The 245,703-nt window shown below is 40.3% G+C and overlaps 1 protein-coding gene, 1 non-coding gene and 1 pseudogene across 3 annotated transcripts; all 3 read right to left on the bottom strand.

Moving 5' to 3' along the window:
• Positions 1-38,113: 38,113 nt before the first annotated feature.
• On the bottom strand, positions 38,114-38,206 carry LOC111767194 (U6 spliceosomal RNA; annotated as a pseudogene).
• Positions 38,207-50,302: 12,096 nt separating this feature from the next.
• STON2 (stonin 2) lies at positions 50,303-220,472 on the bottom strand. 2 transcript variants are annotated; one of them, XM_004470900.5, is made up of 7 exons: positions 220,303-220,472; positions 185,039-185,306; positions 182,736-183,011; positions 163,166-163,363; positions 66,806-68,644; positions 59,187-59,389; positions 50,303-57,459 (listed from the first exon to the last, which is right to left on the bottom strand). In XM_004470900.5, exons 2-7 carry the CDS (start codon positions 185,124-185,126, stop codon positions 57,376-57,378), a joined length of 2,688 nt encoding a protein of 895 aa, XP_004470957.1. In that variant the 5' UTR covers positions 185,127-185,306; positions 220,303-220,472; the 3' UTR covers positions 50,303-57,375. The 2 variants fall into 2 exon arrangements, with proteins under 2 accessions (XP_004470957.1, XP_058148799.1); XM_058292816.1 differs by lacking the exon at positions 163,166-163,363 and having other exon boundaries at positions 220,303-220,447.
• LOC111767189 (small nucleolar RNA SNORA31) lies at positions 183,747-183,877 on the bottom strand. Its single transcript, XR_002799077.1, has one exon. It is a non-coding gene; the product is annotated as a small nucleolar RNA SNORA31 (small nucleolar RNA).
• Positions 220,473-245,703: the final 25,231 nt, after the last annotated feature.

Below are 245,703 nucleotides of genomic sequence, written 5' to 3'. Positions count from 1 at the left end.
AGAAGCTTGCAAAAGACAGTGCTGGGAAAAAGCCCGAGCTCTGGTGACACTTGAGGGACCGCCTCCCGGTAGACGTCTACGTGCTTTCCCGCCCTGGAGGAGCTAGGGAATGTGGACCAGGAGGTGGCAGCTGCCTCGCTAGGAATGGCCGCAGAGGAGGCCGGGTCACGTGGCCCAACTTCTGGCCCGTGGCGCGCTGGGTCCCCGGGCAGAGTTTCAAGTGCTGGGTTCGGCGTTCACGGTTCTCGTCGAGGTTGGACCTTTCGCTCGCCTATTTGTGTGTTTCCAAAGAGAATTAAATCTCATTTGGACCCACTGGTTTCACGTACCAGAAGCAGAAAGCTGGCTGTCTCCACGCTGTGTCAGGTTATGAAATCTCTCTGCTTAAGTACCCCGAAGTGTTCGGGTCTCCACCTGCCCACATACTTTAAAATAACTTCTCACCGTAGTGGAAATACCAAAAAATAAATGAATTCCGACCACTCGATTATGACAGCACGAAAGAGTACGCTGATAATTTTAAACATTTCCAAAATACTGTCACTCCACAGGCGGGCCCGCATCGCAGTGAGTGACTAATCACATCTGAGATATATCCCCTTGGCCAACTCACACGGCCTCTCGCTGTGAAAAAGCCGGCAGAAAATGTCCATGTCTTGGAGTGCGATTTAACAGGCTTTGACCTGCTCTGCCCAAGCAAATCCTGCCTTTATATCAACATTTCACGGGGAACAGAGAATGCTCTGTTCAGAGAACAGAGCTCGTGGTACCTAATTTTCTTGTCTCTAGGAATTTTGAGAGACAAAGAGTGTAGTCTGAAGGAATGAGTTTATTCTCAAAAGGAAACACAAAGCAAAATGTCAGGATCCGTGACAGTGAAACCAGATTTAAATAAATGTCAAAGACATCCATCAGAGGGAGGAAAGGATACTGCCTGCCGTGACCTGAAGGAAAGGATTAGAGAAATAGGCCATTAAGACAGAAAATGGGAGGTTGTAGGTGGGTTCGTGAATGGGTATAAAGAGTATCTATTAACCTTCAAATTTCTTTTAACACCATCTTATCCTCCATTCTCCTCTTACCTCTCAAATGTTAATACTTTGCAGTTCCCTGCACAGCTGCCTGTTTGGGGCCCTTAAGGAAGAAACAAAACAAAACAGAACACAGGTAATCACGGCGTTGCTGTGTAATATTTTGTAATTCATTTAATTTTCAGGTGACAACTGGAAAAAAATTATACTAAACACCATTGCAGATAAGTTTCACTGCATATTATCTTATGAGAACATACTCCCAACTGTTTGCACATGGAATCTCTCAACTTCGACCCTATTTTTTTCCGACCACTGGGTATTCTTAACTGAAGGGTCTAGTGTTTTGCCATCAGGTAAAGTTAGTATGACTGCAGACAAGAAGTAAATGAGAATCTATGATATTTACCCTCCTCGGAATTAATCCCCTATGAGGGGATTGATATGGCATGTAAGTTCAATCAATTAGTTCTTACATGTAAAATAATGAAAAACAGATATTGGATAAAAAAGGTAGAAAATCCAGTCCTAGACTCCTTAAGATCCTCACACTCCCTGGAGGCTCTAAGTCTGCCTCTCTCTCTTTACAACCCCTGAATTGCAACAATGTCTTAATACTTATCCACTGTCTTTCCTGCTCCCCCAGTAGGCCAGACATCTAAATAATTATCATTGATTCCATTCCAATTTATTGATTTTCCATTCCCTCATTTAGCTGTTATAGTCAGCTCAATGAGGTACATGTGTGTCAGTTGTTTCAGAAAGAGACATTTTCTGATCTTGCACCAAGATTGTGGACATGAATATTTAGAGGCTACAGCCCTTTAATTCACAAAAAAAAAAAAAAGAAAATTAGTGAGCAGAAAACTCCTGTAGACTGAATTTAGCATCATATTTAAATTTGTTTTATCTGAACTTCTGTATTCCATAAAGCTTGAATAACTTCTATTTTTAACAGCTCTTGTACCATCTGAAACATTTATACTGATTTTGCATTTATGAATTCATACTTTGTAACAGCCTTATACTGAGATAGATATATAATAGTGCTGTCTTACCTTGTGAGGAACTTTAAAATGTTTTATATTGGAAGATAAAAAATTACTTCTTACCTTTAATATTAATATGTTGCCTAAATACTGGATAACCATAGAACAAAAGAAGAAACAGAAAAAAATCAATGCATAAATTTCGACATACCCTAAACAAAATGACACCATACTTTATATGTCTGAATATTTAAATGATCACTGTCCAAGTGACTGTTTTAGCAACAATAGAAGAAAGTCTAAAAAAGACTCCTTGTGGAAATTGGCTTCTACTAAAAATCTTGTTATGTGACTTCCCTTCAGCTGCGATTTTCTTGAGAAATAAAAACCATTATCTGACATATTTAGGTTTCATATATTATTCTGGTAGTGGCTTGCTGGCAATCAATCTATGCCTCCATCACATGGAAATCCATCTCTTTTTGCTTCTTCCTGGGTCTTGGACCTCCTTTGCTTATAAGAACTTTAATCATTCTGAATTAAAGCTCACTCTGATTCAATTTGGCATCATCGTAGTAGACTCTTTGCAGATCCTATTTACAAATAAATTCACACCCATTGAGAGTTAAGACTTGAACATGTCTTGTGGGGTGCCATCATTCAATCCCCAAAACTGACCCTAATGAAAGTTCCTAATGTAAAGTACAGTTCATAATTACAGGTCCATTTAAGTTATTAAAAGTACTGGTGTACTGTATTTCAGTCCTAACAAAAAAAATTATATTCAGATTTCATTTTATTTTGCGCCTTTACAAAAAAACTGCCAATTTCCACATGCCCTACTTTTTCATGAGATGTTCTAAGAAGAAAAATACTGAATACACAAATTACCTTTACATATATGTGCAAGGAAGTTTATGGTTTTTTCTAATCTTTTCAAATGTTCTCTTCCTCCCTTCTAATGTGTAGTTTGAAATTGCTACTCCATGTCTTAAAACAGTAAAACTTTACCAAAATATAAGGCATTTTGTGGAATACAGAGTGTTGAGCTTTTGTGGAATGAGCCCCAGATCAGGCCTGGTTCTGTCACTAGTTTACCATGTGAACCTCAGCAGTAACAAAACCTCTCATTGTCAGTAAGTAAGATGGGAATAAAAATTGCTACCTATGATTGTTGTGAAGATCAAAGATACTAGAAAGTGCTTTGACAAGTATTTGAGAGATGTTTTTCTTGTTAATGATAAGTGTGTAATAGCTATTCACATTAATGCAGAGGAGGGGAGTCTTTTTAACTCATTTTGTGAAACACTAACATTTCAATTTTAGTAATGATGCCAATGGTCAATGATTAATTTATCCATAAGAAGTTTGGCTAAATTTGGATACCTCAAGTGGTGAGTACACAGAATAACTTTTATATATTAAAATATAACTTTATAACTTTTATGTATTAAAATAATAGCTGCTTTAATGAGATATGACTTCTTAAGCTAAGTGCTGATTTATTGGAATTCATCAAACTGCTGAGTTACACATGTACACAATTATATTCAGCAAAATTATGTTTGTTTTTGCCCATTGAGTCAGCAATGCCACTTCTAGGAATCTATCCCACAGATACATTGGCAAAAATGTGAAAATATATATGCTTAGGACTATTTATATGGGATGACTTGTAACACCAAAAGATTAGAAACATCCTACTTGTCTATATGAAGAGATTGGTTGAATAAACTATGGCACACCACACACTGGAAACTGAAACTATGTCACATCTGCACAATGGAGTACTCTGGCACTCTGCAGCTGTAACAAGGAATGAGGAATATCTCTATATATGGAACGATCTTAAGGAAATATTAAGTGAAAAAAGGAGGATAGAGAAGAATATTCTTTGTATGCCAGCGTTTAAGAAAAGAGGAGATACAAAAATATGTATATATGTGTTTGCTTAATTTTTTTTTAAAAGAAAAACTATGTTAGATTGTAAATGTGGACCCTGAGCTCAAGATGTGCTCCTTTCCGCCTCCCTGCTGCGGTCGATCCTCACTAATGCACAGAACACTCCCTCTACCAATTGAAAAGTAGTTCTTAGAACAAAAGTTCCCAAAATGTTACTCCTTACCCTGGAAACTACATATTCCATATCTTCTCATTCCCCTCCAACCCCCCCAACTTTACCAGTTCAAAAGGTACTCCCCAGCTCAGACAGATGGGCTCTGAAGTCTCTTCTTCGTACCCCTCTCTTGGGATGTTTTCCAAATAAACTTTCTGCCTGCAATTATCAGTCTCTGTGTCCCAGTTGGTACCACTTTTCTCTAACATTTGATGCCAAAACCCAGGGCTAGGGTCACATTGAGACTGATTGATTGGTGAGAAATCTCTCCCCTGCCACAGCTGAATGCCCATCCAACACCAGATATCGAATCTTGGCTGGGTGAGTTAAGGATTTCTCCACTGGAGGATCCTGCTCTCTCTCTCTCTCTCTCTCTCCTTTTTCCATTGTCCAGGACAACCTGCCAAAAATCCTAGCATTAGGTCAGTAATCTTGCTGTCCCTAAGGGCCATGGTGGGTAGAAAGCCTGCGTCCTCATGGGAAGAAACCCCTTGACTCCAGAGGCTTCTGGCTCCAAGTACAGTTTCCTGTTTCCTTAGTGATATCTTAACTGATTTGAGGATGCCAGTCTCCCTCAGAATCTCCCCTGTCCTTGAGATCCTTAGTCTCACCCAAGCCATCTAAAATGGGGGATTCAATTTTCACCACCACCCCCCCCCAAAATAAAACAAAAAAAACCCACGACTCTGGGCTGTCTAAAACTGTACCTGGAAGGAGACATCAGACCTAAAAAGCTCATTTTTTATTCAACCTCTGTGTGGCTGCAGTACAAATTGGACAATAAAAGTCGATGGTCAAGGATGGCACTTTCGATTTCCAAATTCTCTGAGATTTAGAGAATTTCATCCAGTGCAATGGCAAGTGGTCTGAAGTTCTTTATACTCAGGCATTCCTTTCCTTCCCTCCCTCTGTCAATCCTGTATTACCTATCAAATCCTCCTTCTCTGCAGTCAACCCCTACTCCCATGCACAAGAAATCCTTCCAACCTCAACCCCTCTGATCATGCCCCGCACCACCGCCATGCACCCCATCAGCACCCTCCACGCCTGCTCTATCCTCCCATTCCCCTGCACCTCCCCCTGAATGCCCTGTCTTCTCCCCACCTACCACGCACTCTCAAACCTACTTCCCAACTCTCAATCCTCCTTCCCCAGCTCCTGTCCTCCCTCTCTGGGAAGTGGCCAGAGCAGAAAGCATTATTTGTGTTCACATCCCCTTCCCCTTCATTGATCTCTCCCAAATCAAACACTGTCTCAGGTCCTACTCCTCTGATCCTTCTCATTTTACCAAAAAATTTCATACCCAACTATCCCTAATAACCTTACTTGGCAAAACCTCTACAACATTCTTTCCACCTATCTATCCCCAGAAGAAAAAGAACATATTTGGCTTACAGCCCAAACCCTTGCAAATACCCTAAACCAACAAAATGCTGCTAACAGCCCTGTCAGTGCCACAGTTGTCACCCAAAAAAACCTAACTGTAAATCTTCCACCCTCCAGAGTTCCCAACAGACACCCCACTCCAGGCAAGTACAAAAAAAACACACAAAACACCAAGGCCATGCTTCAAATGCAAAAAGCCTGGGTACTGGGCCAAACAGTGCCAAAATACACAATCTCCTCTGGGGCTGTGCCTGCTGTGCAAGCAAGAAATGCACTGGAAGGCAAAAGAGCATTGGTTACCCAGTCAGACCCAACAACCTCCCAGACCTTCTAGAACTGGCAACAGACTATTGAAGGTACCCAGAAACCATATAGGCCCCCAAGCACATCTCCAAAGCAGAAACTCAGGTAACCTGATTGTGGCAGGTAAGCCAATTTCAATTCTTATTTATGTGAAACCCACTTGCTCTGCCCTTCCCCAAATCCCCAATCCTTTAACTCACTTCTCAATCTCAATAGTGGAGGTCAGTAGAATAGTTTCACAATCCCTCTTTTACTGTACCCACAAAAAAGACCCTTGTTCACCCACTCATTCCCTCCTCTGCTCCCCCTTTTCCTGCCAAACTCTGTCAATCCAGAAATTGGAAATTCTTTTTTTATTTATTTATTTATTTTTATTTTTTATTTTTTATTTTTTGGAAATTCTAAAATTCCTATCATTCTGCCCATCACTAACCAGTCACAGTTCAACTCAAAATCCTACCCAAATCCCATTCAAACCCCAATATCCTGTCCCACTTGATGGTCTGCACAGTATCAAACCTACAATTCCTCACCTCTTACAAGTAAACCTTTAACATTGTAAATCCTCACAGGGCCCACTGGATGGAATGGGGGAGAGTATGGGCCATTGACCATGAGGTGCAGGGGTGCCCAGAGATGTACTTACCAAATGCAATGGATGTGTCATGATGATGGGAGTGAGTGTTGCTGGGGGGGGGTGGGGAGAGGTGGGGTGGGGGTGGTGGGGTTGAATGGGACCTCATATATATATATTTTTAAATGTAATATTATTACAAAGTCAATAAAAAAAAAAAGTAAACCTTTAGTTTACTCCTGAATTTTAAATCTAAGTGTACTCCTAAAAAGTAATCATCCAAAATATGTATGTTAAATATCTGTCTATCTAAACTGCTAAATTAAAACTTAACTGCATTTGTTCTGCTTAAATATTCCTAACTGGTTGCTGATTACTAATAAAAATATTTCCAAGAACAAGCTTGCATATTACAGACAACACTGATTCCAGTAAAATAAAAAATGTAAAATAATAAAAAGCTTAGAAACAGCCATACTAAAAGAGTAAGGATTATTAGTCAAATTGGTGGGCTTTATGTTTCTGTTAGCGTATCTAATAAAATTTTTCGTCTGACAAGTTTGTTTAATTTTGATGGTAATTGTATGCTATAAGAAGTGTGCTTTGAAACAGTTTCCAAAGTTGTTTTGGTAACTTAAATATGGAAAGCATATAGAAAGTGTTATTTTTTTTTTGTATTTAGGAAAAGAAAGTATTTGACCTACGATAAAAGAACTGGTTATTAAGAAGGAATAAGGGAAGTGGATTTGGCTCAACGGATAGAGCAACCACCTACCACATGGAAGGTGAGGGTTCAAACCCAGGGCCTCCTGACCCATGTGGTGAGCTGGCCCATGTGCAGTGCTGATGCACACAAGAAGTGCCATGCCACGCAGGAGTGTCCCCTGTGTAGGGGAACCCCACGCGCAAGGAGTGCACCCCATGAGAGACACCCAGTGTGAAAAAAGCATAGCCTACCCAGGAATGGCGCCACATACACAGAGAGCTGACACAGCAAGATGACACAACACAATGAGACACAGACTCCCCGTGCCGCTGACAAAAATACAGAAGAACACACAGTGAATGGTCATAGAGAGCAGACAACTGAGACGGGGAAGAGTAGAGAAGTAAATAAAAAATAAATCTTAAAAAAAATAAATAAATAAAATGCAGGACAAAAACTGAATGAATACTTAAAGTGCAGAAGGTACACAGAAAAGGAATTTTTGTGATTAAAGTTGAATAAAATTTATTGGGTTTACCTATAAAGTTTTAAAATCTATAGTATCACATAGTATATCAATGCAAAGTTAAAATTTTGTTCTTTCTCTGTTGAAGAAAGTTTCTTAAATCATTGGCTGTTTTAACAAAAGTTTATAAAGAGCTTTTCTCCTGACTAGTCAGTGTACAAAAAAAAAGTCTCTTTTATCAAAATAGCTTCTTGTACTTTAACCTTATCGTTAAAGAAAAACAACCTTATTGTTTAAGAAAAAGAAGTCTTATCTCTTTAAAGGAACATAATGTTCAAACCTAACAACTTTAAATGTTTTGCTTTCTCAAAGTCAAATTCTTTAAAGTATTTTTTATTTCAAATTATTTCAAAAGATTTGTTTTTTCACCTTAAAAAAAAGTAAGTAATAAAATAGTTGAGTTCATTTAATATGTTGTAAGTTAAATGGAAAGTGTTAAAAATGTTATAAAATTAAAAGACATTATGTAACACTCTGTTAATTAAAGTTGTATGAATAAAAGGTTCATATGAATACTGAAAGGTATATAAAATTCCTGAAAATTTAACAGTGCTTCAGCATACTATTAGATAAAAATATAATGTTGTTAATTATAGTTTTAATTATTATTAGAAATTATATGTATCACAAAACCAACCTCTCTGCCTGGAAATAACAAAGCAAATACTTAACTCATACTCCTCTGATTTACACTGAAAACTGCTGCAGGGCAGATGCTTTAACTCATACTTGTCCAATTCACATTGAAAGCTGCCACACAGTGATATAAAACAGTAAGCTATTATAAATTAAAGTAACACCACTGCCTTATGCAGCAACCCTAAATATTGTTAGTATATTACAAAAAGTAATATCCAGTTGTGTCACTAAATCTTTGTTTTGAAACCTGCTAAAACTTTCTTTAGTATCTCTTTAGGCAAATCAAGCCAGCCTTCATTCACCTTGGTGTGAAAAAGCCAACAGTGGATTTTGCAGTGCTTTCCCAAGGCTGTGTGCATAACCCAATCATCTATCCTGGCTTGGTGACAAAAAAAATCTGGCTGCATGTAAAACCTGTATCTATAACCCTATTTCATTATATTAATAAAATTATGTTAACCAGTCATTCTTTTTACAGAATTAAAAGAAGCATCAGAAACAGTAGTATCTTATCTTAAAAAGCCAGACAGAAGCAAACAACTGGGAGAAGCTTTAAGTCCAAGGTGCTCTGTCAACTTCTTAAATGTTATTTAGTTGGGTAAAACAAAAACAATAGTTTTTACTGTAATTGATAAGGTACAATGTTTGTAATATGGTTGGAATACTAAAAACCCATCATCCCTCATTTAGCTTGAATATTAAAGCCACTGTATATGTTGATAGGGAAAAGTTGTTCATGGGAATAAGAGAACCTCCAGCAGGCTGCTTTTAAAAAGCAGAGAGGACCCTGGCACAAGCTTAAGCAGTAAGGGGATGAACTCTAATTTACCTTGTAAATGAAATATAACCAGCACCAATATTCACTTTAAGTAAAGTTTTTGGCAGAGGTAACATTCTAAACAAATACCCTTTGGGTTATAATCACAATTGTAAAAGGGGCCAAATTACAATATAACCCCTTAATAAAACAAAACAAACAACAAACAAAAACACCTGTGTGCAGCATACCATGCCCTGTTGCAAATAAAAGGCTTAACCCATTAGTGTCCAGTCACTCTGGAAACAATCCAAAGGTGGATTGCAGATACAAAAAAAAAGACAAGAACAATGAACTGTCATGAATCACCCTCTGCAGGGGAGAAATCTATGGAAAATGTCTGAAACATCTGCCAACAGCAGCAGGTAACTGTCTATCATATCCCTGCCCACTCCTCTAACACCCCTCTTGAGATTGTTAAAGCAAATACCCTCGCAAATATCCAGAGCCATACCATTGAAACCTGAGAAGCAGCAGAGTGGCTCTGCAAGGAAAACAGACATCATAACTACTGAACACCGTAGCAGGACTACCAGCTGCCTGTTGCTCACCATCAGCTCAAGGACATCAGTTATTCATCGTGTTCACTCTGGCAACTGAACATCAGTCCCCTCCTGCTCTCAGAAGGCGCTAGGTATGCTTTCACTACTACAAACACTGCAATAAAGCTCTTGTAACCAGCCAACTTTACTTGTACAAGGGTAACTGAGAAAATCAAAGGGTGCAGTTCAAATACTTTCTTGAGAGCCAAGGCTCTGTAATAATGCTGTAGGATAGTACTTCAAAGAAGTAGTGAGATAGCCAGTAGGCAAAAAAGAATGACTATTTAAACAGGAAAATGAGATTTAAAAAAAAGTAAAAGAGTGAGAAATCTGCCATTTAGTGTTTCTTGCTTAATTGAGAAGTAATAGTAATAATGGACTTATATAGCAGTGTTTGGCTTTTAAAACCCTTTAATCGCACATTATTTCCTTTAGAGTCTATAACAGTCCTGTAAGTATTATTATCTCTTTTGTCTGAATAAAGGTTAAGTAGTGACTTGTCAAGGTTATATTACTATTTACTGCCTCTTTGCACCTGTCCTAGAGGTAAGAAGCTGCCAGGCCAAGAGAATGTGAAAGGTTTGAATTGAATTGTATTGCATCTTGAGTTTTTAAAAAATTGTTAATTATATAACATGTTAAACTTCATTTGGAAGAAGAGAAACTCTAGAGTATACCAAATTGAGATGTAAAACCAGGACTTTGCCCCAATTAAATATAATTATCCTTGTAAGTACATCATTCAAAGGTATTTATTAAATTATTTGGAGTAATTGATTTCTGAGTTTTCTGTGTATGTTACAAATAACAGTTATTGAATTTGGCAAGAGCAGTCATTTCAGATGAGATTCTCAATAATCAAAACATTTCTGTTAAGCATTATAATTGTATTTAAAATTGTATTTCTAGTTTTCATAAAACTAGAAAAATGTAGGATGATTTTGTAGTGGTGAAAAATTGCGAAGGGATCCTCTTTCTATTTTATCAAATAGGCAATTGATATAACTCCTATTAGATAGAAAAAATAAATTATATTATGCCTATGCCAATGTCAGTGAATAATAAATTAAAAGTGGCAGTGTGCATTGATTATACACTTTGGCTATAATAGCAAGAAACAGCAGCTATGTACAGCGGGGGAAGCATAGAGGAATTGAGAGGTGAGGAATTTTCTTGTTTGCCTGTTTTATGTTTATTATTATTATTATTATTGAAATAATGAAAATACTTTAATGATTGTTGAAGTGATGAATGCACAACTACGTGATTATAACAAGTACCATTGATTATACACTCTGAATGAGTTGTATGTTTATTAATATGTATTAATAAAATTGATTTATTTTAAAAAAAAGAGGCAGTGCATACAGAAAGGAATAGTGATGTAGTAGGTTGAATTATACACCCCAATAAAAGACATATTCTTAATCTGTGTTGGGTGTCCTATTCCTGTGTGAATTCATGTAAAGAGGATCTTTTGAAGATGTTATTTTTAATTAAGATATGGCCCAACTGAAACAGGGTGAATATTAATCTATATTACTGGAGTTCTTTATAAACAGAAGAAATTCGTGCACAAAAAAGTCAGAGAAGGTCACTGGTAGAACCAGGAAGTCAGCAGAAACCAGAGAGAAGAAACAAAGAGAGAGAGATTGCCATAAGACAGGAAGCAGAGATGCAAGCAAGGAACACTACAGATTGCCTGTAGCCAGCACCAAACCGCTACAGACTTTGGGGAGAAAGCATTTCCTTACTGATACCTTGACTTTGGACTTCTGCTGATCTCAAAACCATGAATTTATAAATTCCCACTGTTTAAGGCAACCTATTGTGTGGTATTTATCAGAGCAGCCTGGAAGGCTAAGACAAGTGGTATGGCAAGTACCTAAGAGTTTGAGCTTCGGAGTCAAACAGATGTAGGTGCTGGTCCTGGTTCTGACCGTGGGCAAATAACTTTCAAGGGTTGTGAGAGTATTGAGAGATAACCCTGGAAGGAGGAGCAAGATGGCTTTGGATGAAGTGCGCACTCACCATCTCTCTTGCCAAAACAAAACAGCTAAGTGGGGGCAAGATACTGCCTGAGTGAGCTGTTTTGGGAACCCACAGAGCAGGAGGCTTCAGGGCATGGATATAGAGAGAGCTCTCCAAAGAGAGAAATTGCTCAAGGTAAAACCATGAGTTTCTTGCCCTTGAGGCTGGAACTGTGGGTTGGCTAAGCCCCATGGTTGCTCGAGGCAAAAAGCCATGGGGAGCCCAAGTCCAGCCTGTCACTCAGTCAGAGGAAGCATTCTCCAAGAGTGCGAGAGTCCAATGGGTGGAGAGAGGTTTCCTTTCTGTGGGTTTGGTTGCCTGGACCCCTTTTTGAGCTTTGAGGAGCATACCAGCTGGCTTGAGATGGCACCAGGAAGAGGAGAGAGGCAAATCTGCTGAGGCAGCCTGATTTACCTAACTGCCATGGGATAGAGAAACTTGGCCTGGAAAAAGGCGAAATCAGGCAATTGACTAGTCTGCTGCTGAAAATGATGAAAATTTCAACTCCGCTAAGGGAGGCTGGCAGTAGTAAGTGCTTAATAACCTTCTAAGAGCTTATTTAGGGTTCCCTGGGAGAAGGGTGTGGTCTGGAAGAGGGTTGAAAGTCATTTTTTCCTGCAGTGACTTAAGTCATGAGGGTCCCAGTTGAACTTCAAAAGGGAAAGCTCACAGAGGCTGTTGCACCCTACTGCCATGGAAGAGAAAGCAGTAAGAACAGAAAAGGGACAGGGACAGACTCCTAATCCCCAAGAATATATCCAACTGCATAGAGTCAAACCTGCCTGACGGAAAGTGTCTAGACAGCTTTCTGAAGAGCTAACTGACCAAACAAGAAAGCTTACCTCGGTGAAGTTGTTTCCACCTTGAATATATGAGGTCCCTAGTTCAATTCCCCACTCCTCTTAGAGCAGTGATCCACCAGGATATCAAACATGCAGCTGATAATTTAGGACAGGGAAAACATAGACATTATTCTTGTATTAGCTTCTCTTGGGTCTATTATTTTTCCTTAAAAAAGGTTACTTTTGTTTTAAAATTTAACTTAGTTTACTTACTAAAACCCACTTCAAAACCTACAGAGGGAAGGCTGAAGGGTAATTGATTGATGAACATTGGCATCCTGAGAAGTTCCCTAAGAGGGAAGGCTGTTTTTCCTTAGTTTTTGATTGACTGCTTGTGGTTTGTTTGTTTTTTTAGTTTGCTTGTCTTTATTTCCTCTCCTCCCCTCCCTTTTTTAAAACTAGGTGCTGCTGGCTTGTTTCTTGTTTGCTGTGTTTCCTCTTCCTTGATTTCCCCCTTTCTTTGAATACGTATTTTTTCTATCAACACTATCTCTTTTCCTTCCTACATCTTTCAGTTTTTGTTTTTACATGACATCTCTTTTTGTTCAGCCCTTAATTTTTCTAGTTTTTTCTTTCTAACTCTTCTATTCTGTTTTCTTTCTTTTATAAACTTTTTTTTCTTTTGGCCCTATCTTTTCTCTTTCCCTCTCATCATTCTGGCCTTTTAATTCATTCTATATACTTTTCAATATTTGTTTCCCATTTCATTGTAGGTACTCGACTTTTTATTCATATTACTCTACACTGCTTACATGAGTTAAATATTCATTTTCCAGGTCTTATATGGTTCTTCTTCTAACTCATTATTATTATTATTATTATTATTATTATTATTATTATTTTCTTGCCTCTTTTGCTTTCTCTGGTCCTAATCTTTTTCCAGTAAGGGAACATAGACAACAGTAAGGAAATAAAATAAGAAGAACAAAGTGCCAAAGAGAAAACTTAGCACACACACAAAACCAGCAACTAAATAAATCCCTAGAGTATAAAGAGAAGCTAATAAACTGAATAAACCCATCAAGATAAAAAGATGACCAGACAGCAACAAAAATTACAAACCATACCAAAAAACAGGAAGACATGGCCCAGTCCAATGAACAAACTAAAAACCAGGAAGAGATGCAGAATGTCAAACAACTAATCAAAGCTGTCCAAACAAATATCATGGAACAACTTAAGGAAGTGAAGGAAGAGATTAAGGATATTAAGAAAACACTGGGAGAACATACTGAAGAAATTGTAAACATACATAAAAAGATACCAGATAGCATAGTGATGAATGGCACAATCCAAGAAATAAAAAATACACTGGAAGCACACAACAACAGATTTGAACAGCCAGGGGAAAGAATTAGGGATGAGGAAGACAGTACATCTGAAAGCAAACAAAATAGTAGAACAGATAGATAAAAAGATAGAAAAAATTCAGCAGGGACTAAAGGATTTGAACAATAACACAAATGCACAAACATATACATTATGGGCATCCCAAAGGGAGAAGAGAAAGGAAAAAAACCAGAAGGAGTGTTAGAGGAAATAATGGATGAAAACTTCCCAACCCTACTGAGGGAGATGTATGTACTTGTCCAGGAAGTGCAGCACACCCCAAACAGTGTAAATCTCAACAGGCCTACTCCAAAATATATACTTGTCAAACTGTCCAATGCTCAAAACATATTGAAGACAGCAAGAGAAAAGAGAACCATCACACACAAGGGAAGCTCAATAAGATTAAGTGCTCATTTCTCATCTGAAACCAGGGAGGCAAGAAGGCATAGTTAAGGTACTAAAAAAACAAAACAAAACAAAAAAACTGCCCTCCAAGAATTGTCTATCCAGCAAAACTGGCATTCAAAAATGAGGGAGAGTTCAAAATATTCACAGATCAACAGAAACTAAGAGAGTATACCAATAAGAAACCTGCCCTTCAAGAAATAATAATGGGAGTTCTGGAGGTGGAAAGGAAAAAAGAGGAGAGAGAGAGTTGGAAGAGAGTGTGAGAACAACTAAAAAGACAAAAAGAGCAAGAAAAGCAACATATGACATACATAAACCCAAAGAAAATATGCCTAATATAAGTAATTCCCTGAGAGTAATAACACTGAATGTTAATGGATTAAATTCACCAGTCAAGAGACAAAGATTGGAAGAATGGATAAGGAAATATGAACCATCTATATGCTGTCTACAAAAAACCCACCTTACTACCAGGGATTCAAGGAAGCTGAAAATGAATGGCTGGAAAACAATCTTACAAGCAAACAATAACCAAAAAAGGGTGGGAGTAGCTATACTAATATTGGACAAATAGACTTTAAATGCAAAACTATTGTTAAGAGAAAAAGATTGACACTGTAGCAGTTTGATACTATTGATGAGCTCCGAAAATAAATATTGGATTATGTTTGTAAACTGATCTTTTCCTCTGGGCTTATTTGATTATATTGGATTCATAGATTTCCTTGATTAAGTAATTAGGTAAAACTCTAGTGCCAGTAGGGCATTGAGTCCCCACCCTTTGGTCCGTGGTGATTCACAGATAAAAGGCATGGCAAAGGACAGAGTTAAAGGTATTTGATGTCAGAGTTTTGATGTTGGAGTTTGTTGCTGAAGCCTTAAACTGAAGCCCCATGAAGAGAAGAACCCTGAATCCAGAGAGAAGCAAGACCCTGGAAGGGAGGAACCCAGGAAGCCTGAACACTCACAGACAACGGCAGTCATCTTTCTCCAACATGTGCAAATAGACTTTGGTGAGGGAAGTAAATTACGCTTTATGGCCAGCTCCTACCCCAAATAAATACTCTTTATAAAAACCAACCTATTTCTGGTATTTTGCATAGCTCCCCTTTGACTGACTAATACAGAATTTGGTACCAGGAGTGGTGTAGTGCTTTTGCAATTACCAAAATGCTGGAATGGTTTTATAAATGGGTAAGTGGTGTTTTTTGGAGGAATTGTGAGATGCTTGATGGAAAAAGCCTAGATTGCTTTGAAGAGACTGTTGATAGCAATATGGATGCTAAAGAGACTTTTTATGATTCCTTAGCAGTTAATGATGAAACTATTATTGGAAAATGGAGGAAAGGCAATCCATATTTTAAAGTTGCAGAGAACTTAGCAAGATAATGGAAGGTAGAATCTTTCTTATGGAAGGCAGAATTTGGAAATGGTGAGCCTGGGCATTTAGCTGAAAAAATTTCCGAAGTAAACCTGGAGAATGCAGCTTGGCTTCTGCTTGTAGCTTATAACAAAAAGCTAGATGAAAGAGATATACTGAGTTGACAGACCCAGAGCCCTTTGAATGAGGAGAAGGCCAGGTCTCTTTGGGAAGGATCTTGTTAAACTGCCCAAAATTTATACTGTTTATCTTTTTTCCACCTTTCCCCAAGGAGATCTACAGACTTTTAACAGAGTAACTGTGCACTGGGGAGAAGGAAATGATCAGACATTTCAGGGACTAATAGACACTGGCTCAAAAGTGACATTAATTCGAGGAGATCCAAAACATCACTGTGGTTCACAAGTCAGAGTAGGGGCTATGGAGGTCAGGTGATTAATGGAGGTTTAGCTCAGGTTCATCTCACAGTTGGTCCAGTGGGTCCCCAGACCCATTTTGTGGTTATTTTCCCAGTTCCAGATGCATAATTAGAATAGACATACTCAGCAACTGGCAGAATTCCCCACGTTGGCTCCCAGACTTGTGAAGTGAGAGCTATTATGGTTGGAAAGACCAAGTGGAAGCCACTAGAACTGCCCCTACCTAGCAAAATAATAAACCAAAAGCAATACCAGATTCCTGGAGGGACTGCAGAAATTAGTGCCACCATCAACGATTTGAAGGATGCAGGGTGGTGATTCCCACCACATGTCCATTCAACTCTTCTGTTTGGCCTGTACAAAAAACAGATGGATCTTGGAGGATGACAGTAGATTATTGTAAACTTAACCAGGTGGTGACTCCAGTTGCAGCTGCTGTCCCAGATGTGGTATCATTGCTTGAGCAAATCAACACATCCCCTGGTACCTGGTATGCACCTGTTGATTTGGCGAATGCTTTTTTCTCAATTGCTATTAGTAAGGACCACCAGAAACAGTTTGCTTTCAGTTGGCAAGGCTAGCAGTATACCTTTACTGTCCTGCCTCAGGGGTATATCAACTCTCCAGCCCTATGTCATAATATCCATAGGGATCTTGACTATCTCTCCCTTCCACAAGACATCACACTGGTCCGCTATATTGATGATACCATGTTGATAGGACTTAATGAGCAAGAAGTAGAAAAGACTCTAGACTTATTAGTAAGGTATTTGTGTAAGAGAGGATGGGAGAAAAATCCAATTAAAACGCAAGGTCCTTCCACCTCAGTGAAGTTTCTAGGTGTCCAGTGGTGAGGGGCATGTCAAGATATCCCTTCTAAAGTGAAGGATAAGCTGTTGCACCTGGCCCCTCCAATGACCAAAAAAGAGGCACAATGCTTAGTTGGTCTCTTTGGATTTTGGAGACAACACATTCCTCATTTGGGTGTGCTACTCTGGTCCATTTACTGGGTGACAGGAAAAGCTGCTAGTTTTGATTAGGACTGGAACAAGAAGAAACTCTGTGTCAGGTCTAGGCTGCTGGGCAAGCTGCACTAACACTTGGACCTTATGATCCAGCAGATTCAATGGTGCTGGAAGTTTCAGTGGCAAATAGAAACACCGTCTGGAGCCTTTGACAGACCCCTATTGGAGAATCACAATGCAGACCCTTAGGATTTTGGAGCGAAACCCTGCCATCCTCTGCAGATAACTACTCCCCTTTTGGGAAACAACTTTTGGCCTGCTACTGGGCCATAGTAGAGACTGAACACTTAACCATGGGCCATCAAGTTACCATGAGGCTTGGTTTACAGATGGTTCTGAATGATATGCTGTGCCACCCAAAGTGGAAAGCTGCAGCAGTGCATCCCCTTTCTGGGACATCCCTGATGGACAGTGGTGAGGGCAAATCCTCCCAGTGGGCAGAACTTTGAGCAGTGCACCTGGTTGTTCATTTTGCTTGGAAGAAGAAATGGCCAGAGGTGCATTTGTACACTGATTCATTGGCTGTTGTCAATGGTTTGGCTGGGTGTTCAGGGAATTGGAAGGAACATGATTGGAAAATTGGTGACAAAGAGGTCTGGGGAAGAGGTATGTAGATAGACCCTTTTGAGTGGGCACAAAACATGAAAATATTTGTGTCCCACGTGAATGCTCACCAGAGAATGATGTCAGCAGAGGAAGGTTTTAATAATCAAGTGGCTAAGATGAACCACTCTGTGGCTAATGCTCAGTTTCTTTCCCCAGTCATTCCTGTCATTGCCCAATGGGCTTATGAGCAAAGTAGCCATGGAGGTAGGGAGGGGGGTTATGCATGGGCTCAGCAACACGGACTTCCCCTTACCAAGGCTGACGTGGCTACAGCCACTGCTGAGTGCCCAATCTGTCATCAGAAGAGACCCACACTCAGCCCCCAATATGGCACCATTCCTTGAGGTGACCAGGCTGCTACCCAGTGGCAAATTGACTACACCGGACAACTTCCACCATGGAAGAGGCAGCAATTTGTTTTAACTGGAATAGACACATACTCTGAATATGGATTTGCATTTCCTGCATGCAATGCCTCTGCCAAAACTACCATCTGTGTACTTACTGAATAAGTTATCTACTGCCATGGCATTCCACACAGCATTGCTTTTAATCAAGGAACCCATTTCACAGCAAATGATGTGTGAGAATGGGCACATGCCCATGGAATTCACTGATCTTACCATGTTCTCCATCATCCAGCAGCTGGATTGATAGAACAGTGGAGTGGCCTTTTGAAAACTCAATTACAGTGCCAACTAGGTGACAACTAGCCCTTGCAGGGCTAAGGCAATGTTCTCCAGGAGGCTGTGTATGCTCTAAATCAACATCCACTCTATCATGTTGTTTCTTTCGTAACAAGGATCCATGGATCAGTAATCAAGGGGTGGAAATGGGAGAAGCACCACTCACTATTACCCCTAATGACTCACTGGGAGAATTTTTCCTTTCTGCCCCTGCAACCTCAAACTCTGCTGGTTGACAGGTTTTAGTCCCAAAAGGAGGAGTGCTGTCACCAAGGAATACAACAATGATTCCATTGAACTGGAAGTTAAAGCTGCCACTTGGCTACTTTGGGTTCCTCTTACCTCTGAGTCAATACTCAAAAAAGGGAATTACTGTATTGGCTGGGGTGATTGATCCTGACTATCAAGGGGAAATAGGACTGTATCTACATAATGGGGGTAAAGAAAAGTTTGCCTGGAATACAGGAGATCCTCTAGGGCATCTCCTAGTACTGCATGTCCTATGATTAAAGTCAATGGGAAATTGCAACAACCCAATTCAAGTAGAACTAATAATGGGAATGAAAGTTTGGGTCACCCCACCAGGCAAAGAACCATGGCCAGCTGAAGTGCTTGCTGAGGGTAATGAAAACATGGAATGGGTAGTGGAAGAAGGTAGTGATAAATACTAACTTCAACCACATGACCAGTTACAGAAACGAAGACTATAACGGTCAAAAATCTTTCTTCCTTGTTTCATTATGATGATGATTGTATATGTACACAAAATGAATTTCTTTGTCTTCTTCCCCAAACTTTTCCCTTGTTATATAACATGTTGTATCAGTTTCATGTCATAATATTTGAGGATGGTTGCCGAGTTGACAAGGGGTGGACTGTGATGGTTAGGCCATTGTGTCAACTCAGCCAGGTAATTGTGCCCAGTTGTTTGGTCAAGCAAGCACTGGGTTAACTGTAATACAAGAGCATTTATGGACTTTAGTAACTATTGACTTTACTGCAGTGGTAAATCATAGCTAGCTGATTACAGTTACATCAATCAGGGAGATTGCCATCAGCAACAACTGATGCTTCATCCAATCTGTTGAATGCCTTAAAAGGGGAAGTGATTCCAGCATTGAGTGAGAATTTCCCAGCTCATCTTTGCACAGCCAACTTCTCCTAGAACTCATTGAGAACCTTCTTTGAACTTTCATTGGAGCCCCTGGTTGCAGCCTGCCTACAGAACCTAGACTTGTGTATCCCCACTGTCACATGAGAGACTTTTATAAAATCGCATACTATTGACAGATATCTCTTGTTGATTCTATTTCCCTAGAGGACCCTGACTAATACAGACACTATATATTAGTATGGGGTAATCTTTCAAGAAGAAATAGCCATCACAAACATTTATGCATCTAAGCATGGTGCCTCAAAATACATGAGGCAAACATTGGAAAAACTAAGTGGAGAAATATATGCCTCTACAATTATAGTGTGGGGCTTTACCATGCCATTATCACCATTAGACAGAACATCTCAACAGAGAATCAATAAATATAGACTTTGAATAATTCATTAGAGGATCTGGACCCAATAGACATTTACAGAACAGTACACCCAAATACAGCAGGATATACATTCTTTTTGAGAGTACATGGGATCATTCTCCAAGATAGACCATATGCTAGGCCACAGAGAAATTCTCAGTGAACTCAGAAATATTGAAATTATACAAAGTAATTTCACTCACCACAATGGAATAAAGCTGGACATCTGTAAGGGCCACAGAACCAGATTAGGCACAAAGATATGGAAGTTAAACAACAAACTCTCAGATAAACAGTGGGTCAAGGATGAAATTTCAAAACAATCAGTAACTACTTTGAAATGATGGAAAATGACAACATAACATATCAAAACCTATGAGATACAGCAAAAGCTGTACTGAGAGAGAAATTCATAGCCATTTAATTCATGAGTCAAAAAAGAAGACAGAGCTAAAATTGAAGACCTAACTGCACACCTGGAGGAATTAGAAATGGAATGACAAAACTAAGCCCAAAGGAAGCAGAAAGAAGGAAATTATAAAGATTTGAGCAGAACCAAATGAAATAGAAAATAAGAAAGCACTAGAAACAATAAACAACACCAAAAGCTGGTATTTAGAGAAGATCAATAAAATTGACAAACTCTTAGCTAGACTAACAAAGAAAAAAAAGGGAGAAGTAAATACACAAAATAAGAAATAAAGAAGGGGATATCACCACCACTGACCCCACAGAAATAAAGTGTATTATAAGAGAATACTTTGAAAAATTATATGCCAACAGGAAGGACAATTTTTTAAAAAATAACAATCATTATTTTATTTTTCTTTCCATCCCCTTTCCCTGGTTGTTGTTTTTGCTGTCTATGTCCATTTGCTGTCTGATCTCCTATATCTATTTCTCTTTCTGTCTTCTCTTCTTTCTCTTCTAGGATTTATTGGGATTCTATCCAGGGGACCTCTAATGTGGAGAGAAGTTCCCTGTGAATTGCACCACTTCGGTTCCTGGTCTTTGTTGTGCTTCACCTTTCACTCTCCCCTTCATCTCACTTTTTGTTGTGTCATCATCTTGCTGCATGACTCACTTGCATGGATGCTGGCTTACCTCGCGGGCACTCAGCTTGCTGCACGTCACTTGGCTCACCATGTGTGCACTGGCTCACTGCAAAGGCACTGGCTCACCACGCAGGCACTCATGCAGGAACTCAGCTAGCCACACAGGCACTCGACTTGCCACATGGGCACTTGTGTGGGAACTTTGCTCACCATGCATGCACTGGCTCACTGTGTAGGCAGTGGCTCACAATGCGGGCACCCACACAAGTACTTGGCTCACTATGTAAGAACTCATGTGGGCACTTGGCTCACCACGTGAGCACTCATGTGGGCACTTACTCACCATGTGGGCACCTACACGGGTACTCACCTCACTACACGGGCACCAACATGTGCACTCAGCTTGTTGCACAGGCACTCGGCTCACTGCATGGCCACTTGGCTCGCTGCACAGGCTCTTGTGTCACCATGTGGGCACTGGTTCGTCACACATGCATGCTATCTCTTCTTCTTTTTTATGAGGAGACTCCAGGGATTGAATCTGGGTCCTCCCATATGGTAGGTGGAGGTCTTATCACTTGAGCTACATCCACTTTCCAAGAAGGGCAATTAATTTTTAAATTTTTTTATCTTTGTATCAACATTTTATTTTTTAATTGTATTTTTTTGAAGATACATAGATCATAAAAAATGTTACATTAAAAAAATAAGAGGTTCCATATATCCCACACCCACCCCACCCCACTCCTCCTAAATCAACAACCTCTTTCATCATTGTGGCACATTCATTGCATTTGGTGAATACATTTTGAAGTACTGCTGCACCACATGAATAATAGTTTACATTGTAGTTTACATTCTCCCTAGTCCATTCAGTGGGTTATGGCAGGATATAATGTCTAGCTCCTGTCCTTGCAATACCATTTAGGACAATTCCAAATCCTGAAAATGTCCCCACATCATATCTCTTCTTCCCTCTCCCTGCCCTCAGTAAGTACTGTGGACACTTTATCTACATCAATGCTACAATTTCCAAGAAGGACAAATTAGAGGAAATGGACAAATTCCTAGAAACACACAAGGAGCTTACATTGATGAAAGAAGAAATTGATTAACTCAACAGATCAATCACAAGTAAAGAGATAGAATCAGTCATCAAAAATCTTTCAACTAGAGCCCAGGACCAAAGAGGTTCACAGGTGAACTCTACCAAGCATTCTGGAAAGAACTAACACCAATCCTGCTTAAATTCTTCTAAAAAATTTCACTAGAAATAACATTGCCTAACTCATTCTATGATGCCAACAATACCCTAATACCAAAGCTAAACAAAGATGCTACAAAAAAAAAAAAAAAAAAGGAAAATTACAGACCAATCTCTCTAATGAACCTAGATGCTAAAATCCTGAACAAAATACTTGCTAATCAAATTCAACAACACAATAAATGAATTATACACCGTGACCAAGTGGGTTTCATCCTGGGTATGCAAGGATGGTTTAACATAAGAAAATCAATCAATGTAATATACCACATAAACAGATCAAAGGAAAAAAAATCACACGATCATCTCTATAGATGCAGGAAAAGCATTTGACAAAATACAGCACCCTCTCCTGATAAAAACACTTCTAAAGATAGGAATAGAAGGAAACTTTCTGAATATTTATAAAAGGTATATATGAAAAACCCACAGCTAATGTCATATACAATGGTGAAATCCTAAAAGCTTTCCCTCTAAGGTTGGGCACAAGGCAAGAATGTCCACTATCACGGCTCCTATTTAGCATTGTATTAGAAGTACTTGCTTGAGAACTGAGGCAAGAACAAGATATAAAAGGCATCCAAATTGGAAAGGAAGAAGTCAAAATTTTCACTGTTTGCAGACAACATGGTCCTATACATAGAAAACCCTGAGAAATCTACAACAAAGTTTCTAGAACTTATAAATGAGTTCAGTAAAGTCACAGGTTATAAGATCAATGCACAAAAATTAGTAGCATTTCTGTACTCCAATAATGAGCAATCTGAGGAGGAAATCAAGAAAAAAATACCATTTACAATAGTAACTAAAAAAGTCAAATACCTAGGAATAAATTTAACTAAAGATGTAAATGACTTATACACAGAAAACTACACAACACTGTTAAAGGAAGTCAGAGAAGATTTAAATAAATGGAAGAGTATTCCCTGTTCATGGGTAGGAAGACTAAATATCATAAAGATGTCTAAACTACTCAAACTAATCTGCAGATTTAATGCAATCCCAATAAAAATCAATGCAACATTTTTTTTATGGAATTGGAAAAACTAACTATGAAATTTATTTGGAAGGGCAAGAAGCACCAAGTAGCCAAAGACATACTGAAAAAGAAAAATGATTTTGGAGGAATCACACTACCTGACTTTAAAACATACTGCAAAGCTACATTGGTCAAAACTGCGTGGTATTGTCACAAGGATAGGCATACTGACCAATGGAACCAAATTGAGAGTTCTGATAAAGATCCTCACATATACAATCATCTGATATTCAACAAGGCAATCAAGCCCACTTAACTGAGAGAGAAATAACCTCTTTATAAAATGGTGCTTGGAGAGGAACACCATCTTATACTTCAAACAAAAAAATAAGTCAGGATTGATCAAAGATCTAAATATAAGAGCCAAGACCATAAAGACCTTGGAAGATAATGTAGGGAAGCATCTACAGGACCTTATAATAGGAAATGGCTTCATAAACTCACACCCAAAGCATGAGCAGTGAAAGAAAAAAATAGATGATAAATGGGACCGCCTCAAAATTAAAGCCCTTTGTACCTCAAAGGATTTTGTCAAGAAAGTAAAAAGACAGCCTACCCAATAGGAGAAAATATTTGATAACCATATATCTGATAGGAGCCAGCATGTATAAAGAAATCCTATATTTTGAAAATAAAAAGACAAACAACCCATTTAAAAAATGGGCAAGTGATTGAACAGACACTTTTCCAAAGAAGAAATACAAGTGACTAAAAAGCATATGAAAAGATGCTTAACATCACTAGCTCTTAGGGAAATGCAAATCAAAACTATAATGAGATACCATTTTACACCCATTAGACTGGCGGCCATTAAAAAACAGAGGACTACAAGTGTTGGAAAGGATATGGAGAAATAGGAACCCTCATCCACTGCTGGTGGTAATGTAGAATTGTCCAGCCATTGTGGAGGACATTTTGGAAGTTCCTCAAAAATCTAACCATAGATCTGCTATGTGGCCCAGAAATTCCACTGCTGGTACATACCCAGGAGAATTGAAAGCAAAGACACAAACAGATATATGCACACTCATGTTTACAGCAGCATTACTCACTATTGCCAAAAGTTGGAATCAACCCAAATGCCCATCAAGAGATGAATGGATAAACAAAATGTGGTATATACAAACAATGAAATATTACTCAGCTGTAAGAAGGAATACGGTACTAACACATGGGATAACATGAATGAATCTTGAGGACTTTATTTTGAGTGAAGCAAGTTAGGCATTGAAGAACAAATATTATATGACCTCTCTGATATGAATTAAGCAAATCGGGCCAACTCAAAGAGCTAGAGTCTGGAAGATAGGTTTACAGGAAATAGAAAGCTAGAAGAAGGTTGTGACCCAATACCAACATGGGTGAAATCTATGATAAGGTAGACGCGAGTAGTTGTGCTGTGAAGGGATATGACGGGGTGTAGGAATACTATTGGGTTGTGCAGTGCAAGCTTGACAGGGACCTAGGGTGGGGAGGATGGGTTGAACAGTCCTGGAAATGGGGGTAGGTTTGGGGGAGGGAGAAGGTAAACACTGGAGATAGGCAGGTACGTGGTTTAAACTACAATGTTGAAAAAAACTCTTTTGGCAATATGACAAGGAAGGGCTACTGGTTTGGGGTGTTTGATGAGGGGGCATTTGGGACAGGGTGCACCTGAAGCAGTCTTCCAGAGAACATTCAAGTGGTCATTTTGTCATAGTGTGTTGTATCAGAGGAGGGAATACCCACATAATGAGTGGGAAGGAGTTGGACTCCCATACTGGGGAGGCCCGATATGTTCTCAAATAGAGGGGAGGTTATCTCTTGAGGGCATGGGCGGCTTATAATAGGGGAGGACAGACTAGTATGTCAAGCCCTCAGCATTGTTGCAAGTATCTATGAATCTTGTCCTTTAAGGAGTGAAGTCTAGTGGTCGCTATGGGCTCCTAGGGGAGGGGGAAGGAGGAATAGAATAGTTGAAAGAGGAGGTAGTTAAGAGGAAATGGAAGTGTTCTGCATGATCTTGCAATGGTGGATACAGGCCATGTTAAATTTCATCAAAAATTTATAACTGTATGGTCTAAATTGTAAACCATAAGGTAAACTACTGACCTTGTTTAGTAGCTGTGCTTCAATATTTATACAACAGTTGTAGCAAATGTACCATTCACATGTAAAAAGGTCATTAATAGGGAAGGGGAAGAGGGGGGAGGATGTTGGGTATATGGGAGTCCCCTATATTCTATATGTGACTTTACAATGACCAAAAACTTCTTTGAAGACATGATGAAAAAAAAAGTAAGACACTAAGGAAGAACTGGAAGAAATTGCCACTGTACGTACAGGACAACAGTTATTAGAGTGATAAAAGGTAAAACATCAAAAAATTTAAAAAATATTTTTCATTCTTTTAATACTCAATTTTTTAAAACTTTTAGTTTTTCTATATTATTATGTATTTTATGTCTTATGTTTAAACCTATCATACTATCTCATTTTCCTATTAATTGAATTTGCCAATATTCTTGGCTTCATTTTTGAAGAAGTTTTGGATCACAGAAGGGTTACAACAATGGCAAGGGAGGATCACTGGTGTGGGGTATCAGTGATGGGAGATACGTGGGAGGAAGTTCACCTGGGCATACATATAAGGTATATAAATATGTTCAAATGTTCATAGGGCATTGCCACAATGGGTAGAGAGTCACACAACAACTGAAAGAATACAGAATTCCTATCCTCAGGAGCTCTGCAACATTCTCTAATGGAATAGCAACAATCCCCCAAGTACAGGAGCAATGACTAGTGAAGAAGGATGGTCTATTGATGGGCCCTTGATATTGACAACTATGCTTATGAGCCTTTTGCTCTTGAAATTTCAACTTAGCCTAGTGTTGTGGGTTGCCTAAGAGTTACCTCCTGAGAGCCTTCATGTTGCTCAAATGTGATCACTCTGTAAGTTAAACTCAGCATATAAATGCATTACCTTCCCCCCAGAGTGGAACATAGGATAAGCGTCCCTAGGACCAAGGGATTACTACCAAGCAGCAGCTGGTGATGTAACTGGAAAAAGACCTTGAATAAAAGGGGGAAATAGTAAAGACAAATGAGTTTATATGGCTAAGAGACTTTAAAATGGGAGGTCATCAGAGAGGTAATGCTTATGCACATCTCAGCAGGATCTCATCGACTGCCAAAATATCTACTACCCCAAATAGTGGGGCTCCTGAGGGCTTTGGAGACACCAGGTCCTATGGTCATGGCAGATAGCTCCGGAGTTTGGATTTATGGCCTTCTCAGAGGTGGATTGGGCAGTACCATCCCAGAATACTCAGGATTGGGGAATAAAATATGGACTAAAGTGGACTTACTGGTGTTCTACTATAGACTGATTGTGATTCTAGCAATGGAAGAAATTGTGTCATTGATGAGGAGATAGTGGCTGGTTGTGGAAGGCAGGGAGAAGGAAAAAGAGGTGTAGCATGGGGGCATTTTGGGGCCTTGGAAGTGTCCTGAATAACATTGCAAAGTCAGATACAGGACATTATATATCATGCCATAACCTACAGAATGGAGTGGGAAAGAGTGTAAACTACAATGTAAACTATAATCCATGCTGTGTGGCAATGATCCAAAAGGTGTTCATCAATTGAATGAACATACAACACTAATGAAAGAAGTTGTTAATGTGGGGAAAAGTGGGAGGTGTGGGGAGTGGGGCATATGGGAGTCCCTTATATATTTTTATGTAACATTTCATGTCATCTAAGTATCTTATAAAAATAAATAATATATTTTTAAAAAAAGAATCCCATAAAATTGCATTTAAGAAAAAAAAAAAAAGAGATAATCCATGTAAAGTTCCTTACCACAGTGCTTGGAACAAAGTAGAGCCCCAGTAAATGTTAGATGCAACAACAATAATAATATTAATAGCATAGAAAATTAAATGAGTTCTATTCTGTGGAGGAAAGATTAGGAATCAGAACATTTTTATCTCCTTTCTGGGCATATAAGTTTTTCCATCAGTAAAGAAGAATGTAATTTCAACTTTGAGGCAAAACATATACCACACTCTAAATTAGCAAATTTTCCACCAGTTTCCTTGAGGTTGGTGCAATGGAATGGATCAGTTTGTTTAAAATGAGAAGCTTTATATAACCCCTAATAGAGATACATAATTGTTCGTTTGTCAAGTCTAGAATGCATTACCATTCCTCAATGAATCTTAAAGTGATAGATTTAAGTCTTCAGATATATTATATTGCAGTGTGCAATAAAGACAATATTATTGTTCGGCCACAGATGGCAAAATACACCTGAGTCAAGATAAAACAGAAGACTAGGAAATCACAGTCCCCGGAGTGGTGTTTCATTTCTTCTCCATATATTTTGTAGCTTCCTTAGTGAAATTTATCACTAACAGTGGCTTTATTTTCAAAGGCTAGAATTCATCATGTATTTGTTCCCTAATTTGTGTCCAAAGATATCTCTTTAATCTTAGGTAACAATAGCACAATCAAATAAAAATCCCTTCTATCTCTCTCCCCTTTTCCCTTCACTAACTTTCCTTCTACCTTCCCTCCTGCTTCTCTTCCCCCACTCTCCTTTTCTTCCTTTGCTTATATATATTTTTAATTTTAGCAATATGTACACAACATAAAATTTGCCATTTTAAGTATACAATTCAGTGTAGTTAATTGCATTTACAATGTTGTGCTACCATCAACATCATCCATTACCAAAACTTTTTCATCACCCAAAACAGAAACTCTGTACTTCTTTGCTTTTATTTTCCTTCTTATTGTGATAGTTACTGAATACCAAACATAGCCTCTTTCTGATAATCATAATGTGTTTTTATCTCTCCAATAGGCTTAAAAATCAAATCAAAATTTTGATCTGACTTTTATCTTTCAAATGTGATGGAATAATGACCAATAAATACTGGCCATTCTCAAAATCTCAGTATGATTTTTGTCTCCATATTTAATCCATTTAATTTAACCCTTAACCAATCATGACATATTAAGACCATCTTATCTGGAGGGAAATAAACAACAATACAAGAAAAGTTAAATTACCAAAAGCCATCACATAAAATTACATAAAATAAAATGAACGCCTGTATTTCTGTCTCTCCAGTCACATCTCAAACACACCTGTGTTTTTCCTCTGCTTGTAGGTTATCTCTTTCTCTCTATCTCTCTCTCCACACACACACACACACACACACACTTACATTTATGTATAAATGTAGGTACGTTATAAGTTCCCCCTCACTAGATTTGCAATAATTAACAAGCTGTGAGTGAGTTCCCCCTGACATGCATTGAGGAAAGACAAGCCCCCCATACTTAAGCCTGTGAGTCTGAAAGCATAGCACTTCCCCAAAGGTTGAACAAAGAAATCCCATGGAAACAGTAGTAAAGGGAGATAGAGATCTTCACTCCCTCCAGATCAAAGCCATACAAGGGCAAGTCTTTGCCTCTAGGGCTTCCTATTGGCCCCTGTACCTTACTCAAACCCTCGACCCCCTCCCACCAACTATCATTTCCTCACTTAGGAATGTACTGTATAAATGCAAATCCCCCCTTTCTTGGGGTGGGCTGAAGTCTATTCTTCAGACTCCCTATATTGGGAGAGCTTCCCAATAAACTTTCTGCCTGCAATCATCATTCTCCATGTCCCAGTGAGCACCCCCTTTTCTCCAACATTTAGTACCAAAAGCCGGGGACTGTGGTCATGTTGAGACTGAGTCATTGGTGAGGAATCTCCTCCTGCTGTGGCCAAATGCCCATCCAACACCAGACATCAAATTTCAACTGGGTGAGTTAAGGATTTCTCCATTGGAGGATTCTTCTCTCTCTCTCTCCTTTTTCTGTCGTCCAGGACAACCCACAGGAAAAAACTTCACCCTAGGTCAGTGATCCTCACTGTCCCTGAGGTCGATGGTGGGCAGGAGGACTGTGTCCTCATGGGGAGAAACCCCTTGGCTCTGGAGACACTGGCTCCAAGCCTGGTTTCCTGTTTCCTTGCAGATATCTCACTGATTCAGGGATGCCTGTCTCACTGAGAATCAACCCTGTTCTTTTCTTCCTAGAGATCCTTAGCCTTGCCCAAGCCACCTAAAATGGGGAATTCAATTTTGGCCCACCCAAAAACCATGCCTCTGGGCTGTCTCCTTCATAACCTTAAAACTCTATACCCAGAAAGAGACATCAGATCTAAAAAACTCATTTTCTATTTGAACTCTGTGTGGCCGCAATACAAATTGGACAATGAAAGTCAATGGCCAGATAATGGCACTTTCAATTTCCAAGTTCTCCGAGACTTAGAGAACTTTATCCAGTGCAATGGCAGGTGGTCAGAGATCCCTTATATTCAGGCATTCCTTTTCCTTTCTTCCCTCCCTCTGCCAATCCTGTTCTTCCTACCAAATTCTTCTTTTACAGCAGAAACCTCAGAAACCTTCCTCCTCATCAATTTCACCCCCTAAAACTTCCCAACACTCCGCCTTTGATCCCTCAGATCATGCCCGCATACCTACTTCATATAGTCCTCTGGCATTAGCTCCGAACTCACCCTCCATCCCTTCTTCCTCCCCTGCTTCATCACCGCTGCTTTCTACCCTTTCCTTCTCCCCTCCTCATACACATACACAGTGACTACCTCCCCCTCCTTCTGTGCTGCAGCCTTCCACCTCCATCAGCATGCAGACTTCTAACTTCACACAGACTCCAGATCCTCTCTTAGCCTTCTGGGAAGTAGCAGGAGCTGAAGGATTTAAGCCAGATAGAGGACTGGTTAGAGGATCTTTTGTTGAAAACCTCTACATCATTCTTTCCACCTGTCTATCCCCAGAAGAAAAAGAACGCATTTGGCTTGCAGCCCAAACTTGCAAATAACCTAAACCAGCAAAACGCTGCCAAACAGCCCTGTCAGAACCATGGCAATCCCCCGGGAAAAAAAAAGAAAGCCTAACTGTAAATCCTCCAGCCTCCAGAGTTCCCAACACAGCCCACTCCAGGCAAGTACAAAAAAAACTCCACCAAGGTCACAGTTCAAATACAGAAAGCCTGGGCACTGGGCCAAGCAGTGTCCAAACCCACAATCTTCTCTGAGGCTGTGCAAGCAAGAAATCCACTGGAAGTCTGATTGTCTCCAGGCCTCTCAAGGCTAAAGAGCATCGGTTACCCAGGCAGACCCAAGCCCCAGCTGCAACCACCCAGACCTTCTGGAACTGGCAATAGATGCTTAAAAGTACCCAGAAATCCTACGGGCCCCCAAGCACATCTCTAAAGCAGAAACTCAGGTAATTCTGATTGTGACAAGTAAGTCAATTTCATTTCTTATTAGTATGAAAACCACTTACTCTGCCCTTCCCCAAATCCCTAAACCCTTAACTCACTCCTCAATCATAATAGGGGAGGTCAATAGAATAGTTTCACAATCCCTTTTTTACTGTACCCACTAAAAAGCCACCTGTTCACCCACTCACTCCCTCCTCTGCTCTCCTTTTCCTGCCAAACTCTGTCAATCAGAAATTCTAAAATACTGAAATTCCTATCATTGCTGCCCACCACTAACCAGCCACAGTTCAACTCAAAAATCCTACCCACATCCCATTCAAACCCCAATATCCTGTTCCTCTTGATGCCCTGCAAAGTGTCAAAACTACAATTACTCACTTCTTACAAATAAACCTTTCGCTTACTCCTGAATTTTAAGTCTAAGTGTACTCCTAAAAAGTAATAATCCAAAATATATGCGTTAAATATCTAAACTGCTAAATTAAAACTTAACCACATTCGTACTTCTCAAATATTCCTAACTGGTTGCTGATTACTAATAAAAATATTTCCAAGAACAAGCTTGCATATTACAGACAACACTGATTCCAGAAAAATATTAAAAGCAGTAAAATAAGAGATGTAAAATAATAAACAACTTAGAAATAGCCATACCAAAAGAGAAAATATTATAAGTCAAAATGGTGAGTTTTATGTTTCTGGTAGTGTGTCTAATAAAATCATTAGTCTGACAAGTTTAATTTTAATGGTAAATTGTATGCTATTGGAAGTTTGCTTTGAAACAGTTTCCAAAGTTGTTGTTTGGAAAATATGGAAGGTATATAGCATGTGTTATTTTCTTTGTATTAAGGAAAAAGAAAGCAATTTTGTCCTAAGATAAAAGGACCAGTTATTAAGAAAGAATAAAATGTGGGACAAAACCTGAATGAATACAGAATGTGCTGAAGATGCACAGAAAAGGAATTTTTGTGGTTAAAATTGAATCAGATTTATTGGGTCTATTTATAGGTTTTAAATCTGTAGTATCAAATAGTACACTGATGCAAAGTTAAAATTTTGTTCTTTCTGTTTAAGTAACAAGGTTTCTTAAATTTTTAGTCTGTTTTAGCAAAAGTTTACAGTTTTTCTCCTGACTAATCAGTGTACAAAAAAGTCTCTTTTATCAAAATAGCTTCCTGTACTTTAACCTTATCATTTCTTTTGCTATTTAAGAAAAACAAGTTTTAGCATTTTTAAAAAAAAACGTAATGTTCAAACCAGCTTTCTTAAAATCAAATCCTGAAATGTATCTTTTATTTCAAATTATTTCAAAAGATTTGTTCTTTCACCTTAAAAAGTGAAGTAACTATGATGTGGACCATTGACCATGAGGTGCAATGATGCTCAGAGATGTATTCACCAAATGCAATGAATGTCTCATGATGATGGAGGAGAATGTTGCTATGGGGGGAGTCGTGGGGTGAGAGGGTGAGGGGTATATGGGGACCTCATATTTTTTAAATGTAATATTAAAAAAATGAATAAAGACAAAAAAAGTGAAGTAATAAACTAGTTGAGTTCATTTAGTATGTTATGATTTGAATGAAAAGTGTTTTAAAATGTTATAAAATTAAAAGGAATTATGTAACCCTCTGTTAATTAAAGTTGCATGAGTAAAAAGTTCATATAAATATTTAAAGATTGTATAAAATTTCTGAAAATTTAACAATATTCCGTCATAATATTTGATAAAAATATAATGCTATTAATCATGATTTTAATTATTATTGAAAATGGTATGTAACACAAAAAAAACCTCTCTGCCTGGAAATACAAAGCAAAGACTTTAACTTATAGTCTGATTTACAGTGAAAGCTGCTGCAGGGCAGATGCTTTAACTCATACTTGTCCAATTCACATTGAAAACTGCCACGGGGTGATATAAAATGATAAGTTATCATAAATTAAAGTAACACCACTGCCTTTATTGTTACTTTATTACAAAAATTAATATCCAGTTAGGTCACTGTCACTTTGTTTTAAAACTTGTTAAAACTTTCTCTTCTATCTCCTTAGGCAAGTCAAGCCAGCCTACATTCACCTTCATGTGAAAAAGCCAACAGTGGCTTTTGCAGTGCTTTCCCAAGGCTGTGTGCATAACCCAATCATCTATCCTGGCGTGGTGACAAAAAAATATGGCTACATGAAAAACCTATAGCTATAACCCTATTTCATTATATTAATAATATTATGTTAACCAATAATTCTTTTTACAGAATTAAGAGAAGCTTCAGAAACAACAGTTTCTGATAAACCTGACATAAGCAAACAATTGGGACAAGCTATTAAGTCCAAGCTGCTCTGTAAATTCTTAAATATTGTTTAGTTGGATAAAACAAAAATTATTACCTTCTGCTATAATTGATAAAGTACAATATTTTCTCACATTAATAGAGTTTGTAATATATTGGAATACTAAAAACTCTTCATCTCACATTTAGCTTGAATATTAAAACCATTGTATGTATTAATCTAGAATAGTTGTTCATGTAAATAAGAGAAACTCCAGCAGGCTGCTTTATTTTACTTGTTTATTTATTTTATTTTATGCATTATTGTTCTTTTTTTAAAATATATTTTTTATTTATTTTTAAAAGATACATAGACAACACAAAATGTTACATTAAAAAATATAGGGGGTTCCCATATACCCCACTCCTCACCCCCTCCCCCCTTTTTTCCCACATCAACAACTTCTTTCATTAATGTGGTACATTCATTGTAATTGATGAATACATTTTGGAGCACTGATGCATAGCATGGATTATAGTTTACATTGTAGTTTACAGTCTCTCCCAGTCCATTCCGTGGGTTATGGCAGGATATATAATGTCCTGCGTCTGTCCCTGCAAAATCATTCAGGACAACTCCATGTCCCGAAAATGCCCCCCATATCATACTTCCTTTTCCCTCTCCCTGCCTTCAGCAACTCCCATGGCCACTGTCTCCACATCAATGATATAATTCCTTCCATTGCTAGAGTCACAATAATTCTGGAGTAGACCACCAGTAAATCCACTCTAATTCATATTTTATTCTTCCAACCTGAGGACCCTGGGGTGGTGATGCCCACTCCACTTCTCAATCCACTTCTTTTGTGCTCACAGCTATAGACTCTCTCGGTTCCTTGGTGTGGTGGTTATCCATCCTCACCTCCCCATCAGCTGACCTGGGTAAGTCCAATGAACTGGAGAGTAGGTGCTGCAACACTGCTGAAGCTCAGGGCCCAGCTGGCACATGGACAGCCCAGAGATTTAAGTCTCCTGGGCATACACCAACCCCAGCACCAACCACAGGATCAATAAAAGGGAAAGAAGAGGCATGTGTACAGAAGTCACATCTGAGTCCAACTCCATCACACTCAGGAGCACAAATTACAAAGTAGGGCCCACTGCCAAGGCACTGAATTCTGGAGCCATTTGCCATAACTGTAGGACTTGGATGTCTCCGTAGCCCTCAGGAGCACCACTACCTGGGGTTGTATCTACCTTGGCTGTCTCTGAGATCCTGCTGAGATGTGCATAACTGTGACCCCTCAGATGACCTCCCAACTCATTTTGAAGTCTCTTAGCCATATAAATTTATTTGTCTTTACCATTTCCCCCTTTTATTCAAGGTCTTTTTCTAGTTGCATCACCAGTCAGTGCTTGGTAGTAATCCCTCAGTGCCAGGGAAGCTCATCCCCGGGAGTCCTGTCCCCTGCTGGGGTGAAGGTAATGCATTTATGCCAGGCTGCTTTTTTTAAAAAGCAGAGAGGGCACTGGCAAAAGCTTAAGCAGTAAGGGGGTGAAGTCTAATTTACCTTGTAAATTAAATATAGCCAGCACCAACATTAGCTTTAAGTAAAGTTTGTGGCAGAGGCAAAATTCTAAACAAATACCTTTTGGGTTGTAATCACAATCATAAAAGGGACCAAATTACAATATAGCTCCTTAATAAAAATTTTTTTAAAAAAGCATAACAACAGTGTGCAGCATACAACTCCCTGACCTGCCACCTTTATCCAAAGGTAGATTGCAGATACAAAAAAACAAGACAAGAACAATGAACTGTTGTAAACCATCCTTTGTGAAGAAGAAACCTGTGGAAAGACATCTGAAATGCCTGCTAGCAGCAATAGGCAACTGTCTATCATATCCCTGCCCGCTCCTCTAACACTCCTCTTGACACTGTTAAAGCAAATACCCTTGTGAAGATCCAGAGCCATACTTTTGAAACCCGAGAATCATCAGAGTGGCTCTGCAAGAAAAAGGAACATTGTAACTACTGAACCCTGTAGCAGCACTTCCATCTGCCTGTTGCTCACCAGCAGCTCATGGACATCACCCACGAATATTCATTGTGCTCACTCGGACAACTGAACATCAGTCCCTTCCCACTCTCGGAAGGGACAAGGTATGCTTTCACTACTACAAAACTGCAATGAAACTCTTGTAACAAGTCAACTACTATTTCCTGCCTAAAAATATAAGTACCCTACATAAAATGCCAGTCACCCTACAGCCCAAAATGAAAAGTAATAATAATTTGTTGTGGCCTATGCCTGAAACTATACAAATAGGGTAAAACAAAGGCATTTGAGCCACACTATGCAGCCTTACTGCATATGGAATCTTAAGTCCATAAAAAACAAAAATCACCCAAACATTGTTATGAAACCACAGTTAATAATCTGAAGTTTCCTATTCCTACTAAAACTGTATGTATGTCTATGTAAACTCTTCTTATACCTAAACTAATTTTTAATGTCACTCAAACCTCACAGCATATGGCCCATCAAATAAATCGTATTAATAATCTAGCTACTGACCCTATGTCTGATTGGTTTTCCTCATTATCTTAGCCCTGGATCTCAAAGTTACTTCCCATATTCACCCCAATGATAATCTTTCTTCTTTTAATATCAGCAGGACCATACATTCTCTGAATTATAACACATTTCATTCAAACAGCAGTCTGGAACATCCCCCAGAATCACGTGAACAACCTCCTCCTAATGCATGAAATTCAATATCCACCATTAACCCCTAAAAAAACAACTCGATAACTCAATGAGACCCTGTTCCTACCCCCAACAGCAAGACAGAGCCCAAGATAATAATCTATGGAAATCAAACATGGCTATCCTCATTCCTCTCTTACTTTTCCTCACCCTTAAAATCAATCCTTTTACCCATTGTAACACCATTACTGATAGTACTGCTGTTCTTTTTGGCCCCTGTCTCTTACAGTTCCTCTCCCAATTCATACACTGAATTGTACTACCAACAACCCAGGAATACATGGATGGCATCTTCCTGATATGTGACAATCAATATCAACCCCTGCGGACCCTGAAACCACAGCCCAGTGGACAGGACAAAAGGGAATTTTCTCTGCCCCTTGACAGCAGGAAGTAGCCAGATCAAGCCAATACCCAAAATCCCCTCTCCCTCCCATCTTGCCCAGCACCGTATACCCCAATACCAGGTCCCCCAACATATGTGTGTGTGTATGTATGTATGTGTATACATATATACACATATACACATACATACATACATACATATATATATATAACCAAAGAGTTAGGAATGTTAGAGGTTCCCCCTCACTAGGTTTGCAATAATTAACAAGCTGTGACTCAGTCCCCCCTGACAAGCATTGAGGAAAGACAGGTCCCCTGCCCTCCAAGCCTATGTGTCTGAAAGCATGGCACTTCCTCGAAGGTTGGACAAAGAAACCACGTGGAAATGGGAGTAAAGGGAGACAGAGACCTTCACTCCCTGCCGATCAAAGCGCCACCTGATTCTCTAGCATTCCAAGAAAGCATAACTCCTTAACCCACTACCCTCTAGCCATATTAGGGAAAATCTTCACCTCTAGGGCTTCCTATTGGCCCCTATACCTTACTCAAACCCTCAACCCCCTCCCATCAACGATCATTTCCTCACCTAGGAATGTACTGCATAAATGCAAATCCCCCCTTTCCTGGGGTGAGCTGAAGTCTCTTTTCCGACCTCCACCATGCCAGTGAGGGGCCTGAAATCTATTCTTCAGATCCCCTCCAAAGGCAGAGCTTCCCAATAAACTTTTGCCTGCGATCATCAGTCTCCATGTCACAGTGAGCACTCCCTTGCCTCAAAAGGTGAATATAAATACACTTTATTTTTGACAAAAATGCGATTGTGCCTTATGTTTCGTATGCAATTAGCTTTCTTCAATAGCATCATGAAAAGAGAACTCTTTCTAGCCAGGAAATTTCAAACCCTCTAGTACCATAATTTAACCCTGTAGGTTCACAGTTAGGTTGTTTCCTTTTTTGTGATTAGAAACATTGCTGCAACAATGTACATTTATATACTTTTTTTTTTAGGGAAATGAAATACATATTTATTATTATCTTCTAATTATAAAGATGCACATTTCATGTACAATTTTTAAATAGTACAAAAAGAAATCCAGTATTGAAGAATGCAAGTTTCCCCATAACCCAGTCCCTGAAGACAACTAGTGTTGAGTTTGGTATGTATCTTTTCAGACACCTTTATCTGCATACATAATATATTTTTATTACCAAAACACATTCAAACTTTACAAAAATATTCTACAACTTGTTTTTTGCCTTAACATATTATGTTTTCTATATAAACACATATAGGTCAAACACCGTTGTTTGAAGAACTGCATAGCATTTCACAGCATGGATATACCAGTTTATTTAACCACTCTCCTTCTGGCAGACATTAGTTTATTGGCCTTGTTTTTCCCAACTAAAATAAACTATTTTGGTGAATGTCTCTCTATATATCTATATTGATATATCTCTATATCTTTATACCTATATTTATTTATATCCCACACAGTTCTAAGACTAATTCAGTCAGACAAACTCCTAGAAGTGATAGTGTTAAAATGGCATCCTGATTTGGGGATAGCAAACTGGTGCTGATCAGGGCTACCCACAGTTAAGTAAATAAGACTCCAAATCTAATACACAGACCAAGGGGCAGAACAAGTGTCTAGCCAGGAAACGAGTACTAAGACTGATCCAACAAAGCCCTAAGACTCTGGAATTTCCTTGTGAAGAGATCCATACAATCACCTGCGTGGATGGGGGGCAGGTGTGAACTGCCAGTTATTCTGCCCTTAAGCCATTCGAAGGTCCCTACCTACATCCAAGCCTGGACAGCCTGACTCTTGCATAGTTTAGTGCAATATCACTGGCTTTTATAGTGATATCTTGAATTTGTTCATCTTCTCTGCTGTCTGTGTACCTTAACTGCCAGGTGGCTGGAAATGATTCCATTGCTAGATATAAGACAGCTGGGGCAGTTTTTCCAAGGTCAGCATGAGCCAAACTACAGATAATTCTGATGTTGGCAGTGTTTTTCTGGAGTTGAATCATCTTATCTGAACTACTGAGTGCCGTAGTTACTTCGTTCCTAGGATGGCTGCATCTGTCTGACCTGCTCAGCTCACATCAGATCCTGGCCACACCATGTGCCTTAGAGTCACAGGCAGTTTTGTCCCTTTATATACTGTTTATTTTTAAACATTATGGAATGCTTCACTAATTTGCATGTCAGCCTTGCTCAGGGGCCATGCTGTATTGTTTCAATTTTAATATATGTGCTGCCAAAGTACGCACTCTTCATATACTTCTGCTATTACTTTTGTAGCACAGATTCCTACAAATGGAGTTGAAATTCTAGCCAAGAGTCATAAGTCTCCCACCCAAGGGGTTGTCCTTTTTTTTGACTAAAAGGTCCCACTTACCCAAAAAGTTGAAAACATTCTCCTATCTTATTCCCCACCAAAACGGTGATTTTGGTCTTTTAAAATTGTTTCTGTATCTTTCTTCACACTCCATTCAGTTTCATCTTTTTTCCCTTTCTGGTGAAAACCAGTTCTCAAAAACCTTAATTCCTTCTGCTGTTTCCTCTAGCACTGTTTCTTCATAATCTTTTTTATCACTTGGAAAGTGATACTATTTAGCCTAATTATATATATGTTTTCTTTAAGCACACATTTTAAAGGAAAAATTAAGACAGATTTTTACAATGTGAGTTGTTCCTAATTTCCAAGGCCTGGAAATATTATTCCCTTTTCTAAGTTCTGTAAATATTCCATTTTTTAAAATTGCAGTATTGTTAAAGGCTTGCAAAAGAAAGATATTAACTGGTTCTCTATCTGGCTTAAATCTGAGAGTGAGAAAGGACTGTGTGCTCTGGCTATTCTTTCAGCCCCCACAGGGGTGAGAGAGGAGCTGGTGTCTGTGTGGAGTTAGGAGCCTGCATGCTGATGGAGGTGGAGGACTGCAGCACAAAGGGCGGGGGGTGGGGGTGGGGGGGTGGGTAGTTTCTGCAAGCGCCTATGAGGAGGGGAGAAGGCAGCAATGACAAAGGGGGGTAGGAAGAAGGGTGCAGTGCGAGTCCAGCGATAACCCCAGAGGATTATATGGAGGAGGTGGGGAAGGGTGTGATCTGAGGGATGAAAGTTGGAGTTTTCAGAAGTTTAGAGGGTGGAAGTAATGAGGAGGAAGATTTTTGAGGAGGTTTCTGGTGTAAAAGAAGAATTTGGTAGGAAGAACAGGATTGGGAAGGGGAAAGAAGGAAAATGAATGCCTGAACGTAAGGGATCTCTGACCATCTGCCACTGCACTGGATAAAATTCTCTTAAGTCTTGGAGAACTTGGAAATTGAAAGTACCATTTTTTGGCCATTGACTTTCATTGTCCAGTTTGTATTGCAGCCACACAGAGGTTGAATAGAAAATGAAGTTTTTAGATCTGATGTCTGCTTCCGGGTACAGAATTTTAAGGTTATGAAGGAGACAGCCCAGAGGCATGGATTTTTGGCGGGCTGAAATTGAATTCCCCATTTTAGGTGGCTGGGGTGAGACTAAGGATCTCTAGAATGGGGGAGATTCTGAGTGAGACAGGCGTCCCCAAATCAGTCAGATATCTCCAAGGAAATGGGAAACCACACTTGTAGCCAGACGTCTCTGGAGCCAAGGGGTTTCTTCCCACAAGGACACAGGCATACCACCTGCCGTGGCCCTTGGGGAATGGTGAGAATCCTGATCTAGCACTAGGTTTTCCCAGTGGGTTGTCTTGGACAACAGAAAAGGAGAGAGAGACAGCAGGATCCTCTGGCGAAGAAATTCTTAACTCACCAAGACGAGATTCAATGTCCGGTGTTGGATGGACATTCAGCGGTGGTAGAAGGAAGATTCCTCACTAGTCAATCAGTCTCAGCATGATCTCAATCCCAGGTTTTCTGCACCATATGTTGGAGAAAAACGGCGCTTACTGGGACACAGAGACTGATATGACCACAGGCAGAGAAAGAATTTATTGAGAAGCTCTCCTAGCAGAAGGGGTCTGAAAAGATACTTCAGCCCACTCCTGGAAGGGGGGTGGGATTTGAATTTATACAGAACTTTCCTAGGTGGGGAAATGATAGTAGGTGGGAGGGGTTTGAGTGTCCAGGTGAGGTACAGGGACAAATAGGAAGCTCTAGAGGTGAAAATTTTCCTTGAAAATGATGAGAGGATAATGGGTTAGGGAGTTGGTTTCTTGGAAAGCTGCTGGAGCAGATGTTTCTTTGATCTGTAGGGATTAAAGGGTTTTTTTTTATCTCCCTCTGATATGCAGGTAGGGAAGGTCTCTATTTCCCTTTACTCCTGTCTCTACATGGTTTCTTTGTTTAATGTGTGGGGAAGTCCTGTGCCCTTAGGCATATAGGCTTATGGGGGATGGGGTTAGCCTTTCCCCAATGCATATCAGGGGAAGCTGAGGTACAGCTTGTTAATTATTGCAAGCCTCTAACAATTATAATAATAATTATTTTTTGCATGTCTAATGCTCCCTAGACTTTCCATTCATTCCACAAATAATTATCTAGCATCAGCCCCTATCTAGGTCTAGGCCATGAAAATATAGCACAGAATAAATAGACTAAACTCCTTGCATTCATGAAGCTCATGAGGTTGGTGAGACAGAAAATAAACAAGATAAGTAAAATATATGATATGTTAGGCCATAATAGAAATTTGAGTAAGAAGAGTAGAGATTCAGGATATAGTTTTTGAAGAGACTCAACAAATTTATGCCTGATTATTCTGCAAATCCACAGAACAATCTCTAATTAAGAAAAAATATATTATGAAAAGAGAGAGACCCAACAAGGCTTGTCTTTGGATAAGACGTGAGATTTCGATAATGAAAAATTGAAGATGCCTCACAGGTTTCCCTTAAGGAGCTGAGGTTGAGGGGAATTGAGGGAGGGACACCTCTTCATGAGAAAAGATCTGCTTTGGTTTAGATGTCTGCTGAATATTCAAGTGGAAATGTCAAATAAACAGTTGACTATGTGTTTAGAGCTCAGCAAGCTGATCTAGAGATAAAGATTTGGGCATCACTTTGTATATGCCAGCATTTGCAGCTATGGGAATGTATGAGATCATGGGAGAAATGGAGGTAGAGAAAGTAGAGGCATTCTAACACTTAGAAGGAATGGACCAAGAAGGAAGAACCAAAGAGGAGACTAAGAAGGAACAGGCAGTGATAGAGTGGGGTTTGGGGTGTGGGAAATGGTGTGGGATAAGTCATGGACACTAGGAAAGAGAATGTTTCAAGGAGAGAGTGGTCAGTGGTGTTAAATACTGCTAAGAATCACATAAGATAATGATAGAGCTTAGATTTGTGAAGTGGACATTGGTAAAAGCAGGGGTAGTGTAGTGATGGAGGTGGAAGGTAAATGGGTGAGGACTGAAAGGAAAAGTGAGAAAATGATGAGTGCAAAAACAGACGACTTTTTTGAAATGCTTTCTTTTGCTAGAAAACCCAGAAATACAGGGTAGTATTTGATTGGGGGATATGGTGTTAAATGATGTTTTGAAGGTGGGATTTATTAGAGACTATTTCCAAGCTGATAGGAATAATCCAACAGAAAAGAAAAATATAGTTTAAGAGAAATAACATAGTTTTGCAGGCATCAGACCTTGAGAAAAGGTAGAAAGGGTTGGCTCCAGAGCACAAATGGAGGTACTGGCCTTTGCTAGGAACAGGGAATTCCATTTATTATAGAAGGAGAGAAGGCTAAGAGCAAAGAAATATAGAATTGATGGTAGAAAAATGTAGTTAGGCTGGTCCATTTGATACAGGGAAGAAAAGGGTGTTCCTGTGATTGTTGTCATTTCCCCTCAATCCCCCCAAAAACAGAAAAGGTAAGGTTATTAGCTTAGAGTGAGGGGTAAGGAGTGGGAAGGAATTGTTGGAGGTTTGATGAAAGAGAAGTTACAAAATAGTCATTTTTTGAGGGCAGAAGATCAAATATATTAAAGAAGTGTATACAATTGTCATGCAGAATTGATTACTCACTTGAAATTTAGGGTGAAAATCATCATGGCTGCATGTTTTCTCTTCTTTCTGCCCAGTGGGCAGTTGGGCTTATCAACATGGCAGAAACAACTAACTGTCCCTAAATATCCAAATTACCCTCTTCCTTTGCCTAACAGGATAGAGTTTTAGCTGCTCTTGTCTAGCAAGAGACTACATTTCTGAGCTTCTCTGCAGCTAGATGTTACCCTGTGATTAAGTTTGATCCGGGGCAGACTCCAGCACCTACAATCTGATTTATTGGACTTACCACACTCAGCTAAGATGGAGTTGAAGAAGGACAACCACCACACCATGGAGCCTAGAGTGATTACAACTGAAAGTGGGAGGATTACATCCAGCATCCATGTGGAATCTGAGCCTCCTCTTGACATAGAGGTGCAATGGACACAACCAATCCAATGTCCACATAGAAGAGGTGGCATTGGATTGGGAAAAGTGGACATGGTGGCTGATGGGTATGGGGAAAGGCAGGAAGAGATGAGAGGTGGAGGCATCTTTGGGACATGGAGCTGCCCTGGATGGTGCTTCAGAGGCAATCACCGGACATTGTAAATCCTCACAGGGCCCACTGGATGGAATGGGGGAGAGTATGGGCCATGATGTGGACCATTGACTATGAGGTTCAGGGTGCCCAGAGATGTACTTACCAAATCCAATGGATGTGTCATGATGATGGGAACGAGTGTTGCTGGGCGGGGGAGAGGTGGGGTGGGGGGGTGGGGTTGAATGGGACCTCACATATATATTTTTAATGTAATATTATTACAAAGTCAATAAAAAAAAAAGAAAAAAAAAAAAGTTTGATCCGGGGGATATGAGATGTGATCTGTGCAACTCCTGGGTCTTCTTATTAAAGATGAAACCACTTGCCCCTGTCAAAGAGAAAACTGCACTGTACAATGTTAAACAGGCAAGGATGACTTTATCCAGGGGTTGCTTTAACAGGGGATAGAGAGTAGAACTCATCTCTGTGGAAAGAAAAGACAGCTTTTTAAGGGCAGGCAGTGGGTTGGAGGAAAAACCCTGGAAGATGGGGGTAGGGGGTGGGGTGCTGGCAGCGGGGCTGATTCCTGGAATGAGTAGTGATTTACTGAGGTTGTGGGTAAAGCCACTTAGTTTGGAATGTTTTCCTTTGAGGTAATTAGGCCACCTGGAATCTGTAACGGCTGGGAGAGTGGAGGAGGGAGATAAGGAACTGCCTAGTTAGAGGCCTCTCTGGCGCCTGGGTAGCTGAAGTGAGAGCGAGAGGGGAGAGAATGTCGTGGGCAAGACTGATATTTAGGGTTTGAAGTTGTCTATTATTCCTTTTTTGCTCTTTCCTGCAGTCTGGATTGGTTGTTCTCTGCAATTTCACAGCTGCAAGATTAGTTTTAAGGTAGTCATGATGGGGAAGGGAGAGGGATGGGGTCCAAGAGGGGTATAAGGCTGGCAGTTTGGTCAAGACCTCAGATGAGTGACTATGATGATCGACCAAGGAATCTAAGGGAATAAAATGGGAAGTGTGTCTCTGCTGGGTGAGGGACAATGAAGAACTGATAGCAAATTGGAAGTCTTAATGAAGCAAAAACAAAGAAGTGAGATATTAGATAAAGAGAGCAGATAAGGATGGTCATTAAGTGGGGTGCTTGAAATCAAACACTTTAGGTATCGGACAAACATGACCACAGGAATGGACAGTTGAAGTGAGATAAAGAAAAATCATCAGAAGTGAAAAGGTCAAGAAACTAAGAAGACTGAGCTTTGGTTTGGTCATACATCAAGAAGAGAGTAGCCATTCAAGAATGTTTTTAGGCACCTACTCTGTATTCTGTTAGGTTCAACAGAGGTAAATGAGACATGGTCCCAGCCCTCTAGAAACTCCTAGTTCAGAAGACACTTTTGGTAGCAAATGTACGAATAGGGCCAAGGGCAACACATATGACACCTTCATTTGAATTACAAAAGGACACCCCTTTTTAAAACCTGATGTCGGAAAGTAGAGACCCCACAAGTCAATCAGCCACCCCCTCAGAAGACCCTTTTAATGAACTGTAAAAGCTACACAACAGTTATGTGGCATCCTCAGTTCTATAGAAAGTACCCAAATTAGGAGTTTGTGGAGATCTAGTCTTTAAAAGTAGGCACGATAATTGGCAATTATCCCTGAAGAACACAGAGTATCTGGAAGAAGTAAATTAGTTATTACTGTCACCTGGAACTGACTTGACTTGCTCACTATTTTCCTGTAGGTGGCAGGGTAGCAGAGTTAAGAGTCTGGACTCTGGAGTCAGACATGCCTAGGTTTGGAGACATGTTTCACCAGCTGCTTATAGCTTTATGACTTTTGGCAAGCTAACTGACTTCCCTGGGCCTCCATTTCCTTGCTTACAAAATGAAAATGGTAATCATTTCTACATCATAGGGTTGTTGTGAGGATTAAATGAAGAAATACATATAAAATAGGTACTGTAACGTATATGTGAATTACTGCGACCTAAAACTTATGTCAAGAGACACTTAATAATCAGGAAAAAAAAAAAAAAAAGAAAGAAAGAAAGACGGTAGACACTGAGGAAGAAATGGAAGAAATTGCCTTGCCACTGTACATACAGGGCAACACCTATAGTAGTGATGAAAGGCAAAATGTCAAAAACAAAGCTTTTTCATGTTTTCATTTCTTTGATACCCCCAATTTATTTTTCCTTTATTTAATTTTTCTAAATTTCTATGTATTCTATATCTAACCTTTAAACCCATCACTATATTCCATTTTTCTATTAATGGAACCTGGCAATATATTGGGCTTCCTTTTTGAAGAAGTTTTGGACTACAGAGAGGTTCAGCTATGGCAGGGGAGGAGCACTTGTGTGGGGTGTCATTGGGGGGGGGCACATGGTTGGGAGGGAATTATCTAGGGCATATATACAGGATACATAGAAAGGTTCGGATATTTTCATAGTGGTTTCCATTGGAAACGACAGATGAGAGAGTGCTGAATTCCTGACCAGGGGAGCTCTATCACATTCCCCAGTGGAGCAACAACAATCCTCCAAGTGCAAAGACCAGTAAAGATGGATGGTCCAACGATGAACCCTTGACACTGATGGCTCAGATTATGAGCCTGTGTGCCTGAAATATGAACTAGGCCTATAGCTGTGGGGTGCCTAAGAGTTACCTCCTGACAGCCTCCATGTTGCTCAAATGTGGCCACTCTCTAAGCCAAACTCAGCATGTAGATGCATTGCCTTCCCCCCAGTGTGGGACATGACTCCCAGGGATGAGCCTCCCTGGCACCAAGGGATTATTACCAAGCACCAGCTGATGATGTAACTACAAAAAGACCATGAACAAAGAGGTTAACTCAGACCGGCAGAATATCTCAACCTACATGTAATATCAGGTGTTAAAAACTGCTTTCGGACTTTCGACAAAAAGGGGGAAATGGAAAGGACAAGTGAGTTTATATGGCTAAGAGTCTCCAAAAAAGAGTCAGGAGGTCATCAGGGGGTGATGCTTACGCATGCCTCAGCAGGGTACCAGAGACAGCCAAGGCAGATGGAAACCCAGGTGCTGGTTCTCCTGAGGGCTGTAGCAACCCACAGGTTCTATGGTCAAGGCAGATGGCTCTGGAGTTCAGGGCCATGTCAGTTGGCCCTACTTTGGAGTTTGTGTTCCTGAGTGTGATGGAGTTGGACTCAGACATAACCTTTCTACACATGCCTCTTCTGTTACCTTTACCAGACCTGTGGTTGGTGTTTGGGTTGGTGTATACTCAGGAGACCTGAATCTCTGAACTGTCCATGTGATGGCCAGACCCTGGGCCTCAGCAGACTTGCAGCTCCTACCCTCTGGTTTCTTGGACTTACCCTGGCCAACTGACAGGGAGGTGAAGAGGGTCAAACACCACACCAGGGAGCCAAGAGTGCCTACAGCTGCAAGCAGAAGAATTGCATCCCTCATCCATGTAGAATCTAAACCCCCTCTTGATGTAGAGGGGGACTGGACATAGCCACCCCAGGTCCACAAGATGGAGGAGTAGTGTATGGATTAGAGTGGACTTACTGGTGTTCTGCTGGGGAACTACTGTGATTAGTAAGGGAAGAAATTGTAATAGTGATGTGGAGAGGGTGGCCATGGTGGCTGCTGATGGTCGGGAGTAGGAAGAAGAGATATGGTATGGGGGCATTTTCAGGATTTGGAGTTTTCCTAGGTGGTGCTGCAGGGATGGATGCTGGACATTGTGTGCCCTGTCTTGGCCCACTGAGTGGACTGGGGGAGAGTGTGGACTACAATGTGGACCACTGTTCGTGTGCTGCAGCGGTTCTCCAGAATGTATTCGCCGGGTGCAATGGATGTGCCACAATGATGGAAGAGTTTGTTGATGTGGGAGGGGTGGTGTGGGTGGGGTGGGGGGTATATGGGACCTCATATTTTTTGAAGGTAACATTTAAAAGAAAATAGAGAAAAAAAATGTAATCAACTGAAAAAAAGAGAGAGAATTCATTCCCTTTTTACACAAATCAAAATTCTTGATATATATTAATAAAGCATACAATTCAAAAACAAAAAACAAAAAACAAAAAAAAACAGGTACTGCTACCTCCTAGCCAGTGCTGTTCTTACAGCACTGTTGGGTAATGTAGAGGGAAGCATATTGGGTCAGCAAAGGAAACAATAAGTTATGTATTAAGTATTTGAAATTTATTTGAGAAGAGGTTTTGTAACTGGAAGTATGTATTCTGTGTCTTATGTTTCATTAATAGAAATTAAATGTGCTAAGAGGAGAGAAGAGGCAAAGAAAAAAAAAAAAAAAGGAGGGCTAACAAATTACTATGATTTTGGTAATGATGCTTATTATTGTTCCCCAGAGCCAACTTTTGGAGGTACATATCTCTCAGAGCACACTAAAGATACCTCATTAGAAACAAATACTTGAAAATTTTACTACTAAGATCTAGAGGGTTTCAGATACAGCAGGTACTGCTTTGTCTAGTTCTCTCTTCTCTGAGGTAAGCTTCCAGGCAGAGCACAGGTTTGAGAAGGTGAATTAGCTTTGCCAATATTGAAGCACAAAATGGTTTATATAGAGAAAGTCTCTGGGCACAAAGAATTTAATTTTGGATTTTAGAGCTGAGGCACACACTTGCTGCAAAGTTCCAGCCTCCACTTGACCATTCTGCCTTGCCACAGAGAACATTCACCACAAGAAGCACTGCCTACCTGCAAGCAGGAATTCCAATAGTGGAATTTTTATGAAAGGGGGTCAAAGGCCATGGGTAGAAAGAAGACTATTCATTCACTTGGTTGTGTGTTCTCCTTTGTGGGTGTCATGGTGTTTTGGACTTAGTTTTTCTTTGGTTATGCAGCTTTTAATTTCTTTTATATATTTTTTCTTGACAAAACACATAGACATTCTATTTTTCTGTTAGCTTTTCCAAATTCAAGCAGCCGACTGATATCTTAGTACTCTTTTAAGTTCCTAATTTTAAAATCTCAGGAAAGAATAAATTGTTATACAACTTTTCACTTGGGATTTTGGTAAATAGTAACTTTTTAAACATTGGTCTTTTGACAGGCTACTTGAAGTATAAACTCAATCAGGTTCAACATTTGTAAATTGTTATTGGCTCCTTCTTCTTTGTTCACCTTTCTCCACTCAGTCTGGTCACCAATGCTTGCATTCTTCCTTTTGCTCTGAAACATTCCTTTTCATTACAATTGTTGTTCCCTTATTGGAATTGTATTAAGTGAATAAAAGGGGTCAATTTTTATAGCAGGAGGATCAGGAGAAGTAAATATGATTGCAGCATTCCAGATTGCTATACCCTCTATGTTGTGAAGACCAAAAAAAGAAAGCAATGGTAGAGGAAGACTTTCCATACTATAGGTGGAAAGGGGAATTAGCTTCAAGGAGATAAAAGAAAGTTTCCCTAGAATACCGAGTGGATTTTGGTCATTTTTCAATCACGTGTGGATTTATGTTTGCTGACTCTTGTTATTTCTGGTGTACACACTTAGAAAGTCAATTCTCTTAACTAATGCTTTCCAATGAGGAGGATGAACTTAATAAATATAAAACTTGAAAAGGCAGCATGCAAGTGTTAAAGGCAGCAGATGAGCTGTGCAATAGGAGTTTGGACAAAGAAGAGGTCACCATGGGCAGAAATAATTGGGGACTGTTTCGGATCTCTGAAATAAGTCCCTTTCTCTGCCACTGCCACTGGATTAGTCTAGGCTCTCAGAACTTCATGCTGGGTTAGTGACAAGAACAAGACGGATAGAGGGAGGGGGAAATTGCCATGAGCTCTGGGGCATGCTCTTGACAGGTGGAGGAGAAATTTTTTTCCTGTTTCTTTCTGTCAACCTAAAGTGGTAAGGTGGAAAGTACAGATATTTTGAACTTTACTCCTTCTGAAAATTCGATCTGTAATTTTTGAGGCCCCTAAACAAAAACTGTATTTCTCTTAGTTATTTTTGGAAACCGAGAGGGGCAGACTTCTCTTTTGTTTGGAGAGATACATTGATGGCTCCATGACAGGATTAGATGAAGTGGAACTAAAAATTCCTTTATATAATAAAGTGGAGCACAGTGGAGATTTATTAAACATCTGTTATAACTACTAGCCTTGAATTATTAGTGCCTTGCAGAATGGAAAGAGGGCGTTAAGCATCTAAATACTTAGTACAAGTGGTTACACCAGAGTAAGCACTACATAAATGTTAGCTAACATTATTATGTTTGGGGGATAGAGAAAGTTGACCCAGTGTGGAGGAAAAGAGAGGAAAGAGGTGGTTGGAAGTCACCAAGGAGGAGCTGAGAGGAATTTGGAACAAAAACTGACAAATGACACCGAGGGCATTTAAACTTTATCTTCACTTCCCCTCATTCTCCAATCCCCTATATCACATCGTGAGGAACATTAGGGAGAATGCTTGGCTTTAAACAGTTTCTTGAGTATTGCTCCATTTGGATAATAAAGGAAAGGTGGGTACTAGAAGGCTAAAAGCTTTTGTGCACCTGAGATTGTCTACTAACCTCAATTCCAAACCTGATAGGCTAAAAATTCTGTGTGCTCTATTGAAGGTCGAGTTCTGTTGACAGCATGGTGCCATGGAACTGGAATGAATTCTTTTTCTCTTTTTTTTACAGATTTATTATTTCTCTCCCCTTCAACCCGCTCCCCCCCCCCACCTGTCGTCCGCTCTGTCCATTCGCTGTGTTCTTCTGTGTCCACCTGTATTCTCGGTGGCACCGGGAATCTGTCTCTTTTTGTTGCGCCATCTTGCTGCGTCAGCTCTCCATGTGTGGTGCTACTCCTGGGCAGGCTGCACTTTTTTCACGTGGTGTGGCTCTCCTTGGGGGTGTACTACATGCATGTGGGGCTCCCCTATGCAGGGAACACCCCTGTGTGGCATGGCACTCCTTGCGCACAGCAGCACTGCACGTGGTCCAGCTCACCACACAGCCAGGAGGCCCTGGACTTTGAACCCTGGACCTCCTACATGGTAGGCAGGTGTGCTATCAGTTGAGCCACATCCACTTCCCGGGATGAATTCTCTTCTAGTAACTTCTTGCCTTTTGCAACAAAATGTTTCTGGTCAATTTTAACTAAGTCTTGCCTTGTTACTTTTTCCTGTCTTTAACCTTTCCCCTAGTCTAAAACTAGTCTTCCTAGAATAATGCTTTATTGGCAAGATTCTCAAATAGCTTCAGAGCATTTACTGATTTGCATCCAGCCTCAGGCTGGATATTAGTTCTACATCTTGGCCTAGCCATCCAAGCATGTCTCTTGCTGTTCATGAACATATTGCCCAGACCAGGCTGATCTCCAGGTAACCAACAGGCCATCTTGACTCCTGCGGCTTTCATTCTCTTCCTCTTGTCACTGAACCAAATTTTATGCCCACTTCTAGGTCTCATCTAAAATTCATCTTGCCTGTGAAAACTTCCCAATCATTCGATGAAACTGATTATTCCCATCTGAGTTTATACTGACATTAATTTTGATTTACCAATTAAACAACTATTTGAGGGCTCACAATATGCCAGAAATATCATGCTAATTAAGTGTACTTTATACTTATCACTTATTATATTTATCACATATGTGAATGTATCTTCAAGAAAACAAGCACTACAAAGGATTGTGTCATTTTCATTTGTTTTCTCACAGAACTGGGCACAAAACAGGAACTCAATATCTTGAATTAAATACATAAATTTAACTAGGATGACTAAACAGGTCACTTGTTGACTTGTCAGCTAATGATCATGAACCATATTAATTGGGTGGTGTGCCTTTCTAACAAAAAAACATTCCTCTTAGTCTGATATCATTAAATCTTGCAGAGTGACCTTGTTTTAAAAAAATTTTTATTCAGTTATTTTCATAGCTCAAAAAAGGCATTACAGATTATCATCATCAGAACTATGGAAAACAAAATTTCACCTTTACAAAGTTAGCCAGTGTATAGACTTTATTACATAGGCACATATTAAAAAAAAAAAAGTAAACTGGTTTTACATAAGATTAAATCACACTAGTGCAAACGTTACATCAAATGAAGACGGATGATGAAGGAAGGAAAATACAAGCCTTGGATCAGCAAACTGTTCATTGGATCTTGGGCCCAACCATCCTAACATGTTGAAATTAGCTATGGACATTTCAAGAGAGAGGGTGAAGTGGGTGCTCCTATACCACCCCCTGGCTAAAATACTTGAACATGGTAAAGTTCTCTCCAGGGTCTGTTGGCAAGTGGACACACAGGTTACATGACCGTTTGGCTTAGGTTCAGAAGTGGTCATATGTTCTCTCCCCTCCCCCCCTTATTCCTCCATTCTTTAAAATCTTTAAGCCTTGTGGTCCAACAGGCTGCTCCTGGGGTGTGGCTACACATCTGCTTTCCCAGAATAGCTCCCATAGGACATCACCTGGAGTGGCTGATCCTAAATTACATGGAGGTGAGGCAGTGATGTTTAAGGCTTCGGTCATCATGTGGCTAAGATGGTGTCCAGAAATACTGAAAGTTTGATCTGAGCAGAGTGTGGAAGTCAACAGGATGCTGGAATTTCTTGCTCTGCCAGATGGAATTAATTCAGTACCTCTGACCAATTCTAAGTTCAACCAGAAAAGAAACTAAAATACTAAATCATGCCTCAAGAGGTGCTATTTTGTAGCTTTCACATGTTTATGTCTTAAAAAATTTTAAACACATTTTCACACTACTAAGAGATAGTGAAGCTAGAGAGGGTCGTCCCTCTCTTACCTGGTTTTACTGTAACCTACATATTGTTTCCAGAATATTTTCTGTGGGTTTTCTCTCCCAATTTCTGCAAAGTACATACCTAACAAATGATTGATAATTCTAATATGGCTTCTCAGTACTTTGGAGGGACAGATCTACTGCTGCTTCAAGTGGTCCCCAGATGCTAACATCCATTTTGGAGACCCGCCTGTTCCCCTTCTCACTCACACCATTTCCCTGAGTGATACCAGGGGAACTTCCAGTGCAGTGTTACAACTTTTCTTCACTACCCTCTTTGATAAACACAGATCTGACTTGATGTTCTGAAGGTAATTACAAAATAGAGGACTGCAGGATTTTTGTGTTTCTGTTGTCTGTGCAGATGGTCAAGCTATGAAAAGGACAAAGATGGGTCAACTGATTTTCCCAATTTCCAGATTTTTAAAGAGTTTATGAAGAGCCATGTTGAAGTATCACTGACAGTAGCACTAAAAGATACTTTGTAAAAGAATCATAAAACTGGACCCTGAAGGAACCAGCTCCCTCATTTTTTAGCTAAGGAAACCTAAGTCCAATTGGGAAAATGGGAAGTCACTTAACATGGAGATTGTCTCATGACTATGTCCTTTAAAGATTCATAGAAACTCTAAGCTTTCCTTAATAAAGCCAAGATGGTCCCCCACCAATGATTTTATTGAGCCTTTGCTCCTTTTAGAGAAGCTGACTGCTAGCAGAGCATCTTGAATTAATTCTATTATTTATTCCTGCTATATAAACTTTTATTTTTCCTATAGCTTATTTAACCTTAAGGGATGGCCTCTGGTTCTAGTTTATTTTGAGGTTTGGTAGTCCATTCTCTATTTGTCATCTCTCTGTGCTTTGTCTTCCCCCATATTGAAATTCTAGTTTTTTGAGTCTATTCTTTCATGGCTTCTATAACCTACTATTATATTTGCCACCCCCTGATCACTACTAAACACATTACTATGGATGACTTTTGATTTTATAAGCTTGGAATTGCAAGTTCAGTGCTACCTTTTTTTCCCCAAATCTTAAAACAAAAAAATCAATGGACTATACTTTCCCAATTAGATTTGCTAAGGCATACCACAAGAAATGCAAAAACTCCATGTTCCTGCTTTAGTGAACACAGGGGTAATTGCTACTAATATACACATTTATTTTCTACATATACAAATCTTAGACATCTCTTAATTAGGGAAATTGTATCTTTCACTTTTTTTTTTTAGTTCTTTATTTTACATAAATACAAGTCACAATATCCAAAGCAAATCTCACAAAGGGCATAATTAAGAAATGGTGAAGACTGTATTTGTAAGGGATTAGCACTTAGACAGTGGTAATGTTTAGGAAAAAATATTTAGAAACTTGGTGAGAATGTCATGGCTAATTTTATACAAAGAACTGTCCAGATTTGGATGGAATTTGTCAATAAATCTTGTTACAGATGGTTCGCTTACTAGATATTTTTGTGGATTTATCAGTTGTTTGAATTTCCTGTTAAATTCCATTCTTAAACTTGAAATCTAACTCACCTAAACTCTAGATGTGTTGGCATAAACTTATTAGCATCGTTCTTAAAGTTATCATTCCCGATTGTGAGAATTTCTAAAAGTAGATGATTTTAGTAACATCAATTTAATATTTTTAAGGAATTTTTTTTAATGTTTCAGCTCTTCCTATGCTTTCCCACAACTAAACTTATTATGGAATATATAAATCAGCTCTGAAATCATGGTTTCATATCAGATTTCTATCTTATTGTGGTGATAAAATAAGTACTCAGTTAAATTGGTCATTGGTTAATGCTGAGGAAAACAGAGACCTAGAGACTTGGCACATCAAGGTTGGCTGTGTACTCATCAAATGCTTTCATCTTCTGCTGGACCTCACACATTTGTTTGACTTGGAAGAATAAATAATCATAACCATGAACAGCATCTGTACTTTAGGTGCAACAATGTTTTTCAATGTGAATAAGGTACACTGTAGTTGAAACTCAGCAGCACATTAAGTGCTTAAGAGCTAACAGCAGTTGGCAGGAAGGCAGGAATAAAAGGAAAGAAATAAAACAGCTGCTTGCTTGCTTTAGTATATGAATTTGATAAGAAAGTGTTAAGCAGTCTTAGTGTCTCAGAGTGAGTATTCTTCCTGCAAACATTTATCAAGTACCTAATACTTTTCCTTTTATTAACATTTCTTTACTTGATCAGCAAGGATGCAGGTGATTGAAACCTATTCTATTCCAAGCTTGTGCTAGGTACTGAAACACAAAGAATATATCTTATTCCTTGCTTTCGTGGATCACATTCTTTGTGAACATGAACTTTTAGGGAAATAAACACCAGCTCCCATCCACGGGATCTGAATAGAAATTACTCTCATTTCAAATAAATATTCTACATAAAAATGTTTGCAAGGGTTATGAGCCCTGCCAATAACACAGAAAGGTAGAGGGGGAAAGAACCAAACAGAAAAAAAACCACACCTGTCCTTATATTTAATAATAGTCAAAATATTGATAAGAAATAACTAGTAATTTTACAAGAGCAGGGAAAAAGGGTTTAATGGTCCCCTCACAAGGTGCCTCATGTTCTCATTTGACATATCTACATGAGTGTATTTCTTACACTCTTTTATTGTAAAGTTGCAGAGCAAGCCACTAAAATAGGGGCTTTTACCCTTGTTTGCTCCATGGATCCCTTTGCCAGTCAGGTGAAAACCATGGACCTCTTACTAAATCCACACTATATTGTGCATTATTTAATAAATACATCACACCCACACCCACATGTCCCCACAAGAACTTTTTTTTGAATTTCAATTCAAGCTCATGGAATCCCTGATAAGAACCCCTGCACTAAAACTCAAAAGAATGCACAGCTCTTGATATCATGTGATACCTAATTTACATTTTAATAGTAATACTATGTATTGGTAAAATGACTTCACTCAATATTTTCACATTATTGGTAACACAAACAAGGATTTGTGTGACCCCCATATTGAAATTCTAGTCTTTTATGTCTATTTACACACATACACAAAATCCAGGTCCAAGGTGGCAAACTTAGAATATGCATACCATCGTGTTTTCAATGTAGATTGTTAGTAGTATGCAAGGTCTGAAAACACACAGGACTGTATTCCCCAAACTCCTAAAAGCTACCACCAATCAATTTCCTGAGAACACCAGAGGGAAAATGAATCTGATGAATCTAGGTAGTGGGTTTCTGTTAATAAATTTGATGCTGATTATAGATAGCATGGAAGGGATTTTTCCCCAACCCTTAGTTTAAAAAAAGTTCAAGTAAAAAAGCACAAAAATAATGGGAATTAACTGCGGAAAAATTAAGATCCAACAAGCAATACACATGTGACACTAACAGGCATGAAAGAGGTCTGAGAGATTTCTAAGCTTAAATTTAGAAGGTGCTAGAAAGACTTTCTTCACCTTGTCAACTCTTCAACCCACCCAGATGCTTCTATGAGGAATCTTGAGTGCCTTTAGTATAAGAGAGGAAGGGATACAACTTGGCATCCTCATTTGATGAAGACCTCTGGGGGACCCCACTGTATTTCAAAATTAAATACCTGAAAAAATTTAAGGAAAAGGCAACTAGAATGAGAAAATCCTATTACTAATGAGACTAGACTCCCATTCAATGTAACTTCCCATAGTATTTGTGATAGATGGTAATTTTTAACCTTTAGACATTTGCAGAAACAGGAAATTATCCTATTTAGGTCCATTCCTCTTTAGGACAACTCTCACCCCTAGAAAATTCTTTCTTATATTGTAGCAAACATCTGTCACCTGCAAATTTTTTCTTGTATTTTTGCCCTTTGAGGCTAAATAGAGTAAGTCTAATTTCTCTTCCATTTTAAAGTTCAACAGAAATTTAGAGACTTCTATGATATCATTTCCTTATCCCTTCTGTTCTTTAGGGGATGATTCTCCTGTTCCTTATGTGATCAGAACAGTCACAGCCCAGTTATTTTTCTCTGGAAATATTCAATTTACTAATGACTCTTAAAATATTGTACCCAGAAATGAACCCAATCCTCCATCCAGATAAAGACTAACCAATGAAGAGAAGTAGATTTCACTCAACTGATAGAGCATCCACCTACCTGACCCGTGTGATAAGCTGGCCCACACGCAGTGCTGATGCACGCAAGGAGTGCCATGCCATGAAGGGTGTCCCCCACGTAGGGGAGCCCCATGTGCAAGTAGTACACCCCAGCAAGGAATGCTTCCCCCCCGCAAAAAAAGCACAGCATGCCCTGGAGTAGCACCACACACAGAGAAAGCTGATGCAGCAAGATGATGCAACAAAAAGATAGATTCCTGGTGCCACAGACAAAAATGCAAGCAGACACAGAAGAACACACAGCGAATGGACACAGACAGCAGACAATTGGGGGGGAGGGGAGGAAAAAATCTAACAACAACAAAAGACTAACCAATGCAGTGGCCAGGGCTGCCTGGATTTCTATGAATGCAGTAGACTGAAGGTTGGACTCACTGGCTTTGTGAAGCATGGTATACTCCTGTCTCAAAATTGAACTCTCATTTCCTTAAGGAAAGATTTCTATATGAACTGCTGTTAAATCAACATCCTTCCCATCAACACACACACACTCCATTCTGTATTACAGGGTTGTATTTAAAAACCCAGACTTTTCATTCATCCTTTCAGTTTCAGTACCATGTTCAGATATTTTTCAAAAACTATCTTAGTGTCTGTGCATTGCTAGAATTTAATAAATGTTCAATGAATAGATGAATCCCAAACCTGGATTCTTATCTATTTGTGTCAGCTACAAATTTCATAGGCATGTTTTCTGTCTCCTTACTTTATTCTTCAAGGGAGAAACAGAACAGCAGATAGAATGTGCCTCTAAATTGTTAGGTGGGTATCCCCCCTTTGGGATGGCCTATACAATTTCTTTTTATGGTAAGAAAATGCCAAGTTTCAAATAAGCAGGGAACAGACAAAAGGAAAGAAGATTTAGTGTCCTGGATGCTTGAAATCAGGATTTAATGTTCTCAGCATTAGAAAAATATGACCTTTCCCCATCTTTAACCTAGTCTTCTGCCTTTTAGATCAGTTATAATCCTGTGATGATCAAACTCTGAATCTGGGGAAAGCGCTGAAGCTTAGTTTTAAAACCGCTTTTAAAATGATCTTTTCTACTTAAATTTTCTCTAAAGTTTGAGTTAACAAGAAATGCAACTGTCGTTTGGCTACGAGGTATAAAAAGATCTCCCAAATGTCCCCCATAAATGCCTGAGGTTTAACATCTATATATATGTATGTATGTTTCAGGAATTGAGAATGGATTTTTCAGTGTGAATTTGGGGATTCACTGAGATTGAAGCTGTCTCCTGAAGTGAATATAATCTTACAATTAATGTCCCTTTTCCCCAGAAAGAAAAATTTTCCTTTTCCTTCAACACTTGCTCTTTTGTAGAATATGGTCTTCATCACAGAGTAGAAAAATACCCCATTGTGTCTTTGTTTCTATTGTCTATTATAACTCAGGGCAGCTAACCCTTGGACTGAAACCTTAGAAACATGGAAAAAGTATTTCAATCCAAACAATCTAGAACCAGGCAAGAAGATAATTTGAAAACTTCTGTTGCACAGCACTTATGTTTAGAGAAAGAAGGCATCACAAAAGGCCTAGTAGACGAAAAGAGGAATTCTTTTTGCACCTTTTCTGAATCTTTACTAGAGGAAGTGGATTCTTAGTGGATTAACTTCTCAAGATTGTGTTTCTCAGGAACTCTTGTGACAACTGATTAAAAAGGAAATCACACCAACCCCGATGTGGGGGTTCATTTCCTGACTCTAACATTAACAATATATCACACACCAGTGTTGTGAGATAGGCAGAGGTGGCTTAATTATATAATTAGCTCCCACAATCAGGTGAACCACATGTTTCAGGCATGATCAGAGCCATCCAACTCTTTCAAAGCAACCACCTCAGGGTTTCCCATTAAAATACAGGCAACTGCAAACAGGATTTCTAAGGTCTGATATGCTACACACCCAGCATGGAGCAACCATGGCAGATACTTGAACTTCAGCTAATCAGGATGAGAACCTATCATTACTCTTGGGTCAGGGTCCCCTGCAGCAGGGCTTTGTCACTGGACCCCACACTCCTTGGGATTTTCCATTTCATTTCCATCAGAGTCTGGCTTTAAACTTTTTTTCTGTTCAATTTCCACCTGCCAAAAATAAAAGTTGGAGAGAAATGTTAAGAAAAGCATAAAAACAAATAATAAAACCAAAAGAGTACCTTACTAGCTTCTTGAGATTTCTTGCAATTTAGCTATTGGTCCTGAGTATTTCATGACTCTGTCTTTGCACATGCTCTTTGCTTGGCCTGGAAATCCCTCTCCCTCATTGTCCACATAGAGAATTCTCTTGCCTTGCAAAGTTGCTCAAAGGTCATCTTTTTTTTTTAAAATAAAGTTTTAGAACCCTAATACACTATTCTACTATTAACTCTTTGCATTAGTGTGGTACATTTGTTATAATTGAAACATAGTTGGTAGTAAATTATAAAAACGTGCTAACTACATTCTGTGGTTTACCTTAGGGTTCACTGTGTTGTACTGTACCATAGGTGTTTTTGTTTTTTTTTAAGTTTTTATTCTAGTAATATATGTTTAACCTAAAATATCCCCTTTTAACAACAAAGGTCACCTCTTATGTGGAGCTGTTCTTGACTTAACAGGTAGACAGAGGTGCTTCTACCCATGACTATCCTCCTTGTACCTTGTACACTCATCCTTCTCCACAAGCTCAAGGAAATGGATAGTATCTTCTTCATTACTGCCTCCCAATAAGGTAGGCATACAGTAGGCAACCCATAAAAGTTTATCAAATGAATGAATTTCTTTGTTATTGAGTGTTTGCATCTCTTTCACACTTTATCCCTTTAAAGTTTCCAAATTGATAAATATTTGGAGTGTTTACAGGTCTACCTTTATCTTCTAAAAGGTACTGTGGCTGTAATTATTAAAGGACCTTTGATAGGTCAGGCAGGGAATCCTTTGAGCCAAAGGATTTCAGAATTAAGGCTGCTCCTCTCAACACGTTCTTGAATACTAATGATGCTTAACTTAGAGGGTGACAGCTCTGACATGGAACAGTTGACGAGTGTCCTTGAAGGAGGTGCTACTTTCTCCCTGACCACAAGATGGAGTATTTGATCTTTTTGGTAAATGTCTTCGCTCCCACGACTAGGGAAGCATTTAGAGGAAAAATACCTTTAGATTTATATGCTAATTTATTACTATGAATAAAAATTATCAGACCACTTTGTAAAAATCCCTCTTTAGTAACCTCTCTTTCATCTTTGGCATTTAATCTCCTCCACAATTAGTATGAATTTAAATGAATTTCTAACTTCTCAGGATGTAATCACTGCATGTCAGTCAGAAAGCTCCAAATTTGCTTTCTCTCCCACAGCCTCGACCCCCTATTACTATGAGAGCTACTTCACTGGTCTTTGAGTTTTGTCCTGTTGCAGACCACCGACGAGGTCATCTATGTCCTAACTTTACTCAGATTGACTTCATCAACTCCTGGAGCTGAAATGTGGGCTTTGGGTTAGCACTTTTCTGGCACCTCCCTGTCCAAGTTCATTACTCTGCAACACAACCTGTATTACAAATGAGTAAAAATCATCCCTTTACTCCATTTCTCTTTCTTTTGCTCACAATGGCAGACCGGCATTATGTTCTCCTTTCTAATGAGCCTCTTTAGTTTTTCCAATCGTTCTCTTGCCCATGAGAGAGCTTATTTAAACAGGGTGGACTCCTACACGAGCTTCCTCTAACGCAGTAAGAAAATCCTCATGGTAAGTATTCCTAAAAGGAATAAAAGGAGGAAGGGTAGTGTCATGAAAAAACGGGCTCAAAAACATTTGCCAGACACCTTAGGCTACCTTGTAGCTGTAGTGTGAGGAATAATTGACCCACTTCCTGACGTCAGTCTTGTCTTCCACAGAGATGGATCTTACAGCGGCTTTAGAGGCAGAAGTTGTGGGCATGCTGAATTCGACAGTCACGTGATTGGCAAATCTGGAAGGCACTTCCCGGTCAGAACCAAGTTCAAGGTGGCAGAAGAAGCAGTGTGGGTGACCAGAAGCTAAGAAAGACAAAGAATCAAGGGATCAGGTTCTCTGGGGGGGAACTGGAAGAGGAAGCCAGAGGAGCTACCTCAAAATGAAAGCACCTGGAAGCTTGCCTGCAGGCCAGCAGTTGCTGGTCTTTCAGAGTGTCAGAAGTCACACTGTGTGCCTTGGTCCCTTTGACATGACACTAACTGATTACAATAGTCTGGGATCCTAGCAAAAATTTTAAGAAACAGGAGTCATTCTGCCTGCTCAGGTCAGAGTGACATTTAACACATTACAAATACTAAGAAATAGGGGCTGGAGTTAAGGAGAAAGTAACTATACCAATCAGTACTTAATGACTATTAAAACAACTAGGACAGTCTCCTGGAACACTTGTAAGCTATAGGAACCCCTATATAGCAACTAGCTATGGACAAACAATATGCAACAGCCATGAAATGGCTTTAACTTAATTACATAACTAAAATCATCCCTTAGTTATCTGAATTTCCCCAAACAAACAACTCAAATTCCCTTTATTGGTTTGGGCAGGACTTTAATCCCAGAAAGTGAGGACATACACACCCACTTTCCAAAGAAACCATTACAGAATGAAATATTTGTTTTGCTCTGTTTCACAAAACAACATATCAATGGGCATTCCTAAAGTATAATACTTTGGGGGGAATTAATTGAAAATCTCTGCACTGGTTTTTAGGAAAGGAATTTAAAAAAGATACATGAAATAGTAAAAATTACATTATCTGCAAATGAACCCATTCAATATTTTAAAAATAAACTAAATATTGCATATTGCCGATACTAATTATATAATTACCATTTCTTGAGCATTTATCATACACATCAGGTATATGTTAAACACTTAAAAGTGTTACCTAATTTCATTCTTAATGAGTTAAGTGTTAATAACAACCCTATTTTTGAAATTTTTTATTAAAGATTTTTATTTATTTCTCTCCCCTTCCCCCCCAGTTGTCTGCTCTCTGTGTCCATTCACTGTGTGTTCTTCTGTGACCACTTCTATCCTTATCAGTGGCACCAGGAATCTGTTTCTTTTTGTTGCATTATCTTGTTGTGTCAGCTCTCCGTGTGTGTGGTGCCATTCTTGGGCAGGCTGCACTTTCTTTCGCACTGGGCGGCTCTCCTTACGGGATGCACTCCTTGTGCATGGGACTCCCCTACGCGGGGGCCACCCCTGCGTGGCACAGCACCCCTTGCTCACATCAGCACTGGGCATGGGCCAGCTCCACACAGGTCAAGGAGGCCTGGGGTTTGAACCATGGACCTCTCATGTGGTAGGCGGATGCCCTAACCACTGGGCCAAGTCCGCTTCCCAACAGCCCTATTTTATCGATGAGAAAAATGAGGATTCTCTGAGAGGTTAAGTAAATTACCTGAGGTTTTGCTGGGAAGTGCCTGGTGGAGCTGGGAATAAACCTCAAGATCTTCTTGTCCTAAACAATTCTTAATATATTGTTATGGTATAGTGTAACAAAGTACACACAAAAGAAGTTTCTTATTTTAATTCATTAACAACCTGAACAACAGCTTTACCTAATTACTTTTATTTGTACCATTTTTAGAATATTAAGACATCATTATTTTCTGCAAAATTCACCCCACCAGAGTGTATTTACAGAACTTCTTTTCTAGGTTCCTAGCATCCTCTATTAGATGTGGGGAATTGGAGGACAGTTAGGGAAAACAATTTTGAAAGTTGGTATAGTTTAATTAGTGGTAATAAATGAAATGTCACATATTAAGTCATCTTTCCTGAAATTTGATGTGAAATTTTAACATTTTAAATTAATATTAAAATTCAATTTTCTATTTTCCATAAAAGGCAATTCATGTTGTGACCTGGTCTAATCTCCCTTCACTTGGTCTAATGAGAACTGGAATTCCAGCAAAGAAAGCCACGTGTACCAGACAGAATGTTTGATTTCCTAGTGGAGGATCTGTGGAAGCAGCTGGATTTGTTCCGAAGCTTTAACTTAGAAAAGCTTCCAGTCTAGGGTGGGAAAGGCAGGTGGAGTGCAGAGAGGAGTGCGGCGCAGGTGCAAAGCTGCGTTGGACCCTAGTGGCGGAGCATGGATTTCAGCAGCAGCTTCTGGGTCACTGTAGACAGGGTTGGGACGCCTCCTGTGGCTGCAGGTTTGGGATGCCCGCAAAGTCGGCAGTGCTGACCTGCTGGTCCACGCTGTCTGCACACGTGGGGGTGGGGGTGGTAGGGGTGGCTAGGTTCTGGCCTCCAGCCAGCAGGGCTCTAGCTTCCTTCACTGTAAATGGGGGTGTAAGGGTTATCAAGGATAACTGGTAAAAGGCACCTTCCCAAGGCTGTCTGAAGATTAAAAGAGAAGAGCTTAGAAAAGGGACTACTACTAATAAAGCATCATCAATCTCTGCTTTCATGGAGGCAGCAGTGAATGGGATATAGTGAATATCAGTAATGGGTGAGGACTTGTAGTCTGACCAGGTTTCAGATGCTGAACATGTCAACTTTTCCAGAAAGGGCCTACAACTCAATGATAAAATGACAAATGACCCTATCAAAAACTGGGCAAAAGACAAATAGACCTTTTTCCAAAGAGGAAATACAGATGGCGAAAAAACACATGAAAAGATGTTCAACATCACTTTTAGGGAAATGCAAATCAAAACTGCAATGAGGTATCATTTCACACCTATCTGAATGCCTATTACTAAAAAAAAAAAAAAAATTACAAATGTTAGGACATGGAGAGAGAGAAATGCTTATTCACTGTTGGTGGGACTGTAGAATTGTATAGCTGCTATGGAAGACTGTGTGGCAGTTCCTAAGGAAGTTAAATATAGATCTGCCATGTTAAATATAGATCTGCCACTACCAGGTATATACTCAGAAGAATAGCCATCTGCATGCCAATGCTCATAGCAGCATTATTCACAATTGCCAGAAGATGGAAACAACCCAGGTGTCCATCAACCAAGAATGGATAAACAAATTGTGGCATATACATATGATAGAAAATTATTTAGCTGTAAGCAGAAATGAAGTTGTGAAGCACATGGCAATATGGATGAACCTGGAGGACGTTATGTTGAACTTGGCAAGCAAGACTCAAAAGGACAAATATTGTATGTACGATTTTACTACTATGAACTAAATATAATAAGCAAACTCATGGAGTTAATAGCTAGAATATAGGTTACAGATTGAAGATAGAGAATGGAAATCCAAGGCTGAATTTGGTTGCTTATAAATGTAAATGGAAAGAAAATAGCACATTACAGTGATAAAATTAACAGCGCTAATATATGGGTATGACAGCGATTTAAAGGGCAAGTTTAAGATGGTGTATATGACTGGAAGGAAAGCTAAAGGATGAAACAGGGCACCATAGCAAACTCTCTTGTGGACAAGCCATATGATTAATAGTACATACAAGCCAAGAGTACCTACGACTGAAAGCATGATTGTATCCAGCATCCATGTGGAATCTAAGCCCCCTCTTGATATAGATGTGGAGTGGACACAACCATTCCAAGGTCCACAGAATGGAGGAATAGAGTATGGATTAGAGTGGACTTACTGATATTCTATTCATGAACTATTGTGATTAGTAATCAAAGAAAACGTGGCATTGGTGTGGAGAAAGTGGCCATGGTGGCTGCTGGGGGTAGGGAATGGGAGGAAGAGATGAGATGTGGGGGTGTTTTTGGGACTTGGAGTTGTCCTGGGTGATGCTGCAAGGACAGTTACCGGACGTTGTATGTCCTCCCACGGCCCACTGGGTGAATGTGGAAGAGTGTGGGCTATGATGTAGACCACTGACCATGAGGTACAGCGGTGCTCAGAGATGTATTCACCAAATGTAATGAATGTCTCATGATGATGGAGGAGATTGTTATGGGGGGATAAGTGGGGTGAGGGTGGTGGGGGGTATATGGGGACTTCATATTTTTTGAATGTAATTAAAAAAATAAAGACAAAAAATAAATAAAAGGCTCAAATAAAAAAACAAAACAAAAAAATAGTACATACGTAAGAATGTTTTTCTCTGAAACCAAACATTTGTTAATGTTATAAGATATTAATAATAGGGTGATATTTGAACAAAAATACAACTAAAGCAAACTATGGACTGAAGGGAATAGTAAAATAGTCATATTCTTCCATCAATGGTTAAAAAAAGGAATTAGGGAAACGGACTTTGGCCCAGTGGTTAGGGCGTCCGTCTACCACATGGGAGGTCCGCGGTTCAAGCCCCGGGCCTCCTTGACCCGTGTGGAGCTGGCCCATGTGCAGTGCTGATGTGCGCAAGGAGTGCCGTGCTACACAGGGGTGTCCCCTGCATAGGGGAGCCCCACGCGCAAGGAGTGCACCCATAAGGAGAACCGCCCAGCGCGAAGGAGGGAGCAGCCTGCCGAGGAATGGCGCCGCCCACACTTCCAGTGCTGCTGACGACAACAGAAGCGGACAAAGAAACAAGACGCAGCAAAAAGACACAGAAAACAGACAACCGGGGGAGGGGAGGGGAATTAAATAAATAAAAATAAATCTTTAAAAAATAAAAAAATAAAATAATAAAAAAAGGAATTATGCTGAAAGAAATGAGACAAATTTCTATACATTGTTTCCATCTGTAAATATGCAAATTTAAATTTATAGAGATGGAAATAGATTAGTAGTTAGGTATGGCAAGAGGACACAGGGATTGAGAGATGATACTAAGAGGTAGGTTTTTTTTTCTTTTTTTGGAGTAATGAAAAATGCTTTGGTGTTGACTGCAGTAATGAATGCACAACTCTGAGATTATACTGAAAGCCATTGATTGTATACTTTGGATGGACTGTATGGTTTGTGAAGATGTTTCGATAAGACTGATTAGAAAAAAAAGAGTTTCTAGAAACAGGTGATATCAATTTCCTGAACTGATACTCAAATATGCCATTAACCAAAAGTAGGGCTTTTTGGAGTTTGACTACTAAAACAATATAACTATGACAGACAAAGCAACAAGGGGGGGTGGAGGGTAAAGTGAGAAACATCCCTATATGCCCTTATGCTATCTTCTATATTAAAAGTCTTTCCAAAAAAGTTTCCAGTAGTCTGCAAATATATAAGCTGCATTTACTTGGCCTTTAGCCTACTGAACACTATGCACTGGGATGCATTCAGGAAAGTGTGTGGTGAAGGGAGCTATCTTTTCCCCACAACAAACTTTTCTTTTTTCCTTTGGGAACTAATCCTTCCCAACACTGCATGTCATGTTGGTGGTCATGTCAGTCAAAATAGCATGCCCTCCCCTGTACTCTTAAGCCAAATGACACAGGACAGAAAATGGTTTGTGATGATTGTTTCAACAGCTGCACCTGGAGGAGACAGGCATTAGTTCCTGCTACCAGAGCTATTCCTTCAGAAGCAGACTTGTTCAACCTCTCCTGTAATCTTTCCAGCAACTCCTGCCTCTCCTAGTTTTTCTCTTCTTCTTCAGGCAGCCAGACAGTCTTTTTTTTTTTTTTTTGGCATACAGAGAAAAACTTTTCCTACAGAACTTCAAACAATTTAAGGAAAAGCACTTTGAAATAAATGAGGTAATGCATGTATGCATGTTGGGAAAACTGCAAAGACTGGTGCTCACAGTGGTATTATTTCAAGTCTGTGTCTATTTGGTATCATCTACTACAAGGCAGCTGTGATATAGTTAAAAGATCCCTGGATGTACCTGTTATGACTGCAGATGAGCCACTTCCTCTCCTGGGCCTTAATTTTCTCATCTGTAAAATGATGAGGTTTGACTACGTAATCTCCAGAGTCCCTTCCAGTGTGAAAATCCAATAATTCCATAATTAAGTTATCTGAAGCCATGTTTTAATTACGGAAGAGCTAAAAATTCCAATAAACATAAACCTAAGGGCAACATGCCTTTTTTGTGTGTCAAGTCTCTAATAGGCCAAACAGTAATTTTCTCCCTATCACTTTGGTTCTCCCTTCCCAAGGGCTTCTGTGCCAAGGGAGAATTCAGGGTTTCTCCTTTTCTTCTGTCAAGTCGGACAGGCCCTGTGACTGAGGTGGGAATCACAGTGCTATCACCAGAAAAAACAAAAACAAAACCAAACAAAAACAGTGCTGACTTCAGGGGAAAAGAAAAATACAGAGAAGACTGTTTTAAAAATTCAGTCAGTATAGCATCTGGGTGGCAAACTCAGACTCAAACAACACAAGTCCAATTGTCTCTGCAGTTTGCATGGCTTCACCCTGCGTCTGATACAGAACGCCTTGGTATGTGTGTCCACTGCAGGCAGAGTTGACCAGACTGGCTTGCCTCCTACCCTCACTTCATAATACATTTAGGGTATGATAACACAGCCATCCACACTCAGAACAGAAGAGGAAGACTCTAAACACATTGTGATGACTTAATAGTGAGAGTGGGGAGAAGGATGTCTGCATAAGAGAAAGACATTTCAACCAAGAGTCTTTCCAAACCTTCTCCTATTTACCTGACCAAGTACTTTTTTAAAACAATGTACAAATATTATTATAAGTAAGAAGAGAAGTGATTTTAAGACTCAAAGAATCATGGGGACGTTGCCTATCACCCTGACATACTCTAAAAAGGAAGGATGTTAGAGCTGGTTTGAACGCTCCCTAGTTTTGCCATTTTACTAAATCCCAGGGACCCACAAGGAAAATCACTGCCTTCCAGGCTCACTCAAGCACAAAAGCGCTCTCACCCCACCCCTGCTTTATTTATGAGCAAGCCAGCTGCAGCTGGTAGGCTTCGTTTGTTTGTTTAAATCCATCATTCCCTCCTTTACTTTTTGTCTGACAGAATTTATGATCTTTTGAACCTTGATGTCTTTGATGTCCTGGCTGGACCTTCGGTCTGACCTGAGGCCACGTCTCTTTCCCATCCCCATGTCTTAGAGACACACTCTGCTTCCTGAGATGTTTGAATTGACAGGTCTTGCTCAGGGAAGCTGGAGTCAGAAATTTAATATTTCAATGTACTGTACAGATAATTTGTCATGAATTGGCCCCTTCACCTGGATTCAGGGCATAGTAAGAAACATACCTCTTCAGAACTCAGAATTCAGCATCTGGAAATGGATAACTTCCAGGGATGTAGCTATCACAGCTAATGAGTAAGGAAAAAAATCTATAAACTGTCCTAGAAAGCAGCTGAGAAGAATAATATATAGTTTTATGGGAGAAGTATGAGAATAAGGAGGTGAAAAGATGAAGTGAAGTGGGTCATCTCTATTAGTTACTTACTTTGCTCAACTATTTTTACTTTTCTGGTCTTACTCTTACTCCATCACCATTCCCACCACACAACAACAAAAAAAACATTCCATATGGAAATAGATTTAGAACTTTGATCCCAGTTCTTTTGCAACCATGAGGTTATTTTCACAGGAGAAAAACCTCTACCTACCTGAGTTTTTGTCAGGCAGCCGGTTTATCCTCCACACAATGGAATTAAAAGCATGTTCATACTTGGCAGTTCCCAGAGTTACTCTCATGACAGGTTCAGAGCCAGATATGCTAGTTGAGCCAAAACTTGCCCCCCGGTTCACTTTGGCTTTCAAAGACTTTTCCCCCAGGACACTTTCCCTGCGGAAATTTTTCACCCACTCACTGGGCACGGGGTAACGAACCATCACATTCTCACAGGGAACCTGAGTGAGAGGGTCACGGTTAGAGGAGAAGCCAGGCGACATCCTAAGCCAGCTTTGCACCTCCACCTCTGCCCCACTGATGCTTGCTGCCGTCCTGAGTGTGAAAGGCAAGGTCTTCTCAGCAAATACTGTCCTGAACCGCATTAGCTCAAACCGGCATGCATCCAAAGGGTTGAACAGAATAACCCGTGAGTTGCTGAATACATCTTCATCCACACATCCATGAAAACGGCACTCATGGAGCTTGATCCACTTTGTGGTGGTGGTAGGCATGATGTCCTGCCGGGAAACTATTTCATTCCCTTTGACGAGGATGTCATTGAGGCCTAAGCGGCACTCTGCAAGCCCAGAGAGGAAAGTCAGAATGTGGATCCGTGTCAAGATATGGTGCTGGAGAATCTGGTTGTCTCCTTTGCTCACAAAGCCAGAGAATTCATCTCTAACATCCACTGTAATCTCCTCTTCAAGGTAGTTCAAGCCAACTGTGCTCAGGTCCATTGACGACACTGGCAGATTCATGAGACGGTCTTGAACAGCATGGATGAAGCTCTGGAAGTCATTGTAGTTGGTGGTGCCCAGCTTAATCACTTGTTCCCTCTCTGCTGTGTGGGACACAGCAGGTTTGGGCTGGTATTTTTTCTTCTCCTTGTAGGTGACCCGGTCAATCCGCAAGCTGTGGATCCTACCATTCTCATCATAGTTTTGGAGCCGGGGTTCTGAAATCTCATGGTAGATCTCCAGCTTGAATTCACGGAATGGTTTTTCTAGGCCCTGCTCATAATAGAGCTGCAGGTAACCACTATCTGTCAGTTTGATATAGATTGGTCCCCAGTGCCTGGAGGACATGATGTTTTTTTTCTCAGGGATCCTTAGCATCATTGGCCATCCATCCCTGGGCTGGGATAGTGTTAAACCAGGCCAGTAATCATCTAGTTCAACCCAAGCTATTGGGTCATCATCAGGCAGTATTTCATTGCCTAAGTGGTCAGGATCATGGATTTGGAGCTGCTTGAGTTTTTCAACAGCATCTGAGTGTGAATGATTTTGGCTTGAGTCATCAAAACTGATGGCATCCTGGTAGATGACAATAAGTGAGTTTCTTTGGCTTTTGCCTGTGGTACTGGAAATGGAATTGTTTTGGGAACGCCTCTCCTGCTCTTCAAAGAAAGCACTGAATGGGTTGATAGGGGAGGGTTGCACATCCTGCAGTGTCTCATTCAGGAAAGGATTGGTTGCCCTCCAAGGTGGAGCTTCACTTACGGAAGGTGGATGGCTTAAAGAGGAAATGTCCAGTTTCTGAATTTTGGAGACATTCATCCAAGTGCTCTTTGGACGTTCCCTCTTCTTGAAGGATCCAGTGGAGTTAGAAGGTACATCTGTGATCACAGATGTAATAGGTGGTAGATTTGACTTAAGAGGAGAAGTGATTGGTGGTAAAGGGCGGTTGACTTCATTGTCATCAAATGTGACCCAGCTGGGGAAACGAGCAGGGGTCACTGGAGTGACTAGGTGCCCATTCATGGCTGGACTGCTTGCCTGCCAGCTGATGGCCTCCATCTCTACCTCTTCATCTTCCTGGAGCGAGGAAGAATTGTCTAAAAGGAAAAGGAGAACACATGAGGGGCTGCCATTTAGGGCTTCTGGAGGTATGAGAAAGTGAGAGTATATGTAAATACATGAATGGAATTTTATTTGGAATCCAATAAAAGCCAAAGTAGCTGTCTTGAGTGCTTAATACGGACACGGATCTCACAATTTTGTAATGAGGGGCCATCGCATTAAATGCAGGAATAATACAAATAGCTACATCAACACCAATGCACTGGTAGGAACATCACTTGCAATTTAAATCTTATACACAATCCCATTTATAGAAGGTTCTGGAATTGATGTTTTTTTTTTACTCTGCTCTAAAGTACGTATTCTTAAGCTTCAGACACTGAAAACCATTTCCTATATAAAATGATGTAAAGTTCACCTCAATGAAGAAACAAGTTATCTGCTGTGATAATATGATTGTAGTAATGTAATTGGAGGGGTTTTAGCCCAAATGTGATCAATAAATATTAAAGATAAAGAGTTACCATCCTTAAAAAAGCTTATAACATAGATAAAAATACAAAAAAAATATGACAGAAATTTGGGCAAAAGACAATTCATGAAAGAGATTACAAATTTCTAATAAGCATGTGAAAAAAGTATCTAACCTCACTAGCAAAGAAATGCAAATTAAAACTAAAAACAACAACAAACAGTAAAGACTTACTGCTTTTAGTATTCACTGAAGGTAAGGGTGCTATGATATGGACACTAAGTAGATCATTAATGAAAAATTTTGCAAACCCTGAAAAGTGATTTGGCAATTTGTATTAAGTATTTTACAAATGGTCATAAGCCATAATGGAGTATTTCTAAATTATTTCCTAAGGAAATGAATAAAAATTGTGACCAAGTTTGAATAGGAGATTTTTTTAAAGATTTATTGAAATGTATCACTCATACATAAACATACATAAGTATATAATAGTTGTGAACTTAAAAAACAAACATATATAACATCAAACAAACATATATAACATCTTACCCTACCACCAATAACTTGCATTGTTTTTAGACCTTTTTAACTAATAATTAAATAGCATTGTCAAAATATTACTACTAAACAAAGTATTTTTGCCCTAACCAATCCTATTATTATCTTTATATCATTTATATATGAACATACATAAACAATTAAGTATATAGTAAAAGTTGTGAATTTACAAAGCAAATATGCATAACATCATACAGGGGTCCGATACATCAACTCTCCAACAACACCTTGCATTGTCATGAGACGTTTGTTACAAATTATGAAAGAATATTATCAAAATCTTACTACTAATCATAGTCCTTATTTTACCTTTGGTGTGTGTTTTCCCTCAACCCACCCTATTATTTTTTAAATATATTTTTTAAATATATTTTTTTAAAAATTTTTTTCTGACAGAAGTTATAAACTTATAAAAACAATCATGCACACGTGCAGAATTCCCAAACAACACCTCTCCATTAACACAACACAATGTGGTGTGTCATTTGCTGCAGATAAAATAATATCATTTGATTGTTACCATGTCCGTAGAGTACATTTGGCTCACATTTTTCATACTGCTTCAGTATCAACACAGTACATCTTTTACATAGATGCAAGAATATTATATTATTACTACTAACCGCAGTCCATAGGTCACTCCAGCTGTATTTTCCCATGCTTCTCCACATTCCCAGCACCCTGCAGTAGTGATATACATTTGTTCTAGCTAACAAAGGACACTCTTGCATCTGAACAATCAACCACGATTCTCATCCACCTCTTGGTTTACTGTGCTATCCACTTCCTAGATTATTCTCTAGCATTCTGTCAGTTGGCATTTACATAACTAGACTACCATTTTCAGTCACATCCCCATTTATAAACTAGCTGTTACTGTGTGTTACCATCCACTCTATACATTTCCACAATTTTACAGTAAAGCTAATTAAAATCTCCACATACATTAAACATCAGTAGCCCCTCAGTCCTTATATCCTTTAAGATTATACCATCTACCACCAGGTCTTCAAGATATTTTCCAAAAATTTCTTTTGTTTTATGGTTCTTGCTTTTTAGTTTTTTTAATCCATTTTGAGTTAATTTTTGGATAAGGTGTGAGATAGGAGTCCTCTTTCCTTCTTTCAGCTATGGATGTCCAATTCTTTCAGCATCTTTTGTTGAATGGATTGTTCTGCCCGAGTTGTGTGACTTTGACAGGCAAGTCAAAAATCACTTGACCATACCTGTGCCTGTTTCTGAACCATAAATTTGGTTCCATTGGTCTATTTTGTCTGTCCTTAGGCTAGTACCATGCTGTTTTTACCACTATAGGTAGGTATTATGGTTTAAAGTCTGGAGATAAGGGTTCACTTTTCCTTTTTATGATGTTTCTGGCTCTTCAGGACTCCTTACCCTTCCAAATAAATTTAATGATTGTGTTTTCAATTTTTCTTTAACGCTGGTGGAATTTTTTGGGGGATTGCATTAAATTTGTATATCAATTTGAGTAGAACTGACATCTTGATGATATTTAGCCTTCCAATCCATGAGCATGGAATGTTCTTCCAATTATTTAGGGCTTTTCTGACTTGCTTTAACACTGAATTGCAGTTTTCTGAATACAAGCCCTTTACATCATTGGTTAAGTTTATTCCTGACTACTTGAGTTTTATCTGTCATATTTTATTTTCACCACTCTTTTGACACTTTTAGTTACTTTTATTGATATAATCTTCATTTCTAGACTCTCTCCTGTCTTTTTTTTTCAGGCTCTAGCACACCCTTTAGTATTTCCTGAAAATCTGGTTTCTTGCTTAGAAATTCTCTCAGTTTCTGTTTATCTGTGAATATTCTAATTTTGCCCTCATTTTTGAAAGACAGTCTTGCTGGATATAAGATTCTTGGCTGGAAGTTTTTCTCTTGTAGTATTTTCAATATATTAGACCATTGTCTTCTTGCCTCCATGGTTTCTGGTGACAAATCAGCACTTAATCTTATTGGCTATCCCTTATATATTATGCATTGCTTTTCTCTTGGCTCTCAGAATTCTCTCTTTGTCTTTGACTTTTGATGTTGTGATGAGTATATGTCTTGGAGTTGGTCTATTTGGATTTTTTCGGATGGGAGTACATTGTGCTTCATGGATATCTATGTCCTTCAATAGGGTTGGGAAATTTTCTACCATTATTCCTTCAAATATTCCTTCTGCCCCTTTTCCCTTCTCTTCTCCTTCTGGAACACGCAATGACACATAAGTTACATGTCTCTTGCTGTCATTTAGATCCCTGAGACCTTGTTCAACTTTTTTCCATTCTTTTCTTCATCTTTTCTTTCAGAAGTTCACTTTCAGAGGCCATTTCTTCAAGCTCACCAATCCTTTCTTCTGCCTCCTCAAATCTGCTATGATTCCAATTTTTAAAAATTTCATTTATTGCACCTTCATTCCCATAAGATCTGCTGTTTTTCTATGTATGCTTTCAAAGTCTTCTTTGTGCTCATCCAATGCCTTCTTTTTTTTTTTTTTTTTTTTTATTAATTTTTTTATTTTTTATTGACTTTGTAATAATATTACATTAAAAATATATATGTGAGGTCCCCCAATGCCTTCTTAATATGCTTAATCTCTTTAGCCAGCTCATGGAATTTATTAAGGAGATTTGTTTGAATATCTATAATTAGTTGTCTCAACTCCTTTTTTTTTTTTTTTTTTTAAGATTTATTTATTTTATTTAATTCCCCTTGCCCCCAGGTGTCTGTTCTCTGTGTCTATTTGCTGCGTCTTGTTTCTTTGTCGGCTTCTGTTGTCGTCAGCAGCACGGGAAGTGTGGGCAGCGCCATTCCTGGGCAGGCTGCACTTTCTTTCGCGCTGGGCGGTTCTCCTTATAGGGCACACTCCTTGCTCGTGGGGCTCCCCTACGTGGGGGACACCCCTGCTTGGCACGGCACTCTTTGCGCACATCAGCACTGTGCATGGGCCAGCTCCACATGGGTCTAGGAGGTCCAGGGTTTGAACCACAGACCTCCCATGTGGTAGACGGACGCCCTAACCACTGGGCCAAGTCCGTTTCCCTCAACTCCTTTATATCATCTGGAGGCTTATCTTGTTCCTTTAACTGGGCCATAGCTTTCTGTTTCTTGGTGTGGATTATAATTTTTGTTGGTGTCTTCACATCTTGCATACTAGCATACTTATTCTTGGTGCAGTTTTTCTCTTTAGTTTAGGGCTTCCTATTGTTTCTCTCTTCCTGGTTATGCAGTAGGAACCAAGCATGTAGTTGGTGCTGTAAGCTATGGAGGCTCAAGCTGCCCTCATTGTACCAGGGACCAGTGAAGCTTCTTCCAACTTTCTCCTTTGCCAGGGATAGGGACAGCTATGTAGAATAATCCATGTGCAGGCCTAGACTGTAGCTGTCCAGAGACTGATGCAGCTTCTCATCCCTTTCTCCCCTGCCTGGGATAGGGATGGAGCTGCAGGTATGGGCAGCAATCTATGTAGTGCAGGTCCAAGATGACTGTAGTTGCCCTGGTAGACTTCTGATTTTTAGTCTATTCCAGCCAAAGTTACCTGCAGTTACTTGTATAGGCTGGTGCAGGGCTCCTCAGCCTCCTCCCCTTCAGAAGTGGGGCTGAAGCCTAGGCAGACTGCAGGCTGATTTGCATGACAGAAACTAGTTCCTGGCGGCGGACTTGGCCCAGTGGTTAGGGCGTCTGTCTACCACATGGGAGGTCTTCGGTTCAAACCCCGGGCCTCCTTGATGAGTGTGGAACTGGCCCATGAGCACTGCTTATGTGCGCAAGGAGTGCCCTGCCACGCTGGGGTGTCACCTGCATAGGGGAGCCCCACACGCAAGGAATGCACCCCGTAAGGAGAGCCACCCAGCATGAAAGAAAGTGCAGCCTGCCCAGGAATGGTGCCGCACACACAGAGAGCTGACACAACAAGATGACGCAACAAAAAGAAACACAGATTCCCGTGCCGCTGACAACAACAGAAGTAGACAAAGAAGATGCAGCAAATAGACACAGAGGACAGACAACTGGAGTGGGGGGGGAAGGGGAGAGAAATAAATAAATAAATCTTAAAAAAGAAAAAGAAACTAGCTCCTGCCCACACTGAGAATGTCATTCAGCTCAGCTTCCCCTCAGGCTGGGGTGGAGTTAGAATGGTGCCTACTAGCCTCTTTCTGACTTGGGTTCTTTCACACTCCAGCTGTTACCAGGGTTATCTCTTAGCCAGCCAAGTCTACCAATCAATAGCCGAAATCAGCAGCCAACTATCTTCTCCTCCCATTTCAGGGAAATGGAGCTTCCAGCCACAGAACAGCTCCTTGGGCAGCTCTGGCCACCAGAGTAGAAGTCACCGGCCTCCGTGGCTTGGCCGGTAATTTCCCGTAGAGGCTGGCAGCAGGTCCCCACAGTTTCCTCCCTGCTGGAGCTGCAAGATGACCTGGATGGGAAGAAGCCGGTCCCCACCAGCACTGGGATTTTCACTCTGCCCTGCTTCCCCCGTGTCAGGCGCTGAGTGAAGATGGTGGCTCCCAGGCTCTTTCTGACTTGGACAGGCTCAAACTTCAGCTGTTCTCAGGATTATAATTTAGTCCACTGAATTTACTCATCAATAGCTGAAATTGGTGCCTAATTGTCTCTTCCTCCCTGGTTTTGGGGAAGTAGAGCTTTCAAATCCAGCCCCGGAACAGCTCCTGAGGCGGCTTTTGCCTCCGATGGAGGATGGGCACTGGCCTCCGGGGCGTGGAGCGCTGTACTTACGAGTCTTCTCTGCAGATGGGCAGCCTCCTCTTTCCATTCCTTCAAAGATGTGGCAGAATGCTCTTCTGGCCTCCTGGAGCTCCCAAACAGGTGCTTCAGCTAGCTCCAGAGAGCTCTGGGTGTTTGCTAACTGCCCTGTAGCAGGAGCTGAGTCTAGGAGCTCCTTGGTCCACCACCATCTTGCTGGTCAGAGATATTCATTTTCACAAATAAACAAATAAAGATTTTAAACACCATCAGTTAGGTGAATGTTTAAGGAATTAATGCTCACAATGGAATAATACCCAGTCATTAAAATGTTTACAAAGTCTGCAGTGACATGAGAAAGTGCTACAATATAATTTATTAATTTCTTTTCTCTAAAACACTTTTCTATACCGGCCTTTATTTTATGATAAAAAGATTATTACAAATAAAACACCCCCTCTAAGCAAGGTCTTTGAGGAATGGAATACAGGTTATGAGTTTTGGTGGGGAAAAGAGCCAAATCTTTTAAGTAGTATGAGGACCCTGTGTGTCTAGTGGGGTTATGGGAAGGATGGGGAATGAAGAGGCCTTGGAAAGGAGGAATGTATTATAATAAAGGAATGGCACAGAAAATGAATGCCTGACATACAGTAGATACTCTGTAAAGGTTTGTTGATTGAATGAAGAAAAACTTTGCTTTGGAACAGGTGCTCTATTCTGTATCATATGTCTCAGAAGATCTCATATGGAGATCTCAGCCACATTCCGTCCACTGTTTCTATTTTGGTCCTTGGAATGAAAGAGAAATGGATACTTGAATGGTTGTGTTTTCTGACTAACTAAACCTTCACACATGTGAATATCAACCATGCCAAATCAGCAGTGCCACACATAAATGTACATGTAATTACACACTTATGGGATGGCTGGCTTGTCATGCATCTTTCCAAGTATATTTACTCGAATAGCAATTCCCTCAATAGTTTGAAAATGTAGGTTAAACACAAACATACACAAACATATCCATACCTACCCTGGAAATATAAGGTATAAAAAGTATTTTCTACATGTACAACATTCCTAAAAGGATTTCAAAGCACTTAAAGAAAAAATTTTTTAAGGAATTTTTTTTTTCAATTTTATTTTTTTTAGGAGGTACTGGGGATTGAACCCAGGACCTCTTACATGTGAAGCAGCCACTCAACCACCAAGCTACATCTGCAGCCCAGCACTTTAAAATTAAAGATAAGAATCTCCAATGCAATCATTAATCCCTTTTAGTAGATGCATAAGTTATTTTCTGGAAAATTAAGGGAAAGCGGTCAGGAAATAACTCAGGCTTATAGGATTTTATTATTATTATTATTATTATTTTAAATTAAGGCTAAAGGGAATGGTGTGGTCCAGAGTAAAATATAATCACTTCCTTGGATCAGGGGTGTCCTTCAATTTCTAATGAGGCAGCTGTATGGAGCTTTTGTAATGTAATGTTTCCCCCCAAACAGTGTTTTACTGGCCCTGGCCTTGTGTAAGGAATATCCTTTTTGCCTTGGAGCTCATTGCCACTCCCCTGTTTCAGACAAATTGAAGTCCTTTTCTTTAGAGGGTGAATTTCTGGCAAAGCTGTTCAGATTTGTTGCCAAAGGGATTCCCTTCTGTTGGGAACCTTGTCCTCAAAATAGCATTTCTCATCTTCTTCCCAAGCCAAAAAAAAAGAAAGAAAGAGAAAAAAGACTTTTGTTTCCACTGAAGATAATTTTCTTATAACAAATTCCTTTTCAAACTGTTACTTAAAATCACACAAGACCCAGACAGCATTAAAGCATTAGACTCAAATACAATTTCAATCAAGTGTCTTTAAATTTGGGGGAAGACATTTGGAATTTAATTAATTTCTAGAGATGCTACTTTCTCCTTGATAGTTATTAGAAAGTATCAAAAGGCTATTACAAAATTCTTCTCCCATGATTACACCCTGTTTTAAAAGTCTTTGCTTTTGGATGGTGTTAGGGTATTAGTCAAATTTCTGAAAATGACAGTTTTTTTCTATGAAATTATTTTCTTTTAAAAATCTCAATTTAAGATACCGTAACAGATGAAAAGCAGAAGTTGGTCTACAGTGCAAATGAAAATAAACCATATTTTAAGATGAACCCAATGACTGTTCAAACATTACTTTAAAAAATTATCCCTTATTAACACTGACTTTCATATTTTTAGGCTCTTAATTTTACTTCATTTCTCACTTGAGTGAAAGACATCTTCAATTGCTTTTAGGAAGGTTAGGTCATATTTTCTCGGCACTTTTTAAAATTAAAGGAGACACTTTCATATAAAAACAATTTCTCAGTATGTAAAACTTCTGGGATAAAATATATCATATATGACAAAAGTTAATGTTTTAATATACACTGAGAATGTATCCTTAGTAAAAATGGACAAACCCTCACAAATAACTAGAATAAGGAGAACAGAATTCACTAGCAAAGAATAATTTCTAATAACTATTTAGAAAAATTGTTGAACTTTATAAAACAATAAGATATAATTCTCCAAGTATCAGAGAGAAACAGATTTAGGAAAATAGCCATTATTGGTGACATGCAAGGAAATTTACATTTTCATATACTGCTGTGGGAGTGTTAAAAAATCTTTCTGTATTTTTTGGTGTATTTTTTACAGAAAAATACACCAAATGTAAGATAAGGACTATAATTAGTAAGATTTTGACAATATTCTTTCATAATCTCTAACAAATGTCTCACAACAATGCAGGGTGTTCAATCCAATGTCCACATAGAAGAGGTGGCATTGGATTGGGAAAAGTGGACATGGTGGACGATGGGTATGGGGAAAGGCAGGAAGAGATGAGAGGTGGAGGCGTCTTTGGGACATGGAGCTGCCCTGGATGGTGCTTCAGAGGTAATCACCAGACATTGTAAATCCTCACAGGGCCCACTGGATGGAATGGAGGAGAGTATGGGCCATGATGTGAACCATTGTCTATGAGGTGCAGAGGTGCCCAAAGATGTACTTACCAAATCCAATGGATGTGTCATGATGATGGGAACGAGTGTTGTTGGGGGTGGGAGAGGGGGGGTGGGGGGTGGGGTTGAATGGGACCTCACATATATATTTTTAATGTAATATTATTACAAAGTCAATAAAAAAAAAAAAGAACCATAAAAAAAAAAAAAAAAAAACAATGCAGGGTGTTGGTGGAGGGTGGACGTATGGGACCCCTGTCTAACATTATGCGTGTTTGCTTTGTAAGTTCACAACTTTACTATACACTTATTGTTTATATATGTTCACATATAAATGATATAAAGATAATAACAACAATAGGGTGGGTTGGAGGAAAATACTTTGGTTTGTAGTAATATTTTGATGATGCTCTTTAATCATTGGTTTAAAATGATGAACAATTATGCAAGGTATTGGTGGTAGGGTGAATTATGAGAGTCCTATATGATGCTAAGTATGTTTGTTTTGTACGTTCACGACTATTACTACACACTTATTGTTTGTGCATTTTTATGTGTGAGTGATATGCTTCAACACTTTTTTTAAATAAAAAAAATAAAATAAAATGATGCGGGAAGTTTTTTTTTACCTGCCCTCCCCCGCCCCAAAATCTGGAGGACAGCTAGAGATTCAAAATTCCTGCTCATAGAAATTTATTTTAAAGAATTAAGGCAACAATGGTATGTTTATCATAGCAATATATGTAGTAAAGAAAAAAACGGGAACAGCCTAAATGTTCAACAATGGGAAACTCCTACTTAAATTATCTTAAATGGCATGTTTATTCACATGGAATATCTTACTATTATATACTGTTGAGTAAATAACGAGTCAAATTGCCTGTATTTGACTTCTATGTCGGCAGCTTATTGGCTCTGTGAATAAGCTATGTGAAGAATGGCTTAATTTTACTGAGCTTCAGTTTTTCGATATATAAAATCAGAAAAATACTTAATCCTACTTTGCAGGATTGTTGGGAAAATTTAATGGAGATTTTAGAATTGTACCTGGCAAAAAAGTGTTCAATAGATGTTAGCTGCTATTATTAGTATTTCTACTGCTAGAATGGTACGTTTTCACTCATTTTTATATAAATGTATATATATGTATATGTGTGTCTACACGTGCATTTGTATTAAAACTTAGTGATATAATATTTAATAATGTTTTGATATGAAAACAAATGTTGCCAGTTGGATTGAGAGGGAAATGGCTCAAGCAGTTGCTTCCCATATGGGAGGTTTGGTTCCCAATAACTCCTAAAAAAAAAACAACAACAAGCAAACAAATGAAAAAAAAACAACTCAGGGGAGCCTATGTAGCTAAGTGATTGAGTGCCGGCTTCACTTAGGAGGTCCCAGGTTCAATCCCCAGTACCAGTACCTCAAAAAGCAAACAAACAAACAAAATCAAAACAAAAAAAAAGACACAACAAAAGGAGCAAGAAGTGACAGGAAATTTTAAATCAAATCTTTATTCTTAAAAAAAATTATACTGCTCACAAAATAAAAGTTCAAAATATATCATCCTATTTCTACAAATTAACCTTAGAGAGAGGAAACAGTTTAGTTGTGGTCTTGGGTGATAAAAGCAGCAATTAGATTTTTCCTAAGACATTTATGACAGGTATGACTGATATTAGAAACAATGAGGGGGAAAAAAAGGGAGACAAGTTTCTCCAGCAAAAAAATAGTTAACTTTAATCTGAAGATAGTTTGTGCCTATCATTCACAATTCCATTTTATTGACTTATTAAAACTCAAACCAACATTCTAGCATTATTTAAATGCTCTTGCTACCTCTAAGATGATTTTTAAAACAAATCTATTTTATTGAGATGCTACAATTAATTATTAATAAAGCACAGTAGACAATCAACATTTGGTATAATCACATAGTTGAGCATTCATTGATTCAATCATTATAACATTTTCCTTATTCCAATTATAATAATAAAAAACAGACAAAAACTCATTATCTCTAAATCTCACTGTTTCCCCTGCTGTACACCATTATTCTGTTTCTCTAGTTTATTTGTATTAATATTTTGTATAGATGGAGTCAAGCAATATGTAGTACCATGTGTCTAGTTTCTTTCCCTTAGTATATTTACTTTTTTAAAAACCCTTACTGGGAGATTATTAATATATCACTATATACTATAGTCCACAGTTTGCTTTATTTGTATTTTTGCCTGATATTACCATCTTGTATCATTAAAATACATTTAAGTTTGAAGAAAAACAGTCATATATATGCAATATTACCCATATTTATATTTCACATGAGGATTCATTATGTTGTACAGTCCTATGTTACATTTTTTAGCTTTCCTGCCAGTAATATTCATGACCTTAGATTTTCCCTTCTAAACTGTCATACCCATGTAATGGCACTGTTAGTTACGAACTCTGTGATGTGCTTTCACCATTTTCATTATTTTCCACAGATTTATAAGCGATTTTTTTTTTTTAACCAATTCTGCGCAGATTAACCCTCAGCTTTCCATTCTCTATCCTTATTTTATTTTCTGGTGACTTATATGCTAGTTATTAACTCCACAAGTTTACAAAATATATTTATAGTTTATAATAGTGCAATCATACACTATTTGTCCTTGTGTGTCTGGCTTTCTTCACTCAACATAATGCCCTCCAGGTTCATCCATGTTGTCATAAACTTCATGACTTCATTTCTTCCACTACTGCATAATATTCCATCATGTGTATATGCCACAATTTATTTATCCATTCATTGGCTGATGGACACCTGGGTTGTTTCTATCTTTTGGCAATTGTGAATAATGCTGCTATGAACATTGTTAGGCAGATATCTGTGTCACTACTCTCAGTTCTTCTGGGTATATACCTAGGAGTAGTGTTGCAGGATCATGAGGCAAATCTATATTCAACTTCTTTAGGAACTGGCAAACAGGTCTCCACAGTGCTTGTACCATTCTACATTCTCAACAACAGTGAATAAGCATTCCTATCTCTCCATATCCTCTCCAACACTTGTAGCTTTCTAACTTTTTAATAGTGGTCATTTTAATAGGTTTGAAATGATATCTCACTATAGCATTGATTTGCATTTCCCTAATTGCTAGTGATGTTGAATTTTTTTCATGTATTTTTCACCATTAATATTTCTTCTTTGGATAATTGTTTATTCAAGTCTTTTGCCCATTTTAAAAAATTGGGTCATTAATTGTTTTATTGACAAGTTGTAGCATCTCTTTAAGTATCATGGATAAAAATAAAAAAAGAAAAAAGAAAAAATAAATATCATGAATATTAAACTCTTACTGGATATGTGATTTCCAAATATCTTCTCCCATTAAGTTGGCTACCTTTTCATCCATTTCACAAAGTCCTTTGAGGTACAAAAATATTTAATTTTGAGGCAGTCCCATTTATCTATTTTTTCTTTTGTTGCTTGTGCTTTGGGTGTAAGGTGTAAGAGACCCCCACCTACTACAAGGTCTTGTAGAGGTTTCCTTATATTATCTTCTAGGAGTTTTATTATACTGGCTTTATGTTTAAGTCTTTGATCCATTTTAAGTTGATTCTTGTATCAGGAGTGAGATAAGGGGTCCTCCTTCATTTTTTTGATTATGGATATGCCATTCTCCCAGCACCATTTATTGAAGAGACTATTTTGTCCTGGTAATGTGACTTTGTAGCTTTGTAAAAAAAAACAAAAAAACAATTGGCTGTAGAGATGAGGATTTATTTCTGGACTCTCAATTCTATTCCACTGATCTGTGTGTCCATATTTATGCCGTTATCATGCTTTTTTAAAAAAAAGATTTATTTTTTATTTATTTCTCTCCCCTCTCCCACCCCCACCCCCGCCGTTATCTGCTCTCTGTGTCCATTCACTGCATGCTCCTCTGTGACCGCTTCTATCCTTATCAGAGGCACTGGGAATCTGTGTTTCTTTTCGTTGCGTCATCTTGTGTCAGCTCTCCATATGCGTGGTGGCATTCTTGGACAGGCTGCACTTTCTTTCATGCTGGGCAGCTCTCCTTATGGGGTGCACTCCTTGCATGTGGGGCTCCCCTGTACGTGGGGCTCCCCTACGTGGGGGACACCCCTGCGTGGCACAGCACTCCTTGTGTGCATCAGCACTGCACATGGGCCAGCTCCACACGGGTCAAGGAAGCCCAGGGTTTGAACTGTGGCCCTACCGTGTGGTAGGCAGATGTCCTATCTATTGGGCCAAGTCTGCTTCCCTATCATGCTGTTTTGACCACTGTAGCTTTGTAATACATTCCAAGGTCAGGCAGTGCACGTCGTCCCACATTGCTCCTCTTCTTTAAGATGCTTTTGACTATTCAGGTGCACTTTCCCTTCCATGTAAATTTGGTAATTGAATTTTCTATTTCTGTAAAGTAGATAATTAGGATTTTGATTGGTATTGCATTAAATCTATAAATTGGTTTGGATAGGATTGACATCATCAAGATATTTAGTCTTCCAACCATGAACATGAAACATCTTTCCATTTGTTTAGGTCTTCTTCGACCACTTTTAGCATTGGTTTTATAGTTTCCTGAATATCAGTTCTATACATCTTTGTTTAAATTGATTCCTAGGTATTTGAGTCTTTTTGCTACTATTGTAAATGGAATTTCTTTTCCTGATTTCTTCTTCAGATTGTTCAGTACTAGTATACAGAAACATTACTGATTTTTGCATGTTGATCTTGTATCCTGCGACGTTGCTGAACTCATTTATTAGCTCAGAGAACTTGGTCATAGACATTTCAGAATTTTCTAAATAGAGGATCATGTCATCTGTGAATAGCAAGAGTTGTACTTCCTATTTTCCTATTTGGATGCCTTTTATGTATTTTTCTTATCTAATTGCTCTAGTTAGAACTTCTTGCATAATGTTGAGTAACAGTGGTGACAGTGGGTAACCTAGACTTTTTCCTGACCTTAGAGGGAAAGTTTTTAACCTTTCCCCATTAAGTACGATGTTGGCTGTGGAATTTTCATATATGCCCTTTATCATATTGAGAAATTTTCTTTCTATTCCTATTTTTTCAAAGTTTTTTTAATCAAGAAAGGATTCTGGATTTTGCTAAATCTAGTTTTTTGTATCTATCGAGATGATCATGTGGGTTTTTTTCCCTTCAATTTGTTAATGTGGTGTATTATGTTGATTGATTTTATGTTGAACCACTCTTGCATTCCAGGAATAAATCCTACATGATCATGGTGTATAATTCTTTGGATATGCTGTTGGATTCTATTTACAAGGATTTTGTTGAGAATTTTTACATCTATGTTCATTAGAGAGATTGGTCTATAATTTTCTTTACTTGTAGTATCCTTACCTGGCTTTGGTATTAGGGTGATGTCGGCTTCATAAAATGTGTTGGGTAATTTTCACTCCACTTCTATTTTTTGGAAGAGTTTAAAAAGGATTCATGTTAATTCTTCTCAAAATGCTTGGCAGAATTCACTTGTGAAGCTATCTGAAATTCTCTTTTTTGGGATATTTTTAAATGATATTTCAGTATCTTTAAATGTGAGTGGTTTGTTGAGTTCTTGTATTCCTTGTACAGTCAATATAAATTGTTTGTATGTTTCTAGGAATTTGTTCATCAAGGTTGTCTAGTATGTTGGTATACAGTTTCTCATAAAATCCTCTCATGATCCTTTTTATTTCTGAGGGGTCAGCCATAACTTCCCCCCCTGCATTTTCAATTTTATTTATTTGCATCTTCTCTTTTTTCTTTGTTACTCTAAGCTAAGGGTTTGTCAATTTTATTGATCTTCTCAAAGAACCAGGTTTTGGTTTTGTTGATTTTCTATATTGTTTTGTTCTCAAAATCATTTATTTCTGCTCTAATCTTTATTTCTTTCCATCTGCTTCCTTTGAAACTGGTTTGCTGTTCTTTTTCTAGTTCCTCCAGGTGTTCAGTTAGGTCTTTAATTTTAGCTCTCTTCTCTTTTTAAATTTGGCATTTAGGGCACATTCCCTCTCTGTACTGTCTTCATTGATTCCCATAAGTTTTGATAAGTTATGTTCATTTTCATTCATTTTGAGATATTTACTAGTTTCTCTTACAATTTCTTCTTGGAACCACTAATTGTTTAGAAATGTATTGTTTAACCTCTACATTTGTGAATTTTTCCCCTTCCTGTCTCAGATCATTCCATTATGATCTGAGAAAGTGCTTTGTTTAATTTCAATTCTTTTTTATATTTCTTGAGACATGCTGTGTGACCCACCACGGGGTCTATCCTGGAGAAAGATCCATGAGCACTTGAGAAGAATGTATAACCCTTTGATTTGGGGTACAATGTTCCATATATGTCTGCAAGGTCTAACTCATTTATCATACTGTTCATGTTCTGTTTCCTTGTTGATCTTCTGTCTAGTTGTTCTATCTAATGATATGAGTGATGTGTTAGACATCTCTACAATTATAGTTGAAGACTATTTCTCCCTTCAATTTTTCTAGAGTTTGCTTCATGTACTGTGTGGCACCGTGGTTAGGGGCATAGATATGTATGATATTTCTTCCTGGTGAATTGTCCTTTCATTAATATATAATGGCCTTCTGTGTATCTAACATTTTTGCATTTGAAGTCTGTTTTGTCTGATAATAGTACAGCTATCCCAGTTCATTTTTAGTTGCTGTTTTCGTGGAGTATCTTTTTCCAATTTTTTATTTTTAGCTGATTTGCATCCCTAGGTCTAAGGTGAGTTTCTTGTAGGCAGCATATGGATGGCTCATGTTTTTTTAATCCATTCTGTCAGCCTGTATTTTTTGATTGGGAGTTTATTCCATTCACATTCAATGATATTACTATAAATGCATTATTTACTTGCACAACTTTATTATTTGGCTTTTGTATGTCATATATTGTTTTCATCTGTCATTTTACTCTTTTTGTTATACTTTCTGCTACTCTTCCCTTCTACACTCTCCTTGAAACCTCTTCCTCCCATCTTTTTCCTTTGGGCTGTAAGGCTCCCTTTTAATGATTCTGCAAAGGTGAATTCTTTTTTTAATGAACTCTCACAGTTTCTGTTTATTTGGAGTATTTTTTAACTCATCTTCATATTTGAATCACAGTTTTGCTGGATAAAGAATTCTTGGCTGGCAGTTTTTCTTTCAGTATCCTAATTATAACATACCACTGTCTTCTCCCTTTCATGGTTTCTAATGAGAAATCTGCACTAAGTCTTACTCAACATCTCTTGCATGTGATGGTTTGCTTCTCCCTTTCTGCTCTCAGAATTTTCTCTTCATATTGGTGTCTGACATTCTGAGTAGTATTAACTTGGAATAGGTCTATGTATTCTGATAGGGGTATGCTGTGCTTTGTAAACATGTAAATTCATTTCTTTCATAAGAGTTGGGAATTTTTCAGCCATTATTTCCTCAAATACTCCTTCTGCCTCTTTTCCATGCTCTTCTCCTTCTGGAATTCCCATGACATGTATGTGGTTGTGTTTCATATTATCATTCATCTCACTGAGCTCCTGCTTACTTTTTTCCATTCTTTTCTATCTCTGTTCTTCTCCCTCTTCAATTTAAGCTGTTTTGTCTTCTGTATCACTTATTATTTCTTCTAGCATTCCAAGTATGCTGCTGTAGGTAATGTGTTTTTTATTTTACCTATTGTGTCTTTCATTCCCATAAGCTCTGCTATTTTTCTATTCAGATTTTAAAATTCTTCTTTGTGCTTCTTATCAAAGGAGTTTCTATCATGGATATAATAAGCTGAGACTTACTTAATCATCACAATATACTGTGATTTATAAAAGCAGAACCAGAGGCCATGAGGCCATTCAAATGTTCTCTACTTTATGCAGGAGAGAGGATGCTTTGATGCTGGTACAGTGACCTGATCAGAGATATCTCAAAAGTGAATAAAGAAGCCAATTTATCAAGCTTCCACTTACCAGCGCTTAATAGAAATCCCTATCAAGAACATTCTACTCTGCATTCTGGTTTTTATTTACTACTGAAGCAGTATTGAGAATCTGTTTCAGATGACTGGCCAGCTTGCCTTGCCAGCTCTGTCTCTGCTTATCAAAATGGACTGATCCAACACAGTTTGTTTTTGTTTTTTGTTTTTTTTGCTCAAAAAAGCCAACACCAGAATTTAAGCTTCTTGAGTGGTCTAGGGATATCCCTAACATCTTATTTGTTCCTAATCAATCTAGTCTTTCTTGTTCTAAATGTTCGCCTCTGTTTTACATTGCCTACTTCCTCACACCTTGCCCAATACTCAATTCCTATATCCTTGCCTTGGGTCCCTTCATCTAACTACTAAACTTCAATTCATCTCTCTTACTGGTTCCCTGGCTTATTTTGCCTTTCTGATGTCAGTTTCTCATGTTTTAGATGCAAGATCCATTATCCAACTCCTAGTCTGGGCAGAGACTCCACTCTAGCACCTTGTGGTTTTCTGTCATGGACAACTCCAGTTACCCAGCAGAGATCATGGGTGAGGTTGGGGAGGGCAGGGCTGGGTTCTGACATCCATGGAAAATTGAAAAAAAATCAGCATTCTGTTTTAAAAACTAATTTCTGATCATTTTATATGCCAGGGTATCTAAAAAAAGACTTAAATAGTAACACAACTTGCAGAGGTCTTAACCTGTGTTTTACTTTTTATTGCCATGGCAAAAAGTCCTCCAACTAATTACCAGCTCACCAAAGAGAAGCAAAGAGGAGTTTCTAGGTTCTAAGCCCTTTTGGATGGGCTGTGATGATCTTCATATTGGTCAAACTCATATAAAGGGAAAAGAAATAGAAAGGGCTCTTTTGGTTCAGAGAGAAAGAGTGGGATCTAGAAGATACTATAAAGAACATACAGTAGGGGCAAGGAATAAACGGAGTCTCCATCCTGATACTTATTTGAGTGTACTTCTCTTTTCCATTAAGTGTCAGGGTTGGGGCTAAGGAAAAAGGATTGCGCAGAGGGCTACTGGCAAAGTCCCCAGAAGCAGTGGCAAAAACCATAGTGCTCATGCCCTTTCTATGGCCGGTATAAGTCACTTACCAGGACCACCTGCCCCACTGCCACAGTGAAGCCCCATCATTTGTGCCTCCAAATCCTTACTATTAGCTGGGTTACCAAGTGAGGACAAGCTCCAGAAACAAACCAGAACACTTGTAAGTTCCAAGGAACTCCTGAAACTCTAAGGTGAGGAATCACCCAAGTTCCTAGACTTTTACTGAAGGATTAGGGCCAATCAGTACACCCTGAATTTGGGTTAGAAGAGATTGAACTCTGCTGTTATATTCAGTTGGCAATATTGACTTCTCAGAGCCTCATTGCTATTGGGTGAGCAGTAAAGTCAGGTTTCAGGTAAGACTATCCCTAGATGAAACTGCCAAGGAAGGTAAAGACACATCTTACTCCCTTTACCATCTCTTACATGCAATAATGAGAAGGCAAAAAGGACCAGATTTATGAGGAAGCAGGGAGCATTCAAGGATAAGGGCTTGATTATCTTCCTAGGTATGATGATGAGTAACAGAAAACAAAGCTGTCTCAGAAAGGATGTTAAAATGGCCAAATGAAATCAATCTTGAGGTAGTCCCAGCAATGGCCACCTGTATTCTCTCTCCCTGTAACCTTCAGCACACTGAGGACTGCTTTGAACCAGCACTAACTCAAGTCCTACCAATCAGTATATGCTCCTGCAGAGCTGGTATTCATCATCCTGTGTAGATGTAATGTTTTTATATCTGATTTCCATTGTGAGGGCCATGGACCATCTGCATGAGAATCATCCCATCTGGGACTGGAGCTTGGTAATTGAGGTCCTTTAACTTCAGCAACCAAGACTTATCTGTCCCCTAACTACCATTTCAACTTCTTCCCATTCTTCCCCCTCACTCTTTATGCTTTAATAATATTGTACTGCTTGTGATCCTCTTTTCTCCTTCCTCCAAATACACACACATACCTTATTGGAGCAGGCTCACCCACTTGGAAATGTTTGTCCCTGATGGACATACATACTTTAAGAGGACAAAGCAATGTCTTTTTTCACTTCAAACACAGTCCTAAAACAGCTATACAGTACAGCCATTCCACTATAGACCAGACTCAAAGACTACTGATGATTTTGAACCTTAGTGATAGCAACTGCTGCTTCCCCAAAGTTGATTATGAAAGTTTGGTCAGGGGGAAGGCTATTGTTAAAGGCAAAAGAACAGAGCTGGGGGATCTTGCACATTCTTACGTATGGTTGTATGTTATGAGTGTATTGGGAATGAGAAGGAAAACTGGCATCCTGACTGTGTATCAAGTCTGAGTATCTTCTATTTGTCACCTTTGCTAGGCTACAATGCAGCTTCCAGGAGAAATACAAGCAGTCTGTTGGGGGTGGGAGCATAATCACCCACGATGGAAATGAGAGTGACAATTCCTGCAAGCTGAAAGGATCTCTATGGACAGTTTCCTTTCACCTAGATATCTAAAGATTACTTTTCTTTATGTGGACCTTACAGCAATGACGACAACAAAACAAAGAGCTCATGAATGCAGTAAGCTACTTCTCTTCAATTGAATTTAGAGTAGGCAATTTGATTTCATTTCAGTACTTCTCCAACTTTCTTTTCATTTCCAGGAGCAAAGGAGACATTCTTACAGATTGATGATAAATGTGGTTTATAAAACTATAAACATATCAAGTTAAAATAATCTTAGAAAAAAAGGAAACTAACTAATATCCAGGATAACAACAGATTTATTCGAGCAGGCAGAGATCCATTTACATTCCTGAACTTCCTAAAATTTTCAGAAGATCTCTTGAGGTGATCTGTGGGCAAATTAGAGTGAACAGCTATTTCCAGATGATTCATTCATTCAGGACTTTTTCTGGCTTGCTATAGAATACACACCATTCAGCATATATAAACAAGCATCTCCCAGGTGGACACAAGGCACATAAGGGAATCACTGGCTTAAAATGGCTTATATACTGATGCTGGATTGATTTCGGGACCCCAGGCATATCTCCACTGGCTTTTTTTTGGTGCTAATACGGGCAACAGAAGGTAAAGCTTGGGCTCTGCAGTCAGATTAACCTGGCCCTGCCATTGAAAACTATATCTTGGACAAATTACTCAACCCTCTCTAAGCTTCAGTATTTCTCAACTTTTAAGGAGAATAATTACAGGACCCAATAATAAAGTTGCTGTAAGTTTAAATGAAATAATCTAACACTGCCTGGCCTATAGCTCAATAAAGTACAGGGCAGAATAGAAATAGAAATAAAATAGAATGAAAAAAAGTGTGTATTTTTATCATTTAAGAATTTTTAAGGTAGCCAAAAAAAAAGGAAAGAGGAAGTGGGGAGGGAGAATGACTTGAAGTTATATTATCATCATTCTGACAGAGGAAGAAGGAAAGGGAAAAGGAAGAATGAAAAAAAGGAAGGAAGGGAAAGGGAGGTGGAGAAAAAGAAGAGTATGTTTCAGGTTATAGTTAATAACTTGAATTATAACCTGAAACATACTCTTTCCATAATTATTATAGATTTAAATCCTCAAAGGCTTGAGAACTACAGGTCCAGTCTGCAAGGAATATGAGTCTGTAATCCAGGTATATACACATATACACTCACAAAGCCATCTGTGGATATAAGCAGCACAAGAGTTCACTGAATAAAGGAAGTGTAAGTCACGAGCACACTTTATTCAAGACAGAACATCCAACTTTCTATTATTCTTCTGGTATTAAGAAATGCCTTTCTAATTGTTGGGCAAGTCTAAAATCAGTTTTAGTAGTCTAGACAAGTGGCCCCAGATGCTGGGGGAGTATACCCAAAGAGGGGCTGGGGCAGTCATGGACACAAGTTCAACAGCCATTTTCCAGCCTTCACCTACCCCCTATCTCTTCTTCTACTGTTCAATGATGTTTCAGTCTGTTTCATTGGAGAGTTGTTAAGTCTTATGAAAAGGCCTGGCCAGACCTTAGCCCTGGAAACTGGGACCAAGCAGCCCAAGACACTAACCACGGCAGGAATTTTCCACAGTAGGTCCTCTTCCTCCCAGGGTGGATAAATACACCATTGAGGCATCACAGATTTGTCTCTCTTGTTTGTTAGGACATGCAGAACTACCATCTACTGGCCCCGACCTAAACAGTTTTGGTCATGCAGGGAGATGGACCCTGATAGAATCTCTTCCCCTGATCTTTTGGACCCTTTGTGCTGTGTCAGTATTAAAACAGCCATTTGTGCCATGAGTCTGTATTCCCCTGATGCACCAGGTAACAACTCAGGGGTGTGGGAAGAAAATATTCTAACTGCTATTTTTGGCCACGTTTTCATTCATCTTTTAGACATTTCTATGTTTTGTTTATTATATGTTATGAATTATTAACTATAACACATAAAATTAAACATCACACATACTGTATCAACTTAGTTAAGATGGTATGTAGTTGTTCAGTTCACTGACGTCATGGAGGTAGCCTGGATTAGCATTTACGGTCACTTGACTTTAATAAAGGAGAATACCCTCCATAAGGTGGGTAGGCCTCATCCAGTCAGTTGGAGGTCTTACACCAAGACTGGATGGTTCCAGAGATCAGAAAAATTTCTGCCTCAAATCTTCAACATTAACTCTTACTAGAATTTCCAGGCTGCCAGCTTTCCCTGGAGATTTTGGAGTCAGGACCTCAACATCACCTTTACCAGAGATTCCAGACTGTCCTACGGCATGTCCTATAGAGTTTAGACTTGCCAGTCACCAAGTTCCCGTGAGCCAATACTTATATTTTTCTTACAACACACAAAAACAACCTGTTGGTTCTGTTTCTCTAAAAGAACTGATACAATATTTTTGTAAATTACATAAACTTATTGTGAATTATAGTGGATACACACACACACTGATATAGACAAGTAGATAGATAGACATAGGGAGCTTATGATTAAATGTTGGAAGAAACATCAAACATTTGGAGAAAAGTGGTTTAGTCCATGAGGCATGTTTCAACTCCTCAGCATGGGTTCACACACAGAGCTATTACCTACTCCCTGCCCTTCGTAAGAGCAGGTTATTGTAACCAGGAAAATAGCCTTGGTTGTCTGTCCAAAGAGAAAGGCTTTTTTTTTTTTTTTTTGCAAATAAGGAGGATCTATTATTCCCTTAAGACCTTCTATTATTCGGGCAATAATTCAATCTTAAATCCCCTAGCAACCTGGTGGTGATGCTAATAGCGTATTTTCAGGCTTTCCCAGTTGCCTGAAATTTAGCCAAACACTGACTTCATCACCGCCCTTCTTTGTTTTCTTAGCAGGTTTTAAAACTGGTCTTCCAATTCTGTGGAAATTATGAAACTGACTAAACAAATAACTGGTGGAGTTGCTGCCAGGTCCAGGATTATGTGACGTCACTACCAGAGCACCAGTCTTTTCGCGTCCGTTTCTTGGCTATATTCTTAGGGCCTAATAAATACGCAGCAAAGACAAGAAACTGGAATGCCTGTGAGACCCATGCTAGGGCCTTCCTAGCTTTACAGCAAGTGTCTTTCCAGTTAAAGTTTAAAATCTCATACTATTCATTGAAAGGTTGAGATTATTGTTATTGCTTTCAATAAACTTAGAGTAAAAGTCAATCCACATGGCTTAGAGGAGAAGGACAAGGTCAATACAACCAATATATTGTATTGCCTGACCTGCCTCCTTCCTGCCTTCTTTAGTTTAACAGCTACACAACCATTCTTTGGGGGGAACTTATCCCTTCTCCTTCAAGCTGTCAAGCTGCCCTATCCAAAGTACATATGACCCAAGCAATCTGTTTGGAAATCTAGAATGGACCGACACAAGAGCAGTAAAATGGTGGGAGAGAAGTTATTCAAAGGCTCTTGAGGAAGTGGATTTGGCCCAACGGATAGGGCGTCCGCCTACCACATGGGAGGTCCAAGGTTCAAACCCATCACACGGGGCCTCCTGACCCATGTGATGAGCTGGCCCATGCACAGTGCTAATGCGTGCAAGGAGTAAGGGGCCATGCAGGGGTGTCCCCCGCATAGGGGAGCCCCACATGCAAGGAGTGCATCCCATAAGGAAAGCCGCCCAGCACGAAAACAAGTACAGCCTGCCCAGGAATGGCGCAGCACATGGAGAGCTGATGCAGCAAGATGACGCAACAAAATGAGACACGTATTCCGGGTGCTGCTGACAAGAACATAAGTGGACACAGAAGAACACAGTGAATGGACAGAGAAAACAGACAACTGGGGAGTTGGGGAGGGCAGGTAGGGAATGGGAGAGAATAAAAAATAAATCTTTTAAAATAAACACAAGAACAAAACAAAAGGCTCTTGAAGAACCTGCACATTAGTTCTTGCTGTCTTGAGTCTTATAGCTGCCAATGTTCCTGTAGGAGATGACAAAAATGACCACAAAGTCTTCCTCTCTGTATCCTGACTCTTGGGCCATTCCCTCCCACACCAACTCTAAGCTTGGCCACGTGATTTGTTTTAGTCAGGATCAAACATGCTACAAGCAGAAACTTGAAGAATGCTTGTGAGCCTTTGAGTTTGTTCTCTCTTGCTGTACAGAAACTCCTAGACCATCACGTGAATGAGCCTGCAGGGGGATATGTGACACTATGGATGAGAACCAAGGCACCCTTAACCAAGCAACTCACAGCAGACAGCAAGGAAGCCCCTGAGATGTGCCATACCGAGCAAAGAAAAGAGATGGTCCAGTCCAGCCCCACCCAGATTGCCAACTTGCAGAATCATGAGCTAAACACATGGTTGGTTTTTTTGGACCATTATATTTTGGGGTGGTTTGTTATGTAGTAAAAGCCGATACAACTTCCCAAAGCCCGAGTGTGCAGTTTTTCTTTTGATTCCGTAAGCTACTGTCTTTAGAATAAATTCCTTTTGCTTAAAGTTAGTACAGCTGGCGTCTGTTGTATGCAATTCAAACTCCTGAGCAGCCAAGCAGGAAATAGATAAAAAGATTCCTGTAGGAACCATGGTCAGATAAAAATTCCTAGACCTTCCAATCTTGTCTGGCTGTTAAGCTAAAACATTTGTTTTCTTGTTCCTCTTTATCTTCCCTTGCTCTTTTCACAAGGATATAGAACGGTTTTCTCATTGCTTGAACAGTATAAGACATACTTTGAACTCAGAATGCATAGAGGGTAGGGATTTTAGGACTCATCAAAAGATCCGTTTTTGCCCTGGGTCACCCTAGGCATAAACAGATGGGAAGAAGATAGCCTGACTGCCTCGAAGCAGCATTGTGAAGTGGTCAAATCATTGACCAGGGTTCCAGGCTGGTTATTCTTTGGCCTTGGACAAGTTTCTTAAATGCTCTAAGCCTCAGTTCTCTCAACTATAAAATGGGCATAATAATAGTATTTACCTTGTTTGTTGTTGTGAGAACAAGGGAGTTAAGATATATAAAGCGTATGTAAACATTATATAAGTAGTTGGCTTCACTATTATGATTATTCCTTAAAATCCAGGTACCTCTGAAGATTTCAGAAAGAGACATTTGGCATTGTGGGGCCTTGGTTAAAGTCCTGAAATGGAAGGTTTTATTTCTAGTGCTGGCTTAGCCACAAACTCACTGTGGTCTTGAGCTTTGGGCAATTTCCTCACTCTTACAAGGAATAATCATAAGCCTCACTGTTACATGGAGTAATCAGGTTCTAGCTTGACAGGGTTTTCTGGAAGCAATAATGAAAGAAGAGATGTGAATATGCTTCTAAATGTTCAAAAGTGCTGCATCAGGTATTGAGGTTGTTTTAGGTTCCAAATGAGTCTTACAATTTCTCATGCTATTTGAGTGGGTCCCAGGTAGGTAGTTGGTATGTTTTAGGGATAGAAGACCATAAAAATGCAGAAAGCAGTCTTGGAATAAGGATTTATTTACAGATACATCGACCAAAACTTGCGTAAAACAACTATGTAACCAAGCCTCAAGTCAAAGGGGCCATGGCCTTTTCAACAGTTTCCTAGAGACCATAAGGGTTTCCAAGAAGAAACCAAGAAAGGAATGAAATCAAGTAAACAGAACAGGGGAAAGTAGAAGCACAAGGACACTCTTATACCTTTATACATTCTGAACCGGCAGATGTCACTTAACTGAATTGTCCCAGTCAGTCTGAACTGTCCCCAGGATTGCACAGCTGAATGTTCTTTTGTTCTTTTCCTCAAACAACACTCAAATGGGGGAAGATTCAGGATTTGAGGCACACAGGATCTTACACATTCACATGTGAATTTATTTTGAAGTGCTCTGGTTGTACAAATGTCCTAGTCAAAGTTTTAAAACAAGTTATCAGTTTGTTTCTAGAAACAGGATGTGATTAAACTTTTTTATAATTTTAGGGGAGAAGTTATCTTTTTGAAAATTTGGAAGGTACAGGAAAGTATAAAGGAAATTAAGATCACTAAAACCCTGCTACAGGAGATGATCTGTATCACCACCACAGTTTTTCCTTCTAGTTGTCTCACTGCACAGACATATTTCCAAACACTCATGTTTTTACAAAGTAGGTATTTTTCTGCATTTACAGTGTTGGAGCCTACAATTTTTGCTTAAATTTTCATGGAACAACATTCAAAATAGGCAGTGGGGAAGTGTATTAGTCAGCTAAAGGGGTGCTGATGCAAAATACCAGAAATTGGGTGGTTTTTATAAAGGGTATTTACTTGAGGTAGGAACTTATAGATATAAGGCCATAAGCATAAGATACTTCCCTCACCAAAGTCTATTTTCACGTGTTGGAGCAAGATGGCTGCTGGCGTCTGCAAGGTTCAGACTTCCTGGGTTCCTCTCTTCCAGGGTCTTGCTTCTTTTTCCTCTGTGAGCTTACTTCCCTGGGCTCCAGTTTACAGCTTCAGCATCAAACTCCAACATCAAAACTCCGACGACAAAAACCCTCAACTCCATCTTTTGCCATGCCTTTTATCTGTGAGTTCCCACCCCACCAAAGGATGGGGACTCAATGCCCTACTGGCACAAGAGGTTTACAGAATTACTTTATCAAGTAAACCTATGAATCCAATATAATCTAATATGCCCAGAGGAAAAGATCAGTTTACAAACATAACCAATATTTCTTTTTGGAATTCATCAATAATATCAAACTGCTACACTTCACCCTGTGAATTTCAAAAAGACATTACAATATTAAAAAAAAAAAAAAACTTAAATCAGTTACAATGCAAGTACTAAATCATATCATAACCAATTTAAAGAAATACAGTTTGTCTTGGGGCAAAGCCCCTTCTGCTATAGACCTCTGAAACTTACAAAACAATTCATCTGCTTCCAATACATAAATGGTCAGACAAAAGATAAACATTTTCATTACAATAAGGAGAAATTGGGAGGGAAGCATGAGTCATAGTTTCTCTGCAGTTCAGTAGACCTGCAGGGCATCCCCTATTCAATTTCAAAGTCTGGGAGTCATTCTTAAGAAGGTGGTTTCTTCTCCTTGATTCCTTATGGGAACTCACCCTTTCCACATGCTTGCCCAATGGCCATTTTCTTGATTCCACCCTCATCAAGTATCTGGGTGTTGACCAAGCTCCAGACCTCTCCCTCCAAGAATGTTGGGGTGATTGCCAAACCTCACCCAGTATTTGGATTAGCGTCTTAACCCCTCTAGTACAGTGATGTGAAGACAACATCCCCCCTAACCTTTGGCATACAGGCTCAATTCTCTCAGAGCAAGGGGTTGACCACCTGGCCTTCCCTAACCTTTGGGGGACAGGCCAACCCCTCTCAGACCTGTGGGGTGCTGGCCTTAACTGCCCTAATCCTCAGGGAATGTGCTCCCTCTCTGTACCCTGGGGCAGCAAAACTGTCCCAGAAAATTGGGCAGGAACATCCACCCTCTTCAACTGCTGTGGTAAACTCACCCTCTCTGTACACATGGGTAGGGTTCTTCTCTTGGCCCAAGGTGGTGTCCTAATTCCAGATCTCAGCTTCCATGGTTTTCCTCTTGAAGTCATTTCACCTTCAATCTCTTCTTTCCCCGTCCCCTTTACTCCAGACTGACGGTGGTTTTGTTCATACAGCTCTCTCAAAAAATCTGTTGGTTTAGCATGCAGGAAGCAGGGGTCCAAGCCATCAGACAGTAAGACTTTCCACAAGTCTTTCCTAGATAACTGCACGTTCAATCTTGATTTACCAGTTCCAAGTTTAGTCTTCCAAAGGGGCACTTTTATCTGGGATCTTGCTTTCCAGAAGCTTGGAATTTCCAGAATCAGTTTCTGTTTTCTTTGTGCCTGACAGTTCAGTCTTCAGCTTATCTCGCTCATCTAGCATTTTGCTATAAGCTATAAGGAGAAGCCAAGCTGCATTCTCTGAGTTTACATGGAAAGTTCTTCAGCTAAATGTCCAGGCTTGCCATTTTCAAACTCCTCCTTACTTAAAACACCAGGAGTTAATTTTGATAAGTTCTCTGCAACTTTAATACATGGATCACCATTCCTCCAGTTTTCAATTATAGTTTCATCATTTACTTCTAAGGCATTGTAAAAAGTCTCTTTAGCATCCATCTTGCTATCAATAGTCTCCTCAAAGCAATCTAGGCCTTTTCCATCAAGCATCTCACAATTCTTCCAAAAAATACCCCTTATCCATTTATAAAACCAATCCAGCATTGCGGTAATTGCAAAAGCTCTACCCTACTTGTGGTACCAAATTCTGTATTAGTCAGCCAAAGGGGTGCTGATGCAAAATACCAGAAAGTGGGTAGTTTTTATAAAGGGTATTCATTTGGGGTAGGAGCTTACAGATACCAGGCCATAAAGCATAAGTTACTTCCTTCACTAAAGTCTACTTTCACATATTGGAGAAAGATGACTGCCCATGTCTGCGAGGGTTCAGACTTCCTGGCTTTCTCTCTTCCAGGGTCTTGCTTCTTTTTCCTCTATGAGCTTACTTCCCTTGGCTCCAGCTTAAGGTTTCAGCATCAAACTCCAACATCAAAAACCCCTTAACTCTGTCCATTGCTGTGCCTTTCATCTGTGAGTCCCCACCCTTTGGTGCCCTACTGGCACAAGAGGTTTACAGAATTACTTAATCAAGTAAACCTATGAATCCAATATAATCTAATATGCCCAGAGGAAAAGATCAGTAAACATAATCCAGTATTTCTTTTTGGAATTCATCAATAATATCAAACTGCTACAGGAAGACAGGGAGTATAAACAGTTGTTTGGCAGTGTCCAACTGAGCTGTTAGTATGGGCATTATATATGCCCAAAGAGTTTGAAGACAAGGGAAGAAAAAGAAAATATATCGATTCTAGTACGTATATGCAAAATCTGATTGCCTTGGTGGGAACCTGCAGGAAATGTGAAATCTAAGACAAAAGTGTGATACTGGATAAAGGGTGATCAATGCTCAGAATTTATTTCATGAAGTGAATTTGATTCCTGTTGATATTAAAAATACAGGGACTTTAGTAGTCCCAGATGAGGTAATGGGATTAAGATTTCTATTTTTCATATCTAAAGCTTCTTGCCCAGCTGTGACACACCCTGAAATGTTGACTAACATGCTCCTTTTCTCTTTAAAAACAGCAACCTCTGTATCCTACATTGAGATTTCCTGGGGGTCAGAGCAATTCTCCTTTGCAGCCAGAAACACAGTAGATAGGTACATATGCTTACTTGTTGCCCTCTCTACTGTATATGAGGGAAGTTAAGGAAAGCATATAAATGTGGAATCTTCTGCTTACTTTGGAGCAAGAGCCGTAATTACATTATAGCACAGGTTTTAGAAAGTTGACCTAGGTATAATTTGCAGTGCAGATGGCAAAACACAAAACACAAAACTCAGAAGTTTGCTTCCTCAAAGACTTCAAGAGAATTTACTGAATAACAAGGGAATTTCTATCCTATTTTCAAGAGGAGAGTATGGCAAAAAAGCTAGTCAGCATGATTTTGCTAGAGGTTTTTAAGTAAATTGTCAAAATATTTAGAGAGGAAAAATGTAGCTAAAACCTTAAGAGTACTGCTTAGGTAAGTGTAGCAAGGGGTGTGTAAGAGGAGACAAGCAGAAACTGTCTTCAGTATCAATGCAAAATTGACCCGAGGAAAGAGATCTTTATGGCATGAACTTTTCTTCAAAGTATTTCATTTGGGATTGGATTCTCTGATCCTACAGAGCCCTGGCGCTTCTGGAATGTGTCTGGGGTACTATGGCGACTTCTGGAGAAACATGCAGGTTTTAGAGCAGAAGAAGTAGCTGGAAGGAGAAGAAGGATATTAACCCACACCATCGCAGCACAGCTGGTGCTCAGCATGCAGCAAAGACAGTACACCCAGGCACTCTGCCTCCAGCTGTATGACTACTGTCTCACTGGATTTGGCAACACCCATATGAAGCAGGTCCTGTCACTGTCCCTATTTAGGGTTGGGAACACAAACTCACAGAGAGTGACTTGGATGGCATCGCAGAAACTAGTAAGAGGTGGTGTTAGGATCTGAATCCAGGAGGTCCGCATTCACAACCTCAGCCTTGGTCACTCTGATGGAGTGCACTGAGCTTGCAGCTCAATGTCTTTAGAATGCACTAATCTTGTGTGAGGAGAGGCGGGGCTGATTGAAAATCATAGTGCTAGTAGGGACTGGCTTCTTAAACCCAGATCAGACTGCAGCTAGCCTAGGCTTCAGCCCCACCTCTAGAATGCACTAATCTTGAGCAAGTTACTCAATTTCTATGATGCAGTTTCCTCACTTTTTGAAAGGCTGATAATTATCTGGCCCATCCACTACACCAAACCTAGTATGGTTGTGATGATTGAACAAGACACGTGAATGCCACTTGTAAAATATGTTATGCCACATAATTTAACTTATTTTCATTATTAGTGGTGAAAGGGAGGAAGAGGGCACTTGTTCCTTCATTTTGAGTTTTTTTGGCCCAGTATTTAAAAAACAAAAACATTTAATAATCTGTCAATACAGGGTGAAGAAAATAACTGATATTCACTGGCAGGCATATTAAGTATTGAGAAAATGCAGAAACCATTCCTCCTATCAGGAACCTGTGATTAGAAAGAAAGTGATTATCTTGACAAGACAGTAACCAAGAATGGCTCCTGGGGGCTCTGTAACCCAGTAATGAAGTGCTGCTCTGACAGCTGGCCGGTGAGCGATATTCCCTTTCCAAAAAGGAGAAATGAACTTTCTTTTAAGGATTTGTGGCTGCCCAGATAATGACATCCTGTTCTACAAAAACAACAAACACACAGCAGCTGGACGTAACAGCTTATCTCCAATCTCTATTCCACAACCTTCAGCTGCCATCCACAGTCCAGTTGGAAGGAGGCTGCTTTTAGCTTCACAACTAAAGCTTCAACTGCTTTAAACAGACAAAAACATGAGAATTTAAAAGCCAAGTTAAAAGGAATTATCTCTGAACAGTCACCCTGGACTCAGACTTGACCTTTCTGGAGTCATCCATCTCCCAAGCAATGCTGATCCTTATTCTCTATCATGGCACTTAAGACCCCATACAGGCATGATCTGTTTGTATTTATTTCCCACTCTGGCCAGTAAGTTCCTAAAGGAATATGCTGGCCTGGAGTGATATACCCCAGTGAACCCTGTTCTTACCCTTAATCCATTCTTGTGTGCGTGAACCCATTGTAAACAGGACTTTTCGATGAGGTTACTTCAGTTATGGTATCAGGATGGGTCTTGATTCTATGATTAGAGGCCTCTTATAGAGAGGGACACAGAAAGAGAGGGGAGCAGTCAGAACACAGAAGACAGAGGAGGAGATGCTGCCATGTGTGTTGCCATGTGACAGAAGAGCCAAGGATCAAGTATGGTTGGTAGCCAGTCCCAGAACACCACAGTCTGGGGAGAAAGCACTGCGTGGCTGACAGCTTGCCTCTCTTCCTGGGGCCTCTACCGTGTCTAATGGAGCCTTCTCGCCTTCCTCACAGATCTGCTTCTCTGTGTGTTTACTTCCATGGGCTCCAATATCAAAACTCCAACTTTCTCCTCTCCCATGTCGTTTTCTCTGAGTCCCTGCCCTCAACGTCCTATTGACATGGCCCAATCAAAGCCTTAATCATTATTTAACCAAGTAAAAGTGAAACCTCTGAATCCAATCCAATCTAATATGCCCAAAGGAGACCAGTTTACAAACATAATCCAATATCTATTTTTGGAATTCATAAATAATGCCAAACTGCGACATATAGATAAATTCCACCATTCACTGTTTTTGTGGTATATCCTTAAATATTTTTTCCCCAACATAAATGGATAGAACTTGAACGTGATTCCAACATAGTCCAGGGAATAGGCAGTATTGATGCTACAAGACCCCTGTGTATGTAAATAGTTGAATTATGAGGTTATTAATTTTATTAGATAGAAGGGGAAAAATGGAGATTCTGAAGAAAAAGGAACATCTGCGCTAACAGCTCAAGTAATAATAAATTCGTTCTTTTAAAATCACCCAGTTTGTGGTACTGGCACAGCCACCAGTTATGGCAGCCCTTGGAAACTAACACACAAGGTTTCAGGATACAAAGTCATTATTTAAAAATCAATTGGGAGTGGATGTGGCTCAAGCAGTTGAGCACCTGCTGCCCACATGGGAGATCCCAGGTGGACTTCCTGGCGCCTCCTAAAAAACAGAACAAAAACCCCCAACAAGCAAACAAACAAAAAAACAAACTCAGGGGAGCCAATGTGGCTCAGTGGTTGAGCATCAGCTTCCCAAATATGAAGTCCCTTGGTTCAATCCCCAGTCCCTGGTACTTAAAAAAAAAAAAATCAATTGTATCTCTAAATACTGGTAATACATTTAGAAATGAAATTTTAAAAATATTTACAAGAGTATAAAATAGCAAATATATAAATGCTAATTGAATAAAAGATGGGTATAATGACACCTCTACATTGAAAATTACAAAACACTGTTGAAAGAAATTAAAGACAACCTAAATAAATGGAGCAAGTCCATGTTCATGGATGTGAAAACTCAAAATTAAGATTAATTTCCTGATCTAGTGAGTCAAGGCAAACCCAGTCAAAATCCAAGTCAAAATAATTTTTGATAGATATTGACAAGCTGGCAACTTCTGTCAAAGCCTGTCAATAGCCAAGGCAATCTCAAAGAAGAAGAGTTTAGAAGACATACATTACCAGATTTCAAGATTTATTATAAAGTTTCAGTAATTAAGGCAGTGTAGTGGGAAAGACAACTTAATGGAATGAAATGGAGAGTCTTAGTAGTATATATGTACATATATAGTCACTTGAGTTTTAACAAAGATTTCGTGGAATTTAGGGGAAAGTTCTCAGTAAGTTGTGCTGAGACAAGTGGATATCTAAGTGTGTGTAGGGAGAAGGAATCTTAACCTCTTCCTCCTTCCTCTTTAAATATATAAAAATCAATCTGAGAAAGATCATAGATCTACAAAGCTTTTAGAAGAAAACAAAAATATCTTCATGACCTTGAGGTAGGCAATGATTTCTTAAGATACTTGAGACACTAACTATAAAAGAAAAAATATACAAAGCAATTACATTTCAATATATTTATCAAAGGACACTATTTAAAAAGTTAAAAGGTAAGCCATTGATAAAGGACTCATATCCACAATACATAAAGAACTCCTACAAATCAATAATAAAAAGGTAAAAGCATAATAAAAAATAGGCACTGCATAAAAAGCAGCTATAGGACTAGCTAATTAGCACATGAAAATGCGTGAAATAACTTAGATACTAGGGAAATGTAAATTAAGCTATACATCCACCAAAAGGCTAAAATCAGCATTAGTGTTAACAAGGATGTAGCACAATAGAGTACATTATTGGTGGAGTATAAAATGGTAAAATCACTTTGGAAAACTGTTTGGCAGCCTCTAATAAAGTTAAACAATCATTATTTTATGATCCAAGAGTTCTACTCCTACAGATTGGTCTTAGTTTGCTAAGGCTGCTGTAACAATGTATCACAGACTGGTTGGCTTAAACCACTAGAAATTTATTGTGTCACAGTTCTGGAAGCTAGAAGTCTGAAATCAAGGTGTCAGATGGGCCATGCTTCCTCTGAAAGGGGAGAATTGATTCCATACCTCTCCCCTGGCTTCTGGTGGGTGGTTGGCAATCCATGGCATTCCTTGGCTTGTGGCAGCATAACTTCTCTCTGTCTTTGTCTAAATTTTCCCTCCTTATAAGAATAATGTCATATTAGATTAGGGCCCATCCTAATCCAGTTTGACCTCATCCTAATATCTTCAAAAACCCTATTTATGAATAAATTCATATTCAAAGCACTGGGGTTTAGCACTTAAACATGTCCTGTAGGGGAATGTGGCAGTTTGGTATTATTTATGAGTTACCAAAAAGGAGTTATTATGTTTGTAAACTGGGCATGATAAATCTTTGATGGTATTAGATTCAGCTGAGACACCTTTGATTAAATTACAATTTTGATTCCCCATTCCTTTGTCCCTGCCCCCTTGGTGGGCTATATAAAGGGATAATCAATCAAGAAGGGACAAGAAGTAGATACACAGAGGATTCTACAACCCGGGAAGAGAGACTAGACTGATAGTTTACAGCTGACCTTGTGGAGAGACCAGAGCAGCTAAACCTGGAACGAAACAAGACCTGGGAAGAGAAAAGCCTTTTGCCAGCCTCAGCTGAGATTGGAAGAATCTGGGACCATGGATCCTTAAGAGGAAAGGGGAATGTTGAACCCTCACAGATATCTCCTACCATCTTTCTTCAACATGTGGCAACAGACTTTGGGTAAGGAAGTAACCTTGAGTTGGACTCTTCAGGGTGTTGTGACTGTAAGCTTCTACCCCAAATAAATATCCTTTATAAAAAAAGCCAACAGAGTTCTGGTACTTTGCATTAGCACCCCTTTGGCTGACTAATACAGGGACATAATTCAATTCATAACAGTAGGTATCCAAGAGAAATAAAAATATGTCCACAAAAAAGATTTGCACAAGAATGTTCATAGCAGTTTTATGCGTAGTAATAAAAAATAAAAAAACTGGAAACAATCCAACTATCCATCAATAGGAGAATGGATAAAAAAATTGTATCATATTCCTATAATAGAAGACTTCTATGGCAATACAAATAATCGGACTATTTATGCATACAATATGATGAATCTCAAAACCATGTTGAATGAAAGAAGCCACTGTAACACATTCTGATTTGGTTAGTTCCTTTATTCTCATACCAACCCAATAAGATAGATATTTTTACCCTAAGTTTTAATAATAAAGTAGATTCATAGAGGAAAGATAACAGCCACGATCATATTCATTTAATATTTACTGAGAAAATACTACCTGCCAGTAGGCAGTATACTGCATGCTAGAGATACAATGTTAGTAAAGGTAGACACAAGATTTAAGCCTATCTGACTCCAAAATTTAAGGCGTTCTGCTATACCACACTGCCAGGTACTGCGATAGGCTTAAAGTAAAAAAAAAAAATGAATAAGATGTTATTACTGCCTTCCAGAAATCCAGAGTCTAGCAGAAGAAACAACCAACCAATTATAATGCAAACTGCTTTAACAGGTATATACTGAGTCCTGTGTAAAACCAAAAAGGAAATGACTGATAAGTTTCAACTAGAAGGATTGTGGTGAGAACAGGAAATAATATCTGCAAAGATCCAAGCACATTACCTGTCCAACAGAAGAAACTCAATTTATGGTAGCTTTTAGTTTTTTGAACAAGTAGTTAACATACATCTCCTATTATAAACTTGTGTCCATCTCTGGGAAGGCTTACCTCTTCTTGCAATCATATAATTAAGTTTCTGAGGTTGAACAGCTCAAGACTAGATCCTAAGCCCACAGCAGTTTGCTGGCTTTTGATGTTCCTTCTCACTGGGGAATGACTTTAGCCCCAGAAGAGACCATGGCATGGTTGGCTTAAGTAGAGTTGGCTGTGTTCAGTCTGAGTAGCTACATGAAGGCTAGAAGCTGGGCCCCCAAAATATTGGGACTAGAGGAGTAGCAGCCACTCTGGACTATCCTACTTGTAAAAAGCCATTTAGAAGCGTGAACCTTATCAGCTACCTCCTCGGTACTCTGCTCACAGAAATACTCATTTTAATCAGCAGCTCACACCCCTATCTGCCTCAACATTTTGACAGCAAAAGCTAGCAATAAATATTAAATTAAACTGAGAAAAACAGCCAAGTAAGATAGGACCCAAACGGCAGAACTTTCTCAATACACGCAGAGTCTTCCTGTAGCAACTGTAAGGCCTGCCAGACTCTGAGATTTTAATATAGATAGTGAGATAGTCTCAGCAACCTTTCCGATAGCACAGTAGGTTAGTGCTGCTGAATATAAAGGCATTTTCAAAACAAGAGCTCAGAAGTCGTTTGCAAGGCTGACTTGGCTTTTGATTGACACTTCCAGTGAAACTAGAATCATTAAAGTGAGAAAAAGTGACCATGTTGTCCAAGAGCATGGTGCCAATCTCTCCTAACCATGTGGAGTTTATCCACGCAGTTGATTGACAGCCTGAAGCAGAAGGATGTTTACAGGTGTTGACATCACTTAGACATCACAGCAAACACTGCCAACAATTCTAAAGGAGCATGACGTAGAGAGAGAGAGCGGGCTTGTGCTGTCCTACAAATGGCCTGAGGGATGCGGGGTAAATTATTGAAGCTCTCCAAGCCTACAGGTCCTAGCCCATAAAATGGGGAGAATGGTCCCTGCAGGATGTTGTGAGGTTACAGAAAATGTATGGAAGTGTCTGACACAGTACCGTGCACAGAACAGATTTAATCATTAATGTAAGGCACTGCCACCTATGATTTGCTTGGGGACAGGGAGGAGAATTGATTGAATTTATTTAGAGGGAAGCCATGTAAAGTAGATTTTAGCCGGCTTATGGAATGGAGTTCAGTGTGATATGTGCATGCATGAGAGAATTAGAGTGAGAATATATGAGAATGTGTTGTACTGGGTGAGTGGAAGATAAGGAAAGAGGAAAAGGGGAGAGAAGGGAGTAAGAGCAGTTCTCAGAAGAAACATGTATAACTTGTTACTAGACTGTAAGCTCTTTGAAGCAAGACTATGTTTTATTTTACTTTTACTTTATACCCTATTTTAATCATCATACACTCTGGAGTCTAGCACAATGCTTGGCACTACCAGGCGCTTGGTGAATCTTTCCTGAGTGCACCTCTGGATCAAGCAATGCCCACCCTTGCAGGTGTGCCTGTGACTGAACACAGGAAAAGGAAAGGAACAGCAGTGGCATGGGACAAGTGTCAGGCAGTGGGTCTGATAAGCAGAAGTGCCCTTTGCCCCAGTGACTGAGTCATCACACCACCACACTGACTCACGGTGACGGGTTCCATTCATAACACAAATAGTGACATGAGGTCATTCCCCAGCAAAGCAGTAAACCCCAGACAGAGGCTACATATCTTAACACACAAAAGATCCACCTCAGTTTGTCACCCTCTACTCCAATGAGCAAATCAGATGCATAAAATATTTCACTGTCTTATCGTAAACTAGGTGTTCTGTATACATTGCCTTACTTAAGCCATATGACAATCCTATGGGAGGTTATAGTTGATAGGTGAAGAAAATGAAACCCACAGAGGTTAAGTAACTTGCCTAGGGTCAAATTTCTCGAAGGTTTCAAAGCCAGTGCTCCTTTCATCTACCTGAAGTATAACACACAAGACCGAAAAGTGCACATAAGTATATAGCTCCATGCATTTTCACAAACTGAACACATTCTTGCAACCAGCATCCAGATTAAGAAACAAGTCTGTGGCAGTTTGAGATGATTTTATAAATCCCTAAAAGAGAGATACGTTTGTAAACTAATCTATTCCTCTGGGTGTGATACTCTTTGATTGCATTAAATTCAGTCCAGGTGCCTTGGATTAGATTACTTGATAAGACTCCTGTAGGGCTTTGGATTGGACTACTTCAGTGAGGTGTAATTCAGGTTGAATCCCTGCCCCCTTACTGGGTCTGATATAAATGGACTCACATAGAGACGATAAAGGGAACAACCATGTTTGATCCTGACGTGTGAGAGGATCACTTAAGCATGAATCCCCAAGAGGCTGAGCCCACAGAGCAACTCAAGAAGAGAGACACCTTATGCCTAATAGGTTGCAGCTGAAATTGGAAAGTCAAGCAGGAGAGCCTGAGAGAGGAAGCCCAGAAGGGAAGGCAGAGACCAGGCAGAGATTGCTCGCCATCTTGTTTCAACATGTGGCAGCTGATTTGGATGAGAAAGCATCTCTTATGGTACCTTGAGTTGGACCTGTCATGGCCTTGGAACTGTAAACTTTTACACCTAATAAATATTCTTTATAAAAGTCAACACAATTCTGGTACTTTGCATCAGCAGCCCTTTGACTAAAACAGTCACTCCTTCCACCCAGGGTAACTGCTATCCAGACTTCTAACAGTATGTATGAGTTCTGCCCAGTGCATCTATCCTACAGTAACCTCTTTTTCCCTTGAAATCCAAAGTTCTTCTTATTGATATAGCCATTTGGAATTTTCCAATACTATCTTTTAGGGACCTGCCCTCCTCTAGTCACATAAGCTAAGTCTACTGCAAAGCTTTTTACTTAGAATTTGACTCTTGGTGAAAGAATAAAAGAAAAAGTGGTTGGTTGTTGCTCATGCATCAAGATGGCAGCACTGTGGAGAAACAATTTGTGAGTCCCTCCCAGGGACTCAACATCTACCCTAGCTCAAGCCATTTCTGAGTCTGGTTTCTAAGCCTGACTCTTCAGCTATTCCTTTAATTCTGCAGCATACCCCTACCCCCATCCTTCCAATAAACTGTTTTATTTTTTAATTAGCCAGATTCTATTTCTGTTGCTTGAAACCAAAGGACATTTATTGAATTCCTCATTTGCTCTCTCTATACTGATAATTTCTATTTATATATGGCACTAAACACAGAAGTACAGCCTGATCATCACCCTGTAAAAATAAGAAAATTCACATTTCTCAAAACTCAGTCCTTTTCCTTTCATAGTTTCAGCATGGTTTTAAACAATTACAAGCTTCCAGACATTCCAGAGCTGGCTCTGCATTGACACTCACCACACTAGGAGAGAAAATGACATTTTCATCTCATTGGCTGTTGGAAATCTAACTAAAAGTGGGCATTCCCTGAAAAAGCAGAAGATGAAAGTGGTACAATTTGATATTAACCCCTTAACAAATTATGATTGCAAAGGCAGCTCTGTGGCTGTGCCTAAGCATGATAATTACTATCTTTTTAGCCAGTAACTACAATAAAGAGCACTGATTATTTAAATGGAAGAGCAAACAATTCTTTGGGTGGAATATTATTTAAACAAGAAGCACTTCTAAAAATCAAATTTACCCTAGCAAGCATGGGGTGGATGCACATCTATAGAAACACAGGCTTTTTAAACTGGGGAATAATCTTAGTAATTCTTTCTTCCAGCCTCTCCTCCATTCATGAAATGTAAGGACAAGCAAAAATTAAGAGGACTTTTTTTTTTTTAAGTCATAAATTTTACTTCCAAATGAGTCTAAATTGGGGAGGCACTGATGCTATTGTAATATGAGGCATTTCTGGATTGCATCTTTTGGCAATGCTTTTAGAACCTAAGTCTTATCTTCAGCATGACCTAAGCAGTGGCAAACCTTATTCTTTGAGACTGACTGGACTTAATTTGTTGTCAAAGCCAGCGAGTACATTTGTGTAAATCTACTTCCTTTTATGTTTGTAAAACACAGGCATGAAGAGTGTGGGCTTGAAAAACCTGAATTCCAAATGCTACTTGCTGGTGTGTGATCTTGAACAGGAGAACTGCCTATCTGAGCCTCAATTTCCTTAAGCATAAGAAGGGACTAATAGTTTATCTGATGGTGAGTCCGTACCTTGCAACTCATTGGCGGTGGAGAGCAACAGTGAAGAGATAATGGCTTTTGATGCAAGGAAAAAATGAAAGAACCAATGGAGGAAACAAATTTTCAAGGGACAACCAGAACCACCCAGAGGACCATGGTTCTACCCACAGACAGATACACTGAAGGATTAAGGGAGAATTAGGGAGGAAGCAGACTTGGCCCAGTGGATAGGGTATCCGTCTACCACATGGGAGGTCCGCGGTTCAAACCCCAGGTCTCCTTGACCCACGTGGAGCTGGCCCATGCGCAGTGGTGATGCGCGCAAGCAGTGCCCTGCCATGCAGGGGTGTCCCCTGCATAGGGGAGCCCCATGTGCAAGGAGTGCGTCTGGTAAGGAGAGCCGCCCAGCGCAAAAGAAAGTGCAGCCTGCCCAGGAATGGCGCCACACACACAGAGAGTTGACGCAGCAACAACAACAAAAAAGAAACACAGATTCCCGTGCCACTGATAACAACAGAAGTGGACAAAAAGAACACGCAGCAAATGGACACAAAGAACAGACAACTAGGGCGGGGGAATGGGAGAGAAATAAAAAAAAAAAAAAAGGGAGAATTAGGGATAATAAGGCTGCTCTAGTAGGCTGTTTCTTTAAATTTGGAAAGGCTGCTTTCTAGGGTAGTACTAGCCAGGTAGCATTAATGGGACTTTATTTGATTCATTCACTGGATTAACAATGTCTCCCTGGTGTTTGCTCTGTTCAGCTTCTGGGGGAGCTGAAATAGGTCATCACACACCAGAAGTCTGGCTACCTTGACCCCCAAGTCTCAGTCTCCTCATCAATAAAATGAGGCAAGTCATATCTACCTTATATTACCATACAAATGAAATGAAATCTCATGAAAAGCATTTATTACAGTATATGGCATATAGCAGTTACCTAATAAATAATAGTTACTATTGGATTTCACACAAAGGAGATACCAAATATTGGATCTGATTTACCAAGAATAATCTATAGATTGAGAGAAAAATTTGGCCTAGTCTGGATAATTATGGAATTTGCCAACTCTTTGAACAATTGCGATTATACCTTGAATGTTTATATTCCCCAAATACTTTTTCTATACCTTCTTGTTTATCTACACATCTTACATTTTTACTTAAAGAAAAAAAAAAATCAATTATCCTTAAGAAAATCTATTCATACATATCCTCATCTTGTGCTTTCCAGATCTGGCCCTTCCTTGGAGTTGCATAGCTCAAGAATCAGGTTCCACTGTGAAGTATTCTTTCAGTTAGTCAGCACATGGGACCATGTAGGGAGCTAGAGAATCTGTTTTGATCATAACTGTATCTAAGGGCACAGAGTTTGTGCAGGAGTTATCCTTTGGAGGGGAAAAACAGGAACTGTTTGTTCTGTCATCATCCCCTCTTTCGTATTATAGACAGACTTGAATTTCCTATGGAGAGTCAATTATAATGTGCCAAAGACAGAAAGAGTCAGGGTCAAAGGAATTGTTATTAGTTGAGCATCCTCCACACAGATAATCACCCTTACATTTCAGAACAATGGCTCTCAAATTGTTTTCTGCCCTCTGGTCACTTTGGGAGAGCAATAGACCAAGAGACTGTTTGGAAGACCCTGAACTGGGATGGAGCGCCTGTCACTCTGTCCCTGGGAAAGTTCATTTAAGCCTACACATCTGCAAAGTGGAGGGGTTAGATGAGGGGATCCTGAATTTGTCCTGTCTTTAAAACTATAATTCATATCTTTTCTTCTCCATTTTACAGTGAAAAACAATGTGAGTCACCGTACTTTCATCAGCTTTTCATGAGATACCAAGGAAACAATAAAACACGAATTCATGTTGAACATAAAAATATACATAGTGCCATCCTGCAGTCATCAACAGGACAGCAGCCTCCTTTGTGATATGTTATTTCTTAGTCATCTTAATGACAGAAATGTGCTAACTCCAGCCTGTGAACCGTCAAGACTGACCAGAGTGGCAGATAGATAGGCCATTATGAGGGGCACCTCCTCCATTCATTCTGATGACCATGTCAGCATGGGCAGGGCAAGGAGTGGGAGGTGAAGTTTAGGTTATGTAGGCCCGAGAAGCCTACTTGGTCTCTAAATATCTAAGTATCTGGGTTATTCCCAAGCTAATCATGGCTAACATTTATTGAGTACTTACTATGTGCCAGGCCCTAAGCTATGTGCTTTAATTATATTAGCTCGTTTAATACCCAATTATCACCCCTATTTTGTGGACAGGAAACTAAGACTATGGAAGCTTAGGGTCCAGGCCATGCTGCTTAGCTGCACTGTTCTGGCGGTTCTTTCAGAGTGGGAGATGGACAGGAAATCTCCTGTTTCCTCTCCTCTGTGCCCTCTCTCCATGTCCAATGATTCACATCCCTTCCTTTCAAGCCTGAAAGTCCTGAGAGATTAGATTGCTCAGAAAGATTGATACCTGATCTGCTCTATGACTTCTTAAAGAGTTCTCCTTTAAGCACCAAATGGCTCCATGACTACCTGTCCTCCACAATCAAGTCAACTGGGTCACGGTGACATCGCTTGAGGGCTTGTTCTGTGCTAGGCAGTATTAGTTCATGTGGTAGGTTACAGGGACTTGAGCTGCACGGCAAGTACATGAAAAAGACTCAGGAACAGGGGAGAATGAGCCGGAAATGTTTATTACCTATTCCTGGAAGAAAGAGCTGAATTAATCCTTTTTGAATCGCTCCTAGTGTTGCTATCTAGCCATCAACAGGTAAAATAGTAGTAAGGTTTACTAGAAAGAGCAATGGGATAGCAGCAAACAGAAGAATGAGGGGCACAATATATCGCCATCCTCCTCCTCCTTGCCCAGCCTCCTCTCCTTTCTTTGTCAAGGTGTGATTCTAATTCAGGAGGGGCAAAGAAGAAAAGGCTGAATATCTGAGAGGTTTCTATTAAAAACAATAATTTTATAATTCATACTATGTCAGCCACAGTGCAAAAATAAATTATCTTCTTTTTCCTCACAAGGATCCTATGAAAGAAATCCCATCATCTCCATGTAAAGATGAAAATGTGGTACAGAGAGGTTAAACAGTGTCCAAGTTGCTCAGTTAGGAAGTGGTGGAGCCAAGATTTAAGAGAGGTGCTGCCACTGAAAAGAAGAGATTTGCGTAAAGAATATTATTGAAATATTATCTCTTTCAAACAAGTCTAGAAAGAGGCAAATCCCTAGGAAACCAAAAGATGGTTTACAGCTGACCTTTTCTGCAACTAGCCCAGGAACGTCAGATAGGAAAGCACTAAATCCCCATATATTATCTTAGTTACACATATTTTTGTTAAGTGAAGGATTGGCCAGTTAATATTGCTAAGATATATGGGCCTATTGCTCAGCTACTTGTCAGCTTCACACAGTTGTTTCCTGGTGTTTGGCCACCACGGCATACCATACCTCTCCAACTAAGTGAATAAGCAGAACAGACGTGTGTGTGTTGTTTATGCAGCACAGGGGCAAAGTCCACAGGTGTGTCTTGCAGTCTTGGCCAAAATTCCTTCCTCCCCATTAAAAAAGAGATTATGTGATTGTTTGAGTGCTCCTTCTTTTCCTGAAATGGTTTTGGGAGAAAGACCCTGCGACTGGAATTCCAGCTCCCAAGTGGGACCGGCATGAAGCAGTCTACTGATGTGGTCTCTGCCTGTGGGTGCTGCTAAGAAAGCAACCACCAGCAGCTACACAGAGAAAAGCTGGCCTTTGCCATTTTACCTCAACTCCCCAGAAGAGCCAGAAGAGAAACTACTGACACTCCACCCCTGTCCATACTCTTATCTATCTCAGGTCTCAACTGAATCTGCTTTGGCTTTCTGAAGCTGAAGATTGCCGGCTTGTTACCAAAACTCAATGTACTGAGTAAAACTTCCCCAAGCAAATTCCCTACAAAGTGCAAACTCAGTGAGACCAAAAGGAGTTGTAGCTTCCAATTCAATCAACTCCCCCCATCCCCAAGCCCCTAGCACCTGGCCTCTGAGCATCCACTACACCCTCCAACCCAAGGAATGCTTGCATGTTGACCAGGCATGCTGCCTAAAATCAAACGGCCTCTCACTGTTGAAATGGTCTGCTAGCTCTGGTTTCATGTGCATTTGCCTCTGTTGCTCAAAACTGCCCTAGCTTACATGAACCTGCCAATCCTTTGTAAAAACTTGTAGCTTTCTGGTTTTTAAAGCAAAGCGATTTCTAGAGTCCAGTTAACTTTGTGTATATATAAACACCTTTGGTAACAAACTGTGTGTAGCACGGCTCAAAACTGCAGGTAACAGTTCTGTTTAAAAACATGCCTTTGCTTGTAAAGTCTGGCATCAAGTTGAGGAGGACCCTTAAAGGGAAATTAATTAAAAAGGGAAACCTCCACAAGTCCTGATCAAGGCATAGGCCCATGTTTTCATTGCTCTTGGTGTTTTTTTGTTTTTCTCCCCATTCTCTCTCCCTTTTATCCCTCCCTTCCTTCCTTTTTGCCCACTTCTTACAGCCTATATGCTATATTCTATAATCTCTTTTCAGGCCTTGGTTCCATCCCATAGATTCTGTCACAAAAGGTTAATCAGTCCAATCAAGGAAAATCAAGACCTAATGATCAGATCAATAAAGAAAACCCAGGCTTTTGTTTTATTTTGCTTTAATTTCTTGCAGTCTGTTTTCACTAATGTTTGACATATTTTAGGTCTGGAGGGTGGATGGTAGAGAAAGAGAGGAGAAAGAGGGAAAGTAAACCTTAATTTCCCTGAGGGCAGAAACTAGGAACTACTCAGCCTGTACGCTCAGGTAAAGCTTGAAGCAGCACCTTCAGTCATTTAACAAATATCTACTGAGCAACTCCGAAAGATACCATGGTGACAAAATAGACTGGGTGCTTGTTTCAAGAAGTCCCCAGTTTCATGAGGAGAGAAAACTGATTTTAAAAGAAACCCATGATGAGGAGCCAGTGTAGCTCAGTGGCTGTGCACCTGCTTCCCATATACAGGGTCCCGGGTTCAATCCCCAATCCCATACTTTAAGAAAAACAAACTGGGAAGCTGATTTGGCTCAACTGATAAGAGTGTCTGCCTATCACATAGGAGGTCCAGGGTTCAAACCCAGGGCCTCCTGATCTCTGTGATGAGCTGGCCCATGCACAGTGCTGATGCACACGAGGAGTACCGTGCCATGCAGGGGCGTCCCCCGAGTAGGGGTGTCCCATGCGCAAGGAGTGCACCCTGTAAGGAGAGCTGTCCCACACAAGAATAGCAAAGCCTGCCCAGGAGTGGCAGCTGCACACGCAGAGAGCTGATGCAGCAAGATGAAGCAACAAAAAGACACACAGACCCCCAGTGCCGCTGACAAGAATGCAAGTGGACAAAGAAGAACACACAGTGAATGGACAGAGAGAGCAGACAATTGGGGGAGGGGGGTGGCAGGGAAGGGCAGAGAAAAATAAAAAATAAATCTTGGGGAAACGGACTTTGGCCCAGTGGTTAGGGCGTCCGTCTACCATATGGGAGGTCCGCGGTTCAAACCCCGGGCCTCCTTGACCCGTGTGGAGCTGGCCAGGCGCAGTGCTGATGCGCGCAAGGAGTGCCGTGCCACGCAAGGGTGTCCCCCGCGTGGGGGAGCCCCACACGCAAGGAGTGCGCCCGTGAGGAAAGCCGCCCAGCGTGAAAAGAAAGAGCAGCCTGTCCAGGAATGGCGCCGCCCACACTTCCTGTGCCACTGACAACAACAGAAGCGGACAAAGAAACAAGACACAGCAAATAGACACCAAGAACAGACAACCAGGGGAGGGGGGGAAATAAAATAAATAAATAAATCTTTTTTTTAAAAATAAATAAATAAATAAATCTTTGAACAAAAAAAAAACCCCAAACCAAAAAATCACTAAAAAAAACCCCCAAACACCCATGAAATAGATCATTATAAACTGTAATAAGTGTGATGAAAGAAAAGAACACATTTATGAGGGAATAAACACCTGAGTCCTGATCTAGTTTCCCGGAGGAAACCTCAGTGAAGCAGAGAGTGAGGGCGAGTTGCAGGGAGAGCTGCAAGGGAGAGGTGGCAAGGTAGGGCACCCCAGAGCCTGGCCAATTAGAACCTTTTCTACTTCCAAAATAACTGGAATGTCATTATTTTTGTAAGTGGGGAAGAGATGTGGAGGAAATCCTAGCAATCTCATCCTAGTCTTTCATTTTGAATATCATGGAATTTCGATCCCCGCCTGAGCTGCCCAGAGCCATCCAAGGCAGTGCAACAAAACGAGTTTCAGTGGACTTACAGCACTCATGACAGGACTGTGAAACTCATCAAAGATGTAGGGCTTATCCTATATTTGAATGCCATGTAGTGAATTGGAGAGAAAATTTTAAAAATTGAACTTTTCGTAAAAGAACTCAATACTGCTTCTGATGAAAGGCTCGATAAGGTCAGATATCCTGACCAACATGTATTTGTAAAACCAGGAACAAAAAGTGACCCAGGCAGATTTTCCCAATCTGCATGCAAAGTAAAAACAAGAGGCAGAATGATAATAGTACTGTGGCAAGGTGATAAGTCAATCCAAAGAGATTACAGGTTCTACGGTCATGACAAATGGCTCTGGAGTTCATTACCTTGCCAGTGGGCCCTACTTTAGAATTTGTGCTCCTGATTGTAATAGAGTTGGACTCAGATGTGACCTCTCTACACATGCCTCTCCTGTCACTTACTGAACCTGTGTTTGGTGTGGGGTTGGTATGTGCAGAGTTGCAACACCTACTCTCCCGGTCATTGGTCTTACCCAGATCAGCTGATGGGGGTGGTGTGGTCAACCACCACACCAGGGAACCAAGAGTATCTACAACTGCAAGTAGGAGAAATGCATCCATCAGCCACATGGGATCTAGGGCCCTTCTCTATGTAAAGGTGGAATGGACATTGCCTTGCCAGGGTCCACCAGATGGAGGAATATAATATAGATTGGAGTGGTCTTGCTGGTTTTCTACTATAGAACTCTTGAATGATATTGCAGGGACAGATGCAGGACATTGTATATCCTGCCATAACCCACTGGATGGACTGGGGGATGAGTGTGACCTACAACTATGGTCCCTGTGGTGTGGCAGTGCTCCAGCACCAAATGCAATGAATGTGCCACACTGATGAAAGGGGATGTTGATGTGGGAGGAGTAGGGGGAGGTGGGGTGGGGGGGTAGGGAGTGGGTTATATAGGAACTGCTCATGTTTTTTAATGTAACATTTTCTGTGATGTATTTATTTATTTTTTTAATTAAAAATTAAAATATTTCTAATTTTTTGACTCAAAAAAGGTCTGATTTCATTCATTAGCCAGCAAGACATATGATTAACCCTAAATTCTAATTATCACTATATCCGAGACTTCCTTGCCCCTCATCGAGATGACAAGAAGAATCCCTTAGTAAGAGGCAACTTTCCCCAGTAGCTTCCCCATTTTCTTTTCTCTCTTTGCTACACTAAGTAAAAAACAAAAACAAAAACAAAACACCTCCATTTCTCATTCTTGGTTAGCTTTTCCTTCTTGGTAAACCATGCAGGTATGGAGGTGACTAGGACTGACAAATGCAGAGGAAACCTACTTCTCGGTCCATTTTGGCATCTCCAAACTTAAGGGTGAACGTGGGCAATAAAATCAAGCGTGTTAACTGTTAGTCTATCTGTTATGCAATGATACTAAAAGAAAGTTTTCTGAATGTTGCCAGTAGGTGTCTCTCAAGAGAAATCTCATTATTAAGGAGAAAAAGATACTATTGACTACAGGTTAAACCTCAATTCCTTCCCCACCTCGCACCTCTTCAGGGGGTAAAAAAAATTGGAAATGTCTCTCCACTTAGATTTCTCGCTGCCTTTCCTTGATTCTTAGCCACTGTTTGGTGCTGCCCTCTTTGATTCTGCAATGAAGTTGCTTCATTGAAACCTCACAGAAGAAAACAGTTGTCCCCCCAGACAATGAAGTCATCTGCACTCAAGCCTTTCCAAGGGAGGCAGGGGACAAAGCCAGCAGAATTCTCAACCTGTTGCTATAGTAGCAAAAAGAATGTGATTCCAGGGGTTCAGCTGAGACGTGTATCTAGATCCCCTTTGCTGCTGCTCCGCAAACAGAAAACATTAACCCTTGAATGCAACCTCTGAGGCAGAAATGCCTGGGAGTAACTCCCAACTTTTCTTAGAGGCAGGTTACTGTAGTCTTTGCATTCTTTCACTCATTTAATAACTATTTTTTAGATTCTGTTATGTAAGCGCCTGGGTTTTCAGTGCCACCCAAGGCAGACATAGCCCTTGGCACTGGGCAAGGGGGTGTAGGAGTAGGATCTTAAATCATTGCTCAAATAGCAATATAGCAATTAGCAATATATAATGCAGTATCAGCACTATATGGTAGACACATGAGATTTTCAGCAAAGTCATCAGTCAAATATTTTGACTGCTTGCATATATTAATTTGAGAAAAATACCAGTAGGAATGCCTGCTGATCTCACACCTCCTACAAAGCAGTGGTTATAAATGAGTTATTTGAGCCATATTTTTTTCACAGAAAATATAAAGAGCATTGCCTGTCAGAGAACCACTGCAAGCAATTGCTGAACAGGGCTACGAACATTCATTTCCAGTCACCAGGCAACAGGCAGCAGGTGAGGACTCAAAGTACAAAAAAGAACAGTCCTGAGGCCCCGGAAAGCACCTCTAAGCAGTCCCTACTCCAACTGATTTCTGTAGTCCAGACAGTAAGAAAGCAAGCTTGGGAAATACAGTTCAGAAATTTCCTCTAATCCGGTTTATTTTCCCTAACATTGTGCTGTGGAAATCTGGTATTGTTAAACACCTCCTTGCTAGATTTCCTTGTTTCCCATGGAGCACAAATACTAGGAGGGCGGAGTTTCTCAGGAGGATAAACCTAAGCAGGCAACGATACCCTGATCTGTGAAATAAGGCGGCAGCAATCAGACTGCCAAGCAGAAGCTGAAAAACCAAGAAGGCAGGTTGCTAATCTCGGTTGGTCAGGGAATGTGATCATGGGAAAGCTGTATAGTCCTTTGTACCTCAGTTTCCTCAGAGGCAAATTTGATATGCCATATAATCCAATGGTATAGAATGACTAGTAGCAATGCCTATAATACAGGACTCCTGGCTCATCTTTCATGAGCCTTCCTAAGCAGGAAATAGTGCAACTCCCTCACATGCCCTCCCCCTCTCTGGCAGACTTCTTCAACGGCACCAATTCCTCACCCCTCCCTGTGTCCATGTCTACTTTGCAGTTTCTCCCACTAAAAAGGGGGAGTACATTTCTCTGCCTTTTGACGCTGTGCTGGGCCATGGGCACTTGCTTTGGCCAATGGGATGTTACCAGATGACAAAGCGGGCACTTGAAATGAGCTTGCTCATGAGGCTTATATTCCTGTGTCTCTGCCGTTACCTTGCGAAGAACATGCCTGGGCTAAAAGCTAGACCCAGGACGAGGAGGCACATGTGGAGTAAAGCGACACTCCCATCTGAACCCAGTCTAGATCAGCAGATCCACCACCACCAACCTGCACACATAAGGGCAACTGTATATTGTATGCCACCGAGATTTTGTGGTTGTTTGCTATGCAGCATTGTAATAACTAATTTATTCACATATCATAGTAAATGTCATGTGTAAGACCTATAGTTTAAGGGTTAAACACTAGTTGCGTTGTCTTAACACATGATAAATGATGGATCTGATTTTTTTCCCTATTAGACTACAATGTCCTGAAAGCAGGGTCCTATTACACTGACAATATGACTAGAGTTTATTCATGGAGTGCATACCGGGTCATAAACCCTGTGGGATACAATGGTAAACAATTTACAATCCTAGCCAAAATGTACCTGTGATTTTTTTTACCTCATCTAAGATCAGGGTCATGTGTTTTTGCCCAAGGAGATGATAAAGTTTACTTCAGTTGGAAGGACAAGTCAGTAATAAACTGAACACCTGAGTGTTATTTGTCCAAGGCCAGATGAGCTGGAATTAGCATCTTTCAGTGGCGGAAGGGACTAAGGGACTAACAACAACAGAAAAGCCCTTGGATAAGTGGTTTTCAATTCTGATCCAATTGCCAGAATTTTTAAAACTACAAATTCCTAGTCCCCATCTATACATATTTAGACTGCATACTGACAGGTGGCTTAAGGATCTGTGTTCTTAAAAAGGAATTGGGTTCTTTAACACCCCCGCCGCGCCCCCCTCCCCCCATCTAATAGAACTCCTCATCCAGTGACTGGATCTCTTTTGCTGAGTTACACTAAGCATTTATGATAACATGAACAAACTTGAAAGTGAACACAGAGGGACCACGTCCAGCTGAGCACATCTATCAGTTATTGTTGGCATAAAAAAAAAAAAGCACTCCAGAGCTCAATAGCTCAAAACAAGCGTTTACCACAGCTCACGAGCCTGAAGGTCTGGGCAAGTGTGATTTCTGCTGGGCTCGCTTCTGCAGTCTGTGTCTGCAGTCGGCTGGCTGAGGTAGGATTGTTTCACTCACTTGTCTAGATGGGAGTCAGCTGGGTGATTAGGGTCTCTGGGTCACAGCAGGTAAGCCCAGACTCCTTCACAAGGTAACAAAAGGGGATGCATTCTAAGAGAGCAAGCAGGAGTGTGACTCCTCTTAACACCTAGGCCTCTTAACACCTAGGCTCAGGACCTGCACAGCCTCCCTTCACTTCCTTTTGGTCACAAAGGTTTTAAGGCCAAGGGCAGATTCGAGGGCTGGGGAAACAGATTCCACCTCTTGATGGGAGGAGCTGCAAAATCAAGTGGCAAAGGTATAGTTTCAAAGAAGGGGACAATTTTTGTAATCAATCTATTACACAACGTAATGGGGGGGAAATAATGCCATCAACTAAATGTGATCTCTGAGGGCCAAAGTTTTCACCCCAATCTCAGGCTAAAGCTTCATCCGATAGTCCTCAGTTCTATGGCCCACACATGTGCATTTTCCTGACTCAAACTCTCAGTCTCGAAGTGGAGCAAAAGTATACTATTTATTCTCAGCACTATTTTATATTATCCTTCAGGGTTTTTAAAGAATATATGGATAATAGGTCATCCTTATGAGGATTTGTTCATGGCATGTCTCCCTGGCCTAGGACATGCCTCAGATCAAGTGCGGTCAAATGGTCATTAGGAATAGATTTCATCCTTGACATAAGCATGAGGTAAGAAGACATACCTAGGGAAAAGAGAAGCCAAGACCAGCTTGGGAGTCTCAGGAGCAGGAAATGAGCTCCCTGAAGTCTACAGGCTGATGCTAATTCTATTTTAGCTTCCAGGTACTGCCTAAGCCCTTTATCCTCTACCTCCCCATTTCACGCACCCTTGTCCCAGCTGTGATGATCACTTAGGAAATGCACTACTACTACTGGAGCTCAATCCAAAAATTCTGCTGATCAGTCCCTAGGAGATACGTAGCTTGCCTGGGATATAGCAACAGTTATTATAGCATCCTGACAGCTAGGGTGCTCTTTTCCATTTCTTAGAAAAGTCACCATGAGCTTTCAGTTAGCTCCACCCCAATTCCCCATGACACTTGTGAGGGGCGGTACTATAGAGAGTGGAAGAGAAAATAATTCCAGAAAATACAAAGGTGGGTACAGGAGCGGCCAGCTAGTGTCTGAAGGCTCTCTGGAGGGAATCCACAAAGTGAGGAGAGAAAGTACAGTTGCTCCAAGTCAAGGTTTTCAGTAGGTGCATAGTTCCATTTCCACTGATAAAGTAAAATTTCATTCTGCTTGGTAGGATCAACTTGAAAGAAAACAATAAAAATAAGTGCTAAATTCATCATAAAGATGCCAAGAAAGGACTAATTCAAGCATGATATTGTACTAAATTTCACTTATGAGGAAGCTTTAGGAATTTCTAGAAACATGTAGTACAGACCATTAACGGAAGGAAATGGTGCAACACTCTTCTAAACTGTATTCTATTCCTAAGCACTGGATCTGGGGAAGAAGTAGGTTTGGTAGCCATAGCAATTGTTTTACACAATATGAGGCAACGGGTAGTATCCAAAATGCTTATGAGGGCCAGAATGGTTATCTGTGCTGTTAATTCCATGGAAGATGGAGTGGCATCTATGTGTCTTTCAATCATAACTGAAAAGAGTCACAAATTTAAACCTCAGAGCTCCAGGTAAAATCCTAACAGTCCTACCACCACCTCTTGTTCACTCAGCAACACAGCAAGGAGCATTCTTGGCCATCTTCTCATGAGCTGGCTGACTGGGCTGCGATCAATCTATGCTTTTGATTAATAAGCCAAAAGCTAAAACCAAAGCTAAAAGAAAGCCAACTATTGGCACCATCATCATAGGAACATTGATAATGACAATGAAGAAGGAATTGCCAATTTCTTTTCAGCAAAGACACATTGTGCTCTTCTGAAATGTAGAAGAGGGGTGTGCACTCTGAGAAGGGGGCTTTTGTCCTACCTACACGCCTCCCCGCTCCAACATACATGCTCACACACAGATTTCATTCCCTTCTTAAATGCCAGGAAGTTCAAATGTGCCATCCTACACAATTTTGAAGGGATGCTGTTCACTGCTGGTCTAAAAACCTAGAGCTGTTATCAGCTGCTGCCTGTAGAGGATCCTGAAGTTGCCTGCACAGTGGTGTCCACAAAAAGCCTGCGCTGCATTTGCAGAGCACATGGTCACGGGCCAAATGTTCCCATGTCCCGGGAGTGCCTCTGGTTTGGGTCATTTCTATTGCAGTTTCTATGCCATCCTCCTATAAAACCCCTTAGCTCAGCATCTGCTCACTCTAATGTAATCACAACATAATTCCCCATGGCTATCTCAAATGTACTACAGGCAAGTAGTATCAAATTAACTTTAGACATAGCCTTGTCTTTCCTACAACATTTTTCTTGAACGCTTCCTACCTTTTAAAGTTTGGGCTAGGCCACGGACCAGAGGCAGCAGTTTTATTTCCTCACATGCCGGTGCAGTCCACAGCTTGTGTTTAGAATAAATATTTGAAACACAGAAGTCTGTTAACAATGCAGCACTTGATTACTGTGAATTACTCTCATCCACAGCAATTGAAGGGAGAAGTCCTGGGAACCAGGCCCACGCAAAAAAAAACCTGCTTCCCGGCCTCCCCCTTTTGCCTTCCGACCCTCCTCTCAAGGAATTCTCAACACACTATACAAAGAACTCAGTTTTCTCTCTCAAATACCACATGAATCCCACACTGAACATCTGATGTTTTTCTTCCCAGATTTAATTCAATACTTCCATGTGCACAAGTAGTTAAGCAGGCTGACATACTTTTTACACTTTTCCTCAAATCCTATCTCTGGCATCGTTCCTTCAACATGAAACCTTTCAAATAGGGTTTTTTGTTTGCTCATTTATTTTGGTTTTGAGACAAAATATTGCCTTCCTGTTATTTTTAAGCTATGGTCACAATTAAACTACATTTCAATTAGTCACAAGTACCCGTAGACTGAAATGCTCATAAGCCTTATCCCTTTTTCTTCCTCAAAACCTATCTGGCAAGCAATGTAAATTTTTTTTTTCTCTACCAGGCCAAAGGGTAGTCGCACTAACCAAAGGTAATTAGCCTGCTAACATCCTTTCTGAGGCCAGGCTATCAGGTTACAAATTCTAATAAACCCTGCTGGGAAAAGACATTTCTTTGTCTGGGACCACTGAGGACTAACCAATCAAACAAACTAAACACCGTCAATTCTCTTAGAAACTCTCCCAACCTAAACACAATCAAAAAGAAAAGCCAGCACCAAAGCACAAAAACGCATCGCCTGGCCCTGCGCTGGCAGCTCTTACCACGGAGAGGGGAGCCCCCCGGGGACGCTGGCCGGGGCTCTAGCTGCTCCAGGGGCGGCGTGCCGGTGGAGGTGTACTTCTTGCATGCTTGAACAGGACTCACCGCTGTCTGCCCCAACCTTTCGTCTGAGTGGGAAGGGCCAAGATAAAAAAAAAAACTCTGCAGGTTACTCACTGGCCTTCCTGGGCGGGCACACCCAGGAGGGGGAGAGGCGAGGCGCAGACAGGGAGATTCTTCAGAGGCTGTGCCCCGAGCTTGCTTGCGTCTGATTGCTTCTGTTAATACTTCCTGAACTTTAAGCTCAGTCTGCACAGGCGTGGGTACTTTAGGGAGGCAAATAATACTGGGATAATTAGATTCCAAGGACTTAAAGCAAAGGTTACTTTGAAAAGGCAATGCTTTAGCACACATGCCTTTGAATTAAACCCTGAAATTTGTTTCTTCTGTTAGAGAGCACCAACAATGGTGTAGGAAATGAGAGTGAGGGGCTATCCTAGTCAGCCTGGAGCAAACAAACCGGAATGAGATTTAGATTCTGAATTTCTCTAATTTTTAGACTCTAAATTTTTGAGAACTAGGATCTACACGTTCTCTTGGGGCCTGTGAACTTGACCTTGTATAAGAGCAAATTCTTGAAACAGTACCTGGAAATCAAGGTTTTTGAAATGGAGTCACGTTGTAAATGCAAGAACTTGTTACCTGATAGCTTGTCCTTTAATAAATACTGAAATGAAGGCTTTCAAAAATGGAGGGATTTTTGGGGTAACTGTGCTGTACTAGAGTAGAAGATGAAGCCGAGGAGAAGGGAACTACCATTTTATTTGTTAGTACCGAACTACGTAGCAGGTCATTATCTCATTTAATCCTCAAAATGCCCTTATGAGGGATGGGTCATTATTCCTTTCACATGAGCAAACTGAGATTCAGAGATTAGGTCAAGAGACCTGAGCTCAGTGACCTAGCAACCGAAGGCCCAGGATTTGGGTTTGCCTGAATTCAAACCCCAGTCATTCCATCATGCCACCAGGAACATCTCCCAGCACTCCTGAAGAAATATTCATGTTTCTTTCACTTACATGTGGCCTAAGTCTAGGTCATCTTTGCTCAAGCTTTTTTTAATAGCATTTCTAAAACTGATACACCATGAGCTATAATTCTGCGCAATAGTAATTAGTGCAATAAAAAAATGTTATGTGCAGGATTCTTACTGTAGCTTCTCACAGCCTTTGATATGTTCATATATGCTATGAATCTCCAAGCTTGGGACTTATACTGGGCTTTTTGTTCTGACTACACTTTTATTTATTATTGTTATTTTTTGGATAGAGACAGGTTACTGTTGTATTCTTCTTCCCCTTGCCCCATCTTTTTTTTTAACTTACAAAAAAGTTCTATTTCAAACAATATATAAGGGTATCAAATAAAAAGTAAAACTCTTTATTCTAACAACCAGTCCATTCCCCTGAGGTAACCACTGTTAGCAATTTCTTATGTATTTTTTCAGAAGTTAAGGCTTATAAAGCATATCTATAATATAAAACACACCAAAAAATTTTTAAAAAAAGGAAAACTCTACAAAAACAAAAAAAGCATATATAAATACCCTTTAAAAATAATACAACTGGGATTGAAGTTTACCTGTGAGGGAAACGGACGTGGCTCAACTGATCGAGTGTCCACCTACCACTTAGGAGGTCCAGAGTTTGATCCCCAGGGTCTCTTGGCCCATGTGGTGAGCTGGTCTGCGCGCAGTGCTGCTGTGTGCAAGGAGTGCCATGCCACGCAGGGGCGCCCCATGTCGGGGTGCCCCACGTGCAAGAAGTGCGCCCCACATGGAGAGCTGCCCTGCATGAAAAAAGTGCAGCCCGCCCAGGAGTGGTGCTGCACACATGGAGAGCTGATGCAGCGAGATGACGCAACAAAATAGAGATGCAGTTTCTACTGCTGCCAGATAATGTAAGCGGACACAGAAGAACACACAGCGAATGGACACAGAGAGCAGATGGAGGCGGGGGGGAGGAGGGAAAGAAAGAAAGAAAATAAATCTAAAAAAAAAAAAGCTTTCCCATGATATCTTTGGCACTTTTTGTTCAAAATTTAATGATACATTTGAGATTTTCCTTATCGGTATATAGAATTGCTACTGGCAACTCCATGAGTCAAGAAACGTAAAAAGCTGGGTCTATAATATGGGATTGCTGCTTTATAAAAGGAGTCCCAACATGTGTCATAGTATGCTTCACAGTTGGGAGCACAGGCTCAATGTCAGAGTGAATGGGGTCCCCTGCCTGCTCTAGCTTTGAAAGCTCCATACTTGACACTCATGTAGGAAAACCTACCTTCAAACTTGTTACAAGGTTCAGTAACAACAACCTCAGCCAACACTTAACTAGCACACTTACTATGTGCCAGGCACTTTCCTTAAAGCTTTACATGTATTAATTAAGCTTTAACCTCAACAACCCTGTAAACTAGGTGCTATTATTATCCCCACTTTGCAGATTGAGAGGGCAGTCTTTGAGTGTGTACCCAGCATACCAAAAACGCATAATAAAGGCTTGAAGTTTTTTTTATCAATGAAGCAAACATGATATTGACAACTCTGACTTTGCCATGTTGTGTTCCTAAAAGTGGTACTGTGAAGTGGATCCCATTTTCCCTTAGGTATAACAATGTTGTAGTTGGGGTTCTGTCCTAAGACCTCGCCTTGGCTTCCTATAAATTCCAAACATAATAAGATCTTGTAAAAATAGTGATACAACAAAAAGTCTCATAATTATATAGAATGTTAAAATTATGTTCCAAGACTCAGAGATGTTGAGAGATCAGTTAGCACAAACCCTTTATTTTAGTTTGCTAAAGTTGCTGGGAGCAAAATACCAGAAATGGTTGACATTTATAACAGGGATTTATTAGGGGAAAATCATAGAGTTCTGAGGCTGTGAAAATGTCCATATTAAGACATCATCAGAGATGCTGTCTTACCAAAGGTCTACCATTGCATTCTGGACACCTGCCACATAGCAATGCAAAATGGCAGCCCTCTGTCTGGGGCTCTGCCTTCTCCTCTAGGCTACTTTCTCTCCAGGATCAGCTGGGGGCAATCAAGTACATGACAGGGCTCATCTCTTCAGCTTTGAGCTTCTCTGCTCACCTACCCTCTTGGGGGCCTCTTTCCATGCCTCTCTGCTCTGCTGATTCCAGTCACCAGCTTCCAGGACCTCTCTCAGTCTCTTGGGGCTTCTTGTCTTCTTATGACTGTAGGCAATCCTCTCTCTCACATGGCAGAATCAAGCAGTAGCAGCTTCCTTTCTCTGTCTGTTTCTGCTTCCAGTTCTCAGTTTATACAAGAGCCCAGAAAGAGGGTGGAGACCCAACCTGGGTCATGCCTTACTGATGTAATCCAATCAAAGGCCCTCAGATGATCTAATCGAGTGATCTGATCAAAAGATCCTGTATTAGTCAGCCAAAGGGGTGCTGATGCAAAGTACCAGGTATCTGTTGGCTTTTTTTTTTTTAAGATTTACTTACTTTACTTTTTCTTTATTTATCCCTCCGTCCATCAGATGCTTTTTTCTTGTCTTTCTGCTTTACTGCTTGCTCACCTTCTCCAGGAGGCACTGGGAACTGAACCTAGGACCTCCCACATGAGAGGTGACTGTCCAGTGGCCTGAGTCATACCTGCTCCCCATGGGCTGCGGCATCTGCTGGCTTATGGCATCTATGGGGGCAGCATCTAGCTCATTGCAGTGGGGTGGCAGTGGCATCTAGCTCATTTTGTGTGTGTGTGGTGGGGGCGGCATCTAGTTTTTTGTGTGTAGCGGGGATGGCGTCTAGCTCATTGTGGCATGGGTGGTGTCTGTTCATCTTCTTTTAGGAGGCACTGGGACCCAAACCCAGGACCTCCCATGTGGTAGGTGGGTGCAAGCTGAGCCAAATCTGTTTCAGCCATATCCACATCCCATGTTGGTTTTTATAAAGCATTTGGGGTAAAAGCTTACAGTTACAAGGCCCTAAAGAGTCCAACTCAAGGTAGCATAAGAGGTACTTTCTCACCAAAGTCAACTGCCATGTGTTGAAGCAAAATGGCAGGTGATCTCTGTCTGGTCTCTCAGGCCTTCTCAGCTGCTCGGTTGCTCTGTTCTCTTTGGCTGCAAATTATCAGGCTAATGGCTCATCTTTCTTCCCAGGGCTATAGCTGTTAGAGGCTTCTCCATTCTGTCACATGGCAGGACCAAAATGACTAAGTTCTCCCTCTTCCATGTCTATGGAGCTCTTTCTCTTCTCTTGTGTCTTCTTGAGTGAGTGCCCATTTATATCAGCCCACCAAGGGGGTAAGGACTCAATCTGAACCATGCCCTACTGATGTGGTCAAATCAAAGCCCTAATCTTAACAGGTAATTTATTCAAGACATGTCAACTGAATCTAATGCATTCAAGGGGTATCACACCCAGAAGAACAGGCCAGTTTACAAACATAATCTTCCTCTTTTTTGAGATTCACAATGTCACAGATCCCTTAACTGAATCTAATGCAATCAAAGGGCCCCACACCAAAAGGGATGGATTAATTCAATGAACATAGTCTTTTTGGTGATTCACAAAACTTCAACCTATCACACCCCTCCTTTTGACTGATGAAGAAAATAAAATCTCTAAGGTAAAATACCTTGTTAAGCTGCCTCAGTAATGAAACAATATAAAAATGTACATACATCTAAACCCAATATCAATTGTATAATGGACTCCAATATACTCTATGATGTACATACTGTATCATAAAGTTGGCATAATATTAATATACAAACTAGGATAAGCATTAAATATTTAATTAGAAATAGTTTTCCCTGCCTCATCAGAATTTAAAAGGTCACTTGAGGAATGCTTTGACTCATTTCTCATAGTAAAACTGTCTAGGAATAATGTGAATCAATACCTTCTTGTACTCCAAATATATTTTCTATAAAAAACAGGCATTCAAAATCAATTCACTGGGCTTTTTTCCCCCTCTCCTAAAATAGGTGCAGAAGCATCTACTTATTTTGAGACAGCACTCAGTATCCTAGCTTGGTTTGGAGTGTTGGTGCCTTAACATGCTCCTACCATTTTTGTTTGCCTCCTTTCCACCCCCCACACTAAGGTTGCCTTGGTTGTATTTTTGCTGCTATTTCTTAGGTTTCAAAGAAAAACAGTCTTATATATACAATATTACCCACACTTTTATTTCACATGAGGATTCACTATGTTATACTGTCCCATGTTACCATTTTTAGCTTTCCTTCCAGTAATATATGACCTTAGACCTTCTCTTGCAAATACTGTCATACCCATAAATTAGCACTGCTAGTTTCAAACACTAGGATGTGCTTTCACCTTTTCTATTCATTCCCAAAGATTTACAATCTTTTTACCAATTCTGCACAGATTAAACCTCAGCATTCCATTCTCTATTCCCATTCTATTTTCCAGTGACCTATATTCTAGTTATTAACTCCATGAGTTTATCCAATATACTTAGTTCATAAAAGCAAAGTCATACAGTCTTTGTCCTTTTGTGTTTGGCTTGCTTCACTCAACATAATGTCCTATAGGTTCATCCATGTTGTCAAATGCCTCACAACTTCATTTTTCTTAGAGCTGAATAATATTCCATCATGTGTTTATACCACAATTTGTTTATCCATTCATCACTTGATGGATACCTGGGTTGTTTTCATCTTTTGGTAATTGTGAATAACGTTGCTATGAATGTTGGTGTGCAGATGTCTATGTGTATCAATGTTCTCAGTTCTTCTGGGTTTTTACCCAGTAGTGGTATTGCTGGGCCAAATGGCAAATCTATATTCAACTTCCTTAGGAACTGTCAAACAGTCCTCCACAGTGGCTGTACCATTCTACATATCCACCAATAGTGAATAAGCATCCCTATCTCTCCACCACCTTTCCAACACTTGTAGTTTTTCATCTTTTTAATAGTGGCCATTCTAATAGATGTGAAATTATATCATTGTAGCTTTGATTTACATTTCCTTAATTGCTCATGATGGTGAACATTTTTTCATGTGCTTTTTCACCATTTGTATTTTCTTTTGGGACAATTGTCTATTCAAGTCTTTTGCCCATTTTTTAATCAGGTCACTGTTCTTTTTTTATTGCTAAGCTGTAGCATTTCTTTAAATATCATGGATATTAAATTCTTATTGGATATGTGATTTCCAAATATTTTTTTCCCATTGAGTTGGCTCCCTTTTCACCCTTTTGAAAAAGTCCTTTGAGGTGAAAAAATGTTTAATTTTGAGGAGGTACCATTTACCTATTTTTTTTCTTTTGTTGCTCATATGTTAGGTATAAGGTTCAAGAAACCACCACCTACCTCAATATCTTGAAGATGTTTCCCTACGTTCTCTTCTAGTAATTTTGTGGTCCTGGCTTTTATATTTAGGTCTTTGATCCATTTTGAGTTGATTCTTATAGGGAGTGAGATAGGGGTCCTCTTTCATTCTTTTGGTTATGGATATCCAGTTCTCCCAGCACCATTTATTGAAAAGACAGTTTTGTCCCAATAAAGTAGACTTGGTAGGTTTGTCAAGAACCAGTTGGCTGTAGAGGTGAGAGTCTATTTCTGGACCATCAATGTGTCTAACTTTATGCCAATACCATGCTGTTTTGAACACTGTACCTGTGTAATAAGTTTCAAAGTCAGGCAATGTAAGTCTTCCCACACCACTCTTCTTCTTTAGGATATTTTTGGCTACTTGGGTGCCTTTCCCTTCCACATAAATTTGGTAATAGACTTCTATTTCTGTGAAGTAGGCTATTGGAATTTTGATTGGTATTGCACTGAATCAATAAATAAGTTTGGGTTGGAATGATATTTTCAAGATATTTAGTCTTCCAATTCACGAACATGGAATATCTTCCCATTTGTTTAGGTCTTCTTTGATTTCTTTTAGCAGCATTTTGTAGTTTTCTGAATATAGGTCCCATACATCTTTGGTTAAAACTGATTTGTAGGTATTTGGGTCTTTTTGTTGCTATGTAAAGGGAATTATTTTCCTGATATCCCCCTTAGATTGCTCAATAGTAGTGTACAGAAACATTACTAATTTCTGCATGTTGATATTGTATCCTGCTACTTTGTTCATTTTTTAGCGTAAGTAGCTTTGTCATAGACATTTCAGAATTTTCTAAATATAGGATCATGTCATCTATGAATAGTGAGCGTTCTACTTCTTCTTTTCCTGTCTGGATATCTTTTTTATTTTCTTGTCTAATTGTACTAGCTAGAATTTCTAGAGTAATGTTGAATATCAGTAGTGACAATAGGCATCCTTTGTCTGGTTTCCAATATTAGAGGGAAAGCTTACAACCTTTCCCCATTGAGTATGATGTTGGCTGTGGTTTTTCATAAATGCCCTTTATCATATTGCTTCTATTCCTATTTTTTGAAGTGTTTTTATCAAGAAAGGATGTTGCACTTTGTCAAATGCCTTTTCTGATTGATCAAGATGATCATGTGGATTTTTTCCTTCAATTTGTTAATGTAGTATATTATGTTAAATGATTTTCTTATGTTGAACCACCCGTGCATACAAGGAATAACTCCCACTTGGTAATGGTGAATAATACTTCTTATATGCTGTTGGATTCTATTTGTAAGCATTTTTTTTTGAGAATTTTTGCATCTATTTTCATTAGAGAGATTGGTCTATAATTTTCTTTTTTTGTAGTATGTTTATCTAGTTTTGGTATTATGGTGATGTTGGCTTCAAAAAATGTGTTGGGTAATTTTCTGGCCTCTCCAATTTTTTTGGAAAAGTTTAAACAGAATTAGTGTTAATTCTTCTCTAAATGCTTGGTAGAATTCACCTGTCAAGCCATCTGGACATGGAATTTTCTTTTTTGGGAGATTTTTGATAACTTCATCAATAATCTCTTTAAATGTTATTGGTTTGTTGAGCTCTTGTATTTCTGTAGAGTCAATGTAGGTTGTTTGTGCATTTCTAGGAATTTGTCCATTTCATCTAGGTTGTCTGACTTATAGACATACAGTTTCTCATAATATCCTCTTATGATCCTTTTTATTTCTGTGGGGCCAGTCATAATGTCCCCCTTTCATTCCTGATTTTATTTGCATCTTCTCTCTTTTTTTCTTTGTTAGTCTAGCTTAGGGTTTGTCAATTTATTGATCTTCTCAAAGTTCCAGATTTTGGTTTTGTTGATTTTTTTCTATTGTATTTTTGTTCTCGATTTCACTTATTTCTGCTCTAATCTATTATTTCTTTCCTTCTTCTTGCTTTGGTATTGGTTTGCTGTTCTTGTTCCAGATGCTCCAGTTGTTCAGTTAGGTCTTTCATTTTAGCTCCTTTTTTAATATAGGTATTTAGGGCTATAAATTTCCCCTCAGGACTACCTTTGCTGTATCCCATAAGTTTTGGCAGGTTCTGTTTTCATTTTTGTTTGTATTAATATATTTAATAATTTCTCTTTTAATTTCTTCTTTGACCTACTGATTGTTTAGGAATGTGTTGTTTAGCCTCTACACATTTGCTAATTTCCCCCTTTTATTTCCAGTTTCATTCTATTAAGATGTGAGAAAGTATTTGTATAATTTCATTCTTTTCATATTTATTCAGACCTGCCATGTGACCCACCATGTGGTCTATCTTGGAGAAAGACCCATAAGCACTTGAGAAGAAATTATACCTGCTGATTTGGAATGCAACATTCTGTATCTATCTGTTAGGTCTAACTCATTTATCATATTGTTCAAATTCCCTGTTTCCTTATTGATCTTCTGTCTAGTTGTACTATCTAATGATATGAGTGGTGTGTTGAAGTCTCCAATTATAATTGGAGAGATGTCTATTTCTCCCTCAGTATTTTCAGATTTGCCTCACGTATTTTGGAACAACCTGGTTAAATGTATTGATATTTATGTCTCTTATTTCTTTCCAGTGGCTTGTCCCTTTTATTAATATATAATGGCTTCTGTATCTCTTACAACTTCTTTACATTTAAAGTCTGTTTTGTCCAAAATTGGTATAGCTACCCCTACTTTTTTGGTTACTGTTTCCAAGGAATATCTTTTTCCAATCTTTCAATTTCAGCTGATTTGAATCCCTGGATCTATGGTAAGTCCCTTCAAGACAGCATAAAGATGACTCATGTTTTTAAGCTGTTCTGTCTGCCTTTACATTTTGATTGGGAGTTTAATCCATTCACATTCGTTATTTACTTCCACCATTTCATCCTTTGGCTTTCATATATCATACATACTTTTCTCTGTCTTTTTCTTTAATGCTTCCTGCAGAGGCAGATTCCTTTTATAAGCTCTCTTACTTTCTGTATATTTGTGAATATTCTGAATTCACCTCCATATTTGAATCACAATTTTGCTGGATAAAGAATTGTTGGCTGGTAATTTTCCTCTTTCAGTATTCTAATTCTATCACAACACTGTCATCTCACCTCTATGGTTTCTGATGAGAAATCTGCATTAAGTCTTACTTGGTGTCCCTTGTATGTGATGGTTTGCTTCTCCCTTGCTGCTCTCAGAATTTTCTCTTTATGTTAGGTGTCTGACATTCCCAGTAGTACATATTTTGGAGTAGGTCCATTAAAATTTATTCTGATTGGGGTACACTGCACTTCTTGGACATGCAAATTCATTTCTTTCTTGAGAGTTGGGAAATTTTCAGCCATTATTTCCTCAAATACTCTTTCTGTCCCTTTACCCTTCTCTTCTCTTTCTGGAGTTCCCATGACATGTATCTTGTCGCATTTTGTGTTATCATTCAACTCCCTGAATTCCTGCTCAAGTTTTTCCATTCTTTTTTCTCTTTCTCTCTTCTTCTCTCTCTTAAATTTCAGCTGTTCTGTGTTCTGCATCACTTATTTTTTTCTTCTACCATTTTAAGTCTTCTGTTGTATGCCTCTAATGTGTTTTTGATCTCACCTATTGTGTCTTTGATTCTCATAAGCTGTTATTCAAATTCTTCTTTGTGCTAGCCCAGCATCCTCTTGATGTCCTTTATCTCTTTAGCTATATTGTCTTTCAACTCATTGACTTGATTTAGGAGATTTGTATGAACCTCGTGATTATCTCAAATTCTGTGTCTCATTTGGGGCTTTGATATATTCCTTTGCTTGGGTCATATCTTCCATTTTCTAGTATGGCTTGTAAATTTTTTGCTGATATCTAGGCATCTAGTTATGATGGTGAGTTTATGCTGATGCTCAATTTATTTCTTTTATGTAATGATTTAGTGGGAGGAGGTTGTGAGGTACTGCCTTTGATTCTTGGTTCAACCAGTTTTAGCTCTTCAGGATTATCCCTGTTTAGTTGCTCAAACCCAGGCCATCTAATTGGTAATGTGTTGCAGTCTTGCTTCCAAGAGCCTTGGGGAGGGAGGGTGTAAAGACATGAAAAAGTCTTTCTTATTTATTTATTTATAATTTCCTTGCATGCACCTTTTAGGTCTGCCAACAGATGGCACTCTTTCGCAGACCCCTCAGTTCAAATGCTCTTTGGAATATGTTGCAATACTATCCATAAGAATGTGACAGGACAGAGTCTTGCAAATCAAACTTTTTCAGAGGCTTTTCTTCAAACTTTGCCAGCAGTCCCCTTTCTTTTCTAGGTAGGAAATAATTCCACTCTCCTTTGCATCCTCAATACCTATCCTGGTCAGGAGGGAGGGTATTTGAGAGGGTTGGATTTCTTTGTCCCATGCAGGTACCTAGGACAAACAATGGCACGGCCCTACCCAGTCTGGAAGGGGTTATGGGACACAGCAGACCAAATTTATTGGCTAAAATCTGAATCAGCCTTAGGCTGCTTCCCTTTTTCTCCCCTTTTCTGGGGAGGTGGACCTCTGTAGTTCCCTCTGTCTGTAGCCAGCAGCTAGAGGTGGAAAAGTTCAAAGCTGTGTGCTCTGAGAATGGGGAGAAGGGTGCCGGCAGCTTCAGCAGCAGCTTTTACTCAGAGTTTTCCTATCAAGATTTTTTTCCTCTGCCCCTCTCTCTTCTGGATGTTGTCCAGCTTTTCCCCAGTGTCCTTAACCCTAGAACATTTTTTTTAAAAGGCCATTTCTGCCTGTCCTCTAGCTATTTTTCTGGGAGAGAAGTGAGTCCTGTGTCTCTCCAATCCTCCGTCTTCTTGAAAGTCATGTTGACTTTACAATGGGAATTTATCAGGTTAAATGCTTATAGTTCTGAGGTTGTAAAAATGTCCAAATTAAGGCATCATCAGAGATGCGGCCTCACTGAAAGTTGGCTGCTGGTGATCCTGGACTTCTACTACATGGCAAGGCACAATGGCAGCTCTGCCAGTCTCTGCCTTCTCCTACAGGCTCACGTTCTCTCCACACTCAGCTGTGGGTAATCAGGGACACGGCAAGACATAATGGCAGCAGCGTCTAACAAAGCCCCAGATAGACCGCATAGCCCAGCCTCAGCATTGATCACATTGTTCAAATCTTGCTTCACCTATATCCCTATCTATTCCTGGATTATTTTGAAGCAAATTTCCAATGTCATATCATTGCATCCATAAACACCTCCATGTGCATCTCTAAAAGATAAGGATTATGCTTTTAAACAGGATCAAAACATTATACATAAAAATGAACCATAATTACTCAATACTATACAATATCCAGTCATTATTCAAATTTTTCCTAATGTCTCAAAGAGTTTTTGTACTTTGTTCAAATAAATCCCACAATTGGGTGATCTGTGTGATCTCTTTTAAGCAATAGGATCTCCTTCTACCTCTCCTATTTCTTGAAATTTGTTGAAGTAAGAAGGTTCTTTGTTGTGTGGATTGTCCTACAATCCACATTTTGATGACTGAATCCCTATGGTGTTATTTAACATGCTCTTCTGTCCACTGTATTTCCTGTGACTTGATAGACTAGAGGCTACATCAAATGCAGAGCTGATTATTTTGGATAGAATAATTGATAGGTGGTCTTAAGTAGTTCTATCAGGAGCCATTTGATGTCTAATTAGTTCTTGTTTTGTGTTGTTAGCAGTCACTGACAATCAGTGTCTAGGTCCATTGCTTCCTAGTGAATGAAAAATGGGGGAATTTCTTCTATACCTTTTTCACGTATTAACTGGGAGGCTACTATTATTGAAGGTTTAAATATGCCTGAAAGTAAAGGATAAATTACCCATTTCTGTTTTTGCCATTAGCTGTTATTTTACACAACTTAACAGTTCCTTTTCTAGTTGCATATTTCACTAAAATCTACTATACTGTAAAGATTTTTTTTAACATTTATATTTTATTTATTTCTCTCCTTTCCCCCCGCCCCCACCCCCGTTGTCTGCTCTCTGTGCCCATTTGCTGTGTGTTCTTCTGTGTCCACTTGCATTCCTGTCAGGTGGCACTGGGAATCTGTGTCTCTTTTTGTTGTGTCATTTTGCTGCATCAGTTCTCCTTGTGTGTGGTGCCAATTCTGGGCGGGCTGCACTTTTTTTCACACAGGGTGGCTCTCCTTGCAGGGCACGCTCCTTGAGCATGAGGCATCCCTATGCGGGGGACACCCCTGCATGGCACAGCACTCCTTGTGTGCGGCAGCACTGCACAAGAGCCAGCTTACCACATGGGCCAGGAGGCCCTGGGTATTGAACCCTGGACCTCCTATATGGTAGATGGATGCCACATCAGTTAAACCACATCTGCTTCCCAAGATTATTTGGTTTAATAAAAGGACTACTCAATTAGATTTCTCAGAGAAACAAAACTGGGAAACATTAGTCAGAAACCTTTAGTTCAAGGTGGGAGAAGGAATGGCCTATAGTACATCATTCAGATTAAAACTTGTTTCTGCCACTGTTGAGCTGTTTGACTTTGGCCACGGTTTTTAATATTCTTGGCTTCAGTTTTCTCATCTATAAAATGGGGAATAAAAATGCCTGCCTTATCACTTTTGTGAAGATTCACAATGAAATATGCAAAAAGCCTGAGACAGTGTTGACAAATAGAAAATGCCCAATAAACTGTAGTTAACAGTATTTTCACCACTGTCTCCTCCATGCTCAGTACAATGCCAGCCAGGTAGACAGCAGCTGCTCAACTAAAGAAATACACCAAGGGCTGAATGGCTTTACTTTTCCCAAGTTGATGATTGCTTTAATACTTCAAGTGCTGAGTTTATAGAAGTGAACAATATAAAGTTTCTGCTCATGAACTTAAATTTAATCATACATAGGAAATAAAAGAGAGCATTATGTGTTCCAGGGTCCAATTTATCCCAGTAGGCTACTTTGAAAATGAGTGCTATTGGTTGCCCACAAGGTCAGGGCAAGAGAGAAGGGCAGGACTAGCTCAACTTCATCATGAGAAATGTGAGAAGTCATTCACTTTCTCCAAAAGAATAATTTATCAGTATTGCTATTTCCTCTAGCTTGTTCCTGAATCACATTCAGGGCTCTTCCAGCAAACACGGCCCAAAGATATGGACCAGTAAGCCTACCCGTGGCTTAGATTATTTAGTGAGAGAGAGAAGGGGAAGGGGATTCACAGACAGAAGAACCTGAATCAGCTTTAATTTGTGTTACATCAACAGTGCCCATAGCTGACTTCTCAAAGCTGTGCAAGTACCAACAGGTAAGCTGGCTTTACCTGAAAAGCAGGTGCGTAGAAGCCACAGGACTTGTTGGCACCAATGCTGTGGGGATGAGAATGCTCTTTGTGGAGCTTGGTGGTTTCCATTCTCATCCATGGAAGGGCAAGGGGAGAGATTAACCCTGTCCAGGAGTCGTGGGGGAATCACTCCACCCTAGACACCCACTTTTCTTTTCTGTCTTTATTGCATCTCAAGAAGACTCTATGGTCAAGTGAAAACATCGACACACCCTGAAGTGAGATGCTTCTAAGTACTACCCAGCTGGTGACCTTCAGCTAGTTATCTCACCTTACTGAGCCTCAGCATACCACTAGCCCCTCTCAGGACCGCAGGAAGAATTCAAAGCAATAATGTGGGCATGCAAGAGGTACTGGCTTGGCACTCTACAAAGGCATTGTCTGGACATTCCTAATAGTAAAGGGTGGTGGTGGCCATTCACAACCATTTGCTGAGCCCTTTTGTGAGCCAGGTACTGGGTTAGCACTGAAGAGATGAAGAAGGAGATGCTGTCTTTGGTAAGTGAAAGAGAAGTTATGTTAGGGCTGTGGGATTAGGGATGGTTTCTTTTGTCTTTTTTAAAATGTGTTAATATTGTAATAATGCTTTATAATGAAATGGTTATGCTGATCTATTTTTCTTATTTTAAATAAGGAGGAAGAAAGGCTGCCAGATGCACTTATTAAAAGTATACTTTTACAACAATGTTCAATCGTTCGGCAAGGCACAGAACTTGATACGGAGGGAGACAGAGTCCACATTCCAGTTTACCTTCACCTACACTGAGTTCTAACATTGGGACAGTAGCATATGTCTGACATTTAATTGGTGGCTAGTTATTTTCCCAGGACAGGAATTACCTCCTTTCATACCATCTGAGAGCACCTACTCAAAGCCCACCTTGCCCAAGGATTAGCTGGCCTTACAGATGGAACTGTATAATAGACTTCTCTCTACCTTTCTGGAAAATGAGACACAAAAGGCTGTCTAGAGATTATGTTCAGAGCAAGGAAGGCAGCAGTAGAGACTATCACTAAGGCTCTTCTCACATCTAGGGTCTGCTTAATCCTGAAATGGTACCACCATGACTGTAGGGCAAAACAAGCAGGTAGGATTAAGAGAGGTAGCTAGAGCCAACCAGCACCTTGGAAACAGGTGTGTGTGTGTATGTGTGTGTTTATGATAACTGCACACATGCATTGGCCTGTGTACACCACCTCAAGGCGAAAGCAACTAAAAGCCTTTCTTAGTAAGTGCTATAAAAAACTAGCCTTTCTTGGTGACATCTAGAATTTATTGTTCCTTCATGACTGCCACAGATGCTCTGGGTACTTACCTGCTGAAAGCAGTAAGGAAAATTCAACCCCATACATCTTTGGAAACATGAAGTATTACATGCCAGGTGCTGTGCTAAGTGCCTTAAATTCTTTAAGTTCTTTAAATTCGCTCTTTCCATTCAGAGACTCTACCAGGTAGTACCAGCCCTGTTTCATAAGTTGGGAAACTGCCTAGAAAGGGCAGAGCAGGTCTCATTTCTGAGTGACTCCAGCAGAGGCTTTCTGCATAACCAGAATACAGCACTATTGGGAGATGGAGAAGGGATAGAACCAGTGTCAAGTAAAACTGTTAGTCCCTAACCAGTTTTCTCCCATACCCCCATCCATCGCCTACCAATATAAGCAATGAACTTTGACCAGAGACTCTCAGATCACTCCATAAAGATGGACTCTATGCACAAATCCAGCCTTGGACAGAGGAGAAAGAGTCACACTGAAGCCAACCTAGGATTAAAGCTGTATCTCCCTCCCTTCCATGCAGAGCAGCTAAGTGAGGTTAAAACCACAGAAACCAAAGATGCCAAGGGGTCCACACATCCTAGCCTAACTGCTGCCAGCCACTGTGAGAAGGGAAAAAGGGAAACCCCTCCTCTCCCAGTCCTCAACAGCTTCATGAGGACAAACTCGAAAGCTGTCAGAGAGAGATTGATTCTTATTCTCAAACAAAACAGCAGATCCTGTTAAAAGCCCGAAGTCAGCAATAAAATGGGTCATAAACATAAATATGGGGTTATAATTCCCTTAGAGTAGGCGATGGGATTTCTCCCAGCTCCTGCGCCTGTCAAAGCTCAGCTCCCGATGGAATTCCTTCAGTGTCCTCGCCGGTGAGGCCTGGTCATGGCTCTCACCGTGTGGCTGCTGCAGACCAGGCACTCTCTCCAAGCCAGTTCTTCCCTGGTCTCTGGAAGTTACTGCTGTGTTTGCCTCTTGTCAACCATTATGACATGATAAGATCTAGCTTGCTTTGCAGGTTTGGGCAGATCTTGGAAAAAAGTCATATTCACGCTCTAAAATTTTCAAGATTCTATCACATAAATGACAAAAAAAAAAATATGTAAGTACTTTATATATATGATCAGCACTATCTTTGACTACAGCAAGGAAAATCCCAGCCATTTTCCTTTTAGACTTATTCTACTTAGGCTATTTAAAATATTTTTTGGGGGGACAGAAATTGCTGAGAAGTCATCATCACTTGGATATTAAAAACATTTTACTGTTGTGTTCTCCAAATGAGCTTGAGTATATCAAACCTACTTTAGGACCTTAAACTTCTTTTGTCATCTTTGTAGAACTGAGTTGACAAGTAGAGTGTTTCTGGGACTAAAGATGCTTAGCTCTTTTCAAATAGGGAAGAAACTTGTCATCTGAGAAAAAAAGTTTAGATTAGTTCTTCACGGATTCAAGAACTGGTAATAGTAACAACAACAGCAATGACAACAAGAACAATGCCATTATTATTGTTTTATTGTAAGACCAGGCATCTATTACACACATCTATTATACCAAGTGTATTAGTCACCAAAGGGGTGCTGATGCAAAATGCCAGAAATTGGGTGGTTTTTATAAAGGGTATTTATTTGCAGTAGGAGCTTACAGATACCAGGCCATAAAGCATAAGGTACTTTCCTCACCAAAGTCTATTTGGAGCAAGATGGCTCACAACGCCTGCGAGGGTTCAGGCTTCCTGGGTTCCTATGTTCCTGGGGCTTGCTTTTCTCTGGCTTCAAGGTTCCTTCCATCCTGGGGCTGGCTTCTCTTTCCTCTGTGTGCTGACTTCCAAGGTCTTCGGCATCAAACCCTAACATCAGAAATCCCCGCATCAAAAGCTCCAACTCGGTCCTTTGCCATGCCTTTTACATGTGAGTCTCCACACACCAAGGGGTGGGGACTCCATGCCCTAATCATAACTCAATTACACCCAGGTACAGATCAGGTTACAAACATAATCCAATATTTCTTTTTGGAATTCATCAATTATGTCAAACTGCTACACCAAGCAATATTCTAAAAGGGCTTTAAGTGCATTTTATTATTCAATTGTCACAATTACCCTATGGAATTCTAACTATTATTCTAATTTTATAGATGAAGAAGTTGTGCCATGCCCAAGGTCAAACCTTTAGTAAGAAAGTGAGCGCTCAAACCAAGCAGTTAGTTTCCAAAGGACTAACAGGTAGATGGTAAAGTGATACCTAGCTCATTGCAGCATTGCGGAAGACAGAATGGGCTGCTTTTCCAGAGAGTGAGTCCTTCAAGACAACATGTATTCACGCAATGACTGCTATAGTGAGAACTAGGTTTCACTTAGGACCTTAGCAAGTCACCCCCTTAGGTCTCTGGTGAAAAGAAGTTCTTCACCTTCCATCTTACTGAGCTACTTGGTATCAGAATGATTTTATTTTCTAGGGTTGAACAGATTCTATAGTTAAACTTTTCATCTTTGGCAGGAAGTTAGTATGCCATTCAAAAAGCACAGTGTAGAAGATCAGTTCATCATCACAGGTAATCTTCATATTTTGATCTAAAGAAAAGATTTAGGTTTATACACCATTTCCTACTCTTGGAAGCAGATGATAAAATATGTTGTATTAGTCAAGGTTCTCTAGGGCAACAGAATCAACTAGAGATATCTGTCAATAGTATGCAATTTTACGAGAGTCTGTCACGTGACCGTGGGGATGCACAAGTCCAGGTTCCGCAGGCAGGTGCAACCAGGGACTCCAATGAAAGTCCAGTGAAGGTTCTTGACGAGTTCTGGGAGAAGTTGGCTATCCAAAGACGAGCTGGGAAATTCTCACACAATGCTGGAACCACTTCCCCTTTTAAGGCATTCAACTGATTGGCTAAAGCATCACTCATTACTGATGGCAATCTCCCTGATTGATGTCATTGTAATCAGCTATCTGATTTACCACTGTAGTAAAGTCAATGGTGACTAAATTCCATAAATGTCTTTGTATTACAGTTAGCCCAGTGCTTGCTTGACCAAACAACTGGGCACAATTACCTGGTCGAGTTCACACATTAGCCTAACCATCACATAGCCAAAATTTCTGTTCTAAGACTTGCAAAAGTCTCATGAAATTTGCAAGTAAGTTCATTAGTGAGACAGATGCCACATGACACCTGTGGCTCATACTCCCTCTTAAGCAAGACCCAATTAGAATGAATGTCAGGGTTCAAAAGTGGCAATGAGGCCTGAAGTGACTCTGATACTTTTTCCCTTCTCTTCATTTATTTAAACATTAGGGTGCAATTCAAGTCCCACCACTCACTCTGGAACTTTCAGAGTAAACCAGCCTTGAATAAAGAGATGAGGGTCTTGAACAAGTTTCTAACACCTCTAACAGTGGCAGCAACCTCCTTTTATTATTCTGAAGGCCAACATCTAGAATGCTAGGCTTCAAGCAATTCTAGTCATATCTTCCTCTCTTTCTACTTCCAGTTCTTTTTAAACAACTGTTTCCAAAATACCTTTCTGGGCAAATGAAAGGAAAGAAGGGACATGTTCTCTTGTAGGACTCTGAAATACTTCGACCTGCTACTTCCATGAGTGAGACTGAACAAGGAACGCTGGCCAGCCTAAGGCAAAAACAGGGCAGAAAGAAGACAGGGAAAGGCAAGACAGGTGGGGAGGAGGCATCCTACAGTAGTGCAGTATGCATCTCAGGGAGCCTGGATGCTCTTTTGAGCAAGACTAGCTGGCAATTTTAACTATACATGTCAGTACGAGAAATGGTGACTCATTCTTTGTATAAAGATGGACCAGAGACATTCCATTCTCCAAGACACTATCCTAGAACCAAATCTCTGTGGGAATGAGAAGGAAGGAAACAGGAAGAGAGAAAGAACTAGAAGAGGTAGGGGGAAGAGGTCTCAGTACAAGTCCTAATCATGACCCTCTCAAACTGACCAAGAACATCCCTCTTCCACCTCAGATACTTCCTTTTATTTCCAACTAGCGAGATGGGTAAGGATGGTCTGGAGAGATGGCTGCAACAGGGGAGGAAGCTGCTGGGAAAGCAACCTCCCACTTCTTTGCCTCTCTCTAAAAAGCCATTTTCCTTTTTGGCTCTGTGGACACAGCTGGATTGTCAGTCATATTGCCACAGGAGAAGTCCTGCATCTACAAGGGGACAAAGAAGAGATCCGGAGGGAGAGACAAAGATCAAAACTGGAGGAAGACCAGGATGTCAGACCACGGCTATGGGTTTCACAAGTTTCATAAATAATATTCTTGAATTTACTATGGAGACAGTCTTGCCAAATCTACACTAAGACTTGAAACATAATCGAGGAAAGTCATTTAAAAATATGAACATGAAGGGGAGCAGGACTTTAAAACATTTTGTTAAGAGTAAACAGTAGTGGAGTATACTTAGGGGGAGAGAATTTAGGCATGGGGGAGAGACACAGATAAACACATACTATGCAAGGGGTATTTGAAGGAACTAGGTTCTTGAACAGACAATAGGATTAATATAAACCTTTTGGTTTTTATTAGTACTCAGCAGCCCAGAGGTTATGAGCATCTAACAGGGGTTAGTTAAGATTGAGAACTGGCCAAAGGGTATATCAGCAGCAGATCAAGGAATTGAAGAATTCTAAGGCTGTTGGTACAGTACTGAAGGAAAATCTTCCCCTGAGATCCAAGCTGGGTTGGAAGGCGAGTAAAGCCAGAAGATTATTGCAAGAGCAGTTCCAGATGAAAGTTTGGCAAGTCATAGAACAGCTAACAGAGGGTTAAGATTCTATGATACCTGACATCTAGATAATGTTCATGATTTATAAGTTAACTTGACATCACATACCCCATTTTATCCCTCACCAAATCCTGTGAGGTAGTTTAAGTAGGATGAGTATCACCATTGCCTCTTCCCAGATGAAGAAACTGAGCTTTAGGGAGGTTACGTGATTTTCCAAAGATTTATTTATAGCTGCTAAATGGAAAAGCGAGGCCTCCACATGGGCTATGCTTGTTCCACTATTCTATCACTTGAGAGGACTGGAAATATCACTGAGGAACAGATGGATTTGGAGACGACTTAAGTCAAAGGCCAAAGTCAACAATGTGAAATACAGACTTGGGTGGGGAGAAATAGAAGTAGACACTGGAGGTTAGTTTAAAATGTGGAATGATGGCAGCTCAACAATGACTAGTATGGAACCATGGAAAAAGGAGATATGCCAGTCCTTCCAAGGTTCAGGAAATTTGGATCACAGGAGAGGAAGGAAAGCTAGATTACTTTATGACAAGGAATTATAAGGAACACAAATACACAGGTAGAGAATGTAGGACTATTTTCTCACCATTGCCAGAGTTTAAAGATACAAGATGGCTCAGTATGAAGTGAATCAGTTGGTAAGTGAATGAATGAAAGCCCAAGGAGCTGGACCTTAGGGGCTTTGAACTTGGAGGACTAGTCACAAATAGCAGGGATAAGGGAGACCCTGGGTAAAGAGAGACATGGGGTCTATATCAGTGACAGGGAAGATGGAGCTATTGGAGAAGTTGTAGAACATTTCCAAGGTTCCCAGACCTAGCCCAAAGGTTCTAACTGGAATATTAGCCTGAGGATGTGAAAATTGCTGTGAACTTCAGATGAAAAAATGTGTGTAAAAATATCAAACAATACCTGGCAAATAGTAAGTGCTCAATAACCTTTGGTTGAAACTGAAGTTAGAACATGGGAAATTTGCTCCTCACTGTTGAACTCTGTCTTTTGGCAAAATATTTATCACGCACACTATTATAGGTGACTTGCTGAGTGTGACCTAAGAGTGCATCAGAGATCAACGCTGCTTTTGCCCTCAAGGTATAATCTGGCATTGAATACACATATTCAATTGTTCAGCAAATAAATATTGAGCATCTGCTATGTGCCAGGCACTAGGGATACACCAGGGACAACAGAAAGTCTCCATGTGCACAGTGTACACATGGACATGATAGACAATAAGAGATGGACAATAATGCCAGGTGAGGCTAAGTGCAATGTGAAGAGAAGAATCAGGGTAAGGAACGAGAGAGTATGTGGAGTGCAGGAGGCCTTGGTTTAGATGTAGTGGTCTGGGAAAGCCTCTTTGAGAAGGTGACCATGGAGTAGGTCCCTGAATGGAGGGAGTGAGCTATGAGAAGGTCCTGAAGTTCAGCCTTCCAGACAGAGAAAGAACCATGAGGAAAAGAACAGCAAGCAGGCCATTTTGTATGAATACGAAAATGCAGACAGTGGTAAGTGATACAGCAGAGCTGCTGTGATAGAGAAGTTACTCCCACCTTGGAGCATTAGCGTATGGCCGTGGGGGCTAACGAGGAATCAAAGGCAGCTTCTTGGAGGAGCTGGCATTTGAGTTGGACCTTGATGGAGGGGCAGCCTTTGGACCCAAGGCAAAGGAAGTATAAACCAAAGCATGGAGGGAGGAAAACAAGGTGCATATGTGGGGAACAAAGAAGAGTTTGGCTTGGATGGAGGGTACATTTGATAGAGGAAAGTGGATAAAAATAAGGCAGGACAGGTAAGTTAGGACCAGAATGTAGAGGGAGGGAGAAAAGGCAAGAGGAAAGGAAACCTAGAATTTTGAACATGTATTACCCCACAGGCACAGTGCTAGGTACTTTGAATTATTTCATTTAATAACAGGTAGCCTGGAATGCAATGTTATTCCCATTTTATAGATGACAAACTAAGGCTTATAAAGGTTAAACCTGAGATTGAGTCATGGATGTCAGGGCTGGGAGGTCAGCGCTTCGGCCGGGATGCCAAAGAGGGTTTGTGAACAGTGGGGACACAGAGCTGTGCCTCCCTGGGATTAACCTGGTACCCAGCTTGGGTTGCAGCCCCGGGTAGGGGACCAGCAGATGACCATGCTGATCTTGGGAAATCAACCCCCAGGATTAACTGTCTTGCTTCTTTTGTATTCCCAAAGCAACGCTAAGTCTCTACCAAGCAGCCAGAACTTAATTAATGGTTTATCCAATGTGTAGTCCTAAGCCAAGTAAAGCTTGGTACCTGCTCAATTTGGTTCTCCTCTATCAATTTTTTGTGACTGGCGTTATGTATGAGAGACTCAGGGCTGTTCTTCTGACCTGCCCAAAGAAGGCTGGCCATGTTTAGCTTCTTCAAAGTATTAAGAAGGAATGATTTATTCTTCCTCAAATATTGAAAGGTTGTATTTGTTTTTGTTTTTATGAAAATGAAATAAAATAAAACAAGTGGTGGTATATCCAAACCACAGAATACTACTCAATAGAAAGGACTGATATATGCACCAATGTGGATGAATTTCAAATTAGGTACGTTGGGTGAAAGGAGTCAGACATAGTAGAGAATCTATTTTATGATTCCATTTCTAAAAAATTCTTGAAAATGCAAACTCATCTATTGTGATGGAAAGCAGATCTGTGAGTGCCCGGGGCTGGGGATGGGAGGGGACGGGCAGTGGGAGAGGTAGGGTTTACTGAGGGGCACCAGGAACTATTAGTGGTAGTGGACATGTTCATTATCTTGATTGTGGTGATGACTTCACAGGTGGATACATGTGTTAAAACACATCAGACTGCACACTCTAAACATGTGCAGTTTATTGCAATATCTAGCATACCTAAATAAGAAGACACAATGGTTCCATAGATCTTACAGCCCTATACTCAGAGGAGAGGAATACCATAGTTTATTTCTAGGGTTTCCATGGCACAGATTGTCCTCATGGATCTTCTGGATCCTCTTCTTTTGGAGCACACAGCCAGGCCACATTTTCCAGCTTCTCTGGCAGTAACAGGTGGCCAGGCCCTGTTCTCTGGTCCAGAGAAGACACCCTTCCAATTCCCACCCCACCCCTCATCCGAATGGAGGAGGCCTCAAGGATGTGGAATACGTGGGTCTCTGAACTCTGGAGCAAAGTATCCTGTCACCAACTTGCACTGGACAGTGATACAAATGTGAAAGAAACTTCAATTGTGTCGAATCACTGAAATCTGGAGCTGTTAAGCAGTTAGCCTCCTGGATAATTATACAAACATGGTTAATATATATTAACATATTATTGTATATAACATGTTGATATATTAATATTCCTAATATCAGTATTAACATGGTTATTAGGAAATATCATCTAAGTGAAAAGGCTTTTTCACTGAGAAAGAGAGAAACCTTGACTTTTAGGCTCAAACCTGCCACCTAATTAGTAGCAGAACCAAGGGCAAACCACTTGGTAAGCCTTAGTTTTCTCTTCTGAAGAGAGTTGGGGGCATTTTCTGTTTATATCATAGGCTGTAATGAAGAATGAATAAAATCATGCATTTGAAAGCCTTTGAAAATGAATGTGCTTTCCACACACAAGATATAATCACAACTGCTAATACAAATGTCTGTATCTGATTTGGGGAGGCCAAGATTATGGTTTCACTTCCAGGGAAGACCAGGTGACTCTACTTTGTTCCAAGTCAGGAAGATTTACTCTTAACTTCAGCAACTCTTTATGTTTAACAGATATGATCTGAAACAATATACTAGGCCAATCCTTTTTGGTAAAAGATGGGAGATGGATGGGAGATGAATTCACATTCAAATGTGAATTCATCGATAATGAATAATTTAAAAACATAAAAACATTATCAGCTATTCTTCATGTGAAGGACTTTAGTATGTTCTCTAATTTTAGAAGTTATTTCAAAGGTCTGGCCCTTTTCTATTTGTGGAGGGTCACAAGGGAAGCTAAGCATGACAAGATATCTTAAAAACTAAAGGTTCCTCCACAAGTAGCATATGGTTGTGTGTGGGGGACACGAGTGCATAATCACAGAACACTGGTAAACTCCTGGGATTTCTTCCAAACTCTTCTGAGGTAGTGCCACTGTGCATATAATAACAAATAGCTGAAATCTGGAGCTGTTAAACAGATAGCCTCCTGGACAATTATATAAACATGGTTAATACATATTAACATATTACTGTATATAACATGTCGATATATTAATTGATATATTAATATTCCTAATACCAGTATTAACATTGTTATTAGGAAGCATCATCTAAGTGTAAAGACTTTTTTTACTGAGAAAGAGAGAAACCTTGAGTTTTAGGCTCAAACCTGCCACCTAATTAGTAGCAGAACCAATACTATTTTGAAGTGGGTGAAGGCAGATACCTTTCGATGAATATCACCTCTTCATTTTGAAATTTGTCAGTTTAAGGTAAATTACGCAGCAGACAACCCCAGAATCTTGCTGGTTTACAATTACAAAGATTTATTCTCCCACTGTATCCATTGTCGGGCAATTCCAGCGCTGTTCTAGTTCATCTTTATTCCAGGGCCTGGGCTGAAACAGAGCCCCTCCCTAGAACATCAGACCCTTCCCTAGCATTGCCAGGCACTGGCCCAAGAGTTCAGATGCAGGCTTACATAACATGACTAAGTATTTACAAGTATAAATCAAGCTAAAAACTATTAAATGAAATAAGTCCTGTCCTTCTTGACCAATATATCTTTATAACAACCCAGAAGGCCAAAATCAAATTATGATGCCATCAACTCCCTGGAGTTTTACACAGAAACACAGCAGTGCATGGAGAGGCAGCGCCCCACCTGAGGCCTGCTCCCCAATTCCTACTCACCCACCCCCACTCTATCTTGCTCTCCGAGGTTCCTGTGTGATGCGTGTGGCCACCCCTGTGCACATGTCCAAGCTCTATTCCCAATCGCCGCTAGCCCTGGGCTGCCCCCACCAGCAGCACAGCCCACATGCAGGTGCACAAATCCAGGATGAGCCCTGGCAGTGGACCTGGGGCTGTCAAGGCAGGGGACTCCGGAATCCTGGTACATTGAACAGAATGTGGTCCAGAAGGTGGGACATGGGGAGGGGTGAAGCCAAAGGAGCACTGAGGAGCAAGCCAGGGCCTGGGGTGGCATGTGGGGCTGTATCAGTGGCAGAAGCACATGGAACTCTGTGCTGGAGGTGTCACTTCCACCAGCATTTCACTGACCAGTACCAGCCGCAAGTGACATGGCAAAGCCTCTGCTGCTGCGCCGGAGTGCCATCCTCTTGTCAGGATGCACACACTGGAGGGAAAGACCACCAATATTTTGCACAATAATATAATCTTTTCTTAAGATGCTAGTGCTGAAGATTTAAGGAGGGACAAAGCAGTTCAGGAGTTCAAAATAAAGATTCATAGTTCAAGACTGGTTCCTTTCCAAGAACAATGGAATGGCAGAGTCTGGCACATAGCGGGCAGTCAGTGCAAGGTGGGAGAACTGGACTGAAGAATGCCACCAATCCCAGCATTCTCTGCAGGAAAGGGACAATTACTTGGCAAAAGGGAAGGCAGTAATTCTCCAGGGATACATTCCAGCTCCAAGTAATAATGTGTTGCTTGAGGCAGCCAATTTGTACAAACACCAGTCCTGAGGAGGGGGAGGGAGGCAACTGGTGAAAGTGCAGCATTTGCTCCCTGCCGCCAACCCAGCCCTCCCTCCCACCCCCCACACCTCTGCTCAGGGACACTTTTCTCCCGCTGCCAAGTCTGCAGAACAATGCCAGGGACACGAGCAGTTTCACTAAGCATGTTGGCTGAGGCCACCCTTCAGCCAATGAGAAATGAACGAACAGAAACCGTCCTTCTGTAAAGGAAGAAAGGCCAAGACCATGAAATGGAACTTCTTAACACAACCTAGCTGCTTTCCACGACTTTCCTTAATGTCTTCCTACTGACCAAGACCGAGCTTTACAATGAGGAATTCTGAAAAGGTACTGTGTATCGCCATCACCACAATGACTGCTCTTTATTATGTTTCCGGAGGTCTAGGCAGATGGTCTTACTGAACCCTCTGAACAAACCTGCAAGTTCCATATCCTCCTCTTCCTCATCTTCCCACCACCACCACCTCCACCCCTCATCATCGTCACTATCGTCATCATTTCCACTTTACAGATGAGGAAACCAAAGATCATCGAGGTTTAAAATTTTGCTCAATAACACACCAGCTGGGACAGGTAAAGCTGGTCTCTTACCCTTTTCTGTCACTCAGAAGACTGCCTTTTCATTACTCTTTATCAATTTCCTTCAAAGAATAAGGAACTAGCATTATGCTGGTGAAAAGTTTAACACAGGACTCTTTTACACAGAAAACCCAGCAATATTTTAAAGACTGAATTCCAGCCCTGCTCCCCAAGCATACAGGCTAGCCCTCATTTATCATAGAAGAAATCTTAAATAGCTCCAGTAATGCATTTAATTTTCTTTCCAAATTGAAACAGTCATTCTTATTTTTTTTGGCTTTTAGAGTGATATATGATTATTATAAAGAATTCAGATCTATAGGAATAAATGCAGCAAAAAATAAGTCTTCTACCTCCAAAATAACCACTATAAGCAATTTGGGATATATCCTATCCAACTCTTTTTCTATTCATTAAAAGACATAAGGATGTCTATATATCTGTGCATATATATACACATATGCATACATATACGCCATTATAGCAAAACTATTACACATTCTGTTCTGTAACCTACATTTGTCAATTAACAATGTAACTTTCAATGGCTGTATAGCATTTCACTGTATGAATGTATCATAATTTATTTGATATTTGGGTTGGCTATTTGGTTTTGTTTTTATGTTTTTGCTAATATAAACAGTGTTGCACTAGAACCCAGGCACATCTCTAATTATTTCCTTGGAATAAAATAATAGCTAAAGAGTACAACATTTAAACAGACACCTATTGCTAAAATGTCCTCCAGAAATCTTTTTCCACAAGCCCTGCATGTGAATGCCCATCACTGCACACCCCACACTGGATATTTTCAAGCATTTAGTCTCTACCAAGTTCATAGGCATTATGTTTAATCTGCATACATGACGATTGTGGTTAATCTTTCCATATCGTTTCTTTGCATTGTTTCTTTCTTTTTAAGGTTTAAATAGCATTTCTTTTATTTATTTTTTAAAAGATTTATTTTACTTATTTCTCTACCCTTCTGCTCCCTCCCCACCATTGACTTCTGCTCTCTTGTGTCCATTCACTGTGTGTTCTTCTGTGTCCACTTGCATTCTCAGCACCACCAGGAATCTGTCTCTTTAAGTTTTGTCATCTTGCTGAGTCAGCTCTCCATGTCTGCAGTGCCACTCCTGGGGGGTTTGCACTTTTTTTGCATGGGGCGGCTCTTCTTGCGGGGCGCACTTCTTGAGTGTGGGGCTCCCCTATGCAGGGGACACGCCTGCATGGCATGGCACTCCTTATGCGTAGCAGCGCTGTGCATGGGCCAGCTCACCACATGGGCCAGGAGGCCCTGGGTTTGAACCCTGGACCTCCTATGTGGTAGGTGGACACTCTATCAGTTGAGCCACATTCGTTTCCCTCACTTTGTGTTCTTCTGTGTCCGCTTACATTGTCAGGCAGAACCGGGAATCTGTATCTTTTTGTTGTGTCATCTTGCTGCATCAGCTCTCCATGTGTATGGCACCACTCCTGGGCAGGCTGCATTTTTCATATGGGGTGGCTATCCTTGCAGGGTGCACTCCTTGTGCATGGGGCACCCCTATGCGGGGGGGCACCCCCACATGGCACGACACTCCTTGCGCACGGGAGCACTGTGTGTGGGCCAGCTTACCATACAGGCCAGGAGGCCCTGGATATCGAACCCTGGACCTCCTATATGGTAGGCAGATGCTCTATCAGTTGAGCCACATCCACTTTCCTGCATTGCTTTTTTTGTGTGTGAATTAATATATTTACTTTTGCACTGGAATGTAAGCCACTGAGTCCAATGTTATAAACCAGGCCCCATGGTGTACCACCAAGCTATTCTGTAGATAAGCAGGTGAAAGGGTTGATGGAAGGATTTATTAAGCATGACAAATTCTTTATTCCTTACAACAGTTGTGGAAATTAGGTTGTAAATGGAGTGTCAGGTTCAAAGTTCAGTTTCTTTAGCAAGTGGCACTGTTGACGGTTCCAGAAGTACTCTATAGGACATGCTTACAGGTGGCATTCTGCCTATCTTGGGAGGGGAGGGATAGGAAGGGATCTGGTAAGTTGTTTCTACATGGCTCTCCACGTGAGACTGTGGGAAAGCTGATTGTCCATTTCATAGAAAAAAGAGCTGATGTGCACCCTTGGTGTTGCCACTGGAAAGGCCGATACCTCATTGATGTTTATTACTCTGCTTTAGCACTTATCTGTGTTTCCAGTTACACCTCAAGGCAGTGACTTAAATTTGTTCTTCACTCTCCTGGCTGATGTGCTCAACATCAATGAATTCTACCAAAGCACTTTTCTTTCAGCACAGCCTCTTTTCTAGTTGCTCAGCCTCCTGACCATTTTATGATTCATTTCCTCACCTGACCCAAGACTTGAGTACTGAACTCATTCACTTCTCTGAAACAATCATGAAAAATTAACTCCCATTCTGGGGAAAACCTATATGAATATAAGATTAGCAATGAACATTTCTAAGAGCTGAATAATCTGAGAATAGAAGGAAGGGACATCCCTTATGTCAGAGTGGATCTCTAAGGTAAAGAACTCAAGCACATCTTCAATAAAAAGACAGACTACAGCTCACTGCAAAAAGTCCCCAAAGAGACTTAAATAGATTCTGACCTTGCCCTGCAGGACTCCATGACCAGAGAAAGGAATGCATGATCTAAAACACATCAGCCTGGGAGTCAAGAGACTTTTTTCTGGGCAGCAAGCCAGATCTCATTATAGTGTCAAGCTTGCTATTAAGGAAAAAAATGTTTTCTTGGATCTGAGAGCCTCCATTTCCAGCAGCTCCACTGCTTTTAGCTTTTTGCATGAATGAACTGAACCTTCAGGAAAGGTGGTCAGTTATTTAATTTAGAAGAAAAAGATGGAACTTTCAAAGAGGAATAAAATGAAAAATAACCAATATGAGTGACTAATCACTTAGATTTTTAAAATGATTCACAGAATGGGTGGAGGACAAGGAATTACAAGGCCAGGCCCCACTGCTAATACATCTAGGCTTTGGCTTTCTCGTCTGTAAAATGTAGAAATTCTATTAAATAACCTCTTAAGTGCCTTCTCTTACTGTTTGAGATTCTTAACCAGAGATTACAGTCCCAAGCCAAATGAGAAGGCATCTATTTATAGAGGCTATAATCAGGGCTAATCAGGTAATAATAAACAGGGGCACTATGTGCCAGCCACTGTCTTTGGAGCACTTCATGTCCACTGATATTTTGTTGAGTTCTTACTAAATGTTGAGGTAACACATTCTCTGATAAGATCACAGCCATAATTCTCTTTGAAGCCTGAGTTTTCTGGGTATCAAATGATTTGCAGAAAAGCAAATCTCATTAAATGAGTAGTGTTGTGTATCATTCACCTGGGAGGCTACTTAAAGCAAAAGACCTCATCCTTCACAGGCAAACTGGGTGACTATCCTAAAAGCTACCTATATTTACAATATTAAACAAAAAATCCAAAATGATGACCAGAGGAACTAATTTCTATTTTTCTCAATTCTCTTTCTACACTACAGTACTTGGGATTAAGTATTTTGAGGCAAGCTTTTCTTTTTTCCTGAAGTGGGAGGTAAGTTTACAATGTTGACATAGTAAAAAGGAAATAAAACTGCAAAAACATTCTGCAGCATTGGTACCTTAGCATCCCCAAACTCTTACTGCCCCTTCCTTAAATTAAATTCTAAAACAGGTTTAGCTAGTCACAGGTCATGCCTCAGAAAACAACTGCCTGAGAATAAGATCTTAAAGTCAGTAAAACTCTAACTAGCTGTCCTTTCCTTCCTTGCATCAACTATATGAACACTGCTTCTTTGATCAGAATCAAAGTATTTTGTAGACGTCACATGCACCCCTGCATGCTTTGATAAACATTTTTAAATGTATGTACCTTTGATTGTGAGCAAAGTGCTGTATTCTTTTGGAATTATGCTTATGCCATGATAAAAGACCCCTCAACTTCTCAGTAAGCATAGACGATTGAGCTCCAAACTGTCATCTCTCCTCCCACCACTGAGGACAAGGACGTTACATATGCCCTCTAGTAAATGCTCATTTACTTGCCAAGCTGGACTTATCCAAGTCATTCTTTGGTCTGGTGTAACCCTCTCAGTGTGGTGGGAAGCTGTTGTTCTATATACACATCCTTGCTATACTCAGAAAACATTCACTGGACAATTTCTTACTGCCAGGCATTGTACTGGAGACCAGACTGTAAGAACAAATCCAAAGATGAAAATATCATTGTTGCCCCAATGCAGCTAATAGTTTGATAAGGGAGATGACATCTATGCAAAGAACTCTCCTACCAAAAGAATGGGTATGATAGGGACCATGACCTAGAGTCAAACTCAGGAGGGAAGCTGCATGGGGTAGGTGACTCACCTTTCAATTCCCAGGCCTTAGGACTACACTTGGCACAAAGTAAGGACTCTGGGTGAGAAAACGTCATTTGAGTTTCGGTGCTCTGAACTCATCATGCACTCTCTGACTTTTGGGCCTTTGCAAACGTTCCTTCTCCTGAAATAACCCAACTTCAGCTACAGGTCTCAGTTTTTAAATCAATTCTCTGGAGAATGTTCCATGACCTGCAGGTTTGGAGTCAGCTCCCCTCTGCTATTTCCCCTTAACTCTCAAAACCTCTCCTATCAAAGCACTTCTCTCACACTAATAGCTTTTACTTACTCTAGTATATCCACAGTCCCCATTAGACTGTAAGCTGCTTAAAGACAGGAGCCATGTCTATCTTGTCCACAGTCACACACTTGGGCCCTAGCTCTGTGGCTGAGACACAGTAGTTTCTCATTTGCTTAGTGAACAAAACAACTGGTGCTAAATCATTTGTAAAGAGTTTGAGCTTCATTGTGCAAGGACCATGCAGTCATCAAAGCAGGAGTTCTTATCAGTCTAATAAAGCTCAGGGACTCCTCAGGAAACTGTGTTAAATCCATAACTGAGGGAAAGAGTCATTTCACTAACTTTCTTCGAGGTTAAAAAAAACGTAAATCATAGAAGTTCATGGATTCCCTGGTTTCTAGTAATGAGTCCCTGCCCTATAGAATTGGGAGAAGAGGAGTGGTCCTTCCAGACTGCGCAGCCACAGGAGATGCAGAGCTACACAGGACAGACAGGCGTGGTGCTAATCTTAATTCTGTTGCTCACAAGTGGTTCTGGGCATTAGTTTCCTCTTTTGTAAAAGGAGTCTAACAACACGATGTAAAATACCACAGAAGGTTATCAATAAATGACATTATCATTGTCATCCCTTCTTCAGGACCAGTGCATTTGCAATTCCAAAAGGGAATTTTACTAAGTGGTTCCAAAATGTCTCATTTAAATCATCTGTTTGGAACTGAAAAAAAAAAAAACCACAACTCCATAAACTATGCTGTTCTTTCTCAGGTTTTGTTCCACTCAGATGATTCAATAAGCACAAGAGCCCATTTCAATATCACAGAAAAGCTTTCCCCACTCATCTTCTTTGTACTCTGTGAGATGAATAAAACTGGGAAGAAAAATTTGACTGCTTTGATTAAAGAATATATAGGACAAGTTGGATTCTGAAATACCCAAACTTAAAGAGCATCCTCCCCCTGCACCATACACCCACATATATTAATTCAAAAATATTTAAAGGATTATAGTAAAACCCAAAAAGAACAGGAAAAACAAAACAAATGGAGACTACTGGATAATAGTCTCACTTCTGAAAACATGGGAAATGAGCTTGATTTCCACAACTGTCTCACTTTATTCTTTTTTTCTTCAGGGCCATGCAATTCCACAATTAGGAAACACAATTATTTCTTGTTAATTAAAAAGCAGGTGTGGCAGTTTGGTATTGTTTATGAATTCTAAAAAATAGATATCGTATCGTGTTTGTAAACTGGTCTGTTCCTCTGGGTATATTAGATTGTATTAGATTCAGAGGTTTCAAGATTAGGGCTTTTATTTGACCATTTCATTAAGGGACTTTGTTTGAGTCCCCACCCCCTTGCTGGAGATAAAACAGACTCACACATGGAAGTAGACACACAGAAGCAGATCTGTGAGGAAAGAAAGAAGGCTCCATTAGACAAGGCAGAGGCCCAGGGAAGAGGGATGAGCCTGACAGTCTACAGCTGACTTTGTGAAGAGAGAAGAGCAGCTGAGCCTGGAAGGAAATGAGCCTTGGGGGGAGAGAGAGCCTTATGCCAGCCTACAGCTCAGTTCAGAAGAAGCTGGGACCATGGAGCCTTAAGAGGCAGAAGAAGTCTGAACCCTCACAGACATCACCCACCATCTTGTTTCAACATGTGGCAAATGACTTTGGGTGAACAAGTACCTCTTATGGTACCCTGAGTTGGACTCTTTAGGGCTTGGTAACTGTAAGCTTCTATTCCAAATAAATATCCTTTATAAAAGTCAACAGAAATTAGTTTACAAACAAATAAAAAAAAGCCAACAAATTTCTGGTACTTTCCATTACCATCCCTTTGGCTGACTACTATAGCAGGGTTGGATACGAAGGTCTTTGTAGTGGTTTGAAAGGTGGCCCAAAATGATATATCCAAATACTAACCCCAGGTAACTGTGAATGTGCCCTTATTTGGGACTAGGGTCTTTGCGTTTGTAATTAAGTTAAGGATCTTGAGATGTGATCATCTTGGACTTAGGGTGGGCCCTAAATCCAATGACTGATGACCTTAAAAAGAAATGAGAAGGCAATCTGACACAAAGAGACACAGAGGAAAAGACCTTGTGAAGATGGAGGCAGAGACTGGAAGACAGTCATGAAACAAGAAACACCCTAAGGATGGTCAGGAGCCACTAGAAGGCAGGGGAGAGACATGGAATGGGTTCTCCCAAAGCCTCCAGAAGGCACCAACCCTGTCCATACCTTGATTTTCCCACTTCTGCCCTCAAGAATTATGACAGAATAAATTTACATTGTTTTAAGCCACTAAGTTTGGGGAAATTTTTAACAGCAGTCCAGGAATCTAATAGTCTTCCATCCTAAATCAGAATAATTAATTTATTCCACAAATATCCACTTTGTAATTTCAATGTGCCGGGCAATGTGTTGGGGATATGAAGTGAATAAATTGTGGTTCCTGCATGCAAAAACATTATAGTCTAGCATGGTCTTTTAAATGAACCATTGCCACCCAAAGCGATAATTGCATAAGGGAAATTTGTACATAGCTCCTGGGAAATGCAGAAGCAGCCTTGGGTCTATGGGAAGCTTTCTACAGTCCCTCCTTCCCCCAGTTCATCATTTTTGTGAACACAAGCCTCTCACATTACCAGGCACAAGGCAGGGAGAGCCAAAGAGAGACTTGAGTGGAATCTCAAATCTACCTTCTTTAGCTGTATTGCTTGGGCAAAATTATTTAACTCCTTTAGCAATTGTTTCTGCATCTACAAAATAGGGACAGTCATATCTACTATTAAGGCTGAATATTAAATGAGATTTTATATATATATTCATACATATATATATACATATATATGGTATGTGGCACACTCCTGCCATATGGTAGATGCTTTGTAAATTAAAACTAATTTTTTAAAAATTAAATATAAAAGATCATTTTAATGCCACAAAATTTGTTTGCAGGTTATCAGTGCTTCACAAGTAAATATTACATATAAACTTACTTCTCTTTTGGTTCACAGTGACTGGCAAACTATAGGAACCCAATCAATATTTGTGTTTCTGAGAAACTTTTTAGCCTCTAGAGAAACTTTCAAAGAAAGTTTCCTTTCCCCCAAAGAGTTGTTTAAAAAATACTGATTAAAGCCCAAATTATACAACTAATGGAGACAAGAATACATAAGAACAGTAATGTGACCAAATTTATGTTAAAGAAAGAGAAAAAATGTAATTGGTTTAAAAAATAAATGTTCCACAGGTCTTCCTTTTTGAAGGAGGAGACTATTGTTCAGGAAGAATAAGACTATCTCTAAAATGTGTAGCTGGGGGAGAGAATTTTTAAAATAATTTGTTTTCGCCCAAGCAAAATATATTCAAGGTATGAAAACAAAAACAGAAATGTGCCCTGAAAACAACAAAAATCCCTACCACACACAAAGATAATCACTGTTTACTGGTGAATCTGGTCTGGCGCTCTCCCAGCTGCAGCAGGATTAAGACAAAACAGGCAGAAGAGAAATGTGTTTTATCTTGTAAAAAGACATGCAGCTCAGGTGAGGCTCCCATTCTACCCTTAGCAAGAGAACCTTCCTGGGTCTCTAAAAAGTTCCTGCCGCGAACACTGAGGACTTGAGACCATAACTCTCTTCCTGGCATAAACCCTTGTATTTGAGGAAAAAAACAAGTCTGAAATCTCTGGGGACATCCTACTGCTCTGGCAGAATTCCACTGTGATCAGTTAAATGTAAATGAAACAAGAACAGCTGGTCTAAATTTGTTTTAAAGCCCAGAGGATTTAAATACAAAAGAAGTCTGGCAAAAGGTATTCTTGGGTTAGCTGAATCTAGATTAAAAAGAAAAAGAAAAAAGGCAAAGAGGTTTAGCAGAGCATGAGAGAAAGTAGGGCTCATTTTATAAAGTTAACTAATCCAGGCAAGTTCATCAAAATTCTGGTTTCTCTGGTTTCCCAGGACATTAGCCATGACATATACTTTCAGATCAAACGCCAATTTATGTATGTTTAGGTTTCCATACAGTATGGGTTAATGGGAAACTAATAATATTATACAGAAAAGATATATAATGCATAATGCATATATAATGTAATTTAGGCCTTCTCAAAGTCGTTAATAAGCTAAATACATGCTACAAATCTCCAAGGAGAGGCACACATGACCTAACACATTGCCACCCCCACTTTCCCAGCATCCTGGTTTTTCTTGGGTTACTGCAGAAGACACACTTTGGGAAATGCTGTACTCAAATTCTAATGGGATTCAGATGTCCGGGAAGCAGGAGACCAGCAAACTCATGCCACTCCTTCAAGGATCCATTCAACAGACAATTATTAATATTAAACGCCTGCTAGGTAGTGCGTCCATCCTGGGCATTCCTCAGCTCACACGTGTGCCTGAAACATTCTAGGGTACTTTTTTTCCTTTATTATTATTATTTTTAATGTTACATTAAAAAATACAAGGTCTCATATAACCCCCACCCCCTCACCCCACTCCTCCCACATCAACCTCCCCCCCCCCCACCGAGGCATACTCATTGCACTTGGCGAATGCAGCCCAGAGCACGGCCGCACCACATGGGTAACAATCCACAGTGTAGTTTACACTCTCCCCCAGTCCACCCAGTGGGTTACGCAGGATATAGAATGTCAGCATCTGTCCCTGCAACATCATTAAAGACTTTTAGCATAAGTAAAAGTATACTACATACTTTTCTTGAGTGCAAAAGAGGACCAAAACTGAAGCCCACCACTTAACAGCAGCTTGTGCAACTGCAAACGTTCTTGTGCTTTCTCTTCCCTGGCTGGAATCAACTTCAAAGGCAGGAAGCTTGTTTTTATTCCCTCGACCTTCTTGCTGTTCTCTTACTGTTTATCAAGCCCTGTAAAACTAGGGACTTTTCAGAGCCATGCTCACTGGCAAGGTGAAAGGGTGTATCTGGGTTTCAAGTGAGGGCAAGGGGCCTCCTGGGGAGATAGGGGGTGAGAGAAGATGCCCGAGCTCTCGGGATCTTGCCTATTTCCAGCTCTCCAGCCATTTGCTCCGGAGAGGCAGAACCCCAGCACAAACATAAATGCTGCGATTTAAACAAAGTGAGGGGATTTGTTTGCCTTCCTCCTCCTAATTATCCCCTTGGTGATAAAAAGAGAACAAAGTGCAGGCTGATCACGGAGTCTTTTCCCTCCACAACCATGCTGGGAACCATTGCCCTTGTGGGGCAGCCAAATCCACAGGGAGGAGGCTGTGCCTGGCTGCCAGAATCCGTCTCCACACCAGACCTGGAGCACAGAGCATCTTCTCACAGCCATTATCTCACACAGTGTGCTAGGTCGGCTGAGGGAGCGGCAATTCTATAGCTCCTCTTCACCCTCTACTTCCCCATCTACAGTGCTAAAGGACATGGGGGGCGGTGGGGAGCGGGGAGGGGGAGGGAATCGATGACAAAAGTCTCCCCAAGGCAGTTCCTCCCAAGAATCCCTTAGCACAGAAACCAGTTATCCTGAGGGCTTCCCACAGAGCCTGGATGTATTTACCCAATCCTTGGTTTTGAGAAATACAAAGCCCTTCTCAGTCTCGTCTCACCAAGTGTGCAGGTTCACACTTGGGGTAATACAGGAGCAGGCCGTAATTATGCTTATTTCTCATCTCCAAGTAAATAAGTCAGAGAGAGATTAAAGTTTTCTGTTATTCCTGCAGTACTTTGCGCTGGACATTGCCTGTCCCCAGCACACCTGTCAGGTGCCTGGGCAGGGACGGGCAGCCCATTTCACAGATGAGGAAGTTCAACTCTGGAAAGATGACATGCACAAGGGGGGAAAAGTCAGGTGAGCTCTGCTCCCAGCTACACAGGCATTCAGGTAAACCACACTGGACAGCTCCAGCCTCCACATAGGGCTCTCCACAGGGCTGGCCCTGCCAAAACCTGCTGCTGGGTGGAGGTGAGGAGTGAAGGAGAATGCACCATCATAGCAGATGGAGGCATTCCCAACACCTGGCCTCGCTTGGGCCCTTGCCTGATTACTAAAGTATTAGGTTTCTTTTCAAAGTGGTGTGTTCAGCGAGTTGTTTACAAAACATACTACTGAGAGAACACAGCAGTTATGTGTAAGGACTTACATCTGTTAAGGAAATATGAGCTTCATCTTCAAGTTTTGCCGGTTACCTATCTTATTTAAAATTCCTTTGATCCTATTTATGTTAAAAATAAACCCCAAGGCAACATGTGAATATATTTTAATGTGAATCCTCTACACATGTCTACATGGAAGAAGGTCTGGAAGGTAGCACAACCATGATCTCTGGGATGGGACAGGAAGAGAGGTTAAGAGAAACGTTAGCTTTCATTTTATTGTACTTCTGTGTTACATTGTTAACACTGAAGTACAATAAACATATTGCAATGTAAACAATTCTGTGTTAAGTCACACAGAACGAGCACACCCATGTTCAAGGACCCATTCACTTTAATATGACGGAGCTCACTGCATCCCAGGCACTGTTAAGTGCTTTACCTGGGTAATCACATTTGATCATTCCACCCAAGGAGGCAGAGGCTGCCTCATTTCACAGAGGAGGAGCTCAGGTCTTGAGAAGTCAGGAACTTTTCCAAGGGGTTAAGAGTGTGTCAGTCATAAATGAGCTCGATTGCCATGCTGTTCCGCCTCCTCCAGAACTCAGTTCTTTCTCACTGCAAAGTTCAGGCTCTGGACTAATATCTTAGATGCCTCCATGTGTTAAAGCATTTGAACCCCATCTCTCCAAACAAACCACTCCTGGTGTGAAAAACATCACTCGGCAGATGTGATGGTTAAGCTAATGCGTCAACTTGGCCAAGTAATGGTGCCCAGTTTTTGGTCAAGTAAGCCCTGAGCTAACTGTCATACAAGGGCGTTTCATGTACTTTAATCCTCAGTGAGTTGGCTGATTACATCTACAGTTGAGGAAACTGCCTTCAGCAATGAGTAAAGTCTCACACAATCAGTTGAAGGCCTTACAAGGAGAAGTGATTTCAGTGTTCAGTGAGAATTCCTGTCTCTACTTCAGACAGCCAGAGTCTCCGGGGAACTCATTGGGGACCTTCATTGGAGCCCCTGGGTTGCAGCCTGCCCTACAGAATTTGGACTTGTGCATCCCCACAGCCACATAAAACAATTTTATAAAATCTCATACTATTTACAGACATCTCCTATCGGTTCTCTTTCCCTAGAGCAGCAGTTCTTAACCTTTTTTGTTCCATGGACCCCTTTGCCAGTCAGGTAAAAACCACGGACCCCTCACTGAGTCCACACTCTACTGTGCATTATTTAATAAATATATCACACCCACACCAACGCGTCCCCACAAGAATGTTTTTTTGAATTTCAATTCAAGCTCATGGACTCCTGGTTAAGAACGCCTTGCCCGAGAGACGCTAACAACAGATTTTATCAATCACAGCAATTCAAATCTTGCAGTGCAGGGAACAGCTCAGAGGCCTCCAGCAGTTCCTGCACACTGAGAGGCAGAAGAGAGTTGTGCTGGGACTCACGCTCAATGTGACATGTGAGCTATGTGAGCTTGAGTAATTTTCTTTATCTCCCTGTGCTCAGTTTCTTCAACTCTAACAGGTCTGTAACAGTAATTTCCTCATAGATATGGTGAGAATTTAATTAGATCATTCATATAAGGAACTTAGAACAGTGTCTGGTACATTATAGGCACTTAATCTATATGTTAATATCATTTTTATTAATATTTTATATTCAAGGTGAATTTCATATTATTAATTCAGCCATTGCTAATCATTTGGCCATGACTCTACCTGAAGGAAAATGTCACTCCTCTCTATAGATCGCTGGGAACTCAGGAGCATCACTGTTGTGGTCCTCTATCTTCCTGTTTCTCCAAATGTTCCAGATTATCTCTAAGAGGCCACAAGATGTTATGCAGTAGTTCCTAAATGCTGTTCCTTGGACCAACTGCATGAAAATCATCTGGAGAACTTTATATGGATTCCTAAGCTATTCTTTGAGAGAGTCTGATTCAGTAGGTGTAGGGTGAGCTGGGAATTTCTATTTCTCCAAGCTCCAAATGACTCCAGGGCCAAGTTGGGGAACCACTGGCAAAGATGTGGGCTCTGAAGTCCATGAAACTTTGACTGAAATCCAGGTTCATCCATTTCTTAGTAGTGTTCGCTTAGACAAGATTCTTATCCTGCCTCAGATTCAGTGTCAACTAGAAAACAGGGATAATGATACCTGCCTTGCAGGATTACTGCAAAGGCCAGAGATAATACATGCCATATTCAGTACACAAAATACACTCAATAGGTACTTGCTACGGTTATTCCCACTTCTGCAAAAGCAGATGCCTGCCAAATGGTGATATCTCAATTCTCCCAGTAGCCACAGAAATTGCTCCTGCTGGAGGAGAGAACTAAGAGCATCGCTCATCATTCTCCAACCCTGGGCTCTGCATTTGAACCTCTGGAATGAGCCCTGGCCCAGCTGCCATTTAGTTCCTGGTGGGGATTAGCTTACAAGTGTGCTGGTCATTCTCCATTTGCGCCCTTTTCCCCTTATCCCAAGATCCATTCTCCACTTTCTCTACCTGCTCTGTGCCCTGGTAGCTGACCTGTGTGGGCTCCAAGTCCTCTGGCTTCTGGTTGGGATCTGCCAATGGGAAGCAAAAGCACAGATCTGAGGGTGGGATGTCTGGGCATTCATTCCCTGCTCTCTCCCTGTTTTGCCAAATCTCCATCAATGCCTGTCCTTTCTATGCCATGGCACCTGTTGTGGGAAACTGGCTTACCTGTTCCCTATTTGTTGCACTTGTCCCCAATTATTATAAATGTTGCCGTGCTGATGAGGAACAGCTGCTTTGGAGTTCCTAATAAATATGATGCAGAAACTAGGGTCAAGGCTCTCAGTTCCAGAAGCTGTGAGTCCCCTGGTCCCATCTTTATCTCCTCTCTTTTGTCTTTCTTTCTGTCTCTTTATTTCTTTAAGTTCTATACCACCTTCCCTCGAGCCAAGCTATTGCTGAGCTGATCACAGCAACTGGCACCCAATGTGGGGCTCGAAGGGAACAACGCTCACAGCAGGCACTCATTGGGCAACCCCTTCTCCATGGTTCCAGCTCTTGCTGCCTCCCATAACACTGCAGGCGATAGGTGTTACTGGCTCCCAGCATTCCCACACCTGGAGCTTCACCATCTTTTGTGGTTCTTTTAATGCCATCCATGCCTCTATAAGCAATCCTTTCATTAAACTGTCTTCAGATAAATACTTTTGAGGGCACCATCTGCTTCGTGCCAGGGTCCTGACAGAAACAAGAGGGGAGTAAGTCTTAATGCAAATGGTAACACTGTTAGAATGGCTTTAGAAAAGAGAGGTGCTGGAAACATTATAAGGTTTGGAAACTGTTATGGGTTAAATTGTGTCCCACATAAAGATATGTTGAAATCCTAACCCCCAGTTTCTAAGAATGTGACCATATATGGAAATAGAGTCTTTAAAGATGTTAATTAGTTAAGATGTGGTAGTGTTGGAGTAGGCTAGGCCCTTATCTGACTGGTGTCTTCATAAGAAGAGGAGAAACCAGGCAAGGGGGAGAACACCACGTGACAATGAGACCGAGATTGTAGCTATGCAGCTACAAGCCATGGAACGCAAAGGACAGCTGGGAGCCTCCAGGAAATTGAAGAGGGGAAGGATCCTTCATTGGAACCACCAGAGAGAACATGGCCGTGCCGCCACCTTGATTTTAGACTTCTAGACTCCAGAACTGAGAGAGAATGAAGTGTTTTAAGCCGACACGTTTGTGCAACCCCAGGTTAGGCCAGGACTCTGATTTTCATCATTTGAATTAAAGGAATTCCCATGTAATAATAAATAATAGAGGCCACTGAGAAAACAGCCTGAGACTAGAGAACCTGACTTTTCCTTCAGTGGGGGGCCCATTTGCCACCTCTCTAAGGCAAGAAGAAGCCCGGGGAAGAAGAGGGAAGAAGCATTACCCTTTTTCCCCACTCTCTCCCTCCTTTGCCTAATCTCACTTATTCTGTCAAGCAGCGTATTAATTGTTCAATACAAATTGTCTCACTTGGAGCGGAAAACAACCTGGTGAGGAAAGTACTATGAGTATTCCCATTTTTCAGAAGAGGAAACTTAGGCATAAAGATATTCTAAGGACCTCATCCAAGGACACATATTTGTCAAAGGCAAGAATCAGGATTTGGACCTAGGCAGTCTGACTCCAGAGTCTCTGTGTCCTTAACCAGTGCACAATATGCCCCTCCACAGGGAGGCTTTGAAAGGAGGTTGAGAGCAATGAGAGGCAGAGGGGGAAGGCGAGCATGGCCTCTTCCCCAAACCGCCTCAGTTCGCTGACTTTGGTGCCATCAGCAGCTTCTGATGTGCCTTCCCATCCATGAAAAGCTCCCCACTACTTAACATGTTATAAAGAACTGTGATTTGTGAAGAGAGAGTCTTTGATAAACCAGGATTCTCTGCAATATTATCTATCAAACACCAAACCAAATCCTGTTTGAACCCTTTAGACTGCAAGAGGGAGTCCTCTTTTTACTCATAGAACTGAACAGCATGAGGATAAAAATTACCCCAATTTGAAAAACAATCCAGAGACATGCTCTTCAATAACATTCTTGAGAAGGAAAAACAAATACTGTTCACACAGTAGGTAATTTCATCTGCAGAGGAATCATCAGTAACTCAGTCACTTTCAGAGGAAAAAAATCCATCGGGCCAAATAACCAAAACACCAAGAACATACAGTTTCTTTCCAATTCCTTCCCAAATCTATCTCATAATACAGTGTTTGCTGACAGGGCTACTTTCACCTGCAGCATCCATCCTATGCCTACTGGAAAGTTAAATGAGATTATGAGACTTTGAAAACCAGCATGCAGATCAATTAAAGCACAACAGAATAAACAGTACCGGTGCAAAATGATGTGTAGTCTGAACACAGTGACAGAGTGCTGATTTTCATGCCCTTTCCCATAACATTTGCTTTTTCTCTGCTTAAATCTACCTCCCTCTCACTGAAGAGGAAAGATGTGTGGGTGGAAGCAGAAAGGATGAAAGATTCAACCTTGTGCATATTACATATAGTTCAGTTATCTGTGAAGAAAATAAATGACAGGGAATGAATAGCACTTGGACTGAACAGTTAGAAAATAACACAGTAAGATACACTGTCAAACGGTTTCCCAATATTAAGAAACTGCTAGCAGATCTGTTTACACATTTTTCCCAATGCAATTTCAAAGCACTCTAGATTCTAGTCTTTTGACTGGATGAACACACCGGAAATCATCCTGCAAACAGAGCTGCCTGCAGGGAATTTAAGACTGGGAACAGGCCACTAAAAGTGATGTGCAAAGCCCTTTGGCTTGCTTGGTGCTCCCTCTTACCCGTCGAGTCAGCCCCAGAAGCCCTGCTGCTTGTCAGCTCCTCAGCATTGGTGAGCTGCAGGTCTGTGTACAATGGGCCCAAACTAGGACTGCTGGTGTCTTCAGAATGGGTGGTCCAGCTGCTCTCGGAAGTCAGAGGACATCTCTTCAGGGAGTTGAAGGAAGGGCATGTCCAGCAGGGCATGGCCAATGGGAGGGCTGGGGATAGAATGAAAACAGAACAACCAAAAGCATACAATATAAATATCTTTAGTGATTATCTTACTTTGATGCTGCTCAGATTTCATGGCTATGAAATCTCATTAGCCATACAAAGCAAGGAAATATAGAACATATCACGACACAGAGAAAACTGATTGACTGAGACCCCATGGCAAGTCAATGTCAGAACCAGTATTAAAACTAAGGTCCCATGATGCTCAGATCAAAGAAAATCTCATTAGAGGGAGATGAGTGATTTTAGGATCTAATTTTATTTCTAAATTTAGATTTAAGCTTCATTCAAACCCAAAATACATGAGTCTAGCAATTTCACCCTTAATATTTCCTCCATTTTCAGTGGCATGTCAATAACCTCATGAAAACTCAACCATTTATACAGCAAAATCAGAGACCAGGCAACAAACTGAGTCTTTCAAAACCAGGTTGGAAAGTTTTGGGTTTTTTTTTTTTAAATGAACTTTCCAAATGCCCTGATTTGTCTTTAGTTAAGTGCCTACCATGTGGTTTTGTATATGAATCTTATAGCAAATTTACTGACAAAGTGCTGGAAAATAATCAGGTTAAAAATTGTGTATAGAGAAGGAAGAATAAAAAGGAAACTAATATTCACTGAGTACCTATTAAATGTCAGGCACTTTTATAAATGTCACCTCATTCCATCCATCAATCCTGAGAGGGAGGTAGTAATCTAACTTCATAAGGAGAAAACAGACCCAGCAAGGGTAAGTAACCTTGCCCAGAAGACATAGACAGCAGGTTCTCATGGCTGGAGAACCAAAATTATACAGTTAGATTAAGAGAGAGTTCTCAATTACAAAATCAAGATTTAAGAGAGAAGAGCAAAAAGCAACACTTATGATATAAATATAAAACAGAAGAAAATTTTCATTCCTTATTCTCTTAGGCATCTCTAAGATATCAGTCTTCTCTGTGTCTGGAATACATGCAGCTCATGCCCTGCTTCCCTTCAAAAACGACACCTTTTCACTGAGGTACTCCTAACAGACCACAAATTTGATAACCTTTCCACTATAATTCAAGCTCCTTGGGGAAAAGGGGCTTTTTTCATCAATGATGAAAGGGAAGGAAGGGGAAAATTAATGAGAAGAAACCTGGTACCACTATCCTACTATTATCAGGAAAAAACAGACTTTAAGGTAAAAAGCTTTACTGGAAATATAAAGAGGGTTGTAACTTGATAAAAGATTCAAGTCATCAGAAATACATAATATTCTCAACTTGTATGTATATATTTTTTGAAGATTTTTAAAAAATTTATTTCTCTCCCCTTTCCCCTCCCCCACCATTGTTATCTGCAATCTGTGTCCATTTGCTGTGTGTTCTTCTGTGTCTGCTAGTATTATCAGGCAGCACTGGGAAACTGCGCTCTTTTTTGTTGTGTCATCTTGCTGCATCTTCTCTCCATGTGTGCCGTGCCACTCCTGGGTGAGCCATGCTTTTTTCATGCGGGGCAGCTCTCCTTGTGGGGCGCACTCCTTGTGCATGGGGCTCCCCTATGCAGGGGTGCCCCTGCATGGCACAGCACTCCTTATGCGTGGCAGCACTGTGCCTGGGCCAGCTCACCACGTAAGTCAGGAGGCCCTGGGGATCGAACCCTGGACCCTCCATATGGTAGGCAGATGCTTTATGAGTTGACCCAGGTCCACTTCCCATAAACTTGTATATGTTTTAATAACATAGTTACAAAACTATTAATACAAAAATTGATTGACATAACAAGGAATGTGCGCAAAATCCATCATCATGAGAGGTTTTAAAATACACTTCTCAGTAATTGACAGATCAAGTGGGCAAAGGAACTAGCAAGCAAACAGACAACTTAAAACAAAATTAAAAAGCTGATCTAAAGAACATATTTAGAACATTGCACCTAACACATAGAGATTGCATATTCTTCATATTCTCCACAATCACACCTAGGACATTTATGACAACTGACCACATGCTGTGACATGAAGCAAGTTTTAACAAATTTCAAAAGGCTGGCCTTACATAGACTACGAACACTGCTCACAATCCAATTCAGGTAGGTAACTAGATAAAAGACAATTTGAAAAATTCAGAAATCAAGAAATATACTGCTAAATGGCTTATGATATCAGAAAATATTTGGAACAAAACAAAAATGAAAGTACTAGATGGGAAAGCTCTTAGAATGCAGATAAGAAATATTATCAGGAAAAGTTGTAGCCTTATTACTTTTATTTCCAAAGGAGAACAGAAATTTAGTACATAAGCTTTCAACTTTCAGTTAAAAAAGGAGCAGCAAAATAAACATAAAGAATATTAGAAAGAAGGAAATAATAAACAAAAAAGCATTAAAAAACACATGCATAGGAAAAAAGATAAACATATCTAAAAGCTGATTCTTTGAAAACACTAATGGATTGGAAAAAATTATCAAGAAAAAGCAAGAAAAGAGAACATAAATAACCTTAAGAATGAAAACTGGGTATATAATTACAAATTATATATATATTGAGAAGGCAAAGAGGGGAAATAATAGATGTCTTCATGCCAATATATCTGAAAGCACAGGTAAAATTAGAGAATTTTTAGAAAAATGTAATCTTCCCAAACTGATTCAACATTAAAACCTGACTTGTCTAATAGTCATGAAATAAACTGAATCAGTGATTAGACCCTTCCCATAAGGAAACCATCAGGCCAGGTGGTTTTACTGACAAGTTTTACCACTTTAAAGGAGAAAATATAATTTCAATCTTCCACCAATTATTCCAGAGTACATAAAAAGAAGGACCACTTACCAGTTCATTTTATAAGGCTAGTTTTCCCTGATACCAAATTCTAACAAAGAAAGTACACCCAATTTATACTTATAATCTCTAAAAAGGAATTACAGATCAATCTCAGTCAAGGACATATATCTATAAATTTCACACAAATTATCAAGAAGAACCTAGAGACTTATGAAAAGGAAAATGCAACATGACTAAAGTGGGTTTATCTACTGAAAGCAAGTCAGGTTTTATACAGTGTTTCCTAGTCTTTTTTTTTTTTTTTCATGATTGCCCTTAACCTAAAGAGGTTTTTTACACATTATTTTTCCTAACTGCACCCTCTCTTGAATTTTTTCCCTTCTAATACAATATCACAACCACAACTAGGAAACTGACATTAATGCAATCACCAATCTTATTCAGATTTCTCTAGTTTTACATGTACATATTCATTTGTGTATCTGTGTATTTAGTTCTATGCAGTTATTACATGTGTATGATCCTTTTTCCACCACCACAGTCAAGATACAGAGCAGTTCCCTGTTGTTCCAAGGATTCCTCATATTGTTCTTTTATAAGCACACCCACCTCATCCCCTCATCCCATCCCTAACCTCTGGAAACCACTGATCTGTTCTCCACTTCTATACTTCTGTCATTTCAAGAATATTATTTAAACGGAATCATGCAGTATGTAACCTTTTAGGATTGACTTTATTTTTTAACTCAGCATAAGGCCTGTGGGATTTATTCAAGCTGTTGCATGCATCAGTAGTTCATCCTTTTTATTATTATTATTATTGCTGAGTAGTATTCCATGGTATGGATAGAATAGTTTGTTTAACCATTCATCCACTAAAGGACATCTGGGTTGTTCCTAGTTCATAGCTATTATAATAAAGTTGCTATGAACATGTGCATACAGGTTTGTACCTGAATGTAAGCTTCTATTTCCCTGGGATAAATATCCAAGAGCGCAACTGCTGAGTCACATGGCAATTGCATATTTAATTTTATAAAGAAACTGCCAAACTGTTTTCTAAAGTAGCTGTGCCATTTCACAGTCCCACCAGCATATTTGAGTAATCCAGTTACTCTGTATCCTTGCCAGCATTTGTGTTGTTACTACTTTTTATTTTAGGAATTTTGATAAGTGTGTAGTGAGATCTCACATGGTTTAAATTTGCATTTCCTTAATGGCTAATGGTGTTGAACATCTTTTCATGTACTTATCTGTCATCTCTATATCTTCTTCAGTGAAATGGCTGTTTACATCTTTTGTCCATTTTCTAATTGGATTGTTTTTTTACTGTTGAGTTTTGAGAGTTCTTTATATGTCCTAAATACTAGTCCTTTGTCAGATATATGGTTTGCTAATATTTTCTCCCAGTCTGTAGCTTGTCTTTTCATTCTCTTAACAGTCTTTTGCAAAGCAAAATTTTAATTTTAATGAGGTTCAATTTATCAATTCCCTTTGAAAATTTAATACCACATATACACTAGATATTATGTATATATATTGATAGTGTTAAAAATCAATATATAAAAATAAACTACATTTCTGAAAACCAGCAAGAATTATTTAAAAACGGAACTTTTAAAAGACTGATTTTTACAGTGCAACAAAAAAATATGAAGCAGATATAGTAATAAATCTAACAAAAGATGTGCAAGACTTCAGTGAATAAAATTATAAAGCTTTATTAACAGACAGTAAAGAAATACTAAATTGGAGAGCTAGCCTACATTTAAGGATTGGAAGATATACTGGTGTAAAGATGTTAATTCTCCCCAAATAGGTTTACTGTAATCTCAGTCAAAATCCTAGCTTGTTTTTTACCCTGCATATTAACAAGGTGATTCTCACATTTACTTGGAGGTTCAAAGAGCCTCCAAATAGCCAAGATATACTTTTAAAGAGAAGAACAAGGTGTGAGGCATTGACCTACCAGAAAATCAGACTTGTTAATGAGCCAGGTTATTTAAGTTAAGGCATATTAGTTCAGTGACAGGCACACTGACCTCTGTAACAAAGAACACAGAAATGGAATCACACATATTTATATATGAATGTAGGAATATAGACTTTTCAATAATATGGTGTTGGGAAAATTGGACCTCTACTTGGAAAAATGAAATGAAAATTAGACTTCTACTTCACACCATACATAAGAATCAATTCCAGGTAGACTGAATGTTGAAATAGAAGAAGTTTAAAAAGAATTATTTTAGAAGACAATGTAGGATGGGAAGTTGGAGAAGATGCTGGATGTATGTAGAATGCTTAATAAAGTCATATGTAAATCTGTGGTAATGGCTGGACTTGATGGTAACGCAATAACGCCGTAACAAACACTGTCGATTTATGGATGTGTTTGTGGCTGAAAAGAGTAGTCTAGGAAGATTAATGTTAGTTAGAAGACAGCTGGAGGATGATATTGGGAATGGATAACAATGATTTTGGAAGAAAAGGATTGTGGTTAATAATATAAATACAGGAATGTTACTCTACTACAGGGTGTTAAGAATGTGGTGATATATGGGCAAAACATAACTAATGTCGTTTACAGACTTTAGTTAACAATATTTTAATGTCTTTGTAGCAAAAGAAAAAAATATGGGGCTTGGTTTTGTGAGCTATGAATATGATTAAGCATCTTTTATTCCTCTTCATTTCTTTTTCATTAATAAGGAAACCTTGACTAAAGATGACTAATCTGTGTTTATCTGTGCATTTTTCTAAACAGTAGAGGAACAAGTGAGTTAGCAGTTGGAATTAGATGAGATAAAAGTGTCTAAAAAAGAACTTTTTAGGAGTAATGTTCCCATAACTTGTTGACCTGCCTTTTTCTGTTCTTTTATTTTTGTGAACTTGAAATAAAGTTAATTTTTTGAAAAAAGAAGACAATATAGCTAAATATGATCATGATTTCAGGGTAAACGGGGATTTCCTTAGCCAAGGCACAGAAAGCACTAAGCATAAAAAATTTTTCACAATATTAAAATTAAGAACTTCTGCTCACCAAAAGGCACCATAAAGAGTGAAAAGATCATCTACAAGGTAGGAGATAATATCTGCCATACATGGTATCCAGAAAGAAGTCCTAGAAATCCTCAAGACAAAGGCAGAGAATCCAACACAAATATTCTTGAATAGACATTTAAAATATAATTCCAAGTGGCCAATAAACAAAAGATGCTCAGCCTCATTAGCAATTTAAAAGATGCAAATTAAAACCACAAGAGATATCACTGTCCCCACTCACAACAGACAAAAATAGAAAAATATGACAATCTCAAGTGTGGGTGAGATGTGGATCCACAGGATCTTTCTTATATGGCTGGTGGGATAATAAACTGGAAAAGGCTTGGTGTTAGCTGATAAAGATGAAGATGAACACACCCTACAGCACAGCAATTCTCCTCTTCCTTTTTATACAAGAGAACCACATGTACAAATGCAGCAGGATATGTTTTAATAATGACCACAGGGGAAAAAAGAATGCTCACAGAAGCACTGTTCTTTATTACCAAAGAAAAAGTAAAAACAACCCAAATGTCCATCAATAATGGAATGGATCAATGAATTACAGCATATCATGTAATGGGAATACACAGTAAAAAAGAAAAGAAAGGAATGCCAGCTACAGGTAACAACATGGAAAAAACTCACTAACAATGTTGAGTTAAAGGAGCAAGCCACAAAACAATACATACATATATATAAAATAATACATATTCCATTTATATAAGTTCAGATATAGGAAAAATTATATTGTTCTCAATGCATGCATAGATAATACCGCTGTCAAAAAGCAAGGCAGTTACAATCAAAATTCAGGAAGGTGGTGATGCGATGTGATGGAGGAGGACATCATCAGTAGGGAAACATGAGGGGCTTCTGGGGAAATGCAATATCTATTTACTAAGCTGGATGATGGTTATTTTGTTGTTCTTGATAATTTAATACACATTTTAAATACGTTCCTTTGTATTATTCAGTAGTTAACAAAACTTATTGAAACTATATTTCAAAAGACCCCTGATGCTCAGAAAGGAAGCTTTTTTAATTATTTGTATTTTCACATGGGTCCTTTACATTAATTAGATAAAACACAGTGTTGTTCTTGAAGGAGAACCTAAGAATAATGCGGCTGGGAGAGGTAAAGTCCCTGTATTTCAAGAATTGTTTTTGTTTGGTTTAAGACACTTTATGTATCAGCTTAGAAACCTTGGATGAATCATTTTATTTAGGTTCTTAATTGATTGTCCTCAGGCCACAAGATTGGTTGGAAGGAAGATTCCTGGGCCAGATAGTAGCAGGCTGCTATCATATCCAGCCACAAGGAGGAAAGCACAAGAAAAATGGAAATTTCCATCTCTTCTACTTTCCTATGAAGTGTAGAGAGAGGACCCTGGGCTCTAGACTGTCTGGCTCACATCCTAGATCGAGTTCTGTAGCCTGGGGCCCATGACAATCTATTTGTACCTCTATTTTTCTCACATGTAACATGGGGCTAATGATTGTACCCACATGATAAACTAACGAAGTGCTTAGAAAAGTTCTTGGTCCACAGAAAGTGCTCAAAAAGGGTGGTGGTGGTGATTTCCAAAGATAGCCTTATTTGCAAATGTCTACTTGTCATTTCCACTTAGATATCCAAAAGAGATCCCTAACTTTACACATCCAAAACCAAACACTTGCTATCTCCTCCAAATGGACTCTTCCATCCTTTCAGCTGCAACTCCATCTCCCAGCTGGAGAGAAGGAAACCTTGGTTCTTCTCTTACACATCTGGTCCATCAGAATTTCTTTTAGTTCTGCCTGAAATCCAAGCTGCCAGCCTGGTTCAAGCCACCATCCTCTCTTGCCTGGATCAGTGCAATGTCCCTCTATCTCATGTCTCTGCTTCCGTATTTGTCCTCCTCCCCTTCAATCTATCTTCAAGGCAGCAGCCACAGTTTTCATAAAATTGCCTGTTAAAAAGTAAGTACCATCATCCTGCACCTCTGCTCAAAACCCTCCAGCAAATTCCCCTCTCACTTATAAAGAAAGTCAAAGCCCTCAAGAACCTCCCTGCCTCAACTCCCCTTCTTTTCCCTGCATTCACTCCACTCCAGTCATGCACTGGGCTCTTGGATGCTCTCAGAGGCTTTCCACTTGCTGTTCTTTCCCTCTAGAAAGTTTCTACTCCAAACTTCAGCAAAGTTCCCTCCCTTGCTTCCTTCAAGTCTTCACTCAAGAGCCATCTCTCAGAGTCCCTCCCTGACTTTCTGTAAAATCTCACACCTTCCCTCTCTGTGGTCCCTTCCTTTCCTCACTTTTCTCTTTTTCAGCACACCTCTAACACACTTTTGCTCTGTATCCCGCAACAGACTGCATGCTTCATGGGGCTAAGATATTCAGCTGCATCCCCAGTGCCTTGAACTGTGACCAGCACATAGTGGGAGCTCTGAACATTGGTTGTATATTTTGTGTCTAATCTCCAGGGTTGTGTGATTTTTCAATGCTATAAACGTGCCCATCTGTGAATACAAAATAGATCTAATTCCATTCATTTGTGGCTCCCCTGCTAGTTCATAGTCAGAAATAGGAAACAGCTGTCCCCGGGACTGATTCAGAGGCACTCTTGTTCACCACCAGAAGGCTCCATCAGTAACAGATTGTCCAATTGTTAAGTAGCTGAGACTTGGGAAGAAGAGGGACTGTGTCCGACTTTCTCATAAGTGTATTCCCAGCACCTAAATAATTTCTGCATGAATGAACTAGTTAATTGATGCATGGTTGGGTACTTCACTGTGTTTTGTGTCCAACGCTGAGGAAGAGAGATGCCACAAGGACCCCCTGGATGCCAGGACATTGTCAGGAAGAGGAGAATATTGGAGTTTTAATAAAATATTTTAAGGTCCCTTTTAGATAACTGAAAAAGTCATCCTCAAAAGCTCATTTCCGCCCTCAATGCTTGACAGCAGCTATAAATACAAAATAAATATAATAAAGTTTTAAGTATGTTTTTCAGGGGCAGCCCCCAGGAAAAACTGTGTGTGTCTGTGTATGCATGCATGTGTATGCACATGGATGTATATACATGTGCATGTATGTATATGCATATGTATGTGTATAACAATGATAAATCATAAACTTATGATGATAATCGGCTGATTGCAAGATAACATGAAGGGTAAGAAGCTGGCCTAGTTTCCTCACTTATTTTGTTAAAAAAAAAAATCCACTGCACTGAGGAAGCCATCTGTCTTCTACCTAACACCCATTAGCCCAATGAATGGAAGTCACTTGATAACTTTGTAGTACATTTCATTTTTCATCTTTTTGTTCATAAATACAACAAATACTAAGTGAGCATTTACTAAGTTCTAAGCTTTGTTCTAGATGCTTGGGATAGAGAGTAAATAAGACAAAGTCCCTTTCCTCTAGTGCAGGTAACAGACAATAAATATATAACCTAACTTCAGGTACAGACATGGGCCAGGAAGAAAAATAAAGTAGAAAAAGATTAAGGAGGAGAGATCTTTTAGATTGGAAGGTCAGGAAAGGACTCCCTGAGGAGGCGATGCTTGAGCAGAGGTCTGAGTGAAAAGTGGGGCATGGGGTGGGGGGGGAGGGAGGGGGGGAGAGGGGGGGAGGGAGCTCATAGGACCAAGGGAGCAAAAGCAAGGCCGGGAGCTGGAAATGAACTTGCCAGCAACAGCCGGAAGGGCTGCACGGCTAGAGCAGAGAAGACATCAGGTCCTGAGGAAGGAGTCTGTTAAAAGTATGAGGAGTCATGCCTGTGTACATCACCATCTGAGGTAGATTCCAGAAATGTCATCAGCTACATCTAGAAGCAGACAAGAACAATTCAAGGTTGCTGTTTTTTTTCAAAGATTTATTTTTTATTTATTTCTCTCCCTTTATCCCCCACTCCCCCAGGTTGTCGGCTCTCTGTGTCCATTTGCTGTGTGTTCTTCTGGGACCGCTTCTATCCTTATCAGCAGCACTGGGAATCTGTGTTTCTTTTGGTTGCGTCACCTTGCTGTGTCAGCTCTCCATGTGTGTGGTGCCATTCTTGGGCAGGCCGCACCCTCTTTCACGCTGGGCGGCTCTCCCTACGGGGCACACCCCTTGCGCATGGGGCTCCCCCACGCAGGGGATACCCCTGTGTGGCACGGCACTCCTTGCGCGCATTAGCACTGCACGTGGACCAGCTCCACGCGGGTCAAAGAGGCCTGGGATCTGAACCGCGGACCTCCCATGTGGTAGGCAGATGCCCCATCCATTGGGCCAAGTCCGCTTCCCCAATTCAAGGTATTAAAAGAAAATTAGAACTCTGTTGAGGAGGGAAACACATATGCATGCAAAATGCAATGGGTCTTTTCTACAAATGATTAGGATCTTATGCCACCCCCGCCCACCACCCACTCCCAGGAAGCAGAATGAAAGACATAATCTAAATTAACCACTTGGCTAGTTCTTCTTTGGGGTTAAGTATCTCAGCTGTCACCACTGCTTCCCTCTCACATGGCTGAAGTCATCTCTGGTCCTTCCCCAAACAAGTAGCTCTTTCTCCGGCCCTAAATAATTAGCTTCGCCATACACAATGGGAAGGCCTTAGCCCAAGTTTTTAGGGAAGACATCTAAAGCACAAGGGAATACTAGTGTTTTGCTTGGGCTGTGAGACAAATGTTCTGGAAATGAAAAAAAATTTCAATGTTTTTCATTATGCACATCCTGCAGTATCTGCATAATGGGTCCAATTCAGCCCTGGGCTTGTGGCAAAATTGCCATGTCCACAGGGAAAGGGCATTGCATAAGATGATGAGTGAACAGGAAGCCTCATGCTGATAACAGTGCCTGAATTTTTTTATTTTTTATTTTGAGAGTGAACTTTGCTCTTTCAGTTCATTTGTTGGCATGCATTTGCAAACATATTCCAAACATAACACACACAGTTGAAAAATGCACATACTTGCAATCAGCCATTTTAAAGCTAGAGCAGACCTTATAATGAGTTAAACTTTTTGCTGCCAGGGAAACTCAGGTACAGTATTGTAAAGGACTCAACATGAGTAAAACATCAGTTGGGTTTAGGTTCAGTTTCGAAAATAATTCTTTAGAGAACAGTATAAAGATTATCTTCTGATCTGAACAGATTGATCATTTTTCTTTTTTAATACTTTGATTCTGTTCATGGTTTAGCAGAATATCTATGAATATTGTATAGGGTTCAGCAAACAAGTTAGTTAAATTTCTTCACTGTTTTAAACCGAATAACCTTAAGTCTTGCTTGTGCCTTCACATAGCATCTTGAAACTGGAGATGTGTGTTTGTGGCTAACTAGAGCCTTAAGTTTAAGTATTTGGCATTTGAGGTTCTAGAAAAATTCTTTCTAGAGACAGCATTTATCAACATAGCCAGACCCAGAGCAGTCTCATTAAATTTGTCAAAGAGATAAGAATCCCACATTGGGCCACCACAAAATTCTGGGTGTTTTTAATACAGAAACCACTTCACAAAAGATCCAAGGGGCGTGACATCACATGCTCCCCCATTCCTTATATCCTCAGGGCCGAAGAGTTGATGCCAGTACTCTCTCATACATGTGGTGGTTAAAAGGCTTTTGAACTCTCATTTGATTTTATCATATTTTTCTAAGGGAAATTGTACATCTGCTTTTTCCCAGACCAACCCCGAAGGCATTTATTAACTTCAAAGCCTGCCTTAGTTGAAGAAAGTTGCTCCCTTATTGGCTCTCCTTCTCTGGAGCTGCTTTCCCCACCACACTCTTGCTCCTGGATATCGGTCAATTTCGGTATGCTTGAGTGCACAATAAAGTAAGTAGTTGGGTCACCAGCGTGGGGACTAACAACTCCCTGGCTTCTCTATGCTCCCTCGGCCAGCTTCTGACTATTTAAATGCCCCCAAAATAAGAGGTTTACCATTAATGACAGACTCTTTGTCCCAAATTCCACTGAGCCTACAGTCTTCCTGAATTTTAATTAGGACAAATAGCACAATCCTCTTCCAGGCTAAAATCAATGCCTCCTTGGCATTATTCTTAGGTGGGCATAGTTTAAAAGAAATGTTTTTGTTTTTGTTTTAACCTGCAAGAAACACGGTGAAGAGTGGAGAAACGGAACCATTGGCGGGTAAAGGAGTATCCCAGATAATATTTCTACACCCAGCTACTCCCCGTGTGTGTGCTATCCTTCCTTTGTCAACTTCTCTTTGCAAGCTAGGATGTTCAAGTAAGGAACAGCTTGTAAGTAAGACTTCATTTGTTGTTTCCAGAAACCCAGACTCGGAACAGTGCTCATTGGTCCCACGTACCCTCCTTTTTCATCCTCCCATCTATTTCTTTAGGCCAAGATCATGACCTCATAAAAGGATATCTACAGCCATTTCCCTTTCTCATAACACAAAGACCTCTGATCTGAAAGTGCTGGGCATTCAGTTTCAGAAGCTAATAGGCAGTGGGCACACACTGAGAAAGAGCAAATACATTACAGGAAAGAGTCCGTTTTCTCTGGTGACACTATTGTGACTGGGAAGAAGGCTGAAGCCAAAAAGTTTCCACAGATATATTTTTTTCTGGCTGGACTTTGCCGCCTGCATGCACAGAGATACCCTATATACGCCACCCTTTGCCAAAATATTCCAAATTTTTGCATATTTAAAGACAGCACATCAAATAGCTCTCTTGCCACAATTCCATTTCCTTTGGATGTTACCCACACTAAAATAAAATTTATTAGTATACATTGATGAAGATATCATTCAAAGTAGATTCATGTTCTGCCTGATGTAAATTAATAAACTAATATGAGATGGATTTTTATTAGGGTAGATAAATGAAAAATTGATGGAGATACTTTTTATGTTGACAGATTAGATTAAAAAGCACCAGATGGCCACTGTTAATGTAAATTGGTCACCTAGGTGTGAGGTGACTCCCCTAGTTTCCTCCAAATGGGCACAAGTAATCTAGGGCAAAACTGAGTAGAGCTTTAGGGAAGCCACACAAAAAAATGATAGCTGAAAAGGGAAGTTCCTTTAAATTCTGACACCAATCCCCCACAGGAAGAGATGGTAGATAGGCCTGGCTGTGAGCAAACGTTTCTCCCACTTCCACTTCTTCATGTGATCCCTCAGAGCCTGCCCCACATCTTCAGTCACTATGAAATGGAAAGTATTTTTTTAAAAGACACACGATAGTTGAAAGGCAATCAACTGGAGTAGGTATATTAGTCAGCCAAAGGGGTGCTGATGCATAGTACCAGAAATCTGTTGGCTTTATAAAGGTATTTATTTGGGGTAGAAGCTTATAGTCACAAGGCCCTAAAGAGTCCAACTCAAGGTACCATAAGAGGTACTTTCTCACCCAGTAATTTGTCACATTTTGAAACAAAATGGCAGGCAAAGTCTGAGAGGATTCAGCCTTCTTTCTTCCTCTTATGGCTCTGTGGTCCCAGCTTCTTCTGATCTCAGCTGTAGGCTGGCATAGGGCTCATCTCTCTTCCTGGGGCTCGTTTCTTTCTGGGCTCAGCTGCTGTGTTCTCTTCACAGGGTCAGCTGTAAACTAATGCGAATGGCTCATCACTCTCCCAGGGACCTCTGCAGTGTCTATGGAGCCGTCTCTCTTTTCTTGCATTATCTGCTTCCGGGTCCTTGATTGCACGTTCATTTATACAGCCCACCAAGGGGGCAGGGACTCCAACTCACGTGGCCAAATCGAAGCCTTAATCGTAACATAATTTAATCAAGGCATCTCAGCTGAATCTAACACCAGTTAGAGGAACAGACCCGTTTATAAACATAATCTATATCTCTTTTTGGAATTCATAAATAATATCAAACTGCCACAGCAGGTATGGGAAATCACAGGAATATAGGTTAGTTCTAGTTTCCTACTAGAGGATCCAGGAAGACGTTCAACGGTTAGTGGTTAAATTCTGAGTTAATGTATTACACAATACAGTTTTTCTTTGAATACCTATACCTAGGAGGTGTTTAATAAATATTTGGTGACTCAATGAATAAATGATGCCTGCTATAGGTTTGGAGATAAAGCATAGTGGTTGTGAGGGTTTGAAGTTCTTTTACGAATCCCCAAAAGAGAAAGATTGTTTTTTAACTAATCCATTCCTGTGGGTAGGAGACACTTGATTGGACTATGTCAGTAAGACATGAGTTAGATTGAGTCTCCACCCTCTTACTGGGTTTGATATGCTTGGAGACTCAGAGAGAGACAGGAAAAGGGGGCTCTGCCATACTTGATCCTGCTATGTGAAAGAAGGACTTAATGATTGCTAGCAGCCAAAGCTTATGCACAAAGCCGCCAAGAGGCTGGGCCCACAGAGTATCTCAGAACCCAAGAGATGGGCCATATGACTGACAGTCCACAGATGAACTCAGGAAGGAAGGGGAGCAGCCCTATGCCTGTTTGCTCACAGCTGAGCTCCAGGAGACAGTAGATTCTGGAAGAGAAGGCAGGGACCTCGGCAGAGTTTTTCATTATGGAGCAGGACACCAGTATCACCAAGAGCTGACTTTGGTGAGAAAGCATCTCTGATGGTGCTTGGATTTGAACATTTCACAGCCTCTGAACTGTAAGCTCTAAACATAAATAAAATTCTCATTCTACAAGCCAACCCATTTCGGTACTGGGCTTCAGCAGCCCTGTGGCAAACTAAAGCAGTGGTTAGCACAGAATATCTGCTTAAGAAACGGCCTATGCTATTATAGATGCTCCACTAGCCTAGATTTGCTCACTTTTAGCCTTATGCAAATTACTCTAAGATTTTAGAGGCTCAGTGTATCTAAAGGCTGCTGTAACAAACTACCACAAACTTGGTGGCATAAGACAACAAAACTTTAAAATCAGTACCACTGGCTGAAAACCAAGGTGTTGGCAGGGCCACGCTCCCTCTGGAGGCTCTAGGGGAAGAACCCCTTCCTTGTCTTTTCCAGCTCACATTCCTTGGTTTATGCACACAGCACTTCAATCAATCTTTAAGTCCAACATCTTCAAACCTCTGCTCCATCTTCACAGAGACTTCTCCATTGTGTGAGTAAAATCTCCCTATATCCACATAAGATAACATTTAGAGGTTCCAGGGACCAGGACCTGGTATCTTTGGGGGTAAATATTCAGCCTATGATACTAGGAAAATTTAGAGTTACCAAAAGAACAGAGCAGACAGCAGTAATTGCAAGAAGTCTCACACTGTCTCTACCTATCGCTGTGAGGATGCTTGCTATACATATCTGTGCTATTTTGCTGTAATGCCTGAAGTTACACAGGTGATATTACTGACAAAGAATATGATCAAAAACATTTTGATTCAACTTAAAATCTGAGCTGCCCAACAGCCTCTAGAATGGAATGGCTGCCCAACTTGAGCATGTCTTCATTACCCACGTTGAGAGGGCTAAAGCCTAGTCTCTCCTGCTTTAGCTCCATCAACCACTTGTCCTTATTCTTAAACATAGTCTGTATGAGGAAACCCATGGAATAAGCCAGTGTGAGGCAGGTGTATTTTAGTAATAGGTACGTACCCTGTAGTAGGTTCATTGATGGGTTGGGATATTGGCAGGAGAGGTGGGATTGGGTGCCTACCCTCACATTTATTACCATTTTATTTACCATCTGATGCTCTGCACAGTCCTCCATGGTTCTTGGATCCCTAGTTTAGAAATACCACCTGCAGGGGGGCTGGCCTGCATCAAATCTGTTGGGAAACCTCCTACAGACTCTTCCTGAGGCAGAGAGCCCCGTCTCCAGAGGGTCTAGTTAAATTTTCATATGTGGAAACAGATGGAGTTATTAACGCTTGAGCAGTTTTCAAGCCAAAATTTTTCTTTCACATGTTTGAAAGTTATCAGCTTTTAAACTTTTTCTCTAGTAATATCAATAAATCTCATCTCTTTGGAACAATGCAGGACTAGGGCACACGAGGCACCTGGCTTTGGGGGCAATATTTAAGGGCGTGCCAGAAAACAAAAATAATATTTTAATGCAATATTTTACAAAATAAAACCAGCACAGTATGGGCCATAGGCTGGTCACTTATCTTTGTAAATAAAATTTTATTGAAACCAGGGCCATAATTAGGGTGAGGCAAGTGAGGCACAGTCATATAAGTGTTGGTTGGATCTTGTCTTTAAAATATTGGTATTTTGTCCATCATGGATTTTTCTCATTAATTTTGATTTTTAAATAATTTTTCAAAAATTTGATTTTTAAAAAGTTTTTATGTAATTTTTTTTCTTTAAACTGTAGCTGGGATTTTCTGGAGACTAAGGAGTTGGGCAGATAATGATGAATCAGTTAATCTTGCTAGAAAATAGGTCAAAGGTCTTAAAGCAGCATTTCTCATACAGTTAGGTCTCAGGACTACTTCACACTCTTAGAAATTATTGTGAATCCTTTGCAAAGAGTTTTTGTTGATGTGAGTTTTAGCTATTAATGTTTATGCATTCTAATTTAAAACTGGGAAATTTTAAAAAATACTTATTGTTATTAATTCATTAAAAAATACTGCCAGTTGTTTTCCTTGAAATGATAGGCTTGTTTCATTCACAAGAAAGTGTTTTTCAAATACCCAAATCTTGGTAAACATGATGTCTGTCAATCATTCCTTCAAGTAATAATGGTGACCATAGAAAAGGTACTAGGTCATCTGACAATTCAAAGAGTTGCACAAGTGTTTTTCCTCAAGACCATCATATAGTTCAGTATGCAGCAAAAGTGCTTTATGTGTATTTCCTGTTTTATCAGAGACTATTAAAAAGCCACGTACTCGAGAACCAAGATTTAATAAATTGCTATTTTTTATTGCTTCATCAAGGATACATGAAAGTGACTTTTTTAAAAAACTGAGTATGTGATAGCCAGAAGGTTTACCCACCATTACTTCTGCACCCTCAATGCAATTGTCAAAGAAGTGAAAAAGGCAAATAACATATTAGTTTTATTATAAAAATAGACAAACATTGTAAAAGCACCTCAGAGAGGCCCTAGGAGTACAAAGACCATACTCTGAGAACTGCTGCCTTAAAGGGTTGTTTTAACAATATGTCAAAATCATTAATAATAAACTAAAATCCTCAGACAGATGGGAACAACATAGTGATGCCCAACTCCAAAATTAATTTTGTAAAAGGTGAAATAAGTTATAAGACACCATCTGGCATACAACTAGTTTCAAGCAACCGGGAAATCCCTGAGGCTAAAGTATGGTATGAATGAGACGTGGAAGAGTCTCAATATCATGAATAAAGCCAATGAAGGCACTGCCATTTGAGGAAAACTGCGTGGAGAGGCAGCAGCCTGTTCCCCTGCTCCCATGCCTCCTTGCCCTCCCTCTCCCTTCCCTGCATTCGTGATATGAGAGAGCAAGGGAAATGCAGCTGCAGCAGGAAGAGGGAGGCAAACATACCGGAGGGCATCCCTAGGCTGTTTCAAGACCTGAGCCAGCCTGCCCGGCTTCAGCCTTCTCCCACCACTGACTAGCAGAGGAGCACGGGCAAGTTCACACACCACTGTTTGCCTCAGTCTCCTCACGGGTGACATGAATATAAAGGTAGTAACTTCCTCATACGATTGTTGTAAGGATTACGAGATGATGTGCTGAAAGCACTGATCACAGTGCCTGACAGAGGATTTAGTAAACACTATTAAATACAAGACACATACTTCTGCGCTGATTCACCACCCAGTCTTGTAGGGTGATGAAAGCTAGACTTTTCCCTACACGTACAAATGCCTAGCCCGGCATCTTGCCAGTGTGAGGTGCTCAGTAAGTGTTACTGCCCCCTCTCCAGGCAGACCGGGGAGCCTGTCTGGACGTGTCACTCCATCCAAGCTGTTCTAAGTGCCAGAACTCTCTCACCAGCAATTTACTGAGAAATATGCTTTAGGAAAAGTAGACATAAATGCACAAATTATTATGCAGAAATGAAAATGTTTGTTGCTGTGGTGGTTTGGAACTGTACATACCCCAGAAAATCATGTTCTCAAAGCTAATCCATTCCTGTGGGTGTGAACCTATTGTAAGCAGGACCTTCCGAGGAGGTTACTTCAGTTAAGGCGTGACCCAGGTGGGTCTTAATCCTCTTACTGGAATCCTTTATAAGAGAATGAAATTTAGAGAGAGAAAATCATGGAAGCAAGAAGCTGAAAGCAATGAAACCCAGAAGAGAAGGAGAGACAAGCATATATCACGATGTGCCCTGCCATGTGGCAGAGGAGCCAAGGATCACCAACAGCCAGCTTTGGGAAGAAAACATCCCCTTGATGATGCCTTGATTTGGACATTTTTCTCAGCCTCAAAATTATAGCTAATAAATTCCCACTGTTAAGCCAACCCATTTCATGGTGTCTGCTTTCAGCAGCCTAGCAAACTAAAATAGCTATAGTAAAAGAGTAACGTATTTTATTTTCTTAGATTTTGTTTTTATTGGTGTTGAAAATGTTTGAAAAACAAAGAAATGGTTATTTAAAAGTAAAATTAACAAAACATTTAACCCACCCTGAGAAAAACAAACAGAGCCTGCTCTTTTGCTAGTCTATCTATGTGGCAGGCAGAATAATTCCACGTCCTAATCCCCAGAACCTGTGAATGTTACAAAATATAAGGGCAAAGGGGACTTCGCTAGAGTGGTTAAATTAAGGATGCTGAGACAGGGAAATTATCCTGGATTCTCTGGGTGGCCCAATGTAGTCACAAGGGTCCTTAAAAGTAGAAGAGGGAAGCAAAAGTCAGTGAAGGGAAGATTAGGCTATGGACGAATGGCACAGAGAGAGGCAACACTGCTGGCTTTAAAAATAAAGGAAGGGGTGACAAGCCAAGGGATGTGGGTAGCCTCTAGAAGCTGGAAAAGATAAGGAAACAATTTTCCCTGCAGCCTCTGACACCTTGATTTTGTGTGCTTTAAGATACCGAGTTTGTGGTAATTTGTTAAAGCAGCAAATAGAAAACTGATATAGTTTCCAGGTTTATCCTATCAACCTTGGTATGCTTTAGTACAAAATAGAATAAGTAGCCAGTCACCAGGGTGGCGACAAATAACTCTTCTGGCTTCACCAAGCTCCCCAGTCCAGTTTCTGGCCATTTAAATGCCACACAGTAAGAAATTTAACATTAATGACAGTCCCCATCCCTGAAGACTTGGGTCCCATTGGTAACTCTATTAGAGAGGACTGTGGTTCAATAGACATTCATTTATCCTGCAAGGATTTTACAGTTTATGTTCTGAGTAAATATAATTCAAATCTCTAATAAACAAATATTTATTACATAAATAAATACATAAATATGTACAGATCAGCCGTCAGGGACAAGGGTAAAAGGTTGAAAATGGCCCAGAATACATACATTTTTTTGATCTACTTAAACCAACCAAAACTAGTTATAGAACTAAAGCAGATGAAATCTCTGTCTGCTTTCTCCTATGTGGTCAGTGTTTCAGGGCTTCGTAGTAGGTAAAACAGAATCCTGGTGGCCCTGCAGACTTTTTGTGGGAATGCATCCCCGGTGATCAAATACTTAAGCCAAAACTCTTCTTAGCCTCCCCATCTGTCTCACCTGTTTCTTTAGGAGGTGATGATGGGCTGGTCCATGGTGTGTCCTCTTCAAATTGAACCCAGGTACTGATGGCCAAGGCCAGGTCAGGTTTGGGCTGGTCAGGGCTCCCAGGAGGAGAGGCTGCTTCAGAGATGAGGCCCGTCTTTTCAGAGGAGTCATCCTGCTCCGAGTGGGACAGGTCCTGAGAACCTCCATCCAGAGCACGGTTCTCCCCGGAGGAGCCCTCAGACTGGTCTGAGGAAGATGATAATCTCGTGAGGTGCTCTTCTGTGCCCCCTGAAACAAACACCAGACACCACCGTCATGTAAGGAAGGCCATACTCCTTCTTCGTGGGAGGCAAAAACGAAAGATGGAGAAAGGGTGAACGCAGGCCTCCCATTACAGGGAACAGGGGACAAGAAACAGCCATGCCTCCCCCACCTCTACACTAAAGGATTGTGTTCCTCGTAATGTGCAGAGAGCGTAACCTCAGTACATCGTCCGACCGATTTCCAGTCAGGCTGAGGTTGGGAGTCTTGTTCACTTTTCTTATCCCAGCATCTACTCCAGGGCTGGGCGGGTCACAAAGAGAAAAGCAGGAAATATAACTGAGTCAAGTAGGACCAGTGAAATCCAACAGGGACTGGTGGAGACTGAGGCTGACCAGGAGAGGTTCTGTCTGATCTAAAGAGCTTCAAATTCAAACTACTGCACCGGTGTAATGCAGCCTAAAGTACACAGGTCAGCAGATCACTAGTGCAACTCCTGCACTAGCGAGTGGCTGAATATGAGATAGAGGCTTTTCCTGTAGCTTTGTACCAACTTCCTGGTCCCTGAACATTTAAAACGTTCAAAAAAATAAAATAACTATATCCTGATTGTGGTGGTAGTTACATTAATCCATATGTTCGTTTTTGTTTGCTTTTTTGTGGGTTTTTTGTTTTTTTGTTTTTGTTTTTGTTTTTTTGCTGTTTTTAAGCTTTATTTCTGAGTTGCAAAGATTATTTCCTCCTCCCCATGTTTTCAGAATTTCCCATACTCCCACATTCAATCTTGGTTGCCACAACCAGAAAGACAGAAAGTGCAAGGACCTTCTTTTTCTTGCATCTGTAGTGGAAACCTTAACAGCAGACATTAACTGCTCCAGGTCTGTCAGATGCATTCATACATTTGTTAAAATGTATCAACATACCAAAAAAGGGTCAATTATACAATATAACTTTAAAAAAACCACAGAGAACTATTATGAGACTGTTCTCTCCTATCACTAGCCAAACAAACTGGTCCACCTGCATGTAACCAAGACTTAAGATCAGCCAGTAGACATAAAAGACAAGCCACATAATGTAATTCTAAATTTTCTAGTAGCCATATTAATAAAGCAAAAAGAAACAGATGAACTTAATTTTGATAATAGATTTTAACGCAATATACTGTAAGTATAATTCCAACATGTAATCAACATAAAAATTAGCAAAGAGATATTTAACACCTTTTAGTGAGTCTTTGAAATTCAGCGTGAACTTTATGCTTACAGCACATGTCAACTCAGACTAGGCACATTTCAAGGGCTCAGTAGCCCCATGGCTACCACACTGGGCAGCCATCGTTAGACTCACACCCTCTCTGCTGTCAGTGAAGCTGGCATGATTTTGGTCACTAGTGACAGCTGCAGTAGAACAGAACAGCTGACATGGCTCTGCAAACATCTTCCTGATCCTACCTTGACCTTTCTCCCCAAGTATCATTTCCCTAAGTTACTACAGTCATCTTCATCATGATCATGGATGACAATTATTGAGCTCTTCCTATGTGTTCTAAGTACTTCATATATATTAATTTAACAACCCATGAGTGGGTATTATGATGATCCTTACAATAATGATAAGGAAACTAACATGCAGAGAGGTTATAATGTAATCAACCCAAGGGCATCTAACTTACCCGTGCTGGAACCAGGGTGTGAACCCAAGCAATCGGCCCTAGAGCCTGGCCCTCTTAACAACTATGCTTTACAAACTGAGAAAACCCAAATTGCTGTTGGGAGTAACAACCAAAAGGCTGAGAATGAAGTGCTTTGGACATGTGAAGCCTGCATTCTTTGGGAGGAAGGATTCAGCACTTTTGGTGTTTCCAAGCCCTTGTCCCTCGGTCCCTAAGATGCTTCCTCAAGTGGAAGAATTCAAGTATCTCAAGAAAGTAAGAGTATGAGTTTTATTCCCATAATAAGAACCCACTCAAAGAATGATCAAGCAGAAGCCATAACAAGCAGGCACTGTTCTTTGCCAAGCTGTGCCTTGTAGGAACTGGAAGCACTTCTTACCCTCAGAAGAGACAGGGACGAGTGGCTCCTCACTGAAGGAAACCCACTCCGACTGGTGGGTAGCGACCACATGATCCAGGGTCGTCATGCTAGGAAGACACTGGTCATCTTCACACTGCTGGCCTCAGGCAGACCCCAGAGTGATGTCTGGGGTGGGGTTATGGTAGCACAGTGGACTTGGATCTAGGGTCTCTTATGGGGGCCTTGTAGAGGACAACACTCAGAATGTAGCCAGATTAGTCCTTCTTGCCTTAGGTCAACCAGAAATCTGTTTAAAAAAAATAATGAAAAATTTAAAAGATAACAGCTATTGCATTATCTCCAATTCACGCAGGCCTAGGGTTTCAACACTGTCCACAGGGCAGCTTAGGTCGTTTCCAACGTGCCTTACTTCTCTCTGCTCCTGTGCTGCCCCAAGTTCTCATCCTGAAATATCTGCCTTTAACATCAAGATGTGGGGCCAAGCCTTCATATCAGACTTATAAATAGTCCCAGAAACTTTACCAAATAGATCTAAACTCCCAAGCAATTATTTTTTAGAAATATTATTTATAATACAATGCTCTCATTGCAAACCAATATTAAAACTTTTCAAAGTACTTTCACTTTCCTTTGCCAGATGGTGAAATAAAAGCATGTTCTTTTCTATTAAATCAGTGCAGTTTCTTGCCTTAGGCAGGTAGCTCTTTGTGAGCCTGATTTAAATCTCTGGCAGAAATCCAACAATCTCCAGATGGTATCGCCAAGCATGGTTTACCAAGCAAGAAAACAGAAATGGAGTCACCTATCTCATTTGGAATAAAGGGGTGGGGAATACTGGCTTTAGTAAAAAATCTGAATTAAAGAAACACATTTCTAATTTATGCCAATTTGAATTAGTATATAAAAGTCTAGCCTTCTTTCACATTGCAACTATGTTCTATGTATATAGCAGTCTACTTAATTGACTTATAATTTTGCTTATGTTAATATCTTTTTAAAACTTAAACTCGGCTCTTGATCTAACTAATCCATTACATGAATTAATAACAAAATTATGTGATTACACAGAAGAGTTACTATTCTCCTTAAACTGCATCAATTCTTATATTTGAATATGCACACGACTCATTTTCATTTCTAAAACAACCTCTCATAGCCTTCCAACAGGCACACAATAAAAAATTTTTAAAGGAAATTTTACTACACATTATTATCTGTAATAGGAAAACCTGGAGTAAAAATATTTTAAAACTTTTGTTTTTTTGTGTGATTGAAGCAGTTAGTTTTACTGTATGGTACATCCTAAAAACAACCAATGTTCATACAGAATTTATAATTTTTAGAAGTGTATATTCATACCATGTTTCATTTGATTTGGTAGCTTTTTAGTTGGGAAGGGTAGATATTACTAGGTGAGAAAATTAGGACTGAGAAAAGTTAAATGACTTATCCACCACTTTTGGTGTTTCTAGGCCCTTGTCCCTAAGGTTCCTAAGATGCTACCTCCAGGCTTCTAAGTGGAAGAATTCATGCATCTAAAGTTGACAAACTGAATCTTTTTCAATACTAAGATCCTAATGAAAGAACAATCAAATAGATGCCATAATAAGTAGGCATTGTAGATGCATCAAGCTAGGAATTGGTCGATGGAATCCTTGAACTCTTGAGTCCAAGCCAAACACTGTAAACTTTGGGTCATAACTGCAAAAAAAGTCCTAGAAAATATATAAACACTATCACCCAACCAAAGTACTTAAAAAACATAAATTACAATGGAGCTATATTTACCTAATGAAATGTCTTAGGGAAACTTCACATGTGGAAATGTGGCAGGATACACAAGCTGTTTAGAAGGAGAAAGCCCAGAAATCTCTTCTCCAAGTCCCTCTCCTGAGAGCCGTATCTACCTGGGGCCAGAAACAAGCAAACAGCAGGAGAGGGCAGCACTCATAAACCAGATCTTACCAGAGAGCCATGCAGAGCCCACAAACCCAAAGGGCTGATCTGCAGGCTTCTGTTCATGAAACCTTTCTCAAACCCCATCAACTGTTAGTGTCACTCAATGCGGTAAAGACTGGAGGCCAAGATAAGATGGTAAAATTAAAGCGTCAGATTCCTCTTCTCACCACAACAGCAGCCTATAAACCAGGCAAAAAAAAAAAAAAGAACCACAATACAAGTCTATGTGCTGACACATGCAGTGTCATAACTCAATGGGAAAAACATCCTGCTGATCCCGTGATGATGAACCCAGCAAAATTCACAGATGAGTTGGGGTGGGGAGAGAAGGGTAAGGCAGAAAAGGGAGGGTAATGGGAAAAGCAACTAGAAATTTTAGAGCTGGAATGTTTAAAGACCAATAGTCTAGGCCCCCCTCCCCCCACCTTGCATTTTTAGAGATGTGGAAATTGAGGCCCAAGAAATCAAGCTTAGCAATAGAGATTGAAAGCATGGGCCCAGGAGTTAGACTGTCTGGACTTGGGCTCACTGATTAACCTCTTTATGCCTCAGTTCGTCCCTGTACATGAGGAAAATAACAAAACTGCCTTCATAATTTCAAGGATTATGTGAGATAAAATGTCAAATGCTTAGTACTGGGTGTAATAAGCCTTCTGTAACAAAACAATAATAATAGCAGTTGACCTTGCAGAGGGCTTACAATGGACCAGGTCCCATTCCAGACACTGTTTTTGTTCAATGCCTCACTTGAGATTACACAGTTCTGGGACTAGAATGCAAATTTCATGAAATCGCCTGATTTCTGTGTTTTAGTGTTAGTGATTTCCCTTCTCAGTAGTTTTTGGACAGTTCTCCAAGTGGAGTCAAATGCACAGTAACAAAGCCTGGAAGACAGATTCTGCAAACCCCTCTTTGCTGACACAGGTGTAATCTGGCTGAGAAACCAAGCCTGTCACTCAGAAGGTCTGATTGAAAGAAGAGCCCCAAAGTTTTATCATCCCTTCCTTGGCTTGTCACGCCAAACCCAGATATGAGCTGATTACATATGAGTAGGCCCAAAAAGGCTGGTACAAAAAACTTATTACAGGGAATCCCCTATCATAATCCTGTGAAATGGATTCCAGGCGTTTTGCATGTAACAGTCATATCCAAGTCCTAAGACACTAGACCTTGAGGTTTGCTGGGCTAGCAGCTGGAAACCCATAAAGAAATCCAATAATTGGTAGGCTAAGTTCATACTGGAATTGCTTTCTTGGTAAAAACCTCACCTCATTTTTAGAATGTGAATCATAAAATGATGCTTAGAATGACCACAAATGAGTGGTGACTGAGTATTATCCGTAGGGCTGAACAAGAGACACTAAAAACTTCATTGAAGTCTCTAGGTTACCATTTCAGAGAGCTACCACTTCCAAACAGACCTACCCGGAGACACCTACTATTTAGAATGACAACTATCAGACAAAGAGAGGATTCTGAAAGCAGCAAGAGAAAAGCAAAGCATCACAAACAAGGGATACTCAATAAGATTAAGTGCCACCCTCTCATCAGAAACCATGGAGGAGAGAAGAAAGTGGTATGAGGTATTTAAGATTCTGGAAGAGAATTCTGTGTTTGGCAAAACTCTCCTTCAAAAATGAGGGTGAGTTTAAATTCTTCACAGACAAACAAAAACTGATTGAATATGCTACTGTAAGACCAGATTTGCAAGAGATGCTAAAGGTGGTACTGCAGCCTGAAAGGAAAGAACAACGGTGAGAGATCTGGAGAAGAGTTTAGAAATGAAGATTATTAGGAAGGGTAAATTAAAGGATAAGAAGAGAGAGAAATGAATGATATGATGACAGAGAGCTGAAAGACAGAATGAATGAAGTACGTAATGCCTTTACATAATAACACTGAATGATAATGGATTGAACACCCCAATCAAAAGACATAGACTGATAGAATGGATGAAAAAAAATTAGCCATCTATATGTTGTCCGCAAGAGACTACCTCAGATGTAAGGGCACAACCAATTTTAAACCATTGGTTTAAAATTAAACCAATTTTAATGAAATTGAAAGGTTGGAAAAAGGTATTCCATGCAAATAGTAACCAAAAAAGAGCTGGAGTAGACCAGATAAATGTAAAATAACAACATTGTAGTATATGAACAATAATGACTCAGCGCAACTGGAAAATTGTTCCTGCGGTAAGTATTACGTAATTTTTTTCATACAAAATAAACACTTGCTTTTAATTGAGGAGGGCTGGAAAAGAGACATATTTTTGGATACTTCATTTTTCTTTAACTCTTTCTTATTCATACTTTTTAATTAAAATAATCTATCTGGATCAATAATGATTTAGCATGACTACTGTTGAACAAGATTTTGAGTTTAAATTGAAAACTGTTATAAGAGACACAGAACAACATTATATATTGATTAAAGGACAGAACAGTTAGAAGATCAAAAAAGGAAATATAGAACTTGAACAACACAACTATAAACCAGCTAGACCTAACAGATAAATATAGAACACTCTACCCAAAAGCAACAGAATATACATTCTTTCAAGTGTACATGGACCATTCTCCAGGATAGACCATATATTAGGCCACAAAACAAGTCTCAATAAATATGAAAAGATTGAAATCATAAGGGTATGTTTCAAGATCACAAGAGAATGAAGCTAGAAATAAATAATGGAAAACTGGAAATTTTTACAAATATGTGGCAATTAACACACTCTTAAACAACCAATGGGTCAAAGGATAAATCACCAGAGAAACTGAAAAATACTTAGAGACAAATGATAACAAAAACACAACATCAAATTGAGATGCAGTGAAGGCAGTGCTTAGAGGGAAATTTATAGCTGTAAACACCTACATTGAAAAAGAAGAAAGATCTCAAATCAGTAACCTAACTTAACACCTTGAGAAACTAGAAAACAAAAAGCAAACTAAACGCAAAGCTAGCAGAAAGAAGGAGATACTAAAATTAGAACTGAGATAAATGAAATTGAAAATAGAAAAATAACAGAGAAAATCAATGAAACCAAAATTTGGTTCTTCGGAAAGACCAATAAAATTGACGAATCTTTACTCAAACTAACAGAGAGAAAAAGAGAGAAGATGCAAATAACTAAAATCAGAAACAAATGTGAGGACATAACGACCAATTTTACAGAAATAGAAAAAATTATAAGAGGATAAATGAGCAACAATTTTATGCCAACAAATTATATAACCTAACGAAATGGATGAATTCCTAAAAACACACATATTACCTAAATTGACTCAAAGAAGAAAGAGAATTCTATGACATTTGAACAGACTGTTTTTCATAGTTCAAAAAGCATCAGAGCAAAACGAAATCTCTGAGCAGCCATATTTTTCCCCAACCTACTCATTTCTTTATGCACCAGTCAAGGTCATGCCGCTCAAAAGAGTTGTCTACAAATATAATCTCCACTTTTTACCTCCCATTTTCTTCAGAGTGTATAAAATAAATGTACAATTTAAAGATCTATAGTAAAAAGCACTCATGTACTCATCCCTGCCTTAAGTATAAAATATTACCCATACCTAAGATGCCCATGTGGCTCCTCTCTAATCACATTCCCTTCTCCCATAGAGCTAACCATTATCCTAAATTTTATGTTAATCATTCATTGTTTGTATTTATAGATTTGTCTCTGAATTTTATATAAGTGGAATCATGCTGTCTGTATTCTTCCATGACCTACTTCTCTTGTTCAGATTTTTAAAGATTCATCCATGCAAATGATTCAAGCCACAGTTCATTGATTTTCATCATTATATAGTATTCAATTTTATGAGCACAATATTGGTAGATATTTGGATTGTCTAATTTTTATCTCTTCTTATATCTAGTAGATACACCATTTTGTAATATTTGTGTTTAAGACAATGAATGTGGACTTGCAAACATTTGTGATACTTTCTAAAGATGTTTAAAAGTAGTTTTCATATCCTGACATTGAAGAAAATTTGATTTGTTTATAAAATAAAAAATTATTAATTTTCAGGCTAATGTTATAATTTATAGCTTTATCTTTGAAATTATAAAATATTGTATGATCCCATTTACATGAAATATTTAGAAGAGGCAAATTCTTCAAGACAGAAAGTAGGTTAGAGATTACCAGGGGATAGGAGAAGCGGAAATGAGAAGTTATTGCTTAACGAGTACAGAGTTCCTGGTGTTTGGGTTGATGAAAAAGTTTTGGAAACAGATGGTAATGGTTGCATGGCATTGTGGATGTAATTAATGTCAATGAATTGTGCACTTAAGCATATTTAAAATGGCAAACTTATGTTATAAATATTTTAGCACAAGAAAATTTTCCTTAACAAGCTAAGAAGAGTTTGGTGGGAAATGGGAAGCCGCTGAAGTGTTTTAGCTTGGAGAGTTAATATTTCTCAGTTTGAACTGAGCAGGAACCTGTTATCTGCCACAACCGTACCTCAGCACATTCTGCAAAGTCAGGGCAGGAACCCGCAGGAGAATGTGCTGGGTGGTACTGATTCCAAGGCCTGATCTTTCAAAGAAGAGCAAGACAGGACCCGCTGCCTCAAGGAGCTTTCAGTTGTTTACAGGGAGGTATGACGGCAACCTAAAACAATAACCTCTGTTCTCTAGCCTATTTTGACTGGTTATCCATCAAAATGATGACAGAGAGTAAAGGCATTAAGAGACCACTGAGCATATGAGCAGGGGTGGTCTTGAGCTGCACCTAAAATTGGGAGGGAGGGCTCTGAGTAATAGAATGGCAGAGCAAAGGCATTCTAGGATGGGGGAGCAGGAATGGCATGTTTAGCCAACAGTGAACTACATCTTGTTTATCCGAGGAGGGTGTGGAGTAGTTGTTGGTGTGCACTGGAAAAGTAGGGGTTGGAATAGAGACAGCTCTAAATTTCAAAATGAGTTTCAAATCTTGAAACTGCCCTTTCCCTTCCTACTGCCAGTGCCTTCGTTCAGCCCCTCATTGTCTCTCGTGCAGACAGTCTCTTACCTGACTCCCTGCCTTCAGTATCGTCCCTCCAATCCATTATCTAACTGTTGCTAGAATGGTCTTCCTAAAACATGAACGTGACCTTGCTATGGCCTTGCTTCAAAACTCTTCAATGGCTCCTCACAGGATAAAGTCAGGTATGGAATATAAGCAAAGGCTCCTGAGAGAAGAGCCTCATCAGCTTGAGTGGCTGCTATATCCTTAATACTACATTTTAGTAGGAGCACAATAACTTTTTTTAAGGAGGTATCAGGGATTGAACCCAGGACCTTGTACATGCAAAGCAGGAGCTAAACAACTGAGCTACACCTACTCCCCTTAACAAATTTTGCTGAATAAATGCAGGCACTTATGATCTGGTCTCATCTACCTAATCTCATTTGCCATTGTCTTCCCCTATGAGCCTTATTATTTATTATCCTGATAAAATGAATTATTTTCTGATAGCTTTTGCATATACTTTGTCCTATTTATTAAATCATTTGTTTATATATGTTATTAATTTATTATAGAAAATTCTCTTTGAGATACATTCTCCCTACATTTTTATTTCAAGTCTTAGCTCAACCATTATCTCGGATTTAGTTCAACAAGCATTTTCTACAAACACCAAGTAGCAATCACAGATTCCAAAAATAAAGAAGGTAAGTCCCTTTGCCATGACATAGTTACAATCAGCAGGTTCATTATTTTTGTCCACTCAATAATGAAAAACCCTTCCTTTACGGGGAGGAAAATTACTCCTCCTTCCCATCCCCCCTGGAAATCTATCTAGGCTTTGTTAATGGATGTTAAAATCATGAGGGAGAGCTGAAAAGTGCAAGGATAGCATGCAGGTAATGGAAACTCAGTGCAAACCCACCTTCAGTGGGGATGACATCTGTGCAGCATCCTAACCATCACCATCAGAGCCTGGCATCACCCGGGCTCTGTTCACTGCTGGCTATGTCGCACGACTCCTATGCATTTTCTAAATATGGTTTGACAGCCATCTGCCAATCCAATAAACACCAATCAATAAACTCCTTCCCTGCTTGTGATAGCCAAAGTCAGTTTCTGTTGCTTGCAACCAAGATCTCTGATAGATGGTACCCTCCTTCACTGCTACCTAGTGAAATTTCTTTACATGTTGAAATAATATTCTGTATATATTGGGTTAAATAAAATATACTATTAAAATTATTAAAATTAATTTCCCCTGTTTCTTTTTACCTTTTTTTAATGGGGCTACTAGAAAATTTAAAACATTACATATGTGGCTTGCATTATATTTCTATTTGACAGTGCTGGTTGAAAACAATCCATTCTTCAATTCAACCTTATTTTTGAGGGTTATTTCCACTAGACATTTTTTTGCCTTCAGAATCTTGTCATCTGGCCTCTATTGGTTTTTCTTTTTCTTTCTCTCTATTGTTTTTTATAAGGAGTCAGTTGCAGTTCTTATTTTCCTCTTGCATATGATGTGTCTTTTTTCTTTAACTGCTTTCAAGATTTTCTCTTCATGTTTGGTTTCCCACAGTTGCCTATGGCGTGTTTTCCTTAGTATTCATCTTATTTGAGGAGTTTCTTAAATCTGTACATCGATATTTCCATCAAATTTGGAAAAATTTCAGCCATTATTTCTTCAAATATGCTTTTCTGCCCCTTTATCTCTATTCCTACTGATATATCTTGAAGTTCAGACTCCTTTCTTCTGCCGTCTTTTTTTTTAGGTCATCTTGTATATTTTTTGTCTGTTATTTTGACAGTTCTAGAATTTTCATTTGATTATTTTATAATTTCTTTACTGAGATGCCTTAGATGTCACAATGAGTGACCATATTTTCCTTTAGTTCTATTTTTTTTAACAAATCTACTTTACCGGTACATATTAATAAAGCACAAATCCATCCAAAGTGTAAAATCAGTAGTATTCGGTATAATCACATAGTTGTGCATTCATCACTTCATTTTTAGAGCAACTTCATTTTTCCAATAATAATAATAATAAAAAAAAACTCACCACCTCTCAATCTCTCTATGCTTCCCCTGCCATACACAGCTGCCATTCTGTTTCCTTCTCTAGTTTATTTGTATTTACATTTTGTAAAAACCAGTCTTACATATGCAATATCACCCATATACGTATTTTACGTGAGGTTTCACTATGTTATAGAGTCCCATTACATTTTTTAGCTTTCCTTTTAGTAATATACATGACCTTAGACTTACCCTTTCAACCAGTCATACCCACATAATAGCTCTGCTAGGTACAAACACTATGATCTTCTTTCACCATTTCTATCCATTTCCAAAGATTTACATATCTTTTGCACCAATTCTGCACAGATTAAACCTCAGCTTTCCATTCTCCACCCTCAACCTATTTTCTAGTGACCTATACTCTATTAACTCCTTAAGTTTACACATACATAATGGCACAATCATATAGTATTTGTCCTTTTGTGTCTGGCTTGCTTCACTCAACATAATGTCTTCCAGGTTCATCCATGCTGTCCTATTTGTCATGACTTCATTTCTCCTTATGGCTTCATAATATTCTGCCATGTGTATACACAATTTGCTTATCCATTCATCTGCTGATGGACACCTGGGTTGTTTCCAACTTTTGGCAAATATGAATAATGCTGCTATGAGTATCAGTGTGCAGATGTCTATTCATGTCACTGCTCTCAGTTCTTCTGGGTATATACCCGGCAATAGTATTGCTGGACCCATGGCAAGTCGATAGTCAACTTCCTTAGGAACTGCCAAACCCTCCTCCACAGTGGCTGTTCCATTCTACACTCCCACCGACAATGAATAAGAATTCCTATTTATCCACACCCTCTCCAACATTTAGTTTCTGACTTAGGTATGAAATGATATCTCATTGTAGTTTTGATGTGCATTTCCCTAAATGCTAGTGATACTGAACATTTTTTCATGTGTTTCTTCACTATTTGTATTTCTTCTTTGGACAGTTGTCTTTTCAAGTCTTTTGCCCATTTTTTTAATCCGGTAGTTTGCCTTTTTATTGTTGCGTTGTTTGATCTCTTTATATATCATGAATATTAAACCTTTATTGGATAGACAATTGCCAAATATTTTCTCCCATTGAGTTGGCTGCCTTTTTACCCTTTTAACAAAGTCCTTTGAGGTACAAAAGTGTTTAATTTTGAGGAGGTCCCATTTATCTATTTTTTCTTTTGTTGCTCATGCTTTGAGTGGAAGGTTTAAGAAACTACCTGTAAATATTAATTAGAACTTATATAGAACTTCTTATAAATTATGAGAATGAAAGGAGGGTTTCATATAGCTTCTTTTTTTATTTTACTTCCCTTCTCCCCCCCCCGCCCCCTCCCTCCCCCCCCCCATTGTCTGTTCTCTATGTCCATTTGCTGCGTGTTCTGTGTCTGCTTGCATTCTTGTCAGCAGTACTGGGAATCTGTGTCTCTTTTTGTTGCATTGGCTCTCCGTGTGTCTGATGCCACTCCTGGGCAGGCTGTACTCTCTTCACGTGGGGTGGCTCCCCTTATGGGGCACACTCCTTGCACCAGGGACACCCCTACGTGGGGGACACCACTGCATGGCATGGCACTCCTTGCATGCATCAGCACTGCACGTGGACCAGCTCACCACCCAGGTCAGGAGGCCCTGGACTTGAACCCTAGACCCCCCATGTGGTAGGTGGATGCTCTATCAGTTGAGTCAAATTCGCTTCCCTCATATAGCTTCTTGAGTTAATTATATCCATCCAAAGCTGGGACAGGTCTTATTTTGTTATGTTTACCATACTATATAACATCACAACATAATTCTTGCTTGGTTAGTGATCCTAAGAGGTTATTTAAATCTGAGAATTTGGCCATCTTCCTCTTATATCTCTTTTGTCATATGTATTGAACTGAATAGTCTCTTTGAAAAATATTTGCATCTACTAGTTGGGTTTTGAGGCTACTGGCAAAAGCTATCCAGTTTATCACTGAGTCACTGAAGTGTCTTAAGCTAGATCCTGGTGTCAATTCTGAACTCCAAGTAAGGCCTCAGCTTTTTTCTGGGGAAGGAGAAAGAAAGAAAATAAAGGAAAGAAGAAAAGAGAAGAAAAGAAAAAATAAAAAGGGAAAGGGAAAGGGAAAGGAAAGGGGAGAAAGGGAAGAAGGAAGAAAAAGAGAAAGAAAGAAAAGAAAAAAGAAAAAAGAGAAAGACAGAAAGAGAGAGAGAAAGAGAGAAAAAGGGAAGGGAAGGGGAGGGGAGGGGAGAAAGGGCAGCATATATTCTATGTATTTATATATATCTTTGGAGCTTTCCCCAAAGAATCATTAGCAAGATCACTGAGCATGTAATATGTATTCAGAAATGTGAAAAGTACAATGATACAGAATAATCTCAAGGATGCTTTTATACTCTAGACCTGTCACAGAGGTCTACAAAAATCACAAAATTTAAATCAAGAACTTGAAGGAACCATGTCATATTGCTTCATAAATTCTTAGAATAAACAGAAGCCTAGAAGGTTCTGTTTTCCTATGACAAAGACCTAAATGAGATTATAGACTTAGAACAATAGATAAACACATATACACATATATACGGTTTTATTATTTTTGTTTGTTTTAATTAACAGTTGCCTTGATAATGCTTGAAGAGGAAAAGGGCGTTAATGACCCTGATTGTTTGCTCTTCCTATCTTTTTAGCATTTTTCCTTTCATTTTTTCATTTAAGTATTTCATTCTTTAAAGCAAAAGGAAAATGATCAATCCTCTTCCAATTTACAATGAAAATTGAGAAACGGAATGATCATCCTAACCTCAAGTCAAATAAATATGGGAAAGGACTCCAAAAGGAACATGTGTCATATTTCAGCTAGTTTCCATAAACTAACTCCCCCCGTTCTCTCTTTCAATCAACATATCCCTAGCCTCTATCCCTAGATGTCTGTCTTTCCCACCTCTAAAGTCACATTATTTGTATGTGTGATTGAATACATACACACACATATATACATCCATATGTATGTGCATGCATGGGATATGTATATCCCAAGGTTATAATTATAAAATATTCTATTGTGTAATTTTTTTCTTCAAAATAAACAATCCTGAAGGCTGTGCTATCCAACAACTCCATGGCTCCACATTCAGAGTCAAGGATCTAAGTCATATTTAGCTCAAAATCAGAGAGCCAGTAGATGAGAGTGCTGCGGTTTCAACCCAAGACTGTCTGGCTGCTGAGACTGTTCTCTATTCCACCACCTCAGACTGTCTTTGATGCTTCCCTTAACCTACACCAAAGGATTTTTATTTATTTCTCTTCCCCCACCCCCTATTATCTGCTCTCTGTGTCTATTCACTGTGTGTTCTTCTGTGTCTGCTTGTATTCTCATTAGGCAGCTCCAGGAACCAATCCTGGGACCTTCTGGAGTGGGAGAGAGGCGATCATTCTCTTGTACCACCTCAGCTCCCTTTTCCACTACATCTCTTATTGTCTCTACTCTGTGTCTTGTGTTGCGTCACCTTGCTACGCTAGCTCTCTACATTGGCCAGCACTCCTGCACGGGGGTCATTCCCACGCAGGGCGGCATTCCCACATGGGCAGGCACTCTACATGGGCCAGCTTGCCACATGGGCCAGCTTGCCCTCACCAGGAGGCCCTGGGCATTGAACCCTGGACCTCCTATATGGTAAATGGGAGCCCAACTGCTTGAGCCACATCCATTTCCTGACAGCCACATTTTTAACATAATGGCTGCTTAGTTCGTAGATGTTCTCTTTTTTTCGCTCTCTCTCTCCTTCTTTCCCTCCCTCCCTATTTTAATCAGTCACTGACTCATTTATTCAACCAAGGAATGCTAAGAGCCTACAACATGCCAAGCCCTGACCATATGCTAGATGTTAGGGATAGAGAAACAAGTGATAGAGAATACAGAAGAACCAATTAGCCAAGGGTATCACATTCATGAATGACTTCAAATACTATTGAAAATGAAGGCATACATTTAGTCACAGGAAAACACCAAAAGGATTGAAAAAAGATGTGCTTCCTACAAACTTAAATTTCTTTCATGTCCCATTACATGACCAGTCTGCATAGAAGGCACATGAAGATCATCTACAACCCTATAGTTACCTTGTGTGTAGCAAAAGTATATTATATTGTGGCTTTCCATGTGTGTGAGTGTATGTTAAAAGCTTAATTGATTAGGTGCAAGAATATAAAAAATACAATTTTTTCAAACCCTGTCTTAGCACTTCTTCACTTTTTAATATACTGAGAACCTAAGGAAAAAAAATAAAAATAAAAATGCATGGGTCACTTTCCACCACCTCTGAAAGGCCCTGAATTGAATGACAGAAATACATAGATTACTATGGAAGATTATCAAAGATCACCATGGTGAGGCTTGGGGATCCCACAAAGACTTCCTAGAAGAGGCTACATCTAACCTGGATCTTAGGAGGATGTATAGTATACTGATTCCAAGTACAGTCTCTGTACTCAGGCAGGCCAAGTCCCCCAAGTAGTTAACTGTAATTCTGAGAAGTCTGTTAAATTCTCTAATTCTGAGTTTCATCTAATAGTGTCTACCTGAGATATTCCTGTAAGGATGAAAAAAAGATGCTTGATATGAAAATTTTAGCATAGTGAATAAGTGCTCAATAAATGTTATCTGTTGGAATTATTATTAATATTACTAAAGAATAAGTAGGAAATTATTCTGGTAGAGAAAAAGGGCAAGAACTTGCTAATTTCATTCCTGTGGTCATGACATTCAGGAAGTGAAAATGGAAGAAGGGGGAGACCTTAAGAAATTTGGGGGGAAAAGGAAGTAGTGGTGTGAACTTTTTTCATCAGCCAGAGATAGGAAACAGCAAGGTCAGCATGATGGGAGGTCTTGCTTGGTCCACGAATGAGTGGTGAGAGAAGATATCCAGGGCCCAATCACATAGCCATCTCTGTGAGCAGTACCTGTGGAGTGTGTACTGCACAGCCTGCACAGCAGGTTAGGGCCCCTAACCACGTAATATCACTCTATAGCCATTAGCCAAGGGGTCCCACTGTTGGTATGCTCCAAATCACCTGGGCTGCCTACGAAATAGGGGACAGGAGTATCGTCACCAGAGGTAACATCAACCTCTGTAAGCCATATCAATACCATACCTAAAGGCACCCAGTTGCAACTTGAGAATCTGGGGTCATCTCAACTTATCAGCACTATTGCAGGGACACAGGACCTTCATTGTAGAAGCTCCGACAAACACTTTCTACAACCAAAAATAAAAAGGATGAAAGGAAAATAGAGCTCTAGGCCATACATCACAAGCTTCCTAGGTGGCTCTTTGATTAATTTAGTTCAATGCTGATTTGCCTAAAAAACACAGAGCTATTTCCCATCATACAGATGACAGAGAGACAAACTATTTCTCCTTCCTTCCTTCTTTCATAGAAATGAAACTTTCTGCCTGGGTTCAACTGCCAACTCCACTCAATTCTTCAGCATCTCTCCCTCCCACCAACACTTCATCTACTCCCACTCTAACTCACAGTCACTGTGTTGCACAACTCCAGGAGGCGCAATTCACAGAGAACGCAAGGCTGCCCTATCTGAATGCTGCCTCCTGGAGCTGCACAGCCCAGCAGCCCCGCCACAAGGCATACACTCATATACCAGCATCCACAATTTGGAAGAAATAGGATAATGTCTAGGAGAAAACTTTAACTATTTCGGAAAGAAGATGAAGGTAGAGAAAACACCTATGGTTACGGGGAACCCTTGAGCTTATTCTTCATTCAACCAAATAAAAGAAACAACAGTGATAAGAAATATCAATTAAGCTTGGGTGATTAAGAGAATGGTAGTACCACTAGAAGCTGAATTGAGGGCAGAGAAGGATCCAGCAAATATTCTAAGGAAATTAGAAGTGGAGTGTTAAAATGTGGAATTAATTAGGGGTGGAGGTGGGAAATGAGTTTCATTGGTTGAAGTAAAGGAATTACAAAACAAAAGAGGATGGAGAAAATGTAGATGGGGCCTACAGAAAAATCTGGGTCATGCAAGAAAAGAAGATATATGAAACCAAGGGAATGAATAGGTTATAAACAGAGATGGAAAATGCCTACATATGGAGAAGGGGGCATAAGGAGAGATAAAGGATGAGTCTAAAGTGTCAGAGCCAGAGCCAGGAACTAGAGAAATCAAGAAAAACCAGATGCCTCCATGGTCATGGAAGCCAAGAGTGTTTTCAAGAGGGTAGATTTCCCTAATGTCAAATGTTGTAGCAAGTGATAAAGGGAGTTTGGTCACCAGTGACTCTTGAGAAAGTACATTGGAATGCTAGCTCTTTAACGGATGGACCATGTCCTTTCTCGCGGTAATCCTAATGCTTACTGCCAATTACACTTCAGGAAAGCAACAAGCATTTGGGAAATAGAGTAGAGCAAGTGGACTGGAAGCCAGATTGCAAGAAATAAATAACAAACTGTGATTACAGCTTGAAGTTTAATGACTCATAACACAGCTTTGTAAAAAAAAGGCAAAAATTTACCAATGTATACATTATTAATCTTGATTACTTGCTTCTATGAAAGAAGCACTTTCCTATTTACCTGGCACAGACTGAAACTTACCTCAGATGAGGGACCAGAGGCTAGTTCCTAGGATCCTCTCTGCCTCAAATTCTCTGAAAGACCATAGCAAAAGTACAAAACCTTGCTGCTTTTGTTACTATGTTTATGATTTAGTGTTGACATAAACTTATTTGCAAAGGCCTATTTGAAAATACATGGGTATAGGAAATGGAATTAATTAGCCTCAAACCATATGTGGTTCTCACTCATTCTCCAACAGAGGTGAGAAAATAAATACACAGCAGGTAAACACTACTTCCATAGAAACTTTTTTTATTTTATTTTATTTTATTTTTATTTTTTAATTATCTTTTTTAAAACTTAATGGATCACACAAAATGTTACATTAAAAAATAGAAGAGGTTCCCATATACCCCCCACACCCCCACACCTCACTCCTCCCACATCAACAACCTCTTTCATCATTGTGGCACATTCATTGCATTTGGTGAATATATTTTGGAGCACTGCCGCACTGCATGGATAATAGTTTACATTGTAGTTTACACTCTCCCCCAGTCCATTTGTGGAAACTTTTTATCATGTCCTCCCAACTTGTTTTAGCCAGATTAAAACTAGATGAGATTTTCATTTCCTAGAAAAAATGTCCAGATTAAAAAAATATCTCTTGAAATCGCTAAAGACTACATCTCACCTCAAGTTTGTTTTTTACAGAGGAACTAAAACTCTAGCACTTCCAAATCATATTTTTAAAAGAGAATTATAATGCATGAGAAAACAGAGTTCAGTAAAATGACAGTGTACAAGATCAACATGCAAAACTCAATAGTGTTCCTATATACTAACATACGATTAAAGAAGAAATTAAGACAACAATTCCACTGACAAGAGCATTTAAAAATATAATATCTAGGAATAAATTTAAACAAGAATACAAAAGACTTGTAAACTGAAAACTAGTAAACACCAATAAAAGGAATTAAAGAAGACCTAAATAATGGACAAGATGTCATGGACTGGATTGGAAGAGTTAATATTGTTAATATGTCAATATTACTGAAAGCAATATATAAATTCAATGTAATCCCTATGAAAATTTCAGTAGCCTTTTTTGAAGAAATGGAAATGTCAATCCTCAAATTCATAAGGAACTGGAAGGGACCCCAAATAGCTAAATCAATCTTGAAAGACAACAGGGTTGGAGCACTCACACTTCCCAGTTTCAAATTGTATTACAAAGCTAAAGTAATCAGTATGGGACTGGCATAAAGTCATACAAATAGATGAATGGAACATAATTCAAAGTCTAAAATAGACCCACACATCTATGGCCAACTGATTTTTCAAAAAGAGTACTAACTGGGAAAAGAATAGCCTTTTCAACAAATTGTGTTGGGAAAATTATGTATCTACATGCAGAAAAATGAAGTTAGGCCCTTACATTTCACACTATACACAAAAATCAACTCAAATGGATCAAGGACCTAAATATAAGAGCTAAAACTATAAAACTCTTAGAAAATAACATACGGACAAACCTTTATAAGTTGGGGTATTCAACAATAGATTCTTAGATATAACACCAAAAGCATAAGCAACAAAAGAAAAAAACAGATAAATTGGACTTCATCAAAATAAAAAATTTCTGTGCATCAAAGGATAGCACCAAGAAAGTCAAAAGATAACAAAATAGGATAAAATAGTTTCAAACTATAAATTAGATAAGGGTTTAATATCCAAAATATATAAAGAACTCCTACAACCCAAAAACAAAAAGAAAATCGAGTTTAAAAGTGGGCAAAGGACTTGAATAGACATATCTCCAGAGAAGATATACAAATAGCCAATAAGCACATGGAAAGATCTCAACATCATTAGCCATTAGAGAAATGCAAATCAAAACAATGCTCCCCAATGTAACAGAGTTAGACTCATTTATAATCTCCCTACACATGGCTGTTGTGTCCCTTTTATTTGAACATATAATTAGCACTATATTCACTAAATATATGTCCCAGGGGTCTTCAGTCTGTTCATATGCCAGCTGAGCCCCAAATCTCAGCAGAGTTGCAACACCTACTCTCCAATTCATTGAACTTGTCCAGTACAACTAAAAAAACTATAGCCCATGGTTAGTAGCAATGCTTCAATAAGTGTTCATCAATTATAACAAACGTACCACACTAATAAATATGTTGTTAATGGGGGAAAGTGGGGGAGGGGGAAAGGGTTGGATGTATAGGAGTCCCCTATTTTTTTGATGTAATATTTATGTAATCTAAAGCTTCTTTAAAAATAAAATAAATAAATAAACAAGGTTTAGGTTGTCCATAATGATAGAAAGAAAGCTAGAGGATAAAACAGGGGATTGTACAACTCAGGGACCTTTGGGGTGACTGACGATTGTGGTTAATACAATGTTCTTTCAGGATCTATAACAAAAGCACTTACTCAAGAAGATACAGAAGAAGATACAAGGGAAGATGAGCTCCATAGATGCTAGAGGAGAGAACTCTGATCCTGTAGCCCTGGGAAGCCCTATGCCAACCTGTAGCTGAGAGAGAGGAAGGCAGAACCCTTGCAGAGATCAGCAACCACCTTGCTTCAATACATGGCAACTGACTTTGGTGAGAAACCAACCCTGAGTTCGACTCTTTAGGCCTCGTAACTGTAAAGTTTTTTTTTTCTCCACCTCCCCCTGCCCTGCTGTTTTTTGCTGTCCGTGTCCGTTCACTGTGTGATCTGTGTCTATTTCTTTTGTCTTCTCTTCTCATTTTTCTCCTTTAGGATTCACTAGGATTCAATTCTTGGAATCTGTGATGTGGAGAGAGGTTCCCTGTCACTTGCGCCACCTTAGTTCCTGGTTTCTGTTGTGTCTCACCTTGACTCTCCCCTTCATCTCTCTTTTGTTGCATCATCATCTTGCTGTGTGACTCACTTGCGCAGGTACTGGTTTGCTCCATGGGCATTTGGCTCACTACATGGGCACATAGCTCCCTGCATGGGCTCACCTTTACCAGGAGGCCCCAGGGATCGAACCTAGGTCCTCCTAAATGGTAGGTGGAAGCCCAATCACTTGAATCCTATCCACTTTCCCATAATTGTAAGCTCTTACTGCAACCAAATACCCTTTAAAATTAAGAGCCGATAGATTTCTGGTACTTTGCATCAGCACCTCTTTGGCTGACTAATACAGAATTTGGTACCAGGAGTGAGATCATACTTATGCAATTACCAAAAATGATGGAACAGTTTTATAAATGGGTAAGGGGTATTTTTTGGAGAAACTGTGATATGTTTGATGGAAAAGGCCTAGATTGCTTTGAAGAGACTGTTGGTAGAATGATGGAGCCTAAAGTTATTTCTGATAAGGCCTTAGAAGGAAATGATAAAACTATTATTGGAAACTGGAGGAAAGGCAATCCATGTTTTAAAGTTGCAGAGAACTTACCAAGATTGACTCCTAATATTTTAAGGAAGGCAGACTTTGAAAATGGTGAGTCTGGACATTTAGCTGAAGAGGCTTCCAAAGAAAACTCTGAGAATGTGGCTTGGCTTCTCCCTGCAGCTTATAGCAAAATGCTTAGCAAAAGAGATAAGTTGACAACTGAATTGTGCACAAAGAAACCAAAAACTGATTCTGGAAATTCCAAGCCTCTGGAAATCAAGCCCTGAGATGACAGTGCCTCATTAGAGGAACTGATTAAACTTGGAACTCGTAAGCCAGGATTGAAAATGCAGTTATCCAGGAAAGAGTTGTGTAAAGTATTACTGTCTGATGGTTAAACCAACAAGCTTTTTGCAATATCTGTCTAAATAAAGCTACTATCAGCATGGACTAAAAGGGACATGGAGGAAAGAGATAGAAGGGAAAATGGCTTTCAGAGGAAAACCATGGAATCTGGTCTGGAATTAAGACATGTCCTTGAGCTGAGAGAGAAACTCCACCATGTGTACAGAGAAGGTGAGTTTGCACCAGCATTTGAAGAAGGTGGATGTTCAAGCCCACTGTTCAGGGAGAGGTATGCTGCCCCAGGCTACAAAGAGGGTAGAGCACATTTCCCAAGGGTTGGGGAGAGTGAGGTCGACACCCCAGTGCTCTAAGAGGGGTGGACCTGCTACCCATAGATTAGGGAAGGCCAGGTCACCACCTTACTATTCTGAGGAGATTGGGCCTATATGCCAGAGATGAGGGAGAATGTTGCCATCACCTCCCTGTGCTAAGAGGGGTTTGAGACTCTACCTCAGAGATTGGGTAAAGTGTGGTTATCACCCCAAGGTTCTTCAGAGTGAGGTCTGGAGCTTGGTCATCACCCAGATGTTTAATGATGGTGGAACCAGAAAAAAAGAGTGAACCCACAAGAGGCCCCAAGGAGGAGAAGAAATCATCATTTCAAGAATGACTCTCAGACTTTGAAATCTAAGAGTATGCCCTGCAGGTTTTCAGAACTGTTGGGGACCTTGGATGCATGTTTCCCTCCCTAATTCTCCTTATGGTAATACAAATGTTTATCCTATGCCGGTCCCTTTATATACTGGAAGTGATATATTGATTTAAAGTTTCATAGGTCTACAGCCAGAGAGGACTTTGCCCCAAGACAAACTGTATCTCTGTAAACTAATTGTGATATGATTTTTGTACTTACCATTGTTACTGATTTAAGGTTGTTTTTTTTCAATATTGTAATGTCTCTTTGGAATTCAGAGGGTGGAGTATGGCAGTTTGAGATTATTTATGAATTCCAAAAAGAGAGATTATGTTTATAAACTGGTCTGTTCCTCTGGGTGTGATACCCTTTGATTGTATTAGATTCAAATAAGAGTCTTTAATTAAATTGTCTTAAGATGAGGGCTTTGATTTGAAAAGTCAGTAGGGTGTAACTCTGGTTAAGTCCCTGCCCCCTTGGTGGGCTGATATAAATGAGCATTCACTCAAGAAGAACAGAAGATACATGGGAAGAGAGAGCTCCATAGATGTCAAAGGAGAAGACTTTTGTGGTGATATGGAAGAAGAGAGAACTTTGATCCTGTGGCCCCAGGAAGAAAGATAAGTCCTATGCCAGCCTGTAGCTGAGAGAGGAAGGCTGAACCCTCACAGAGATCAGCAACCATCTTGTTTCAGCACATAGCAACTGACTTTGGTGAGAAACCAACCCTGAGTTGGACTCTTTAGGCCTTGTAACTGTAAGCTTTTAACCCAAATACCCTTTACAAAAGCCAACAGATTTCTGGTACATTGCATCGGCACCTCTTTGGCTGACTCCACACAGGGTGTTGACTGTGAAGTGATATATGGGGGGAAATGTACCAAAAGCAAACTTCTATGGGCTATGAATGATTCAAAATGTCATAGATATGTTTTCTTGATAGATAGAGGCCCATGCAGTAGCCAACAAAATATTAAACTCTCATTCTGGGGAATCCTGGTACTTTCTCAAATAAAATGGCAAAAATCTCTGGAATATATGAGCAGCATCTAATAAAAGAAAATAGGCCAATATGCCAATCCTTTGATCTTAATATTCATACGGGACACCTCCAGAGAAGTCATAAGGAACTACTGCATCCCAAAAGCATCTATTTAGGGGCTGGGACTAGAAGTGAAATGTATATTCAAACTCCCTCCCATTTCTTGTTCCACCCTAGTCAAAGTTCACTCCATGGTGGCCCAACTTCCTCACACTTTTGTTATGCAAAACTGGCTCCTTCAGCAGTTTACGAGTCTGCAAATCCCACACTCTGCAGGGCTTCATCTGAATCCGGAAGTGTTGGGAAGAGCCTAGCAGTGGCCTCAGATCCAGAATGGTATATCCCCACAGAGCTGATCACCTCAAAAGCCCAGAAACAGGGGGTAAGAGGACTTGAGGTGGTGCCTAAGAGGTAAAACATAAGGTGGCTTAACCCTGGACAGGGATCAATACTGGGATGTAAATAAACTGGAAAGAGAACAGATGACCCAACAGGTCTTCTTGGACTCAGAGTTATTTGTGCTCATGAGTTTCTACAGATTTTTTGGAATTCTGATTATCACAATACATCAACCCATTCACTTATCCATTACTTCATTCAACAAGCATTCTTAAGCATCTCCTATTGCTGGGCATATCTGAGATTCTAGGGATGAAGAGAGGATTCGAGACCCAGTCCCTGCCTTGCAGGTGGAGACAGGCAAATAAACAATCACAATCAGTGCTAGGAGAACCCAACGATGCCCTGAGCACAAAGAGGGTGGTGTGGGGGGGGAACAGGGAAGAAGGGGAAGTATTAGGGTTGAGGATTTTCAGCTTTTCAGCACTTGAAGAGGAATCTTCACTTTTTTGCAGCATGGGCTTCTGTGGGTACATCTAAAGTGTTCTCCACATTCATACCAATACTTCCACATCAGCGATCAGGAATAATCCTCCAACTGGGGACAAGACCAGCTGCACAACCTCTCCTTAGAACTGGTTTTAATATTCTCACTTTAAAAAAAAATTATAGATCTCTGGATCTCTTTCAGATATAATTTAAGCCCAAGACCCCCACCTCAGGGAAAATACACACATATTCAGCGTGATTTGTAATGTAAGATGCTTTACAGACATACTTCACAAAGTCTATCCATGAATCCTGCAGGGATCTCTGGGCTCCCTGTTAAAAGCTCCCACCCTAGAGCAATTTATCTATCTCAAGCTGCTTTCAGGCTTTTCAAAACAAAACAAAACAAAATCTTCCAGAGGAGCACAGCAGAAGGAAGCCAGGCACTGTGGCTTCTACTGACCCTGAACTGATAATTCCTTATTTCCGTTTTCAGTAGTGTGGAGGGTGTCTCCTTCCCTTTTCTGCAAATCCTTCCCCTCCCTCTTCCCCCAATAAAATAGAAGCACAGGCATAAAACCAAAGCAAGGCAGCCAGATGCTAAAAACTCAGGCGGCCGCAGTTGGCTTTATCAGCGGCAGTTGCAGCAGGGGCCCCCGTGCTGGGGTACAACGTTATCCTTGTGAAGCAGCCTCCCCACAAACAAAAATCATCGCAAGATCAGGTCTGCTGACTGAAGACAGGGACACTGCCAGAGACAGCAATCAGAAACCAGGACACACTGGGTGGGCCTGGCACAGCGCGTGGGTCGAATAATTATCTGTTGAATGGGACTTTGATTTGTTAGAGCTGGGCCTGGGATTTTGATAGGTGAAATGCATACTGACATCCCACAGTTTTAACTTTAGAGAGCAGACATGTTAAGAATTCACTCAAAAATTTTCTCAAACGGAGCACCTTCAAATGGTGATGACCCACACATTCCCACACTCCTAGTGTATTTCCTTCTTTTAAATTTTTTTCTAATTTATGTTCTTTTTTTTATTATAAAAGGAATATATTCTCCCTAAAGAAAATTTGGAAAATATAGAAAAATATAACCACTGATGTGCTTCTAAAATTGTTTGATTTCTAAAAATCCCACATGTATGTACCTTTTCAGCTTCCCAGGGACACTTCTATTGTTAAGGGTAAGTTCCTTTCAGAGGAAGGAGAGGCTGTCACCACGGACAAATGGGACAAACTTCTTTGACCTTATGACTCACTGGGCTCTCAACTCAGGGGCTAAGAATTAATTATTCTATTTTTTGTTTCCAAGTTGATGGAAATTTCCCACAGTCTCTGCCTAAACTCTTTACTTCCTTCATTTGATAAGACCAGAAAGGACAATTTAATCATTGGAAACATTTTCCTATTAATTTTTCTGCTTTGGTATTTCTAATGTTTTCTTCTTTCAGTGTTCACATCACCCACATCCATCTGGAAAAGGTTGGTCAAGAATTTGAGTAGGGATTTAGAAACAAACCACACCGTTGCCTAGATTTGGTCATGCTACCACTAATAGTAGTATTACTTTTGGTAGACAACTCATTGGCAGTAACTCTTGTAAAACAGAAAAGCCACAAATTCAAAGCACATAAACCATAAATGCCAACACAGCAGACATATTAATTAAGGGACTGAAAGACAAGAGTTCAGAATTTGATTCTCTCTATATATAGATTTTTATTTAGCTTTGCAAGGAACTGAGAGAGTCTACAACTGCAAGCAGGGGAATCCCATCCATCAGCCATGTGGAATCTAAGCCCCCTCTTGATTGAGAGGTGGAGTGGGTATCGCCATCCCAGGGTCCTCAGGATGGAGGAATAAAATATGGATTAGAGTGGACTTACTGGTACTCTACTACAGAATTATTGTGACTCTAGCAATGTAAGTAATTACATCATTGATATGGAGACAGTGGCCACAGGAGTTGCTGAAGGCAGGGAGAGGGAAAAAGAGGTGTGTTACTGGGGCATTTTCGGGACTTGGAGCTGTCCTCAATGATACTGCAGAGACAGATGCAGGACATTATATATCCTGCCATAACCCACTGAAATGGACTGGGAGAGAGTCTAAACTACAAAGTAAACTACAATCCATGCAGTGTAGCAGCGTTCCAAAATGTACTCATGAAATGCAGTGAATGTACCACACTAAAGAAAGAAGTTGTCGATGTGGGAGGAATGGGAAGTATGGGGAGTGGGGTGTATGGGAACCCCTTATTTTTTTTTAATGTAACATTTTGTGTGATCTTTGTATCTTTTAAAAAAAAAGATAATAAAAAAATGGAAAAGAAATAGGTTCAGAACAATATTTGCTGAGGGAAAAATAAAGTGTCTTAGATGCATTTTTCCATCCAAGTAAAAAACTTGGGTGCAAAACAGTAGAGAAGTTCAGTTAGTTTGTTCAAAATGAGAGGGTACATTCTTACCTGGCTCAGAGGGCTAAACAGCAAGTCTAAGGTCAGTGTATACAATATTAAAACATTGTCATTGCCAGTGATATCTTTTTTTGTGTGTATTTCAGTTTCCACGTCTCTGAAAGTTTGTCTGTGCTTCATGCAGCAATTGCCGCACACACAGGCCAGACTTGATCTTTGGACCTAGTAGTTCCATTACAGAGGAAACAGAAGTGGCTAACATTTGTGTGCAAAATTTATTGCAGGATCTCCCTTAATAAAAAGAAAATAGTAGCAGTTTGAATTAAATTAAAATGTGGTTTTCGGTTCAGGGAAAATTCAAAGGGCTTTAAAAATGTGTGATTTGTCACTGCTCCTCTCTTCTAACACTTTGGCACAAACAGAAAGAGTTTTACAGTGAAGGGGCAATGAATAGCTACATAGCCTTGCTATAGCTATATTCACTAAGTACTCACATCTATGAGACGGACATTTTTATTACCAACTCCCATCACACAGTTAAGGAAACTGAATCTCAGAAGTTAAGTACCTTGTCCAAGAGCACAAAGTGAGAGAGTGGTCAAGTGGTTTCTGACCCCCATTTATTGACTTTAAAGTCCATGCAGGAAAGCAAATGTGGTTCAAGAAGCTGGGTGCCCACCTACCACATGGGAAGCCCGGGTTTGGTTCCCAGTACCTCCTAAAGATGAGCAAGACAGCAAGCTGACATGATGGGCTGGCATGACAGGCTGGTATGGCAAGCTGAGATGACACAGCAAGATGACATAGCAAGTTGACGCAGCAAGATGATACAATGAGGAGACACAACGAGGAAACACAATGAGAGACACAACAAACAGGGAGAGGATGTGGCTCAAGTAATTAGGTGCCTTCCTCTCACATGGGAGGTCCTGGGTCAGTACCCAGTGCCTCCTAAAAAGAAGATGAGCAGACATAGAGAACACACAACAGACACAGAGAGCAGACAGCAAGCACAAACGACAAGGTTGGGGGGGGGGGCAGGAATAAATAAAAAATAAAATAGATGTTTAAAAAATAAAAAAATAAAAATCAAGTCCATGCAATCAACCATGGCATTATAATTCTTGTAGGTCTAGGAGAAGACTTAAACCAAAGGGAAACAGTTAAGAGAGCTCAAATGATAAACATCAAATGCTGAAGGGCTGCCAATGCAAAGCACCAGAAATGTGTTGGTTTTTAAAAAGGGTATTTATTTGGCATAAAAGCTTACAGTTCCAAGGCTATAAAATGACCAGCTTGAGGCACCATAAGAGATGCTTTCTCACCAAAGTCAGCTGCCTTGTGTTCATGCAAGATGGCAGGCAATCCCTGCCTGGTCTCTGCCTTTCCCTCTGGGCTTCCTCTCTAGGTTCAGCTGTTCAGCTTTCTTCCCAATTTCAGCTGGCATAGGGCTTGTCTCACATGGGCTTCTCTATATCAATTTTGGCTGTTCCACTCTCTCCCTGAGTTCAGCTGTAAGCTATCAGGCATAGAGCAGGGCTGGTCTCCTCTTGAGTTACTCCATGAGCCTAGCCTCTTGGGGGCTTCAGGCTCAAGCAATCCTCTCATTCACTCATTGTAGCACCAAATATGGCAGCTCCCTTTTTCCTCTGTCTCTCTGTCCATGTGAGTCTGTTTTTATCAGACCCAGCGAGGGGACAGGGACTTAACTTGAGTTACACCTCACTGACTTGGTCCAATCAAAAGCCCTACAGCAATCTTACTAATCTAATCAAAGACCCTGGACTGAAGTTAATGCAATCAAAGTGTGTCACACCCAGAGGAAGAGATTAGTTTACAAAGGTAATCCTTCTCTTTTTGGGATTCATAAAATAATCTCCAACTGCCACAACTATCCAAAGGAAATCCCATCAAACAGGTCCACACTTCACTTTACACTGGCAAAGTGACCTGAAGAACAAAGGCAAATTAATGTCTTGAAAACTAAGGTCAGCTTGACTTTTCCACTGCAGGACTTTTCCACTCCTGGTTCAGCCCTATGACTGCCTTCTTTCTTTGTCTGCATTCACTTCCTCATGGCTTCGGATCCCACCTGTAAGGCAAACCTATCTTCTCACCTGACCTATTTGATGCCTACTAATCATGTCTACTTCAATGTCTAACAAGCTACTCAAACTTAACGTTTCAAAAATTGAATGACTAATCTTCCCCCAAAACCGCTCCACCAGAAGCCTTCCCCACTCAAGCTGATGGCAGCTCTATTTTTCCAGTAGCTCTGGCCAAGTCATCCTTGACTTATCTCTTTCTCTTGTACCTTATCTCTAACATTCATTTTACAAAAAGGCATTTTACAAACATATTTCTCATATGATTCTTCGAAATGGCAAATTCCCCTAGTACACTTAAGATTTCATTTGCATGTATCTCATCAAAGTACATCTACTGAAGCAGTTAGGAGAGCTTCATCTATCACAACACTGTCTAACCAACATAAAGTGATGTTCAGCTGCCGCTTTAGTCCTACGTGCTATTTGATAAACACTTATATTATATCCCCTGTCTTCAGACATTGATCTGAAAGTGCTTTACAAATAATAATTCACTTAATCCACCTAACAACTCTATGAAGTAGGTACTAATATTAATTCTCCCATGTTAGAGGTAAGGACACTGAGGCACGGGGTGGTTATATTACTTGTCCGAGGCCACATAATTCAAACTCTGACAGTCTAGCTTCAGAGTCTGGCAGCTTAACCACATCTCAACATTCCATCCGTGAGACAGACTTTTAAGTAGCATGAGGGTTCTTTTCCTATATGTAGTGATACATATCCACAAATTAACCTACGCTCTTAACTGGCTTTCTTATGACCTGGACCCACCCCTGTGAAGTGCCTGGCCAGGATTGGGGGTGTATTCTCCTCCACCTTCACAGGAAAGAAACTGCCAAAAAACTAGGGATCAAAGGACTGAGCTCTGACCAGCCAAGTCCTCCACTAAGGTCTGAGAGGTGACAGCAAACGCCTCCTAACTCCTTGGAATTTGGTTTGGGGGCCAGGAACTTTAAAACTGACCAAGGGCAGAGCTTGAGAGCTTCAGGGAGCCTAAGGTTGATGGCTGGCGCTGCTGGAGAACTCCCTTGCAAACCTTGCGCCTGGCTGCTGCAGACAACAAGGTTCTGAAAGGGCCAATTAGGCTGACGGGTGCGTGACTCAGAGATGTGCTCCATTTACTGAAATAGATCCTCGTCCCCAACTCGTCCCCTTTTAGATACTTTTTTACTACAAAAATATTTAAGGGGAGGAGATAGGGAAAAGAAGAATAGGAAGTGTGTTCAGCTGCCCTGCTGATAAGGTGGACTGACAGGCCCAAAACATTCTACAGCAGGGGTTCTTAACCTTTTGTGCTCCACGGACCCCTTTGTCAGTCAGGTGAAAACCACAGACCCCTTCTCAGAATACACAGCAGATAGTTTTATGACACTCAAATAGCGTTGGGTCTAACAACTACTGTAATTTTGAAGTATGGATGAGAGTAAGCAATGTTTTTAGATATGCGACAACTGTAATGTGATATGAAATGAATACTACTGTAAATTATTGCATACATTTATAAGTGAAGGAAATGCTAGATTTCAGTTAGAGGTCAGAGAAAATAAAGATAATAAATTGGTTTTTTTCCATTCAAGTTCATGGACCCCCTGAAATCTTTCCCTGGACACCTGGTTAAGAAGCCCTGTTCCACAGGATCTCTGTATGTATGGCCAGAGGGGATGGAAAGCGACTCTTAAGAACTTTTTAGAGCAGATGCCACAGTGACTAAGGGCACAGCTGCTAGAGGCAAGAGATTACAGAGCAGTGAGTTCAAAGCCCAGCACCACCACAACCTTTGGTAAATTACTAAACCCTAGTTTCTGTCTCATGTGTAAAATGGAAATTATACTGTAGCTCTAAGAGAGCTGGGGTAGAAATTAGGTGGAATAAAGGACTTGGCACAGACTAAAACTCAATGAAGGATAACTATTGATAATGATTTTGATAATCTTAACACCAAAAAAATTTTCACACCCTTCAACTGGTCAGACACCAAAGAGGAGGTAAATATGGGGACAAAGCACGGTGGAGAAAAAACAACACTTTATTTTGGCAAGGGCAGGGGAATACACACACAAACTATTTTTGACAGCTCTGGGTTCACACAACAGACGAAATTAAACAATGCATAACTGAATAAGCCCAATTACTAAGAATCACTCCAGCTTTATCAACTTAACCATGGCATAATTCTTCTCATTTAAAAGCTTACGTCAGAAAAGGAAGACAAATATACTGTTTCTAAAGCAAACAGAAATAAAATCTCTTTTCGTTTAAAGCATTCACTTTTTTAAAAAGCCATTAGCAAACTTTAAAAGGCAGTCAATGGAGTGATTCTATCAAGTGGGTAAGGTTCTGGTGTCTTACTTCAAAGTTTAGGCAGTTTGAGAGTCACTGATAGCCTTGCTGTACTTGTTGGCATTTAGCATGAAAAATGCTGAGAACATTTCAGCAGATGGTTTGTTTGCAAAGGCCCACAGCTCTAAAATGGTGCCTTCTTTTAATGAGAGTCTGAGTTAAACCTGAAAGAAAAGCATGTAATTATCTCACCCCCAAATTAAAATTAATGAGGATTTTTTAGAGGTACAGTTGAGGGCCTCCATGTGGGATTATACTAACTGTGAGGTCTGAAACATGGTATAAACTGAACACCAACAAATGTCAGGAAACTTGGGGTCAGTTAACACAGAGGTGCCAGGGAATTACTGCATGACTTTAAACAAGTCATCTAACCTTTCTGGGTCATTCTGAAAGTAGAGAGAGACCTACAGTCTGCCAATTTGAGAGGGTTTATGACAGTATTAGATTTTATTTATAAAGAGGTCTGATCTCCTTAGCTTCAAAGTGCTCTCCTACTAATAAAATGAACTTCCTTAAGAAGATCAAATTGGAGTCCAGTGCTACTCATCTACTACTGAATAATCAAATGGCTTTGTCTGTCAGGAAGTGATATGAGCTCTCAGAACTTTAGAAGTCAGGTAGCTCAGCCGTCCCCTCTCCTGCTTATCCCTTCACTGCAGGATTGCCGGTCCAGTCACAAACCCTAAAAGCCAGTACTCACCCCCAGCCAAACCCTGCTTCTATTTCCAACCTTGGGCAACTGCTCCTCCACGAACACTCCCAGCCCCATGCAGCCTCAGAAAGATTCCGCTTCTCTGAATTCACAGCTCTTGGTGTTCCCTTTTATTATTTGCCTCATTATTAATAAACTGTTACTGAATTTTGTATAAATATTATGCTTAGAGGCTGCATGAGGAGACAATTACACTTCTTTGAATTCCTCATATCATCTTCCTCAGAGCCTTGCATCCAGAAAATTCTAAATTCCATGTGCATGAAACCACCTTCCAGAGGTTTCACTGGGCCATCAGCAATCTGCAGAGTAGCTTCGCACTCCTCATTGTGACTAAACCTCACAAAGAATGCTGACCATCCCTTGCTGGTTCGTGAAGCACAAGTCCAAGTTAGTATGGGGCCAGCTGGAGTAATGGAGGTATGTGTAATAAACTAAAAATTCAAGGGACTTTAAGTTTTTAATCCTGCTCTTACATTATCTGTCTGTATACTTTAGGCCAACTGTTTCTATCTTAATAGTCACAGTTTGGAAAGATAAGTAATGCTAGAAACCTATGTCCTGAGATTGCTGGGGATTGAAAAAACATATATGATGTACATGATAGCAGTTATCCAATATGAGCAAATAGAGAGGATAGTAAGCAATTTGCAACTTGCATTTCTTAAACATCAAGTTGTTAGATAAATGCTATCCAGTAGGGATAGGAATACTTCCCGATGAATGTGTTCAGGGTTTTCAATCCCTCCTGGCTAGTGTAAGTGGCCTTTCTCTTGCTGTCTCATTCTTATGCCTAGGGTTTTGCTTGCTGTATCCTTTGAAACTTTAGGCCAAGTTTCCTGGAAACCTGAGATGGAGCAAACTGCCAGTTCTTTGTGGAAACTGACCAAGGATAGAGAGCTGAGGCCAAGCCTGCAGGAGGAGGGGAAATGGCTGCCTTTCCAGAATTACCTAGAGCAGGAAAGAGACAGAACTAACCAACCCTGAGCTGGCCTCAAGCCTCCTGGAGAGAGGTCATGGTTCGCAGCTGTCTCATCCACATCTGGAGGTGCAAAGAATCCTGGGAGAATTCTTGTCTCAAAAAGCACAACTTTAAGGGGTGCATTTGTCTGTCATGTTTAATTAGCAAAAGGGTCTTTTCAAACATTCATTTCACTTTATAATTTGAGCCCACCATGACAGTTCTTACTTTACACAAATTGCATATGCATAAAATTTCTATGATTTCTTTTTACCAACAGTCCAGTGGACCATTTTATACTCACCCCATCTTGAAACAAACATTTTAACCTGCTAGCTAGCACACAAAATTCTGACCCTGGAGGTATTTCGTGCATTCACATGCTGCCTGTTGGCCAGGCATACCATGAATAATCTGGACATTCAGTGGAGAGCAAACTTTTCTCATATCCAGGCTTGAGAAAAACATAGTAAAAAGGAAACAAAAGCTTACTGTGCTTTATTGCTTGGGTCATGATGTACACCCCAACATATTTTCTTCTTAACACCCATCTTTGGAATGCTATGTCATTGCAGAACTGGTGAGTCACAGCTAGGGGAATTGCTCTGACTTGTTCCACCCATTAGTATAAGCCAAACCATGGGTGATCCTGGATTCTCGGAGGCGGGGCGTATCATTGGCAGGGGGTATTTATCTTGGCCAACAGCATGGGAGCTAAAGTGACCACATAGTACAGATGCTTATTCATGAAGGTGACCTCAAGTGAATCGAGCAATCTCTTGGTCTGACTTTATTAAAATTTACCCAAATGTCCATCCAGTTGTCAAACCCAACTCCAGAAGAAATAAAAACTGGAATGGCAAGAACTGTGATGGATCAGGACTGGAATACGTTGACAGGCTTGAGTGAGAGGTCTTGAGCCAGACAAGAGGGTGTGTGCTCAATGACAGGACAGGGAGTCTGGGCAGAATGACAAAGGGAGGGGATAAAGCAGCACTCTATATTCTTCCTGCTTCTCTGAATCCAAGCTTATTTTCATTTCCTCACTAATGTGAATTGCATCTACAATTTAGTATAAATCGAGGACCCATTCTCAGCAAAACTGCCACATAGAGTATGCTTGCCTGCGCTCTGCCAGCTTTTCTCTTCCGTCCATTAGCCATTCCCTTCAGCTCTTTAGCTCAAACACACCTTCATGTTTCCCTTTAGTTCAATGGTTCTTAAAGTGTAGTTCTTGGACCAGCAGAATCAGCATCACCTGACAACTTGTCAGAAATGCTAATTCACAAGCCCCACCCTAGACTTACTGATTCAGACACCCTGGGGAGGAGCCAGCAATATCTGTTATTTCACAAGCCCTCAAGGTGAATCTGATGCACCAAAGTTTGAGGACTGTTGCTTCAAATGATAAAAATTAAAGATTCCAGGATGAGAGCACATGTACATTTTAGAAGAGCCTTTGTGGAGAGCCACTCAAGTGCTAAATGAATCAATTTCTAACAGTGGAATTTCAAGTAATCTGACAAGTAGTGAGAGATTTGAGGGTGCTGCCTTAGTTCAGGCTCTCATCATCTATTGCCCTCAGTGTCACCCATTCCACTCTTTTCTCCAAGTTACCACTGGAGATATACGCTTGGCCTGGAAAATCTGTCCTTGTTAGACCCCTGCTTAAAACCCTTCAGTGGCTGCTTCTTACCTATAGGATAAATTTCCAGCTCCCTGGCACACACACCAGGGCCCTCCATCACCTGCCTCTGAGCCACCACCCTCCCCTACTCCCTGCACCTTTCTTCCTTCTCTGCCATGCCTCACTGTCTTCAGGAGGCTTACACTTCTTAAATGAAGGGCATCAGGCTTGGTCATGTGACTTACATTGACCAATAGCATGAGAGGTGGAGTAACACCTGTTACTTCCAAGGAGAACCATTTTTTTGTTCTGCCGCAGTTTTTGTTTTTCTCTTTTGCCATAAATGAGATGAGCAATGTCCCAGAGAGAGGCTGTTCCTTTGGCCTTAGGAGGTCCCAGCATGAAAACCAATGAGGAGCAATACTACAGCTGACCCCTCACTGGACATGCAGCATGAGTGAGAAATAAGCCATTATTGTCGTAAGCCCCTGAAATCTGAGGTTATTTTTTTACGTCACGGTAACAGCTTAAGTTAATACAGCACTTTAGATCTCCCACATGCTGCCTGCCTGGAACGCCTCCCCTGTCTCTGTCCTATCCCTCCTTCCAATCCCAGCTCAACTCTGCTGTCTGCACATAAACACTTGCTCATTATTCTACACCCAAATCAAGTGCCATTTCCTCAATCAAGACTTTTTTCCTTCCCTGGTATAACTGATCACTCTCACCATCTTTAGGACCGTCTCTGAATCTAGAAAATACATCTGTAGACCTGTATCTATGTCCTTAGAACTATGCTAGGAGCTTTTCTTTCATTAGCATTATCCTTGGAACAACCCCTCTAAAAAAGATCTTCAAGCCCTCATTTTACCGAAAGAGAGAGAGACTAAGGCTCAGAAAAGCAAAGTAACTTGTCCAAGTTTCCACAGAGCTGGAGTACTCATCAGGTGTGGGGCAGGCTCTGAACTCTGGAATCTTTTCGCTGACCCACACACACCTCTCACCCTCCCTCAGCAGCAAGCTTTCAGGTCCTTCCATCAACAACTGAAAGGCTATCAAATTAATTTGAAACTTTAAAGATTTGCATTTGGAATTGGGCTTCCTACCCCCTGAGAAGATACTCATTTTTTCTAAGCAGAAGTATTTATTCTAAGGCTCCTGGAAAGGACACTGAAGACCCTAGGAGAAATGGAGTATTTTGTCTGTGCCCTTGCCCAGGTCCCAGTGTACAGGGGCAGTGTTCTGTGATAAGACACTAAGACTCCTACTACCATCGACCTGAAGAACAGAATTGTGGGAAGGTCCTTTTGAGTTTGTTTCAGGGTAGAAGGCAAGTAGCAGAAGAATAAGAATTCCAAGCAAGACTGCCATATGTTGACATGTTAAGATTTTGAAAGAAAAAAAAGAAAAAAATACAAGGAAAGTGACACAGTTGCAGAGAAGTGAATCAGACTACCCATGGTTGGGCAGGGGAGCAGCCACTGGAAGTGGCTTCTGCAATTTTAGGTTTCTATGAGCTGCTGGCATTTTGTTGTAGTGGTTGGGTTGTTTTTCTTTTGCTCTCTCTTTTTAAAATTTTACTTGTTGTTCAAGGAAGTGAAAGAAAGTGTAAGAATCCCCTCCATACTAATGAAAGACCAGCATTCAACAAAGTACCATAACATTCTTTTCACAAAACATTCATACCAATTTTTTCATACTACAAAGCTTTTCTCAGTTACCAGCTGGGATCCGCTTATCTCTCACACCATTCCAGTGGTGCATTCCGCCCCGCCCCCGCCGGCCAAAGGATACATTACCTTTAAATCTGACTATCCATAACATTAATAATGGCATTTTCCCCCTTCAAGTGTAGAGCTGGTCACAGTGCCAAACGGTTGCTGGACCAGTTTGGGCATGTCTCATTTACTCTCTAAAAAGACCATCCACTCAGTAAAGCTGCCCGTATAATAGATAACAAGGGCCAGCATTTATCACACACTTAGCACTGTGCTCAGTGTTTTTCAGACATTGGTTCATTTAAACCATGAAACAATGCCATCAGGCAGGTGCAGTCATTATCACCATTTCACAGATCAGGAGAGTGAGGCACAGAGAAGATGAAGGACCTGCCCACAGTTACATAGCTGAAAAAAGGAATCAGTGGGATTTGTATTCAGGCCACTTGCTTTCCAAAGCTAAAGCTCATAACCTTGACCCATAGACTTTTCAAGGGAAACACCACCCCTTCAAAGAAATGCATACACTGAAGAGCAGGGGGCTAGAGGGTGGGAATTAACCAACTCAGTTACCCAGTGGAGGGGTGACGAGTGTTGGAGAGCTAAAGAGACAAGATACTATCGTTTTATATATCTGATTGCTACAGGAACAGTAGACAAATGCTTCTTCAACATTTCCCTTCTCTGGTGTGAGAAAGCGCTTCCTCTGTAATCTAGACTCTACTTGAAAGAAAGGGGTAGCTCCCTGGTTTTCCCTGGCAGGAAAGTGAAGAACAAGACACAGAACACTGTCCAGAGAGTGTGTGTATATGTGTGTGTGCGTGTGTGTGCATATGCGTGTGTGTGTGACAGAGAGAGAGAGAGAGAGAGAGAGAGAGAGGCGGGCCAGTAGCTGCACAAGACCACAGTTAATGATTCACTCACAGCCCTCAGGCAGCTCCCTTCAGTAGTGGACACACACACACACGCTCATCTTCCACGCTCTTCATCCCAGCCAGACTCGGTGTCGGACAAATTGCTTGGCAACGCTCGGAGGAGGTTCCGGAGCGCGGGGTCCCGCAGCCCCTGGGAGCTGTCCAGCGGGCAGCGCGCCTGGGAGGCCAGCCTGGGGTCCAGTCTCCCGAACCCCGGAGGCGGGGCGGAGCGCCAAGACCCGGGTTTCGGGGTGGGGGAGAAGGGGACAGTCTCCAGGGACACCTGTTGTCGCCTCCTCACTCTTCATTAGACGCCCCGGGCGCTCGGGATCACCGGCGAAGACACCGGTTGCAAGAAGTGTCCGCGCCTGGGCAGGATCGCAGGTGTCCCATCCCCGCCGTAGACAGGCTCGCCTCGCCCCTTCCCCTCCCGGTCGCCCGCAGCTGGTGGCAATGCCGCGCCTCCCCGGGGGCTCCTGCCCGGCGGGCGTGCGGTGAGGGGTGTGGGCAGCCCCCGCGGCGCTAGGACCCCGCGGCCGGCCCGCCCACCTGCCGGGGCTCCCGAGCCCTCCCGGCCCCTCCCGGGGGTCTCGCTCATCCTCCCGGCGCGGGACGGCGGTTACCTGCGACGCCGCCCGCAAGGTCCCGAGCGTGGGCCGGAGTCGCCGCGGCGGGGCCGACTCCAATGCCCCGGGGCGCGCCAGCCGTGCGCTCCGCTGCCGCCGCGCTCCCTCCCGGCCGCAGCGCCACCGCCGGCGCCCGACTCCCGGGCTCGCTCGGCGCCCGCCGGCCCGGAGCGCCGCTCCCGCCGCTGCTGATTGGCCGCGGCGCGCGCCCGAGCCGCGCCCTGATTGGGCAGCGGGAGCCGGGTGGGCAGGGCCGGGCGCCGCTGGGGCTCGCTCCCCCGCCTCCCGCGCCCCAACCTCTGGGCCTCGCTGCGCTGCAGACCGGGATCTGGGCGCTGGGGTCGGGACCCCGTGCGCTCTGCGCCCAGTGTGGCCGGCCATCGGGCCCGCGGGCGCCCAAAAAGCGTCGCTTTGAGCAGGGCGCGAGTGGTGGGGGCGTACGGAGCGCCTTGGAATCCCACCCCGGTCCTCCGCTGGAGTAGGGGGCGTCCAAGGCAGGGGAGTCATTGCTCTCCCGCCTCCCTCCAACATGGGATTTTGACTTCGCGTTCATTTGGATATTTCCTTACTATGTACCGGACGTAGGGCTCCGGGCAGTGGCTTGTAAACAGGGGGCGTCCCATAGTGTTTGTCGGTTCGGGTTGTACTACGTTCATCACCTCTATTCTACGTGATCCAACCCGAGCCCCGCAAAGGGGAAGCGATTTGTACAAGGGCTTAATCACATCAACACAATTTTAAAGACACTATGCCAGGAGTTGGGGAAGGGGACGGGGAGAGAAAGATGGTGAGATTTTTCTTTACTAGGAATCGAATATCTAGCAAGGGAAATGAAGCGGAATAAAAATAATAATTATAATGACACCGATGTTTGGCCCATATTATTTGCCAGGCACACTGTTAAAGCTCTCATATAAATATAAATATAAATAATATAAATATAAATATATTCAGGAATAAGGAAAAGTCTGCCATAAGGACGTCCAGAATGTCCTGTGAAATGTTAAGAAAAGTGGATCCCACCATATCCAAGGTGGAATATTCTTGTGTGCAGGAAGTGCTTACATATCTGTCTATCTCCTGTCTCATCTAGCATAATTCTCTGCTTAGTTCCTCCTCCTACACCACATGTCTTCTTTCAGCTCCTGCACAGCCCTCAAGACTCAATATCATTTCTTCTATGAGCCCTTCACTAACTCTCACAGGCTAAGTTAGTGATTCCCTTTCCCTGTATTATATCCCCATAACAGTACAAAGCACATGACATTCTAGGGATCTATTTGCATGGCTGTGCCTCCAACTAGATGACTGTGTCTTACTTAACTGTGCATCCCCAGAGTCTGGCCTGGTAAGTGGAATACAGTTGGTACCCAATAAACATGAATTGACTGAAGTCCCTGATAGGTTCATAGGGTGGCATTAAAGAGACTGGGTTCAGACTCTTATCTTACACAGCCTTCAAAAGGATATCCTCCAGTTCCAGGCTCAGTGGACCTTTGGTGTGGGTCAAATGATATCTAACTAGTTCAACAGGGAATAGGTGGTTTCTGTATATTAAGCATTTTGAGGTAAAGAGAAGAATAAGCCCTTTCTTAAACCTACACGAGATGAACTGGTACAGCTGATTTGAAAAACAGTTTGGCAGTTGTTCAAAAACTCAAAGAATTACCATCTAACCCAGCAATTCCACTTTTAGGAATATACCCAAGAGTACTGAAAAAGTAAGTTCATGCAAAAACTTTTATATATGGCATTAGTGTTCATAATAGCTGAAAAGTAGAAGCAACCCAAATATCCATCAACTGATGAGTGGATAAACAAAATGTGGTCTAGCCATACAATGGAATATTATTCAGCCATAAAAAAGGAACAAACCGCTGATAGATACTACAATAGGGACAAACCTTGCAGATAATATGCTAAGTAGAAGAAGCCAGGCATGAAAGTCCACATATTATTTGATTCCTGTTATATGAAGTTTCCAGAATAAGCAAATCCATAGAGACAGAAAGTAAATTAGCAGTTTCCAGGGGCTGGGGGGAGGGAGAAATGTGGAGTGACTGCTTAGTAAGTATGGGGTTTTTAATAAGTTTGGGGTTTTTAATAAGTATGGGTTTTAATAAGTATGGGGTTTATCACATTTTTGGGTGATAAAAATGCTCCAAAATTAGGTAGTAGTAATGGTTGTACAACTCTGTGACTATACTAAAAACCACTTAATTGTTTGTTTCTTTGCTTGCTTACTTGTTTTAAGTACCCAGCCTGATTCTGAGAGTGTGGAGATTGTCAAAGAGAAAATGTTAGTCAAATCCTAAGGCATAGGTGCTGGAAGAGTGGAGGAATACAAAAGTCCCTGAAAAATGTTAAAAGTCAGTCTGGAGAAAAAAATATCTGGAGGACAGGTAGAGACTGTATGGGGAACTGTTCTGGAGCTCAGGACACCAGAGGAAGGTGAGACACCACCCAGAATAGAGAGGGGCAAAGGAAAGGCGTCTCAGCTGGCTGAAAAATCCTTTGAGTAAAACTGCATAAGCAGTAGCTGGCACCCACCCACTCCCCCCCCCCCCCCCACTTTGGGGCAAAGAGCCATCTGCAGACTGCAGTGGCTGTGGACTGCGGTGGTTTGCAGTGGGCCTCTTCCCCAAGAAAGGGAGAAAGAAGGGCCACAGCCAACAGCAAATTCAGATTTTGGCCAGTGAACTTCGTCTTCTGCATTGGAGGGGGTCACACACTTCCAGACCAGGTGGGGCTGTGACATTGTTTGCATTGAAAACTTCCAGGGAACTAAAGATAATTTGCTTTCTCAAACACCCTGCTGAAGACACTGAGGGAGGGAGGGTGCTGCACAGCCAAGGGAGGAGAACAACTTCTTAGAAAGTTTATTTGTGAGACTTGGCTAGCCCTGAGGACATTGCTTCTGCCCCATCCACTGTGGAGTCACACTGAATGCATTCCCTCCCACCCCCAGCATCTGGAGTCTGAGCTGAGAGGTCTGCCAAAGAGCATCATCTGATGACCAGACCAGAAAAGTGTATGAACAGGGGGAAATAATAATGAATAAAAGAGGCAAGCAGGTGCCTTTACTGCTCTCCTCTCCAAGACCCTTGGAAACTGACCTGCACCCTGTTACTGTGTACTTAGCCCTGGATTGAGGATATAAACAAGGGCAATCCTAAATATCTAGAACAAGTTAAACCAAGAATGAAAGAACAGAGGAAGCACACAGCTACATAATAGTAAATCCCTAAGCAAGAGAGAGAAACTGAACATCAGAGTAATCTCAGCATCAGAATCAGATGCCTAGACATCAACAAACACAAGTCATACTAAGGAAAGGAAGATATGACTCAGGCAAAGGAACAAATCAAAGCTCTAGATGAGACACAGGACTTGAAACTGCTTATCAATGAGGTGCATATAAATTTCCTAAATCAAATCATGGAGTTGAAGGACAACATGGTTAAAGAAATAAAACATATTAAGAAGACTCTGGATGAGCACAAAGAAAAATTTGAAATCTTGGATAGAAAATTACAGAGCTTATGGGAATGAAAGACACAATAAGTGATGTTTAAAATAGAATAGAGGCACATAGCAGCAGATCTGAAATCATGAAAGAAAGAATCAGTGATGTAGAGGAAAGAACAACTGAAATTGAAAAGAGAGAAAAACAGAGAAAAGAATGGAAAAAATTGAGCATGGGCTCAGTGGTTTGGATGAGAGTATGACACACACCAAGATATATGTTATGAGAGTTGCAGAAGGAGAAGAGAAGGGAAAAGGTCAGAAAGAATATTTAAGGAAATAATGGCCAAAAATTTCCCTAGTCTCATGAACGACATGAATATATCTCCAGGAAGCATAGTGTACTCCAATTAGAATGAATTCAAATATATCTACCTCAAGATACAACATATTCAGAATGCTAAATGCCAAAGATAAAGAAAAAATTCTGAAAGCAGCAAGGGAAAAGTGAAACATCATATCCAAGTGACGTCCAATAAGATAGTGCAGATTTCTCTTCAGAAATCCTGTTGGCAGGAAGGTGGTGGTATGATATAATTAAAGGTACTGAAAGAGAAAAACTACCAGCCAAGAATTCTTTATCCATAAAAACTGTCCTTCAAATATGACAGTGAGTTTTAAATATTCATGGATAAACAGAAACTAAGAGAGTTTGTAAACAAGAATCCAGCTCTGTAGGAACCACTAAAGGTGGTTTTGTAGCCAGAAAAGACAAGAGAGGCTTGGAGGAGAGTAGAGAAGTGAAGATTATCAGAAAGGGTAACCAAAAAGGTAAAAATATGGGCAAAAATAAGATATGACATATGAAAGCCCAAGGATAAAATGGCTGAAGTAAGCAATGTCTTTACAGTAACAACATTGAATATTAATGGATTAAACACCCAATCAAAAGGCATAGGCTGGCAGAATTGATAAGAAAACAAGAGCCATCCATATGCTGTTTGCAGGAGACTCACCTTAGACCCAGGGGTGCAAATAGACTGAAAATGAGAGGTTGGAAAAAGATATTTCATGCAAATATTAACCAAAAGAGAGGAGAAGTAGTTACATTGGTGTCAGACAAAACAGACTTTAAATGCAAAAAAGTAATAAGAGATACAGAAGGCCTTAATATATTAATAAAAGGAACAGTCCACCAGAAAGGATTAACAGTCATAAATATCTATGCACCAAACCAAGGCACCCCAAAATATATGAGGCAAACTCTGGCAAAACTGAAAGGAGAATAGATGTCTCTACAATAATAGTTGGAGATTTCAACACACCACTCACATTAATAGATAGAACAACTTAACAGAAGAACAAGTACACAGAGAACTTGAACAATATGATAAATGAACTGGATCTTATAGATATATACAAAACATTGCACCCCAAATCAACAGGTTATACATTCTTCTCAAGTGCTTATGGACAGACTACATGTTGGGCCACAACACAGCTCTTAGTAACTTCAAGAAGATTGAAATTATACAAAGCACTTTCTCTGATCATAATGGAATGAAGCCAGAAATCAGAAATAGATGGGAAAGAGGAAATTTTGCCAATATATGGAGGCTCAAACAATCCCAAACAATCAGTGGGTCAAAGAATAAATTGCAAGAGAAATTAGTAGATATCTCAAGATGAATGAAAATGAGAAAACAACCTATCAAAAATTAAGGGATACAGTGAAAGCAGTGCAGAAAGGTAAATTCGTAGCCCTTAAATGCCTATACTAAAAAAAAAGAAGAAAGAGCTAAAAATCAAAGACCTAACTAAATAAGTGGAGAAACTAGAAAAAGAACAGCAAACCCTTCCCAAAGCAAGCAGAAAGAAAGAAATAGCAAAGATTAGAGCAGGAATAAATGAAATTGAGAACAACAAAAACAATAGAGAAAATCAACAAAACCAAAAGCTGCTTCTTTGAGAAAATCAATAAAATCAATGAATCTTTAGCTAAACTAACAAAGAAAAAAGAGCAAAGATGCAAATAAATAAAATCAAGAATGAAAAGGGAGGCATTACAACTGACCCTACAGAAATACAAATGATCATAAGGGGATATTATGAGAAACTGTATGCCAACAAATCAGACAACTTTGATGAAATGGACAAATTCTTAGAAATGCAAAAATAACCTACTTTGACTCTACAAGAAATACAGGAAATCAATAAACCAGTCACAAGTAAAGAGATTAAATCAGTCATCAAAAATCTTACAACAAAGAAAAGTCCAAAACTGAATGGCTTCACAGATGAATTCTACCAAACATTTCGAGAATTAATACTAATCCTGTATAAATTCTTCCAAAAAATTGAAAAGAAGGGAAAATTACACAACACATTTCATGAAGCCATCACCCTAATACCAAAACCAGATAAAGATATTTTAAGAAAATTAGGGACCAATCTCTGAAATGAACATAGATGCAAAAAATTCTCAGCAAAATACTTGCAACTTGAATCCAACAGCATATCAAAAGAATTATACATTATAATCAAGTGGTATGCACAGTCAAGTGGGATGCAATGGTGGCTCAACATAAGAAAATCAATGCTGTACACCACATTACCAAAGCAAAGGGGAAAAAACCACATGATCATCTCCATTAATGCAGAAAAGGCATCTGACAAAATCCAGCATCCTTTTTTGATAAAACACTTCAAAAGACAGGTATAGAAGGAAATTTCCTCAACATAATAAAGGGCATAAGGGCATGTATGAAAATCCACCCAACATCATACTCAAAAGGAAGAGGTTGAAAGCTTTCCTTCTTAGATCAGGAATAAGACAAGATGCCTGCTGCCATCACTGTTATTCAACATTGTGCTAGAAGTTCTAGCTAGAGCAACTAGGCAAGGAAAAGAAATAAAAGACCTCCATATAGGAAAAGAGAAAGTAAAATTCTCACTATTCACAGACGACATGATCTTACATGCAGAAAATCTAGAAATATCTACAACAAAGCTATTTGAGCTAATAAATGAGTTCAGCAAAGTGGCAGGATACAAGACAGACATGCAAAAATCAGTAGCTTTTCTATACACTAATAATGAGCAAGCTGAGGAGGAAATCAAGGGAAAAAAATCCATTTAGGATAGCAACAAAAAGGCTCAAATATCTAGGAATTAATTTAACCAGGAATGTAAAGGATCTGTATTCAGAAAACTATAAAACACTGCTTAAAGAAATCAAGAAAGACCTAAACAAATGGAAGGACATTTTGTGTTCATGGACTGCAAGACTAAACATCATGAAGATCTCAATTCTACCCAAACTGATTTATAGATTTAAAGCAATACCAGTCAAAATTCCAACAGCTTACTTTACAAAAATAGAAAAGGCAATTACCAAATTTATTTGGAAGAGAAAGGGGTCCCAAATAGTAAAAAACAACCCTGAAAAAAGAAGAGCAAAATTGGAGGACTCATACTTCCTGACCTTGAAATGTATTATAAAGCTACAGTGGTGAAAATAGCATGGTATTGGCATAAAGACAGACACATTGATTAATGGAATCAAATAGAGAGTTCAGAAATAAACCCTCACCTCTATGGTCAACTGATTTTTTATAAGCCTACCAACTCCACTTTTCTGGGACAGAACAGTCTCTTCAGCAAATGGTAACTGGGAGACCTGGAGGTCCAAACCAAAAGAAGGAAAGAGGACCAGTATCTTACTCCCTATACAAGAATCAACTCAAAATGCAACAAAGACCTACATATAAAAGCCAGGACCATAAAACTCCTAGACAATAATGTAGGGATATATCATCAAGACCTCGTTGTAGGTGGGGGTCTCCTAATTTTACACCCACAGCACAAACAACAACAACAAAAATAGATAAATCAGACCGACCCAAATTAGACAATTCCACAACTCAAAGGACTTTGTGAATAAGGTAAAAAGACAGCCTATTCAATGGGAGAAAATATTTGGAAATCACACATCTGACAAGGTCTAATATCCATGATACATAAAGAGATAACTCAACAATAAAAAGACAAATGGCCTGATTAAAAAATGGACAAAAGACCTGAGCAGACATTTTTCTAAAGAAGAAATACTGATAGTGAGAAAAACACATCCAAAAATGTTCAACCTCAGTACCCAAGAGGGAAATGCAAATCAAAGCTACAATGAAATATCATTTAACACCCACTAGAATGGCCACTATTAACAAAACAGAAAACTACAAGTATTGGAGAGGGTGTGAAGAAATAGGAATGCTTATTCACTGTTGGTGGGAGTGAAGAATGGTATAGTGACTGTGGAAGTCTGTTGGGCAGTTCCTAAGGAAGTCAGATATAGATCTACCATGTGACTCAGAAACACCGCCACTAGGTACATACCTGGAAGAACTGAGAGCAGTGACACAGACATCTGCACACCAATGTTCATAGCAACATTATTTACAGCTGCCAAAGGATGGAAACAACCCAGGTGTCCATCAACTGATGGATGGTCAAACTGTGGTATATACACACAATGGAATACTATTCAGCTGTAAGAAGTAATGAAGTTGTGAAGCATATGACAATGTGGATGAACCTAGAGGATGTTAGGTTGAGTGAAGAAAGCCAGGCACAAAAGGACAAATATTGTATCATTTTGCTAATATGAACCAAATAGAATAAGCAAACTGATGGAGTTCATAGCTAGAATATGTGACCAAAGAATAGAGTATAGTTAGAGAATGGAATGCTGAGGTCTAGTCTGTGCAAAATTGGTAAAAAGTTGTATGTAAATGTTTGGAAATGATTAGAAATGGTGAAAGCACATCTTAAGATTTGTAATTAGTAGCACTAATATATGCTATAATATTGATTGAAGTGATGAATGTGTAACTCAGTGATTATACCAAATGCTGTTTATTGTATACCTTAGATAAATTATATGGTTTATGAACAAAAAAAAAAAATAGAGTGAGTTGGGGGGAAAACACATCAAATGTAAGATATGGACTATAGTTAGTAATAATACTTTGATCATGCTATTTCATAATTTGTTACAAATGTTTCACAACAATGCATGGTATTTGTGGTGGGATGATGTATGCGAGCCCTGTATGATGTCAGGCATGTTTGTTTTGTAAGTTCACAACTTTTACTATACACTCATTGTTTACGTATGTTCATGAATGCTATACTTCAATAGGTTCTTTTAAAAATGAAATAAAAAGAGTCAGCTTGTTTCCTCTTCCTGCTCCTGCCTTCAACAACCCAGAGGGGGATTTATTCCTTAGATCTGTGGTGTCCAATTCAGCTTTCTGTGATGAAACTGTTCTTTATCTAAGCTGTTCAGTACAGAAGCCCCTATATGTGGCTATTGGATACTTGAAATCTGGTTAGTGCAATGGAGGAACTGGATTTCTAGTTTTATTTCAACTTATTATAAAAGTCCTCAAGTGGCTAGCAAATGCCTTTCTGGCAGGGCAGCTTTAGATGGTTCACAGGACTAGAGCCATCATAACTGGCAGTTTGGAAAGAACACTGGAGGGGGTGAGAGTGAAGAAGTCTATGTCTTTGAGTTTCACAGTCCATCTCAAGACTGTGCTCTTCAACAAGTTCTTCCTGTCCCCACCATTTTCTCTTCATGACCTTCAGTCAATACAGGCTCTAGAACTCTTTCTTTGCATGTTAGTTTGGTTTTTGTGGCAAGGTGCTTCCATTACACAAATATTAATATTTATAGGATACACACTATGTGGAAGACTGGGAATAAAAAAGGTTGTGGGTAATGTAGATAATTCCAAAGATTGGTCTTAAGGATGAGAGGAAGAGGGGAAAGAAAAAAAACCCTTGTAAGGCCCTGGCTCCTTCCTTCCATCTCTCTGTCCAACACCTCTCCCTCCTCCTTTCCCCCATAATCTTGCGTGTGGGAAATCTTGCTGTTAAGATGCTGAAGTGTTGTTGAACAGGCTTTATTTAGATTACCTGTTTCCAACTTAAGCCTTGTAATATCCCTCACACCTTCACTACATCTTCCAGTTCGTACTGATCTTTCCCTTCTAAGAACTTTCATTGAACTTGAAATCGATAGTATCGAATTTAATGACTTTCTAAGTGTTTTCCTGTAATGGTTTGTTCTCACGGAAAGATTCATTTGTTGTACAAGCATTGACTGAGCTCTTCCTATTTTGTGCAAGGAACAGCTCTAGGTGCTATGGATCAAAAGAATGAAAGACAGGGTCACTGGGCAGCTTACAGACTGGTGAGGATTCACCTAAAGAGATCAATCTACATAAGCTTTGCTTTGGTGGGGAGCTCTGTATGAATGAAGGCTCATTGAAAACACAGAACAAGGGGCAGCTGAGCCTACATGGGGAAATCAGAAAACATTTCCCAGAGGAGGTGACATTTGGACTGAAAGAAACTGAAAGATGAATGAGTTATTTTTTATTTAATTATTTTTATCTAATTCATTTATACTGTCCACCTTTCAAAACTGGATGTGAGGTGGTATGTCAGGAGAAGTTTTGGAGTCTAGCGTTTGAAAGAATGCATTAACATCAACGTCCAGCTCCACACTGTGACACTGTTCCGCATTGCTGGCAAGGGTACTGACTGGACAGTCACCCTTGCTGCCCTCGAAGCTTATTCTGAGGGGAAAACAAAATAAACATTAGATGAGGCTTTCTGATCTCAAGGAGTTTAAAATCTCACATCTGTACCATTGCAATATCCTTAGTACTGGTATCTTGTATATAATCTTATTTCCTTTTTATCTAGTGTGCCCAAAATTTCATTCATGTCTCACCGTTGCGGCGGCTTGCTCGGTCGGTAGAGGTGGGGTCTGGCTGCGGACTAGGGGTCGGTCCAGCTCGGGACGAGGGGTCGGTCCCGCTCGGGACGAGGGGTCGGTCCGGCAGCAGACGAGGGATCGGTCTCACAAGGGGTTGCGCAGTTCGGCTGACGGGGTCGCCTGGCGAAGCCGGCAACGAAGGGGTCGCCCGGAGAAGCAGGCGACGAACTGGGGACAAGGGAGGCCAGGCCCTTGTCGGAGGCTCTCAGGACTGGAGGGCGCACAGCAGAAGAACTACCGCGGAGACAAGGTAAACACGCAAGTCCACTTTACTGAGGGAGAGGCAACAGTTTTATAGGGGCTGGGGAAGGCTGATTGGTCGAAGCCACGCCCTGTTCTGATTGGTTGCCGGTGAAAAGTCAGTGGGCGGTACTGGACGGGGGAGGGGTGGTGGTTAGGGATTGGCTGTCGCTGTTGCTGGGGGAAGGGGTAGGGTTTAGGGATTGGTGGCTGCTGTTGCTGGGGTGGAGGGCAGACTTGAGTTTCCCGCCCACGCCTGGCTGTTGCTGCTGTGGGGGGGGGGGGAGGGAAAAGGGCAGACTGGATTTTTCCGCCCACGCCTGGCTGTTGCTGCTGTCGGGGGAGGAGAAAAGGGCAGACTGGAATTTTCTGCCCTGCGCCTGCGCAGGGAGAAAGAAGAAGAAGGGTGCCGCCCCACAGGCATCGTGTGGCGCCACCGGGAGGAGGGGCGGCCGCGGAAGCATGGCTGCCGAGAAGGGGAGACCCGAGGGCACTCCGCGCCCATGCCGAGCTCCCTTCAGGGGTGGCGGTGAGTCCGACCAGCCACCCTATTATGGGGGCAGCGGCTTGGCCTGCCGCGGCCGCTCTCCCGCCGGGCCAGCAAACCACACTTCAGCCCGAGGGGTGACCGCACACCGTCACCTTTCTTATCATATCCATATATTGCCTTTACTATTATGTATTTAATTTTCTTTAAATTGGTTCTCATTTTGCTCAAATTTATTATAAGGGAATTTTATATGATTTTCATCAATGAAAAACCCATGTCACTTGCCGTAAATAGAACATTAGTCATAAAAATAACATAATAAAAACAAAACAATGTTATTTAATCTTAGTTAGATGTTAGCTGCTGATGGTTCTGAGTTTGAGACCCTACTCTTTCTTTGATAAAAATGGGGATTGGCAAATCTTACAGATGTATTCAAGACATATAGACCAAAAAATGGTCATTTCTCCTTGACTTAATTAGACTGAAAGAAAATTGAAAAAAAATAGAAACCCTCTCACTATGTGAATCGGTGATATTTAATGCTTTGGATACCACTTAAAACCAGCTCCTGGACCAAGTAAAATCAATTCATCCTGGTACCACATACTTTATTTTATTTTTTATTAGAGGAATTGTGGCTTTATAGAACAATCATGCATAAAATACAGGATTACATTTCACCTTTTAATCATATTCAGATATAAATTTCAGTGATGTTAATTGTGTTCACAATGTTATGCCACCATCACCACTATCCATTACGTAAACGTTTCCATCTTTCCAACTAAGAACACTGTACATTTTAAGCCTTAACTTCCCATTCCCTATCCCACCCTGTCTCCTGGTAACCTATATTCTAGATTGTGACACTGTGAATTTGTTTCTTCTAATTGTTTCAAATCAGTGAGTTCATACTATATTTGTCCTTTTTTGTCCAATTTATTTCACGTAACATTATGTCTTCAAGGTTCATCCACGTGCTGTATGTATTAGGACTTCATTCCTTTTTACAGCTGAATAAAAGTCCATTTTATTTATATACCATATTTTATTTATCCATTCATCAGTTGATGAACACTTGGGCTGTTTCCATTTTTTGGCAATTGTGAATAATGACACTATGAACATTGGTAGGCAAATATCTGTTTGAGTCCCTGCTTTCAATTCTTTTGGGTATATACCTAGCTGTGAGATTGACAGTTCATATGGTAGTGTTAACCTTAGCTTTTTGAGGAACCACCAAACTGTCTTCCACAGTGGTTACACCATTACATTGCCATCAGCAATGAATGAGTGTTCTGTTTTTTATAGCAGCCTTTCTAATGGGTATGAAATAGTATCTGATTGTGGTTTTGATCTGCATTTCCCTGATGACTAATGATGCTGAGCATATTTTCATGTGCTTTCTGGTCCTTTGCCCATTTTTTTTAAAGATTTATTTTATTTATTTATCCGCCCCTCTCATTGTCTGCACTTACTGTCTGCTTTCTGTGTCTGTTTGTTGTATGCTTTCTCAGTCTGCTCATCCTTTTTTTTTTTAAGGAGGGACCAGGAACCAAACCCGGGACCTCCCATGTGAGAGGGAGGCACCTGATTGCTTAAGTCACCTATGCTCTCTGCTTGTTGTGTCTTTCATTGTGTTTCCTCATTGTGTCATCTCATGGCATCATCTTGTTGCATCAGCTCACTGTCTTGCTCATCTTGCTCTTCTTCTTAGGAGGCACCAGGAACTGAACCTGGGACTTCCCATGTGGTAGGCGGGAACCCAACTGCTTGAACCACATCCTCTTCCCTTGCCCATTTTTTAAAAAATTTATTGAGATATATCACTCATGCATAAACATACATAAACAATAAATGTATAATAGTTGTGAACTTACAAAACAAACATATATAATCTTAAACATATATATCTCACCCTACCACCAATAACTTGCATTGTTTTTAAACCTTTTTAACTAATGATTAAAGAGCATTGTCAAAATATTACTACTAAACAAAGTATTTTTCCCCTAACCAATCTGATTATTATTATCTTTATATCATTTATATATGAACATACTAAACAATTAAGTGTATAGTAAAAGCTGTGAACTACAAAGCAAACATGCATAACATCATACAGAGGTCCCTGTACAACAACCCTCCACCAACACCTTGCATTGTCATGAGACGTTTGTTACAAACTATGAAAGAACAAATGTCAAAATCTTACTGCTAATCATAGTTCTTATCTTACATTTGGTGTGTTTTTCCCCCAACCCACCCTATTATTATTTTTTAAATATATTTTTTAATAACAGAAGTTGTAAATTTATTTTAAAAATCATGCACGTTTGCAGAATTCCCAAACAACATCCCTCCATCAACACACCACAATATGGTGTGTCATTTGCTACAGATAAAACAATATCATCTGATTATTACCATGTCCATAGTGTACATTTGGTTCACATTTTCCGTACTGCCTCAATATCAGCACAGTACCTCTTTTGCATAGATGCAAAAATATTATATCATTACTACTAACCACAGTCCATAGGTCACTCCAGCTGTATTTTCCCATGCTTCTCGACATTGCCAACACCCTGCAGTAGTGATATACGTTTTTTCTAGCTAACAAAGGACACTCTTGCATCTGAACAATCAACCACGATTCTCATCCACCTCTTGGTTTACTGTGCTATCCAGTTGCTAGATTATTCTCAAGCATTCTATTGATTGACTTTTATATAACTAGACTACCTTTTCCAGTCACATCCCCATTTATAAACTAGCTGTTACTCACTCTATGTTACCACCCACTTTATACATTTCCACAATTTTACAGTAAAGTTACCTAAAACTTCTACATATATTAAACATCAGTAGTCCACTCAGTCCTTCTCTTATCTCCTTTAAGAACCCACCACCTACCACCAGGTCTTGAAGCTATTTTCCAGTCATTTCTTCTAGAAGTTTTATGGTTCTTGCTTTTATTTTTAGTTTTTTTATCCATTTTGAGTTAGTTTTTGGATAAGGTGTGAGATAGGGGTCCTCTTTCCTTCTCTCAGGTATGGATGTCCAATTCTTTCAGCACCATTTGTTGAATGGATTTTTCTGCCGGAGCTGTGTGATTTTGACAGCCTAGTCAAAAACTGTACCTGTGAGGGTCTGTTTCTGAACCATAAATTTGGTTCCATTGGTCTATTGTGTCTGTCTTTAGGCCAGTACCATGTTGTTTTTACCACTATAGGTAGGTATTATGATTTAAAGTCTGGAGATGGGGGTTCACTTTTCCTTTCTATGATGTTTCTGGCTATTCAGGACTCCTTATCCTTTCAAATTAATTTAATGATCGTGTTTTGGGAGTCCTTACCCATTTTTCAATTGGGTTGTTTGTCTTTTTCTTGCTAAGTTGAAGAATTTCTTTATATATTCTGTATATCAATCCTTTATTGAGTATGTGGTTTTCAAATATTTTGTCCCAGTGTGTAGGTTGTCATTTTACTTTCATTATAAAGTCCTTTGAGATGCAAAATGTTTTAATTTTGATGAGGTCCCATTTATCTATTTTCTCTTTTGTTGCTTTTGCTTTGGGTGTAAGTCTAAGAAACCATTGCCTAACACAAAAACCTGAAGATGCTTCTCTATGTTTTCTTCTAGGAGCTAAGTTCTAGCTCTTGGTACTTAACATATTTTGAGTTGATTTTTGTATATGGTGTGAGATAGGAGTCCTAATTTTTTTTTCTTTGAAAATTGATATCCAGTTTTCCCTCCACCATTTTTTGAAGAGACTCTTCTTTCCCAATTGAGTGGTCTTTGTCCCTTTGTCCAAATCAATTGGCTATAATTGTGAAGGTTGATTTCTAAACTCTCAAATATATTTCATTCACTTGTATGTCTGTCCTTGTGCCTGCACCATACTGTTTTGATTACTGTTGCTTTGTAATAAGTTTTAAGGTCAGAAAATATGAGTCCTCCAATTTCATTCTTCTTTTTCAAAATAACTTTAGGTATTTAAGACCTCTTACTCTTCTGTATAATTTTTTTTTAAGGAGGTACTGGTGATTGAATCCAAGACTTTGTACGTGGGAAGCAGGCACTCAACCATGAGCTACATCCATTCCCCAATGAGAGTTGGGGTTTTTTTGTTTTAGGAGATACCAGGGATTGAATCTGGGACCTCATCAATAGGAAGTAGGTGCTCAACCACTTGAGCTACATCTGTTCTCCCCATTTAAAAGTGATGATTGGCTTTTCCCTTTCTACAAAGAAAGTTGTTAGAATTTTGATTGGGATTGCATTGAATATATAAATTGCTCTGGGTAAGATTGGTATCTTAACAATATTTAGCCTTCCATTTAATAAACATAGAACATCCTTTCATTTATTTAGGTCTTCTTTGATTCTGTTAGCAATGTTTGTTTTTTTCTGTGTGCAAGTCCACATACTTTTACACATTGTTTGAGATATTATGCTCATTGATGTCAGAATGATCTAACACATAAATATAATCATTTCTCTCTCCTGCTCAAAATTTTTCAATGGTTCTTCTTTACCTAAGGGATAAAATATTAGTTTCTTAACATGGGATTCAAGATGCTCCCTATCCTAGCCTATATCAACATCTTCAACGTTTGTCATTCCACTCTTAAACTTTACATTACACTAATATCAAACTATTTGTAGTTCCCTAAATAGTACTAGGTGCTCTCATGCCTCTGTGCCTTTAAATACGCTGGTTCCTCTGCCTGGTTTGCTGTTCCCCAACTACCTCCTCCCACTCTAGTTACCATCTTCCAGTTCCCTTCAATGCTCATTCATATTTCATTCTTCCTGTACCACACTCACACACACACACACACACACACACACACAACAATGGCAATGATAACATCACCAACAACAACAACAGCACTTGCCTCCTTCTGATGGAGTTTCTTCCTCTGCTCTCACCCACATGTTTCTAGCAGGGACTGATAAATTCTTGCATGACTTCATGTCCCTGATCTCAGTTGTTTTGTCTACACATGGGCAACTGAATCAAGGTGAACAAATCAGAATCCCCTGCAATTTCCTAATAGGAGCAGAAAATTAAAGTCTTGGACTCTCTCTTTCTCTCTCTCTCTCTTTCTGTGTGTGTGTCTACACACACACATGCACATATGCTTTAAGATGCAGAGAGAGATTCTCCACTGCATTTGTTGCTGTAGATGTTATTTCCTTTCCCTTCCTTCTTTCAGGTCCTTCAACTTTGCCTATTATTTTGTGAGAGAGATTCTAATAATCTAACAATTAGGTCTCTTTTTCATAAACTAGTTTGAATTGAGTGTCTCTTGCAACCCAGTATCCTAATTCATTCCAAATAGTCCCAACAGTCCCTGATATCCCAAGCTGCAAAAAGAGCCTCTTCTCTTATAACCCTCTCTATTTTATAACACTAGACCCCATTTTTAGCAATTATCTGTGTTATTTTGACATTTTTAATAGGAGACAGTATTCTGTCCTTCCTACCTATTGTGATTGTTTCATTTATTATCTCTGATGGGAGTCTTAGAGCATAATAACCCATTGACAACATGCTCTAAAAGAAGTTAATAATTAGCAATAAAAACCTTTGTTTATATTTTAGCTCACCCACTCTGAAGATTTCTTAAAAACTAAGCTTAATTCTAAGAATAACTTTAAGAATCTATCAACTATAACTATCTCTCCTCTGCTGTTTTTTGAAGATAGATCTATAAATGAAGATGTCCTTGGCCATAATTCAACAGACAACAGCCTAAGGTGGAGTCAGAACCCAGAGATGAGAGCAAAGAGGTAGAAAACACTGAAGAACACATCGAAGTGAGAGTTAGAGGAAAAAGGGATATTTGAGAGAGGAATACTCGGAGTTCCATCTTCCATTGGATCTCTATAAATTTTAAAAAGAAACTCCAGGGAATTGGATGTTGCTCAAGTGATAAGGCCTCTGTCTACCATATGGGGGGAGCTGGGTTCAATCCCTGGGGCCTCCTGGTGAAAAAGAAGAGAAAGCATGCCTGCACGGTGAGCCAGTGCCTGCATGGCGAGCCAAGCGCCCATGTGGTGAGCCAGTGCCCACGTGGCGAGACAGTGCCCACGTGGCTAGCTGAGTGCCCACATGGTGAGCCAGTGCCCACCTAAGTGAGTCACACAGCAAAATGATGACACAACAAAAGAGAGATGAAGGCGCAGCAGTGACCAGGAACTGAGGTGGCACAATTAACAGGGAATCTCTCTCTAAATCGGAGGCCCCCAGGATCAAATCCTGGTGAATTCTAGAGGAGAAAGACAAGAAGACAAAAAGAGAAATAGATACAGAAGCTCACGCAGCGAATGGATACAGACAGCAAAAACAGCAGGGTGGGGGGAGGGAAAGGGGAAGAAAAATAAATAAATAAATAAGTAAATAATTAAATAGAAACTCCATGAGAAAAGTAATTAATATTTTCTACCATCTGTGTACTCTGTGATATTACTTGATTAAATAAGATTGAATTCTTTCAGGTAATTTGTTGTACCTATATGAACCCTTTCAGGTGTTCCTTGGCATGCAAGAGGAGTTACATCTGTTTTCATATTTATATTATTTCTAGACTGGAAAATCATTGAGAAAAGAGACAATTTCTTTTAATAGTTGCATATTAGGCATCTTGCACAAAACTCAGAATCAAGCTCACTCTTGATAGAACTTTTTTTCTAAGATTCATTTTACTTATTTATTCCCCCTACCTCGTTGTTTGTGCTCGCGTTCTGCTCTCTGTGTCCATCCATGTGTACTCTCCACTTCTGTTCATTCTCTCCTTAGGAGGTACCGGGAACCAAACCTGGGACCTCCCATGTGGGACAGAGGTGGTCTCAATTGCTTGAGCCACCTCAGCTCCCTGCTTTGTCATGTCTCTCATCATCTTTCCTCTTTGTGTCTCCTTATTGCATCATCTTGTGTCAGCTCACCATGCCTGCGCATCATGCCAGCTCACTGTCCTGCTCGTTTTCTCTAGGAGGCACTGGGAAGCAAACCCAGGACCTCCCCATGTGGTGGGTGGGAACTCCATAGCTCGAGCCACATCTGCTTCCCTTGAGTAGAACTTGATGCATTTAACCTATATTTAAGTAAATAGTAAAGCTTTTCAGCTACAAGTATCAGATTAGCCACTATAGGGGCTCAAATAATAAAGACATTTACTTCTCTGACATGAACAGTCTGGAGATTGGCAGTTGTGGTAGTTTGAGACTGTATGTACCCCCAGAAAATCATGTTCTTAACCAGTCCATTCCTGTGGTTTTGAACCTACTGTAGGTGGAAACTTTTGATTGGGTTACTTCAATTAAGGCATGGCCCAGGAGGTTCTTAATCCCCTTACTGGTATCCTTTATAAACGTTATGAGTACAGAGAGAGAGAAACAGAGAGAAAGACATGGAAGCTAGAAGCTGAAAGCAATGAAACCCAGAAGAAAGGGAGAGATCAGTAGACACCTCCATGTGCCTTGCTGTGTGACAGAGGAGTCCAGAATCACCAGCAGCTGGTTTTCAGGGAGAAAGCTTCACCTTGCCTTGATCTGCACATTTTTCTCATGCTTGGAACTGCAACTTTGTAAGCCAATAAATCCCCATTGTAAAAGCCAACTTATTTCTGGTATATTGCTTTTGGCAGCCTAGCAGTCTAAAACACCAGTCCCAGGGTATAATGGCTCAATAATGACACAAAGACTGACTTTCTGTTTTCCCATCCTTGTCTTTTTGGCACTTCATATTGGATTTTTTGCCTCATGCTTGCAAGATGGTTGCCAGGGCTCCATGTATCACATCATCATAAAAGCATACTCAAAGAAGGAAGAAAGTAGACTGGAGTAGAAAGGAGGCTTTCCTTTATATCAGCGTCTTAGTTTCCCAGCTTCTGCCATACAATGGGTTGGCTGAAATAACAGGATTTTACTGGTTCACTGTTTTGAGGCTAGCAGAAATCCAAAGTCCATGCTTTCTCCCCAAAGACAGTGGTGTTCTGGGGCTGCTTGCTGGCAATCCTTAGTCCTTGACTTTTCTATCACATAGTAATGTCTTCTACTTTCTCCTCTGTTTTCTGTTGACTTCCAGCTTCTTCCTGTTGCTGTCTCACTCTAAGTCTGAATTTCTTTCTGCTTACTAAGAACTCCAGTATTTGGATTAAAGCCTAGGCTGATTCAGTTAGGCTGCACCTTAACCAGGACCTAGGCCCTGGGCCTGGAGGTCCCTGCACTTTGGAACACATTCCTCCTGGTTTCCCTCTCTGGTACCTGAGACTGGCTGAAGCTGACACTGCTATCCCCAGATGGGGTATCTTGAGCTTGGATCAGGAATTAAATATACCCACTGGCTTTTTTTCCTTTTTGGGGCACTCTTGGACCCTTTATCTTGCACATGGAGTTGACCAGAGGTGCCAACAAGCAATTGGATTTGCACCTATGGGATCTTTTTGGGACCCCGTGGCCAGATCTTTGATCCAGGCCCTTCCGTTTGATGCCCTCTCTTGCCTGTGATAAGTGTGGTGGCATCATGCTCTCCCTGGTCAGTATGAAATGGTGTGGTGAGGGATGGCTGCTCCCCGTGTGAATGACACTACTCTTCTTTTTTTTTTTTTTGATTGATTTTGTAAAAATATTACATTAAAAAAATATGAGGTCCCATTCAACCCTACCACCCCCACCCCACCACTCCCCCCCCCAGCAACCCTCACTCCCATCATCATGACTCATCCATTGCACCTGGTAAGTACATCTCTGGGCATCTCTGCACCCCATGGTCAATGGTCTACATCATGGCCCATACTCTCCCACATTCCATCCAGTGGGCCCTGGGAGGATTTACAATGTCCGGTGATTGCCCCTGAAGCACCATCCAGGGCAACTCTAAGTCCCAAAGGCGCCTCCACCTCTCATCTCTTCCTGCCATTCCCCATACCCATCAGCCACCATGTCCACTTTTCCTACTCCAATTCAACCTTTTCTCTGTGGACCTTGGATTGGTTGTGTCCGTTGCACCTCTATGTCAAGAGGAGGCTCAGATTCCACATGGATACTGGATGCAATCCTCTTGCTTTGTTGTAGGCCCTCTAGACTCCATGGTGTGGTGGTTGTCCTTCTTCAACTCCATCTTAGCTGAGTGAGGTAGGTCCAATAAATCAGATTGTAGGAGCTGAGGTCTGTTGGGGCTCAGGGCCTGGCTATCATATTGTCAGTCCAGAGATTCAAATCCCTTAAATATATCTTAAACCCCAACACCAACTACAATTCCAGTAAAGTAGCATGAAAGTCTTGTGTAAAGAGATCCCATCTGAGTCCAGCTCTATCACGCAGAAATACAGGCTCCAAAGAAGGGCCATCTGCCATGGCAGTAAACCCCATCTGCCATGACCATAGAACCCGTGGGTCTCTTTAGCCCTCAAAGGAACGAATACCTGGGGTTGTATCTACTTTATCTGTCTCTTAGACTCTGCTCAGTTGTGCTTAAGGGCAATCCTTCTGAAAGCCTCCAGACTCTTTTTTAGAGACTCGTAGCCATATAAACTCATTTCTCCTTTCCATTTCCCCCTTACATTAGGTCAAACAGCAATTTAAATTCATGTTATTATATGTAAACAGCGATATTCTGCTGATCTGCATTGAACCTTCAATTCAAGGTCATTTTCCAGTTGCATCATCAGTTGGTACTTGGTAGTGATCCCTCGGTGCCAGGGAGGCTCATCCCTGGGACACTACTCTTCTTGATCTACCCCTGGGCTCCACTTCTCCCCAGTCAACATTGACAGAGATCACCTACTAGGAATGCAACAATCGGGGCCCAAAGAGTTCAGAGTAGACCTGCTTGGAAGATGCATTGTTCTTGTTTTATATTATAAAATTCCAGTTACTTTAACATGGCTAGAAAACCAATTATTGTCCCCATTTTCTGCATATTCTGGGTAAGACTTGCATTTGTGGTCCTCATCAATGAAGCACAGTAACAATCTTTGAGAAAGTCATTGGAAGTCAGTATTTATGAGCTGCAAGATGGATAATATGGTGTCATAATTAAGGATACAACCAGTATTTTTAAAGTGGTATTAGAGAATTACAGAGGCAAGAAGATCTGTATTGTTTCAATGCAAACAAGTTCTGAAGAGCCCTAAGACGTGAGTAATGGCAGCATTGCTACCTTTATCTTGCAAGGATAGATATGAAATTAGCCAGGAATAGCATATGGGACAACAACTACTATGAAGAGAAGGCTCCTGGACCTGACCAAGTGCCTGGACAACAGGAACAACCTTCACATGCACTAATGGGACAATAAACAAATATGTAAGTAATTCTTTTGTACCCATTATTCTAAATCTTCATTGATAAATAACCATTCCTCAAATGAGCCCATGAACTTTGAAATTAATTTTTAATTAAATTGTTTAGATGGACAGGACCCTGGAAAAAATATTTGCTTAGCTCGCTGCACATGCTGGGAGTGGTCCACATTAGTGGTATTTAATGTAAATAATCTTATTTTATCAGAACTAACACAGTAAAATTTAAATAACAAAAAGGTAAATAAAATCTCAGTGTCTTTTTAAAAAAGGATTTTCTCATTCTTATCTTGTCCTGTCCAATGTGGGTAGTGGCTGAGGTGGGGGAAAGGGACGAGCAGGGCAGGGTAGTGGCAGGCTTTGCTCCATGGGGTCAGTCAAGGACCCAGGCTCCTTCCTTCTTGTTGCTCTACCACCTCTAGATCAATTAAGGAAAGGAAGGGAGGACTGTACTTGGAAGTTTTTATGGGCCAAGCCTGGGAGTGGTGCACATCACTTCCACCCATGTCCTATTGGCCTGGAACAGGCCAATGCCAGGGCGGCTGGAAAATGCAGTGACTAGCAGGGATCATAATTCCAGCTCTGCCTACCTTGATGGGGTAGTTATAAGATCCAAATGAGATTATGTACCTGAGAGTCCTTTAAATCTAGACAACTATGCACAGATATTAATTATTCTTATTAGTTCCATATGGCTAAAGAGAAAGAAAAAGAAAAGAAAACTAAGGAAGAGGAAAGTTAAATACCTCCCCCAAGGTAGAGAGTTGTTAGGAGATAAACTCTGACTTCAGATGGCCTGGGATTGACATCCAGCTCTGCCGCCTCCTCCTTACGTGATGCTGGGTCAGGTAAGCCCAGGTTCAGATTTATAAAGTGGGAACAATAACATAATCAGAGGGTTTGGGTGATCATTAAATGAGAGACAAATGTCAAGCACTTAGCACTGTGCCTGAGACATAGTTAAGTATTCAATAAATATGAACTATTATGATTCATTTATTACACAGATATCTGTAGCAGGGCTACAGTCTGGACCTCAGCCCTGTTCTGAGCTACAAATGAGTTATTATGGAGGTGGGGGGTAGGGGTCTTCCAAAGTGAGATACTATAGGTTAGATTGTCATTTGAGAGGTAGTAAAGAAGATAGATTAGAGCAGGTTTGGGTAAAGTGGATATGGCTCAAGTGATAGACCTTCTGCCTACCATATGGGAGGATCTGGGTTCAATCCCTGGGGCCTCCTGTTGAAAAAGAAAAGAAAGCATGCCCACACAAGTGCCCGTGTGGTGAGCCAATGCCTGAGCCAGTGCCCTGTACAAGTGAGTCACGCAGCAAGATGATGACGCATCAAAAGAGAGACAAGGGGAGAGTCAAGGTGAAGCGCAGCAGAAACTAGGAACTGAGGTGGCACAATTGACAGGGAACCTCTCTCCACATCAGAGGTCTCCAGGATTGAATCCTCGAGGAGAGAAAGTTGGAAGAGAAGACAACACAGACAGCAAAAACAGCAGGGCAGGAGGAGGGGAAGGGGGGGATAATAGATAAATAAATAAATCTTAAAAAAAAAAAAAAAGAGAGCAGGTTTGGAAACCAGGTGGCCTGAGTGTGAATCCTGACTCACTTAATAGCTGTAAGATCCTTGGCAAGTTTCTCAGCTTCTCTGTGCCTCAGGTTCTTCATCCCTAAAATGGAGATAGTGATACCCACCTCTTAGATCTCTTATGAAGGTTGAATGTATTAAATGTACATTAAGTGTTTACCACAGTGCCGGGTGCATAATGGTAGTAATTATTAGATAACAATATTATTATTTTTAATTCTTTTAAAATTCAAAATGAAGTTGGTTCTTAAAGTCCCAATTGTTTTTTATTTCAAGGGGTTGCATTTTGCCAGCTGTAAGCAAAGGAGCACAGGGATACAGCCCTTGCCTTTTGTGCCATTGCCTGAACCGTTTCCTTTGCCTGAAATGCCTCCTTTTTGACCTGTAAAGCTGCCAGGCATTCTCTATCTCTGGGCAGCCGAGCGCCTTCCCTCACACTCCTGCCTCTCAAACAGGATTCCGATTTCTCTCTGTTTTAATCATCTGCTCATTTTTGGAGCATGTTAAATCTGATGTCCTCAATAGATGTTTCTTGAATGCAAAAGCAAAAGAATAAGGGAGATGACTTTAAACTATTGAAGTTTGCAGACAAATGTAGAAATGAGCTCTTGATGAAACTACGTCCTTCCTCAAAGGACGAAGGGATTGGCAGAGCGATTTAGGAAGATGGTATCTCAACATTAGGAGAATAGCAAACAATCCTGTCTTGAACTAGAAAGAGCTCCAGCCCCCTTGGCGTGTCCTCCTGCAAGGGGCAGAAGCAATGTGGTAGGGTGACTGGGAGGGGGCCATGGGCCCAGACCCACCTCTCTCATTCAAGGCTAAACCCCAGACCAAACATCTCTGAGTTAATTTCCTCACCTATAGAATGAAGGTAATACCAGCCTCAAAGGGTGCTCTGGGGGATGAAATGAGATAGTGCAAAACCTGGTGCTTAGAAAATGCTTAATGCTTGCTCAATGAATGAAGAGGACTTTAAAACTGCCACTAGTGGATGAAGCACAGCACTACTTTATGTTGTCCTGTCTTCATCCTTATCTGCATATCATTCCCCAAATCGTCATGGCTGTCTTCACACAGCTGCACACGCTCTCAATCTAGGGTTAATCCCAAATCAGAAGCCCAGGTAGGTGGAGATTTGGCAATCCCTTCCCCAAACCCTTCTTCTCTCCAGCTGTCAGACACATTACACATTTGCAGCTTCCATGGCACCCTTTTATTGTTTTTCTTTTTATAATGATGGGGCAAGCACATGATTTTAACAAGAAAAACAACTCTGGAATCGGAGACAGTCTGGATTGAGCCACAGACTTTCTGGTCCCCATGTCTGAGTCCTTGGAGAGAAGCCTTGTGAGGCTGGTGGGATAGTGTTGAGCGGGAGGGGAGCCCCTTCCAGGCGGGCCAACAGAACAGGTTGAGATTCAGGTTTTAAAACAGCAAGGGGGGAGCAGACTTGGCCCAGTGGTTAGGGCATCCGTCTACCACATGGGAGGTCCATGGTTCAAACCACAGGCCTCCTTGACCCGTGTGGAGCTGGCCCATGCGCAGTGCTGATGCGCACAGGGAGTGCCGTGCCACGCAGGGGTGTCCCCCGCGTAGGGGAGACCCACGTGCAAGGAGTGCGCCCCGTAAGGAGAGCCGCCCAGCGCGAAAGAAAGTGCAGCCTGCCCAGGAATGGTGCCGCACACACGGAGAGCTGACATAACAAGATGACGCAACAAAAGGAAACACAGATTCCCATGCTGCTGACAACAACAGAAGCGGACAAAGAAGACGCAACAAATAGACACAGAACAGACAATGGGGTGGGGGGGAGAAATAAATAAATAAATAAATAAGTCTTTTTTAAAAAATAGCAAGGGTTCTAACAAAAGAGGCACTCATATTTACTGAGCCTAAACACCAGGTGCTTTCCAGGACTTGGTTAAGCTTGATCATCACAACCATCCAAGATGAAGGCCCAGAGAGCTAAGGGGTTTCTCGGGGAGCACATGGGCGACAGGGGCTTTGCTAGCATTGCATCCCTCTACAAGTCTGGAGTCTGTCTTTATCCTTTAGCATCTTCCCACCCTTCCCTGCCCCTCTACTCCCACAGCAGCTCTTCTCAAATCCCTCGGCACGCACGAATCTCCTGGGGATCTTGTTGAAACACCGATTCTGACTCACTAGTTCTGGGGGTGGAGCCGGAGATTCTGCACCTCTAAAGAGCTCCTATGAAACACTGCTGTTCTAGCGACTTCACTTTGGTTGCAAGTGTTAGATCAGAGATGCTGCCCTGGCTGCACATAGGAATCACCTGGGAGCTTTCAAAAGGCTGGTGCCTGGGCCATATCCAGGAGAGTCTGATTTAGTAAATCTGGATGCAGCCAGGCACAGGATTTCTAAAGCTCCCAGGTGGCCAAATGGGCAGCCATGGCCGCGACCGCTTGGGCAGGAGTA

The sequence above is a fragment of the Dasypus novemcinctus genome, chromosome 3 (assembly GCF_030445035.2).
Source record: "Dasypus novemcinctus isolate mDasNov1 chromosome 3, mDasNov1.1.hap2, whole genome shotgun sequence".
Taxonomy (NCBI): Eukaryota; Metazoa; Chordata; class Mammalia; order Cingulata; family Dasypodidae; genus Dasypus; species Dasypus novemcinctus.
The sequence above is the reverse complement of the archived record's forward strand: the minus strand, read 5'-3'. Positions and strand labels throughout refer to the sequence as shown.

Bases quoted from the DNA above. Each gene is read 5' to 3' on its own strand.
- STON2 (XM_004470900.5), bottom strand. From the start codon at position 185,126: ATGACGACCCTGGATCATGTGGTCGCTACCCACCAGTCGGAGTGGGTT. The intron at 183,012-185,038 runs GTAAGAAGTGCT...TGTTTGTTTCAG, and splicing joins CGTCCCTGTCTCTTCTGAGG to GGGGCACAGAAGAGCACCTC. The intron at 57,460-59,186 runs GTAGCCTAAGGT...TATTTTTGGCAG, and splicing joins CCTCACACTACAGCTACAAG to GTGGAAATTGAACAGAAAAA.